The sequence below is a fragment of the Symphalangus syndactylus genome, chromosome 1, assembly GCF_028878055.3.
Source record: "Symphalangus syndactylus isolate Jambi chromosome 1, NHGRI_mSymSyn1-v2.1_pri, whole genome shotgun sequence".
Classification (NCBI taxonomy): domain Eukaryota; kingdom Metazoa; phylum Chordata; class Mammalia; order Primates; family Hylobatidae; genus Symphalangus; species Symphalangus syndactylus.
Genome location: NC_072423.2, coordinates 50990608 through 51261449, shown reverse-complemented (window position 1 = coordinate 51261449; position 270842 = coordinate 50990608). Strand labels below are relative to the sequence as shown.

Below are 270842 nucleotides of genomic sequence, written 5' to 3'. Positions count from 1 at the left end.
AGAAGCATCAGCCTCCTTTACAGTGGAGACAGAGGTACAGACTCAGTTCAATATACCGCCACGCTCTGCAAAGAGCCGCAACTCATTCCTGGGCAACTGGAGGAAGGGGAGGGTGTCTGGGCCCAGGGTGTGGTCTATACCAGGGTGCACACCTCAGTGTTACTCTCCAACCCGAGCCCAAGCCTGCCCCTGCCCCGACCCACACCATACCAAGTGCCACCCGGACCTGTCCTGGCAGCTCTGGGCTTCCTTCCAGAGCATCATGGGAACTACAGGGAGCAATCACTGTGGTCTCTTTACAGTGTCTTAGGGCAGAAGGTGAGGGTCTGAGGAAGTTTCATTGCAGGCTTCAGTACAATCTCTGGGGAAGATTATCAATTTGTGGAAGAAAAGCAGAAGTCATTTCCAGGAAGTCTTCAAAGACTAAACTATAAATGCTTAGTGAGCAGTGCAGGACATGGATGGGAGGAAACGCAGGCCTGCAGCCCTGGGTCAAGAACCACAGGGAAGACCATTGTCTTCAGAGTCCATCAGAGGCCCCAGAGCCTGGATTTATGGGCCAGGCCATACTGGGCCAGGGTCATGGTGGCGCCTATGTTAGTCTACTTGGGCTGCCTTACCAAAATACCATAGACTGGGTAGCTTAATCAACAGAAATTTATTTTTTCACATCTCTGAAGGCTGGAAAGTCCAAGATGAAGGTTCTGGCTGATTTGGTTTCTAGTGAAGGCTCTTTCTGGCTTACAGACAGCTGCCCTTCTCCCTATGCCCTTGCGTGGCCTTTCCTCGGTGCCTGCACACATAGCAAAGAGACAGAGTGACAGAGAGAGGGAGAGAGAGGGGAGAGAGAGAGAGAGAACAAGCTCTCTTATAATGACGCAAATCCTATCAGCACCCCGACTCCACTTAACCTTAATCACCTCCTTATAGGCCCTATCTCCAAATACAGTCACATTTGGGGTTAGGGCTTCAACATATGAATTTTGGGGTAACACAAGTCAGTCCACAGCAGCTCCCCAGGAAACGGTGTTTGACTTTCCTAAGTAAAGGCCAAGGATTCCTTGGGCATCAATTTGGTTAAGGTCTGCTCATGCACCACGTCAGTCACTGCTCTGGGTGGGGACTAGGCCATAAAGAAGTCAGGGCACCTTGAGTACCCCTGCCCTGGCAAAGACTCAGCTAAGAATGTGGGATGTTATGCTATGCAGTTTCCTTCCAAATAAAGCTACAACTCCCAGCAAGGTTGATGTGCAGACACAGGAGCTGTGTGCTGGCCCTTAGGTTTGAGACCTGGACAGAAGGAGAGGTGGGCCATCGGTGTATCATGGATGGCATATGAAAAGACTGGGCATCATCTGTTTCCTTCCCTCCCTGGTGCAATGGGGATGATACAGCAAATGCTATGCGGGGCTGCTGTGGCACTTGCATGAGATGCCATACGTGGAGTCTGAGAAGAAGTGGAGGGAGAAGGGAAGGGAGGCAGAGGCATAAGGAGATTTGTCTCCTCGCTTTTTCATGGCACCATGGGAAGCCCGCCCCTGGGTTGGCAATCCCAGCTGCCATCTCTGTCTCTGGCACTATGCCTCCCTGGTGTCTGTCTCTAAACCCAGACTCTGAAAGATCCACAACGTGTCTAGCAACCAAAATTAGAGGCCTGCTGCTCTTGCTGCTGCTGAATGGAGAGCAAGCCAGCATGTGGGTTGGAAGTGCAGGGCAGCTCGGCAAACTTAGAAGCTGTTGCAGACCAGAGGGAGAGCCACCTGCTTCAGGAAAGAGGCCATGGGGGCATGTGTGTGTGTGTGTGTGTGTGTGTGTGTGTGTGTGTGTGTGGTGTGTGTGTGTGTGTGTGAGAGAGAGAGACAGAGTTGTAGCCATGAGTTCTTCCAGCAATTGGGCATGACCTTGGGAGGCTGCAAACAGATCCTAAATTGACATCAAGATTCAGCATCTTGGGTCTCACTGTGTCCAGAGTCCTCTGGTCCTGGCCTAGGGCAATGCCCCTAAGCGTGGATGGGACAGGAGTTGCAGTGCCTGTCCTTTTACACTGGGGGAGCCCAGTGAGGGGGTGACACATATTGTGGCAGATGTCTGAGCAGTATGTCCCCGGAGGATCTCTGTAGGGGTGTGTGTGTGGCGGGGATGGGAGGGAGGTGGGGGGCGGTTGGGGGAATGGATGCTGTAACGCTGAGCTCCTTGCTCTCCTGTCTCTCTGGGAGGGATAACCCAAGAAGAAGCTTAAACAGAAATGTGTGACCCCTGCCCTGACTCCTGTGGGGTAGGGATGACAACCTAGATCCTCTGCAGCCCACTCTCCCAGCCATGGAGGGGATGTCTGCTTCCACACCTAGTGGGAGGGAGCAAAGAAGACTCAAGCCTTTGGTCAAGTCACGATATTCTTAAAAAAATAAAAAATGATTTAGGCCAGGTGCGGTGGCTCACGCCTGTAATCCCAGCACTCTGGGAGGACGAGGCAGGTGGATCACTTGAGGTCGGGAGTTTGAAACCATCCTGGTCAACATGGCGAAATTCTGTTAGACACAAAAATTAGCTGGGTGTGGTGGTGCTTGCCTGTAATCCCAGCTACTGGGTCGGCTGAGGCAAGAGAATCACTTGAACCTGGGAGGCAGAGGTTTCAGTGAGCCAAGATTACACCACTGCACTCCAGCATGGATGAAAGAGTGAAACTGTGTCCCCCAGTCCCCTCCTCAAAAAAAAAGAATGGGCAGTGGCAAGATAGATGGGTCATGTACAACTGTGGTCAGGGAATCCTTGTGTGGGAGGTGACAGTCGAGAAAAGAAGGATGAGCTATTGTGAGCCAAGGGCATGTGGGGTAAGAAGTTTACAACCAGAAAGAAGAGCTAGTGCAAAGGCCCCCAAGGCTCGTAAATGGGGGTCCATGGGTAGTCTTCACTGGGCCAAGAAGGAAAAGGATGGATGCCCACCTGGGCCTGGATCAGACTCCTCCTCCACGTGATCTTCAAGCAGTCAGTCCCCTCACCTCCTGGTTCTCCAAGTCCAGGCACCTGGAGACAGAACAGGCTTTGTGACAATGGACCCAACCCACAGTCATGCTAAGGACCCCTCTTCTTCTCCCTAGGGCATTCCTCCCTTGTCTCTGCTTAATCTATCTCTTCCTGGTTCACACTCTTTCTCACTCGGCTGGCTGTCTTCATCCCCAACCCAGTGCCATGCAGCCCCTGGAATTATTCATCTCAGAACCTAGAAGACAACTCTCACCCCCAGGGTTTTTCTGGACCCTCTGGTCCTCATAGGGCATTAGATTCGATGATTCATTAGATCTTTTTTGAGGATTTGTATCCTATGATTATGAGAGAAAGCTCTAAAAAATGTAATGCATTCCTTGCTACCTTAGGATCCAGTGCAATGAATGTTTTATCCTTCTGCAAACTGCCAAGTCCTTATTACAATACTTTAGAATCATAAGGTGGTCTTTGAGAACATTTACCGCTCTGTTCTACAGATAAGCAAAGGAAATACAGGGTTATATGTACACCGGCCCCAGGACAAACCCTGAAGCATACCTGCTTGTAGAAGCCTATGATTTCAGCCTGGAGTTTTGTTTTTGTCATTTGACTTGTTCTGAAATAAAGTAAAATGAAGACTGTAGCTCTCTGACCCATTGAACAGCAACATTTGATAAAACTTATTACTGATTAAGAGAGGCTATCTTCTCTCAACGAGTTTTTTTTTCCCATAGTAACTCTTCTTCACTGTTATCAGGGCCCTCGGAAGTGACTTCAATCCATACCACCTATTGCTCCCTGGGCTTCATGCATCCATAGATTCTCCCTCCAGTTAAACTGCCCACTCCCTGAGATAAGAAGCAGAACATCATAAATCTCTGTATTTATCCCCTATGGAACTGAGGAGCCACAACACACAAAGTCCCCAACCAACTTGCTGAGTTAATTTATGAAAAGAAAATAAACTTCAGGATCCCAAACTCACTAAGCCAAAGGGAAAAGTCAAGCTGGAAACTGTGTCATGCAAACCTATCTCCCTCATAATTTGCCCACTAGGAAATTTCTCGTGGGCCCCGAGATCTTTACCCTGGAACAGTTCTGTTGAATTTCACCCTGACAATGTGAATTGATAGCTTATCTTCATGGGTATGGGATGAAGGACAGAACTCAAAGTCATCTCTCTGCTCACCTGAGACAAATGCATATCTGATTGCTTCCTCTGCCCTATGCTTATTTCATCTTATGTAAAAATGCAGATTCACTGAGCTAGATGAATGCATAAGTGACTATTTCTCTACCCTTCTCACATGTGAACAGCTGATCAAAGACTCAAAAGAACAGTCATTTGACTCTTATCTACCTACAGCTTTTTAAAATTTCTTCCTCTTTCCTCAATATCTGCCCTTTCTCCTTTAAATATTGAAACTCTCAAAATCATCTTTGAAGAAAGGCACAGACCTGTCTCCCAGGCGTGCATCCTCAATCTTGCAAAATAAACTTCTAAACTGATTGAGACTTGTCTCGAGTACTTTTTGGTTTATAAATTCTCAACCATTTGTAAGATTCCTGCCAGAATAATCCAATACTTCATCACTTCTAGGGCCTGAAAAAGGGTTCACAGCCCATTGAAAAAAAATTTTCAAGTCCCACAGCAAAGTTAGATAGATTTAAATCCTTTACATGGCATTTGATGGTGTTTGTATTGACATGTAGCTATGCTATAAAAGCAAATATCTGCAAAATCTCGGTTGCTTAAAAAAAACAAAGCCTTATTTCTTTTTTTCTTTTCTTTCTTTTTTTTTTTTTTTTTTTGAGATAGAGTCTCACATTGTTGCCTAGGCTGGCGTGCGGTGGTGCGATCTCGGCTCATTGCAACCTCCCCCTCCCAGGTTCAAGAGATTCTCCTGCTTCAGCCTCCTGAGTAGCTGGGATCACAAGCAAGCACAACCTCGCCCAGCTAATTTTTGTATTTTTAGTAGAGACGGTGTTTCACTATGTTGGCCAGGCTAGTCTTGAACTTCTGGCCTCAAGTGATCTGCCCTCCTTAGCCTTCCAAAGTGCTGGGATTACAGGCTTGAGTCACTGCGCCCAGACCTCCAAAGTCTCATTTTTTGCTCATACTCCATCCACCATGGTCAGGTGGGGGCTCTGCTTTGCTGAGTGTCACCTGCCTTCAGGAGTGCAGGTGACAGAGCCTTTCCCACCAGGAGCATTGCTGTTCTCATGACAGCATGTATTTATTTCCTATTGCTGCTATAACAAATTAATATCAAATTTAAGTGGCTTAAAACAACACAAATGTATTATATATAGTTGTAGAGGTCAAAGTCTGAATTGGGCCTCACTGAGCTAAAATCGAGGTGGTGGGGCTGTGCATGGTGGCTCATGTGTGTAATACCAGCACTCTGGGAAGCGGAGGCAGGTGGATCACTTGTGGTCAGGAGTTTGAGACCAGCCTAGCCAACATGGCAAAACCCCATCTCTACAAAAAATACCAAAATTAGCCAGGCATGGTGGCACATGCCTGTAATCCAGCTACTAGGGAGGCTGAGGCAGGAGAATTGCTTAAACCTGGGAGGCAGAGGTTGCAGTGAACAGAGATCACGCCACTGCACTCCAGCCTGGGAGACAGAGCAAGACTCCGTCTAAAAAAAAATAATAATAATGATAAAATAAAATAAAGAGATGTTGGCAGGGCTGTCTTCCTTCTGGAGGCCCTAGGAGAGAATCCTTTTTATTGTCTTTTCTATCTTCTAGAGACCACCTGCATTCCTTGTTTCAGTACTCCTCCCTCCATATTCAGAACTAGCAATGTAGCATCTTCCCTTTCTCCAACTTCTCCTTCTCCAACTTCTGCTTCCAAGGTCATATCTTCTCTTATTCTGTTACTCTTATTCTCTTACTCTTCTACTTTCTCTTATAAGGACTCTTGTAATGATGTTGAACCCACTTGGATAATCAAGGATAATCTGCCTATCTCAAGATTCTTAATCACATCTGCAGCATACTTATTGCCATGTGAAGTAACATATTCACAGGTTCTAGGGACTAACATGTGGATTTCTCTGGGGGGCTGTTATCAGCTGATCACACAGAGAGAAGTGATGGTGCCCAATCACACACAAGGCTTAAATATTCTGCCCAGAAGGAGGATATTTCATGCCCTTCACATTTCGTTGGTTAATCAAGTCACATGGCCACACCTCACTTTTATAAGGTAGAAAGTACAATCCCTCCATGTATGCAGAATGAGGAGGATAAGAAAATGCCAGGAATTCTGCTTCAGAGTTAGGAGGAAGAATGCAAAAGGTTTTCGCCATCATGGTCACAAGATGAAACTAGAGGAAACAAAAATCCTACTTTTCCATTTGGTGATAAGTGGCAGATACAAAGAAGCCCTGATTAACTGAATTTCAGGTGGTGATGAGCCCGTCATGGTTGAGTCAAAAGGCCCAGTGGAGGCCAGCACCTAGTCTGCTGAAGAGCAGACTGGCCACAGAGGAAGACTATGTGAATGAGAGGCAGCCAAGCTTTTCGTCATAGTTCACAAAGACTAACATAAGCCCACAGACCCAAGAAGCTGAGCAAGTCACGGCAGAATAAATACAAGGAAAATCACATCCAGGCACTTCATAATCAAAATGCTGAAAAGCATAAGTTAAATACAAAAATCTTTCAAGTAGCCAAAGAAAAAAAAAGACACTTTATATACATAAAAAAAATTAGGGCTGACATCTCGTCAGAAACAACAAATGCCAGAGGACAATGGAACAAAATATTTAAAGTGCTGAAAGAAAAACACTTGCAACCCAGAATCTATAAACTACCAAAATATCTTTTAAAGATCAAGGCAAAAGTAAAAGCATTTTGGTTAAACAAAAGGAGTCATCCACAGCAGATTTGCACTCCAAGAAATGGTAAAGAAAATCCTTAATTAAGGCTGATAGAAAATGACATCAGACTGAGCAAGTTAACAAGATAGAAAATAAATTCCAAACATCAGGAACAAAAGGAGGTTATTACTGGCAACGCTGCAGACATGGAAACATTAAATAAAGGATTTTGAACAACTTTATCCTCAAGAATACTGACGACTTAGACAAGATAGGCAAATTCCTTGTGCTGTATTTTTTTTTCTTTTTTTTTTTTTGGTAGAGACAGGGTCTTGCTCTGTTGCCCAGAATGGTCTTGAACTTCTGACCACAAATGGTCTGCCTGCCTTGGCCTCTCAAAGTGCTGGGATTACAGGTGTAAGCCACTACACCTGATCTAATTTCGTTTTGAGGGCTCGCTCTGGAAAGTTGGCTGTAAGCCAAGATATCCACTCTCTAGGAGAGCCTTGACTAGGGTAAAGTTAGGTTCAAGTGTGTGGGTCAGGTGAGGCACGACGAAGAAGTGTAACCAAAAATGCATGGGATAGAAGGAATTTATTACTTATAGTTCCCAGGGAGGTTAGGGGTGCTGATGGGAGGCTGATGGGAAGTGTAGAGGTAGTAGGGAGTTCAACCAGCAAGTGATGGGGAAGAGGGAGAGGGAAATGGGGAAGGAGAAGGAGAGGGAAAAGGGTAGGAGGGAGGACCTATGAGGCTATGCCTATATTAATGTCCATAGGTGTTACCCTTTAGGCTTTCTCACAGGGATTGTGGATTACCTAATTTAAAGAAAATATGTGCAAAGAGGGGAACTTATTTTCATGATTCTGGTGTTGATCATTAGGTTTTATCATGGTTAGCAGCTATGAGGTGTGTTGGATTTGGGGTCAGTGGGATGAAGAACAAGTGGGCTATATCAGAAATAACCATCACAGGAAGGGGAAGTTTTAACTATGCTAAAGGGGGTGGGGTATGGCTGGGTTTCAAACAACTTATGTAAGGTCTGTAGATGGATGCCAAGCAAGTATATTAAATATATTTATAATACCTTAAAAAAACGACATACCAAAACTGACACAGGAAGAAATAGAAAATCTGAAAATCTCCAAGTTGATTTTAAAAATTGAATGTGCAATTACTTGCAAGGAAACTTCAGTCACCGATGGCTCCACTAAATTCTATCAAACTTGCAATGCAGAAATTATACCAATTGCACATAAACTGTTTCAGAAAATAGGGGAGGAGGAAATCATTTCCCAATTTTTAAATGTTTTGGCCAGCACAATCCTAATACCATAACCAGACAAAAAAACATTACAAGAAAAGAAAACCACAGACCAATATTCCTCATGAATATAGACACAAAAATCCTTTAACAAAATATTAGCAAATTGAACCCAGCATTTTTTAAAAAGAATAATACAACATGACCAAGCGAAGTTTTTCCAAAGAATGCAGTGTCATTTTATTATTTCAATATTAATAAATCCATATAATTCATCACATTATCAGAAAAAAGAGAAAACCCATACAGCCATCTCAATAGATACAGGAACAGCATTTGACAAAATTCAATACCTCTTCATGATACAAACTCTCAGTACACTAGGAACAGAAGGGACCTTCCTCAACCTGATAAAAGACATTTCAAAAAAAAGCCTACAGTTAGGCCAGGTGCAGTGGCTCATGCCTGTAATCACAGCACTTTGGGAGGCTGAGGCAGGAGGATGACTTGAGCCCAGGAGTTTGAGACCAGCCTGGTCAAGATAGTAAGACCCCATGTCTACAAAAAATAAAAAATTAGCAGTGTATAGTGGCATGTGCATGTGGTCTCAGCTATCTGGGAGGCTGAGGTGGGAGGACTTCTTGAGACTGGGAGGTCAGGCTACAGTGGATCATGCCACTGTACTCCAGCCTGGGTGACAGAGCAAGACCCTGTCTCTAAATAAATAAATAAAAACCTACAGCTTACATCATACGTAATAGTGAAATCTTCAAAATTTCACCTTAACGTGGAGAACAAGGCAAGGATGTACAATTTTACCACTTTGATTCAACGCTGTACTGGACATCACTATCCACTGGGACAAAAGGGCAAAAAAAAAGGAATAATAGGCCGGGCACAGTGGCTCACACCTGTAATCCCAGCACGTTGGGAGGCTGAGGCAGGTGGATCATGATGTGGAGAGATCAAGACCATCCTGGCCAACATGGTCAAACCCCGTCTCTACTAAAAATATAAAAATTAGCTTGGCGTGGTGGCATGCATCTGTAGTCCCAGCTACTTGGGAGGCTGAGGCAGGAGAATCGCTTGAACACATGTGGCGGAGGTTGCAGTGAGCCGAGATCATGCCACTGCACTCCAGCCTGGCAACAGAGCAAGACTGTCTCAAAAAAAAGAAGTAATAGGCATGGTGACTCATGCCTGTAATCCTAGCACTTTGGGAGGCCAAGGTGTATGAAGTACTTGAGCTCAGGAGTTTGAGACCAGCCTGGGCAACAGAGCAAGACTCTGCTCCCTGCACCCTCCAAAAAAAAAAGAAAAGAAAAGAAAATTAGCGGGCTGTGGTGGCTCATACCTGTAGTCCCAGCTACTTGGGAGGCTGAGGTGGGAGGATGACTTGAGCCCAGGAGGTGGAGGGTGCAGTGAGTTGGGATCAAGACACTGTACTCCAGCTTGGGTGACAGAGCCAAACCCTGTTTAAAAAACAAAACAAAACAGAAATAATAGGCATAAAGATTGGAAAGAAAGAATTAAAACTGTCTAGAACTAATAAGTGAATTTACAGGGTCTCAGGATACAAGGCCAATATAAAAGTATCAGTTGTATTTCTATACACTAGCAACAAGCAATTGGAAAGTTAAATTTTAAAAAACACCGCTTTACAAAAGGTCAGATTGAGGGAATACTCTGGGGTGTTGGAATCATGTTTATGGTGGTGGTTATGCATGATCTGAAAATGAAATTAGGAAAACAATTCTATTATACTAGCATCAGAAAGAATAGCATCCTTAGGAATAAATTTAACCATGGAGGCAAAAGACTTGTACACTGAATACTGCAAAACATTGCTGAAAGAAATTAAAGAAAATCTAAATAAATGGAAAGACAGTCCATGTTTATGGATTGGAAGACTTAATATTGTTAATATGATAGTACTACCCAAAGCGATCTACATATTCAATGCAATTCCTATCAAAATCCCAAAGATATTTTTTACAAAAATAGAAAAACCCATCCGAAAATTCAAATGGAATCTTAAGGTAACGCATATAACCAAAATGATCTTGAAAAGAACACAGTTGGAGGAGTCACACTTCCTGATTTCAAAACTTACTAAAAATCGACATTAATCAAACAGTGTGGTACTGGCATGGGAACAGACGTATAGACCAATGGAATAGAATTGGGAGCCCAGAAATAAACCCTCACATATATGGACAATTGATTTCTGACAAGGATGCCGAATCATTTAATGGGGAAATGACAGTTCTTACAACAAATGGTGCCAGAAAAATGGAATATTTACATGCAAAGGAATGAAGTTAGACCCTTATCTTACACTATATACAAAAATTAACTCAAAATGGATCAAAGACCTAAACATATGAGCTAAAACTGTATAACTCTTACAAGAAAGCAGCAAAAATATATTTGTGACATTGGATTTGGCAATGACTTATTGGATATGACACCAAAAGCACAGGCAACAAAATAAAAAATTGATAAACTGGACTTCAAAAAAATTTTTGAAGTTTGGTGCACCAAAAGATACTATCCAAAAAATGAAAAGACAACATTCAAAATGGGAAAAATATTTTCAAATCATATATTTAGTAAGGATCTAGTATTCAGAATATCTAAAGAACTTTACATTTCAACAACAAAAAGACAACCCAATTTTAAAATGGCCAAAGAACTTGAACAGATATTTCTCCAACAAAGATATACAAATAGCCAATAAGCACATGAAAAATGCTCAACATCATTACTCATTAGAGAAATGCAGTCAAGCCACATTGAGATGCTACTTCGCACCCACTAGGATGGCTATAACGAAAACAAAACCAAAATAAACAAGTGTTGGTGAGCGTCTGGAAAAATTGGAACTCTCATCCATTGCTAGTGGGAATGTCAATTGATGCAGCCTCTGTGGAAAACAGTTTGGTGGTTCCCGTAAAAGTTAAACACAGAATTATAATATGACTCAGCAATTTCACTCCTAGATATATACTCAAAAGAACTGAAAACAAGTATTCAAACAAAAACTTGTACATGAGTGTCTATAGCAGCAGTATTTATAATAGCCAAAAGGAGGGAGAAACTCAAGTGTCATTGATGGACAATGGATGAACAAAATATGGTTTACCCACACAATGGAATATTATTCAACCATAAAAAGGAATGAAATTCTGATATATGCCATAATGAAGATAAACTTTGAAAACATTATCCCTTCTAAGTGAAAGAAGCTAGACACAAAAGGTGACATATTATATCATTCTATTTATATGATTCTCCTTATATAAAATAAACAGAATAGTTAAGTCCATAGAGACAGAAAACAGATTAGTGGTTGGCAGGGGCTAGAGGGAGGGGGAAATGACTACTAATGGATTGGGGGCTGCTTTGAGGGGATTATAGAAATGTTCTAAAAATCAGATAGTCATGACAGTTGCACAACCTTGTGAATATATTAAAAACCACTGGGTTGGACACTTTAAAAGGCTTTTTAATATATGTAATTTATACCCCAATTTTTCAAAAAAAAAGAATCTAACATAGAAATACATATCACAAAAGTGAATACTACTGCTTGTAAATAAATCTTTTAAAGACCATTTATAATAGCAACCAAAAACCACAAAATATTTAGAAATAAATTTAATAAAATATGCACAAGCCCTCTATACTGGAAACTATAAAACATTACTGAGAGAAATTAAAGAAGATCTAAATAAATGGAAGGATGAGTCAAGTTTATGTTTCAGAAAACTCAATATTAAGATATTCATTCTTTTCCAATTGATCTATAGACTCAATGCAATTCCAATCAAAATTCTAGTAAGCCTTTTTAATATATATATATAAACTTTTTTTGTAGAAACTAATAGTCTGATTTTACCATATGTTGTGCTGTTTAAGTAGCCAACAGGAAGCCACTGTAGGCTCTGGGAAATCTTTGTTTTATGGAAATGAACAGCATTAGAACCTTCAACTAGGAGTAGATGAGTTGGATTTTGCTTAACTTGGGGATCCTTTGATTCACTAGTTACTACTCAAGGGAAAATGAGGAAACAGCCCAGAGAGATGAATCCTATCAGATCATTCTCTAAGTGTGGGCCATACTCAGAAATGAGTTTGGAGATGTTGAAGTCACTCAGTAGCTCTATGGCTTCTTTGATTGGCTGATTGTTCTGTGAGCCTTCTAATCCTTGTTTCCTCTTGAAATGCCAAATCCATTGCTAACTAAATGAGACAACCCGTAAGGAGGACTTGACAAAGTACTGGGCATACAGGACACTCAGTAAAAGCTGAGCTGCACCCTTCCTGGACCTGGCCTTTTTGGGTCAGGTTTTCTGTGTTGACGCATACACAGATGAAGGTCGTGCTCTGGACAAGGAAGAACATAAAACCAGACAAAAAGCTGGCAAAGAGTAGAACACAGGTGATAGGGACCAGGACCGAGATAGGAAGAAGCCCAAGAGACAGATGAGCTGCAGACATGACAGGGAAAACAAAACGATGAGACGCTAAGATTGCAGAGTTGGGCAGGTCTGCATGGCAGGGTTCATGGAGTATATTTCAGTTTTTCAAAGACCGTTGCCAGGACTTTTTTTCCGTTTATTTCTTTATGGCTGGGTGCAGTGGTGGCTCATGCCTGTAGTCCCAGCACTTTGGGAGGCTGAGGCAGGCCGATCACTTGAGCCCAGAAGTTCGAGGCATGCCTGGGCAACATGGCGAAACCCTGTCTCTACGAAAAAATACAAACATTATCCAGGTGTGGTGGTGCGTGCCTGTAGTCCAGCTACAGGGAGGCTGAGGTGAGAGGATGCTTGAGCCTGGAAGAGGGAGGTTGCAGTGAGCCAAGATGGCACCACTGCACTCCAGCCTGGGTGATAGAGTGAGACCCTGTCTCAAAAAAAAAAAAAAAAAAAAGAAAGTATTTTATAACTTGAATGGTATTATAATGTGTTATGTACCACAAATATGCAAATCAAGACACTAATGTTATATTTTGAGATATTTGTACTGAGAACAAGAGAAGCTTCTTCCCAAATTTCCCTTTGAGAGCATCTCTCCCCTTCTCAAATCGTCCCTCTCCCCATAAAACAATGGCAGCCCAAGAAACATTTGATGGATGAAAATCAGACACATATTGATAACCTCACCAACTACTGCAGGAAAGAATGGGCTAGACTTTGCATATGCACGATGAGGTATGGAATCTCCTTGTTTGGGTTTATTGCACCTGGCTATCACTGGAAAGTACTGCTTCCTTATCACAATTCCTACAGGGTAGAATGTGGTGGAGTAAGTGGGCATTCTGAGTCATTTCCAAAAACTCTTTTAAGGAGTGTTCTGCAAATAATACTATTTCTTAAGGTAGGAGCAACTTTCACAATCTGTTCAAGTCCTAACAAGTAATACATTACATTTTGAATCAGAATAAGTCAAACCAGAATTTTTAAAGTACATATTAATAATAGTTCTTGTGGACTGTGTAATAGTTAAAATAGCAGTTAAAAAAAAAAGAAAGAAAGAAAGTGGATTTCTCACTTAGTAACTAGTTGATACTTTATCGAAACTAAAGTTTGAAAGGCAGCATTTGGGATTCATGAATAAGATTTTCTTCCATGACATCTGACCAAGCAATTGCTGCTCCATTCTTTCCTGCAGTAACCTTTATTATTATTTTAAAATAAACTTTCAAATTTAAAACAGTTTCAGATTTATAGAAAAGTTACAAAGATACTACACAGAGTTCTACAGCCCCAACACCAAGTTTCCCCTATTATTCACATCATAACACTAGTGTGACACATTTGTTAGAATTAACGAACCAATAGTGATATGTTGTTATTAACTGAAGTCTGTAGTTTATTCAGATTTCCTTATGTTTTGCTTCGTGTCCTTTTTCGGTTCCGTGGTCCCTTCTAGGATACCAGGTTTCACTTAGTTGTCATGTCTGCTTAAGCTTCTCTTGGTCGTGATGGCTTTTCAGACTTCTTTATTTTTGATGACCTTGTCAGTTTCGAAGACTACTGGTCAGGTATTTTTTAGAATGTCCTTTCAGTTGGGATTTGTCTGATGTTTTTCTCATAATTAGGCTATTGGGTGTTGGGAAGAAGATCACAGAGGTGAAATACCATTCTCATCACATCCTATCAAGGGTACGGTGTCAACATGACATCACTGTGGGCATTAATAGGATGATTTTTTTTTACCTCACCAGGGAAGCATGGAGCTCCCTGAAGGATGAGCCAGACCTCAGTTTCCAGGCACATGTGGGAGAGGCTGTGGGGAAAGGGGCTTGAGCTTCAGATTCAGTCATGGAAAAGGGAGAGAAACCCAACCAGGCAGAGATCATATGCCTGCTGGGAAGCCACAGTGATTTACCCTGCTGAGTGAAGGATTGCTGAGTAAATATTGCTTCCAAGAAGGGAGGATGTGCCCTGCTGCCTGCTCCCACCCAATGCCTGGTAAGTGGATGCCCAAAAAGGCTTTTATCTATGCTGCAAGGAAGCCCAGGAATCCTGTGGGTGGTGGCAGTGGTGGTGGTTCAGGTGGGAGTGATTTATGAATATAAGTATTTGCTTAGGAGGCAGAGGTTATGTTTAAAATGTGAGCATGTTTAAGGGAGCAACCTAAGTAAATGAAGGCAAAAGCATTACACAGATATGGCCCAAACCAGGCTGGTAGGAGAAATGTGCCTGAGGCTTGACTCCATGGGTTAGGAGCCAAAGGGGATGGATGTATCCCAGGCTAGCCTGGAAAGGGATTAATTCATGGGCTGCAGGGCCCCAGAAGGCAGGAGCCAGGTAGGGTGGTAATAAAACTGTCTGTGCAGCCCAGGATGTTGGCCATGCCTCCTCCCCAAACGCACTGTGGATTGGTGACAGAGGGATGGCATTTCCAGTCTTCTTCTTGCTTACCCTCAAGGACTCTGTGCAGTATGCAGGCCAGGATTCTCTCAGGCTGTGGGTTTCCACATGTGCTCCTGCATGGAAAGTCCCCTGGCTGCTGCAGGATGTCCTCTGCAGAGCCCCATCCTGTCCTCCTTATCGCAGCTGCAGGCAGCTGGAGCCACATTCCTCCTGCCTGAGTCACTGTTCCAGGCCACAGGCTGCCTTGCCTCCAGTTTGGCCTATGGACCAGGCCACTGTCCATTCCATCATTTGCCAGACACTGTGGAGTGTCCCTGCCCTTGAGGTCTTACCCTGGTGACCATGCAAGGCAACAACTGTGGAGCTGGGGGACTGCCAGGGTTCCATGGAGGAAGGCAGAGGGCAGAGGAGGGGACGGGGGAGCCTCCTGGAGGAAGCGACTGCTGAGCTAAGTGCTGGGGAAAAGGGAGTGTTCTAGGTAAAAGGGGATAGGGGATGAGATTGCCACATTGTGGGAAATGAAATGTGTTGAATGAAACTCATTTAAGGAGACACTAAGCCAGAAATATTAATGGGAATTAAAAAGGACTCTTCTATACCTAGGATGGAGTTCTGAGGATGGTGAAGCTAGGTTGCAAAGTCTTGATCCCTTCGTTAGGCTCTTCTCTTCAAAAAGTGGTGGCGGACCGGATGTAGTGGCTCACACCTGTAATCCCAACACTTTGGGAGGCCAAGGCGGGAGGATCACCTGAGGTCCGGAGTTTGAGACTAGCCTGGCCAACATGGCGAAAACTTGTCTCTAATAAAAAATACAAAAATTAGCCAGACATGGTGGCACACACCTGTAATCTCAGCTACTTGGGAGGCTGAAACAGGAGAATCACTTGAACCAAGGAGGCGGAGGTTGTAGTGAGCTGAGGTCGCACCACTGTACTCCAGCCTAGGCAACAGAATGAGACTTGATCTCAAAAAAAGAAAAAGAAAAAAGAAAAAAAGAAAAGGCAGTGGGGTTAGGTGGATGGGGATCCCAGGGAAGGAAATCCAGGGCACATCCTCCTAGACACCTCTCCTCTTCCCAGCAGCTTCAAGACAAACTTGGACTATGATCCTGTGCTGCTTGGGCTGATGGCCCAAAATTGCTGAGCCTCAGTTTCCCCCAGGGTTAAATTGGAAGCAATAGTGCCTGCCACAGAGGATACTGAGGAAGTCCTGAGGGAACAGTGCAGGGCCCAGCTTATGCAAATGGCCAGTAAGTGGTGTTTGTGACTAACGACAAAATGGGATCAGGCCTCTCCCTAAGGAGGGACCTGCACAGCAAGAGGCTCAGGGCAGCTAGGGTGGGGGAAGAGGCCAACATTGCTTGTCCTAGAGCTCTCCCTCTGGTCTTCCCTGTCCCTGCTTACTCTGAGTAAAAAGACAGTCCAGGCATGGTGGCTCATGCCTGTAAGCCCAGCATTTCGAGAGGTCAAGGCAGGAAGATTGCTTGAGGCCAGGGTTCCAGGTTGCAGTGAGCTATGTTTGTGTCACTGCATTCCAGCCTGGACAACAAAGCAAGACCCTGTCCCTACCAAACAATAATAATAACTTCAAAATTAGCCAAGTGTGTCTATAGTCCCAGCTACTCGGGAGGCTGAGGCAGGAGGATCCCTTGAGTCTAGGAGTTCCAGGTTGCAGTGAGTTATGATCGCACCACTGCACTCCAGCCTGGGTGAGAGAGGAAGACCCTGTCTACAAAAAGAAAAAAGAAAGAAAGAAAACAAAGAAAAAGACAAAACACAAACTAGAATTTCTGGAATAATGTGGGTCACAGAATCTTTAGAAATGGGGGACTCCTCACCACCCATTGCTCCCAGCCCTCTCTACCCCCTCACAATTTCATCAAGATAATTTCAGTTCCTTCCCATTCAATGAGAGAACAAAACAATAGTTTAAATAAATACTACATCTGGCAAAGCCATTCAGCATTTTAGTCTTATTGTTGGTTTCCACTCAAATATTTATGAAGCATATAAGATGTGCAATGCTCACTGCTAGGTGTGGTAATGCCAGTGAAAGGTAGTTTAAATTAAATGTGTCCACCCACCCTTCTGCTTTAAACAAAGTGTCTTGGCCAGGCTTCTTCAGGAAAACAGAGCCAATAGGCTGTGTGTGTATATATATAGAGAGAGGTTTACTTTAAAGAATTGGCTCATAAGATTGTCGGGGCTGGCAAGTCTCAAAACTGCAGGGCAGATGGGCAGGCTGGAGATCCAGGGAAGATGTGAATCTGAAGAGGGCCTAGAGGCTTCTTTCCTCTCTTTGGGGACCTCAGTTTTTTTTTCCTGGAAGGCCTTCAGGTAGCTGGATAAAGCTCATGCATATTACGAAGGGTAATCTGCTTTACTCCAAGTCTATTGGCTTAAATGTTAATCTTATCTAAAAAATACCCTCACGGAAAAATCCAGACAACACATGACCAAGTATCTGAGTACTGTGGCCTAGCCTAGTTCACACATGAAATTAACCATCATAGAACGTGACACGGGGTGATGCGCTTCTCATGCGTGTCCAGGCAGTGTTTCTCTGCTTCTCCTTGCCCTCGGCAGGCAGCTCCAAGCCAACCTTCTCTTGCCAGAGGACACAGGGGCTGAGAAGGAGTCCTGGGTGTGGATGCAGGGGCCTGGCTCACAGCCTTCCCTGCTTCTAGCTTCTCTCTTGAATCTCAGGTTCCTTAGGTGTCGAGCAAGGTCGCCGCTACACTTGCCTCAATATTGTTGTGGGCATTAGATGGAAACAACGTGCGTGGGGTGCATGGTGTGCCATCAGGTGCAGTGGCTGTGCTATCAGGAGGGCTAGAGGCTCTGACACAGAGCAGGGCAGAGCGACCCTGGATCCTGATGGGTGGCGATGGGCTTGCCTTATGGACAGAGGCAGCAGAGGACGGATGGTCCAACCTCAAGGAGTTTTCCCGAGTTCACAGGAAAGTGTTAGCAATCCTCCCAGCCCAGAGCTCCTAAATTGAGTCTCTCTCACTCTTTGTAAATTAGATTGTACTCTTTCCAAAAATTCTAAGACATTCAAGTTCTCCTTCTTCATCCTCCCACCCCAAATCTACTCCTTTTTCCAAAGGAGACAATCATTAACTCCTTAGCATAAATCATTTCACATCCTCTCTTACTGATTTTTTTAAACTACAAAAAGGTGGTTGTCTATATTTGTGATTTTATTGTTGTTCACTTACCAACGTATTGTATGTATTTTTCAATGTCTAAATCTGACTTCTTATATAGTAGTAGGCTTTTTTAACTTTCTACTCACTTAAAATAGAGAAGAAAGATAAAGAAGAAAAATAAACAAAAGACTTCTACAAATAAAATATAAACCTCATTGTAGGCCAATGAAATCAGTTTTCTGGGAAAGCATCCACATGGCTCAGTCCCCTTTTCTTTGAGAAGGGCCCTGGCCCAGGTGATGCTACCGGGAGGCCTTGCCTGTGCTCTCCAAGACCTCATGTGCACCCAGAAGTCCCCACTTATAGGTTCCATTCCTAGAGTGTCCTCCTTTGTGTTTCTCTTTGGCTCCTGTAGCCATGTTTGCCTCTGAGGCAGAGCCAAATGCTGTGGGCTCTGTGCCACTCCATAAGCAAACAAATGGCAGCATTGAATTTCAAAGAAAATTCCTTAGGTTCCTTCCTTCCTTCCTTCCTTCCTTCCTTCCTTCCTTCCTTCCTTCCTTCCTTCCTTCCTTCCTTCCTACCTTCCTTCCTTCCTTCCTCCTTTCCCTCTCTTTCCTTTCTCTTTTTTCTTTTTTCTTTTTCTTTCTTTCCTTTCTTTCTCTCTCTTTCTCTCTCTCTCTCTCACTCTTTCTCTCTCCTCTTTCTTTCTTTTGCTCTTGTTGCCCAGGCCATAGTGCAATGGTGCAGTCTCAGCTCACTGCAACCTCCACCTCCCAGGTTCAAGTGATTCTTCTGCCTCAGCCTCCCGAGTAGCTGGGATTACAGGCATGCACCACCATGTCCAGCTGACTTTTTGTATTTTTAGCAGAGATGGGGTTTCTCCATATTGGCCAGGCTGGTCTTGAGCTCCTGACCTCAGGTGATCTATCCGCCTCGGCTTCCCAAAGTGCTGGGATTACAGGCATGAGCCACTGCACCTGGCCAGGTTACTGTTTTTCTATAAAACCTTCCAAACAGCCAAGCAAGGAGTTCGGGGGGAATTGTACAGATGCGTACTTTGAGGAAGCTCATTTTTGAGGTCTGATGTTGTCTGTAATAATTTTCCATTGCAAAGAGCAGAAATTCTCTTTTTTATCTCTAGTGAGCAATTTCCTTTCCAGATGTTATTAGGGGAGATATCAGTCACCAAGGCGTTGGCTGGCTCCCTGATAAAAGCCCTTGCAGTATTCCACACTGCAGAACCCCAGGCTATGCCCTCCTAGATTCATACTGGAAAGATCCAAGGCTCCAAGCCACCAGGGCTGGTGGATGTGACTCATCTTCCTGACCCCAGGGGAGGTGAGTGGTATGTTTGGTGCACACTGTGCACCTGTCAGTAGTCAGCATCCTGTAGGCCAGGAAAACACTGACTCTTCTCAGGAAATGCTTTGACGGCAGTTGGAACAGAAGTACGAGTAGACAGAGGCCACTGAGTTATGGAAGAAAACCAGGCTGGATCCAGTTCTGTGTTTACAACAGGAAGAAGGATCCCTCATTTTCCTGCTCAAGCTGGTCATCAAAACAAGTAAACAACTAGCCCCTCTTTTTTGTTTTTAGGGTTTTAAGGTTTGCTATTACATAGGAAACATGGTAGTATACATGGTGAATACCAAAGAAGGCGTAAAACATTAGTGATTTTTAAGAGGTCCAGTGGGTGGTTTCCATTGGCTCTTTCTCTCCCTCATTATTCTAGAGGAGTTCCTCCATTAAAGTCCTCTGCTATTCACCCCACAAATCCCTCAACCCCTCTCTCTCCCCTGGCCTCAATCACAGATCGTTGCTTCTTTAGCTAGTTATTTACTCCTTCCCTTGTCTCATAAAAAAGTTGAGCAAGCTTATTAGAGTAACAGCATAAAGGACGAAAAGAAATGGTCAAAATAAGCAATGAAGAAGGCAAGGAAAATAGTTGATAGAGCCAGCAATAAGATGAGCACATGGAAACATCTATCATATGATGTTATTCAGTTACTACAAGCGGGCATGAGCCAAGAGTCCTAGGAGCCAAGGAAATGAGAAATATAACCAAGCAGAACGTACAAGTCAGGAAAACTCTGCCTTTCTAATGCACACCAGAGGGGAGGTGGGTGATCCCAGTCCTGAGTTAAGTGCTTCTGTGACATTTTCTTATTTGATCCTGACAATCTCGTGGGGTGGACATTATTATAACACTCATTTTACAGATAAGGAAACTAACAATTCAAGAGTAAATTAGTAATGTGCCCAAGACTACAGTTAGTGAGATGTAGAAATGAGATTCAAACCCAGGCTATCAGGCTCCATGTCTGGGTCCTGAACGAAAAAGCTTACCCTGCAGGACCAGGGTGGGGGAGTGGGGTTCTGTGGGACATTTCTGAAACAAATGTAATAGGCATTTTTGTAGGACCATATTTCCTGACCTCTTTCAATGCAATTCCTTAATATGGGCACAACAGCATAAACCCTGTTGAAATTCAGCAAAAGCAATTCCTTGAAGCCAAACAATTTGTGCAGGTGCATAGTTCTTTGATAACCTAATTTCCTTCTGTACGTACATAAATGAATACTGCATATTCTATCAGGAATTAGAACAGGTATTTATTCAAGCCATAGTCAGTCATTCTATGCATCCGCAGCCTTCTCTATTAAGATTTATACCCCACTAGAACCTTGAAGCTGAAATCTTTGGTCTCCTCACTCTCAGGCTTCCTAACCTCTACAGAGAAGATACTCTTAAATACACAGCCCTCTGGGACAACCGAACACACAATGAAGTGAATGCTCTATTAAGAACATTTACAGGACAACTTTACCTGTCCATGGTTCTTCTCTTCTTTATTCTTTGTTAGATGTTTTAGGAATTGGGTACTTCCTCTATTCAAGACCTCATACCATTTAGGCAGCATTTCTCAAACTTTCAGCATCTGTAAGCCAGTGCAAGCTAATGCAAAGCACTAACTTTGGATAAGATTTCATCGCAATTTTTAGTAATAAAAATATCACATTCTTTTTGAAAACTTTTTTATTATGAAGAAATGCAAACATATACCAAAGGCAGAATAGTATAAAGAACCCCCATGGACTTATCACTCAGCTTCAACTATAATTGACTCATGGCCAATCTTATTTCAACATGATTCTCATCCACTTCCTCTCTCTCATATCATCCTGAAGCAAATCCCAGATATCATATGATCCCATCCATAAATATTTCAGTAGGTGTCTCTAAAAATATGAATTATTTTAACATTACAGTAGCATAATCACAACTATTTGTGAGAATTCCAAAATATTATCAAATATTAAAATATATCAGATTCCCAATTGTCTCAAAATTTTAAAGTTTTTTTTTTGTTGTTTGAATGAGGATCCAAATAAGGCCCACACATTCCCATCAGATAGAACATTATTTTAAATGACACTATTGTTTCATGCATTTGTAAGAGGGCATAATTTGTAATCTCTCCCCAGGATATCTGTCCTATTTGATAATGGGGTCACATTCCATAGTCCATTGATTTCTTTTGTTACCCTTTATTTTTACTAAGTTAAACACTCCCAATTTACAGTCACTGGAAAGGGTGACAAATGTCTGATACCTTTTTCCAATGACTATGGATTCAGAAATTAGAGATTTCTTACTGCAAACATGTTTAGCCCTCTACCAGGTGCCAAATCAATTATGAAGCACATTTAAAATCTGGATAGATCCATGCTTTAACTTGGGAGATGGGGGAAAATGGGTCCCCCTCACTTACAGGGACTTCCTTCTGGCTCTGAAGAGCATACCTGCAACATTACAGGTCATTTTAAACCATGCCCAATACCAGATTAAGAGTCAAACTCCAGTCAGAGCAGACGGGACCTGAGTTTGGTCTTAAGAGGATTTCTCAAGTCCAGCTAATTGTTTTTCTCTTAAAGGGTCCGAGTTTTTCTTTTGGATCCTGCAGACCAATACCAGAATTGACCCTTATTAGAGGCAAATGATCAGTAGATATGCCATGATGGGCAAAGTCATTTAAAGTTGTTAGGAGGACACTGAAAGTGTCAGGCAGGGTATGAGGTGATACTGAAGCAGGATTGGAGCCAAGTAGAAGAGGAAGAGGGTGATGTAGGAATGAAGAGGGAGGAATCTGCAATGGCAGTCGTATTTCTGACTCCAGTGTGGGATGCCACGTAAAAAAGAACCCTAAATTCACACATACATGCACACATCCCCCAAAGAAACCCCCTGCAAGTTGCTCATGGCCCTAGGATGGAAAGAGCCAGCTGATCTGAGAATAAGAAAATGTACCTTGAGTGAAATATTCTCTTCATAGTTACAGCAAATGTTCTCAACACTGGCTGCACGAGAAGCATCTTGGGAGTTCAAAATACTATGTCCGGGCCCCTGCACAGGCCAGTGGAATCAGAATCTCTGGGTATTTTTAAACCTCCCTCACCATCCCTCCTGGACACCCCCCACCCACACAGGTGATTCTACTGTGCAGCCCGGCCTGAGAACCACCAGGCTACAGCATGGACAGCAAGGGCTATTTCAGTACAGGATCGATTAATGAGCAAGGGCTCATTATTCAAAATACTCACAACTTGAAGCATGGTTTGGCTCAGCCTGGACTTTTGGAGCTTGGGGTGAGAAGCAATCTAATATTCAGAATTCACAGCTCTCCCGTGAAACAATGTCAGCAGGGAGAGCCTGGCAGGGGAATGGGAAAGGAGGCGTGAGGTGTCCTGCACACGAGCTTCCCTTCTGCCCGGGGAGAACACTGGTTCTCTCACTCCTGTGTGCATGATGATCACACTGGGTTATCTGTCAAATGCAGCTTCCTGGGCCCCACTCCCTGGGTCGGTCAGAAGGTCTAGGATGTGGCCCAAGAACCTGCATTTTAGCAGGTCTCCAGGTGACTCTCTTGAGGGTTTATGGAACAAACACACATCCAGAAACCCTGAGGGGCCTCCAGGAGCAGCAGTCTGTGGGTCCTTCCTGGTGAACACGTGCGGGGCAGGGCTTCCCTCTTCAATCCTGGGCCCTGCCCCTGGAGGGTCTGAGCAGTAGGTCTGAGGTGGTGCCTAGCATCAGCGTTAGAAGTGATTTCAGGGCACTGCCCAACTGGGGACCTTCATGGAAAAGAAGTGGACCTGCCCCAAGTTTTCTCTGTACAATAGAAGGTGGAAGCGAAGCAGGAAGGACCCTTGGCTCATTCACTCCTTGCTTCTACCAAAACGGAAGCTGGCGTTTTCCTAGGCTGACAGCTGGCAGGAAGTGCAGGCGGAAACCAAGCAGCAGCCTCTGGTCTTTCAGAGACCATTGATTTCATCAGAAAAGTGGGCCTCAAAGCATCATCAAAGCAAACATGCAAATTCTTGGGCCCCACCCCAGACCACCTACTGATCAGGTACTTGAGGGAGACAGGCTCCCTAATCTGTGTCACAGGAGGCTCCCCGGTGATTCTGATGGTTGCTCGGTGATTATGTGCTTAGGAAAGGCCCCCCCACTTCTTCCGGCCGTCCTCTCAGGTCCCTTGTCATGGAGACGGGGCAGGCCCCACAGCACCTCTCCAGCTCTCGGTTTGTTATTGGGAAGGTGCTGAAGGATGCTGGGGCTGCCAACCTGGAGGAAAAGGAGCCTGGTTCCAGGCAGCTGCCACCTGCACAGGCTGCTCTCCCAGCTGACTTGCTTTGTTTTATTTTCTCTAAGCCTGAAGAAGGGCTTTCCCCAGAGAGAAAGGACACCTGGCGCCTAATTCCCCAGAGGCAGCTGTGGTCCAGAAGCCCCAGGGCCTGTTTCCACTGTCTGCCCTGGGGAAATGCGGGCATAGGGCCCAGAGAGGCCCAGGACTTTTCTCGACACTCTCCTTTCCCTGGCCAAGAAAATGCTTCCTCTTCTTGGAAATGGAGATGCAAACACTCCTTTTCTGGAGCAGGCTGCAGCCAGAGGGGTAGCATCCTGTACCAAGACAAAAGCCCTTTTGGGACAGTGTCAGCGCTGGTACCCCACACCCCCAAAGATGAGGGGAGGCTGATCTGAGGCAGAGGCACAGGTGAGAACCAGCCCAGTGGGACAGAACAAGTTACTTGCCTCTTTCTTCTCTGGACCCAATTTTGGAATTCTTCTAAGCATTCTGATCAGAGACAAAGACTAACATGCTCTCAAAGAGGGGGTCACCAGGATTAGAAGTAATCCAGACCTGTCGTGGATTCACTGCAGAGTCTTTAAATGTGTTATATGGGGTTCACTTTAAAACAAAAATTCAGGGACTTGGGATAAATGAAAAGTATGGTTTTACTGTATTTTCTTGTCAAACACCTTTACTTGAGGCAACAACTGAAGTATAATTTAATTCAGCAGGAAATATCACACTTGAAGGGAAAACACACACTCAAAAAAACCCTTAAATTAAAGCCAAACATTTTTTCCAAGGCACAGCACTGGCATTTTCAGATTGACAGCAGAACGAGTTTGTTTCCGTGAAACAAAATCACGAGTCCAGAGTCTGTTTTTGAAACAGCTTTCCACTTCATCTCCCTTTCTGGGGCTCAGGGAACGATGCTCGTGGCCTTCCTCAGGGCCAGGTAGCCGGTGACAACGTCAGAGGGCAGCCTCCGAATGTAGGAAAACTCTTCAATGGTGCTGAACCGCAGTTTGCTCTGGGGGTCTGTGTAGTTGGCCTGGGTGGAAAGAGGCACAGGGAAGGGCAGAAAGTTTTTGCTGGTAGGGATATTTTAAGTTCAAGTATGAGTTTAAAAAATTTTTCTATTTCACTGAAAATGATATATATTTTCATTACGTCTTACTCCGCCACCAAGAACACTAAATCCCTCACTGTGGCACAGGCTCATTGACCTTCCCAGACTCCAGAAACACTTCAGGGTATGAACGAGAGGAAGGGGAATAACCACATCAGACTCTGGGACCCTTCTTGTTGGTGCCTCAAGGGCTGCAACAGGTCCAAGATTGAATTCATGATGGTCATCCCTCCCTGCCTTCAGACTCCTGCCTCTTTCCAACAAATGTCCCAGGTCTGTGCTCCTCAAGGCAGGAGCCGACGCCCTGCATGCTGGGCATGTGCCCCTCCCTGCTGCACTCCACTTACCTCCAGCATGCTCCTTTCCAGCTCTTCCAACACCCCCTGCGCCACTTCCATGCCTCCCTGAGCAACTCTGTAGTGCATCACTGGCCATTCACACCCACCCTTCCCCTAGAACTGCAGCCAGGATCTTCTTTGCAACGTGCAATTCTGATCATGTCATTCCTCGGCATAAAATCTCTCAAAATGGCTCCTCTGCTCTTGGGACAAAGGCCCAAGTCCTCAGTGCAGCTCCTCGGCTCTGGGCCTTCCTTTGTCCTCAGCCTCCTCCTTAGCCACACATCCCCACTCTCTGATTCCAACTGTCCCTGGCCTCTAAGTTCCTCCCTCTTACCATGCCCCATCTGTCCTTTCCTTGGTAGGGGACCCCAACTGCGGCCCACTTTGCTCAGTAATCACCAGTTCATTCTTCAGGACTCGGCCCCAAAGCTACACCTCTGGGGAAGCCTATTTGTACCCCCACAGGAGGTCAGAACCTCACCCTCCACTTTCACAGCAGCAAAAATATTCCAGTAGAATGCATATCTCTGTTGCTTTAAAGTTTATTATCTACATGACTCTTTGATGATGGTCTAGGCTATGAGGGTCCATGAGACAGGAACCCTGTGGTTTGCTTATCATTGTAGACTGGCTCCTAGTGCAACGCAGAGTACACAGAGGGCCTCCAGTCAGGGTTTGTAATAACAAAATGAATGATTAATGAATGAATAAACAAACAGACAACTGGGACCATCACAGAAAAGAGAACTTGTTTCCCAGACATATCAAAATTCTCTCTTGGTCTCTGTTCCCCATGTGCCAAGTGGAGAAAATAATTCACTAACTATATACCTCCAAGCACATGGGCTTCTACGGATTTTGAAACAAAAGACATGAGGGTGAGTCATTTTGAGCTCCTTTAAAAAAATTATAAAAGATGCTATTAAAGTCTAGACAGATAACATCCAATTATTCAAGTGTAGATGTCTACTTTAATGTGGATCACCTTTGTGTGGACCTAGACTCACAGTAATCCTGTGATTTAGGAAGGGAGGGAACACTCAATAAAAAAGCAACAAGCTGTCGGGAACTTATTTATAGGCTTCTTGTGCCCTAAAAAGTCTTCCATTTTGCCACTGGGGACCCCTCTAAGTATTTAACTGCTGTGTGTTAGGAAATGGGATTTATTCCTAAAAGGCTAAGATTAACTAATAGCTCTATATAAAATAAAACTTTGATCCCTTGGCTTGATCTAGATGTTACCTTTCTGTACCACATTTCCTTTAATGACAGTAATATAAGGAAAGGCTTCATTAGAAAAACAGTGACAAGTCTCTTCTGAGGGATCCTGGCTGTGAGGGAAGTTAGGTTAACTAGCAGGAGAGGCTGCCCTGCAGTTCCGAGCAGAGTGCAGGCATGTGTGTCTGGCATGGACCATCTGGCCTCCATAGACGAACCAGCCTCGGCCGAGCTCCATGTCTGTGGCTGCCTCACTCCTACCAGCAAACTGTGCTGAGCCGGCCCGCCCAAGTTCAGACCTCACTGCCAAGAGGGCTGCTGAATAAACAGTGTAGAACACAGAGATCCTGTGGCACCAACAAAAACCTGAACAGACTGAACTGGACCCAGGGGCCAGCATCTAGGATTCTGAATAGAAGGAAGGATGCCAAGTGACACCCCGGAGTTGAACAAGTAAAGAGCTTCACACCTACAGTCCACCCTCCTCTGGATGCCATCCTTTGAGCCTGAGTGAAATAAGCAAAGGCCAACTTCCCACAGGGAAGCCAGCAAACAGCTTCAGGCCCCCCTTGCTGCAGGGTGACAGGCAGTATTCACGGCTTGCCCGTCTCACCCAGAATACACTTTTCACAGCTCTGTAACGAGTGCTGAACACAGGTGTGACCCTGCAAGTCTTGCTGCCATGCCTAGGCACAGGGGAAATAGTCACATGGCTGGCTAGGAACAGGTGTGTGTCAATGTAAATGTGAACTAGGCTTTACTTTTTAATTATGTAACTTTAAATTATATAAGCAACAGATGAACATGTTCTCCTCTAAAAAAATTAAAAGAAAACATTACAGATAAGACTAACGTCCTCATTTATTACCATCTACCATCCAAAAGTCCTCTGTCTTCCCCAGGAGAAACCACTGCTAAGTGGGCACCTTTCCAGACTTTTTACGTCTACCCCTATACACATATGTAAACATACAAGAGAAATAACCCAATTTGTGTGTGTGCGTGTGTTGATTTTTATATATGTGGCACCATGCAGTCTATATTGCTTTGCATCTGTCAATCAACATTACATCCTGGAAATTTAGCCATGTTGTTACTGTGCATTGAGCTCAAGAACAGTATGAAAATATCCGCTGTGATAGACCTTGATGTTGCTTCCAGCATTTTGCAAATGCGGTCTCTCATAAGCATTTCTGCATGAAGTTCTTTGTGCACACTATTTCTCTAGGGAGCTGCCTATAAGGCATATTGCAAGGTCAGAGGCTTTTTTTTTTTTTTTTTTTTATTCTCAACAGACTGCTCCAATTGTCCTCCAAAGAAGCAGTACCAGTGTATGTTCCCACCTCAAAACAGCAATGCATGAAGATACCCATTTCTGTTTCTTGGTGCCAAAATGTATAATCAAATGTCTTAATTTCTTCCCTGTTTGATGAGTCTTTCTCCTAATTACCAGTGAAGCTGAATATCTACTTATTGGTTATCTATATTTCTTCTCTGGCAATTGCCTATTTATATCCTTTTTGCTGATTCTTCTGTGGGATTGTCCTTTAATGAACTGGAAGAGTTATTTGTCTATTCAGAATTTCTTATTTCCTACATACAGTGGGGCAAGAGGTTTTAGGTAATGTGTAATGTGACAAGTCCATTGCCAATGTCATAAAGGGGCCTGGAATAATGATTCTCCTTACTCCTAATGTGTGAAAACCATTGTACTAGCAGATGAGCTGCCTGAAACAATAAGGATAAAGCCGACATTCTGAGGAACCACCCTCCAAGTCTGGCCATAAACTGTGGCCTCCAGAAACTCAAAATGACACAGGGAGAGATTTCCATTTTGGGTCATAACAGAATAACTGGTGCCAGATGAGCTCTCTTGCCATAAACGACTATTACACAGGCCAAATACATGAAGTAGCCATTTTCAGGCAACAGACAAGAGGTAGCACAAGAGTGCAATGCCTGAGAAAAGAGAAGCTCACAAGGTAAGTTCCAGGATCATCCAAACTCCCTCTGCCTGTGACAATTTCCTGACCGTAGGGCAGAGGTGGAGCTCACGCAAAGCTCAGATTCAGGGGCTACGGAAACACCTGTTATTGGCAAAGCTGAGTAACAGAAGAGGGAGCTGCCCTGGAAGGGAGGCAAAAGTCAGTCTGGGATTCCACATGAGTCCATAACCATGGGCTGGGCTATGCATGTTCAAGGCAAGACTATATACGTCTTACTGGAGAGTGGTTAAGAGGGAAACAGAAAATCCAGAGGTTGAGCAGTGCTAGGAGTTGCTGAAGTGCCAGCCCAGCCAGAATAGAGAGATCTCTATAACACTCCTGGCACCTAGCTAAGGCAACAGAAAGGCCACGGCTTAGGAAAAAAAATCATACCCTTGAGTACCGTCTATTCTAGTCTCACCACAACAAAGCCTAACACCAAACTTCAATAAGACTGGAAGAGGATAAAGAACTTAGAAGTTAAGTGCAACTAAGTTAAAGGAGCTTGGGAAACATCACGGGCTTTCTGGAGACCTGTCCTAACAAAGGTGATCAGTCAGTAACTGAGCTACCACAGGAAAAAAATACTCTTCAGGGAAAGATAACAGAATCTAGAGTTTTACAATATATCATCCACAATGTCCAGTACACAATCAAAAACTTGCAGATGCAAAGAAACGAAAATGTGACGCACAGTTAAGAAAAAAAGCAGTCAATAGAAACTGGCCAAGATGAACCAAATGTTGGAAATAGCAGATAAATACTTCTTTAAAGCAGCTATTATGTGTTCAAGGACTTAAAATATAATATATATATATATACTTAATGACTAAGTAGTCTTAAAAGACAAGGAAATCACCAGAACCAGACCCGAATATGATGTAGGTTTTGAAACTATCAGACAGGAAATTCAAAATAACTGTAATTAATATGTTGATGGAGTTAAAGGAGAGACAACATGCAAGATAGAAAGTTATTTCAGGTCAGGCATGGTGGCTCACATTGGTAATCCCAACACTTTGGGAGGCCAAGGCAGGAGGATGGCTTGAGGCCGGGAGTTCAGGACCAGCCTGGGCAACACAGTAAGACCCCTTCTCTATAAAAAAAAATTTAAAAGTTAGCCAGGTGTGGTGGCGCACACCTGTAGTCCTAGCTTCCGGGGAGGCTGAAGCAGGTGGATCGCTTGAGCCCAGGAGTTTGAGGCTGTAGTGAGCTGTGATCACATCACTGCACTCTAGCGTAGATTAGAGAGCAAGACTCTATCTCTAAATAAATAAATAATTTAAAAGAAAGTTATTTCATCAGAGACATGAAAATTATAATAATCAAATAGAAAAGCCAGAAATTAAAAACACAATTAGAGAGATAAACAATGCTTCCAATAGACTCATTGGTATACTCTATACAGTGAGTAAAGAACTTGAAGACACATCAGTAGATACCATCCAAACTGAACCGCAACGAAATAAGAGTTTTAAAAAGCAAACAAACCAGAACAGAGCATCCAAGAGTTTTGGGACACTATCAAATAGTTTAACATGTGTGTAACTGGAATCCTAGAAGAAGGGAAAAAGACAAGGCAAAAGAAATATTTGAAGAAATAATGGCCAAGAATTTTCCAAAATTCTCGACAGATACCAAACCACAAATCCAAAACCTCAGAGCACATCAAGAATACATACCAGAAAAATAATACCCTGAGTCATACTCGATAATACCCAGTCATATTCAAACTGCTGAAAACAAGACGAAGAGAAGATCTTGAAGGCAGTCAAACAAGAAACATTACATAGAGATGAACAAAGGTAAGAATTACATCAAACTTCTCATCAGAAACCATGGAAGCAAAAAGACAACATTTAACCACTGACATCCTAAAAGTGATGAAAGAAAAAACTGTCAGCCCAGACTTGAAAATGTCATTCAAAAATACTCTTTGAAAATATCATTCAAAAAGGAAGAACAAGGCTGGGTGCAGTGGCTCACAACTGTAATCCCAGCACTTTGGCAGACCAAGACAGGAGGATCACTTGAGCCCAGGAATTTGAGACCAGGCCCGGGCAACAGGGTGAAATCCCATCTCTACAAAAAATACAAAAAATTAGCCAGGCATGGTGGCACACACCTGTAGCCCCAGTTACTTGGGAGGCTGAGGTAGATGCATCACCTGAGCCTGGGAGGTCGAGACGGCTGCAGTGAGCCAAGATGGCATCACTGCACTCCAGCCTGGGCAACAGAGTAAGACCCTGTCTTAAAAAAAAAAAAAAATGAAGAAGATATAAAGGCTCTTTGACAAAACAAAAAAAGAAAGAACTTCATTAGCAGCAAATCTACTTTATAAGAAAGCACAGTAAATTGTTCCAGTAGAAAGAATATGACATCAGATTGCAACTTGGAAATAGACAACAAAATGAAAAAGGGGTGGAAACAGAATGAAATGAAGATAAAAGAAAGTTCTTTTTTCTCTTATTTCTATTTCTCTAAAAGGTAACTGTCTAAAGCACAAATTAACAGCCATACATTTTGTTTGTAGCATATGTAAAAGAAAACTATATGACAACAAAGAATGAGAGACTGGAATTCGAAATTCACTACTAGAAGACCCTCACATTACGCACAAAGTGGTAAAATATTTGAAAATAGACTCAGGTTATTTAAAATGTATATTGTAAACATGAAAGTAACCATTCATAATTTTTAAAAGAGGTGTAAATAATAAGAAAACAAACAGAATTTTAAAATGTTCAATTAACCCCAGTTTTATCATGAGAAAACATCAGAGGAATTCCAGTAGTGGAGGATTCTACTAAATACCTGACTAGTGCTCCTTAAAACTGTTAAGGTCATTAAAAACAAGGACAATCTGAGAAACTGGCATAGCCAAGAGGAGTCTAAAGAGACAGGATGACTAAATTTGATATAGTTTTAGGTAAAAACTAAGGAAATGTGAATTATAGACTTTAGTTAATAATAATATATCACTATTGGGTTCATTAATTGTAAAAAATATACCATAGATGTTAATAACAGCAGAAACTGAGTTTGGGTTATATGGGCACTTTCTATACTATTGTCTCCATTTTTCATAAATCTAGAACAGTTCTGAAAAATATAGTCTATTAAAAAATGCTCAATAAATCCAGAGAAGGCAGAAAAAGGGGAATAAGCAAACACAAATGGAACAAATAACAACTAGTGAGATGGTAGATTTAAATACAACCATATCAACATCACTTTAAATATGAATAGCCTAAGGACAACAGTTCTTAGATTGATAGACTGGATAAAAAGCAAGATCCATTGGGTGCAGAGGCTCACGTCTTTAATCCCAGCACTTTGAGAGGCTGCTGTTGGGAGATCACTTGAGCCCAGGAGTTCAAGGCTTCAGTGAGTTATGATCACACCACTCCATTCTAGCCTGGGCAAAAGAGCAAGACTCTACCTCCAAAAGAAAAACAAAAAGAAAGACCCAACAACTCAACAATATGCTTTCAACAAGAATCCACTTTAAATACAAAGATAGTTTAAAAGTGAAAAGATAGGCCAGGTGTGGTGGCTCATACCTGTAATCCCAGCACTTTGGGAGGTCAAGGCAGGAGGATCACTTGAGGTCAGGAGTTCGAGACCAGCCTGGCCAACATGGCAAAACCTCATCTCTACTAAAAATACAAAAATTAGCCAGGCGTGGTGGCGTGTGCCTGTAGTCCCAGCTACTCGGGAGGCTGAGGCAGGATAATCGCTTGAACCCAGGAGGTAGAGGCTGGAGTGAGCCAAGAGCATACCACTGCACTCTAGCCTGGGCAACACAGAGAGACTCTGTCTCAAAAAAATAGTGAAAAGATCAAGAAAGATATACCATCCACACATGAACGAAAGAAAGCTGGGGTAACTATATTAATTTCAGACAAAGTAGACTTCAGAACAACGAATATTATCAGGGACAAACAGGGATATTACATAATAATAACAAAGAAGGCAATTCTCCTCTGTACGTAATTAATTTGGTCAATTTGTTAGATAAGTTGGAGTCATATTTTCATTAAAATGTAAAGTATTTAAATTATTTTTCCAAATTTATGAGATGAAAAAGGATTAAGACCCTGACATGCAAGAGCTAATTAAAAGAATCTCTAAGTTCATCCATTTGTTTAATAAAACAAAGCAAAACAAAAAAAGATGAATCTTAGGTTCTACCTTCTGCAAATAAGGAAATGGCGGTGTTCTGAGGTTCCTGAGCTTTAGCAACTTGCCCACTTCCCACTATTTCAGCTCTGCTGGCAGTTTCTGAATTGTGTTCCCCAGAAGCACTTGAGCAGTCACTGTGGTGGGGAGTGGGGAGGAAGACAGGCGGCCAGATCCACACGAGACCACAGCGGAAAGGTGGGCTCCAGGCTGTTATATATTGTTATATATTGGATTCTGTAAAAGATTTCATTTTGAAAAGGGGTTCTGATGCTTAAAAATAAGTTTGAATGTCACAACCTTTGCCAAAGCACCTGTTTAGGGAAGTTTAAACATGGTTTTGTAAACACAATCATCATCTAAAATGCAGGTTTTTAAAACTTCAGCAGTAAAAAAAGAAATACATAGTAGTTTCTTTCATGTTATCTCATATAGTTAACTAGCAGAGGTAAAGAAGAGAAGCTGGAGTCTCCTGCTTTCTGGTTCAATCCTCCCCGCAGGCTGCCCCCACAGATGCCTGTTTGCAGCAATGAATACACTGCACGAACCTATCACCTATCACTGTAGACAGGCTCCAGGCAGGACCAGCTGTGGTCAATATTCAACACTTGTCTAATTAGACATTACTGTGAAATCTTTTCCATTTAATGTTATAAGAGATATAATCATACTCACAAGCAGACCTGAAACATCAGAATACTTCTTAGCTGGCTTAAAGGATGGAGGAGCATCAATACTGAAGTCTGGGGAAAAAAAAAAAAAAGATAACTAAACTGAACTGAAAACATTCAAATCCCTTCTCTTTTTTTTTCTAAAATAGTATTTGATAATATTCCTGAAAATTTCCTTTGTGATTAAGTAGTCACAGAAGTCTCTGGAGATTAACTAGAGAAGTAGGGGAGGATTCTCAGAAACAATACAGTATGTCACAGGCCAAGTGCAGGCTCCAGATCTAGCCCCGCCCTGTCACCAGAGACCCTCTATTCCAGCAGAACCACCGGAAAGCTCATCTGCCCACCAGGTATTTTCACGATCTCACACTACATGGGCTGATGGTGATGAAATGCCAAACAAGCCAATAACTGGATCTGAGCATCCTGACACCCTCATGTCCACACCCAGACAAATGAATGACTAGTTCACTTGTCACCCATGTGAGTCACCCCCATGAAAGAAGTACAGTGGAGTAGGAGATGGTGAGAACTTTGAACTTGTACTTTCCAGTGAAGCTGAACAGAACATATAACAGTGTTTTACATAAATCTGGACACACTGCAGCATGAAGTATTTACTAAACACTGGCTCACAAAGTAAAAGAGCTGGTCTTTAAGCTGGTTGTCAGGAACCCTCCTAAATCTGTTATTATACTTGGGTTACCTTGTTTTTGGAAACACATTTTAAGAATAGACTTTTGAATAAGAAGTTTGTCTAGTAGAAACACCAATATTATCATATCGGGACCTATGACCCTAAAAACCACACATCCATGACAACGCAAACAAATAGGCTCAACACAGATACAGTTATGAGAAAATACACACATAATCTGCCCAGACTGATGGCACTATAAAATTCTCAAGCTAAAAATTATTTCCTACAATGATGAAAACACAATAAAATAATGTAGGTTGTTATAAGACAGTTCCTACTCTGAACATTACAAACACATGGAAGGCTCTAGACAGCTCACAGTTAGGATCGTTCAGTTGCCACGGCAATGCCCTTTCAGAAGCGAGGATTTGTTTCAGGTTCTTCCAGGTTCTGTTCTTCTTGCCAGCTACTGCGCCACCGTGGCCAGAGTGCTTGAATTGAAGGCATGGATTAGAAGAAACAAAAACCAATGGAGACTACCATTTCGACATCTGACATTTATGCTTAACCATAACTGTAATATACCTCTCATCTGTCAACAATCATTTAGACCCGAGACTTTTTTTAAAAGGTATTTCACTGTATACATTAACATGTTAATCTTAGTTTTAAAAAGAAATTTTCAGATTGTCAAAACACTTGAGTTAGTTTGTGTTGGAGTAGAAATAAAAGGCTACTTCTTTATATGCACGTAAAAAAAAAAAAGCCTTTATTGGGTCTAACTTTGTAGAATTCATTCATGAATTTCTTCATACTTTAAGATAAATTTACTACGAAGTCAGATTTAAATCCATGACTGCATCTCTAAACTCCCTTCTCGGGGCAAGTCTCTGCCATGCAACCTGGGGATCCTGGAAAAGTTGAGAAAGCCCCAGTTGCAGTATGGCAAGCCTTCTGGGTACCTCTTTTTTTTTTTTTTAATCCTATAAAGATGACAAAATAAAATGGAAAAGAATACCAAAATCTGTTGCAAACACTGGTAATATTGTATTTCCAAAACTAATCCATTAAAAAAAAAATTTAACAGTATAATCTGAACTGCTGCAGTTTATTACCAGTCTCAAGAATGAAAGGAAGAGTACCCTGTGTTCTACTCAACAGCACAACAGCTTGGATTTACCTTATGAAACTAATGAGGAAGTACTTCTCATTTAGCTAAATATTTCAAGCTTTGTCTAAGATTGTAAGACCAATGAAAAGGTTAGGGGAACAATCATCATGGAAATGTCCCACCCTCCAAACAGTATCCTTTAATGAATCCACAAAGGACACCCAAATCCTTGGGATATGGCACATTGAGAGATCAACAGAAAGAACCCTTCTCTTGTCCCCATCTTGCCCATGGGGGAGAAGGAGGTGACTGAGACAGAGGGAGGAGAGAATGCCAGTGCCACCTTGGCTGCAGGCCCAGCAAGATCAGAGGCTGAGGTGTGGCATTTGGCTGTTTATTCAGCTAATACCTTCGATGCTTACCACAAAGTTGGGATCCTTAAATGGCAAAGGTTTGGCAGCTTTTTCCACAGGTCCTGTGCTAAACTCAGAGGGCACCATTTTATTCTCACTCATGGCTTCCATGCTGATACCCTTAAAACATAATAAAAATAGTTTGAAGAAGTCAGTTTCTTTCAGCTGAGTTCCCCACCTCTGCTCTCAACAGGGCATATGATGATGCCACAGGGCATGCAAGGGAAGACAGTGTGCCCAGAGCTCTAGCAGGTAGCCTGCCCCAGGGGAGGGCACACCACATGGGGAGTAGCACTTGCTGTGCAGAAGCCACAGGAGAAACAGGCCAGGACCCCCAGCTGCTATGTTCCCCGGGTACCCTAAGTGCCAAGCACAGGGAGGGCTGTCCTACCCATGTTAGCTCATTTAATTCTGACAACCACTCCACAGTAGGTGCCATTATCCCCAGCATACAGAAAAGAAAACTGAGGCCCAGGGGAACAGGTTCAAGGTCACATAGTGATTGACTTTTGGACTCAAACCTAGGTTAGGCCAGTTCTAAAGCCCTCATAATCTCCAGGACACCACACAGTTCTGACTTCCACTGATCTTATGAATTCTGTCTTAATATTTTAAGACAACAAAGGTCCAGCCCCTTTAAGGGTCTAGTTGGGCAGAGAACCCAGACTGGAGCTGGTGTGCTTAAGGGGCACAACAGGACATGGGCATTCCAAGGGAGGAAAACGGAAAAAAAGCTGGAGGGCCACAGGTCAGCTGGCAGCAGCCAGAGAGTGCCCTGACAAGGAGGCTAATATGGTTTAAAGCAAAAAACCTTTAAGCTAACAATCACAAAGAAAAAACAAACCAAAGTAAGAAACCACTTCTGATCTGTAACACAACTTCCCATCTTGCCAGACTTCAATTAACTTTTAAAAAATTGAGATGTGATTTACATATAGTGAAATACACAGATCTTAAATGTAGTTGTCATGAGTTTTGCCAAAAGTTTACACTAGTACAATTTCTGTCCTCGTGAATACCTTCCAGTCCCAACGGCAACCGCTGTTGTAATTTCTACCACATTACTTTTGCCTGTTTGAGAACTTCATATAAACAGCATTTAACAGCATGTACTCTAGTGTCTGGATTCTTTTGCTCAGCATAAAGTTTCTGAGATGTGGCCAGGCATGGTGGCTCACACCTATAATCCTAGCACTTTGGGAGGCCGAGGTGTTTGGATCACTTGAGGTCAGGAGTTCGAGACCAGCTTAGCCAACACAGTGAAACTCCACCTCTACTAAAAATACAAAAATTAGCCAAGCATGGTGGCATGTGCCTGTAGACCCAGCTACTTGGGAGGCTGAGGCAGGAGAATCACTTGAACCTGGGAGGCGGCGGTTGCAGTGAGCCGAGATCATGCCACTGCACTCCAGCCTGGGCAACAGCGAGACTCCACTCCGTCTCAAAAACAAAGAAAAGTTTCTGAGATGTATCCATGTTGTTGCGTGGATCAGTTTGTTTCATTGTATTTGCACACTATTCAACATAATAGTATTCCATTGTAAGTATGCACCCCAATTTGTTTATTCATTTTCCTCTTGGTGGACATTTGGTTCATTATCAGTTTTCAGCTATTACAAATAAAGCCTCTGTGATGTTTTCATTTCTCTTAGGCAAATACCTAGGAGTGGAATGGTTGGGTTATAGGGTAAGTGTATGTTTAACTTTACAAGTCACTGCCAAATCATGTTCCAAAGTGGTTGCATGCACCCTTCAAAAAAAGAGTTAAGGCTAAAAGTCATCATGTTGTCATGTGGAACATGGAAGACACTACATGATTAACTAAAACACAGCTTATCTACTCTCAGCTGGAATTTTAGCAACTTATTCTGGTTCCCTCATATTGATAAGGAGCTCAACTTACTTAGTAAGTGAAAATCTTACTTATCTTAGTAAGAGAGTATGGTGGTGGTGGAATATGAATATATACGTTCATTCATGTTGGGGGAAGAGGAGTGGAGAAGAACCACTCATATTGCTGCAATAGTTCTTTGGGTGCTCTCTCCTCAAACACCTTCCCTGACCCCTCTCCAGGTCTCTCCACCTGAGCCGGGGCTCCAGCCAAGGCCCTGTGCTCCCTCTCTTCTGTGGCCGCCACCTTCTGTCTGGATTCGCCTTCACCTCATCCTCTCCACTTCCAAGGTCTTTCTTAGCTTTTCTTCCCTCCAAGCTCAGTGCAAATGTCAACTGTAAGAACTGAGAGGCTGCCCATTCCTCATCCTTTTCCTACCATCTGTACCCACAGTGATCTATCTCTTCCTTCCTCCCACCCTCCCTCCGCACCCCCCTCTCCCTTCCTCCCACAGTCCTTTGCGTTTATCTGGTAACTTCCTGAGTGATACAATTCAGAGGTGGGACTGTGCAGTACACATCTTGCCTACTCCAGCAGATTCTCTACAGCTCAGCCGGTGACACACTTTTCAATGCAAGCATGATGATGCTCCACTACTTAAAACTGGCCAGTGGTTTCTACTTCCCTTGGGATTAGGAACAAATTCAGGCCTCCTCTCCAGCCTCGCCTCTTGCTCCCCATCCTTCCTACATTTTGTCTTTTCTGGTGCGATATCCATTTAGCCATTTTCTATATAGCAAAAATAGTCTCCAATTTTTCCATTTTCATTTATGCTGTACTATTTTCACTGGGATTCGTCCATGTCAGTTTTAATTTTACAACAAAGGTTAGATTTAGTATTTTTTTACATAACTAACTTCTATTGCTTGTATGATTTTTTTTTCCTTTATGATAATCATATTTCTACCAGGTACCTGTACTCTGGGAGACCCAGTCTGATAAGGAAGATTTGATTCTCCCATCACATTTAATCAGTAACAAACATTACCTCGTGCAGTTTTATCCAGCTGTCAATGTTATTTTGCATTGACTATTTGTAAGAGTAACATCTAGTATATATTATATATATGATTGATAGTTTAGACAAAACAACAGCAGCTTTATGATACAGGCAGGGAACAACAGATCAGAAGAAAGGGGGACAAGGAGAGAGGGGTAGATTCAGAGCGTGAGGATACACAGAGGGCTCAAAACATGCTGCTTTACTTCATAGTTCAGCCTCTGTCCCTGCTTCTAACCCAGTGCCTAGCACAGAGTAGGTACCAAATAATGAGTGATTCATTGATTAACTGGTCAATGTTAAGGAACAAGACAGGGTGGCATGACTGAATGCCAGCATCAGCACTGGAGATGTATATGCTCAGAAGCTCCTTACAAGAAAGCATCTCTGGCTGGGATGCAGTGGCCAAACACACAGGAAGGATAGCTTGGAAAGAAACAACTGAGTGTGGTTACCTGCAGGGGCAGAGGGGAACACAGTGGAATGGAGAGGGAGATTGGAAGGAAATAGAAGAGAGTAAATCTTCTCTGAGTATAGCTTTTTGTAGAGTTTTGACTTTTTGAACCATGTTAAGGTTTCATATACTTGAAAAAATAAATAATAAAATCAACAAGGATGGGGCAGGGGATAAAAAATAGAATTTTAAAAACCCTATAAACACAAATTCACTTGTCTTTCAAATAACATAACCACACTGAAGGGGAGGCAAGGGAGAAATAACCTGAGTAACTATGAATATGGTATTTTCACTATGTAATCCAAGGTTAAAGGCCAAAAAGAACCATACATAGTTGGTAAGTTTGTTTCTCACAGGGGCACATGTTAATAATTCTGAAACTACTTTATACGTATTCTAAGATACATAGCAAATGTAGAAAAGCAAATAAGAAAAGGGGGAAGGCCAGGATGAGCGCTGTGGAATTGGATTGAAACTAGAGGTTATCAATATGAGCTCACAGTTTTCAATATACAGGCAGATAGTTACAGAAATACATATAGAGGTGTGGGTAGTGCAGGTATACACACACACATATATTTCCTAGCTCTGTCCACTGAGAAGACTGGAAACAATGAACAATAGGCAAAGCAACATTCAGATCGTCCTTTCTAAATACAATCAGCCTCCGTATAGCGGGGTTCTGCATCCATGGATTCAACCAACCACAGACAGAAGACATTTGGTGGGGGAAAAATGCATCTTGACTAAACACGTACAAACTTTTTTCCTTGTCATTATTCCCTAAACTGTACAATATAACAACTATTTACATGGCATTTACGTTGCATTAGCTATTATAAGTAATCTAGACATGGTTGAAGTATACAGGAGGATATGCACAAATTATACGCAAACACTATGCTACTTTATATCAGGAACTTGAGGTTCCATGGATTTTGGTATCCATAGGAGGTCCTGGAACCAATTCACCACATATACTGAGAGACAAGTGTATTATTCTCTAAGAACCAGTGATCCATGAAGAAATGGCTGACTCTAGGGCTGGAGCAGGAAAGTATAAGACTAGAACATCTTGTGGTGTCAGAAAGAAAGCACTTGTGTCAGTTTATTCAGGGTGCCATAACAGAATACCATAGATGGGGTGGCTTATACGATAGAAATTTATTTTCTCCAGTTCTGGAGGCTAGAAGTCCAAGAACAAGGTGTTTACAAGTTTTGTTTCTCCTGAGGCTGTGTGCACCCCTGGAGTCTCTCCCTCTTCATATAAGGGCACTAGTCATCCGGGATTAGGGCCCACCCAGACGACCTCATTTAATCTTAATTACCTCCCTGAAGTCCCTATCTCCAGAATGTAACTGAGGTATACTAGGGGTCAGGACAAAATATATGGGGGTACCAAAACTCAGTCCATAACAGCACCCAAAAAATGATAGGGGCATATTAAAGGACATGGGAGCCAGTTTGAAGAGGCTCCTACTGGACCAATCTCAAAAACTTAAGCAATAAACCAGTATATATATAAATCCAGAATATATGAAGAACTCTACAACTCAAAAACAAAAAGACAATTCAATTTTTAAAAGGGCAAAGAATTTCTTCAAAGTCGATCTACAAACAGCCAGTAAGCACGTGAAAAGATGCTCAACATCACTAGTCATTAGGGAAATGCAAATCAAAATCACAATGAAATTCCAATGCACACTCACTAGGATGGTTACAATCGAAGACAATAACACATATTGGCAAAGATGTGAAGAAACTGGAACCCTCATACATTGCTGGTAAGAACGTAAAATGGTGCAAAAACACCATTTAAAAAAAAACAATTGGGTAGTTCCTCAAAATGTTAACCATAGAATTATCATATGACCCAATAATTTAACTTCTAGGTATACACTCAAAGAGAATGAAAAACATATGTCCATGCAAAAACTTGTACACAAATATTCATAGCAGCATTATTCATAATTGCCAAAAGGCATAAACAACCTAAATGTCCATCAGCTGATGAAGAGATAAAATATGGCACGGCCAAGCACAGGAACTCACGCCTGTAATCCCAACATTTTGGGAGGCTGAGGCGGGAGGACTGCTTGAGGCCAAGAGTTCAAAAGTGGCCTAGGCAACAGGGCAAGACCCTGTCTCTACAAAAAATAAAATAAAAAATTAACCAGTTGTGGTGGCACGTGCCTGTAGTCCCAGCTACTCCAGAGGCTGAGGCAAGTTCAGGAGTTCAAGGTTACAGTATGCTATGATTGTGCCACTGCCTTCCAGCATGGGCAGCAGAGTGAGCCCCTGTCTCTAAAAGAAATAAAAAATAAAACACAAAATGTAGTATGTCCATAAAATGTAATATTATTCAATCACAAAAAGAAATGGCATTCTGATTCATGCTCTGTCACGGATAAATCTTGAAAAAAATTACACTAACAAAAAGAAGCCAGACACAAAAGGCCACATATTATATAATTCCATTTATATGAGATACGCAGTCACATTCAGAGACAGAAAGTAGATCAGTGGTTGCCAGGGGCTGGCAGAACGGGGGAATGGGAAGTGACTGTTTATGGGTAATGAATTTCTCTTTGAGGTAATAGGAATATCCTAAAATTAGATAGGATATTGTGAGGGTTGCACAACTCAGTGAATATACTATAAACCACTAAATTATACACTTTAAAAGGGTGAATTTTATAGTATGTGAATCATATCTCAGTAAAGCTACTACAGATAAACTTATAAAAGAAGGAATGAATAAAGCTAGTAGTGGATTATAACCCATATAATAAAATAAAAATCCATGACATAAATACTGATTTTAAAAAACGAATAAATGGCCTGTTGTAGTTCTGGTTACTTGGGAGGCTGAGAACGGAGGATCACTTGAACCCAGGAGGCTGCACTGCGCTATGATTGCGTCTGGCAATAGCCACTGCACTCCAGCCCAGGCAACATAGCAATACCCCATTTCTAAAAAAAAAAAAAAAATTTTAAATAGAAAAAAAAAAATGAATGGAAGAGAAGAGAAAGCTGTTGCTCACAACAGGATTCTAATTAATAAATCTAAAAGTAATGAAGATTCAAATTAGGAAATCACTACTTGTCAACCACCACAATAATAACTATTTCGAGCAAAAGCTATCAATGGATATTAAAAGTCACTGGCAAAGTATGAAATAAAATAGGCTATTTATAGTCTCAAAGTATCTTCCCACAAGATACTTCAATACAACATGAAAAGAGTAACTTTACATTGGAGAAACCTGGCAGATACCACCTTACTAAGTGCTCTAATCTAACATCATTAGTAATTTGACATCAAGTGCCACAACAGGATGCACTGAGAAGATAGCATTACTTCTCTATTTTTGCCAAAAATATATAACTCAAATCTAACCATGAAGAAATATCAGACACGCCCAAATTGAGGAATATTCTAGAAAATAAGTGGCCAGTGCTCTTCAAGTGTCAAGGTCATTGTGTTAGGCTATTTTCATGCTGCTGATACACACATACCTAAGACTGGGTAAATTATAAAGAAAAAGAGGTTTAATGGACTCACATTTCCACGCGGCTGGGGAGGCCTCACAATCATGGCGGAAGGCAAAAGGCACGTCTTACGTGGCAGCAGGCAAGAGAGAGAATGAAAGCCAAGTGAAAGGGGTTTCCCCTTACAAAACCATCAGATTTCCTGAGAGTTATTCACTACCATGAGAACAGCATGGGGAAAATGCCCCCATGATTCAATTGTATCCCACCAGGTTCCTCCCACAACATGTGGGAATTTGGGGAGCTACAATTCAAGATGAGATTTGGATGGGGGCACAGCCAAACCATATCATTCCGCCCCCGGCCCCTCCCAAATCTCATGTCCTCACATGTCAAAACCAATCATGCCTTCCCAGCAGTCCCTCAAAATCTTAACTCATTTCAGCATTAACCCAAAAGTCCACAGTCCAAAGTCTCATCCGAGACAAGGCAAGTCCCTTCCACCAATGAGCCTGTAAAATCAAAAGCAAGTTAGTTACTTCCTAGATATAATGAGGGTACAGGCATTGGATAAATACACCCATTCCAAATAGGAGAAATAGGCCAAAACAAAGGGGCTACAGGACCCATGCAAGTCTGAAATCCAGCAGGGCAGTCAAATCTTAAAGCTCCAAAACGATCTCCTTTGACTCCATGTCTCACATCCAAGTCACATTGATGCAAGAAATGGGTTTCCATGGTCTTGGGCAGCTCTGCCCCTGTGGCTTTGCAGGGTATAGCCTCCCTCCTGGCTACTTTCACAGGCTGGCATTGAGTGTCTGTGTCTTTTCCATGCACATAGTGCAAGCTGTTGGTGGATCTACCATTCTGGGCTCTGAAGGATGGTGGCTCTCTTCTCACAGCTCCACTAGGCAGTGCCCCAGTGGGGACTCTGGTTGGGGGATTCAACTCCACATTTCCCTTCCTCAATGTCCTAGCAGAGGTTCTCTGTAAGGGCCCTGCCCCTGCAGCAAACTTTGGCCTGGACATCCAGGCATTTCCATACATCCTCTGAAATGTAGGTGGAGGTTCCCAAACCTCAATTCTTGACTTCTGTACACCCAAAGGCTCAACACTATGTGGAAACTGGCCAGGCTTGGAGCTTGCACTCTCTGCAGCTGCGGCCCAAGCTCTACCTTGGCCCCTTTTAGCCATGGCTGGAGTGGCTGGAACACAGGGCACCAAGTCCCTAGGCTGCACACAGCAGAGGGGTCCCTGGGTCAGGCACCTGAAACTGTTTTTTCCTACTAGGCGCCGGGCCTGTGATGGGAGGGGCTGCCACAAAGGTCTCTGACATGCCCTAGAGACCTTTTCCCCATTGTCTTGGTGATTAACATTTGGGTCCTCATTGCTTATGCAAATTTCTGCAGCCAGCTTGAATTTCTCCTCAGAAAATGGATTTTTATTCTCTATCACGTTGTCAGGCTGCAAATTTTCTGAACTTTTATGCTCTGTTTCCCTTTTAAAACGGAATGCTTTTAACAGTACCCAAGTCACCCCTTGAATGCTTTGCTGCTTAGAAATTTCTTCCGCCAGATACCCTAAATCATCTCCCTCAAGTTCAAGGTTCCACAAACCTGTAGGGCAGGGGCAAAATGCTGTCAGTCTCTTTGCTAAAACATAGCAACAGCCACCTTTACTCTAGTTCCCAACAATTCCTCATTTCTATCTGAGACCACCCCAACCTGGATTTCATTGTCCATATCATTATCAGCATTTTGGTCAAAGCCATTCAACAAGTCTCTAGGAGGTTCCAAACTTTCTCACGTTTTCCTGTCTTCTCCTGAGCCCTCCAAACTGTTCCAACCTCTGCCTGTTACCCAGTTCCAAAGTGGCTTCCACATTTTCAGGTATCTTTACATACAGCAGCAACCCACTCTACCGGTACCAATTTATTGTATTAGTCCATTTTCATGCTGCTGATAAAGACATACCCAAGACTGGGTAAATTATAAAGAAAAAGAGATTTAATGGACTCACAGTTCCACGTGGCTGGGGAGGCCTCACAATCATGGTGGAAGGCGAAAGGCAGGTCTTACATGGCAGCAGGCAAGAGAGAGAATGAGAACCAAGTGAAAGGGGTTTCCCATTACAAAACCATCAGATGTTGTGAGGATTATTCACTACCATGAGAATAGTATGGGAGAAACTGCCCCCACGATTCAGTTATATCACACTGAGTTCCTCCCACAACACATGGGAATTAAGGGAGCTACAATTCAAGATGAGATTTGGGCAGGGGCACAGCCAAACCATATCAGTCATAACAGATAAAAAGGCTAAGGATGTGTTCCAATTAAAGGAGACTAAAAAGATATGACAGTTAAATACAACGTGTGATCCTGGATTGGATTCTGAACCAGAAAAGGGACAAGAATAAAGTCTGTGTATTAAATATCAGTGTTGCATCAGCGTTAACTCCCTGAATTTGATAAAATTCGGAATGATCTCTCCTCACTACCTTCCCACACTCCTCTCCAGGGCCTCTGTATGTGGGCATCTGGGCCCTCCTCTGTTAACACCCCTCTTCTGTCTGGACTGCCCCTCAATTCATCTTTCCCCTATGCATGGTCTTTCCTAACTGTCCTTATGTAAGAGAATGACTTTGGTTTTAAGAAATTCACACTGAAATATTTAGATGATTAAAAAAAAAAATACAGTGACCAAGTGAAGCCTCCCCAAGAGGCACACCCAGCTGCGAATGAGCCAGAGGTCATGACTCCTGGTTCCTGAGAAGGAAGGTGGAGCTGGCATGCAGGGCAGGAAGGGTGACAAGTGATCTGCTCTTTCAGGAGGTGGTGGTACAAAGGCAAAGGAGAAAGCCCAGGCCCACTGGAAGGAACATGGGGTGAGCCGGTCCAAGGAGACCCGCCAGCATTAGCAGAAGGAAAGCAACCATTCTCCCAATCATCTAACCATTCATAGAGTGTGCCACAGGACTACTCAATGCCCTGGACTGTCAGGAGACTGGGCCTACGAGTGGCCTAAATTAAATGAGCAAGAGAGATAACCCTGAGAGCTACCCAGTAAACACCACGTCAAAAGAAAAAAAAACCACCCCCACTAGGGAGAACTTCAGGTCTAGTTCAGGGTAAAAAGGCTATGAAAGAGATTTCCTGGGGTCAGATATGCTTTAAGTTTCAACTTTATTGTTTGAGTTTCTCATAAAGAATATAACTACTGATATAATACTGTTGCCATCAGGGAGGAAAAAACCAATCTGAACTGTTAAAGAGCAAAAAGGACACACTAAAGGGAAGGGGAAAATGCAGTCCCCAAAGCTTCCAACAGCGATTACAGAACCATCCACATACCTGCCAGCTCCTAGGGTCCTGTCCTCAGGCAGTGGAATTAGCTTTTTCTTCCACTCCAGAGATGTTCAAAAACTGCATTTCTTTTTTTATTATTTTGTTGTTGTTGTTGAGATAGGGTCTCACTCTGTCACCCAGGCTGCAGTGCAGTGGCACAATCACAGATCACTGCAGCCTCAACCTCCTGGGCTCAAGCCATCTTCTCATCTCAGCCCCCACTCATGAGTAGCTAGGACTACAGGTGCACACTACTATGCCCGGCTAACTTTTGTATTTTTGTAGAGACAGGGTTTCACCATGTTGCTCACACTGGTCTCGAACTCCTGGACTCAAGTGGTCTGCCCACCCGGGCCTCCCAAGGTGCTGGGATTCCAGGTGTGAGCCACTACGCGTGGCCAAATACTGCATTTCTCCTTTTCAGTTTATTCTACTTCCCCAATCCCAGTGAGGAAGCTCAAAGTTGCTGTGTGCCCAATGAAAGGAAAGCAATACAGGGGATTCTTCTGACATAGGTGTTTAGTTCCAAGGCCCCAGGGAGACAGGGGAGAAAAATGCCAGACAGGGGCCCTCGTTAGATTCAGGCAGACAAGCACATCTGCTGAGAGTGAGGAGAGGGTGGTATGAAGAGAGGACCAGAGGTTTAAGTCAGCCATTCCAGGCAGCAAGCTAGAGAATAGTCAAGAAGAGGATGAAAATGACACACGGAAGCACTGGTTTTTGAAAGGGACCCCTCCTGCCGGCTTGCTCACTCCATCCTCTGCCAGACCCCCACTGGGAAGTCAGGCTGAAGAGAGGGCAGAGAAAGGAAGCCACCCTGGAGTGAACTGAGCCACATCATACCAGTGCTGCCTCCTGCTTCTGAGATTGTGGCAGGCTCTCTTCCTTCTCTAACCAGAGACACCCTGGCCCAGGCCAGAGCTGGTTTTATGCTTCACTTTCCTCTCCCCCGACCCCCACATTACTATACCCTTACCCTTCACTTCTGCTCAGCTTAGCCAAGCTGAGACTCCTGTGTCTACTAACAACAGGATGAGAGGGAGACAGACCTTTAGTCAAAGGGAAGATCAAGTGTGTGAGGCTTGGATGCAATAAGATAAAATTAAAATGATGCATCATTTCCATATTACTAAAGCACTATTATCACTAAGGACTTTACAAGATGAACTGTCCCACCCCAAGATATGAACACCCTAAGAGGAGAGGAAGGAATGCCTAGCACTAAGGGGCGCCCCCTCTTTGCAGCACTAACAGAGCTGATATAAGTCTCAGGGAAGAGAAACCCAGCCTGCTACTCAGGAAACACACGCCTATGGCTAACAGACTGGAGTTCACAAAGCCTGGGTCTCGCCCTGCTCTGTTCTGCCCAATTGAAGAACCCAAATCAATGGCTTCATCCCTCCAGACAGTAGTGTGCTTGACTCTGAATCAGACTAAAGGATAATTTGGACATTCTGTCTGTGGTTATAAAGAAAGGAGAAAAATATCCTGTCTTATTACTGAAAAGTCAAATGTCAAGTTATATCTATGTCATAGAATTATAGATGCAAATAGCTGACCCTGGTCTAAAACTGCAAGGTTACTATAGGGTTACTTAAAACAGCAAAAATTCAAAATGCAACCTAAATATCCAATAATAAAGTCAATTAAACATGAGTAGTTAATTCCTTGGAATATAATGCAGTCAATAGTCATAAAAGACTATTTGACTTTTAAAAGTCTAATTGAGAAGACTATCAACATACAGAAATGTTCACAAAATAATGCTAAGTGAAAAATGGGGCACGTAATGCTACATACCAAATATAATGATGAAAAACTATATCTACATGTAGAAAACACAAATTATAATAGTTGTTGGGGAAGGAGATTGGGTGACTTTTTATGTCAATTTTAAAAATGAAAAAAAGGTAATTTTAAAAATAGAAAAGAATAACTTTTAAGACTTAAAATTATCAGGATTTGTTGCTTTTGTGTTTTACAAAAGTTGAATAGTAGGATGATTATTTTTTCAATGAATAAACCAAATCAGTCCAGCATTCTCTGGCTGCCCCTCCAATTACAGAAGATTCTCTCATCATCTGCACTATCCTTCTAAAGATGCAACTACTGCCTCTCCACTTTAGATGTTTTATTAGCTGCTTCACAAATGAAAAGCCTATTAAGTAACTCTCAGTCTATAGGTTAATTAGATTTCTCAGTATATTTTATCAACTTTAATACACATTTGAAAAGCCTAAATTGCCCTATATTGATCCAGTAAAACTGTTCCCAAAAGCATTTCTCTGTACCATGAATTTGGTTATACCAGAGATCTAATTAATAATCTTCTAATATACAAAGTAACAGAGTGTTATCAAGAGAGGCAGTTAAGAAAAAAGAATGTAGACTCTGGACGGCATGCCTGGGTTCAAATCCCGACACTAACACTGTGTGACCTTGGGCAAGTTACACAGCCTCTCTATGCCCTTGGCGTTTTTATCTGTAAAATGAAGTGATCAATTCACAGAGGGTCGTTTGGAGGATTAAATGACATAGTACTTAGAAAGTACTTAGAACAGTGCCTGGCACATAGTAAATGCTTGATAAATATTAATTACTATTATTTATCCTTATTCCTTTCACTTTAACAGTTATCTGTTCCCAAACCCACCAAAATTAATCCCTTCAAAGTAACAACCAGAGTGAATGGAAGACTGCACTTTCATAACATTATTAATCAACAACTGTTATACTGAAAATATAAATCCACAGAATTGTGATTCTAAGATGATTTGTACCACCCCTTAGCAAGCATGAACATTAGTAGTAATTTCTGCTGAACTAGAGAGAGCCATCTTAATGAAATGATAAAACAAAGTTGTTTTTGTACCACTAAATTATTTAACAGTATTTCCTAACACTGATGGAAAGAAGGCTTCTATAAATGCTTTCCTCAGAATACTTTTCGATGAAAAATATTCTCTTCAACTCCTCAGGACTTCTAAGCATCTAAATTTCTAAACTTCTTTAAATTTCAACTAAGCACTCAATTTTACTTTAGAAACAGCAAGCATATTTCAGGAAAGTTAAACCCACCTTAAGAATCCATGATAATTCAAGTTATCTTTAACAATCTCAAAAAGCACTCTAATGTCCTACATGTAAATGTGCTTTGTACATTTTAAAATTCCATCAAAGTTTTACACACTTTGCCTTTATTTAAGAATCAAAATAGCTAAAATTACTGACGTAGGGAAATTTAGGTGATGAAAGACCTATAAAGTCTCTTCTAACTCAAGACATACAATCATTTATAGAAAAACACTCACTTCCCCACTAAGGAAACCTTGGGCAACCTGGGTTAATCTCACAATAAGCACAGCTCTGAGCCTGGAATGCCTTCTCCAGCAAACCTCGCCAAGCCAACTTCAAGTCCCTCTGCTTCCCTACCTCTCCTTTGAGTACCATCACCAGCACTGAGGAATCATCCTCCTGTGTCTCACCACAATAGGGCACCAACACTTATAATTACATACAAGTAGCTTTGGCTCAAGGTTAGACATTACTGTATCTTCCTAATGGTTTCATTTGTGTGATAGGTAGAATTCCAGTACACCCCTGCCACCTTGCAAGTACTCTGCCCCTGGTGTGCACACAACTCCGAGTTATTCAAGCAAACACTAATCTAGGTGCAGCTACAAAGGGGTTTTGCAGATGCAATTAAGGTCTCAAATCAGCTGACTTTTAAAAGGGCGATTATCCAAGTAGGCCTGCCTAATCACATAAATCTTTTAAATCGGAGTCCAGGGATCAACAATAAAAGAAGTCTGAAATATCTGAAGCATGACAAGAATTGGACACAAGGGAGATTCTCCATAGCTGGCTCTGAAAATGGAAAAGGCCATGTGGCAAGGAACACAGGCAGCAGCTGACGGCCGGCAAGAAGACAGGGGCCCCGCAGTCCTGCCGCCCCAAAAGAACAGAATTCTGCCAACAACCTGAATTCACCTGCATGCAAATTTCTCCCCAGAGCCTTCAGACAAGAACTCGGCCAACACTTTGATTTCAGCTTTGCGATACCCGGAGCAAAGAGTCAACCCAGTCGCATTGTGTCAGCACTTCTGATCTACGGAACCATGAGCTACTAAATGAGTGTTATTTAAGCCACTAAATTTGTGATAATTTGTAATGGCAGCAGTAGAAAACTAAATACAATGTATGTACGTCATTCTCTCCTGGGATGTTTTTGGTAGTGTGGGGACAAGCTATAATCCTTTGAAATGTCTTAAGCATACTGCTGGGGATAGAACAGAAACAGTACAATAAATTACTGCTACTTGAACTGAACTGAAACAGAACAGAAAGGTTGAGCAAGTGACACAGATGAGGGTGACCTCAAGAAGATTCCCGGCAGCCCTCGGGGGTACTGTGCTTATGCCTGCTTATTTCCTATACGCTGTGAAAAGGGAACTAGAATGAAAGGATGACAGCAAGGCAAAAATCTAAGACAACCGGGCATGGTGGCTCACGCCTGTAATCCCTAAACTTTGGGAGGCCAATGTGGGCAGATTGCTTGACCCCAGCAGTTTGAGACCAGCTTGGGTTATGTGGTGAAATTCCACCTCTACCAAAAATACAATGTCGTCCCAGCTACTTGGGAGGCTGAGGTGGGAGGATCCACTGAGCCAGGAGGTTGAGGCTGCAGTGAGCCATGATTGTGCCACTGTCCTCCAGCCTGGGTGACAGAAGAAGACCCTGTCTTCTTTAGTTAAATATCAGTTGGGAAAAGGAGAGTCAGGACAAAAGAAGGAACTATTTCAGGAAATGCTCTGCCCTTTCCAGCTTCTCCTGAGGCTGCTGCTTGGATACAAAAAAGGGCCACAGGGAATACAGAGTTAAGATTTCCACCATATTGGATTACCGGGAATTTCCAGTCTCCTGAAGGCATTTGACCACTTTCAGAAGCTTGTGGTAGTGGAAGTTGATCAATACTCCCTTTGGGGTCAAAACAATTATTCCTCTCCATATGTCCTAGTGACACTCCTTGGTCCTGGCACAACTGGTTATCAAAATGCACCAGTCGCAGACTGGGAGCAATTACTCACAATGCATACAACTGGCAAAGGAGTCTAGTCAAGAAAGATAATGTAATGAACTTCTACACATCAATATAATTTTTTTTTTAAAAAGCCAATTAGAAAAAATAATTAGGCACTCCACAAAAGATCTGGAATGTCCAAAAAGCTCATGAAAAGTGATTGATATCATTAGTCATCAGAGAAACAAATTAAAACAAGGAGATACTACTACACAACAAAACGGCTAAAGGGTAAAGTCTGACAATGAAAGACTGACAATACTCTGTATTGTTGAGGATTTCGAGCAACTGGCACTCTCATACTTTGCTGGTAAGAATGCAAAAACAGTCCAACTACTTTGAGAAATACTGTTTAACAGTTTCTGAGTTAAATGTATGCCTACCTTCTGACTCAGCAATTCCACTACTTCTCAAGAGAAATGAAAGCATCTACACAAAGACTTGTACAAGAATGTTCAGAGCAGCTTTTGCACAAAGCCAAAAACTGTAAACATTCAAATATTCATCAGATGTATGTTTATACAATGCAACAGACGTACTAAATGACTCTCAAAAACATTGTCTCAAAAAGGAACCTAGACAGATGCAAAAGAATATGTTCCCTATTGTCCTGTATTATTCCATTTATATTATGCTCCAACCCAAAGTGAGTCTATTGTGAAGGGTGGCCGAATAGTGGGTAACTGTTAGGAAGGAAAGACAGTACTGACAGGAAAAGGTCACCTGCTCTTAGAAATGCTATCTTGATCCAGGCAGTGGCCATAGGTGTATACAAATATAAAAGGGCACTGGATCTGTAGTTTTGTTTTGTTTTGCTTTTTTTGCGATAGGGTCTCACTCTGTTGCCCAGGCTGGACTGCAATGGCACGATCATAGCTCGCTGTAACCTTGAAATCTTGGGCTTAAGTGATGCTCTTGTAGTTGGGACTAAAGGCGTGCACCATCACGCCCAGCTATTTGTAAATTTGGATGGGGGTTGGGGAGCAGGTCTCGAACTCCTGTCTCAAGCACTCCTCTCACCTTGGCCTCTCAAAGTGCTGGGATACAGGCATGAGCCAGGATTCTTGAAGATCTGTGGTTGAGCCAGTATTCTTGAAAATTTGTGCATTGTACCGTGTGTAAATCTTGCTATAGCAAAGTATTTAATATTAAAAGGTTAAAAAAAAAGCACTACCAATCACCTACAGAAGAAGGAACAAGAAGATTTCTAGAACAGCCACTGACTGGCTGGGTGAACGGTGTCACACCATATGCTGAGGAGCACAAAGTAACACACTCTATCTCTGCTTTTTTGCTTTGAAAAAAATGCAGGAGCCAGAGGAAACACTAATCAAGCCACTCCCTGCTGAAAATTCATTGCTGGAATTACGGAGCCTAGACTGTTCAGAGGCCCTGACGTCTGAGCCAGGCACTGAGCTCAGTGCTTTACACTCATTACTTCATAACCTTAACAAGCCCATGAGTTAAGACCAAACCCGCCTTAGGATTGGGAAACCCAGGGTCAAAAAAGCACTTTTCTCAGGATGAGAGAAAGCATACTTATCAATACATCTTGTATTCATCCATGCAGGACATTAGAGAGCTATGCGCCTCAAAGACACTGGGTAGATGTCTGCAAAATGGACGAGGGGAAGACATGCAAATTTCTGAATGACTGACACTCATTAGTCCTGAACCTCATGCTAAAGGCGACCTCGAGGGGAAGAGGCAGTCCTTCTATTAATACTAAGTCAGTAATAACCTCCCTACTTCTTCTTCTCTCCTTACAACACAAGGCGTTGTAAGCCCGTGTGTCCAAACGAAGGGAAAGAGTAGTCATTCACTCCACGGGACAGCGTCTTTCAACCCCACCGGAGACCGCACGCGCAGCGCCCCACATTGCGCACGCGCCCCGGCTCGGCTCCGCCCCACCAAGTCCCGTTCCGCGACGCGCACGCGCAGGCTGGGAGCACGACTGCGTACCTGCGCAAAGCTGGAAGCGGACGCTTTTTTCTTCTTACTGGCGCCATAGCCCCCGCCGCTGCTGCCATTGTGGGAAGGGCTGGCCGGCCTCTTCTTGCTGTTCCGGACTATTCCGGGAGTGGAAGTGGTGGCCACAATTGGAATTTGCGCCGCCATCGCACTGAGTCTTCCCCTGGTCCCCCCACCTCTTTCCCAGAGCGGGCCCTGAAACTTCCTTTCCGCTGTTACTTCCGTCTTGATGCTTGAAAACCCGGCCTGGACTCCAAGCTGTAGCTGGCTTCTCTCGGTGCAATCTAAAAGGCGGAGCTCGGAGCAGCCTGTGCCGTCGGGACGGGAAGATGTCAGCGGGCGTTGTCCTGCCACTGGGGCGCTCTGGGCGTGGGCCTTGGGTGGGGCACGTGCCTGGAAATCCCCATTGATAGAGGAATAGAAAATCTCCCAATTTTTTTAAGTAACTACGTTTTAAAAAATTAATGAGCGTGTTGTCTTTTCTCACATAGAAGAGTGATTACTTTTGATGTTTGTAAGCGTAAAGCTGGGGTCGTTCTCAGTAGACCGCCAAGCTACTGGCTTCCTCCTCTGTCCCTCCCTGCCTTCCCCCGCGGAAAAGGTTTGTATATAAATAGTGCCCAAATGGACATGAAGGGTAGAGTGGTTCTTAATCTCTCTCTCTTTTTTTTTCTTTTATTTGAGACGGAATTTCGCTCTTGTTGCCCAGGCTGGAGTGCAATGGCGCGATCTTGGCTCACTGCAACCTCCGCCTCCCGGGTTCAAGCGATTCTCCTGCCTCAGCCTCCCGAGTAGCTGGGATCACAGGCGTGTGCCACCATGTCCGGCTAATTTTGTATTTTTAGTAGAGACGGGGTTTCTCCATGTTGGTCAGGCTGATCTCGAGCTCCCGACTTAAGGTGATCTGCCCGCCTCGACCTCCCTAAGTGCTGGGATTACAGGCGTAAGCCACCACGCCCGGCCGGTTCGTAATCTCTTAGGATTCACAGACTCTTGAGCATGGAATCTGTGCTTCCTCCCCCCGCCCCACACCCCCACCTCCCCACCGCCCCACACCCCCACCTCCCCACCACCCCACACCCCCACCTCCCCACCACCCCATTAAATGTATACAGACACAGACAAAATTTTACAGATTTCAGGGAGGTCACAGATCTACTAAAACCTATTTAGGAACCTCAGTCCCCCTACCCGCCTTGTTCTTTGCCTCATTCTACCCTATATTTTTACAGAACCTTTGTGACATCATATAACTAAACGATTTATAATCGGATGATTAATGTCTTTTTTGGCTCCTGCTAGAATGTAATCTCTATGAGGGAAGGGTCAGTTATGTCTTGTTCACTTATCAGTCCCCCCAATCACAGTACCTTGCAAGTCATTGGTGCATTGTAAGTATTTTTAATGATGTAATTAACGAATGAACTACCTGCAGTGATTGGTGGAAGCTACTATGTTTGAATATAGGAAGCTGATGTATATTAGTCTTGATATTTGAAATAAACAGGCTGCACAGTGACTTAGAGGTGAGAGAGAAGGAGCAGTTAGGGAAACTAGCACTGACATATTTTCTCCTTTGGAGAAAGGAATAAGCCTACCAGTGTTGAAATGTTCTTTCTCACACCCCATCTCCATCCCTATCCTCATCTAAAGCTAGTCTTTTCCTCATTCCTTAACTCAAGGACTCACCTCCAACAAGCCAGTCACCTAAGCAAACTCTGCTGTCCCCACCTCCTCCCATTCCTCACCTCCTCAGCTCGCTTCTCTCCTTCACGGCTCCTGCCCTGGTGAATCTGTATACCATGTCTACATCTCAGCAACAGCCTCCAGATGGAAGTTTCGGCCGCCATCTTTCCCTAATCCTTTCCTGACCACAGACCGTCCTTCACACTGGCTGCCAGAATGGGCTTTGTAAATTACAAATATAATCATACACTTACTTTCTTACATTCTTCAGGGCCCTTTTACCTTCAGGGTAAAATTTTTTTTTTACCTTTAGGGTAAGAACGTTTTAGCTTGTCATACAAGGTCCTTAATAACTGGGCTCTGGCTCGGGCACGGTGGCTCACGCCTGTAATCCCAACACTTTGAGAGGCCGAGGCGGGCAGATCACAAGGTCGGGAGATCAAGGCCATCCTGTCCAACATGGTGAAACCTCGTCTCTACTAAAAATACAAAAATTAGCTGGGTATGGTGGCATGTGCCTGTAATCCCAGCTACTCAGGAGGCTGAGGCAGGAGAATCGCTTGAACCCGGGAGATTGCAGTGAGCAGAGATCGTGCCACTGCACTCCAGCCTGGCGACAGAGCAAGACTCCGCCTCAAAACGACAACGACGACAACAACAAAAACTGGGCTGTGCCCCATTCTGTTGCTTGGTTCCCAACACTTAATTCCTTGTGTTCCAGCCAAGGACTAACTCTATTTCCTGGAGTGTACATGTTTTCTTAGCTTGTCATATTTTTGTTTCTATTATTTCCTTTCCTAGGAATGCTTAGCTCCTTGCTTGATTACCATCCATTTTGCCTCAGTTCGGATGCTACTTCCAATGAAAATCTTTATGCCATCTGACACACCTTCCTTCCCCTTCCCTTTCCCTGTCCTCACGCTGTGCGCGTGAGCACAGGGGGACCTGCTGGGCTGCTTCCTGTCATCCCTTATTGAGTTCAAACACCAACTCGCTACTTTTAAGAAGTCAGACAAGTGGATGCACCGCCATCTGGTTTCCTGTTACTAAATTCAGGCCTGATCTTGTCTGATTCCTTTCTTTCTGAAATTCTTCCCTTGGTATCTGAAACATCGCCATCTTTTTGTTTTCCTCTTTCCTGGCCAGTCTTCTGTTACCAAATGGTCTCTAATGCGTCACCTGCAGCATGTGCTCAGAGTGTTAAGTAGGAAGACACCAGATGAGGAGCAGAAGCCAGCTGCATGGAGCTCCAGCCTCCTTTACAACTGGAGTGGGAGAGGGGAAGCAGGTCCAGGAGGAGATCCAGTTGAGATGGCAGAAAGTTGATGTGATTTCCATCTCTAAGCCTGGGTTTTCTCAGTAACAGGAGAGGTAACAGGTAGCAACCTCTGCAAGGTGGAGGGAGAGTGGAAGAGGCTTAGGAAGGGTCGTAGGAAGATTTGGAAAAGCCACACTTTAAAGGTACCATTAGAGAGAGAGCTGAGAAGGGACCTGTGAGAAATCTCCTGGCAGTGCCGAGTGGCACATCTGCTTGGGCAGGTTGGGCACAGCTGAAGTCCAGAAGCACCCTTTATTGTGGTTACTGTGTGTATGTATGGCAACCCTCAAGTTGGGCACTGCATGTCTTACACAGTAGGAAGACATACTTGGTGCATCCAAACTCATGCAATCTACTCTCTGAATTTTGACCTCAACAGATAATACTGCTTTCCAAAGTCTGAAGGAGAGAAAATAGTTTTAAGGGCCATTTTGCTTACTGGAATTACCTCTTAAATCCATGCCTGTTAAGTAAACACCAATTTAACATTACAAATATGGCCCAGAAAGGCTGACACAGGACTTTCCAAATAGTGGGGTGCTTGCCTTCCATTGTGAAAGGCAGGATTCTGCTCCCAGGATGGTATTTTTCTCTCTTTTGTTGCCCACCTCTGTGAATCCCCTTCTGGGCACTGGTCATCCCCTCCTCTCTTACCAGAGGTCCCACCCATTATTTAAAATGAATTATTGTTTTAACACTTACTGTTTGTGCATGCCATAGAGAAAGAAAACAATTATAATTACTATAATTCTCCCATCTCTGATATTTTTTTCCCTGTTTTCTCTCTCAAAACCTCAAATTTGCTAATCCCCAGGCTGTGACAACACCTGCCTTCTTAAATTGTCAGCCTGCTTTGATTCTTTTCCCCAGCATCATGGTTCCTAACCCCGCTGCTGTGTTGCTTGTTTTGGTTGTTTTTATTCACATGTGACAGCTTGTTTCTGTCAGCTGTACATTAAGATAGTATCAGAGAAGATCAAGCCACAGGCTTTGGGCACATTCACTAATGGAATGAAACAGAGACAATATGGAAGCTTAGAGATGTTCGTTGTCTAAGTTCACCAAGAAATCCCCAAAGACTGAGAAATTGAGGCCGCCTCCAGGTATCCCATATGCACCACTCTCTAGACATTGCTGCTGCTGCTGCCCCAAAGTAGGTGAGCTAACCAGTCCAGCTCCCAGGTGTGACCCAGCCCTGGGAACAGGGGCAGGGCGAGAAGAGGGTGTGGCCATGGGAGGGAGACCCATTCTGGTCAAAGGACCCGTGACAGGCAGGGCTGTCAGTGGTCTTCTTCCTTGACATGGCACTGGACAGAACCCAAAGGATAGTGGGACAGTCCCCATCCCTCACTTTGTCGAAAGATGATGGCCATTGTTTGGAAGAACAAGAGATGAAATGTGTTCACAGTTTTTTAGAAAATCTTTCATTCTATAGAGAAAGACTCAAACTACTTAGGATGCCCTATGACCTATCTGTTTATCTCTCCTTTCATCTCTCACATTTGGGCTCCCGAATGTTGACTGGGTTCTGACCCAGTCCAGCCACCCTGCCCTCCATCCCAGTTCTCTCAGGGATCTTGGGGTCCCAGCCTGGCTCAGCACCTGCCCTGGCTCTTTCGATCTCAATTCCTGGACTTGTGTGTAAAGTGGCTTCTGGCCCCTTGCCTCATCCTATGTTCACTTTTGCAATTCCCTGACGCTGTTGTGAAGCACTTTCTGAAAAGTTCTAGTTCATCCTCCATCTACTTGCACTGAGGATCTGAACTTTTTGTAAGGGTTGGGGGTCATCAGTGTGAACTGAACATCAGTTTTTGTGCTCTGCTGTAATGCAAGGAACCTCTCATGAACAGGTCGATAAGGCATTTCTCCCTATGCTAAATGGCCCTGCACTAGTATGCAGTTTGAGTTTTTGCCTTCTGATTTCATTTCTGCCATTAAAGGGCTGGCTTCAGACATCTCCCATAGCACACCCATACACGTAACAGATTTTCTGTTTTTAATATGTTGTGGACTGAAGTGATCAACCACCACAGGTGTTAGAAATATGTCAATATGTCTAAACTAATCACAGAAACCCACGAGTGAGGCCTTGTTGGGGACAGGTTGGGTGTCCCAAGACCAGAGGCATGTGCTTCAGTGTGTGGACTTTTGAGAATTTAGTTTAGCTGATCTGATTAATGGCCTTTTTGGGTAATTTTTTAAACCTCTTTTTGGCTTCAGTTTCCTTATCTCTAAAATGAGCTAAACAATTTTATCTGAGTTGTCAGACATTTTTAAGTAAACTTCTTTTTAAGGCATAACACATAAAAAATGTGCACAAATCATATGTGGAGAGCCACGTGAATTTTTACAAAGTAAACACACTTGGTAATCCAGCTTACGAAACAGAACATTATCGGCACCTAAAAGCCCCTGCTTCATGCCCATTGCCAATCCCAAAAGACTACCATTCCCCGAAGTTGCCACTTTCCTGGCTTCTACCACCAGAGATTAGTTCTGAGATTTACAGAAATGTAATCAGTCGTGTACTGTATGTATTCTTGTGTGTCTGTCTTGGATGAGATTCCTTTTGCAGCATGTAGCAGTACTTCATTGTCATGGCTGTATGGTTTTCCATTGTGAGAACAAGCCACAGTGTAACCATTCATCTGCTGGACATTTAGGTTGTTTCCAGGGTCTTCTGGCTCTTTTGAATGAAGCTGCTTTGAACATTGTGCATACATATCTTTTAGCGTACATAGGTAAACTTCTGTTGGGTTATATCAAGGATGAAATTGTTGGGTCACAGAGTATACTTTAATAGATACTTCCATTTGACAAGTGGTTGTACCAATTTACCTTCCCACCAGCAGCAAACAAGAGTTCCACTCATCTGCATCAAGGATTTTTTCATTGCACTTGATACTACATAACTATATTTGCCAAACAAATGCCCCAAGCAAGCGGACAGGCAGTGGGATATAGCAGAAATCACACTCAAGTGAATGATGCAATTGTTCTGGACCAGGAAGTTATTACTTGTAAAGCAGTGATGATCTATAAGACCACTTTCATCTGTGAAAGTCTTGGCTTTTTTTGTGATTTTCAAGAGAAGTGCTTCCTTTGTCACATACTTTCTGGTGTCTCCCTGTGACAGGCCCAGGACAGCTCTGGGTGGACACTAAACAACAGACATATACACATTTGCCAAGATGTCCTGCTTCAAGTGCAGAGATTTAATTGGTGCAGGGACATTGATGAGCTGAAGGGCTTTGGAAACAAGGGTGGGAAAGAACAAGAGAAATTTGCAAGAAGAGTTCTTGGTCCCAGAGTGGAGTCATTTTGTTCTGGAGAGTAAGGCTGAGCTGGCAGGATGGTCAGAGTGTGAAAGAGCTAGTGGCAGAGGCAGTGCTGCAACCACCATGGATGACACGCACCTACTCCATGCCTGGGCAAGGCAGGTGGGATGCTGCTGCCTGTGCCTGCCTCCTCTCACAAAGCTCTCCTGCATGAAATTTGAGGTGGGCCACTGGGTGGGTGGGTGGAGCCTGTACCCTGTGCTCAGGCCCTCACAGCAAGAGAGACTTGGAAAATTTCTATGTTACATTTTTGGCTTTTGAGAACAATGAAGTCTCCAAACCTAAAAATGGGTTCAGATATTGGACCGCTAGGGCTATGGCTACTGATGATACCAAGAGCTAAAGTGATTGCCAGTTGTTTACCCTTCCTAGAGTTTTTAAAAAATCACAACTAAAGAGCATCAGAACACTATTTTGTTCCTTATTGTTTTCTATAGTTAAAGCTCCCAGGATCCACACCTTCAACCCACCCCACCCCCAAAGTACACAATTGTCACATGTCCAGAAGTGGCACAACTTCTCAAAACCATGCAAGATATGCGGGAGGACTTGTCAAACCAAGAGGTGGCCAGAGCAAGCCACTATAGTTTCCCATTATCTGAAGTAGCCATCTGCAAGGCAAGGGCTTATTCCTAGTCCCAGAATGTAATGGTTCATGATTCCTCAATTAAAGATTTGAATGCTTTCACTCCATCCTTCAAGCAAAGATCTCACCAGGTACTTATTCTGAGAGCAAAGGAAATCTGCTTCCTCCCACCTGTCCAGATGCCCAGCCACACACTAACAAATGCACACACATCACAAACACCAGTGTTGTCCTTAGCCCTTGGCCCTCCTGGCCATTCCCTGTGGGGCTGGCCCGATGAGCTGGCTTTTGTATCACTGGGTGCTCTTCCTGAGGCCAGCTATGGGCGGATTATGAAACTGTCGCATCTGCCCTTTCTCTCCCCAGCCTCACCTCATGCCTATATGGTCCTTCCTCCCGTACCTCCTTCTGTCGTGAGGGCTTTTCTTCCACTTCCCCTACCCCCTGCTATAGGGTAAGCAATGAATTAACTCAGTATGGGAGGAGGGACTTCTTACCTTGGTCTTCAAATCCCAAATCCTCAAACCTCCCTGTTACATTCCTAATGGATCCCATTGCTCCCCTGGTTACTCAATACGAATGTAGCAAATCCAAATGCTGGAATAGCTCTTTCCAGTTTGAAAGCACTTTGACACAATCTTACTCCATTGTCACAACAAATCTGCCAGTGGGCTACTATTATGCTCACTCCATCACTTAGGAAACAGATTCCAAGAGATTAAAGGATGTTTTAAGGTCACACAGCTACACAGTGGCCCCGCTGGTTTGCATCAGCAATGTATCTGATGTCCTGTTGTGTGCTGGAGAACATCAGAGGCATTCCTAGTGGACCTCTCCCCTCTTCTCAGTGCCAGGTCTGAGCCAATCAAAGCCCTGCTCCTTCTTTCTTGCTCACTGCACTGGCCAGACTGTTCAGTACAATGCTGAATAGAAGCCATGAGCACAGACATCCCTATCTCCCTCCCAGTCTTAGAGGGAAAGCATTCATCTTTGACCCTTAAGTATGATGTTAGCTGCGGGTGTTCTGTAGATGTTCTTTATCAAGTGAGGAAGTTCCCTTCTATTTCTGAAAGTCTTAAATATGGAATGGAGGTTGTATTTCTTCAAATACTTATTCTGCATCTAGTAAGGATATCATATACTTTTTCCTTTCATTCTGTTAATATGGCAAATTAGATTGGTTTTTGAATGTTAAACCAACCCTGAATTCCTGGGTCAAATCTCACTTTATTATAATGTATTACCCTTGTAGTAACATTGGATTTAATTTGCTACAATTTTGTCATGAGTTTTTGCTTTTGGTATTAGGGTAATGCTGTCCTCATAGACTGAGTTGAAAAGTATTCCCTCCTCTTTGATTTTCTGGAAGACTTATAATATTATGTATTATTTCTTCCATAAGTGTTTGGTTGAATTTTCCAGTGCAGATATCTATGGCTGTTTTGAGGCTCTCTGGCTGTTATTTAAAAATAACCATAATAATCCAGGAAATGTCAACAACTGACAATTCCAACTGCTGTTGTCAGCATCAACATCCTTACCAACAGTATTTAGTGTCATTATTTTTAATCATCCCTGCTAGCTCACAAGAAGAATGAAGCTGGCATCTGAATAATGTTCTAGTGGTGGGCTGAGTTCATAAAGAGCCTCTGTCACATTTAACCTGAATCTTTCAGAAACCAGCAGATTCTGAGAATGAGTACTACTCCAGATGCCTTAGTGATGTTTTCAGCTCCCTCACTCAGGATGCTTGGCCAGGCAGGAGCCCTCAGCACAGCTGGTTCTCACCCCTTCCTCTGCCACTCATGGTGTCCATCCCTCAAACAACATATTCTCTCTTTTGCACTCTTCAGTTTTGCTCCATCCTTCCAGGCCCAGCTGGCATCCATCTAACTTCCCTGAGACTCTGTCAACACCTCACAGACCTTTCTCCAAATTCCTGTCACCCTGACAGCCAGAACTACGCCACTGAGCCTCTTGTTAAGCACTACCTTATGCTATTTTCTCATTGGTTCTTGAATGTTTTACTAATTAGATTATAAACTGCTTTTCTCATATTGCCTCAGAGCACCTGATATGTGGTTGACTGCTTTAAGAGCAGCCTTATAGCACATTGCATAGGAATTCCCGATGCAATTTCCTGATGCCTGCTTATTCTGCAGCAGCTCCACTGGAAAGCAAATACCAGGGAAAATGTCTTTTCATATACGACTTTCTCTCCTAAGTGATTGCCCATGTTATATGTCAAGTCTGCGTATCTCTTAAACATTACTTGGCTTTCTTAATGGCAAAATTACTGACCTGATTTTTCAATGAAAAATCTAAAAGCATATATGACAAAAGTCAGTGTCTCCTAATATCCAAAGCATTTTTACTTACATTTCATTATACTCTGCCATGAGGCAGAGAAAGCAAATATCATGTTCACATTTTATGAGGCTCATCTTTCCAGCCTTGGCACTGCCCATGCTTCCTCTGGGCCCAGGTTTGGACTCACTGCTGTCTTGACTGAGCCCTGACTACCTTCCATGCTCCAGGCCTCATGCTGTTCCCTTGGCCTGGAAATTCCCCAGGGTCCAATTCAGATATATCTCCAAGTGAATGTTATCTGCCCCCAGGCAGAATTACTCCTACTTGAATATAAATTTCAAAAAAAAAAAAAAAAAAACACCCCACACTTTGATTTGCTTTATCACATACTATTAAAAACATCTTTAGGACTCATTAACAAAATATGCCTTGATTTCAAGAATAAATATAGAGGTTGAAAGTTTTTTGTTTTTTCTTTCTAAAATTTTACCGTAGACATGGGGTGTTGCTATGTTGCCCAGACTAGTCTCAAACTCCTGGCCTCAAGCAATCCTCCCACCTCAACCTCCCTAAGAAAAGTTATTTTTATTGTTGGTGAGTTGGTCAGTATTGCAAAAGGCAGTGAGCATTTATTCTGATGGCCTAAACCCAAGCTATCAGCAGTTATTAAAATATACATTTATCATCAAAATCCGTGAAGTCTCTTCATCTCATCTCTCTGTTTTCCTGTTCCTTATGTTTTTGATTCTTGTTCAATGTACATATCCTTGAATGTCTATTTGTGTGTGCTTGTGGGCCTGCCTTGGCTGAGGTCTATGAGGTATTTGGTTTCTCTTCTCTTTCTCTCCTTTTCCTATTGCTTTCTTAATCTTTTTTTAGTGTTGTTGTGACCTGGGCTGGCTCAGCATTGGGTCACACCAGGTCTTGGCAATCAGGAGTCAAAAAGGACGATGAGTATTTTGGGCACAGAGAATGGGCAAGATGGAAACTCTCTCAGCCAGAGCCCAGCCCTAATGAGGGTGTTGGGGAAGACATCACAGTTTCACTTCTTGCCCCAGAGAAAGCCAGCTCAACCATGTGCCTACATGGTTATCCCCTTCTTACTGAGTCCCTGGAGGCCAACTGTTAGCCTAAGTCTGATTAGGCTAGGTGTGCATAGATCTGCCTAGCATGAAACACAGGCTATTTTTTTGGTTTTTCTTTAGGAGTTATCCCTTATATTTTTCATACTCCGGAGAGCTCATTCAATTCTCTATCCCAGATGTGCATATCTGAAATTGGTAAACACTCCTTCCCCTATCAAATGATGTTCTCCCCTGTTTTCTACCCAAGAACTGTCTAGATGAACAGACCAAGGGCTCTGTTGCCCTCTGGTGCCCAGGTGGGTTCAGCCAATGGGGAAACAGCAGGAAATAGGTGAGGGAGAGTGGGTTTGAGATATTTAGTCCCGTAGCTCCCTTGTGATCTCCTGACACCCAGCCCAAACCTTGCTAAACTGTTACTTCATTGAACTCTCCACAGATTTTCATAATTTGAGTGTGCCATTGGTTTCCTGCTGATGGACTTTGAGGTGTTTAAATCATCCAGAAGCAATGCAGGTTGAAATTTTATACCACCTTAGGGTATAGACACTTGAAGTAATCTCACAACAAAGGACAACAACCAACTCAAATGGGAGCCTTAGGGAGAAATCCTGTGATTTCACTCAAGGGAGCTGTATCTTATTAATAAATGTATCACTTATTTAATGTAAAACTCCCATAATGACCAAGCTCAAAGTCCTATAACTACAACTCCCATATTGGAATTGCTTAAAGTCTTAAGATTGTAAGATTATTAGGAAAGGAGTAAATAATGTCAAAATTATTCTAAAACACACTTGAAATTTAGGATCATTTCCTCCTCCTTCACAAAGGGTAGCGGGAAGTCATGTTTTTGTGCCACTGGTATAAGCAACTCTACTACTATGATGGCTCAGCAGGCTGATTAAGTTTAGGTGAGGCCCAGGTTCAGCTTGAGAAACAAGTCTGCAAAATTGCCCAGGCATTCTATGTCCTGAGCATGTCCTATGTGCCAAGCCGTTTGCCCAAGATGTCACATGCACTGCCACATTCATCCTCAGGTCAGTTTTGTAGAGGAGCCCATAGTCCCCATGTTATGGAGGGGTCTTTTCCTTTCACTAGCTCCCACACCCCAGCTGTGCTATGGGCTCCCCGGTTCCATAACAGGCTACGAAGGCAAATAGGCCTTTACTTTGAAGAAGATGCACAGGGGACACCACAAATAACTCACATAGGCCTTCCCACTGTCACCTTGCCTGACTAGGGTCACCAAGGATGAACCCAGGACTGCTCCATGACACTGGGGTGCTCGTATCATGAGGTACCCCCAGAGACCAGAATGTCCCATCTGGACAGTCTCACAGAGGGAAACTTGTCTCTGTCAAAATATGTATTCCTTTTTCTCACCTCTCACAGGGTGACATCTGAGCAAATAGGAAGTTGGATGTTAGTGTCTGTCATACACAAAGGCTTTGGGGTGGCTCTGGGACTCCTATGTCATAGATAATCATGGTAGTCTCATGGCAGCCTCTTGAAAAGCCAAGCTTCCTGCCCCTCCCAGACCAGGCATCCCATGCACCTTCCAGGATGTGGAAATGTTAACCTCTCCCCACAGCAGGAATGCACCCTGCATAAACTTGAGCCAAGTTCAACCTGTCCGTTGGCTGCACAAGCCACCCCGACTACTCAGTTATTTCCTCATAGTTTGACCGTATATTTTATGGCCCTGAATTTTAGGTGCTCCCCCTCACTCTACCCAGCGTTATGGCAGTTGTTCTTGTGTTCGCTTTATTGACTAGGAGCCAGGCAGTTTCAAACAGTATCCCAAGGAAGCAGGAGCTAAGTTTGAGGTCCCAGCAGCCCCAGGGTTCCTTTGCCCCACTGGGTGAAAGCCTTTTGAGGCCTGCGATGCTTTCGGAACCCTCCCTTCTTGCCCTAGGTTCATGGCCCCACGCATGGGAGTGACTTTGTCATGCTTCTGGAATGGGCAGCCTGTCTCAGCCAGGGTTTCCAGCCCAGGTTCCCTGCTGTGCTCTAGAGAATGCAGACATCTCAGGCTCAGCCAGGCCCAGGCCCTCCAGGAGAGCCAAGGGCTGATCTCAGCTATCAGGGACACTTACTGCACAGTGAGAAGGAATCCCATTTTCACAGCCCCCGTGGGAAATGTTGCTCCTGTCAGTGTGGCTCCAGTCTTGACCACTGGCCACAACGCCCACAGCCCCACCTCTGCCTGCAATTTTGTGCTGTGGGACTAAGAAGCATTTAGCTCTCGGCTCCCCCTGCTTGTCCCAAGACTTGGCATCACATCTTACACAGGTGTACACACACACACAATACACATACACACATATACACACATGCACAAAATACAGGCACACCTCTATATACATAGCACACATACATGTATACACATGTACACAGTCACACATAAAAAAATCACACTCGGGCCGGGCGCGGTGACTCATGCTTGTAATCCCAGCACTTTGGGAGGCCGAGGTGGGCGGATCACGAGGTCAGGAGATCGAGACCACGGTGAAACCCCGTCTCTACTAAAAATACAAAAAATTAGCCGGGCATGGTGGCGGGGGCCTGTAGTCCCAGCTACTTGGGAGGCTGAGGCAGGAGAATGGCGTGAACCCGGGAGGCGGAGCTTGCAGTGAGCCGAGATTGCACCACTGCACTCCAGCCTGGGCGACAGAGCGAGACTCTGTCTCAAAAAAAAAAAAAAAAAAATCACACTCAGTCTCCTACATCTACACGTACATAACACAAATGTATACATATATGTTTCCATACACGTACATATTCATATACACGCACAGCCACCTTTTCAAGTGGCTCTCTCTGTTGCCCAGGCAGAGATGCACCAGTTCTGATTCAAACCTCCCCATCCTCCATCTCCCTTTGATGGGGAGTTGGGGGTGCAGAGGACAGTGGCCACTGGACCAGTGCATCCACACCACATTGAGGTGCTATTAAATAAATAAGCTCCAGTTTAAGACGCAGAAGGCCATGATTTAGGGTGTGTCTGCTTGTGGTCGCAGCAAGTGTGTTTCTGAAGATCATACCTTCTCTTTCCTCCAGCTATAGACTTGTCCAGGGCAGAGACACTGTCTGACTTTCTCTTTTTGTATTTTGTTGGTTTGTCTGTTTTTGTCCTAAGTTCCCATCACACACAGGCAGTGGCCACCTGGTTTTAGTGAATGGCTGAAAGAATGAATGGACAAACACATCCAGTTATTTAAGGGCAGTGACTGTGCATAATGATGAAGATGACAGCAAAAATAGATGTTTGAAAGGACAGTTGAGAGATAATGTGAGAAATAAGACAACTTGACAAATTGTTAATTTTACCTTCTAAATTTTTTTGTCTCACTAACTGAAGAAAAGTTTACTGCAAAGAAAAGTTGCTTGATTTTTTCAAGTGATAAATGAATAGCTAGCTCCTAGCCCCAGATCTTCTGAGCTGCTGAATAACATGAGCTGTCCTTGCTGGAATGTTCTTCCCCTCCCCAGGTTACATAGTGCCAGGGTATGTGTATGTACTGAGGGAGAACCAGCGCTTGTCCTTGCTCTCAAATGGCCTCTTCAGGTCCCAGGTTCCTTGGCAGCCTCTGTGCCCCAGGTACCCCTAGGAGTGGGAATCTGGGCCAAGGCAGCCTGTGGTCTAAGTTCCCAAGCAGGGTCACAGGATCCAGGCTGTGAATGGACATCAGTGGAGCCTGCAGAGGCCCAGGATCTAAGACAAACTGGGGTGACATTCGAATTGTTTATAACAACGTGCTAAACAAGACATTGGTCTCGACAACCGAATTTGGCTTATGGTCTCTGGTTGGCAGCCTCTCCTCTCTGGGATCCATCCATCTCCCTGGAGGCTGCCAAGCAGCTCAGCACAGATCTCGCAGGTGTCAGGTCTCCACAAAGCACTGTGGGGTGTGTGTGTTTGTGCGTGTGTGTGTGTGTGTGTGTGTGTATCTCTATTCCTTCTTCCCTTCCACACCCTGACATCCTAAAAAGCATCCCCACATAACTGAGGAGACTAAACTGGTCCACTACCTTCAGCTCTATGCTCAGGTTAAAGAGAAGGAAAGAAATTCAAATGGGAGAGCCCTTTGAAGAGTTGTCAGTGAATGGAGAGGGATGTGGCCTGTCGCTGCTGGGGCACACTGAGAGGTGGAGGAGGGAAAGCAAAGAGGACTGCCCACACCCCTGCCTCCACGCTGTGATGAGTGCCCTGTGCAGGGAAGATGGAAAGAGTTAGGATTAAATTGGGGGTGACATTTTAAGTTAAATGCCACTGGAAGTTTATAAACTAAAAGTAAAAGTTAGCCTGACATGTTAAGGAGTCAGGAATGGAAATTCAACTAAAAATGTTTCAAGACAGACAAAGAAAGTAAAATGAAGCCATTTCCTGTTCGCACCCCCGCTGGTTCAGCCTACTCAACAGACCATCTTTCTCCAGCCCCGGGAGATTCTGTCTAGCCTGGGGAAAATTCTTCTCCCTTCGTGCTTCTTCCAGACCTACCTGGGACTGACCTAAGAGCATAGATTTTGGAAAGATAAAAGTCAGTCAGATTTAGAAATTACTCCACTCACCTGCCTGCCACATCCCTGCTGAGGGAAAATGAAGACAGGGTGAACTCTAGCTCAGATGAAAAGGCAGGAAAAAATATTTGGAGAGTCTTCTCATAAAACATGAGCCCGGACACACCAGTCAAAAACAAAACATCAGAGACCAGAGCGGTAAAGAGGAGGGCAGCTCAAAGCAGGAGGCTCCCTGGCCTTGCTTCCTAAAATCCTCCCATGCAATGGCTCCTTCAGCTCACACGCACCCTCTACCTTTAGATCAGCCAGGCAGTCTCTATCTGAGGCCTCGGGTTTCCTGGCTGTCAAAATAGATACCAAGAGCTGGTTCCAGACACCTCACAGAGTGGCATTGAGTCAAATACAGTTTCATGGACTTAAACAAAAAAAAAACGCTGCAAACTCTGCAAATGTCCCCAGACGTCATCACTGCATATGACTGAAGCCCTTATGGAGACCAGTTCCCTCTGTAATTCTCCTAAGGATATATATAGTGCATTCATGCTGTGTCACTCTCTTTGGGACTTTGCAATCCAGTATTCTACTAATTTTAAACGTGCACGGCCCCAGCTTACAAACAAGTTGTGTTCCAAAAGTGCATTTGCAGTTTGGTTAGTTGGCACCTAAAATTCGGTTTCACATGAAAACCTTGCTAAAACTAATCCATAATGCATGTGCAGTCACACTGGTAGAAAACAATGCTGTTATACTGTGGTAACGAAGTCAAACGGAAAAATACGTGTACCATATATTTAAACTAACCAAGTAATAGTACACTCACTAGCTTAAATCCAGGTACTTGACATTCTCTCCTAATGCTTGAATGTTGCTGTTTCCTGCATCTTGAGGCCTAATGTGGGGCACGAAGCCAGTCTATTATAATATGAAGGGATATGGAAAATTGTGATGGAATTCCTGGCAAGTCAGAACCACCCACACATTTCTCCTCTAGGACTTCCCTGAGCCACCTCTGGCCTCCTGCACCGTCACTGTCTGCCCACTGACCACTTCCTGGCTCCACCCCACTCTTAACACATTTCCCATCTTCCTCCTGCAACTCCAGCATGGACGAGAGCCACACACAAGGTGCTAAGGTTTAGAGGAAGAAAGAGTTGACATTTCTACTTTTAAATTTACTAAAAACAATTCAATTGCAAAGAAAAACAATTTCAGGGGCTCAATTGCCGTGGTCTAACCCAGCCTGACCTGAGGTAGCCAGGGGTGCCCTGGTGGCACCACACCTGGACTCGGGGGACTCATGGGTCCACTCTAGAATCAGTCTCTTTCTCTACATCTAGAATGGGTGCCGCCGTTTAGGGCTGCAGACCACATGTCCAGGACTGGCTACACAATTTGTGGGTTCCAGTACAAGATACAAATGCAAAGTCCCTTGTTCAAAGATACTAAAAATTTCAAGACAGTGACAACAAAGCCTGGGCCCCTGTACATAGACTCTGTGTGACTAGCCAGGTGGCACAACCCTGAAACTGGCCCTGAAAATGACACCAACTTGATGGACAACCTCGACCCATCTGGGTCATGTCCAAATTCTTGGAAAAGAATGGTCATTTCCTGTTCAGATTTCCCAAATGACTCTCCCTTTAGCCTCCTTTCATTCTGTGGACTGTGCCCAGGGCCCTCAAGAAATTAGACTCTGATTCCTGGCCACAGAGACTCCCTTTGCCTCCAAGGCCCCAAGTCTATGTGGTAGAGCAGATAACGCTCCAAACCAGCACGTACATGCCACCTCTTGCTGTGGTCCTGTACAAAATTCCTTCTATTTACAAACTTTCAAAAATAAGAACACAGTGTTCCAGGGCCAAGGCAACAGACATAGGCTGAAGAAGTCACCTGGGTCCTTTTCATCTCAGCATCTGTTTGTTCACTGTCCATACCTTCAGCATGCTGGCTGCATCCAGGTCTTTCTTTAAAAGGGTCTTTGGCCAACATCAAACCACAGTGTGATGGCTAATTTTATGTGTCAATTTGATTGGGCCCCAGGGTGCCCAGACATTTGGTCCAACATTATTCCGGATGTGTCCGTGAGGGTGTTTTTGGATCAGATTAACATCCACATTGGTAGACTGAGTAAAGCAGATTGTCCTTCCTAATGTGAGCCTTATCCAATCAGCTGAAGCCTGAATAGAACAAAAGATTGACCCTCCTATGAGTAAGGGGGTAAAAACTCCTCCTGCTGCCTGCCTTGAGCTGGGATATGAATCTTCTCCTACCTTTGGACTCATTGGGAAACACTGGCTCTTCATGGGTCTCAAGTCTGCCGGCTTTTGGACGAGAACTTACATCATTAGCTCTCCTGGTTCTCTGGCCTTTGAACCCAGACTGAAACCACACCATCAGCTCTCCTGGGTCTCCAGCTTGCTAACTACAGATCTTGGGACTTCTCTGCTTCAACAATGGTTTGAGCTGATTCCTTATGTTATTTACATCATGTACATAAACATTACAATATATTAGTTCATATAATAAACATGAATTTCATATATATATATATATATATATATATATATATATATATATATATTCTATTGGTTCTGTTTCTCTGGAGAATCCCAACGAATACACTCAGTCTCAGGATTCAGAGTGCTCATAGCCAGGCGTGGTTGGTGACTTATGCCTATAATCTCAGCACTTTGGCAGGCCAAGGCAGGAGGATTGCTTAAAGCCAAGAGTTCAAGACTAGCCTGGGCAACAAATCAAGACCCAGTCTTTATAAAAATTAGCCTGGTGCAGTGGTGCATATCTGTAGTCCCAGCTACTCAGGAGGCTTAGGCAGGAGGATCCCTTGAGCCCAGGAGTTCAAGGCTGCAGCAAGCTATGAGGGTGCCACTGTACACTAGCCTGGGTGACAGAGTGAGACCCTATCTCCAAAATAAATTCAAAAAGAAAAAGGAAAAGAAAGTGCCCATGGTCAAAGGGTATAAATGCCCTCCAACCAAACTCCACTGAGAACACACCTGTAGTTGACGAGGTGTTGGGTGTACTACTCATAGTGAGATAGAAATACACCAGGGGAACCATGGGGCATCTCAATAACAGTGTGTTAGAAAAATTCTATTGTGGGATTTGGGCTTTGGGGGTTATTAAAGAGGAACCAAGAAGGCAGAGGCTTTCCCTGGGTTGCACAATATCAGAAAGTGAGGACAATTCTGTGATTGGTTATGTCAACAAAACTTATCTATGAGAGGGCTCACTAGAGCAGGAATAAAGCTATAATTGGTAAAGAAGCAGCAGTCACTCATATTAGCCAAGGGAGGAATGCTTATAATTTTGTGGGTGACACAATAACTATTTTTGTCTGTGCCTAAGCAAAATTATGAAGTGGCCTTGTTTTGTCTAAGTGACCTTGTCTGATGTTGGTGTTCTGAAAGATTGTTTGTCTCTCTGCTTCATGTTCTCAGTCGTTTCTACTCCCCTGGTTCCCTTTGTTCTACCCCCACACCCTGGTCAGCCCCGGTATCCTGGAAGAGAGCTAAAAGCTCAACTTGTGAGGTCAGATGGGCTGGGTCTCCCTTGTGCTAGCTGGAAGGGCTCTGGGGCCTTCTGAGGGGAGATGCTGCGGTACACATGGCTTTTCTCTTGCTTACCGTGACTCCCTTTCTTTTTTTTTCTTTTTCTTGGTTTTTTTTTTTTTTTTTTGGAGACATAGTCTTTCCCTGTCACCCAGGCTGGAGTGCAATGGCGTGATCTCAGCTCACTGCAACCTCAGCCTGCTGGGTTCAAGCGATTGTCCTGCCTCAGCCTCCCGAGTAGCTGGCATTACAGGCGCACAACACCATACCCAGCTAATTTTTGTATTTTTAGTAGAGACAGGGTTTCACCATGTTGGCCAGGCTGGTCTCAAACTCCTGACCTTGTAGTCCACCTGCCTTGGCCTCCCAAAGTGCTGGGATTACAGGTGTGAGCCACCACGCCCAGCCCAACTGTGACTCCCTTTCTAAAATCCCTCTACTCTGAATTATCAAAAACCAAGTGCTGTGCTGAGGCCTTTAATATATATTCACCAATTCAATCCTTACAACAACCCTAGAAGGTAAGTACTAGTATTTTTGTAACGAAGGTACACATAGACTTAGAAAAAAACAAAACATAGCAACAATAACAAAGACCCACCCTCCACCCATCACTGAAAGGCCCTTCTTGTGCTTGATCTTGTATACTTTAGGCAAGTGTGATGTTGTGTCTGTATACTGTGGCAAAATCAGAACTTCCCTTTCTAGTCTGCACACTATTTGCAGAGTAATCTTCTTATTGCTTGACCCTGGATCAAAAACCCGCACTGTAGCCAGGCACAGTGGCTCACACCTGTAATCCTAGCACTTTGGGAGGCCGAGGTAGCATTTCTTTTGAGCCCAGGCATTTGAGACCAGCCTGGGCAACGTGGCAAAATCCTGTCTGTATTAAAAATACAAATATTAGCCGGGCATGGTGGCGCATGACTGTAGTCCCAGCTACTCAGGAGGCTGAGGTAGGAGGATCACCTGAGCCCAGGAAGTCAAGGCTGCAGTGAGCTGACATCCCCGCACTGTGCTCCAGCCTGGGCAACAGGAGTGAGACCCTGTTCTCCAAAAAGAAACAAAAACAAAAAACAAATGAAAAAAACCCTACACTGCTCCCTACTGCCTAGAGAATTAAGCTCAAATTCCTTCCATCAAGACTCCGCCTAATTTGGCTTTCAACTACTTTATTGTCCTCAGTTCCCCTTTTCCCCCTAAGTGAGCTCTCTACCATGGTCAAAGCCATACATTCGTAGGCCCCTTGAACACATCAAATGCATTTCCACATCTGCAGTATTCTTTCAAATTGAAACATTCCCCTGCCTCCATCCAATCTCAAGCTATCTCTCCTGTTCAACTCAAGTCTGTCTTCAGCTGTGAAGCTTTTCTGGCATGTATCTTGTGCTATTTCATACAGTTATTTATGTTTTTACGCATTACCCATGTTGTCCCAAAGAGACCTAGGGTAGATAGTTTGCAAAACGGCCACAGTAATTTCTCCCATGCCTGTATGTATGCCCCTTTGCCATTTCTATCCTCAAGAGGTCTTCACTCTTTGAATCCGAGCTTGAATCTGAATATGACCTGTTCTGACCATTGGTATGTTAGAAACCCCTGAGACCACCAAACAGCTGGCCAACTACCAAATGTGCAAGCAAAGCCAACCTAAATCATCCAGCCCCTGCTAACCTGGCCTGGATCAGAAAAGCCATTCCAACCAATCCATGGAATTGTAAACAAAATAAGAAATGTTTGTTTTTATATGTCAGTACTTTAGGGTATGGCTTGTTACGCAGCCAAAGCTAACAGATAGAAGATTCTAAGCCCCTTCGGGAGCTGAGTTACTTTATCTGAATCCTCAGAATCCAGCCTTGCACATGGGATCAAGTTCTCAATAAATGTTTGCTTTTGATGATAACAACTGAAATACAGAAAGCTGGAAACTGAGGTTTGAAGGATGAGAGGCCTAGCCTTCCCATGCTTAAAGCCTAGAGGTCAGGAGTTCAAGACTAGCCTGACCAACATGGTGAAACCCCGTCTCTACTAAAAATGCAAAAAAAAAAAAAAAAAAAAAATTAGCCAGTTGTGGTGGCACGTGCCTGTAATGCCAGCTACTCAGGAGGCTGAGGCAGGAGAATCACTTGAACCTGGGAGGCAGAGGTTGCAGTGAGCTGAGATCGCACCACTGCACTCCAGACTAGGTGACAGAGCAAGACTCCATCTCAAAAAAAAAAAAAAAAAAATCCCTTATCTTACACAACAACTTACCTGTGCACTAACAGGTAAGTTGTGGATTCAGCTGCTGGAGTGGCAGGAAGGGGTTGACTTTGGGAAGAGATAGGCAGCCTATGGCAGTGAGCTCTTACTCGTTTTATCATTCTTTCATCCATTGATCAAATGTTTATTGAACACCTACCATGTGCCTGGTGTTGTGTTGGGGTCTAAGAACAAGGAAATGAACAAGCCATGACCCTGGTTCTCAGGGGCTCTAGGTCTAGAGGGAGACAAGCATCAGAACACATCTGACCATCCCTGGATTAAGTTCAACAAGAAAAGAGGTTAGCCGGAGGACTCCTTTGTGCCAAGTCCCATGTTCCAGGGTTCATTTCCTGAACAAATTGATCATGTTGTTCTTTGATCTCTTCCACTGGTGAAAATTCATACATATTATCCCAAAGCTATATGTTCCTATTTTCTTAACCAGATTACACTGCTCATGAGGAAAACAAGTGAAAAAATCAGTCCTTAATGATATAATCATCTAATTCCTTCAGAGGTAACAACACTGTCTGTGCAGCTGGGTCCTGAGAACCACATGCTCTGACAATGTCAATACTTCAAACCTTGAGGCTGAAGAACAAAAGACAGTGATACCTGTTGCCCTCCACAGCTATGGTGATAATCTGCCTGATGGCCTAGGGCCTGAGTGTGGCTCTCCAGATGGATTAGAGTAATAACATTTATTGGCTATTGAGTGCTTGCTGTGTGCTAATCATTGTAAACACTATCTTTTTTAATCCTCCCAGCAACCTCATGGGACAGGAACAATTATTATTTCTTCTTTACAGTTGAGGAAACTGGAGCACCAAGAAGTTAAGTAACTTTCCCAGGGTCACATAGCTAGTAATAGCAGACATGAGGCTTGAAGCCAAGTGTTTGGTTTTTGTTTTTCCTGAAGCTTGCACAGCTTTAGACCTCGTCTGCTAACAACACTTGTCTGTGAGAAGACGATTCTGCCTCCTTTCTTTTCCTCCTACTCAGTTCAGAGCTTCAGGGTCCCCGCAGCCAGGCAGCTATTTGGGTGTTAAGTAGCCTTATGCTATTTTTAGCTCTTAGAGGATTGGAAGTGCTTTATACACATCTCTTTACTTCTTGTTTACTTTATCTTTTCTTTTTTTGTTGTTTTTGTTTTTTGTTGTTGTTGTTGGTTTTTTTTTTTTTTTTTGAGACAGAGTCTTGCTCTGTTGCCCAGGCTGAAGTGCAGTGGCACAATCTTGGCTCACTGAAACCTCCACCTCCCAGGTTCAAGCAATTCCTGTGCCTCAGCCTCCCAGGGAGCTCGGATTACAGGTGCACACCACCATGCCTGGCTAATTTTTTTTTTTATTTTTGTATTTTTAGTAGAGACAAGGTTTCACCATTCACCATGTTAGCCAAACTGGTCTTAAACTCTTGGCCTCAAGTGATTGCCACCCCCCCGACTCCTGCCCCTTGGCCTCCCAAAGTGCTGGGATTACAGGTGTGAGCCACTGCACCTGGCCTGTTTGTTTTATCTTTTCTAAAGCTCAAAACAAACAGGAAAGAGCTTCACCTGCTCCCCCCAGGCAGCTACTGAATGGGAGTCTCTGCAGAGCTGTCAGCCAGCACTTAGTTGACCCCAGCTCAGCTCCAGGCTGCAAGTGACTTGGAGGAGGATCAGAGACATGCCTGGCACACTACATGCTTGGCACACTAAAGCAGTCCTCATTTATGAGATGGGGAACAACCTCACCTGCCAGTCCTCTTCCTGCCTTTTCTACTTTTAGTTATAGAAATTTCTAAAAAAGAAGAGAAAACCCTAGAGAGATCACTCCTTGCCTCAATATGGTCCCCGTCCTTGCTCTTCCTGTTCTGGAAACAACTTCCTCTTTCTCCTCTCCTTCCCAGCCCAATACTTCCCTCCCTTCTCCTCCCTGGCATCCCCTTCACACACAAGCTCTTTTTTCCCTCTGGTGTAGTTCGACCCTATAGTAATTTCCTTCTAATTCAGATCAGTGTGCATGTGTTACCATAGCAACCTGCTGCTACCAAGGCTTCAACAAAGTCACTTCTCCCCTATATTTTTAATAGAAAATCTGCCCCCTACATCTTGTCCTATCCCACCTGCTACTGCCAGTTTGAACAAAACTCCAGCCCCAGATTCCCAAATGTCTTTAAGTATTTTTATACATCATCAGTTGAATTAATTCCAAATACATCCGTGCAATTTTCTCCATGGGGGTGTACCTGGCTTGCTCAGTGAGTGGTGGACAAGTTGAATTTGTACTTATGCAGTGGGATTGACAGGAGCTGAACAGTGAATACTGAAGAGGGAAGCGGCTCGGGCGGAACTGCTGCTGCCTCACAGGGAAGGCAGGAGCAAACCAGAAACCCAACCCAAGGAAATTCTCCAGGCCACATGAGTCAGGCATGAGCTTGTGAAACCTCCAGCCATGGAAATACCCAGAACTCAGCATACTCTCCAGACCCTTCTGAGCAGAAGGTCGCAAGTCTGGTGCACAGGAAATGAAACAGCACACACTTTTTAGTCAAGCAGAATTGAGTATTATTTTCAAGTCTGTCATTCAACTAGCTGTGCTGTGTGAGCTTGGGCTAGTTCCTTAACCTCTCTGATCCTCGGCAGTTTATCTTTCAGAGTTACTGGGAGAAACACATAGGCTAATGCATGTAAAATGGTCTAAAATAGTTCTCAGTCAGTACATACTTGGTAAAGAGTAACTGCCATTATTATAGTTATTATGAGGAAAACCCTCTGAGGAAGCATCGAGATACAAAGCCAGAGCTTGGGCTCAAGAGGCATATAACCAAAATTACCAAATAATCAGGCTAACTGCAGAGCTGATAACCCAACCAGAAAACACGGTCCGGACATACCAAGATTCAGGATGTAAGCAGTAATTGGGAGCAACAGTACCAGGTCTCATTACAATTACATGCCATCACAAGAGCAATAAGCTAGAGTTGACCCACAAATAAACCACGTGTTAACTGTTTCCAGGTCATCTCCTCCTTGGCCTTTTTGCAGCTGATAAATGAGTTAGGCAGGCCAAGAACTGGAATGGAGCAGTGTAAGGGAGAGAACTTGCATTTATTCCATATGGGAGAGCCAAGTGTGACCCAAAGCCAGGTCCCTGCTTGGGCCCAGAAAGTAAGGCTGGGTACACACAGAAGGAGCCATTTGACCTGAGCTGGTTCCAAAGGACTCATGAATGTGGGACTGGTTCCAAGGCTTTGAAACTCCACCTCAAAAAATATGGCATGCAGATGACTATTAAATATGCTTACACCTGTAATCCCAGTGCTTTGGGGAGCCAAGACAGGAGGATCACTTTAGACCAGGAGTTCGAGACCAGTGTGGGCAACATAGCAAGACCCCATCTCTATAGAAAGTAATAATAAAATAAAAAATTAGCTGAGCATGGTGGTGCACACCTGTAGTACCAGCTACTTGGGAGGCTGAGGTGGCAGGACCTATTGAGCCCAGGAGTTGGAGGCTGCAGTGAGCAATGAGCATGTCCCTGCACTCCAGGCTGGGTGACAGAGCAAAACTCTGTCTCAAAAAAAAAAAAGTCTTAACCGAGTGCATAATAGAATGTTAAGACATTTTCAAATGTAAAGAGTAACAGAGACCAGATCGGCAGTGCTGTACATATGAAGGGTGTAAGAAAACAGCCACTAGCTCAGGAACCCCTTCTGAGATGTGTAAGAGGAGCTTGGAGAAGAGCAAGTCAAACTAGTGGTGGTTCCTTCTTTGGAGAGTTGTTTCCTAGGCAGCAATGGCAGGAAGCAGGACAGAAAACTTGGCATGTATCTGTTGGAAGGTCGTGGGCTGAAGGTGAGACATTGTGGCTAACGCTGCCTCCCATGATGGAGGAAGAAGAGGCATGTCTCGGATCCTCCTCCAAGTCACTTGCAGCCTGGAGCTGGGCTGGTGTCAACTAAGTGCTGGCTCTGCAGAGACTCTCATTCAGTAGCTGCCTGGGGGGAGCAAGTGAAGCTCCTTCCTATTTGTTTTGAGCTTTAGAAAAGATAAAGCAAACAGGCTGGGTGCAGTGGCTCATGCCAGTAATCCTAGCACTTTGGGAGGCTGAGGCGGGCATATCACTTGAGGCCAGGAGTTCAGGACCAGCCTGGCTAGCATGGCGAAACCCCGTCTCTACTAAAAATACAAAAAATAAAAAAATAAAAAATTAGCCAGGCATGGTGGTATGTGCCTGTAATCACAGCTACCTGGGAGCACAAGAATTGCTTGAACCTGGGAGGAGGAGCTTGCAGTGAGTTGAGATAACGCCACTGCACTCCAGCCTGGGCAACAGAACGAGACTCTGTCTCAGAACAAAAAACAGCAACAACAAAAATGAAAAGATAAAGCAAACAAGAAGTAAAGAGATGTGTGTAAAGCACTTCCAATCCTCTAAGAGCTAAAAATAGCATAAGGCTACTTAACACCCAAATAACTGCCTGGCTGCGGGGACCCTGAAGCTCTGGACTGAGTAGGAGGAAAAGAAAGGAGGCAGAATCGTCTCCTAACAGACAAGTGCTGTTAGCAGATGAGGTCTAAAGCTGTGCAAGCTTCAGGAAAAACAAAAACCAAACACTTGGCTTCAAGCCCCACGAACCTGGGAGGCGGAGGTTGCAGTGAGCAGAGATTGCGCCACAGCACTCCAGCCTGGGAGACAGAGACTCTGCCTCAAAAAAAAAAAAAAAAAAAGAAGAAGAAGGTGAAGGGGAGCTAGCATGTGCAGAGAGTGCATGGTAAGAGATCAGGGAAGGGGGTGGGGAGATGCCACGTTCTTTTTAACAACCAGCTCATGCAGGAACTAATAAATGCCCAAGGGAAGGCATTAATGTATTCATGAGGGAACCACTCCCTTGACTCAAACACCTCCCATTAGGCCCACCTCCAGCACTGGGGATCAGATTTCAACATGAGATTTGGAGGGGACAAACAGCCAAACCGAAGCAAGTTCCAAGAGAAGCTGTCTCCTTCTCCTGAGGATGAGAAAGGGAGCCCATAAGACTCAGAGAGAGTGGGAGAAATTCCCCTTTATTTTTAGTCATTTATTTTATCTCCCAACCCAACCCTCCAGGAAACCCCATGGTGGTGATAGTGATAGTAACAGCAGCAGCAACTGAATAGGCACCTAAAACTCTGAGGGAGTAGAACCCTTCATTCTGACCAGAGGGACTATAGTCCGAAGAGCATAGAGAAAATTTGAATTGTTTTTATCTGTGTCTATTCTCCCACTGCTTGGCTTTGGAGGAAAGATGCAGTCAGAAATATGCTACAGAGTTGGGAAACTAAATTTTCAGTTTCTAGACAGAATACCAGGAGAAGCAATCCCTGGAGGCCAGAACATGTCACAGAGATGATGGTAAAGAGAAAATTCAAGAAAGCAATCCCTTAAAGTTATGTATGAGCATGTTGGCTTATTCCAGGAATATAAATGCATTGATCTGACCCTAGACAGCATACCAAAAGTTTCAAGAACTGAACTATGAACTAGGCAACGACCTGGTTCTTCTCAGATTGGTCACTGGGAGGTAGACAGATGGGACATGTCTGAATATCACTGTAAAACCTTGGAAAACTGAACTGATATTAAAACCACAGCCCACTAAAGGCCGGTCAGACATGGGTCCTAACCAAGTTCATTGCCTGCTGAAACAAACAAACAAATCAACTTTCTCCATAAGAATCAATTAGGACCAGAGTCTCAATACAATATTCAAAATGTCCCAAATGAAGAACGAGAAGAATCTCAACAATTCATAAGGATAAACATAACCAAAATACATCAATCACAAGATGACACATATATTAAAATTACCAAAGATTGTAAAGCAGTTATTACAACAATGCACCAATAAATAAGAAAGAACAGTCTTGAAATGATTGGAAAGATACAAAGTCTAAGCAGAGAGAGCCATGATATAAAAGAAGAACCAAATGCAAACTTTAGAACTGAAATATACGACAACCAAAACAAAAAACATATGGGTAGTCCTCAATAGTAGAACAAAAATGGGAGGAAAGAGTCAGTCAACTTGAAGGTAGATCAATAGAAATTATTCAGTCTGAACAACAAAGAAAAAAATTATTTTAAAAAATGGCTGGGCGCAGTGGCTCACACCTGTAATCCCAGCACTCTGGGAGGCCAAGGCGGGTGGATCACTTGAGGTCAGGAGTTTGAGACCAGCCTGGCCAACATGGGGGAACCCCATCTCTACAAAAAATATAAAAATTAGCCAGGCGTGTTGGCACACACCTGTAGTCCCAGCTACTCAGTAGGCTGAGGCAGGAGAATAGCTTGAACCTGGGAGGCAGAGGTTGCAGTGAGCTGAGATCCAACCACTGCACTCCAGCCTGGGTGACAGAGTGAGACTCAGACTCAAAAAAAAAAAAAAAAAATGAACAGTGTCATAGGGATCTGAAGGACAACAACAAGAACAACAAACTCTAAATTTGAGTCATCAGAGTCCTAAAAGGAAAGGAAAAATAGTGTGGTTTATAAAAGTATTGAAAGACATAATGGCTGAAAGCTTTCAAAACTCAGTGAAATACTTAAACTTACAGATTCAAGAAACTCAGTTGTATTAGTTCATTCTCACATTGCTATAAAGACATACTTGAGACTGGGTAATTTATAAAGAAAAAAAGGTTTAATCTGCTCATGGTTCTGCAGGCTATATTGGCTTCTGCTTCTGAGGAGGCCTCTGGAAACTTACAATTATGGTGGAAGGCAAAGGGGAAGTGGGCACATGGTCACATGGCTGGCAGGAGAGAGCGAGAACAAAGTGGGAGGTGCTACACACCTTAAATCAACCAGATTTTGTGAGAACTCTATCATGAGACAGCACTAAGCGGATGGTGCTAAGACATTAGAAACCACCCTCATGATCCAATCACCTCCCACCAAGCTCCTCCTCCAACACTGGGAATTACAATTTGACATGAGATTGGGGTGGGGACACAGAGCCAAACCATAGCACTGAGCATACCATAAGGAAGATGAACCCAAAGCAATTCATACCCAGACACAAACAGATGAAAACTAAGAACAAAGGGGAAAAAACAGCCAGAGGAAAATAACACATTACATGTAGGAAAAAAATGGTTACAATGACTGGATTTCTCCTCAGAAATCCAGGTCAGAAGGCAGTGGAACATTTTAAACTACTGAAAGAAAAGCACTGTCAGTTCAGAATTCTGTAACCAGCAAAAATATATTTCAGTAATACAGGTGAAATAAAGACATTCTCAGATGAAGAAAAATAAAGAAAATTCATTGTCATTAGACCTGCCATAAAAGGAATTCTTCAAACAGAAGGCAAATGACACCAGAGGAAAACTTGGAATTTCAAGAATGAAGGAAGAGTAGCAGATGTGGTAAATACCTAATTCAGTATAATAAATTAGGTTTTTCCCTTGTGAATTCTTTAAAATATGTGTGAAATTAAAAACAAAAATTAAAACATTGTTTAAAGGGGTTTTCTATAGCAATTGGTGTAAAACATGGAGAAAATACAATATAAGGGGCAGGTAAAGGAAACCATACAAGCTTTCTATAATCCACTTCAAGTGATTGGACAGTAATTCAAAACCGACTGTAAAAAGTTAAGTATGTATATTATAATCTGTAAAGAAACCACTGAAAAGAAAATATATACAAAGAGATAAGTAAAAAACTCAAAAAATTAAAATATGAAAAAATGTTCAAAGAAATCAAAATAAGGCAAGAAAGGGGAATAGATGAAGAAATATGGAGGGAAAAAAGAGAAAACAAGTAATAATATGGTAGATCTAAATCAAAACATACCAATAATTACTTAACTATAAGTTATCTCAGCACATCAATTAAAAGACTGTGATTCTGAAAATGGATAAAAAATGAAAGAACAACACACAGTTATGTGCTGTCAACATAATTCTCAAATGTCAGTGAAAATATAATGATACAAGTAGATCAAGAGTAAAAGAATAAAAGAAATATGCCATGTAATCAAAACAAAGCTGGAATTACTATACTAATTAATCCAGACAAAGTAGACTTAAGAGCAAGGAAAAGAGATAAAAAGGGACATTATAATAATAAAATGATTAATTATTTGAAAACAAATATTAATCCTAAATGTGTATGCACCAAGCAACAGAGCTTCAAAATATATGAAACAACTTACAGATTCAAGAAACTCAGTTGTATTAACTGACAGAACTGAAAGAATAGCGAAATATAGAAATAAACTTGGAGACTTTAACACTCCTTTCTCAGTTATTGATAATGCAAAAAGACAGAAAATCAGCAAAAATATAGAATAGCATCATGAAACTACTAGATCTAATTAACACTGTAACATCATTCCAACCAACAGATTATGCAGTTTTTCCAGGTGTGCATTAAAGGTTCATAAAGATATACCATATCCAGAGTCATAAAACAAACATTAACAAATATAAAAATTAAAATCATGCAACAATTTGTCCCTATTCATAATCGAATTAAACTGGAAGTAAACAACAGGGATATATTAACAAGTGGGAAATTTCCAAATACTAAGAAGTTAAAACACTTCTAAATTATCCACACATCAAATAGGAAGTCTCAGGGGAAACTGGAAAATATTTTGAAATGGAGGAAAATGAAAATATTATATATTAAAAATGTGTGAGATGAAGTTACAGCAGTGCTTAGAGGGAAAATTATAGCATAAAATGCTATAGATGCTTTTCTATTAGAAAAGAAGAAATTTTTGAATCAACAATCTAGGGTTTCACCTTAACAAACTAAAACAAACAAGGTAATCATAAACCCAAAGCCAGGAGAAGTAAGGAAATACTAAGGATGAGAAGAAATTGATTAAATTAAGAACTGAAAGACAATAGAGAAAATCAATGAAAACAAAAGCAGTCCTTTGAAAACATAACTAAAATTGATTAGTCTTTAGCCAGACTGACCAGGTAAAACAGAGAGAAAATATAATGTACCAATATCAGGAATGAGAAAGGAGACATTAATACAGACCTCATGGACATGAAGAGGAAAATAAAGGAATACGCCCAACAACTCTATACATATAAATCCAATAACTTAGAGGAAATGAACAAATTACTTGAAAGCTACAATCTACAAAACTTACCCAAGGAAAAAAATACATAACAGGCATAGTTCTTTATTAACAAAATTGAATTATAGTTTTTTTAAGAACATTTGAAAAAAAAATTCCAGGATTAAATGGCTTCACTGGTGAATTCTACCAAGTATTTAAAGAAAAATAGCATAGATTTTATACAATCACTTCCAGAAAATAGAAAATAGGAAATGTTTTATGGGGTCAGTCTTATTCTGATACCAAAAGCATAGGTATTACAAGAGAAGAAAATTAGAGACCAAATCCATCATTAACATAGATGTAGGAAATCTCAGCAAAATATTAGCAAATTGATTCCAGCAGTACATAAAAACAATAATACTCCACGATCGAGACCATCCTGGCTAACACGTTGAAACCCTGTCTCTACTAAAAATACAAAAAAATTAGCTGGGTGTGGCAGCCTGCGCCTGTAGTCCCAGCTACTTTGGAGGCTGAGGCAGACGAATGGCATGAACCCGGGAGGTGGAGCTTGCAGTGAGCTGGGCTTGCTCAATCAATCACGACCCTCTCACACGCACCCCCTTAGAGTTGTGAGCCCTTAAAAGGGACAGGAATTGCTCACTTGGGGAGCTCGGCTCTTGAGACAGGAGTCTTGCAATGCCCCCGGCCAAATAAACCCCTTCCTTCTTTAACTCAGTGTCTGAGGAGTTTTGTCTGCGGCTCATCCTGCTGCAAGCCGAGATCATGCCAAAAGCCAATATCACACTTAATGACAAAAGACTGATTGCTTTCCTGCTAAGATCTAGAACAAAGCAAAAAGACACTCTCACAGCTCCTACTCAACAATAAAAGGTATTTGGATTGGAAAGGAAGAAATAATACTAACCCTATCACACACAAAATGATTATCTGTCTATGTAGAAAATTCCAAAGAATCTACCCAAAGAACCTAGAGCTAATGAGTTTAGCAAGGTTGCGATTATAATTCAACATTTTAAAAATCAGTGATATTTTTAGATACTCATAATGAATAATTGGAAACTGAAATTTAATAAAGCAATACCATTAACAAGAACTCAGAAATGAAATACTTACATATAAATCTAACAAAACATATGCAGGATCTATATGCTGAGGACCACAAACTACTGATGAAAAAACAAAGAAAACTTAAAGAAACAGAAAGGCATACTTTGCAGTTTGAAAGATTCAAGAGTTAAGATGTCAACAAGATTTTCAAATTGGTCTATAGATTTAATGCAAATTCAATCAAAAGCTCAGAAATCCTTTTTCAGTATTAACAAACAAGTTTTAAAAATTTTATGGAAATACCAAAGAACTGGAATGGCCAAAGCAATATTGAAAAAGAACAAAGTTGAAAGACTCACAGTACCCAGTTTTAACACATATTATAAAGCTACAGTAATCAAGACAGTGTAGTACTGGCAAATGAGAAAAACACATAAACTAATGGAATGGGATAGAGAGGACAAGAATAGTCCCACACAAATAGGGCCAGTTGACTTTTACAAAACTGCAAAAGTAATTCAATTAAGAGAGGGAGAGTCTATTGAACAAATTAGTCTTAATTGGATTAAGTTGTTTAATTTGTCAATCATTGGATTGAATTAATTTTGTCAACCATATGAAAAAAGGGAAGCTTCACCTAAACTCTGTATCTTATACTAGGACTAACTCAAAATGTATCATAAATCTAAAAGTAAAGTGTACAACTGTAAAACATTTAGAAAAGAGAAAATTTTTATCTTGTGTCAGGCAAATAAGTTTTAGATACAACACTAGAAACATGATACATAAAAGAAAAAATTAATATATTATACTTCATCAAGATTAAAACACTTTAGGATTGGGGAGTTTCTTTTCAGGGTGCTGAAAATGTCCTGAAATTGATTATGTGATGATTGCACAACTCTGTGAATACGGTAAAATACATTAAGTTGTACACTTTAAGTGGGTGAACTGTATGGTATGTGAATTATGTCACAATAATCCTCTCTTAAGAGTATAAAAAGGCAAGTTAGAGGCTTGAAGAAAATATTTTCAAATCATGCACCTGACAAAAGAATTATTTTCAGAATGTTTTTTTAAACTCTCAAAACTCAACAATAAGAAGAAACTACCCAAATAAAAAATAGACAAAAAGACTTGAACAGACACTTTACTGAAGAGGATGTAAGGATGGCAAATAAGCACAGGAAAAGATGTTCAACATCATTGGCCATTAAAGAAATGGGAATTAAAACCACAAGATATCACTACACACCTATTGAATGGCTAAGCAACAACAACAAAAAGATAATGCCAAGTGCTGGTAATAAAAAGGATTAGCTGCTAATAATAAGGATTAGCAAAAAACTTTTATTCTTTGCTGGTAGGAATGCAAAATGGTACAGCTACTTTGGAAAACAGTGTGACAGTTTCTTGTAAAGTTAAACTTACACTTATTTTATGGGCCAGCAATCGTATTCCTAGGTATTTGTTCCAAAGAAATAAAAATCTACATTTATACAAACATCTATATACAAATGTATATAGTAGTTCTAGACATAACTGCTGAAAACTAGAAATAACTCAAATGTCCTTTAACAAGTGAATGGATAAACAAACTGTGGTGCCTGTATATAATAAAATTCCACATAACAACAAAAAGATGTACTATTGATACACGAAACACTATGGGCAAATCACAAAAGTATCATGAGGAGTGAAAAAAGCTAGCCTGGCAGGATGTGGTGGCTCATGTCTGTAATCCCAGCCCTTTGGGAGGCCAAGCTGGGAGGATCACTTGAGCCCAGGAGTTCAAGACCAACCTGGGAAACAGTGAAACCCCATCTCTAAAAAAAAAGAAAAAGAAAAGAAAAGAAGACAAAAGAAAAGGAGAGAAAAGAAAATAAAAGAGAGAAAAAAGAAAAAAACTAGTCTTGAATGTTTATGTGCATATGATTCCATTTATATGACATCTGGAAAAGGTGGAGCTCTAGGGAGGTATATTCATTTTCTCTTGATGCACAGCAAATTTCCACAAACTTAGTGAGCTAAAATAATACACATTTGTTATCTCACAGTTTCTGTGGGTTAGGAGTCAGGATTTGGCTTAACTGGGTCTTGCTCAGGGTCTCACAAGGCTGCAATCAACATGTCAACCAGGCTGCATTCTCATCTGAAGGCTCAACCGGGAAGAATTGACTTCTGAGCTAAGTCAGGCTATTGGCAGAATTTATTTGCTTGCAGCTATGTGACTGAGGGAACCAGCTTCTCATGGGCTGTTGGCTGGAGAGTGCTTTTAGGTGCTAGAAGCTGCCCACAGTTTCCTGCCACATAGCCCTCCTCACTGGTAACCACACATGGCAGTTTGCTTCTTCACAGCAAACAGGGGAGAGTCTCTTGCTCCAGTCTTCTAAGAGAGAGTCTTATCTAAGACAGTGTAATTATGAGGGTAGCAACTCATAAACTTTACCATATAACAACCTAATCAGGGAAGTGACATCCCATAATCTTTGCCATATTCTATTGGCTAGAATTAAGTCATAGGTTGTGCCCACACTCAAGATGTGAGGGATTAAATAGGGGATAACAGAACAGGACAAAGGTCATGGGGTCCATTTTATAATTATGCTTACCTCAGTAGCAGAAGAGATGTTGCAAGAAGTTAGGGGCAGGGGAAGGGTTTCACTACAAACGAGCAGCAGAGCAAGTCTTCAGAGGTCATGGAGCTGTTTGCATCCTGATTGTTTTTGTGGTTATGTGTGTCTATACATGTGTTAAAACTCATAGAACTGTACACACGCACACATGTGTACATACGCACACACACATCAATTTGACTGAATAAAAATGTTAAAAAAGGAGAATACATTTTTAAAAGACATTTTCCCATTGATTCCCATTTTAACATGCTATTGGTATTAATTTCACTCTTTTCTCATCATCAGTGTTCAATTTGAATACATTTCTCCTCTCCTTGCCTATGGAGGATTCCCAAACAAGTGTCTCACAACAAGGGTTTAATGGCATTCATCTACAGTCAGGGGATTTCGCAGCACAGGGGAGTCTGCAGATACTGATAGTGGAGAAATCCATTTTCATAAAACATTTAAGAATCCCTTCTTATTATTTCACTCAGGTGTCCATGGTGAGTAGGATGGGGGGCCAGGCACCAAAAACCTTTTCCAAACTGCAGGTTTAAGTAAAATTGATGTCGTGCTTTTTCGGTGCTATATTCTTAACAACATGCCATTCTGTTGTTTAAAATCTGGCAATAATCTTTCACCTTATTGCAATAAAATCCAAACTCATCCTGACTTCTAAAGCCCTGCATCTCCTGCTTCCTTCCCAGTTCTCCCATCATCTCTGCATTCAGTAGGCTTCAGTAACACTGGCTCCCCTCCTCTGTCTCCTTTGGCAAATTTTTTACTGAATTACAGCACATGTATAGAACAAGGATAGATCATATGTGCATATGTTGATGAATTTTCACAAAGTGAACACAGACATAATCAGCACCCAAATAAAAAGACAAAAATCAGAACATGATTAAACCTTCATAATTCTCCTTCTTCCACTTACTGTCCCCAAAAGTGACCCTGGCCTGAAGCTAGCCAATTTTTTTAAATTTATTCCTTGAACATCTCAAACTATTTAATTCAGGACTTTTGCATATGAGGTTTTCCCTGCCTGGATTATTAAGTCTACCTCCAGACACATTCATTCTTTCACGCCTGCTTCTCTTAATATCTCATCTTAAAAAGTCACTTCCTCCAATAGACTTCCCTTGTTCCTCTCCAGCTAAAGAAGCTCTCCCCACACCCTCACTCTGTCACCTATTCATTCTCATTCCCCTCTTGGAAATTATGAGCTGAATTCATTCATTTATCTATTATGTTTACTTGTTTATTTCCTCTCTCAAAAGTTAGCTTACTGTACTCTGAACATTAAGAGAAAAAAGACCAATAACGTCATAGAAAAAAATGCTCTGGAAGATATGAAGGCAGTTAACAAAAAGAAAAATGCAAATGGTTCTTAAACATTTGAAAAACTATTTGAATTTACAATAGGAGAATCACCAATTAAAACCATGATAACTTTTCTCCCTGTCAGAATGACAAAAAAAAATCCAAAAGTTGGACAAAATTTTCTGTTGCTAAGGCTGTGGAAGAATTGACACATTCATACATTGCTAGTGGGAATGCAAAATAAAGGCATAACCTCCATAGAAGGGATTGGGAATTTGAAATATACAGCAAAACTACATATACATTTACCCCATGACATAGCAATTCCTCTTATAAGAATTTATTATACAGATATGCTAACAAAGATATCAAATATATGCATACATTTATTAATTATAGCACTGTTTATAATAAATAGCAAGAGCCTGGAAACAGCCCAATTTTCTACCGAGAGAAGATTGGAATGAACTCAATATTGTACATTCATGCAATGGAGTATTATGCAGCTATAAAAAGGAATGGAGAAGATCTTTTAAACTGCTCATAATCACCAGGGTATATTGTTAGGTAAATCAAGGTGCAGAACAATGTGCGTTTATACGTATGTTTACATGGTTCCAAAGTTAAAATCATAAGACACATTCAGTCAAGTCTGTTTTCATCCCCATATTTCTTCACCTTGCTTCCTCCCTCTCCCATGAGGAATCAATTTCTATAGATTTTAATTAATTCTTTATTTTGGAAATTATGAGCATGTATATTTTTGCTATGCACACACACACACACACACATATTTAGTTTCCTAATGCTGCTGTAAAAATTTGCCACAAACTTAGTGGCTTAAAACAACAAATTTATTTCCTTTCAATTCTAGTGTCTAGAAGGCTGAAATGAGTTTTATGAGACTAAAATTAAGGATTGGCAAGGCCGGTTCCTTCTAGAGGCTTTGAGGAGAACATCTATTGCTTTGCCTTTTTGAACTTCTTGGTGGCCACCTGTATTCCTTGGCTTGTAACCTTTTTCTTCATCTTCAAAGTGCATCACACCAATCTCTGCTTCCATCACCATATCACCTCTTCTTTGATAGTCAAATCTCCCACTGCCTCCCTCTCATAAAGATACTTATGATTACATTTAGGGCTCACCTGGATGATCATCCAGGATAATCTCCCCATCTCAAAATCCTTGACTTAATCACACCTGCAAAATTACTTTTGCCATAAAGGTAACTTCTACGGTTTCCAGCAATTAGGACCTGGATATCTTTGGGGTCATCATTCAGCCTACCAATATACATATTCTTTTTTGCTTATAATGTTTAAATAAAAGATAAATTAAAATCTATTGGAAAATGTTTACTTATAGAAGAGAAAGAAAACAGGATGAAGAGAGACAGGGATAGAAACTAGATTTGACTGAATGTATCTTGTTTTATGGCTTTGGCATCGGATCCGTGTAAATGTTCTGTACAAGTATAAAACAAAATGCAAAAAAAAAAATGGAAATTAAAAATAAAATTTAGAAAATAAATCTAACCACACATCCTATTGGTAGTTTAACCACATACCTCTCTCAGGTAATAATGTGACTTTAAAACATAGTAGTTTGACTGTATATATCCCTGGTGAAGTAGATCCTAATGTCAAAGAACTGCAAAAACAAAACAAAACCCATAGTATTCAATAAGCATACTTTTAATAAAAATATTGTGTTATTTGTAAACTATTATGTACATATATAGTAAAATAATCAAATAATTGGATATGTTAATATTGTTAAAAATTGAGATTTTTAGCATACAAAAGAGACAAATATAAAATTAAAGAAGTTGAGTAAAAGTTATACATCTTAGATTTGGATATACCAATATGAAATCTTAATGTATTTTACTCTTAAAAAAATAGTTCCCAGTTCTGTCCACCAAAAGGTATAGAAGAAATGAGCAACCTCATCTCAGTGAGCACTTCTAACACCCAGACTGGAGTCTCTAAAGACCGTTTCTCACTACAGGGAATGAGGTCTCCATGGAGAAATGTTTGATTTCAGGTCTGAGACATGAAATGTACAAGATGAACCTGAAACCTCTTTCATAACAGAAAGCAAGGCTATTAGGGTCATATCAGAGGATTCAAGAGATAACTTAGTTTCGTTGGTCAAAGATTGGGTAATAATGCCTATAGTACATTGAAATATATAAAAACATTAAAATCCATGTGCTTATACCAATACTTTTAAAAAATCTCATTGATTGCCTTTGAAGGATGCTAGGACACTAACACGTTCTAAAATTGGTAAATGAATTAAATGAATAATTCCTGCATTTCCTGTATGAAATATATTTCAGAGCAGCCACATAGTAAATGAGATAAATTTCTTTTTTATAAGAAATTCAAGCTATTAAATGCAAAATAACAGATACAATTAGAATATTACTATTTTGCAGCTCCTAATGAAATAATGATTGTAGGCAATGATCACAAATAGCTGTTAGAAATCACAGGGTACAAGGCCAATAGAGGATTGTTAGGCTCTTTGTTTTCAGCTTTATTGGGGTATAATTGACAAAAATTGTGTATAATTAAAATGTACTACTTATTGTTTTGATATATGTACACATTGTGAAATGGTTACCACAGTCAAACTAGTTCACATATCCATCAGATCACATAGTTGTGTGTGTGTGTGTATGTTGAGAACACTTAAGGTCTATCCTCTTAGCAAATTTCAAGTATACAATACAGTATTATTAACTAAGTCACTGTGCTGTACATTACATCCCAGAATTTATTCATCTTCCATAACTGAAACTTTATATCCTCCGACCAACATCTCCCAAATTCCCCCAACCATCAGGCCCTGGCAACCGCCATTCTACTATGCACTTCTATGAATTTGACGATTTTAGATTCCAAAAATAAATGAGATCATGCGGTATTTGTCTTTATTTGTTTGGCTTACTTAGCATAATGTCCTCTGGGTTCTTCGGTGTCACAAATGGCAGGATTTCCTTCTTTTTTTAAAGCTAAATAATATTCTATTGTGTGTGTTTGTGTGCTTGTGTCATACACACAAGTATGTACACCACATTTTCTTTATTCATTCACCTGTCGACAGACATTTAGGTTGAAACAACATTTAAGTTGTTTCCATATCTTCGCTATTGTGAATAATGCTGCAATAAACATGTGAGGGCAGACATCTCTTCAACACACTGATTTTATTTCCTTTGGATATATACCCAGCAGTGGGATTGCTGGATCCATATGGTAGTTCTATTTTTAATTTTCTGAGGAACCTCCATATTGTTTTCCACAATGACTGTGCCAGTTTATGGTTTATAACAGCTTACAGGGTTCTCTTTCCTCTACAACTTTACCAACATTTTATCTTTTATCTTTTTGATAATAGCCATTCTAACAGGTATGAGATAATATCTCTATGATTTTGATTTGTATTTCCCTGATGATTAGTGATGTTGAACACCTTTTCTATATACATGTTGACCATTTGTATGACTTCTTATAAGAAATTTCTGTTCAGGTCTTTAGCCCGTTTTTAAATAGGGTTATTTGCTTTTCTTTTGCTGTTGAGTTATTCGCAGTTTCATATATATTTTGGATATTAATGTCTTATCAGATATATCATTTGCAAATATCTTCTCCAATTCCATATGTTGCTTTTTCAATCTGTTGATTATTTCCTTTGCAATTGTTAGACTTTTAATATTCATTTTTATTAATGTTTTCTGATTATACACATCAGGTTTTTGGACCAGAGACAGATTTCTTTTTACACTCACAGAAAGATCAACAGCCAAAGTAACATTGCAGCATTGGTCCCCCTCACCCAGCATGCCTGCAGAGTACCATGTGAGTGCCAGATGGAGTAAATGCCCTGTACAAGTGGTAGGTTGACTCTATAAGTGAGATATAGAGAAATATGGATTTTGTTTTGTTTATAAAAAGCAAAGACATCACTCTCCCCCTCACCTTCTGAGAGTCCTTAGAGATCAGATGGAAGGATCCTTACCCTAACTCTTTGGTATGAAAGTAAACCTCTGAGGGAAAAGAAGAGCGCAGTGTCTTCAGTTTGACAACTCAGAGATGGCCCCAAGGCCCTGAGCCTCTTACTGCCAGAGTTAGGTCAATCTTTTTGGAATGTGTTCACTATCTGATCAGTCATAAATTGCCTTCTAAGCTCGCTCTCAGGCCAGGAAACACACTTTAGTAAAATCTATTCAGAAAGCCCTAACTGTGCAGAAACATTTTCTCTACAATCTTATAATTTTATAATAAATGGGTGAAGATAATATCACTTGAACTCATGGATTAATCGTACATCATCAAAAAACAGATAATCAGATAGTATATGCATCATGATATAATATAATAGGAAGCTCACAGTGCTGCCTTTGAAGTAGTCTTGTCAAATAATTAACCTGAATCTAATCAAACCTCTAGACCCAGCTATTAGTTTAAAAGAAGTACAGAAAAGAAGAACATATTAAATGATGCCACAGGAATGGAATCAGCCAAAGCAGAATCTAGGAAATTCTACAAAATAAATGGCTTGATTTTTTACAACAAATAAGTTGCAAGAAGAAAGGAGGGAGGAGAAATTTAGAAATTAAAAGAGACTTAAAAGACTTACCAACAAATTAAGGTACAAAGACTTGGTTTGGATCTTGATTCAAATGTATCAGCTGGGGGGGAAAAGGGCTATTTATAGACAATAGGGAAATTTGAATATTGGCTGGATATTAGAGGACAGCCAATGAATTAATATTAATGAATTACTATTAATTTTTAAAGATATGATAATGTTATTATTGTTCTGTTTTAAAAATAGATTTCTTATCTCTATTTGGAAATATTTACAGATGGAAGTTATATGATAATTGGGATTTACTTTAAAATAATAGGTAGCGATCCAGACGGAATGAGGGAGAATAGAAGGAACAAGATTGGCCATATTTTGATAATTGTTGAAGCTGGGTCATGTGTAACTTAGGGTTCATTATTCTATTATTTCTACTTTGATATATATATTTGAAAATGTCCATAATAAAACGTTTTGTTCTTAAAAAGTAAGGTCCTGAACCCTCCCCTCTCCTTAATGTCTTCTCCCTGCTGTAGTTTTAAGTTGGGGGAGAAGGGTCCTTCCCCTCTAGCCTGTGAGCCTGAGTCTGTGGCAGTGGGGTGGGGATGGGGGCGGTTAGCAGGAAAGCAATGGAGAACCAACCATCAGAGGGTTGGGTATGGCTAACACAGGTCTGACTGGCTCTTTTATATGTGCTAATTACCTGGGAATGTAGTTTTAATAAGAAGCAAGATAATCAGACAAGACTGAATACATTGCCTCAGGTAGGGTCCAACAGGGCCTGACAGGCTTCTGCTTTCCCCCAACCACAATGACCATTTAACCTCAAACTAATGAGTACTCAGAACCCATCCCCTGCAAGGTGAAGGGAGACAGGAGCGGTCATGCATAGGCAGAGCTCTGCTGAAATATCTGAAAGTCAATAAAGAATGCTATTTTGTCAGGCTATTTCTTTTCTTTCCATTTCATTTCTGGCCTGCAAATCTTAGAAAAGCACTTTAATTTTAAAAATATTTGTTCTTAATTATGAAGGTAGTGCATATTCATTGAAGAAAATTTTAAAGAAACAAAAAAGCATAAAGAAAACATTTAATCCCACTCTCAAAGAGATCAACTGTTAAACCTTAGATTATTTTCTTCCTGTTATTCATCTGAATATTTATGGTAATGCTGTGCTCATTCTCTATACAGTATTTTGATTGTTTCCCATTTAGCATTATATAAAAATTTTCCACGTGCCATCACGGCTCACTGCAGCCTCAACCTCCCAGCTCATGTAACCCTCTGGCCTTAGCCTCCTGATAGCTGGGACTACAGGCACACACCACCACGCCCAGCTAATTTTTTGTATTTTTTGTAGAGACAGGGTTTCACCATGTTGCCCAGGTTGGTTTCAAACTTCTGGGCTCAAGTGATCCACCCACCTCAGCATCCCAAAGTGCTGGGATTAGAGGTGTGAGCAATCGCACCCTGCCCAATTTTGCCTATTCTTGAGCTAGATTTAAATGGAGCCATATCACAAATACTGTTTTATAGCTGATTCTTTCATTAAATATCAGCTCTGTGATATCTGTCTGTTCTTTAGTGTCCTAGTACTTCATTCTTTTTTACTGCTGTGCAGTATCCCATGGTATAAAGATATCAACATTTATTTATTCTACTATGATGGACATCTGGGCTGTTTCCAATTTGGAGCTATTATGAGTAAAACTGTTATGAACATTCTTGCATCTGCCTCTTTTTAGACGTAAGCATATGTATCTCTTGGATATGTATCCAGGAGTAGAATTGCTACAGCTTATGATAAATGTATGTTTAGCTTTGGTAGATATTGCCAAACCATTTTGCAAAGTAGTGCACCAATTTACCCCCCTACCAGCATCATATGAGAGTTCTAGATATTCCCATTCTCACCAACACTTGGTATTGCCAGTCTTTTTATTTTAGTTATTCTTCTGAGTATAATGGTTTCTCCTTGTGGTTTTAATTTGCATTTACCTGCTGACAAATGATGTTGAGCACCTTTTTACTTGGACATTCTTTTTGTAGAGTACCTGTTTTGACTATTTTTTCATTAGGTTGTCTACCTTTCTAAGTTGATTTGCAGGAGTTCTTTATATATTATATCCTGGATATGGGTGTCCCACTCTGTGGTTTGCCTTTTCATTCTCTTAATGGTGTCTATTGATGAATAGGAGTTTTTAATTTTAATGAAGTTTTTATATCCAACTCTTCTGGTTTAAGTTTTTTGTGTCATAAAAAATAATATCTTAATTACCTTTGTCTACAAGGTAATGAAGATGTTATCCTAAAGCATCCTAAAGCATCATTTTAATGGCTGCATAATATTTTATTTCATAAATTCACCATTTTCCTATTTTTTAGATACTTAAGTTGTACCTTATTTTCCACTACTATAAACAAAAGTGCTAATATTATTGAGTGTCTTATATGACTCAGGTTCTGTGCTACATTTTTACATTCCTAGAAGAACTATCTATCAGTACTATTTTCATCTCCGCTTTATAGAAAGATAGAGGAGCGCTGAGAGAAGTTGAGGAATTTGCTCAAAGCCATATCACTATTTAGTGACAAAGCTGGAATTTCTGTCTAGATTTCTCTGCCTGCAGAACCAAGGGTATAGGCCACCTTGTTATCTGCTTTTCAAATGATTATTTTCTCAGCATAAATTCCTAGATGTAGAGCTTACTGGACTGAAAGCATAAAAGAATAATACCCTTGGTAAATGCTCGGAGTGTTTCTCCTGTTTTAACCTCACTATTCATTCATATTTGAGGATGCCATTCTCTCTGGCATTGTCACACTGTGAGAGGTTGATATTTTCATAAACACATGGTTATTCTTATATATATATGTGTGTGTGTGTATATATACACATATATGTATACGTATACATATATATATACACACATATATATATATATACACATATATATATATATATATATTTTAAAAGATCCCAGTTATTGAGAGCTAATTATGGGCCAGGCACTTTACACACATAGTTTATCTCATTTAAAACCCACATCCTACAAGTGATGCTATGCTCTCAACATTTATAAACCCAACAACAGGACCAGAGAGAGGAGTCAACCTGAAGGCATATGGTTAGTAAGAAGCAGGTTCCAAACTCAAAATCTGATCTAATTCCTATGCTTTTCAGCTGTCCCTTACCCGCCAGCATGGCAGGTGTTATGGATAACTTCTGCTGGCTCCTCTCCTCAGTCAGCCCCACCCTGTCCTCCATGCTGTGTGCCTCAGGAGGCAGCCTAGTTAGACCACACCACACAGCTCCCTGGCTGTCTGGGTTCAGCCAAAGGGAGGGGGCTGCAGTGTAACCACAGGACCAGCCCAAACTAGGCCTACTCTTTTGATAACAGAACATCAAGTTACCTTGTAGGTATAACAGAGCCAAAATTGCAAGTCACGTAGCCTGGACATTTGTAATAGAAAAACTTTGACCTCTAACAACAATAAGCCAATGAATCCTCCCTGTGGAACGAAAAAGAGTGGGACATGAGCAGAATCTGAATGCCAGGACTCTTTCAAAAGCGAGAAGTCCACTGGCCTAGAAAATCTGGGATTAAAATCCACCTCAACATACCTTACCTTAAATGCTCAAATGTGAAGCCCTCCAATCAGACCCTGCCAAAACAACATTCCTAAATTCCTTAACCTGCGACTCTTTAAAACCCGCCTCAGACCCCAAATCCAGGAAATGGATTTGAGCTGAGTCTCCTCTTTCCTTGCCAACTGGCCTCGCAATACACCTTTCTTTTGTCAAAAGCTGGTGCTATAGTATTGGCTTCTGTGTGTTTCGGGCAGCGAGCCCATTTGCTCAATAACAGCAGAAGATTCTCAAAAGGAATGAAGAGGGTGAATTCCAGGTATTTTTTTTCCAGGCTTCCTTCTTGTGGGTGGTCTCAGCTGGCCATGTTTCCAGAGAAGTCTCCATTCCTGTCAGAGGCTGTCTCCTCCACCAGCCACACTGCTGTCCCATGTCCCATGTCCCATGTCCAAGTTCTGATGACAGTGCCCTCCTCTTGTCCCTTCAATGGGATAACTGCACTGGTTGTTCTTAACCCCAGAGTTCTAGATGATTCTTTGTGGTTTAACTTTTTTTTTTTATGGGACTGGGACTGAAAGAATCACCTGAATGACAGCAAGTCTCAACACTATTCCACCAACTCACACTTGTCCCTTCACCAATTCAACGATTCTGGCGGAACTCTTCTTACAGGTGTCTACTGGTTACATCCAACCCAGGGAAGGCAGTGGTGAGTCCCCTTCTATCCCTGCAAGTACTTGTCTCTCCTCAGTTATTGGGTCATTTAGTTATTGTGCAACCTCGGCTCTTCAAAAGATTTCCAAAAAATTATAAATTTGAAGTTAGTTTGCCTCCTTTTTGATGTTGTTTTAAGGATAGGAGTAATGCTTCTTCCAGCTCTCTAAATCCTGGGTGGAACAACTTGATTCTTCTAACACACTTTTTAGTTTGAAATAATTTCAAATTTTCAGAAAAGTTGCAATTTTATGATACAGGAAACTCTTCTGGACTCTTTAAGTCAACCAGTTTTTAACGCTTTGCCATATTTGTTTTGTTATTCTCTATCTCTTTATCTGTCTATCTGTATCTGGCTTATCTATCCCAAATCATTTGAGAAGAGGTTGCATGCATCATGCCATTAATACCTGTTAATACTTTATGTCCATTTCATAAGAATAGTGATATTTCTTCCATAACTCCACTATAGCTATCAACTTCAAGATACTTAATATTGACACAATACTTTTATCATCTATAGTGCGTGTCACAATTCTGTCAATCAACCCAATAATGTTCTTCATAGAAGTACTTGTGGGAGAGGCAAGAATTGGCTTAGAATCAAGCTTGTCCTACCTGCCTTATTTTGTTGTTGTTTTGTTTTGTTTTGTTTTAGGCTTTTAGCAGCCTGAAGCCATGGTTTTTAGTTTCTGTTTCTAGTGATAAGCAGAAAAAAGGAATGAGGAAAGGGCTTTACCGGCCCAACCAGAAACAGAAACTAAGGACCCATGACATATTCTCTCCCTGAATACCCCTGGTTAGATCCTTTGCCCCTAGTCTTGCAAATAGACTAAAAGCCTTAATCTGTAGGGTTAATCAGATAGATAGAGAGAAACAAAACATGTGGCAGAGTGTTAAAAACTGGTTGACTTAAAGAGTCTAGGAGAGGAGGTTGGGAGGACAAGCACTGCTTCCTTTAGGGTGATGGTGAAAATTCACTGTAGCCAGGAACAGGAAAAAAAGTGACGCCATTCCCCCAGTACTAGGGACTTGCCTAAATCCAAGCTTTCATCAAAACAACATAGAGTGCATTTCCTTTATGTTCCCCCATGCTAAGCTAATAAGTTTTAGTTAACAAGTAACAGCAGAATACAGGGCTGAGACAGGCAAGGAACAACAGTATTCAACAGACCATCTTAAAGGCATAAAACAAGGGAAGACCTAAAGCTCAGAACTGAGCAGACATTGCTCTGATGAACCAACATTCATCCTAAGCAAAAAGTAACCCTACTGGAATTTGAAACTTGCAGTGCACAGAAAGTGATCATAGTCACAGTTAACCTCAGACCCCGTCCAATGTCTATCTAGATTAATTCAACCCTGGCACAAAAGACCTAACAGGAAAGACATGTCAATTGCCAGGCATAAAAACAATTCCCTCAGGACTTTATAAGATGTCCAACTTCTAACAAAAAAGTATAAGGCTTACAAAAAGGTGTGAAAAAACATACTCCTAAGAGGGCAATTATCAGAACCAGACTTAGATATGACACAGAAGTTGTATAAGTGACAGGAAATTTAAAATAACTTTGATTAATATTTGACTAATGGAAAATGTTGACAACATGCAAGATTGGATGAGTAATTTCAGCAAAGAGATGGAAACTATAAGAAAGTATAATGCCAGGCGTGTGGCTTATGCCTATAATCCCAGCACTTTGGGAGGCCAAGGCAGGAGGATTGCTTGAGCCCAGGAGTTCAAGACCAGCTTGGGAAATGTGGTGAAACCCTGTCTCTACCAAAAAATACAAAATTGAGCTGGGTGTGGTGGCACACACCCATGGTCCCAGCTACTCAGGAGGCTGAGGTGGGGGAAGCAAAATTTGCAATGAGCTGAGATGGCCCCATTGCACTCCAGCCTGGGTAACAGATCCAGGCCCTGTCTTAAAAAACAAAACAAAAAAAAAAAAACAAATGTGAGAAAGAAAAAGCACAGTAACAACTGGCTTAATGGTAGACTCAACATTGCTGTGGAAATAAATAACCGGTAAACTTGAAGATAAGAAACTACCCAAACTAAAAGACAAAGAGAAAAAAAGAGTGGGGAAAAAAACAACCAGAACATTCAAAACCTGGACAACGTCAGACTAACATGCATAATTGGAATTCCAGAATGAAAGGAGAGAAAGAATGAGGCAGAAGAAATATACGAAAAGATAATGGCTGAGAATTTTTCACAATTAATGACTAACACCAAACCATAGATCCAAGAAGCTCAGAGAAAACCAAACAGGATGAATAAAAAACAAGCAAGACATACACTTGGACAGATCATATTCAAGTTACTGAAAAGAAAAACAAAGAGAAAATCTGGAAGGTGGACAGAGAGAAAAGAAACATTACATGCAGAGGAACAAAAATAAGAATTACAGCAGACTTCTCATCAGAAAATGAGAAGATATTTCAGGAGAATCTTTAAAGCACTAAAAAAAAAAAGCTTTCAATCCATAATTTAATACCTAGCAAAAAAAATCTTTCCAAAAAAAGAGAGGGGGTATTAAATGCTTTCTCACACAAACACTAAGGAACTTCATAGCCAGCAGACCTACCCTAGGAAATAGTAAAGACGGTTGTTCAGGAAAAAGAAAGTATCAGACTGAAACTGGGATTTACACAAACAAATGAGAAGAAGAAAAAAGGAATAATGTAAAATAGAATTATTTTTAAAATTTTTACTTGCTCTAAGAAATAACTGACTGCCTAAAGCAATATATTAGCAATGTATTACATGTTTAAAGCATATGTTAGACCAGCCTGGTCAACATGGCAAAACCCCGTCTCTACTAAAAAATACAAAAATTAGACAGACGTGGTGGCACGTGCCTGTAATCCCAGCTACTCGGGAGGCTGAGGCAGGAAAATCATTTGAACCAGGGAGGTGGAGGTTTCAGTGAGCCAAGATCGCACCATTGCACTCCAGCCTGGGCGACAAGAGTGAAACTTCATCTCAAAAAAAAAAAAAAAAAGAAAAAGAAAAAGCATATGTTAAAGTAAAAATTATGATGACAATAACACAAAGACAATGGGAGAAAGAAATTGAGAATATACTGTTATAAAGCCATTATACTACATGCAAACTGCTGTATTATCATTTCAAAGTAGTCTTTGATTAATTAAAAATGTATATTGTTGTGAAGTTCACAGATATCAGGATGAAATCACTTCAAATATTTTTTAAAGGTGGGGTCTTGCTCTGTTGCCCCAGCTGGAGTGCAGTGGTGTGACCATAGCTCACTGCAGCCATGAACTCCTGGGCTTGAGCAATCCTCCTGCTTCAGCCTCCCAAGTGGTTGGGACTATAGGCACATGCTACCACGCAAGGCTAATTTTTTTAAAATGTGTTTTAGAGACAGAGACTCACTGTATCGCCCAGACTGGTCTCAAACTCCTAAGCTCAAGCCATTTTTCTGCCTTAGCCTCCTGAGTAGCTGGGACTACAGGCACACACTACCACAGCAGACAAAATTACTTTTGTCAGACCCAAGCAAATTAGAGATGAGAAAGCACAAAGCAGGAAGGCTAATGCTTGCTGTTTGAGATTAAGGCTGTCTTAAGCACTTTCTAAAATAAACCCACAAGAAATGTCTTCTTTAGGACTTTCGCAATTCAGATAAGATGTTCTCCAAAGACCACTTTCCCAGTAATGATATCTCCCACAAATGAACTGAGAGCTCTGGCTTTGAGCCTCTAGAATCAATAAACTCTATTTCCAAGCAGCTTATGCAAACTTCTCCTTTTTGCCAATAAAGGCTTTTCTTTACCCTCCCCTATTCTGATGCACTGTGGCTTGCCATAGCTGTGCATCCTGGATTATAGTTCTTTTTGCTTACTCCCAAATAAATTCAACATTTTAGGCGATATTTTTTAGATTTTTAGGAGATCTTATTTTAGGACGAGATTATAAATCCTAGGGTAATCACTAAAAAGTATTTAAGGAAGTATACATAATAATTCTAGAGAAGATACAAAAAAACCATAAAAATGTTCAAATAACCCAAAAAGAAGACAGAAAAAGAGGAAAAAGGAAACAAAAACACAGGTGGAAAAGAGAAAAATTAGCAAGATGGTTTATTTTAATTCAATCTTATCATTAATCACATTAAATACGCTTAAATGGAGAAAGACTGAACACGTAAACACTAAACAAATAAGCTAGAGTAGCTATATTAATCTTAGACAAAACAGACTTCAAAACAATGAATATTATCAGGGATAAAGAGAGAGATTGCATAATGATGAAGAAGTAAGTTTTCCAAGAAGACAATCTTGAATGGATATGCACCTAACAGTAGAAGCCCAAACTACATGAGCCAAAAACTGTTTGAACTGAAAAAAAAATTGACTATTTCTTATTATAGTAGCGACTTTAACACTCCTTTCTCAACTGATAGAACAAGTAGACAGAAAATTAGTAAAGATAAAAAAGACCTGAACAACATAAGCAAATCATTGCTCATGTTCTGAAATGTCATGGTAAGGTCCTTCAGTGTGGGTTTTGTTTGACTGGGCCCATAGAATCTGGAGATTCTATGTTATTTCTTTGGTAATTCTTTACCTTCTGATTCTTCATTCTACTTTTCTGGAATTCCTGTTAGATGTTGGATTCTTACATTAAGCCTCCAATTTTCCTATATTATCCCTCTTACCTCCATTATTTCCAATATTTGTCTTTTTACTCTACCTTCTTGGGGATGTTTTTCAACTTCACTTTCTAGGCGTTCTACTGTATTTTCATATTACAGCTATATCATATTTTTAATTTCCGAATGCTCTTTCTTGTTATCCAATTATTCCTTTTTTTCAAGAACTCCAGGTTTTAAAAAAACTTTTTGAATATGTTATTTACAGATTTTACTTAAATTGCCTACTGCTTCCTTCATTGTTTCTGTTTTCTCTGGGTCCCCTTTGAGACTTTTCTTAAATGACTGGTCATCTTGCCAAGAAGGGACTGCTTATATATAGGAGCTAACTAAAACTTCAGAGTGCGTGGAAGGATGAATTTTACTATGAAGTGATGGGGACCTTTCTGTAGGTTACTCTCTAAGTCAGCTTCTAGAAGCATTTTGCCTGGGCCCTTCAGACCCTCCAGAAGAGATTCTATCAATAAACATGAGAGAAGTGTTGTGATCCTGAGCCCAACCAAAAAAATGTATGAAAGGAATGTGGGGTAAATAGGCAGTAAAGAAATTATTGGAATCAAAGAAAATGGTAAAGACTATAGCATGAATGGAGGTTGGGAATTCCTTCAACCCAAATAAGAAATCCAAATTGGAAAAAGTTATGATAAAAATTGAGGTGCGGGGCATATTAAATATATGGATATTTGTATTCTGGACACAGGGGAGGGGAACAGAGTGAGGTATCACGATTCAGTGTTTGATGTTCACTTAGTTTTCCCTGTTGCCAAGGCCTACATGTCACCTCCAGCCACCACTGCACCCGTATCCCTACATCTGAGCCTCAGCAGTCCACAAGACCATTAAATAATTTGAAGAGCCCAGTGCAAACTGAGCTCCTCACTCAGACAAGTGGGACACTGTTCAAAAATTACTAAGAATTCAACATGGCTCTAACAGAGAATTAACCCGTATGCCACATACACATAAAGCAGGCCCTTCTAGTACAATTTTGCAAAGGAATAATCTCCCTGAGTCCCATTTGAGGGGGATGGTGGCATGGTGGAGGATGGAGATATTTAAGAGAAGAACTGACCCGGTAGTCCCTCTGCCCTGGAGACAGCCTCACAATTCCCTTGCCTGTAGTAATTTTTGTTTTTGTTTTGAGAGATGGGGTCTCACTATGTTATCCAGGCTGGCCTCCCACTCTTGGGCTCAAGGGGACCCTGGTGAGGTTCTAGGGAAACTGTCTTCCTTCTCATTAGAAAGCTACTATGTAGTCTCTGACCTTTTGTAAGTCAGTTCTCTTTTCCTCATCTTTCTGTTTAACTTTTAAACAAATGTGTTCAAATTCCTCATTTATTGTTGCTTTTAATGTTCTTTGCCCTTGTGGGTGAATAAAGTCCTTGTTTCATTATTATAATTTAGTGGGGTTTTAGGGAGAGAGGCTATAAGTGCATAGGCCTGATCTGCCAATTATGACCTTGAAGAGGCATCAGTGAAGGGGTGACAACTTCATGAGAGACCCGTGACAACATTGAGCCCACGGTGGACCTTAAGTGAGGTTGTTAGATTTAAATCTGCTGCTCTCCCAGCTCTGCCACTTAGCAGTTTCATGACCTGAACATGCCTAAGTTTTCTTACCTATAGCAACAGGGGCCTACTTATACTGTACTACTTGCCTTGTAGCTTGTTATGTGATAAAGGGAATCAGTACTTGCAGGTCCTGAAAAGGTTTATTATTGAAATAGAAAGGAGAAAGTGAGTCTCTGATGGCTGGAACAAATGGCACCTCTGTGGAGAGCTTCCCCTTGAAATGGAGCCAATGAACTTTGAAAACAAGGAAGGGGGTCTGTATGAAGCTTGGGAACTGTTCTTATATTGCATTCTATAGATGCTGATGAACTGGTTTGCCAAGGTGACTGTGGCACAGAGTCTGAAGGCACCAGCCACTACTTTTACCTCTGAACTGTTTGTTGAGCCCTCTCTCTCTTTTCCCTTACATTTGGGTATACAAGTCCAGGACTGCAGGTCTAAAGAGTCCAAATCTCACCCTCCCTTCCCAAAGGTCCAGTTACTGATGAGTGCTGTCAGCAACTGGAATCTCACTGGTAAGTGAGGCACGTGGGCTGTTCAGGGTTTCTTTGGTTACTAGTGACAGAAACCCAGTGGCTCATGCCTGTAGTCCCAGTCGCTCCAGAGGCTGAGGAGGAAGATTACTTGAGCCCAGGAGTTCAAGACTGCAGCGAGCTATGATTGTGCTTGGGAATAGCCACTACAATTCAGCCTGGGCAACACAGCAAGACCCTATCTTGCTAAAAAAAAAAACTTTAAGAAAAAAGAAATATAAAATAAGAATGTTTAGGCTAAAGTAAATAATTTATGACGAGACAGAGCTGGCCTCGAAGATGACAGCAACGGGTTCTCTCTCCACTCTCATCTTGGCACATGCCTGTAGATGGCTCTTATTCACTCATAGGCCGTGGCCACTAGAAATTCAAAGCCAGGTTCAAGCTAGCAGCCACTCCACTGCCTTCTACTCTAGTATGTTTAGGGCTTTGTGAGGTTACCTAAGATATTGTTCACAAACCTAGAGGTATATGCATGGAGGTTAGGGTTTCATTTTGAAAGATAAAGGCAGACTCTGTAACACATCAGAATGTTCTTATTTCCTTGGACTTTGAGTGACTATAAGCAAAAAGTGAATGGAATCCAAGAGGGTAAATCAGAACATAGCAAAATACTGTCTGCCTAGACCTTTGATCCTAGTCCACCCAAGCTAACTTTGAAATGAGCTGTGTAACTCACCAGCATTGGAAATATTCTGGAGCAGAGGCAATTTACTGTACTGCACCTGAATAAACAAAGAGCCATGAGATTGCTTCCTCGTTGCCCCTTAATCAAAAGCCTATTCCCTACTTAAAGGGGATACTCATGTTTCTGAATTCATGTTTTTCCTGTCAAAATATTGATTTTATATTATTTTGATGTCACTTGAGAGAAGAGGTAAAATTCCTAGACATATTGGAAGAAATAATATATTCCCCAGAAAGAAAAGAAACTGGGAATGTAAAATTCTGAGAAAGTGAATAGAAATAAAACCCGAATCAAATGTTGTTGACTAGAACCAAAAGATGTCAGAGAAAAAAGAGAAAAAGCCAGCGAGTACTGGAGAAATATAACTGAATGAGCATCTACAAAATCTTCTGGAAAAAAACACAGGATGGATGGATAGATAGACAGAAATAGATAGATAGATGATAGATGATAGATAGATAGATAGATAGATAGATAGATAGATAGATAGATAGAAAGAAAGAAAAATAAATATACACATGCATTGATAGATACAGGCATGACCAAGGGCCTGTGCCACCTTCTTAGTGGGACAGAATTGAATAAGCTTTATCTCAGAACCACTTATGGATCTTCACATATGCTGATTTATAGAAAGACAAGTGGCACTGCTTAAAAGGAGCCACAGAGAATTTTTAATACTTGTAAATTATTAGGCAGAAAATTGAAGGCGTGAGGAATATAAACCATACTTTTGCTCTTTATTGCAAGCTGTCTATAGGAACTGTGTGTTTTTTTTTGTTTTTGTTTTTTTTTGCACAGCAACAATTACTTCTTCAGACATCAACTTGGTGTCCTACAATTCAATTCAATTTAATTCTGACACTACCTACCTGGAGGTAGCATCTGATAAAACAGCTTAAGGGCTCAGTTCCACAAGACTTACCCCACTTTAGGTGCCAATCACAAGTCCCAAGTTGTCACCTGTACTTCTGACCAACCAACTATAAATAAATTCCACATCCCTTTTTCAGGTTCAATCATTTGCTAAGGAAATATTTGTATTTGTATAAAATTTTGTAAGAAAAATAATTACTTGGGTTTATGGGCTTAGTATAAAGGATATTACAAAGGACACATGAACAGCCAGATGAAGATGTACATATGGCAAGGTCGCAAGATTCCCAAGCACAGGAGATTCTGTCCCCATGGAGTTGGGGGTTCAGTCACCCTCCCTGCATGTGGATGTATTCAACTGGGAAGCTCTTCAAATCCTATTGTTTAGGGTTTTTATGGAGGTTGCATCACGTAGGCATGATTGGTTAAGTAATTGGCCATTGGTAATTAACCTCAATCTCCAGCCCCTCTCCCTTCCTTGGAGGTAAGGGGGTGGGGCTGAAAGTTCCAACCTTCTAATCACATGATTGGTTCCTCTGGCAATTAGCCCCACCATGAAGGCATCTAAAAGCTTTCTGCCACCAGCCATCTCATTAACATTCAAAGTGACACTCATCATTCAGAGATTTCAAGTGTCCTAGAAACTCTTGTGCCAAGAACTGGAGACTAAGATCAAATTTGATACCAAAGACGCTCCCATCACTTGGGAAGTTACAAGAGTTTTAGAAGCTCTGTCCCAGAAACTGGGGGATAGAGACCCATACACATTTCTCATTATGCCACAGGGATTTTGAGAGAGAAATATAGGAGGGAAATAGTTTTTTACTAGCAAGTATGAGGCCATTTGGCATTTTGGACCTTAGCATAAAGGGCTGGAATGAGAAGTTCCTAATGAGAGATAAAGTGGATCCCACAAAGATAGGGAAGAAGACTCTTGGTCAGAGACTGGCTAAGCTGCTCAGGAGGATTTTTAAAATATATATTAGTTTGGGGGGTTGTTTTTCACAAGAAATGTAAGAAGATGAAAATAAAATGATTCAGAAGTCCACCGTGCAGAATAAATATTAATGTTAAGCAATAAATAAAGTAACCTACACACACTTGAAAAAAGTTGAAACAGTACACAAGAATTTTTGACACAAAATGTGGAGAAGGATGGAGGGAAAAAAATAAGTATGGCATGGAGAGAGGAATAAGAGGGTAGGAGATTCCCATGACTCTCATGAGGAAAGTGGTTGAGAACATGCTTATGGCCTCAGTTTCTCCAATGTGCAGGGACTGGCCACTCAGGTAAATTCAGTTATTTATTTATTTATTTATTTTGAGATGGAGTTCCACTCTTGTCATCCTGGCTGGAGTGCAATGGTGCGATCTTGGCTTGCTGCAACTTCCACCTTCCAGGTTCAAGTGATTCTCCTGCCTCAGCCTCCCAAATGGCTGGGACTACAGGTGTGCACCACCATGTCTGGCTAATTTTTGTATTTTTAATAGAAATGGGGTTTTGCCATGTTGACCAGGCTGGTCAACTCCTGACCTCAGGTGATCCACCCACCTTGGCCTCCCAAAGTGCTGGGATTATAGGCATGAGCCACTGCACCCGGCCAAATTCACAGTTTTAATTAACTAAGACTATATGATGAGATTGAAAAGTCGAATATGATGGGAGGGTGTATTTTATTCAAAAGAAACACATATTAGGTAGCTTATTAAGAAGATATGCAGCAACCTTGATGAAGTAAACAGCTATTTATCAAGCACATAAGATGTGCCAGGAACTGTTATAGGTGTTGGGTTCCAACAATCTCTCAAGGAGCTTATAGTCTACAATCTCAAACTGCTTTTCCAACCCAGTATAATGGATATGTATAATTAAATAGAATAAGTTGTTCTACTGAGAAAATAAGGACATAACTGCAAGAAAATTGTATTGTTCCTTGAAAGCTCTGATATGGAGTCTTTTAAAAAAAATGCATAGAAGATGAAAAAAAGGGATTAAACCAAGGAAGACTTTACAGGCTTAGACAGATGTGTAAGAATGATACCAGGAAAAATAATACATAAAAGGAGATGGAGCTTGATTTTTTTTAAAGTAAATATTTTTATTGAACCATAGCATTCATTCCTGAAGTCACAGCAAGCACAATTGTACCACTCAATTTATTTTCACAAACTCAACACATCTATGTAACTAGCACCCAGATAAAAAATCAAAACATTGTCAGCATTCCCAGAAACATCTTCCCGGCTCCTCAGGCACTCCAGTCACCCCCAACTCCTCCAGAGCTAACCACTATAGCTTAGTTTTGCCAAAACCAGTTCACTTTCTTAAAATTACTTTGTTAAGGTATAAACTACACAAATTTAAAATGTAAAATTAAGCATCACAAAATAAAGATACTGAACATTTTCTTCGCCCCTGAAAGTTGCCTTGTAACTGGACAGCAGGTTAGTTGCTTGCTGCATGCAGAGTCCAGTTAACAACAACAAGGTTTAGTACAGAGTGGTTTATTCCCAACCTAGCTTGGGGAGGTAGCACAAATGTCCATTCAACCTACAAATGTGCTGCTTCAGTTCTAGAGCATGAAGTGGACACTTTTATAAGGCAGGTGAGGGAGGGAGCAAGAGCAAAGGGTTCTCCTGCTAGCTTGGTGCCTTATCTACTGGGCAGTTGAGTTGGTGCCTTCCAGGACAGGGGTAAGTGGTAAAAGTGGCCAAGTGGGCATGCTTTAGAGAAGCCCTCTTGGTGGGTGTGAGTTCTGAGGTGACCCCCACCGCCTGGAGGGTGAAAGTTCTTAGGTAAGTACGCTTTGGTCTGCAAATTGATGCCAGCTTTCAAGGAGATCTGTCTTGGAGCAGATAGTTAGATGAACTTGCCCCGTAAGGACTGTCTGTTGAGGGGGAGGTGAAAGGTTATATTTGCATTTCTAAAGGGCTAAGTAGGAATCTGGGAATGGGGGAGGGAGAGGAAATAAGAACAGAAGAAAAAATAATTTAAAATAATTAAACTATCTCTTAGATAAATGGAGATACTTGGTTACAGCCCTACGTCCCTCTGTAATACATCCCTCCCCAAAAGAACGTTTTGGTTTGTTTTCTTTTCTCTTCTGTCTTTCTTTTTAGAGACAAGCTCTTTCTCTGTTGCCCAGGTTGGAGTACAATGGTGCAATTATAGATCACTGCAGCCTTGAACTCCTGGGCTCCAGTGATGTCCCACCTCAGCCTCCCGAGTAGCCTGGACTACAGGCATGTGCCACCACACCCGGCCAATATATACATGTGTGTGTATATATATATATATAAATCTTTTTTTCTTTTTGTAGAGATGAGGTCTCACTAGGTTGCCTAGGCTGATCTCAAACTTCTGACCTCAAGCGATCTTCCTGCCTTGGCCTCCCAAAGCACCGGGAGCATAGGCATGAGCCACCTCATCTGGCTTCTGATCTATTTTCTGTCATAATACATTAATTTGTGTTTTCTAGAATTTTATGCACATGGTATTATATGATAAGTGCTCTTTATTTTGTGGTTTGGCTTCTTTCATTCAGCATAATGATTCTGAGATTTATCCATGTTTTTGATTGCATCAGAGGTTGTTCCTTGGTATTGCTGAGTAGCATCCTATTGTATTGGATATACCACAATTTATCCATTCATCTGTTGAAGAACATTTGGGTTGCTTACAGGTTTATGACTGTTATAAATAAAGTTGGTATCAACATTTGTGACCAAGTCTTTGTATGAACATAAGCTTTTATTTTTCTTTGACAAATAACCTAAGAGTGGAATGGCTGAGTATATGATAGGTGTATGTTTAACTTTTTAGGATACTGCCAACCTGTCTTCAAAGGTGGTGTAGCATTTTATAAACTCAACAGCAGTTTATGAAAATGCCAGTTGCACCACATCTTCACCAATATTTGCTATCATTAGTCTTTATAAATTGTAGTCATTCTAATCAATGTGTAGCGGGATCTCATTGTGGGTTTTTTCTTTTCTTTTTTATTTTTTTAAGACAAAGTCTTACTCTGTCACCCAAGCTGGAATGCAGTGGCAAGATCTCGGCCCACTGAAACCTCCACCTCCTGAGCTCAAGCGATTCTTGTACCTCAGCCTCCTGATAAGCTGGGACTACAGGCGCTCGCCACCATGCCCAGCTAAATTTTGTATTTTTAGTAAAGAAGGGATTTCACCATGTTGGCCAGGCTGGTCTTGAACTCTTCAAGTGATCTGCCCACCTTGGCCTCCCAAATTGCTGGGATTACAGGCATGAGCCACCATGCCCAGCCTCATTGTGGGTTTTTAAATATGCATTTTCCTCATTTCTAGTCAGGTTAAGCATCTAATTATGTTCTTATTAGCCATTTTTATGTATTATTTTGTGAATTGTCTGACTGTCTTTTTTTTTTTAGTTCCAAGATCATCAAAAGGGCCTTAAGTAAATGTTCACAGCCAAAAGAAGCACGGATAATAGATGGGATGTTGGCAGATTATAAGTACAAGGAAGATTCTTTATCATCTTTTTTTTTTTTTTTTTTTTGAGACACAGTCTAGCTCTGTCACCCAGGCTGGAGTGCAGTGGCACAATCTTGGCTCAATGTCACCTCCGCCTCCTGGGTTCAAGTGATTCTCTTGCCTCAGCCTCCCGAGTAGCTGGGATTACAGGTGCCCACCACCATGCCCAGCTGATTTTTATATTTTTAGTACAGATGAGGTTTCACTGTGTTGGCCAGGCTGATCTCAAACTCCTGACCTCAGGTGATCCACCCGCCTCGGCCTCCCAAAGTGCTGGGATTACAAGCATAAGCCACCGCGCCCAGACTCTTCACCATCTTTTTTGCTTTAGTCCTCTGTTTTAAGGAGAAGTACCTTCAGGGTGAGATGAAGAAAAGCAGTCCCTCAAGCAGAAAACAATAGCAGCCTCACAAGACAAACTGGATGGAGACTGAGGAAGGGATCTAGTGGTCCATCAATATCCATTTCTCCTTTCTCTCCTTAAAATCTACTAATTTTAGCTAGACGTAGGGTGACCAACCATCCCTCTATTTACCCAGGACTAAAGGGGTTCCCAGGATGCAGAACTCTGGTGCTAAAACCTGAAAAGAACTGGGCAAACTAAGATAAGTTAAATGGAGATGATCATTTCCCTGCCTCACTTTCAGTTATATGTTCTGGCCAATGAAATAAGGTCAAAAAATGATGTGTGAAATTCCTGGGTTATTCACATTGGAGGAAAGAGCATGCCCTTCCCTTCCTTCCTTTCTGTCTTGGTTGTGTGCTAATATACTATATTAGCTAGGCAGCTGTAAAAAGGACACCTAAATACAGGCGCTTAAGCAAAATAGAAGTTTATTTCTCTAACACATAAACAATGGGTAGGCACCGCTGGTTGTTATGGCAGCTCTGTAATAATCAAGGATCCAGGGAATCGCTAGGTTCTAAAATGGATGCACCAAGAACAAGTTTTGCTAAACTTGTCTTGGTTTCACTCTTTTGAGGTGGTTGCTATGCTGGTAGGTCAGTAAAATGTATACTTACCACAAAGCTATTGAGAAAAAGATACATGACAACTATGCAGATTTGTCCTGGGTACAAGTACAAGTAGGTGGAATAATAACTGGTTGAGCAATCATACCCAAAGGGTATTGAGTAATGCATCAATATCAGCTTCAAAGGAAATTTCAAGAGGTGTGCCTTGATCTGGCGCAATATTTTTATCAGTGATTTAGATGTATACACAGTGAAGTACTCATAAAATTGACAGATGACATGAAACCAAGAAAGATAGTAAAAGCTAATGAAGACAGAATTGGGCCAAAACCTCTTGCTGCCTAGAATGGCAGGCTGCATCTAACAAGGTGAAGTGATAAATGTGTGTTCATGAACTCAAATTAAAAAAAAAAAAAAACAGACAAAACAAAAACAAAACCCCATGCAATTAGGTAAAAAATGGGAGAGAAATGAATTTGTTTTAGGTATGGAAAAGAATTGCGGTGTTTTAGGTGGCAGCTCAAAATGAATCAACAGGGCAAAGCTAGAGCAGCTCCAGCTGACTGAATTAATGGAGTGACTGTCTGTTGCAAGGAGGGTATGGCCTTGCTAGCAACATCTGAAGTGGCAGTTTCATGCCACAATGTGAAAGATAGAGAGGCATGTCCTGGAGAAGGACTAGAGGTGACTTGAAACTGACCTCAAATATTGGAGGTCTGTTCTGTGGCACTCTACCCTACATGGCTATGGCCATGACCCTTCCATCTGGCTCTCACACTCCACTCCACTCTTTTATCTGACTATCCACCTGCTCCTAAGCTTCAGCTTGGCACTCTGCTCCTGTTGTTTGTCCTCACACATTGGTTCCTCCTGCTGCTGTCTGCTTTGAGAACACTCTCTTCTTAGTGTCAAGGAGACTGGATGATCTCAAGAGTAGAGGAGCTAAGTGTAAACAGTGAGAATGGTTAGGCCCCAAGCATCTCCTCTTAAAGGGGGACCTTTTCTGACTATCAATGCATAAACTATCAATGCATAAAAGAAGGTAGTTAAAAGTGGCAACTTTTTAATGTGCAAGTTTCTCCAAACTATAGAACTTGCTGTGCTTTTGAGGACTAGTTTATAGTATAGGGCAGTGTAGAGCAGTTATTTTAGATACATTCTGTACTTGTATGTTCGATACATGTACAGAACATACTGCGCCACATTATCATACTACTGGCCATCATACTATCTAGTCATATATATAAATATGACTAGAGACAGAGAGCTAAATAAAAATAACCAGGCCAAGCCGGGCACAGTGGCTCATGCTTGTAATCCCAGCACTTTGGGAGGCTAAGGCGGGCAGATCACCTGAGATCAGGAGTTTGAGATCAGCCTGGCCAACATGATGAAACCCCATCTCTACTAAAAATACAAAAATTAGCTGGGTATGGTGACGCACACCTGTAATACCCGCTACTCAGGAGTCTGAGGCAGGAGAATCACTTGAACCTGGGAGACAGAGATTGCAGGGAGCCAAGATCATGCCATTGCACTCCAGCCTGGGCGACAAGAGCAAAACTCCTTCTGAAAAAAAAAGAAAACAAAACAAAACAAAACAAAACAAAACAAAACAAAACAAAACAAAACAGACCAGCAATCAATGGGCATAAAGTTTGGGTTATGCAAGATCAGTGAGTTCTAGAGATTTGTGGAACATCGTGCTTATAGTTACCAATACCACAACACCATGTTGTATGCTCTAAATATTATTGAGAGTGAATTTAATGTCTTTACCACAATAAAATAAAATTAATTGGGGAAAAAAATGCAGGTCTTTCTTTCCTCCAAGGCAGGCATTCCTCCCACAGCACCAAAACAAAAAACAACCAGGCTAGGCATGGTGGCTCACACCTGTAATTCCAGCACTTGAGGAAGCCAAGGTGGAAGGATCAGTTCAGTCCAGGACTTTATGGTCAGCATAGGTAACATAGAGAGATCCCATCTCTACACAAAAATCAAAAAATTAGCTGGGCATGGTGGCATGTGCATGTCTGTAGTCCCAACTACTTGGGAGGCTGAGGCAAGAGAATCACTTAAGCCCAGGAGGTCAAGGCTGCAGTGACCCGTGATTACACCACTGCACTCCAGCCTGCACATAGAGCAAAGCTCCATCCCCCAACACAAAAACGCCAAGAATAATTTTAAAGGACAAAAAGAAGTCCTAGAAATGGAAAATATAATAGTTCAAGAATTAGGCAGAAGATCTATTTAAAAAGATGACTTCAACAACATTATAAACCAACTAGACTTAACAGGCATGTATAAAACATAAATAACTCTCCCCCAGAAAACAACTAAAACTGCTGAATAAAAATTTAAAATATATGCACTTGGCTGGGCACAGTGGCTCATGCCTATAATCCCAGCACTTTAGGAGCTGAGGCAGGAGGATAGCTTGAGGCCCAGAGGTCAAGATCACCAACCTGGGCAACATAGCAAGACCCCCATCTTTAAAAAAAAAATTTTAAATAAAATACATGCACTTATAAATGTAGCACTGAGCTTGCAAGGCAGTAAGGAAGCCTCACAGGCCAAAATGAAATAAATGTTGAAATCCAGATATGAAAGATAGCACTGAGATTGGCTTTCATCTTGAGGTCATTTGCACAGCAATGGTGACCTTGAGTTTTCATTAGATGGTCCTTCACGGTATGACAAACAGGAGCTAAAATCCAAGACCTGCCCAAAGTGCAGAATCTAAAAGGAGATCCCTGCATAAAGTTAGAAACGCGAGGGGTACAGTGGCAGCATAATGATGGATTGCAAATAAACTCACCCTAAAGAAAAAAATAGTAAGGAAACTTGCCTGTCTTAACTTTGACATTGAGTGAAGGAGGAAAAATGCAGCCCTGATAATGTGTAATCCTAAGCAGGCCTCATATGGGCTTTGGCCTGAATTCAAACTACCCATGAGGTTTTAAAAATCTCAGTTTGAAAATTTAAAGTAATCTCAAGCATCAGCAGAAGCAAACCAAATCTTTCATGAAAGAAAATACCTTAAATTGAAGCCTCAGAGTTCCAAAGAATAGAAGTTCTCTGTCAAATACTATAGAGTGTATGCAAAACAAGGTAATGAGGCTGGGAGCGGTGGCTCATGCCTGTAATCCCAGCACTTTGGGAGGCCGAGGCAGGTGGATCACGAGGTCAGGAGATCAAGACCATCCTAGCCAACATGGTGAAACCCCGTCTCTACTAAAAAATACAAAAATTAGCTGGGCATGGTGGCATGCACCTGTAGTCCCAGCTACTCAGGAGGCTGAGGCAAAGAATCACTTGAACATGGGTGGTGGAGGTTGCAGTGAGCTGAGATCACGCCACTGCACTGCACTCCAGCCTGAGCAACAGAGCGAGACTCCGTCTCAAAACAAACAAACAAACAAACAAGCAACAACAACAACAAACAAGGTAACAAGTGATAGCAGATAGCATACTCAATCTACAACGATGCCAACTACTAGAATTAAATAGATACTAATTATAAAATAAACCTGTTTAGTGGGTATATAGAAATTTAAAAAGGGGGAGTCAAAATTAAACTAGAGAGAAAGAGCTAACTAAAAGTAAACAAGCATAATTTTAAAGGACCAAAAGATTTTCTAGAAATAAAAAATAATACTTCAAGAATGAGGAAGATCAATAAAATAAAGATGATGTATAATATAAACCAACAAGACCTAATAGACACAAATAGAACATTCCATTCAATAACAGCAGAGTATTCATTTTTCTTAAGTGCACATGGAACATTCTCCAGAACAGTCCATATGCTATGGTATATAACAAGCCCCAGTAATTTTTTTTTTCTTTGAGATGAAGTCTCGCTCTGTCGCTCAGGCTGGAGTGCAGTGGCGCGACCTTGGCTCGCTGCAACCTCTGCCTCCCAGGTTCAAGTGATTCTCTTACCTCAGCCTCCTGGGTAGCTGGGACTACAGGTGCAAGCCACCACACCCAGCTAATTTTCGTATTTTTAGTAGAGATGGGGTTTCGCCATGTTGGCCAGGCTGCTCTCAAACTCCTGGCCTCAGGTGATGCACCCACGTTGGCCTCCCAAAGTGTTGGGATTACAGGCGTGAGGCACCGCGCCCAGCCAAGCCCCAATAAATTTAAAAATCAATTTTGAAATTATACGAAATAGATTCTCTGACCACAATGGAATGAAATTAAAAACTGATAACAGAAAAAAATTGGAGATGTCCACAAATATGTAGAAATAAAACAATATTCTTCTAAGTAAAGAATCAAAGAAGAAATCACAAGGGAAATTAGAAAATGAATGAAAATAAAAATGCAATATGCCAAAGTTTCTGGGATGCAGTGAAAGTAATGCTTAGAGGGAAATGTATACTGATAAATGTCTATATTTTAAAAAAAAAGAAAAAATCCACATTAAGAACCTGATATTCTACCTCAAGATATTAGAAAAAGAAGAGCAAACTAAACCCAAACCCAAAGAAGCAGAAGGAAAAAAAATCATAAAGAGTAGAGAGAGAAATAAATAAAGAATAGAAAGACAATGGAGATAATCACCAAAAGTTTCTTTTTTTAAAATAAGTTAACTGGTATCTCTTTCCTATTTATAGCCAAAGTAGACTTCTCTGTACCCAGAATCCCAGTAAATGACAGTAAAAGACGATTTCCTTTCACCGATGCTCTCAGGTAAATGTTAGAAATTTCCCCCAAATAATGTTATTGTTTTATATTTAATGTAAATGCTCTTCTAACTAAGCTCTAAAATTGTCACCTGAAGTTACATCATTATCCATTCATCTTTTGGATTAAGTATTGCCCCCAAAAGATTATTGATTTGAAAAGATTTTTAAAAATTGACAAAACTTTAGCTAGACTGACCAAGAGAAAAAGATAGAAGGCTCAAATTGCTAAAATCAGGAATGAAAGAGGAGATATCATTATTGATCTTCAATAAATAAAAAGGAATTTAAGGAAATACTATAAATAATTGCATGCCAAAAAGTTAGGTTACCTAAAAGAACAAATTTCTAGAAACATACTAACTATCAAAACTGTCTCAAAATGAAAGAGGAAGTCTGAACAGAGAGATAAGAAGTAAAGCGATTGAATTATCTATTAACAACAACAACAAAACAAACAAACAAACAAACAAACAAACCAAAAACTAACCGCACAGAAAAGCCCAACCCACATGGCTAAACTACTGGACTCTACTAAGCTTTTAAGAAAGAATTAACATGAGTTTTTCACAAACTCTTGTAAAAACTAGAATTCCTATATACTTCCCAACTTGCTCTCTGAGACCAGAATTTCTCTGATACCAAAACTAGACAAAAACATCACAAGAAAGCTACAGACCAATTTTGAATACAGACTGAAATATTCCCATCAAAATACCAGCAAACTGATTTCAGCAGCACATAGAAAGGATTATACATCATGACCACGTGGGATTTATCACAGGTATGTGAGCTTGGCTTACCATATGGAAATCAATCAATGTAACATATCATATTAATAGAGTATGGGGGCAAAAACTACATGATCATCTCAATAGATGTAGAAAAGCATTCCACAAAACCCATCCTTTCATGAAAAAAAAAAAAACTCCAGGGATAAAGGAGAAATTCCTCAATCTGATAAAGGCCATCCATGGACAACACACAGCTAACAATGTATTTAAAGGTGAAAAACTGAGTATTTTCCCCCTGGGATCAGGAACAAGACAAGGATATCTGCTCTCACTGCTTCTATTCAACATTATATATTGGAAGTTCCAGCCACAGCAATTAAGCAAGAAAGAAATATAAAATATTCAGACTGGAAGGGAATAAGTAAAATTATATAAAATCAACAAGATTGCAGGATACAGTACCAATATACAAAAAGCAATTATATTTCTATACGTAAGCAATGGGCAATCTGAACATAAAATTCGGAAATGTTATGTTTATAATAGCATCAAAAAGAATAAAATACTTAGAAATAAACTTAAGAGGAGTAAAACTTGTACACTGAAAATTACAAAACATAATTGAAAGAAATTAAATTAGGGCCGAGTGTGGTGGCTCATGCCTGTAATCCCACCACTTTAGGAGGCTGAGGCGGGTGGGTCACATGAGGCCAGGAGTTCAAGACCAGCCTGGCCAACAAAACGAAACCCCGTCTCTATTAAAAATACAAAAAAATTAGCCGGTCCTGGTGGCATGCACCTGTAACCCCAGCTACAACCTGGGAGGTTGAACTTGGGAGGCGGCGGTTGCCGTGAGCCAAGATCGTGCCACTGCACTCCAGACTAGGTGATAGAGCGAGACTCTGTCTAAAAAAAAAAAAGACGTCACATGCTCATGGATTGGAAGACTCAATACTGGTAAAATGGTAATAATCTTCAAACTGATGTTCAAACTAAATACATCCCCTATCAAAATCTTAGGAATGTCGAAAGATTAATCCAAAAACTCGTATAGAAATGGAAGGGATCCAGAATAGCCAAGTTATCTTGAAAAATAAGGATAAAATTGGAGCACTCACACTTCCTGGTTTCAAAGCTTACTATACAGCTATAGTAATCAATGCAGTGTGGTATAAGAATAGACATACAAATCAATGGAATAGAACTGAGACTCCAGAAATTACCCCTTACATTTACTGATTTTTTAAAAAGATGCCAAGACAATTCAAAAGGAATTTGTGTGTATCTGCACACAAAAAAATTCGTTAGCAAATTATTGATCAGAGACACAATGAGATACTACCACCTCACACCAACTATGGTGGCTGTAATATAAAAAATGGAAGTAATATGTGTTGGCAAGTATGTAGGAAAACTGAAATTCTCGCACATTGCTGGTGGAAATGTTGAATCCTGCAGCCACTTTAGAAAACAGTTTGGCAGTTCCTCAACTGATTAAACATAGAGTTACCTACCACATGACCCAGCAATTCTACTCTCAGGTACACAAACAAGATAATTCAAAACTACACACAAACTTGTACATATAATGTTCATAGCAGTGCCAAAGTAGAAACAACCCAAATGTCCATCAACTGAAGCATGGTTAACAAACAGGTGTGGAATGTGGTATGTACAATAGAATATTACCTTGCAATAAAATGAAATAAAGTACTCATGCAAAACGGACCTTGAAAACCTCACGCTGAATGAAAAAAAGCCAGACACAAAAGGCTACATATATTATAGTACTCCTTTTATATGAAATTTCCAGTATAGGCAAAGCTATAAAAATAGACAGTAGATTAGTAATTTCTAGGGTTTGGGAGAGGAGGAGAATGGGGAATGACTGCCAATAAATATAGAGTTTCTTTTGAGGTTGATGATAATGTTCTCCATCTCAATGGTGGTGGTAGATTCAACTCTGTGAATAAACTGAAAAACACTAAAATTCTATACTTTAAAAATTCTTTTTGGTATGAGAATTATATCATCATAAAGTTGTTATAAAATAATAATTGATATTAAAAACTCAAAGGATGAATCAGACTACAGGAAAGAATAAGTGAACTGGGATATAAATCTGAAGATATGACCCAGAATACAACAAAAAGATGCGGAGATGGAAAATAAACAAGAAAAGTTAAGAGATATCAAGGATAGAGTGAGAACATTTAATAAGTCTAATCAGAGTTCCAAAAGAAAAGGAAAGAGAATAGGAGAGAGGCCATATCAGAAGAGATAATGGCTGAGTATTTTTCAGAATTGATTAATGATACCAATTCTCAAATTCAGAAAGCACAACAAATTCCAAGAGCAACTTAAAAAGAAGAAAAGAAAATAAATTAACACCTAGATATATCTGCAGAACACCAAAGACAACTTGAAGCTCTTAAAAACGGTCAGGTGAAATATAAGTCAGCAATAAAAAGGAACAAATTATTGAAACACCCAGAAACTTGATTAGATTTCAAGAATATTAGGCTGAGTGAAAAGCCAAGGTACAAAATGATGCATGAGTCTGCACTAGTTGCCATAACAAAATACCGTAGACTGAGGGGCATAAACAATAGAAATGTATTTTCTTACAGTCTGGAGGCTAAAAATCCCAGATCAAGGCCCAGCAGGGTAGATTTCTGGTGAAAACTCTCTTCCTGGCTTGCAGAAAATCACTGTTTCCCTGCCCTCATATGGCAGAGAGAATGAGAGAGAGAGAGAGAGAGAGAGGAGTTCCCTGATGTCTCTTTGTTTAACCTCATTAAAGGCTATATTTCCAAACACAGTCACATTGAGTGTTAATAATACAGTCACATTGAGGTTAAACATAATTCATAGTATGCAGCATGATTCCAGTTATATAATATTTTCAAAAATATAAAATTATAGAGATGGAGAGCAGATTAATACTTGCCAGGGGTTAGTGATGGTGGGAGGTTTGGGTGTGGCTGTAAGTGGTAGCATAAGGGAGATCTCTGTCATAATAAAATCATTCTGTATCTTGAAACTACTGAGTGATGCTTACAGAAATCTACACATGTGATACAATGAGATAGAACTATATATACACAATGTGCCAATATCAATTTCCTCATTTTGCCATTGTATTATAGCTAAGTAACATGTAACCATGGGGGAAAACTGGGGGGAAGGGTACAAAGGGCCCCTCTGTTCTATTTTTGTAGCTTTCTGTGAATCCGTAATTATTATGAAATAAACAGTTTTTTAAAAAGCAGCCAGGAACAAAAGATAGTTTACTTATTAAAATTTTGGTCTGAGATATACGAAGAAATGGTTAGCAATTAAACCAATAAATTATCAATAAATATACATATTATTAAACTTTCTAGAAGAAATAGAGCATATAATCTCCAAACTACTAAATGCATAAAAATAAAGTGAAAGTAAAAAGGCCGAATGACTCTAATTTTTTTTTTTTTAGAAACAGGATCTCACTCAGTCTTCCAGGATGGGATACAATGGTGTGATAGCTCACTGCAGCCTCAAATTCCTAGGCTCAATCCATCCTCCCATCTCAGCCTCTCAGCTAGCTGGGACTACAGGTGCATGCCACCATACCCAGCTAAGTTTTTAATTTTTTGTAGAGATGGGGGTCTTGCTGTGTTGCCCTGGGCTAAATCATTCTTCCCTCCTCAGCCTCCCAAGGTATTGGGATTACAGGCATGAGCTACCGTGCCTAGACTTGAATGAATTTTTAAATTAGGAAAAGATGGAAGAAATAAAAACTGAAAACATAAGAAAAATAGAAACCATAAAAGTACAAGACATAAATTCAAATGTAATTCAAAATAGAATAAGCTCAGTTTTGAAGACAAAATTTATTGTATAGATTTTTAAAAATCCATTATATGCCATCTTCAAGAGACATACCTAAAACAAGGCATAGAGAGTTGAAAATGAAAGGACAGGGAAAAAATATCAAAATAGAAAACTAGGTGGTATAACTGTATTAAAGTCAGAAAAAATATTAATAGATGTTAAGGTGAAACTAAATGATACAGATTTCCTGTCAATGTAAGGAAGAAATCTCTAAGGGAACTAACAAAAGTAGAATAAGTGACATCCGGAGTCACTGAATTCTCCATCTATTGAGAAGTTCAAATCTGACATTTCCTTGACTTGAAACACCTGACATTTCCTTCTGAATATGAACTCTCATATCTACAATAAAAGTCTGGTGCACATGTGTGTATATGTCTGAGTGTGGTTATGTGTATGCTAGGGTATATGTGTCACAAACACATACAGACACATGCACACACACACACACACACGCACACACAAGTCCATTATTAGGACTTCAACTTCCTCTGCTTTAAGATTTATCTTTCAATCATTTGTCTGAGAAGATACATTAAGAAAACTCCCGAAGGGGCTGGGGTGTGGTGGCTCATACCTGTAATCCCAGTACTTTTGCAGGCTGAGGCAGGTAGATCACCTGAGGCCAGGAGTTCAAGACCTGCCTGGCCAACATGGTGAAACTCCGTCTCTACTAAAAATACAAAAATTAGCCAGGCGTGGTGGCGCATGCCTGTAATCCCAGCTACTTGGGAGGCTGAAGCAGGAAAATCACTTGAACCTGGGAGGCGGAGGTTGCAGTGAGCCGAGATTGTGCCATTGCACTCCAGCCTGGGCAACGAGTGAAACGCTGTCTCAAAAAGAAAAGAAAAGAAAGAAAAGAAAAGAAAGAAAAGAAAAGAAAAGAAAAGAAAAGAAAAGAAAAAAAAAGAAAAGAAAAGAAAAGAAAAGAAAAGAAAGGAAAAGAAAAGAAAAAACTCTCAAAGGACAATTTTTAATGTCCTATCTCATCTAACTTAGTCAACATCAGTTAGTTATCTAAGTTACTAACAGGTATCCAAAGAAATATAAACATTGTAAGGCCTTCTGAACACGGCAACACCTTTTGAGGGTGGGGTGGGTGGCAACTGTTTGGCAAGTGTATGTAGTTATCCTTTTGCAATACAGATCTTTAGGTTTTTAATTTCTGGAATGAGATCTATCAAAAAACTGAGACTTTCTTGGAACGTCTCCAGGAATGGGAGTGGATAGAGCCAGCTCTACCTGCCCCAAGATACTCCTAAGGGTGGAGCTCAGAGAACTATATTTTTAACAAGCATCTCTGCAGAATTCTGAATCACACTAAGGACTGGGAAATATGATTTTAAGGGATCTCAAGGCTTTAGCATAAAAGAAGTAAGCTCTTTTTCTATGCTTTAAAATATCAATTTCTCTAGAATATTCCTTGTTTTCTTTTATTGGAGACACAGAAATTATAAAGACATTTGAAGATGGTATGCTCACTTTATTCATTTTTTGGGAAACTGTCCGGGGTCTATATTTCCAATCACATCTCATTCATTCTCTGCTACTTTGAAAGGAGCTCATGTCATTATTCACCGTGATGACAGGAATCTGGCCTTAGACCACATCTAGGAGTACAGCCTCAAGAAACAGACAAAAATGGTCATGGTTACGGGATATAATTTCTATAATCCTAAAAAGAGTATAGCAACAGTCTCAAGGAGACAAAACCTAGCCAGCAAGAAGCTTATTATAAATGTGATCTAGTTACAAGTCAAAAAGAGGAAATAAAAATAATTATTTTTAACTTCTGTAGTCATTAATTAAATGAGTGACCTATTGTAATATAATTTGAAATATTTATTTGGAGAATAATTACTAGAAAAACTAACTTTAGGTTTTAGCAAAAAGAGAAAATAAACAAAGAAGTGGCTGACTTTGTTCCCTCTTCATAAAGTTCCAGAATTTAACATTTTCGTCAGAAGGTGAAAAAATATATCTATTTTTTGCCTCTACACAATCTTATGAGACACAAAGTGAATAACTGAACTCAATTTGCCTTATTAAAATTTATTATATAACAGCCATTTAATCATTTTTTAGCTGGACTGTAAATGTCCTCCTATAGACTGAAATGCTCTGAGAAACAATTGTGCTCTTCTTATATGTCACCCATGTCTTCAACATTGCTGACTATGTAATGAGACATTAAAAATGCCTGTGGGTTAAGTAACTGCTTTTTTAAAAGGACTTATTGTGAACTCACATATCCTTATGAAATTTTAGTATACCAAGTTAAAGAGAAAACTTTTAAAAGCTTTCTGAGAGCAAAAACAACTAATTTGCAGTGAGATGAGAATCATATCAACTTTCAGATTTTCCAGCTTTAGATGGACTACAATGAAACAACGTCTTCAAATTGCTAACAGAAAGTGGCATAAGCCATAGAATTCTATGCCCAATCAGTTTACCAGTCTGCAAGTCAGACTGAAAGGAGTCAACATTTAATTCTTTTTCTAGAAGAAAAAAGTCACTTGAGCATATGCTCTAGGAAAATGAAAATGGAAATCAAAAAAGATGAATACATGGAATCCAAGAAATAACGGCCACAAATCAGAATAGTGATAAAAAGAATTCCTAGTAAAGGCAATTGTTTCGAATTAAGCACATAGTCAGACTTGGAGATGAATGTGTTTAATAAGAAAATAAATTCACTTCAGCAATTAAATATGATTTAAGAAGGCATATGAATTTACTAATAGAATGAAGGTAATTGTTTTTCTGTTAACAAGATAATAAAATAAGACAAACAGAAATTCCTTGAAAACTAAAAAGCTCTACAGCAAAATCAGTCTATATAAAACAAATTAAATGTAGCACAATTCTGAATAGAGGTGTAATGAATGATAAACCATTTGATCTTGGTTTCTGAAGTATTCATCTTGTAGCTACACATATTTAGGAGAAGCGTTCCATTTCCTTTTCTACAAGTCGTACTAAAGCTTTTGGTTCTATGGAAAATAATATGTATGCAGTTACAGTATTGTAAGTGCCCTTTATTGGATTCTAGTTTTTTAAATCAACTTATATACAGGGCATAGAAGATAATAATAGTTCTAAAACACAATGGAAATGTCGTAAACCATGGTGTAAGAGTTGTGAGATAGAAAGGGAAAAGGAGGTATGAAAATGTAAATGTGTATGTAGCCTCATTTTTTTTTATAATGAAGACTTGAGAGACGCTATCAAAAGTTGAATGATCAAGGAAACACTTTACCTATCAATTTAAAGTTACAAAGTAAGCCAGTAGAAGAACTACGTATAATACTACTAAGACACTCTGAGAAGAGGAGGGAGACAGGAATGGTAACGAGCTCTATTCCTTGTCTTTGATACGTGGGACTCAATAGATATTTGTGTATGATAGCTTGGCTCACTGATCCCAATTCTGCTCCCTGCTGTGAAGAATTACACATCCACACTCTTCGTTGTGTGATTTTTCGCATGCTTCCTGGTAGAGCATATATAGTGCCATCCCTATTCCATTGACTCTCGCTTTGGCCATGTGAATTATTTTCAACAATGGAATGTGGGTGGAGGTGACAGTGGCCAGTTGTAAACAGAGGCTTCCAAAAATATCATGTGTTTGTGTTGCTCCTCTTGAGCTGTGGCTGTGTGCCATGGGAAGAACATGCCCTAAATAATGGTCACTTCTTTAGCCTAAGTCCCAAAATGAGAAGATGCATAGAGCCAAGCCTGACTAAGTCCAGCATAGCTGCAGACAGTGACTCATGAGCTTGAAATAAGTGTTTGTTGTTGTAAGCCACAATTTGGGGATTGTTTGTGTGGCAGCAAAAATTGACAAACATACTATCTGAAGTTGATAAACCAAGAATGGGGACTATATTATTTAGAGTTAGAGGAGGAATCTACCAGGAGAGGGAGGAGTGGCAACCACCTAACAGAAATGGTTAGTTACTTCTAAAGATTATGTTGGGGAAGAGAGTTTAAGTTTTTTATTTCATAGAAACCTGTCCTATGTGAATGTTTGTCATATGCACATTTCCCTTTAAAATATAAAAAGTAAAGTGCATACATCCAGGAGGTGATATAAGCCTTTAAAATACAAAACATTATAGCAACAATGTGATGAGACATCTAGTTTGTGTCAGAAAAAAGGTGCTGCAGATGATTAAATTGTAGGAATTCGGATAAAAGAAAAGATCAACCTGACAAGAGGTTGTAGACAGTAGAGAAAACTGCACTGGGATGGAAACCTTAGAGTAGAGAAAAGGTGGATGAAAGTAGGCAAGGAAGAAACAGTGTAACACATAACATGTAGAGCATGGGGAAGGACTTGGTGAGTGGTAGGGCTAGACAGAGAATTCTTATGGGTGAGCTGTGGCAAGAGGCCTCAGGTAGTTGGGAGGGGGACCACTTGTGAAGGGCCTGGAATGCTTGACTGATGTGTGTGGACATGAACTAGATGTTTTGGGAAGGTCAATATAGCAGGGCTGTGTGGGGTGGGGATATTGTACAGTGAAAACACCATCCTCAGAGCTGGTGGAAACTAACTTATGGGCCATTTAGGCAAGTGGTGTGGCAGATGTCAAGGTATTGCTGTTAACTCATGTGGCTTTTGTTACCACATCCTCTAGGCCCAAATTGACAAAAAGCAGTGCCTCATTTTTTTTTTTTTTTTTTTTTTGCTAGAAATATATAGGCTGTTATTCAGATAGACTGTTTGGTTGCCCTGCAGGACTGCAAAGATATAACTTGAAGAAAGAAGAGACCAGGAAAATGTATTTTATAAACCTTTGAAAGCCATTCCTAACTAAAAAAGACCTGCAGTTATCTTGCGTACCCTGTGCTACTGGACATGGGAATTTTATTGAGGCTTTCTAAATGCTATCTAACAATATCATGAATTCATATGCATTCATAGTTAAAATTTTGGCATTCTTACTCTGTAGTACCTCTTTTGAACCGATTACCCATTGCCTCTTCCATTTCACTTTATTTGAAGTTTATGTCATTTGATTTTCTTTTTAAATGACGCCTACTCTACTTTCCTTAAATTTTATATTAATGACTTTGTGACTTTTTAAATTTTCAGTTTTTTATATATTTTTATTTTTTTGGGACTGAGTCTTGCTCTGTCGCCCAGGCTGGAGTGCAGTGGTACAATCTCGGCTCACTGCAACCTCTGCCTCCCGGGTTCAAGCAATTCTCCTGCCTCAGCCACCCAAATAGCTGGGACTACAGACATGTGCCACCATGCCCAGCTAATTTTTGTATTTTTAGTAGAGATGTGGTTTCACCATGTTGGCCAGGCTGACCTCGAACTCCTGACCTCAAGTGATCTGCCTGCCTCGACCTCCCAAAGTGCTAGGATTACAGGCGTGAGCCACTGCACCCAGCCAAGTTCCCCGTTTCCTTCTTGCCTTATAGATCCTGGACCAAGTGCTGGAGAGTGGGCATCTGGGAACATCACAGGAGCATTTTTTTTTAAACTCATAAATGCCTATTCTCTCTAGCCAAAGGATCAGGAAAGGGGCAACCTGGCAAGAGAGAAAACTTTCAGAAAATAATTGCCTTATTCCAACCAAACATTGAAGAAAAAATATTTGACCTCACCCCATCCCTGTCCATAAAGGCTGAATAGAGAGCCTAGACTGCCACCTTCACTCTGTTGTAACAAGGCATCCCTCATGACCTCACTCCCTGCTGAGAAGGAGTCAGAGAAGACCAAGTGGCCAAGTGGAGACCCAGGGCTTTCATCCCTGCCCAGTCAACAGAATGGACAGCACGAAAATAAACAAAAAACCATGACCCAACAATAGGCAAGGGCATTAAGTTGAGTAAAAAAGCCAATCTCAAAAGGGCACTGTATTAGTCCATTTTCATGCTGCTGATAAAGACATACCTGAGACTGGGAGGAAAAAGAGGTTTAATTGGGCTTACAGTTTCACATGGCTGGGGAGGCCTCAGAATCATGGCAGGAGGTGAAAGGCACTTTTTACATGGCGGCGGCAAGAGAAAAAAAATTAGGAAGATGCAAAAGCGGAAATCCCTGATAAAACCATCAAATCTCATGAGACTTATTCACTACCACAAGAACAGTACGGGGGAACTGCCCCCAAGATTCAAATTATCTCCCACCGGGTCCCTCCTGCAACACATGGGAATTATGGGAGTACAATTCAAGATGAGATTTGGGTGGGGACACAGAGCCAAACCATATCAGCCACATACTGTGTGATTCCATTTATACGACATCCATAGCCACATACTGTATGATTCCATTTACACAACTATAGAGACCGGGAACAGATAAGTGGTTGCCAGGGGTTAGAGATAGTGAGGGTGGGGAAGAGGGTGTGGCTATAAATGAGATCTTTGTGGTGATGAAATACTTCTTGATATGTTAGAATGATTTGGGATCCTAATGTCTCAAAATGGAGTCACTCCTGTCAAGTAGTATTGAGTCCACAGTGTAGTTGTTTACTCCTCAAAGTGCTAAACGTGTGTGTGTAATGGCTTGAGGTGATAACACCTGCTCTTGCCTGGTACCACCTGAGACCTGAAATGAACTGACAGAAACTGAAAAGTGGCTGAGTTAATGACAGTGGACATATCTGAGAGGATCCTGAAAGCAGGGAGCACCGGTCTTAGCCTAGATGCCTTCAGAGGCTCTGCCCATGAGAACTGTGAGGTCATCTCCCAACTTGGCAATGGTCACTGTGGGCTTTGCCTGAGAGAAGCAGAAGTGGTGACCCCCCACCCCCACACCTGACCAACATCTGAAGGACTTCTGTACCCACTGGACATGTCTGTCAGTGTGTTGGTCTTCCAAGCCCATCACTGTGGTTCATTACCCACCTTTGATGACTGCCTATGTGTTAAATATTAATTACATAATTGATGGTGTGTGAAGACTTCACAATAAACCATGAATTCGAACATACATAATTGGCTACTGAGTCATTGTGAAACCTCTCAGCTTTGGTCAGAGTTAGCAAACCTAGGCCATAGGAAATTAACATAACAGTTCTGTATCTTGATTTGGGTGGTAGCTACAGGAATCAACTCGTGGTAAAATGGCATAGAGCTATACACACACATTGCACCAATGTCAATTTCCTGGTTTTGATATTATACTACAGTTATATAAGGTGTAATCATTGGGGGAAACTCCAACTATTAGTCACTGTTACATGCCCCACCTCCCACAAATGCCTAAAATGTACTGCTCTGATCACCACAAGGCTTTGATGGCATCCTGACTAGGATGCTACCTCCATCTCCCCAGGGCTGCCTTCACCTCACTGACATGACATGATCACCACCAAATGGATGAATGCACCAAGGTTCCTGCCTGAATCCAATTTGCCTTCTCTTATTCCCGGGCCTCACAACAGTGAGTGGTCATGACAGTGATGATGTCTGTGGGCAGGGGAGCTATGAGACGAAGAAGCGCATGCATGTTCCTGAGGCTGCAGCCACAAGACAGAGCTGCCAGGCCTCTGTTTGGCAAAGAAAAAACAAGGAGTAAAAAATCATAAAATAATGGTGCTTTGCATTCTGCATGATTCCACATACTTCATATCACTGGACATCTGTGTGGGCTAGTTTATGTCTGTCCCTCTCTCATCCATTACCCTTTTCTCTTCCTTCCCACAAGTGGGTGCTTGACACACAATTCTGTATAACCAACCTCTACTCTTCTCCCTTCTCTGCCTACCATGTGGGTCAGTTGTTCCTGGGCAGTTTACCCTGCTTCAGGCAACCCCTCCCCCCTCCACATCTCTCCATTAAACCAAATCCACCCTAGGTGCCATTCATTTGGTTTCTAGGTAGTCAGGAACAAACAACTTGGCCTTATTCATAAACTGAAAGAATATTAGCATCATTTAGATAACAACCATTTTAAAGGGGGCCTGATAGAAATAATGCCCTGAATTAATAAGTCTACTCCAAGGAGCAGCTCCCCTGGTGTGCTTCCGGGAATCAGGGGCTGTGGTGAGGGGATGTCAGGGCAGATAGGCTACTTCAGGTAGGATTGTTCAATTTCAATGTGTCTCCACTACTTACTCTTCTAGGGGTTAATTTCTTTTATGGTAAGATCATAGAAATCATGAAAAATCCTTACAAACCCATAAAATCATGGAACAAATCTTGAATCCTACCATTATCCAGCCCAAAGGCAATGTCCCTTACCCCACAGGCATACCACGTGCATTACTGGAGGCAACCAATGAGTCCTGGGGCAGAGCCAAAGAAAAACAAGATTAACACTGGGAAAGAAAGCATTCTTACTCTGGATTCCTTGGTCTATGCCCTTTCAAGGATTCCTTCTTGGCAATCTTGACTTTGTTGTAAAGCATCTAGTTTTTTCCTGCTCTCAAATATGCTTACCCTTTTCTACACCATTTTCTGTTCTGTTAGCAGATACAGTGAAGACACATTTTGGAATGAATAGGAGTAGACTTGGATTGTTGAAGGGTAAATGTGCTTGGTTATAAAAACAGTTGTGAAAAGTGCATTTGATTACACGGTAGAATTATGTGCAAACAGCACACAATTTTTCATGTCTTACAGGTAGTTTTCATTGCAAAGAACTTGTTGCAAGCAGATTAAAAAGGTACTATTTTCCTGGGCTATTTAATGGTACACAGTTATCTTTTTTAAATTGCTTTATTGAGGTAATTGCACATACCATAAAATCCACCATTTCAAGTGCACAGTTCAGGTAGTTTTTGTAAATCTACAGTTGTACAACCATTACCACAACCCAATTTTAGAACATTTATATCACTGCAAAGAGATCTCTTGTGCCCTTTTGCAGTCATTCCCCATACCTACCCCCAGCTCTAGACCACTGATTATCTGTATCGATTTGCCTTTTCTAGATATTTTACATAGTCAATGTGTCACTTAATGACAGGGGTATGTTTTGGGAAATGCATTGTTAGGCAATTCTGTCATTGTGGGAATATCATAGAGTATACTCACAAACCTAGATGGTATAGCCTACTACACACCTAGGCTACATGGTATAGCCTATTGCTCCTAGGCTACAGACCTGTACAGCATGGGACTGTACTGAATACCGCAAGCAATTGTTAACACAATGGTATTTGTGTATTTAAACACAGAAAAGGTAATGCATTGCCCAACGACATTATGAAGGCTACGTCACTTGGTGATAGTAACTTTTCAGCTGCATATAATCTTATGGGACCACCATCGTACAGGTGACCCATCACTGACCGGGGCATGGCTGTAAATAGATCCTACAATACAGGCTCTTTTGTATCTGGCTTCTTCCACTTAGCTTATTGTTTTTGAGGTTCCTCTATGTTGTATCTTCTATGAGTACTTCATTCCTTTTATTGAATAGTAGTCCACTGTATGGCATATACTGCATTTTATCCACACAGCAGTTGTTTCTGGACATTTGGACTGTTTCTACTTCTTGGTTATCATGAATAACACTTATTAATATTCATGTACAAGTTGCTATATGAATTTATCTTCAGTTCTCTCAGGCATACACCTAGGAGTGGAATTGTTGGGTGATAGAATACTTCATGTGTAACTTTTTTGAAAACCTGGAAAACTGTTTTCCAAAGTGGCTGCACCATTTTACATTTCCATAGGCAACGTATGAGGGTTCTAATATCTCCATCTCTTCACCAACACCGCCATTGTCTGTCTTTTGTACTACAGCCAGTGTAGTGGGTGTCAAGAACTTTCTTGTTGTGCTTCTAATTTGCATTTCCCTATTAACTAATGATGTTGAACATCTTTTTATGTAATTGTTGATCATTTAAATATCTTTGGTAAAATGTCTATTCAATTGTTTTGCCCATTTAAAATTGGATTAGTCTTATTACTGAGTTGTAAGAGTTCTTCATACATTCTGGCTACAAGTCCTTTATCAGATATATGATTTGCAAATCTTTTCTCCCAAGATACAGTATTTTTTAACGATGATAACTTTATTCCAAAGTGAAGTTTCCTTGTGGAACAGTTAACAGGCTAGTCATGATTGACTTTGTTTCAAAATATTATATAAGTACTTTTAAAATAGTAACTTTTAACTTTTATTTTAGAATACTTGGAAGATGTAGATAAGCAAAAACAGGATAGTAAAATTCCAGAGATAATCTTCAGGTTCTTTTTTTTTTTTTTTCGGACAGCCTTTTGGTTATGTGAGAGGTAATATAAATTTAAAAGTGGGACCACTTAAATATTATATTAAGTAATCTCTTATTGCAGCTCTTGGTTGGCAAGCAATAAGACACAAACCTCTGAATTATTTAAGTACAAAATTCATTTATTAAAAGAATGGTTGGTTATGCCTCACGTGAGTGACAAAGCCAGGGTTTTGTCTTCTATCTTCAGGGCAGGGTACAGCTGGGTATTGGAATTGTACCAAGCAGTGTTTCCCAAAGGGGCACAGGGGGAGGGCCCCTCTCCGGGCACTGTGCGGGAGCCACTTCCCCAAACAGTCCCCGTTCTGCAAGGGCCCCGGCGTTGTTGCCCCCGAGACCCGGGTGCCTGCCCCGGCGGTGCAGGTCGCGGGCCTCCGCTCTCGCCGTCCTCCCTCCGTCCCGGGCCTCCTGCATCGCGGTCGCCAGGCGCAGGCTCAGCGCGGCTGACAGCGCTCCAGCTCCCGCGCTCGTGGCCGCCTCGGGCAGCCCACCGGGTTGGGGCGGCCGCGCGCTCGGCCCGGGGGCCGATCCGCTGTGAGGGCTCCTCCATCTCCTCCCACCCCGTGACCTGCTCGACGCGCAACGGCCCGAGTTGTCTTCAACTTGCTGCGGCAGCCTCTTTGTCCCGACCCAGGGTCGGGGGCACCTCTCGGCCTGGCCCGGCCCTGCCCGTAGCCGTGTGAGCGGGGGCCGGGACTGGGCGGTCGGTCGGTGAGAGGCGCCGCGCCCGACCCCGGAGTCCCGAGCCCGACGGGAGCGTCGCGGCCCCGCGGTGGGCTCGCCGCAGCGGAGGGGGCGCGCATCCGGGTGAGCGCCGGCGCCCCCGCCTCCCCCGCGCAGCCGCACGGGCCGCCGCCGCCGCCGCCGCCGAGCACGCAGCGCAGGGAGGACCGCGCCCGAGCGGCCTGCGGGGCGCCCCTGCGGCCCGGGCCCGCCGCGCGGAGCAGCCCCAAGTGAGCGGCAGCGGCGGCGGCGGCGGCATGCGGGGCGGCCCGGAGTAGCGCGCCGAGCCCGCGAGGCCGGGCGCGGAGGCGGGGGCGGGCGCGGCGGAGGCGGGGCCCGGGCCGGACCCGCCCGCCCGCCGGGGGAGCCGCCGGCAGTGGCCGAGGAGGCGGCGCGGCGGACGGCGGCCCGAGAGTAGCGCCCGCGCTGCGGCCCGCGGGACCGCGCCGCGACCGCCCGGGCCGGCCCGGAGGAGCGCCTGCCGCCGCCGCCGCCGCCGCGTGCCGAGCGAGGTGAGTGTTCGTCCGCGGCCGGGCAGTCCCGGAGCCGCAGCGGCTCGCGCGGGTCGGAGGTGGAGAAGGAGGCCCCGCCACGGCCGCGTCCCCGGTCCCTTTGTGGCCGGCGCTGCCTGGGGCCAGGGCGCGGGCACGCTCGGCGCGGGTTCGGGTCTGGGATCCCGGGGCCGTTGGACACGCGGCGTCTTTGGTTGGCAGCTTTGGCGAGCAGCGAGTTTCCGTCCTAGTTTGACATTGAGTTAGAACCGTTTTTCTTTAGAAGACGGAAGTTTGTTTTATTGACAAAAATAAAGCTAAATATGGCTTCTGGGTTCGGCCGTGTGGTACTTGGAACCGCGGTGCCAGCATGACCCTCGCGGCGCCACGGGGGAGGGGAGGACACGCCGGCAGCGGGGGAGGGGGCTTCCCGGCCCGCTGCCCCCGAGGAGGACCCGGCCCTGAATTAGCAAATGTTTGTGGTTGGGAAGTAGCGGGCTTTAGGTAATGTGGCAGCTTTTCCTGGAAGAATGAATGAATGAGATGTCATTTACTCATCCCTAATCAATACAATGCCCATTTAAACATTTACCAGGAATTGAGATGATTTGCATTGTCATTGCTTCTCTTATCTGGTCAGCCTTGCTAGATGAGGTTCCCTTACCCCCCAGATTTGTGACCTTGTCCTCATTCTCAAAGCCACTGAGCTAACCAACCCGTCTACCAAACTCACTTGGCATTTTTTTGGTCAACTGGGCAATAGGCAAAGTAGCCTTTGTGAACTGTTTCTGGAGGGCAGAGAATGTCACTTGATCATATCTTATGTTTAACACATGGCTTTATAATAATTCGTGTCAAGAACGCTGAGAGTTAGGAGGTCTTGTCGTTTCACAGATGAAGTAGTGAAGGCCCTAAGAAGTTGCAACTTTTCAGGTCACAAGCTGAGCAGCAGAGTTGGGATTCAAACCCAGACCTTGTTAGTCCAGTCCTCTTTACATCACATCTGTGTCCAGACCTGGACTGTCCAGCGTGGGAGCTACTAACCACATGTGACTATTAAAATTAAATTTTAAAAATTCAGCTCATCAGTCACACTAGCCACATTTCAAGTGTTCCATAGCTAAATGTGGTTCTCTGCTACAATTGAACAGCCCTGGTCTAAATTATACGTACATTTATTGTGTCAGTAAATATTTACTGAATGCAATCTGTCTATGAGGCACAGTTTTAAATTCTGGGTACATGGTGAATAAGGGAGACACAATGTCCTTGCCCTACTGGAATTTACATTTTACATGATCCTTCGAGGATGTTTCCATGGTACTCCGAGTCCTGCTATTCCAAGTGTGGATGGTGTACCAGCAGCATCCTTGTCACCTCAGACTCAAGTAATGCGGAATGTGAAGCCCCGCTCCACATCAACTGAATCAGTCTCTGCTTTACCAGGATTTCAGGTTATTTGTGTGCACTTTGAAACCTGAGAAGCCTTTATTCAGCGTGCTGGTGATAACTGGGTTTAATGACTGCTCTGCTGGTTTGTTTGGTGCCTCTTAAACAGCAGACTGCAAAACTCTTGGGAGCACTCACCATTTATGCAAATACTTGTTAAATGCCTGGCTTTCTCAATAGAGTTTAAGCTTTATGAGAGCAGAGATTGTGGCTTCCTTTTCCAGCCATGTATCCCTGAAGACTTTACAGTGCCTGGTAAGCAATAAGCACTTGGTATAAATGCTTGTTGGATAAACGAATGAGTGTGCTAGGATACTTATGCATGGTTGTTAGCTGGTGTGGTGGCATGCGTCTGTAGTCCTAGCTATTCCAGAGTGACAGAGCGAGACCCTGTCTCAAAAAAACTGAAAATCCAACAACAGCAAAACTGATTGTTAATCCCAAGCAGTTACAGGCAAGGTAATTCTCATGGCATCAGGTGAGAGAGCATGGGACCAGAGTCAAAATGAAGATAGATCTGTTTGTAACTTTTAGTGGGATGCTCCAGCTACTCTGACTGGAGTTTTGCTCCTGGCTCAGTTGCGTGCCCTATCCTTCTTTTAAATAATATAATAATAATTTTGAATCTGAATCACACATTAGTGCTTCATATAGTTTTTAAAAAATTTTGTATTTTTTTAGGTAGCTAAATTCCAGACATTATTTGTATTTCACCAGTTTTTCCGTTAATATCTTCTTTCTGTTCCAGAATCCAGTCCAGTGTACTACATTGTATTTAGACAATCATGTTTCTTTAATATTTGGTTTGTGATAGTTTCTGTCTTGTCTGGTTTTCCATAACTTTGGTAGTTTTGAGGAATACTGTCCTGGCTTGCTTTGATGGACAGTTTTCCATACTTATTCTCATGAAGGGTCACAATCAGGTTGACCCTGTTTCTGCTTTTACTTATTTATTTATGTAATACATACATCTGTCATGCTTATGTAACATACAACTTTGGTACTTTGTTTTCAGTAACAGATTTCTTGGATACAGTTCGTAATTGGTTGAGATGCAGAAGAGTGTTATACCATTGCAATTATATACCAAGTTTTATTTTTTGATGGGTTAAGAGCTGGGCTGGGGTAGAGGAGGAAGGAAAGAGGAAAGATCAGTTAAAAGAGGCAGTTAGGCAAAGAGGGACCAAGGCAAAGGGAGTGACAGGTAATGGAGGAAGAGGAGTGCGGCAACTTTGTAGAAGAGAGGAGTGAATACTTACTGTTTGTTCATTTATTCAATCAATATTTATTGACTCAGCGGTCCCCAATCTCTCTGGCACCAGGGACCAGTTTCGTGGAAGACAGTCTTTCTGTGGACCAGGTTGGGGGCCAGGGGAATGGTTTCGGGATGAAACTGTTACACCTCAGATCATCAGGCATTAGATTCTCATAAGGCTTGTGCAACCTAGATCCCTCATATGTACAATTCACAGTAGTGTTTGCCCTATGAGAATTTAATGCCGCTGGTGATCTGACAGGAAGGAGGTGGTGCTCAGGCAGTAATGCTCGCTTGCCCACTGCTTACCTCCTGCTGTGTGGCCAGGTTTCTAACAGGCCACAGACTGGTACTGGTTCATGGCCTGGGGGTTGGGGACCCCTGTATGGAGCGATTAATGTGTGCCACACCTAGTGCTGTAGTGTCAAGATAACTGGGGGATGGACAGCATTAAATAAACATGCAAATAAGTACAATTTGTGATTATTGCTACACAGAAGCAGTAAAGGATGCTGGAGAGATTGTAGGTGGGGGAACTTCAGGTTGGCTGGCTTGGGGAGGAGGGCTTCTCTGGATATGTAACATTTAAACTCCTGCACCTGGCTTTTGGGGACCCTTCAGAATTACCCTCCACATTTCTTATCCCATTTTTATGTTATTTCACAACCCCTGACAAATGCCTCTTTCTTCATAGGCACTTTGCTTATTTCTGGCTCTGTACCTTTTTATGTGATTTCTTCTCCTTCCCAAGATGTCCCCTTCTCCACCTCCACTTGTGGAAGTGCTACCTGTTTTTCATAGATTTGCTCAAGGTCTTTCTCCTTGATGAAGTTATTCACTGTTGATTTATGCCTCTTGAGTGTGTGGTGTTTAAGGGTAGGGATAACAGTGGCTATTGTGAATAAAGCTGCTGTAAGCTTTTGTGTATAGGTTTTTTGTGTGAACAGAGTCCTTATTTCTCTGGGATATATGCCCAGGAGTACAGTTACTGGGTTATGTGGTAGTTGCACGTTTAGTTTTCTAAAACACTGGTGAGCTGTTTTGTAAAATGTTGTAGCATGGCTGGAACATCCCAAAGTGCCGGGATTACAGGCATGAGGCACCACGCCTGGCCTGTCACCATTTAGCCATTCTGATAGGTGTGTAGGGATGTCTCATTGTGGTTTTAACGTGCATTTCCTTAAAGGCTAATGATGTTGAACACTTTTCATGTGCTTATTTGTCATCTGTATATTTTCTTTAGGGAACTATCTTTTGTTCATTTTCTAATGGGATTGTTTGTCCTTTTTACTATTAACTTTTGAGACTTGTTTATTCTTTATATGTTCCAAATACTGGTCCTTTGTTGGGTATGTTGTTTGTCTGTAGCTTGTCTTTTCATCCCCTTGATAAGGTCTTTTGCAGAGCAAAAGTTTTAAATTTGTTAAAGTCCAGTTTCTCAGTTTATTTTTTTATGGATCATTCTTTTTTGGTGTCAAGTCTAGGAACTCTTTGCCTAGCCCTAGATCCTGAAGATTTTTCCCTTGTGCTTTTTTTCCCTAATAGTTTTGTGGTTTTACCTGATCCAGTTTATGAAGCTAAGATTTAGGTCAAAATTGTGTGTGTGTTTATGTGTGTGTCTATGGATATCCAGTTACTTCAGCACCATTCCTTGAAAAGGCTGTCATTCCTCCGTTGAATTGTCTTTGTATCTTTGTGAAAAAGCATTTGGAGCTGGGAGTGGTGGGCATGGGCCTGTAGTCTCAGCTACTGGGAGGCTGAGGTGGGAGGATCACTTGAGCCCAGGGATTTGAGGTTGTAGTGAGCTGTGGTGGTGCCACTGCATGCCATCCTGGGTGAAGGAGTGAGACCCTGTCTCTAAAAAAAAGAAAAAAAAATCAGTTGGGCATATTGATATGAGTCTATTTCTGGGTTCTCTAATCCTGTTCCATTGATCTATGTCTCTGTCCCTCTGCCAACGTCACACAGTTTTGGTTACTGTAGCTCTATGATAAATCTTTAAATGGGGTAGACTGATTCCTCCTACTCTTTTTTCCCCAGTTATTTTAGCTGTTCTAGTTCCTTTGCTTTTCCATATAAATTGTAGAATAATCTTGTTTATATCTACAAAAAAAGTCTTTCTGGGCTTTTGATAGAAATTGCAGTAGACCTGTATCAGTATGGAGAAGATGGACGTCTTTACTATGTATGTTGCATTTTTCAATCTGTGAACACAGGTTGTCTCTCCATTTATTTAGATCCTTGATTTCTTTCATCAGCATTGTGTAGTTTTATCATGCAAGTCCTGTACATATGCTTTGTTAGTTTTTATTGGATTTGTTTTGTTACATTTGTATGTAAATATTTCTTTTTATATTTTAGTAATTGTAACAGTATTTTTAATTTTGGTGTCCATGTACTCATTGCCAGCATGTAGAAATATAATTAACTTTCATATGTTGATTTTGTATTCCACAATCTTGCTGAACCTACTTATTAGTTCTAGTTCTTCTGGAGATTCCTTGGGATTTTCTATGCAGACTACCATGTTACCTGCAAAGAAGGACAATTTTATTCTTTTCGTTTTTAATCTGCATACTTTTTCTTGCCTTTTCTTGCCATATTGCACTGGCTGAAATATCAGCACTATGATGAATAAGAAGGGTGAGAAAGGACAGTCTTTCTGATCTTGGGGGAAAGCATTCCTTCAGTCCTTAACTATGAGGTATAATGTTAACTGTAGGATTTTCATGGATGCTGTTTATCAAGTTAGGGAAGTTCCTCTCTGTTCCTATCTTCCTGAGAGTTTTTATCATGAGTGAGCATTGAATTTTGTCATGTTTTTTGTTCATCAGTTGATCTGATCATGTGATTTTTCTTCTTTAGCCTGTCAATATGGTGCATTGTATTGATTTATTTTTTAAATATTGAGCCAGCCTTACATCCATGGCATGAAACTTGGTCACAGTATAACACTTTTTGTACATATGTTGCTGAATTCCATTTACTAATATTTTGTTAAGTAATTTTGCACTTAGATTCCTGGGGGCATTTAGCAGTGTTTCCCTGTCAGCACTGTTTTCTCTGTGTTCCACAACCTTTGTTTTATTTTTATTTTCATTCAATTCAATGTCTTTTTTTATCTTGGGACTTCCACTTTGAGCCATGGTATTTTGAAGAGGGCTGTTTAGATTCCAAGTATTAGGAAATTTTCCTTTCATCTTCTGTTTGCGGTTTCTAGTTTGATTCCATTTTGGTTGGAGAGCACACTCTGTGATTTCAGTTCTTTTAAATTTATTGAGGTTTGTTTTACGGCCCAGAATATGGTCTGTCTGTGGGCCCCTGAATGAAATGTGTTTTCTACTCTTACATCCTGTTGGTTGATGATGCTGTTGAATTCTGTGTCTTTGCTTGTTTTTGTCAAGGCATTCTATCAACTGTGGAGAGAGAAGGCCAGTTATTTTCTCTGAGTATGGGATTCTGTGTTGATAGTTCTTTCAGCCCTTGAAAAAATTATACCACTTTCTTCTGGCTTCCATGGTTTCTGAGGAGAAATCCACTGTCATTCTAATAATTTTTCCTCTGTAGAAAGGAATTGTTTTTCTCTCACTGTTCTCAGGATTTTTTCTTTGTCTTTAGTTTTCGAAAGTTTCGTTATGATACATTTCGGTGTGGATTCCTTTGGGTTTATACTGCTTGGGGTTCACTCAGATTCCTGAATCTGTAAGTTTATGTCACTTGCCAAATTTAGGAAGTTTTCACCATTATTTTTTTGAGTACTTTTTCAACCTGCCCTCTTTCTCCTCTTCTTTCAAGACTCTGATGACTGGAATGTTCAGTCTTTTGTTATGATTCCACATGTTTTTGAGGCTTTGTCAATTTTTCTTTAGTCCATTTCTCTCTTATTCATATTGGGCTCTTGTCTTCCAGTTCCTTTCCTGTGTCCTTCCCTCCCTTTCTGCTGCTGAGTCTTTTATTTTGGTATTTTTCAGCTCTAAAATTTGCTTTAGGTTTTTCTTTATATCTTGTATTTCTTTGTTGAGGCTTTTTGTTTATTTATTCTTAATTTATTTCAAGCATGCTTGTAATTATTGAAGCATGTCTATCACAGCTGCTTTAAAATTGTTGTCAGATAATTCTAACATCTCTCATCTTGGTATTGCTGCCTCCTGATGTCTTTTTCGGCTTGAGTTCATCCTGGCTCTTGGTATGATGAGTGATTTTTAAATGAAAACCTGGGTGTTTTTATATTATACTATGAGATTCTGGATCTTACTTAAGTCTTCTGTTTTAGCTCGCTTTGTTTTGATACCACCCTGGCAGGGGAAGGTTGGTGGGGACGGCATGTAGCACTGTCTAGTGATCACTAGGAGAAAGTAGAAGTACAGGCTCCCCACTTGGCCTTTCTTGACCCAAGAGGTACAGTATCTTGTTTCCACCAGGTGGGAGTAGAGGTCCAGGATGTCAGGGGGAGAGGGTGTATGTGGAAGGGTGCCTTGTTACCAGCTGATGTAAATGAAAGCTTGGGCCGCCTACTTGGCCTTCTCAACACCACCCTGGTGTGTGGGAAGTGGGTGCCTTATTATAACCCGGTGAGTATGTGAAGTCTAGGCTGCCCACCTGACCTTTGTTGGCATGGGTCGGGGTAAGGCTACAGTTTTTTTCTGTGATGTTTGTCTGGAGTAGAGTGGTTTTTTTCCTATCAATTTTCTGTCTCAGTAGGATGTCCCTTTCTTGGTCTTTTGACTTTTTTTCCCTTCTGCTTCTGTTAATGATTCCAGGTTTCAGGTTGCTGCCATTTTCAACTCCAGAAAGCTGGGATATATGAGGCAAAAATAAGTCTCAGGGAACTCACCATTTTATTGTTCCTTGCAGCCTGAGGTCCCTAGCCAGTCTGCCTTCTTCTCTCCACAGTTAAGAATCTTCTCATGTTTGTTTTATATGTAATGTTCAGAGTTTTCAGTTGTACTTAGTGGGAGGAATAGGGAAAATACATCTGCTTCATCTTCCTGGAATTGAATATCCCCGAAGGATCAGTTTGTAACATTTCTTCTTTTCATGGGCCGATGTTTTCCTAATATGTGTAAAATATGAATTGCAAGAAAAATGAAATTAAAAACCACAATATATAATTTCCATTTCAAAAATTATTGGATTCAGTAGATGTAACATTTGTCTGTCAAATTGCTATCAAAGTTTCTAAATGCTTACTCTAATCCTCTCTCCTTACTCCTCATGGACTAGGTGAGTGCCAGTTTGCCATCTAGGAACTAGACTTTGACTAGCACTGCCTGGAGTGTTACTGCTTGATTCTTTTTAAAATGATAAACTAGTGATTAGACATTCAGTTGAACTTCTCTGCTGTTTTCCGTGGATTTTTGTAGGGACACCTTCAGTGTGAAGCCCATTTTAGTCCTTAATGGGGAGGGATGTTTGGGATTGTTTTGAGGGCAGATGTAGCAGCGGTGATGAGAGTTGAGAGTGCATCTCTGATTTCAGGTGATCCATTTGTTCTTCAGTGTTTAGAATTCTTACAAATTTTTACAAATTATAAATTCTTCTAAATTGTTATGAGAATCCTTTAAATCCTTCGTTGTAATTTATGACTTCTAATGTTAGAGAACATATGGTTGGTTTTGAGTCTGTAAAGATGTCTAAGTATTGGCTTCCAGTATGTTTATCTTTTGATTGACAGCCTTGAGTATAGGACAAACTTCTATGGGAACCAGGAGGTGATTTGAAGACAGTTCTTTAGGTTTAAGCATCATGGAAGTTATGACTTCTCATTGAAAAAAGAATATTTTTAAAGTATCAGTTCATTTGTAGAAAGGAGTAGAATTTGCATTGCATTGGTAGAGACACATACTAAGTTATTGGATTGTCCTTTGGAATCTACACATTATGTTTTATAATTTATTATTTTCTTTCAGGAGGAAATTTTTGGGAATATTGAAACTCTCATTTGTCCATTCCTAAGAATTAGTGAGTTATCAGTAAACACTTTACTAACATTTACAAGTCCCCATGCATGGCAGACACTGTAAAAGTAGGAAGGCAGCACTGTCATAGTGGAGAGGCCTGATGCTTTGGAGATTGAAGTCCATATTCTGTTCATATTAGGACTGCAGAATTAATTGTAATTATTTTAAGTGTTTCCATGCACAGGGAACACTATCTCAAGTAATAGAACTGATATAGGGAGAGTAGCCATGAGAGTTTCAACTTTTACTTAGACTGGGGGCAAAAGATGACTAAAACAGCTCTGCCACTGGGGATAGGAAATAAGGGTAACATGGTCTCTGATCTGAAACCTGTGAGGGGATTGAGAAAGTAGAGGGAAGAAAAGGGTGGTTAATTTAGACTGAGAGTCTTTGAACAGGGCTGGAAATCCTTTGATGAGTAACCTCTAGGGCATTTCATTGCATGAGATGTATACATACTCCTGGAGAGAAAGGACCTTTGTGGCAGGAGCTTTTCACTGGAAATGCTTTGAGGAGGGGATGCGTCACTGGCAGCTTATCAGCTGGTCCTTGTGCTGTGGTCCTGCCCTATGCTGTGGTAATAGTAAGTTGGTTCAGACAGATGTGAATGTAGGCTATTGATAATTGGAGATGGGGAAGCAAAACAAAATAAATCACAACTTAGAATAGCTCTGGCCATATACCAAGCACAATTCTAACTGCTGTACTTATATTAATTCATTTGCTCTTTATAACAAAATTAAATGGCACTGAGAAGATAAGTGATAAAGCTGGACAGGTAAACCTGTCCCCATGTCTGTACATTTAATGTGGCAGTCTGGCTCCAGAGATTATGGTCTTAACTGTCTAACTAGACTACCTTGCTCGGATAGTTTGGGAAAGATTGAGAGGGGCTTTGAATACCAACAAAAACAGTATGGATGTTCTTTGGAATGCAGGAGGGAGCTGTTGAAGGATTTTGACGAGGGCATTGATTGACATAATCAGAATTAAGCTTTAACATACATGTAGGTGAGTGATTGCTATTTCAAAAGACTAGAGGTAGGAAATGAGGCTAATGCACTACTTCACATGACTTTGTATGCAGGAGCATACAGGTGCATTTTTAGAAATGGAATCAGATGGTCTCTCAATGAGTGAAGGAAAAATAAGTAAATCACTTGATTTGTAAGGGGTGTCACCATTAACAGCAATGGAAAAAAACAAAGTTTGAGAATAGTTAATGAATGTGTCTTGGTACATGTCCAGTTGCAGGTGTCAGAGAAGGATTCCAGGTGGAACTGTCCTGTAGGCTTCATAGTTGGAGCACTGCATCTTGTTGGGAGAGGTCAGGTCTGGAGGTACAGATGAGCATCATCAGCATTGAAATGATGAAAACAGGGAGTGGTAGAAAGGGCTGAGGAATAAACCTGAGGGGATACTTACAATTACGGGCCGCGATGAGGAAAGTGACTTTTACATCCTCGCTGGGCAAATATTTATTGAGTATCTGTTTGTGCCAGGCACCGTGACTACAATGGGAACTAAACAGACATAGATCCTGTCTTTGTTGGTCATACAATTTAATGAGGAAGATAAAAATAGAGACAATTAAGTAAACAATGGGAGAAATGACATTTCAGCTGAGACCCAGAGGTCAAAAAGATTTTAATAATACAAAGAGTATGGGCAAGAGGATTCTGGTAAAAAAGAACGCCGTACACAGAGACTGTGTAGCAAAGAGGACTCATTCTGTTTAAGGAACTGAAATACCAGTGTGGCTGAAGGGCCATTGGTGCAAGGGATGTGGGGGGTGAGATGAAGGTAGGAAAATTGGCATGGTATAGCTGATGCAAGACCTCATTCTTAGTGCTGTTGAAAGGTTTTGAGTAGGAGAAAGCTCTGCTTCTGATTTTAAGCAGATCACCTCTGCTGCAGTGTGGAGAATGGATTTGGGTGAGAGGGTGGGATGGGTAAAGGGGAGGCATGGAGATCAGTTGGGAAGCTCTTGCAGGCGGCCTGGACTAAATGGTGGTAGTGGATATGTCAGAGGCTGGGGATCAGGCTCTGGTGTTTCTCTCAGCAAGCTCTTCTGGCCTTCACCTTAGTACCTTTGTTTTTCTTTATCATCATATGTATCATGTTACCCCTCTCTGTTTATCCTTGTCCCTTTTAGACTGTGAATCCCTTAGGTAGGGGTAAGGACTTTCTCTTACTGGTCTGCCTACCACCTGAGAAGTGATCAGTAAATGTGGAATAAATCAATGTACTTGTCTTCATACTGAGGTTGTTTTCCTGTTGTTGTTGTTGTTGTTTTTCCTTGAGAGGAGTTGCAAGACGTGGGAGGCTGTGGGCAGGGTTCCATGGGAGAAGGAGTATGCTGCATGTCTGGGACCTGTGAGGAGGAAGCACCAAAGAAATCTATGTGGCACGCAGAGGTGTTTTCAGGTGTTGAACCATAGGGAGGTCTACCTGATTTCCTCATTAGGAGGATTAGAGAGGGCAGAGTCAGGAAAGCCAATAGAGGAGGCCTTACAAAGAAGACAGTTACTGATGTCCAGTGCTGCTGAACAGGCAGGAGGGTGAAAAGATTCTTTCTCTGCTCTCTGTAGTTTTAGCAGAGGCGGAAGAGCAGAAATCTATTACCAGGGGATAGGAGTGACAGCAAATGTAGACCATTCCTTGAGGAAGTATTTGGGAGAGGAGAAAGGAGGAGATTGTAGCTTGCATTCGGGGTAGTTGAGGCAAATGGTTTTTAGGATAGGAAGGAGCAGAACCTATTATTTGTAGGTAGTAGGTTATGTTGAGTCAGGGTAGTAAGGTGTATGAGAGTCACTGAGGAGTGACGGGGGACATGGAAAGTCAACTGTGGTGACTGGAGATGGCATGCACCCCATTGCAAGAGGGCACCTGATCACCTACTAGGATTTTGCTCTTTGGGTATGCTCACTCAGTGGTGGCAGATAATTTTTTTTGTTTTTTTTTTAAAACCAGAGAAGCTAGAATACAGTTTGTTTGTTTTTTTTTTTTTTTTTTTTTTGAGATGGAATCTTGCTCTGTCAGCCAGGCTGGGGTGCAGTGACGCGATCTCGGCTCACCGCAACCTCCGCCTCTCGGGTTTCAAGCTATTCTCCTGTCTCTGCCTCCTGAGTAGCTGGGACTACAGGCACGTGCCATCACACCCAGCTAATTTTTATATTTTTAGTAGAGATGGGGGTTTCATCATGTTGATCAGGCTGGTCTCGAACTCCTGACCTCAGGTGATCTACCCGCCTCGGCCTCCCAAAGTGTTGGGATCACAGGAGTGAGTCATTGCGCCCAGCCTATAATACAAATCTTGATTTTTCAAGTGCAATGTCCTGATTTTGGCAATTAAATCAGTTTTTACATCTTTTCTTTGGGTGGGGGGCGGGCACAGGAATAGGGGACAAAGCCCTCATCTCTGGCATAACTTCGCCTGAAAGTTACCTTGGGAGAAAGGGCTGATGGCATTGGTTGGTGAATGTGAAAGAGAAGAGAAGTTATTTGTGGAGCAAGGCTTCCAAGGCTTTGAAAAAGAATGTAATTAAGTGTACAAGTAAAGAGTATTATCCTTAAAAAGGAGAAAAAACTCAGAGGAACAAGGGAATGTGAGGTAAAAGTGAGGTGGAAGGAACTCCCGTCTGATGAGGTGGGATTTCTCTGTAGAGAGGCAAGGATTATGTTGGCTGGTCTGTGAGGGTGTGCACAAGGGAAGGTAGAGGGTGAGAGAGGGGGTCCAGGAGAGGAGCTGTAAAGAATAGTAAGGCTTGGTCTGGCTAGTTAGTGTAGGTTTACAGGGGACCCTGCCAGTGTTTCAGAACTTTCTAATGCCACTATCCTAGAAGTTGAAGCAGAAAAAGTGAAGAGTAGAACTTATCGAGGGTTAGAGATTGTATATAAGGCTGAAAGGTCCAATGAAGTGAGGGATTTTTTTGTGTGTCAAAAAGTACCTTATTACAAAGGTAATATGACTTCTGTGTTGGAAGCTGAGCACATGAAACTAGAAGGCTGGTTAAGTGTACTAGGAGGCAACTTCCTGCAGACAGAGAAGAACAAGTTTGGCAGGGGTGAGGGAATCTAAGCCCCAGTGGTCAAGAGATCGTGATGGCGGTGTATTTTATGTCTGGGTTTGGTTTTGGCTGAGAAGTAGTTTAAGGTATAGACAGGCGGGTTGGTGTTGAGACTCGAGACAGAGGACAAATCAGGATTGAGGCCAATGGGGACTATAAGCTTGGGTGTTGCTGCTAACAGAGGTTTGAAGTGAGCTTTGGAAATGGGGAGGAAGATGGTAAATCTGGTGTTGAAATCAACTCATTAGGGGAGGCTAGATGGTGCCTTAAAGATCAGTGTCAGTGTGAGGATGTTTTTTGGGATGGGGCCTAAATGAAGATTCTGACAAATACACAATTCAAATTCTCCTGTTACAATATGATATTTCAACAGCATGGAAAATATCCCATGTAAAATACTCTTAATATATAACAAAAAAGTAATGTAATATTTAATAATAAGATAATTTACATAATGAAATAATATATGAAAAGATTTTGCTTAGAGGAAAGAGAGGTGGAGTCTGCCTGGGACACACACAGAGAGAGGCTGGCCCTGTCCTGATTTGTTCTGATTTACTAGCAACTCCCAGACTTGTGGGAGGTAACAGTGGCTGATCCAATCATACCATCACTTGGGAGCCTAAAAGTACTTGCAGTACCAACTTTTTGAGGGATGACTGACTTGAAAAAAGTCTTCAGATTTCCCTTAAACTTTTAACAGTGGAAGAGCATTGATTTGTTTAGTAACCAGAGCATAAACCTGTGGCAACAAGCTGCTGCGTGTCCATTCTCCACCCTCCAAACAAAACTAAACAGAAACATTGTGACTTTAGGGATGCTCTTTTCTCTCACCTAATGTTAACATGTTTTTGCATAAAAATACTCTTGGCAGAGTGGGACAATAAGATAATTTTTTTTGCATTATTAAATAGTGGCAGTTTTTTTTTAAGAGAAAAAATAACATGTTTACATAGTAAAATACCCTGACAGTATCAAAAAGTATACAGTGAAAACTAACTGTTCTATTCTAGTAATATTTTCTTAACATTGTAAATGGAAGTCATAAGTATTTCTGGGCCAGATGAGAGTTGCCTCAAAATTATTTTCTGAATTAGAATATTATGAAGAGATATGGTAACTAAGCTAGATGGGAAAGAAATTACCAGTTGGGTGTGACATGATGGTAGGCATTTTTAAAAAGTTAAATTTGGGGTGCATTTTGAGAAATGGAAGGAGGTAGGGAATGTGTATTTGGGAGAGAGAGGGTGCTGTGAAACTAAGGAAAACAGCAGAGAGTTTGGAGAGAATTTAGGATACTGATTTTAAATATAGAGATTAGGGTAGATTATGTTGGAGAAGAAAAAAGCACAAAGAGGTTTTCACAGTCAGTGGGGGTTTATCTGAGCCCTGAACTAAAAAAACTCTTTTCCCCAGAGACCTCAAATGGGAGCTCTAACTGTAGCTTGATTCAGATTGGGTCAGAAAGGTGGAAATAGGTAGACAAGTCAAAGTAGACAGGGACCTAGGAGGCTATGGTAGTAATAATACTATTCCTGGAAAAAATTGTTGAAGGCTTTAAACCTGAAGCAAGCCAGCTGGGTAACTTTTATATTCTTCTCTCACTTCTGAATGTTCTTTGCCTTTAAATGCTATTGAACTGTAATAGAGTTTCATTATGAACTTGAACCTTATGTATTCTAAAAAAGTGTGTTGAGCTAGAGAGGTGGGAGTTAGGGGGAAGGGCATAGAAACTTGGTTCTTTGTGAAAGGTCTCCACCCTTGTGTACTTGTAGATACCTGAGAGTGAGTGTTGTTGTTGTTTTTTTTTTTTTTTTTTTTTTTACAGAACTCTTTGAAAGGGACTTTATAAAAATACACCCTAGAATTTCACCGGGCAGAAATTTCAGGTCAGATGTAGTTGGGCCCACTTCCTCCCATGCAACTCAACTCCACACCATAGTTCCTCACATCTCTAGGGGAAGTCTCCATACCTTACTCCATTGCTCATCATATCTTAGCCTCTGGCTTTCTCACTGTACTTACTAGAACATCTTTCCAAGACTTGCTGTTCTTATCCTCAGCAGAGCCTCCAGTTCCAACATGAGCACCAGCACAGTATGTTCATGCTGTACTCCATTGACTGTTCTTCATTCACTACTCAATTGGATTCTTCGGTTGTGGGCAGTAGAATCCACCACTGCCTAACTTAGCAGGAGGTAATTTATTGGAAAGGAATTAGAAGCTCACAGAACTGATGGAATTCTAGAGAACCAGCCTTGGGAACAGGTTAGTGGAAACTAAGGCAACTCTTGGGGGCTAGGAAGCAGAATTGGAGGAGTGACCTGATCAACAGATTACCACTGGGATGATTGAACCCAGTCTGTTCTTTCATCCTTGAATGTTACTTGCCCAAGATTTAAGAGTCTTGGAGAAAGCATCTAGTTGGTGAAACCTAGGGTCATGCTGGGTGTACCAGTGGTGAGAGTAGGGATTTATAGTATTTACAAGAACCTCCAGGAATCCCTTTGGCATCCATTAGTGGGTGGGTAGTCATATGGAGTTACATTCTCACTGGGGTTATACAAGGACAGGTAATTCTCCAACAGGAAATTAGGACGTGGGGAGAGATGGACGCTGAGCAGCCAAAATGAAATACTTCCTCCAGACCCCTTGTCAACATTAAATAACTTGATGACTCTTTACATTCTAGTAGTTTACTTATATGAGACAAATAATGGCAGTTTATTTAGTGCTTTTCTCAGTAGAATTTATATTGTGTCTGATATTGGCCCTTTACATGCCACTCCTTTAATTATCTCAACAGTCTTGTGATACAGGCAACTTGTGTGAACTGACCTGGTAGTAGGTGTCAGGAGTCAGGGTGCAAACTCAAGCAATCTGGGCTACCTTGCCTATATGTGGTTTAAAACTTTATCATAAATTAGTTAATACTTTTAAATGAATTTGGATTCATCGGTCATTAGCATATCTGTACTTTTAAAATAATAGTACTTTAAAAATTCAAATTCATGTAATAAAACAGTTTACATCTTTTAAGTCACAACTTAAGTTCATCTTTTCAACATATATATGTAAACGCCTTGAAATTCGGCATTAAATGCAGTGATTCTTTATGCTGGGGACATTCTAAGACTTCACTTCTAGCTTTTTTGAATTATACAATACATCATTGTTAACTATAGTCACCTGACTGTACTGTTGAACAATAGCTTTTCATCTAACTCTCATCCCCTCCCCTCCCGTCCCCTCTCCTCCCTTCTCTTCTCTTTCAACAGAGTCTTGCTCTGCTGCCCAGGCTGGAGTGCAGTGGCGTGACCTCGATTCACTGCAGCCTCTGGATTCAAGAGATTATCCTGCCTCAGCCTCCCAAGTAGCTGGGATTACAGTGCCCACCACCACCCCTGGCTAATTTTTGTATTTTTAGTAGAGATGAAGTTTCACCATGTTGGCCAGGCTGGTCTCGAACTCCTGACCTCAGGTGATCTTCCTGCCTTGGCCTTCCAAAGTACTGGGATTACAGGTGTGAGCCACTGTGCCTAGACAATCTAACTGTATTTTTGTACCCGGTAGCCAGTCTCTCATCCCCTTCTCCTCCCTACCCTTCCCAGCCTCTGGTAACCATCATTTCACTGTCTACCTCTGTGAGGTCCACTTTCTTAGTTCTCACATACGAGTGAGAACATGAGGTATTTGTCTTTCTGTGCCTGGCTTATTTCACTTAACATAATGACCTCCAGTTCCATCCATGTTGTTGAAAATGATAGGATTTCATTTTTTATGGCTGAATAATATTCCATTGTATCTATGTACCACATTTTCTTTATCCATTCATCTGTTGACGGATGCTTAGGTTGATTCCATTATTTTGGCTATTTTGGCTATTGTAAATAGTACTGCAATAAACATGGGAGTGTGGATATCTCTTCAATATACTAATTTCCTTTCTTTTGGATATATACCCAGCACTGGGGTTGCTGGATCATGTGGTACTTCTGTTTTTAGTTTTTTAGGAACCTCCATGCTGTTTTCCATAATGGCTGTACTAATTTACATTCCCACTAACAGCATATAAGAGCTCCCCTGTCTCTGCATCCTTGCCAGCATCTGTTATTTTCTTGTCCTTGTAGTAAAAAGCTATTTTAACTAGAGTGAGATGATATCTCATTGTGATTTTCATTTGCATTTCCAGGTGATGTATCCAGGCGTTTTTTGTTTTTTTTTTCATGTACGTGTTGGCTATTTGTATGTCTTCTTTTAAGAAATATCTATTGAGATCTTTAGCCCATTTTACAATTGGATTATTTGTTGTGTTGCTTTTGAGTTCCTTGTAATTCTGGTTATTAATCCTTCATTGGATGGATAGTTTACAGATGTTTTCTCCTATTATACAGGTTATCTCTTCACTTTGTTGTTTCCTTTGCTCTGCAGAAGCTTTTTAGCTTGATGTGCTCCCATTTGCCTACATTTACCTCTGTTGCCTGTGTTTTTGAGGTCCTACCCAAAAAGTTTTTGCCCAGACCAACGTCCTGAGGCATTTTCCCAGTGTTTTCTTCTAGTAGTTTCATAGTTTCAGGTATGAGATTTACATCTTTTTTTTTTTTTTTTTTAAGACAAGGTCTCACTCTGTCATTCAAGCTGGAGTGCATTATAGCACAATCACGGCTCACTGCAGCCTTGAACTCCTGGGCTCAAGTGATCCTCCCACCTCAGCCTCCTAAGTAGCTGGGACCACAAACATGCACTGCCACATCCGGCAAATTTTCTGTAGTTTGGATAAAGACCTGGTTTCACCAGGCTGGTCCCAAACTCCTGAGCTCAAGCAGTCTGCCCGCCTTGGTCTCCCAAAGTGCTGGGATTACAGGTGTGAGCCATTACGCCTAGCCAGATTTAAGTTTTTAAATCCATTTTGAGTTGATTTCTGTATATGATGAGAAATAGGGATCTAGCTTTATTCTTCTGTGTATGGTCATCTAGTTTTCCCAGCTGGATTTATTGAAGAGACTGTCCTTTCCTCAGTGATTATTCTTTGTGCCTTTGTAAAAAATGAGTTGGCTGTAAATGCGTGGATTTCTATCTGGGTTCTGTATTCTGTTCCATTGATCTTTGTGTCTGTTTTTATGTTAGTATCATGCTGTTTTGGTTACTATGGCTTTCTAATACATTTTGAAGTCAGGTAGTGTGATGCCTACAGCTTTATACTTTTTGCCTGGGATTGCTATGGCTATTTGGGGTCTTTTGTGGTTCCAATTTAGGATTGTCTTTTCTATTTCTGTGAAGAATGTCCTTGGTATTTTGATAGGGACGCCCTGAATTTATAGATCACGTTAGGTAGGATGGACATTTTCACAATATTAGTTATTCCAATTCATGAGCATGGAATATTTTCCCATTTTTACAATGTCCTCTTTAATTTCTTTCATTAGTGTTTTACAGTTTTCCTTGTAGAGATCATTCCTTTCTTTGTTTAACTTTATTCCTAGGTATTTTTTTTTTTGTATTTAATAGCTATTGTAAATGGGATTGCTTTCTTGATTTCTTTTTCGTTTTGTTTGATGTTGGTGTGTATTAATGTTAGTGATTTTTGTTGTTGATTGTGTATTCTGCAATTTCACTGGATTTGATTATTGGTTCTAGTAGTTTGCTGATGGAGTCTTAGGGTTTTCTAAATATAATACCATGTTGTTGCAAACAAGGATAATTTGACTACTTTCTTTCCAATTTGGAGGCCCTTTATGTCTTTTTTTTTTTTCGAATTGCTCTGGCTAGGACTTCCAGTACTGTTTTGAAGAGAAATGGTGAATATGAGCATCCTTGTCTTGTTCCAGATCTTAGAGGAAAGGCTTCAATTTTTTCCCATTCAGTACAATGTTAGCTGTGGGTTTGTCACATATGGCCTTTATTTTGCGGAGTGGGGGGTTATGATCCTTCTATACCATTAACATTCTATTAATGTGATGTATCAAGTTTATTGACTTGCATATTTTGAGCTATTCTTGCATCAGTGAGAAGAATCTCACTTGATCATGGTGAATGATTTTTTAAATATGTTGTTCAAGTTGGTTTGCTAGCATTTTCTTGAGGATTTTTGCATATTATGCTCATCAGGGATATTGGTCTGTAGTTTTCTTTTTTTGTTGTGTCCTTGTCTGTTTTTGGTATATGAGTAATGGTGGCCTAACAGAATGAGTTTGGAAGTGTTTCCTTCCTTCTCTTTACTTTTTTGGAATAGTTTGAGTAGAATTGGTATTAGTTCATCTTTTAAGTGTTTGGTAGAATTCAGCAGTGAAGCCATCAGGTCCTGGGCTTTTCTTTGATGGGAGACTTTTTATTTACAGATTTAATCTTGTTACTTTTGATTGGTCTGTTCAGGTTTTCTATTTCTTTATGTTTTAATTTTGATAGGTCTTATATGTTCAGGAATTTATCCCTTCTAGGTTTTCCAATTTTTTGGTGTATAGTTCTTAATAGTCTCTAATGATCCTCTGTATTTCTATGGTATCATTTGTTAATGTCTCCTTTTTCAGTTTTGATTTTATTTATGTAGGTCCTCTCCCTTTTTTGCTTATTTTCTTAGTCTACCTAAGGGTTTGTTGATTTTATTAATCTTTTCAAAAAACAACTTTTTTGTTGTATAGATCTTTTATATTTTTTGGTCTCAATTTACTTTTTTCCTGTTCTTTATTATCTTTTCCTTCTATTAATTTGGAATTTTTGTTCTTGTTTCTCTAGTTACTTGAGGAGTATTGTTAGGTTGTTTATTTGAAATCTTTCTACTGTTTTGATGTAGATGTTTATTACTATAAATATCCCATAGATTTTGATATGTTGTGTATCCTCATTATTGATTTCTGGTTTTACTTCATCATGGTCAGGAAAGATACTTGATATAATTTTGACAGATTTTAATTTGTTGAGACTTGTTTTGTGGCCTGCCAGATGGTCTATCCTGGAGAATGTTCCATGTGCTGATGAAAAGAATATGTATTCTGCAGCAGTTACATGTTCTGTAAATGTGAGTTAGGTCCCTTTGGTCTAGTGTAATTTATATTGTCTTATGACTTAACAGGTTGCCGTAGTTTCTGTTTTTGATAGATTTGTCTTTTAGTCGTCATTCTGGTGATGTGAATGGATTACACATTGCAATTACAGTATCGAGTATTCTGAATTTGTCTGTTTACTTTTACCAGCGAGCTTTATACCTTCAAATGTTTTGTTTTTGCACATCAGCATCCTTTTCTTTCAGATTGAAGAACTTCCTTTAGCATTTATTATGAGTCAGTTCTAGCAGTGGTAAGTACCTTTAGTTTTGTTTGTCTGGGAAATACTTGATCTCTCTTTGTTTGTCTGGAGGAAAGCTTTGCTGGGTCGTCTGGGTTGGTAATTTTTTTTCTTTAGCACTTGAAATATGTTGTCACACTCCCTTTTGGCTTGCATAGTTTGCAGTGAAGTCTCTTGCCAGATGAATTAGAGCTCCTTTGCCTGTCATTTGCTTCTTTTTTCTTGCTGCTTTTAGGATCCTCTTTTGTCCTTGACCTTTGAGAGTTTGATCATTATATCTTGGGGTAGTGTTATTTGGGTTGAATTGTTTGGTGATCTCTGACCTTCCTGTATCTGTGTATTTATATCTTTCTCTAGGTTTGGAAAGTTTTCTGTTATTTATTTGAATAAGCTTTCTATCCCCCTCTTTCTCAACTCCTAGTTGAACACCAGTGATTCTTAGATCTTCTGTTTGAGGTTATTCTGTATATCTTGTAGGTGTTCTTTGTTCCTTTTTATTCTTTTTTTCGTCCTCTGACTGTATTTTCCAATATCCTGTCTTCGAGCTCGTATTGTTCTGCTTGATCCATTCTCCTGTTGAGACCTTCTAATACATTTTTCAGTTTAGTAAATGTATTTCTCAGTTCCAGGATTTATATTTGATGTTTTAAAAAACATTTCAATCTTTGGTAAATTTCTCTGATAAATTTCTGAATTGTTTTTCTGTGTTATGTTGGAGCTTGCTGATTTTCCATAGAATTGTTATTTTGAATTCCTGATCTGAGAGCTCACACATTGCTGTCTACTTAGGGTTGGTCTCTGGCTTCTCACTTTGTCCTTCTGGGGAAGCTGTAATTCCCTGTTTGCTGTTTCTTGTGGATGTATGTCTGTGACTTCACATTTGAAGGGTTAGTTTTTTATTCCAGTCTTCTCTATATGTCTTGTCTTTCTAGAGTATGTTTGCTTAGAAGTTCTTTGCAGTTGACTATAATTTTCATTTATCCTAGATCACTGCCTCCTTTTTGGCATTGCATGGTGCCTTAAGTCTAGGTTTTCCTTGGCTCTTGCAAATACTCAGAGCACTGCCTGTCCCAGATGGAGGTGGGAGGGTTGGAGGGTTTTTCTCCTTACAAGCTTTCTGTGGGTTGAGGCAAGAACAGGGAACCCAAGCTGGTGGGGAAGCTGGCCTTTCACCTTGATCTCACTTTTTCCAGTGTAGACATTGTGAGACAGGGAGGAATTTTCCATGTGCAGTGCCTAGCAGTTTGGGGGAGGGGTATCATGGAGAGAGAAGTCTGTTTCTCTTACTGTCTGCTTGGAGTTTTTCCACTTCTCAGTGGCCCTGGAGATCTTACTAGCCTCAGATTCAAGTTCTGGGATATTGCTGGTGATATTCTTGGGACTGAATATTTGTTTTTGGTTTTCTGCAGAGGAGGGTAAAGCCAGATTGCTGCAATTTTGGTAACATCACTTCCTCTGTACATATTTTAAATGGTAGCATCATGTGTCTGTGACACACACGTTAATTTATTAATTTGTTTTAAAGTGTTAATGAGGCAATTCCTTACCTTCCCAAGACTTGTGGACTATATACAGATTAGGAAACCCTGGCTGTCCTCGTAGTGGCATGTGATTATCTCCCAATCATGAGTTCTCTTCTTCCCCACTGTGTGGCAATCATTGGTGGACCCTGGAGCGCCATCCCTCTACAATTAAGCCAGCTCTAAACTTCACCCTCCCCTGGAATTAACAGTTATGTGAGCCAGTAAATTTCCTCATGTTTAGGCAGTTTGAGGTGGAATTTCTGATCTCTTAAAGCGAAAGGGATCCCAACTGATGTAGTAATACAGAATTAGAATGTAAGGAAATAAGAGAGTTTTTCTTTATTTTTTTCTTTCCAACTTTTAGGTTCAGGGGGTACATGTGCAGGTTTGTTACATGGGTATATTGCATGCTGTTGGGGTTTGGTGTGCAAATTCTTTCATCACCCATGTAGCGAGCATAATACTTGATAGATAGTTTTTCGATCCTCACCCTCCTCCCACCCTTCACCCTCAAGTAGGCCCCAGTGTCTATTTTTACCCTTCTTTGTGTCCATGTGTACTCAATGTTTCGCTCCCACTTATGAGAGCGTGTGGTATTTTGATTCCTATTTTAATTCACTTAGGATAATGGCCTCTATTTGCATTCATGTTGTTGCAAAGGACATGATTGTGTTCTTTTAAATGGCTGCATGGTATTCCATGGTGTGTGTGTACCACATTTTCTTTATCCAGTCTACTGCTGATGATGGGCATCTAGACTGATTTCATGTCTTTGCTATTGTGACTAGTGCTGTGATAAACATTAGATTGATTTCATGTCTTTGCTATTGTGAGTAGTGCTGTGATAAACATACACGTGCATGTGTCTTTATGGTAGAATGATTTATATTCCTCTGAATACATACCCAGTAATGGGATTGCTGGGTCAAGTAAGTAGTTCTAAGTTTTTTGAGAAATCTCCAAACTGCTTTCCACAGTGACTGACCACATTTACATTTCAACCACCAGCGTATAAGCATTTCCTTTTCCCTGCAGCTGCACCAGTGTCTGTTATTTTTTGACTTTTTAATAATAGTCATTCTGACTGGTGTGAGGTGGTATCTCACTGTGATTTTGATTTGCATTTCTCAATGATTAGAGATGTTGAACATTTTTTCATATGCTTATTGGCCGTGTGTATGTCTTCGTTTGAGAAGTGTCTGTTCACGTTCCTTTGTCCATCTTTTAATAGGGTTGTTTGTTTTTTGCTTGCTGATTTGATAACAAGATTTTTATGTTGGTATTTATAAGTTGAACACCAAGATATTGCTAAATAGGCTAGTCCCTCAACCTGGCATGTCAGAAACTGCGTAAATTAGGACTCAGAGGACCACCTGGGTTTTAGTTTCTACTTAGCCTTTCCCTACCTGTATCAGTAGACCTAAATTTCCTGAACAGTAAAAACAAGGAGGTTGCCCTGAATAAGCTATAATTTACTTTTCATCTCAGATATTCTTTAATTTTGGAACCCATACAAAATATCTGGTTAAATATAATTAGGAGTTAAGAAGGTGAGGATTTTGCGGAACAGGCATCTCAGATCTTTACTGTATTTATTATGGTTTCATAGTCTAGTATGATGTTCTGTTTCTACAACTTCTCTGTAAATGGCACCGGCAAAGTCTTTTAACAGTGTTTTAGAAACTTTTTTTCTGACCTGGCACGGTGGCTCATGCCTGTAATCCCAGCACCTTGAGAGGCCAAGATAGGTGGATTGGAATTCAAGACCAGCCTGGCCAACATGGTGAAACCCTGTCTCTACTAAAAATACAAAAATTAGCCGGGTGTGATGGCGGGCATCTGAAATCTCAGCTATTCGGGAGGCTGAGGCAGGAAAATCACTTGAACTGAGGAGGCGGAGGTTGCAGTGAGCCAAGATTGCGCCACTGTACTCCAGCCTGGGCCCAGACTCTGTCTCACAAAAAAAAAAAAAAAAAGAAAAAGAAAAAACTATTTTTCTCTCAGGTGCTTAAAGTGAGCAGTATTTTTATTTTTTAAAACTCTCAGATCTCCCTCCCTTTTTCCTCCTTTTTTAAAACTCTCAGATCTCCCTCCCTTTTTCCTCCTTTTTTAAAACTCTCAGATCTTCCTCCCTCCCTTTTTCTTCCTTTTTTTTATTGCGGAAAATTTCTAATATATATAGAAGTATAAAGAATAGTCTAATGAACCCTTATATACTCATCATGTAACCTCAGTAATTATCAACATTTTGACAGCCTTAAAATCAGTAGCTTTAAAGTGCTTGCGTTTGACTCTTCTAAATAGAGACTTTTTTCCAGCTGAACTCTAGACCTAAGCTAGGCGTCTCTTGCTTCAGTGTTTCAGTTACCTGCATGTTTGTTTAAGGTACTGTTCTTTTTAGCATCATAAGAAGGTATAGCACTGTGAAAACTAGTCTTTATATTAGCAGTTCTGGCCAAACAATTATGAATATTTAGGCATTCATATTTGTACATATCAAGGTACGATAAGTTATACTATGCTAGCAATGTATCCCAAAACTTCAGTGGCTTAAAATAACAAAACTTGTTGGTCTTGTGACTGATTGACTGGGGCCTCAGTTCTGCCTCACCCTCCCTCTGGAACCAAGCTGAAAGAGCAGTTACTGTCTTGATTGTTGCCGGCACCATTGTAGAAGGAAAGAGAGCAGGGCAAATTGTGTGCAGTCTCATAAAGCTTCCGCCTGGAAGTGAGTCATGGCATTTCTGCTCACACTTGGCCAAAACAAGTCACGTGACTAACCTATATTTCTAGGGGATGGAAAAGTGCAAACTCATCATGTATTGGTGAAAAGAACCAGAAATGTTTGGTAGGCAACACTAATGACTATCACAGTATTGTGAGAAATAGAAAATTTCACCTTTCAGCTTGATGTATGACAGCTAAGGCTTCAAGAATTGTTTACCCTCATGCGACAAGTGTAGGTAATAGTATTAAAGTTACCCTCATTATTTTCTTAGCTGTTATTTTAAAGCCACTTTTAGACTAGTTAATTAGAAGTCCTCAGAGAAGGAATACCAATCTCTAGATTGGATCTCAAATTCTTTCTGGGAGGTACAGACTTTTCCCTTCTCTAAGGTGATACAGTCAGTATACCAGAGAAGGGGCAGAATAGGTGTAGCTTCTTTACTTCTCATTATAGGAAGACCTTGCCCATCACTGTCCCTCTTCCTTTTTAAAGTAGGATTTTGATTTCAGTTGTGACATGGATAAAATGCCAGGTCAGACTCTTGGATGTTTCAAGTGGGGTTTGGGATTCCAGATCAGATCTCTTTGTTGATGTCTTGTGTGTGTGTGTGTGTGTGTGTGTGTGTGTGTGTGTTTGGAGGCTGGGATTTATAGATTGTGACCATCCACTGTGAGAGACATAGTCATAGCACTGGCCATATTTATATCACATTCCAGAGGAAACTGCCTGACCCCCACAGTTCCTGCTCAGAGGTGCTCTTAGTTGGTCATATTTTGTACCCCTCAGAAGTGAGCACCAGACTCAAGGCAGCCAGGTCAGTAGCACCTGCTGTGATATGACCTGGCTTGAAAAGATAAGTAGGCTGGCCACTCTGCCCTCTTTCTGAGAATTTAACTTCCCAGTCTAAGACAGAGGCTCTGAGTCTAACACAGTGCCATGGGAGAGTAAAAAAGCCATTATCACTCGTAGGCAGTTTGAGGAAATCAGAGAAAGTGAGGGTGGAGAAAAAAGAGAGAGCAGGATTGGGGATGAAAAGAGAAGGAAGAGGCTCTTGGTGTGTTGTCCTCATGGAGTCCTTGAGAGACACTAATCCTTCTGCTGGGGTCCTTGGTGGGGCCTTGTGTTCTGCCAGAGCCATCGCATTTTTGCTTCCTTCTGTGATGCCTTACTCTAGTTGTTTCTGCCCTGTTTGGCTTGGGATTCCTGGGTTCCTTGCATGCGTGCTGTAGGATAGGATTGGGTGTTGGTACTAGTTACATACAGAGGTTTAGTGTAAGAGTAGCTGAAGCAAGGAAGAGGTACTTCTCTCTCATGTCTAAATCTGGACTTATACAGCCCATGTATGAGGCTGGGGACTGGTATGGTGGCTCCATGGTTTTCTGGGATCTTAGTTGTTCTAACTTTCTTATTTGCTGACTCGGGCTGATCTTCATCCTCATGGTCTCAAATGAAACTTCAGCTATCATATTCACATTCCACACAGTAGGATGGAGGAAGGGTCAAAGAAGGGTCATGCTACAGTCCTTTTTAGACACTTGTGTGAAGTTAGACTCAAGGCTTCCTCTCATATATCAACTAGAACCTCCAACTAGTCACTCCAAGGGTAACTTGGAAATATATCTTTATTCTGGTGATCCATGTACCTAGCAAAAATTGGGGGTTCTGTAACTGCTGAAAGGGACATGAATATTGGGGGATGTCTTACAGTGTGCTTCATGTATGTTTTAAAATTTTTTTGATATAAATTTAGGGTAACTGCCAATTTTTATTTTAAAAATAGGGATTTGGGGGGAATTACCTTGAATCTATACAGCAGTTTTTATATTTTAACAGTATCAAATCATCTAATAGCTATTTCTTAGATCCCTCTCTATTTAGTTAGATATTTTAAAATTTTTCTCAGTAATATTTTTTATTTTTCAATGAAGTTGTCTTACTGCTAAGTTTATTCCTAAAATTTTGTGGGTTTTGTGCTATTATAAAAGGATGTTTTAAGTTGCATTTCTAATTGTTTGCTGCTAATCTGTAGAAATGCAATTGATTAGATTATGTTGATCTTTTACTTTGCATGCTTATTAAATTTAATGTTTTTTTAGATTTCTAAGAATTTTGCCAATAAATAACCATGTAATTTATAAATAGAGGTAGTTTTATTTCTCCCATGCTTCCTGTATCTTAAAAGTAAACTCCCTGTTGCTTGAGGCCACCTCGGTGCCTTGGTGTGAAAAGAGTGTAAAACACCACTCAGAATCTTCTTGTTTGATTTAATGCCTATTTGTACCTGGGTTTCTGCTGTACTGATTGTTTCAGCCAAACTAAACAAAGATTCACTTTGTTTCTAATAAACGTTAGTGTCTATTATGCACTCTAGGTGTGGTACTAGGTATTGTAGACAAAGGAAAGACACGAAAATGAAATATGTGATATTTTCCCTCAAGGAGCTCACAGTTTGGCAGAGACAAATGAATAAGTAAAAATAATACAGTATGATAAATACAGTAATAAAGATCAACATTCAAGGTATAAAGTATACATATACGACTAAAATGACAGAAAAGAAGGACTAGTTTTCTGCATCTTCCAGCTCTCTTATTTCTTCAAGACACAGGACATAACTAAGCACTAGCCATCACAGGGGCACTGTAAGGCCAAATGCAGGTGTTCTTTCTTACAGGAGCTTTCCAGTTCTTCCTTATTAGTGAACAGAGTAAACGCTTTCTCTAAACAAATCCCTAAACCTACCACAGTAAAGAGCAATCACATATGTATAATGCTTTATGTTATAGAAAACTCTTCTCATTACAAACCCAGTTTTCCAGAAATCCGGTTACCCAGTTTTGTCAGACTTAGATTTCTTTTGGCATTTTTAAAATAGTCTGTGTTTATTGACCCAGCTTGCCACTGGTGGTGTGTTTTACTTTAAATCTTATCCCTCTTAACCTTTTTTCTGCCTTTGTCTTTAGAAAGTTGGTCTTTGATTGATATTAGTGGTACTTTAGAGGATAACTATGCTAAGCTTTGATTGAAATGGAATTTTAATACAAAAAAAATTCAGGTCAATTAAATCTCTGTCATTTTATGCAGAATATATGGGATAACATGAGATTAACAGAGCATTGTTCCTGCAGCCCATCTCTTGGGATGTGGAAATAGCTTTGCTTTTCAGACCTCTTGTTTGAAATGGTGTTTGCTCTTGGATAATTTTGCCTGGAGCGCCTTGCTGCCCTTGAGCCTCTTCTGTGTATGCTGTCATAGTATGTGTTAAATGTAGGAATTGAAAGCACTGCTATGCATGATAGTTTACTTAGATTAATTGTAGCTCTAAATTTTGTGTTTTAATTCTTCAGTCTTGGCATCATAGATGTTGTTGGGCGGTCCAAAAAAAAGGAAGTTTTCCTATAAGATAATTATTTTTTAATGGAAGATGGGCACAACATTTCATCAGAAGCATTTGGGAGAAAACAGTGACCAGGAGACAGAGTGAATTTAAAAAAAAATTGATTGTAATCAACTGCCCACTCTTTGCTTAGTATCTTCTTTACATTGAAGACATAGGTTTTAACACTGACATCCCAAATAATAATTAATGTTTTTATTATTTAAAAATGAAGTTAGTCCCTAGGATTTGGTTATTCTTCAGTATACATTTGATTCTTTCAGATCGAGGTGGAAAATAGTTCTGAAAGTCATTTTTCTGAAATGAATGGAACACAGATCATTTCAATTTTTTTGTTTTTATTATGCCTGGAACCATGAAGATACACTTTTATGGATCACAGAGTGTTCAAATTTCAAGGAATAGAACAGCTATATAATTTGTGAGGCCATTTTAGACAGAGAAAGCAACACCTGTGCAGACATGGAAGCCAGAGAAAGCATGACATAATTGGGCAGCTGGGAGTGGTTGGATGTGAATGAAGAGCAGGGCATGGGAAAGAGGTGCAGAGTGGAACCAGGGTGTGGTCGCAGCTGTGATGGGCAGAGTTCCGAGGCCTCTGCCTAGAAGGCCCTTCTGCAGGATTTTCCTGTGTCTGGCTCCCTACTCTTCCAGCCTCCTTCTCATTGCCCTGCCTCAGAGAAGCCTTTCCTGATCACCTAGGATAAAGTAGCCATCCAGTCACTTGCTAACAAGCCAGCTCCTCTTTTTGTTTGTTTATGGAGCGTTCCTTACTGGCTGTCACTTTCTGTTTATTGTCTGTGTCCTAGTGCTTTACCGCAGTTCCATGAGACCAGGATCTTGTCTGTCCTGTTTATTGCCGTAGGTCTAGAGCCCAGCATAAAACTGGCATTTAATAAATGTTTGTGATGTGAATATAAGTGGATTTTTTTATTATGGATTTTGAATTTTCTTCTGTGGGTTAATTGTTCTCAATCCAGTACTTCTCTAAACCCTTTTACACTTTTAGAAATTACTGAAGACCCCAAAGAGTTTGTTTTGTGGGTTTATATGTATTGATATTTACCAAATTAAAGATAACCTAGATATTTAAAAATAATTTATTTAAAATAATAGACTTGTGGTATGTTAATATAAACATTTTTATGAAAAATAACTTTTCCAAAACAAAAAAGTGAGAAGTGTGGCATTATCTGACATTTGTGCAAATCCCATTAATGTCTGGCTTCTCATAGCTGGATTCTCATACCCTCTTTTTTCCATTCAGTCTATTGATACTGCATATCATGTAGCCTCTGGACCTCAGCCACATACTTATGAGGGAATGACAGTAAACAGGCAAATGGTGACTTGGCATAGTATAAAAATAGTCTTGACCTTGCAGACCCCTCGAAAGGGTCTTGATGACCCCTTGAGTTGGATAGGGTGGGGGTCTTTGTACTGCATTTTCAGAACCGCTGCTGTAGGTGGTTGATTATCAAACTTTTTAGTAGCAGGAGTATATTTTCAAATATCTCCTAACAAGTTCCAATGCATAGAACAGATATAGGTGGAGCTGTTTTGGTTAAAGTGCATGTGTGGTGGGAGTACAGATTCGGGAGCACGGGAAGGTCCCTGGAGCCATGCTTTCCCTTTCTTTCTCATTTTTTGGCTGAGCTACTAAGTTGGCCAAGAGATTGATACCTTTATGGCAGGAATACTGTGTGAGAGAAAGTGAGGCAGTTGAACATACTGCAGAGACTTTCCACCCTGTGCCATAGTTTAATTTTCAGGTATTTTATTTAATAGCTTTTTAATATTTTATACAAGTCAGTAAGAAAATTTGCTGTAATTTGCAGCAACCTTAGAGAAATATTTATATAATCGAATATTATCTAACTCAGGTTTTTAGCAATTTGCTTTCTTTATACATCTGAGAGTATGTAAAATAAAATTCAATCAAGGTCCAATACGTAATCAGACAAAAGTAAGGATGTGGAGGAAGTTTAATATTGGGAATTGGTAATCTAATTGTATGTGCCAAATGCAGGAGGAATTCTCATGGTCTTGAGAGTGGAGGGAATGGCAGTTGGCCAGAGGCTGCCTAGAGCTTGGACCGTGTGTTAGGCAGCACCACCATCAGCTAATGGTAATACGTTGTTGTGATAAATGCAGTGTATGACTGCCTTGGGAAACATTCTCAACTCAGTCTATTGTTTCTGTGTGAAACTGTTTCTAATCTTTTTTGTCTTGAAAAAAGGATCCTGACAAAAGTTTCCCACAAAGCTTCTGTTTTTACACAAAAATCCTGTCTCTGGATTTGTAGGCCTTGCCCTTTGGGAGTTTTATCTGACGGGCAATATAAAGTATCCTCATTACCATCATTATTTATTACCTGTATCATTAAAAAAGACATCATTTATTGTATGTAATTATATCACAGTGTTTATATAAAACACGAGCTCTAGCTTTGTTGTCTACATTTTAAGAGAAGGAAAAATTGAGAGATAAAGAGAAAAGTAATGAAAATAATTACAAGGCTGCAAAATACTGTCTTAGGTTTGGATTTAAATATTTTTAAGATGTGATTTAATAACTTCACACATGATTCTTATGAAAAGAGAACAAACCTGTTTAATGAGTTAAAAATAGGGTACATCTCCATAAAAGATAGAAGGAGATATAATTGGACAATTTGCCTTCTGGATTAGGTTTAAAATTCAAAAGAACTCTAGTTCTAGATCCCTGAGGAATCGCCACACTGACTTCCACAATGGTTGAACTAGTTTACAGTCCCACCAACAGTGTAAAAGTGTTCCTATTTCTCCACATCAGCCATCCCATTACTGGGTATATACCCAAAGGACTATAAATCATGCTGCTATAAAGACACATGCACACGTATGTTTATTGCGGCACTATTCACAATAGCAAAGAGTTGGAACCAACCCAAATGTCCAACAACGATAGACTGGATTAAGAAAATGTGGCACATATACACCATGGAATACTATGCAGCCATAAAAAATGATGAGTTCGTGTCCTTTGTAGGGACATGGATGAAACTGGAAAACATCATTCTCAGTAAACTATCGCAAGGACAAAAAACCAAACACCGCATGTTCTCACTCATAGGTGGGAATTGAACAATGAGAACTCATGGACACAGGAAGGGGACCATCACACTCCGGGGACTGTTGTGGGGTGGGGGGAGGGGGGAGGGACAGCATTAGGAGATACACCTAATGCTAAATGACGAGTTAATGGGTGCAGGAAATCAACATGGCACATGGATACATATGTAACAAAACTGCACATTGTGCACATGTACCCTAAAACCCTAAAGTATAATAAAAAAAAGAAAAAAAAAAAAAAAAAAAGAAACAAGGAAGAAGAAAGGAATAAGAGAAGGAAAGAAAAAAAAAAAAAAAAAAAAAAAAAAATTCAAAAGAACTGCCTAATAGTGATACTAATTAAATTCTAATTATCTTTAGAAATGTGAAAGATAATTCTGCTAATTTAACCATTTTTTCAGTAAAGGCTTCACTCTAAGCCTATCGTGTTTATTTTTATATTTCTTTAATTTTTTGAATAAATAGCATCATAAATCTTATAGCATTTCCCATTAATATTAAAGTGTGCCCCAATTTCTTTGAAGTAGATGGAGTCATGTAGTATTAACCTGTCTAGGCCAGGCACGGCGGCTCACGCCTGTAATCCCAGCACTTTGGGAGGCCAAGGCATGGATCACCAGATGTCAGGCATTCAAGACCAGCCTGGCCAACGTGATGAAACTCCGTCTCTACTAAAAATACAAAAAATTAGCTGGGCGTGGTGGCAAGTGCCTGTAATCCCAGCTCCTCAAGAGGCTGAGGCAGGAGAATTGCTTGAACCCAGGAGGTGGAGGTTGCAGGGAGCTGATATCGCACCATTGCACTCCAGCCTGGGCAACAAGAGTGAAACTCTGTCTCAAAAAAAAAAAATCTGTAGGCAGCTCTCCATCATACCTCACACCAGGAGAGGAGGAAAGTACCCATAGTTTCTTAAAATTTTATGTTTAATAAAAATTAATCAGTGGTATGTTATAGGGAAGTAAGAAATGTTTTAGTAATAGCTACCTTGTTTAATATCACAGTTCCTCTCCACCAGGCACTCATGGTCCTCCCTACCTGACTACTCAATTTTTCTTTCTTTCCATTGCAATATCTTCTGTGCTATAATCTAGTTTACTTATGTTTATTATTTCCTGTCTCCTACTCTCCTCCTACAGAAGTGCTTTGAATGCATTTATCTTTGTTTAGTTTACTGATACGTACTGAGTGCCTAGAATATATTTGTTAATTCAATGAATTGTTTTTCCTTTGGCTTCTAGAAGTGGACGTACATTTCTTTTGGGGAAAAATACTCAGCAGCCTATTCAAAACTTTAAGAGGCTTCTGTTTCTGGCAGCATGGCAGAGTAGAGGTTAAAAAAAAGGTCCCACATTATGAAATGTTAAAAATACTGGACTTAATATTCAAAATATCTTTTAAATGCATTGTTCAGCTGACAAGAAGTAAGGAAACTTTCCAGAGGCCCAGAACAAGAAATCTTGAATCCAGGGAGGTAAGATAGTAGTGATACTGGCTCCCGTGCTGAGGGTTCTGGTATTTGTAAGTCCTTCGAAACCCAGAACTTTGGCTTTTGCAGAGTGGCCATAGGGTACCAGTCGGTGTCTAGGGATCAAGCATTTGCTAAGTAAGATCCAGAGACCTTTGTGTAAAGCTGAAGCTCCCTGAAAGGTGTCAGTGGGTAAACTAGGAAAAAGCAAAAAACCTATCCCTCAAGGGTTGGAAAAGTATAGGGTAGGGAGAATAGGAACAAGGTTGCCTGTTTCAGCTTTTCACTGGAAGGGTAAAATAACCTTCCCCGAAAAATTATAACTGCAGTTCCACTCTAACTGGATTTGGGGTTGAAGTTCATACTATCTTAATGGTGGGGAAAAAAAAAAAAAAACCACCAAGCCAAGAATTTAGTGAAAAGTAGTCTCAGGTCTCAGGACTGAGAATCAAATGAAATCCTCACTGGAGATATACAGGAACACAGGCCTCAGAGAATTGACACAGGTAAAGTTTCTTCCTAGAAATGCATTCACAATTTAAAAAGCCAAAAATACTTTATATAAACCATGAGTTAATCAGCAGAGCAAGGAGACCATGTAATCAGGCATTCAAACATTGCAGATATTGTAGTTGTCAGATATGGAATATAAGATAAATGCTTAGTATGTTTAGAGAGTATAAAAATATGGCTAAAGAGCAAAAGACTATCAAAAATAATTAGGCAAGTTGAATTCAGCAATGTGTAAAGGAAATACTGGATATTGAACAAAGGGTTTATTCCAGGAAGGGGAGCTTGGTTCTGCATTAGAAGGACTATTAATGTGATTATCGACACAAGCAGTTTAAAGTTAAAAAAACCATATCATCCTAAAATATACAGAAAAAGAATTTATTAAAATTCATCTCTCTTTTATGGTAAAAACTCATAACAAACTAAGAACAGAAGGGAAATTCTGTAACCTGACAAAGGGCATCTGTGAAAAACCTACAGCAAACATAGTATTTGATAGAGAAACATTAATGGTATTCCTCTCAAAAACAGCAGCGATATAAAGATGCCCACTGTTACCCTGCCTCTTCATGATTGCACTGGAGATATGAGTTAGTGCAGTAAAGCAACAAAGAGCTACAAGGCTATGAGGAATGAACAGAATGGTCATTCCTTAGAGTGAATGTAAGTACCTTCAAAGAAAATTCAGGAGTTTATTAAGTTGCTGAATATATGATTGATATAGTAAAATTTAAGGACAAACATCCAGAATCTGCAAGGAATGCCAATTAATCAACAAGAAGATCAATATGGTAAAGTCAGTTCTATTACTCCAAACTAGCAGCATACAATAATAAATGTAATAAAAATATTTCTCAATAGTGAAAAAAAAAGCCACCTATATTAAGTTTTACACTGTCTTAAAGTCTTGTAAGACAAGTACTTGCTTCAGGAATGTCTTAGCCATTCTTGACCCTTTGTATTTCCAAATAAATTTTAGAATTAACTGGTCAAATTCCACAAAAACAAAACCATACCCTGCTGGGTGTTTTTTTAAAAATAGCAATAAATTCATATATTAAAGACAGATTAATTGATACGTTTATAGGAAGCCATCTTTCTCTCTATGAACATTCCACTCTAAGGAATGACCATTCCTCATATTATAATGTATTCTTCTGCTACCTTTTAAATCCAACATTATGTTTTTAAGACTCATCCATATTGTCGTAGTTCACTAACTGGTGTCACAGAGCAAGGGTTGGCAAACTAGTATTTTTGTAAATAAAATTTTATGGGAATGCAGCCACTCTCATTCATTTATGTATGGTTTACAGCTGCTTTTGCACTACAACATCAAAGTTGTTGGCCTTTACAGAGACTGTATGGCCCGCAAAGGCTAAAGATCAAACCCACTTGAAAGGGTTGTTATTAGGATAAAATTCTCTCTCTAATGCCTAAGCCACTGAGGAATCCTGTAGCCATAGACCCTGACTCATTTATGCCGGTGTGAGGTGTGGTATGAAACAAACAAAACTTTATGAGTAGTTCCTTCCCCATTTGAGCAGCAGTGATGGGTGAATGTAAGGCAAGCGGCACACTGCAGGCATTCAGACAGCTCCCCCCTCCATTTCCTGTCTGTGGCTACTGTTCTCTAGGCTCTTCTCTCACACCACCAAGAATCATTTATTACAGGTGTTTATATTGACCATTTCCTCCCTAAGGACAGTGATGTTGTCTAACTCATCTTTGTTCTCATATGGTCTGGTAAAATGCTTGGCATGTAGTAGGGCAGTTAACAAATTTGTTAAGTGAACAAATGTCTACTATATGCCTTGCTTTTGTTCACAGAACAGCAGTGTATGCAGTATTTGGCCTGCCAAAGTAAGATGTTAAATCCAAAGTAAGATGTTAAATCCTAATTTAGCGTTTAGCTATCTGAAACACGTTTAAAAGTTACTTGTTTTAACATCATATTTCGAGAAATTCTAACATATGTAAAAGTAGACAGAACAGTGAAACGAGTCCCCTTAAACCTGTATCCATCCTCCAGATTCAGCAAACGCATTTTCCCACTTGTGTTCCACCTCTCAATCTAACCTCACTCCCCTGCTCTTAAGCCCAAGTATTTTAAAGCAATAGAAGACATCATGTCATTTTACCTCTAACATTCTTCAGTATAGATCCTTTAAAATGAGAACATTTTGAATATGACCACAATGCTGTTATCATTCCTAATTAACAGTGATTTCTTAGTAGCGTCTGTAACCCAGTTCATAATCATATTTCCTCAGTGGTCCCTAAAGTGTCTTTTTAAGTTGATTTTTATATTCAAAACTCAAAACAAGACCAACATAGTACATTTAGTTTTTTTTAAAAGCTTTCCTTAAAAAGAAATAAAACAATACCTATTTTACACTTGATCTTAGCCAAAAGGCCGAGAAGCGATAACAATACCTATTTTAAAAATTATTTCTCTCCCTTTCTCTTCTTTTCTTTTTGATAACTCTTTAGATTAGGGTTCTTCATAATGAAACCATAAACTGCTCTAGCAGATAAAGGTTTCATCTTTTAAGACTGCTTTGCCGTTCTTTTTTTTTTTTTTTGATAGCCAAGCACTTAACATGTATAGAGAGCGCTACTGCAGTTAACAGCACAGCAAAATGCAAAACTGTTAACTGTTCTCTAATTTTTCTTGTGCAATGAGATAGCATTATGTGCAGTACCATTAGGAAAATAATTTTACATCATTTTCATTCATAATAATTTTACATTATTTACATTAAATGTAGTCTAAACCTGTAAAATAATCTTGTATTCATTAAAAAGTATATGTTATTTGGTATGTTTAAATAGTTTAAATATATCTTTAAAAAATTTTAGTTATTCCTCTTGAATTTATGGTTAGGGTCTCAAGAAGGACGCTTGAGACTAGACTGTAATGTGTGTTTGAAAAAGACTACTCATGGATGAACTTAACTCTTAAATTCTCTAAAGCTCAAGTGGAGAAATGACATCTGCAAAGAATTTATCTTTTAGTTACATTATGGGTAATAAAGACAAACGTGTAACTGTTTAGTGTATTTAAAAGGAAAGGAGCGATAACCCAAGTGATTAGAGGGTTTAGTAGAATACAGTTTTGAGAATTAGAATTTAAAAAAATAATACAGAAGAAATGTTTGAGTTATTGATGTGAATTAAATAGCAGGTTTATTTCAGAGTTTTTTTTTTTCCAACAATTTACTTAACTTTCCTATTACATTGTTAAGTAAAATGTCAACTTAATTGTACTGCACTGTTTTTGTTTGTTTGTTTGTTCTGAGAGCAGGAAGCAAATCCTATAATCAGCCCTCCAAAGAGCTGAAACAAATATTAAGAAAAGGCACTTGAGGTCATCCCCTAGAATGGATCTTAACTGATAACAATGCAGAAGCAGTCTGAGACTACAAGGCAGACCGAATTGAGGGAGGGAGGCAGAGAATAGCTTTTCACAGGAAAATCAGCAGGCAAGAATGCAGAACAATCACTAATGCTATAAACTAAGAGAAGTTAAATGACATTAGGGAGAGACTAGTAAGAGAGAAACCAAGTTAGAAAAAACAGTAACTTAAAAACTAATATACCAAATTACTGATTAGTTAAGGAAAAAAGGAAGGGTATGGTTGTTTTGCAGTGTGTGGTACCTGCGATAAATCTGTAAGGTAGAATTTGTGACTAACCAGAACACTGTTTTTCTGTAACATGCTAATAAATGAAAAGGTTTTTTGTTTTGTTTTGTTTTTTCAATGGTAACTAAATATTTCAGGCTATTATTAGGGCCAAAAATCTAAAATCTACCCCTAACTCAAGTTTTGGTTTTTATTTGGTCTGTTGAGCAAATCCAAAAACTTTTTAGATCTCAAAAGGTCACTTAAGTTAGTAACCAAGTAACATCAGACAGTGTATTAAGGAAAGCAGTTCTCAAAAGAACCTTCATGCTTACAAATGTAAAAAAAAAAATTTTCATCTAAGGGTACTACTGTCCTTTGAGATTTTTTGTCTTCTTTTTCTCCTCACAGATGATCCAGTTATGGAGGTGGAAAAGTATGGCACTGAGCTCTGGGGAATGCATGGAAAAAAAAAACTGGGAAAAGGGAGTGACAACAGAGATTTCCATTTAGTCTGCAAATTGTTTTTGGTCTTTCTCATCCGTAGTCCAGCGCCAAGAGACTGTGGGATCATACAGTCTTGTTTGTTATCCAAACTGGCAGTGGCAGTACTGATCACAACAGTGTAGTAACTGTCTGCGCTCAGTAGTGTCATTGGCAAGCTTCTAGTGAATTCTTTATCCACTCTGGGGGCCACCTCATAGAGTATACATGTTGTCTTTGCGTTTTAACTTGATCTATGGACCAACAGTTGTTTGTGGGTAACATTTGAGAATCTCTGTTTAAAGTCTAGGAAGTAAAAGGTTTTTTTAAATAAAAAATGTAAAGCCTATACAAAAGTACATTTAGCAGAAGATAGAACAAGCCATGAAGCCACCTCTCCCCTATGTCTTGTCTTATTTTTCTATTTTGACTGATTTCCTTCTGTGTTTGTTAGCATTAGGTTTGGCAGCATCGAAAAGGTCCCTGTATTCCCTCTTCCCCCACAAAAAGGTGCTTTCAAGAAGATAGAGGTTTTTTCCTCTCAGGATATGGCAGCTATGTGGTCAGCAAAGACCCAGCTCCTCTTAACTTTCTGTGTTGCAGTCTTTAGCTTATGACTTTCCTTCTCAAGGTTATCTCCTGGTTGCAGAGAAGGTCCTTGCAGCTCCATCCGTTGTGTTTGTTTTTCAGGCAGCGGAATCGAGGAGGGGTGAGGGCAAAATGGCCTTTCTCTCCGTGAAGTTGGTCCCTTTAAAAATCTTTCCCATATTCCCACCCACTGATTTCTGATATTGGCCACCCTAATCTTCAAGGCAGGCCAGAAGATGTAAATTGCCACTTTTAGTAATACAGCAGTTTGATTTGTAAAAAAAGAAGAGGAAACTATTGAATGAACAACTAGCAGTCTGCCATAATTTAGATATTTTATATAAAATAATTTCTGATATAGTTGAAGCGCTTCCCTCCCTCCCTCAGAAACAACCACTAGTAAGAATTTGGTGTATTATCCTCATGCATATTATTCTTTACAGTGTTTGTGTCCATAAGCAGTCTGTTTTATTTTAATGTTTTAAAGCTGTATATTAATGGAACATATTGTACATATTCTGCAAATTGCTTTTGTCTTATTCACCGTTGTATACTGATAGTGATGCACATAATTCTAGTTTATTCGTTTTTCCTGCTATATAGTAGTCTATTATATAGTTCCTGTGTATATTTAGGTTGTTACTTTTTTTTTTTTTGCCATTATAAACAGTCTTGCAATCATGTCTCTTTATACTCATGTGTAAGAGTTTCTCCAGGGACTGTACCTAGAAGTGAAATTAGTGAGTGATAGGGTAGTGCTTTCTTCGGCTCTATGAGATACTTATTGCCAGATTGCTCTCCAAAGTGGCTGTGCCAAATTACACTTGGAACAACAGTGTGTGAGTGTCCCATTTCCTTATTTCTTACTAGTTGTGTTTTTGCCAGTTTGATGAGGTCAGATTCATTTTCCTGAGTACTACGGAGATTGAGCGTATTTTTATGTTGTCTTATATGTTCCATGTTTATGATTCTTTGTGATTTGCCCATTCATATCTTTTGGCCATTTTTCAATTGTGTGTGTTTTTGTTGTTTGTTTGTTTTATGTATTTTGTTTTTAGAGACAAGGTCTCGCTCTGTTGCCTAGGCTGGAGTGCAGTAGTGGGATCACAGCTCACTGCAGCCTCAGCCTTCTAGGCCCAAGTGATCCCCCCAGCTCAGCCTCCCAAGTAGCTGGGACTGCAGGTGTGTGTGAACACACCTGGCTAATTTTTTTTTTTTTTTTTTTACTTTTTGCTTTTCGTAGAGATGGGGTCTTCCTGTGTTGCCCAGGCTGGTCTTGAACTTCTGGGTTCAAGTGATCCTCCTGCCTTGGCCTCCTACAATGCTGGGATTATAGGCGTGAATCACCGCAATTGGCCTGTTGTTTGTTTTGGTTTGTAGAAGTTTTTAATACATTCTGATACCAATCTTTTGTTCATTATCTGTATTGAGAATATTTCTTCCCAGGCTTTCGTATATCTTATGATGTCTTTGGTTATATCAAAAATTTTAATTTTTATGTAGTAGAAAATTATTCATTCTTTTGTGGTTTGTGCTTTTTGAATATTGCTTAAGAAATTCTTCCTGATCTAATGACATGACAGTAGTTGCCTATAGTTTAGAGTGTTAGATATTTATGCCTTTAAGCCTTTAATGTTTTTTTGTATGATATGAGGTAGGAATTTTATTTTCACTTATTAATGAACATTTATTGAATAGCCCATCCCTTTCACACAGATTTGTAGTGCCATCTCTGTCATATATGAAGTTTGCATATTCATGTGGGTCTGATTCTGGGCCGTCTTCTGTTTCATTGGTCTTTTCATCTGTGTCTGCCTGTGTATCACACCGAATTAGTTACCATATTTTGATATATGGTAGACAGAGTTCGCTCACCTTGTTGTTCAAAATTGTAATGGCTTTCTTGGCTTTGCTCTTCCATGTAACTTTAGGATCCACTTTTAAAGTTCTATTTAAAAAACGATATTGAGATTTTGATTGGAACTATAGTAAGTACACAGATTAATATAAAGATAATTTTTTTCTTTATTATAGAAAACCTTCCACACATAAGGATAGTATTCCTTAATTTTTTTGTAGATCTTTCTAAGCAATTTTTTCTTTTTCTTTTATTATTATTATTTTTCATTAAGAGACAGGGTCTCACTCTGTCCCAGAGGCTGGAGTGCAGTGGCATAGTCACAGCTCACTGCAGCTTCAACTTCCCAGGCTCAAGCAATTTTCCCACCTCAACTTCCCAAGTAGCTGGGACTACAAGCACGTGCCACCGTGCCTGGCTAACTTTCGTATTTTTTTGTAGAGACAGGGTCTCCCTATGTTGACCAGGCTGGTCTCGAACTCCAGGACCAAACAATACTCCTGACTCAGCCTCCGAAGTGTTAGGATTACAAGCATGAGCCAAAGCACCTGGCTTAGTAATTTTCTAGTTATTAGTACAGAAGACTTCAACTGAATTTTGTATGTTCATCTTGTATCCAGCAACCTTGCTGAAAGTTCTTTTTCTAATTGTCTTTATTTCCTTGGATTTTCTATTATTTTTTGTTCGTTTTCTTCTTTCTGATTCTAAATCTTTTTTTTTTCCTTTTTGTTGTACTGTGCTAGATAGGATCTCTAGTACATTGTTGACAGGAAGAAGTAATAGAAGACATTTATCTTTGTCTTTTTCCCAACTTTAACAGTAAGTGAGTTGTTTTTTTAACTGTAGATTTAGGGCAGATATCTTTTGTCAGGTTAACCAAATTCTTATTTCTAGTTTTCCATGAGTTCTTTGTTTTAAGTGTCATAAAGGAGTGCTGAGTTTTACTATTTTAAATAATATATAAGTTGTTTCCTCTTACCCACACCTCCATTCTTTGTTCTAATCTTGTCATCTATCACATCTTCATATTAATAAGTTGTACAACACAGAGTTATAACTTTTGTTTTAATTGGTTATACATCTTTTAAGAAATTAAGAGGGAAGAAATCAGGCTTTTATATTTATTCATATATTTACCTTTTCTGGTGTTCTTCATTCCTTCTGACAGATCTGAGTTTCCATCTGGTGTCATTTCCCTTTTACCTGAAGAACTTCCTTTAGCATTTCTTAATTTGTTTTGACCTTTCTTTACTTGAAAATGTCTTTGTTACATGTAATGAGAAGTCATCCTTTTTTTTTCCTGTACATATATTTTTTTCCTTGTGGATGCTTTCAATATTTTCTCTTTATCTTTTGTTTTCAGCAGTTTAAACAAGATGTGCTGTGGTTGTGGTTTTCTTTGTATTTATCTGCTTAGGTTTCACTGGACTTAAATTTGCAATTTTGTTCTTCCCCAAATGTGGCCATTTTCAGGGGTTTTTTTGTTCATGTATTTTTTTTATCCTGTTTCCTCTGTTCTCCCCTTTTGCAGCTCTGATTTCACATATGTTAAATTTTATGCTATACCACAGCTCACTGAGGCTGTTCATTAAAGATTTTTCTTTCCTCTTCAGATGGGATAATTTCTTTTGATCTGCCTTTAAATTGACTAACCCTGTATTCTGTTGTCTATAATCTGCTGTAATCCCATCAAGTGAATTTCCCATTTCAGACTTCATGTTTTTGTGTTTTACATGATTCCGTGTGGTTCTTTTTTATAGTTTTAATTTGTTTGATAAGAGTATCCTCTGTTCAGTTATTATTAATTTCTTGAACATATTTATAGTAGGTACGTTATAGTCCTTGCCAACTGATTTCCATGTCTGCGTCATCTTCTGTTCAATATCCATTGACTGCTTATTTTCTTGACTCAACTTTTCTGTTTATTTTCATGTCTCGTAATTTTTTATTGTATACTGGATATTGTGGATAATATGTTTTTTTGACCCTCAGTTCTCTCTTTTCTTAACAAATACTGATCCCTTGCTGGCTAGATTTAAACTCCAAACTCTGCCTCCCTGGCATTGGGCAACATCGTTGATATCTCTGTTCAGTTCTTTCAGCCATCTAAATGTTGCTTTTCTTTGGAGCCTCTGGAGTCTGCCCTGTGTTATATGATTCAAGGTTCAACTAAAGATGGTAATTAAGTTTACATACCTATTTTAGGGTTCTCACTTTTCTAGTATTTCCTGCCTCACTTTCCAGTTGCCTGCTAGTTCCAAACCTCATCCTTTGATGCTTCAAGCCAATATGATTGTGACTTCCTTCTTGAGTTTCAGTAACTCTGCACAGTGTAGGCTGGTAACTGCCGTTATTTGTGAGTAGATTAGTCTAGAATAAGCTCCTCTACTTTTCTGTGTGTGAGTCTCTCATGCTTTCACTTTCAGCTTTTCTGAATCCTTATGTTTTGGTGTATGTCTCGTAAATAGCATTTAGCTTTTACTTTTTAAAAAAAATCCAATTTGACAATTTAGATATATTTAGTCATTTTGTCTTAATTTTAATAACTGATGTAATGGGATTTATTTCTACCATTTTGTGCTGTCTATAGGTGTGGTTTCTCTATTATTTTAAATTCCTTTCTCATTTTATTTTAAAGTGATTGATTTTCTATTTCCTCCTTTTTCAACTTTGATTTTTAACTTACACATTCTGTTTTTATTTAATTAGTTGTTACCTTTTAATTCTCAACATATTTTCTCTTAAAAAAGCTAAAATTAATTTTTCTACCCTATCCCTAAACACAACGACCTTAAAATGCTTTAATTTCAATTGTCTTTCTTCCTTCTCACATGATACCGTTTTCTGGCATTTTTATTTATTTACTAAATAATTATTGAACTCTTCTACCTTGTGCCAAGTACTGTTCCAGATGATGTAGTAATAACATTAAACCACATAAAGTTTCTGTCGTTTTGGAGCTTACAAGATAATTAATAAATTAATTAAGATAGATTATGATGTATTATGATGTAAATTAGTATGTGGTGCTACAGTGGAAAGTAATGCATTAGGAAAAGATAAAGAATAACATTGGGGGTGGAGATGCTGTCTTGTAGATTAGTTTCTGCTCTCTTCAGACATTTCATAACATCTTTAGGGCTCAAGTATGAAAAACATAATTCCCATGCTGCGGATGTTCACAGTCTAACCAAAGAGTCCCGGGGAAAAGATACATATATGGAAGCCACTGGCACATGGTGGGTGAATCTGTGCCACTGATTAACTTCCCAGGGAGGATGTGTATAGTGTCAGGGAGCTTGAGAACAGATACGAAGAAGAGTGGGGAGCCAATAAAGAAGACTTCAAAGCATTGTCAGAAAAGTAGGAGAATAAGAAATGACCCTGAAAGCCAAGAGAAGAGGCTTTATTTCTAGCCTGCCTATTCTAAAAATAATTTAAGATGGCTAAGATATCAAGTAGAATGAAGCTGAGAAAGAGACTTGTGTTGCTAGGTAGGACATTACAGTTACTTGATTAACAGATGGTTTCACTGAAGTGAAGACTTGCCTTAGGGATAGAGAATAAAGATTTCTTGTGCAGAAGATGGTAAAGGAAGGAAGAACAAATAGAATGATAATTGGAGAGGTTGGTGTTGTAGCAAAAACATGTAGAAAATCTTAGAGATTTGGGGGATTCCATGACCAGAAAATAACATGGGCCCCTGGCCTGGAGGAAGTTCCTACTGGATCCTTTACTTCGCAGAAACTGCTCCCCTGGTAGGCGATGTATTTTCCTGTGTCTGAGTTCATAGTGGGGAGAAAGATGCATATTTTTCTGAAACTCCAACACAGGGTTCTGTTGTAATGATCTGGCATTCATCTTCGTGTGATTAAAAATTAAAGTATGGGAAGAAATTAGTGACTTACCTGGCCTTGCTCTTCAGACTCCTTAGCATGATAGTTAAAGCTTCTGAACACATCCCTTTACTCCTATCTCCCAATTAATTCTTCTGTTTCCTGTTCCCAGACATTCCCTGCAATTTCTTGCCTCCCTATTTTAACTCACACTGTTTTGTCCACTTGAGATATTATTTTGCCTTTTCCTAACTCATACCAATTCTCTAGTCATTCTCCCCACCAGTTTCTCTTTTTTGTGCACTATAGCCCGTCACAACTCTTGGCATCTTTTGCAAAGACTTAAATTGTGAAATGACATGCAAACTCACTTTGTTGTCTCTCCTTCTATATTGCAAGCTTGTTGAGGATAGGGACTGAAGATTTTTCATGTTTGTGTGCGTCAGACTGCTTAGTGTAGTGTTTTGCACATACTTGAGAAAGTTTGAGTGAATTAGGGATATGTGATTCTGTGATAGACTAAGTAACGCCATGTCTAAGATGAGCAGGTCATATACCAGGTTCTAGTTTGTAGCTCTTAAAGTTTATATTGAAGTTCTGCTTCTTTACAGTCTCCTGTAAAAGTAGAGTCCTTAATTTAGATCCTCCACTGATTTGTGTCTTCATTTTTTTCTTGACAGGATATATACCTATATAAATCAATAATTATAGGTTGCAGATTGGTGTATCAGGATGCTTTTCACTGTAGTAGCAGAATACCCAGTTAAATCAGTGAGGGGTTTATCATCTTGCGTAACAAGAAGTTCAGACATCGGGAGGTCTGGTCTTAGGGTTGTTCTGGCTCCATGAAATCACGAGGGTCCTGCCTGCTCTCCATGTTTCCAATTTGTCATCCTCAGCATGTCATTGATGGCATGTTGATGATGGCTTCCCTCATGGCCTCAAGATGGTTACATTACTTCTAAGCATACACTACTTTTATACTCTCCAACAATATCCAAAGGTTGAAAAGTATAGTTTCTCCTTCAACATCTGTATGAGGGATTTAACTGTTTCTGAATGCTTCCCAGCAGACCTCCCTTTTGGTCCCATTAGTCAGGATTTGGTCACTTATATTAGCTAGAGGAATAGAATGACCATGGTTGGCTTGGACCAATCAGGAATAGGTGGCCTAGCAGAGAATGGTCACTTGAATTCAGTTGGAGGTCCAATGCAATGAAAAATGTCAAGGTGGGATAAGGAACAAACAGTGTCTTCCACAGTACTGTGTAGGTGTCTTTGGCCTTCCCACCTGGAAAGTTAAGATCCTCACAGTTTTCTAAGAGGGAGAGAGATAATTTTGTGTTTCCACTGAGCTTCGTGTTGGATCTGTTTATTAACTCACTAATTCATGTAATAGACATTAACTGAACACATTTTGTGCCACGTACTATGCTCAGTATTGAGGAAGTAGCTGAATAAGGCATGATCCTGGCACTCAGGTGGTAGCTGCCTACAGTTAAGTGGAACACGGTGGCTAAGGGGAGAGAATAGAGTTATTCTGAAATAAACTGATTTTAGAACATTTATTTTTCAACAGGAGATGTGGGACATGTGGATTTGGGATATGAATTCATTTGAAAAACCACTTTGGGGTAAGTTGATAGTTGGGAGTGAATGACTTTAGGGCTCTACTTCTCTTACATTGGGGTTTGATCTTACAGCTAGCTTCTTAGGTTTTAAAAATTATGTTGATTTGGGGGGGTTGTTCCAAGATGGCCAAATAGGAACAGCTCCAGTCTACAGCTCCCAGCGTGAGCGACGCAGAAGACGGGTGATTTCTGCATTTCCAACTGAGGTACCGGGTTCATCTCACTGGGGATTGTCAGACAGTGGGTGCAGTACAGTGGGTGCAGCACACCAAGCGTGAGCCAAAGCAGGGCGAGGCATCATCTCACCTGGGAAGCGCAAGGGGTCAGGGAATTCCCTTTCCTAGCCAAGGGAAGGGCAGACAAATGGCACCTGGAACATCAGGTCACTCCCACCCTAATACTGCGTTTTTCTGACGGTCCTAGCAAACTGCACACCAGGAGATTATATCCCGCGCCTGGCTTGGAGCGTCCTGTGCCCACGGAGCCTCGCTCATTGCTAGCGCAGCAGTCTGAGATTGAACTACAATGCGGCAGTGAGGCTGGGGGAGGGGCACCCGCCATTGCTGAGGCTTGAGTAGGTAAACAGAGCGGCCAGGAAGCTTGAACTGGGTGGAACCCACCGCAGCTCAAGGAGGCCTGCCTGCCTCTGTAGACTCCACCTCTGGGGGCAGGGCATAGTCGAACAAAAGGCAGCAGAAACGTCTGCAGACTTAAATGTCCCTGTCTGACAGCTTGGAAGAGAGTAGTGGTTCTCCCAGCACAGAGCTTGAGATTTGAGAACGGACAGACTGCCTCCTCAAGTGGGTCGCTGACCCCCTAGTAGGCTAACTGGGAGGCACCCCCCAGTAGGGGCAGACTGACACCTCACATGGCTGGGTACCCCTCTGAGCTGAAACTTCCAGAGGAACAATCAGGCAGCAACATTTGCTGTTGACCAACTTTCACTGTTCTGCCGCCTCTGCTGCTGATACCCAGGCAGACAGGGTCTGGAGTGGGCCTCCAGCAAACTCCAACAGACCTGCAGCTGAGGGTCCTGACTGTTAGAAGGAAAACTAACAAACAGAAAGGACATCCACACCAAAACCCCATCTGTACATCACTATCATCAAAGACCAAAGATGGGGGAAAAACAGAGCAGAAAAACTGAAAATTCTAAAAATCAGAGTGCCTCTCCTCCTCCAAAGGAATGTAGCTCCTCACCAGCAACAGAACAAAGCTGGATGGAGAATGACTTTGACGAGTTGAGAGAAGAAGGCTACAGACGATCAGACTTCTCTGAGCTAAAGGAGGAAGTTCGAACCCATGGCAAAGAAGTTAAAAACCTTGAAAAAAGATTAGACGAATGGCTAACTAGAATAACCAATGCAGAGAAGTCCTTAAAGGACCTGATGGAGCTGAAAACCATGGCACGAGAACTACGTGACGAATGCACAAGCTTCAGTAGCCTATTCGATCAACTGGAAGAAAGGGTATTGGTGATGGAAGATCCAATGAATGAAATGAAGCGAGAAGAGAAGTTTAGAGAAAAAACAATTAAAAGAAACGAACAAAGCCTCCAAGAAATATGGGACTATGTGAAAAGACCAAATCTACGTCTGATTGGTGTACCAGAAAGTGAGGGGGAGAATGGAACCAAGTTGGAAAACACTCTGCAGGATATTATCCAGGAGAACTTCCCCAACCTAGCAAGGCAGGCCAACATTCAGATTCAGGAAATACAGAGAATGCCACAAAGATACTCCTCGAAAAGAGCAACTCTAAGACACATAATTGTCAGATTCATCAAAGTTGAAATGAAGGAAAAAATGTTAAGGGCAGCCAGAGAGAAAGGTCAGGTTACCCACAAAGGGAAGCCCATCAGACTAACAGCTGATCTCTCGGCAGAAACTCTACAAGCCAGAAGAGAGTGGGGGCCCATATTCAGCATTCTTAAAGAAAAGAATTTTCAACCCAGAATTTCATATCCGGCCAAACTGAGCTTCATAAGTGAAGGAGAAATAAAATACTTTACAGACAAGCAAATGCTGAGAGATTTTGTCACCACCAGGCCTGCCCTAAAAGAGTTCCTAAAGGAAGCACTAAACATGGAAAGAAACAACCGGTACCATCCACTGCAAAAACGTGTCAAATTGTAAAGACCATCAAGGCTAGGAAGAAACTGCATCAACTAACGAGCAAAATAACCAGCTAACATCATAATGACAGGATCAAATTCACACATAACAGTATTAACCTTAAATGTACATGGGCTAAATTAAAAGACACAGACTGGCAAATTGGATAAAGAATCAAGACCCATCAGTGTGCTGTATTCAGGAAACCCATCTCATGTGCAGAGACACACATAGGCTCAAAATAAAGGGATGGAGGAAGATCCACCAAGCAAATGGAAAACAAAAAAAGGCAGGGGTTGCAATCCTAGTCTCTGATAAATCAGACTTTAAACCAACAAAGATCAAAAGAGACAAAGAAGGCCATTACATAATGGTAAAGGGATCAATTCAACAAGAAGAGCTAACTATCCTAAATATATATGCACCCAATACAGGAGCACCCAGATTCATAAAGCAAGTCCTCAGTGACCTACAAAGAGACTTAGATTCCCACACAATAATAATGGGACACTTTAACACCCCACTGTCAATATTAGACAGATCAACGAGACAGAAAGTTAAAAAGGATATCCAGGAATTGAACTCAGCTCTGTGCCAAGCAGACCTAATAGACATCTACAGAACCCTCCACCCCAAATCAACAGAATATACATTCTTCTCAGCACCACACCACAGTTACTCCAAAATTGACCACTTAGTTGGAAGTAAAGCACTCCTCAGCAAATGTAAAAGAACAGAAATTATAACAAACTGTCTCTCAGACCACAGTGCAATCAAAATAGAACTCAGGATTAAGAAACTCACTCAGAACCGCCCAACTACATGGAAACTGAACAACTTGCTCCTGAATGACTACTGGGCACATAACGAAATGAAGACAGAAATAAAGATGTTCTTTGAAACCAACGAGAACAAAGACCCAACATACCAGAATCTCTGGGACACATTCAAAGCAGTGTGTAGAGGGAAATTTATAGCACTAAATGCTATAAAAAGAGAAAGCAGGAAAGATCTAAAATTGACACCCTAACATCACAATTAAAAGAACTAGAGAAGCAAGAGCAAACACATTCAAAAGCCACCAGAAAGCAAGAAATAGATCAGAGCAGAACTGAAGGAAATAGAGACACAGAAAACCCTTCAAAAAATCAATAAATCCAGGAGCTGGTTTTTTGAAAAGATCAACAAAATTGATAGATCGCTAGCAAGACTAATAAAGAAAAAAAGAGAGAAGAGTCCAATAGATGCAATAAAAAATGATAAAGGGGATATCACCACCAATCCCACAGAAATACAAACTACCATCAGAGAATACTATAAACACCTCTACGCAAGTAAACTAAAAAATCTAGAAGAAATAGATAAATTCCTCAACACATACACTGTCCCGAGACTAAACCAGGAAGAAATTGAATCTCTGAATAGACCAATAACAGGCTCTGAAATTGAGGCAATAATTAATAGTTTACCACCCAAAAAAAGTCCAGGACCAGACGGATTCACAGCCGAATTCTACCCAGCAGTATAAGGAGGAGCTGGTACCATTCCTTCTGAAACTATTCCAATCAATAGAAAAAGAGGGAATTCTCCCTAACTCATTTTATGAGGCCAGCATCATCCTGATACCAAAGCCTGGCAGAGACACAACAAAAAAAGAGAATTTTAGACCAATATCCCTCATGAACATCGATGCAAAAATCCTCAATAAAATACTGGCAAACCAAATCCAGCAACACATCAAAAAGCTTATCCACCATGATCAACTGGGCCTCATCCCTGGGATGCAAGGCTGGTTCAACATATGCAAATCAGTAAATGTAATCCAGCATATAAACAGAACCAATGACAAAAACCACATGATTATCTCAATAGATGCAGAAAAGGCCTTTGACAAAATTCAACAGCCTTTCATGTGAAAAACTCTCAATAAATTAGGTATTGATGGGACATATCTCAAAATAATAAGAGCTATCTATGACAAACCCCCAGCCAATATCATAGTGAATGGGAAAAAACTGGAAGCATTCCTTTTGAAAACTGGCACAAGACAGGGATGCCCTCTCTCACCACTCCTGTTCAACATTTTGTTGGAAGTTCTGGCCAGGGCAATCAGGCAGGAGAAAGAAATAAAGGGTATTCAATTAGGAAAAGAGGAAGTCAAATTGTCCCTGTTTGCAGATGACATGATTGTATATCTAGAAAACCCCATTGTCTCAGCCCAAAATCTCCTTAAACTGATAAGCAACTTCAGCAAAGTCTCAGGATACAAAATCAATGTGCAAAAATCACAAGCATTCCTATACACCAATAACAGACAAACAGAGAGCCAAATCATGAGTGAACCCCCATTCACAATTGCTTCAAAGAGAATAATATACCTAGGAATCCAACTTACAAGGGATGTGAAGGACCTCTTCAAGGAGAACTACAAACCACTGCTCAACGAAATAAGAGGATACAAACAAATGGAAGAACATTCCATGCTCATTGATAGGAAGAATCAATATTGTGAAAATGGCCATACTGCCCAAGGTAATTTATAGATTCAATGCCATCCCCATCAAGCTACCAATGACTTTCTTCACAGAATTGGAAAAGACTACTCTGAAGTTCATATGGAACCAAAAAGAGCCCGCATTGCCAAGTCAATCCTAAGCAAAAAGAACAAAGCTGGAGGCATCATGCTACCTGACTTCAAACTATACTACAAGGCTACAGTAACCAAAACAGCATGGTACTGGTACCAAGACTGAGATATAGACCAATAGAACAGAACAGAGCCCTCAGAAATAATACCACACATCTACAACTATCTGATCTTTGACAAACCTGACAAAAACAAGAAATGGGAAAAGGATTCCCTGTTTAACCAATGGTGCTGGGAAAACTGGCTAGCCATATGTAGAAAGCTGAAACTGGATCCCTTCCTTACACCTTATACAAAAATTAATTCAAGATGGATTAAAGACTTACATGTTAGACCTAAAACCATAAAAACCCTAGAAGAAAACCTATGCAATACCATTCAGGACATAGGCATGGGCAAGGACTTCATATCTAAAACACCAAAAGCAATGGCAACAAAAGCCAAAATTGACAAATGGAATCTAATTAAACTAAAGAGCTTCTGCACAGCAAAAGAAACTACCATCAGAGTGAACAGGCAGCCTACAGAATGGGAGAAAATTTTTGCAGTCTACTCATCTGACAAAGGGGTAATACCCAGGATCTACAATGAACTCAAGCAGATTTACAAGAAAAAAACAACCCCATCAACAAGTGGGCGAAGGATATGAACAGACACTTCTCAGAAGAAGACATTTATGCAGCCAAAAGACACATGAAAAAATGCTCATCATCACTGGCCATCAGAGAAATGCAAATCAAAACCACAATGAGATACCATCTCACACCAGTTAGAATGGTGATCATTAAAAAGTTAGGAAACAACAGGTGCTGGAGAGGATGTGGAGAAATCGGAAGACTTTTACACTGTTGGTGGGACTCTAAAGTAGTTCAACCATTGTGGAAGACAGTGTGGCGATTCCTCAGGAATCTAGAACTAGAAATAGCATTTGAGCCAGCCATCCCATTACTGGTTATATACCCAAAGGAACATAAATCATGCTGCTATAAAGACACATGCACACATATGTTTATTGTGGCACAATTCACAATAGCAAAGACCTGGAACCAACCCAGATGTCCAACAGTGATATACTGGATTAAGAAAATGTGACACATATACACTGTGGAATACTATGCAACCGTAAAAAATGATGAGTTCATGTCCTTTGTAGGGACATGGATGAAGGTGGAAACCATCATTCTCAGCAAACTATCGCAAGGACAAAAAACCAAACATCGCATGTTCTCACTCATAGGTGGGAATTGAACAATGAGAACACTTAGACACAGGAACGGGGACATCACACACCAGGGCCTGTTGTGGGGTGGGGGATGGGGGAGGGATAGCATTAGGAGATATACCTAATGTAAATGACGAGTTAATAGGTGCAGCACACCAACATGGCACATGTATACATATGTAACAAACCTGCACGTTGTGCACATGTACCCTAGAACTTACAGTATAATAATAATAAAAAAATTATGTTGATTGGACTTTATGCTTCATATACAAACAAGAGAATGGTTTGTACTAAAACCCCAGTTTGAGAAATGTAACAATAAAGCATAGTCCCAACACTAATTAATTAGTATACTCACTTCTGATTAGGGAGGTCAATCTGAAGGCTAAATAAGGACCAGGTTCAGAAACTGAAAGATACTTGTTATATAGGATTTAACCTGCTTGAACTTAACCCAGCAATCCTGTCATGTGATCTGGAAATCATTCCCAGAGCCAGTGTTGAAGATACAGGATGAAAGTTTGTCTGTGAGCTTTGCTTTGCAGTATTCCAAATGACCATTTGAGTTCTTGTTGTGTAAGTGTACATGAGAAAGGCTCTCCATTGTTTGTTTAATCTGAGAAGGTGCCTCTAGAAATAATACCATTTAAAATTTACCAAGTGTGTACTGTCATGTATGAGTGTCTTGTTCATTTTCTTATATAGTTTAGTGCAATGGGACTATAAGGAAGATATGTTTTTCTCATTTAAAGGAACAAAGAGGCTCAGGTTTTTGCAAATACTGTAACATTGCTAGGGGTCACATAACTAATAAGTGTTGGAACTGAAATTTAAACTCATTTGAATTTCAGCATTTGGTTTAATAGACACTTATTTCTGTCTTAATGTGCTGATTGTGTGGGGGTTCCCAAGACCCACCGGCAGGTTCAGCGATTGGCAAGAAGGACCCACACGATCCAGCATACAGTTGTACTAACAGCTAAGATTTATTACAGTACAGGAAAAAGGTGCATGGGGTGAAGTTCAGAGGCAAACAGGCACAAGCTTCCAAGAGTCTCTCCCTGTGGAGTCACACAGGATGTACATAATTCCTCCAGCAATGAATTGTGACAACATGTGTGAAATGTTGTCTACTAGGGAACCTCATTAGAGAGTCAGTGCCCAAGATTTTTATTGAGTCTGGTCATGTAGGCATCTCCTGCCTAGCACATACCAAAATTCCAGATTCCCAGAAGGAAAGCAGGTGTTTATACAAACAATGTTATTTGTAAAGTTTAGGCACAGTGAATGAATCACGCTTATCATTTAGGGAAAGTTTTATGTCACTGTAGGGAACTATTCACCATTTAAGTTTCCACGTGCCAGCCAAGGGCCAGTCTCTACAACCAAGTCCTTCTAAGGATAGCAACCTTAGGCCTGTTAACTTTTTTCCTGTACACTGATTTATTCATTTGAAGAAGTTGTGATTATTATCATTCAGCTTTCGACAAGTAATAAGAAAAGTAGACATTATGGCAAACTAAATTATCTAATGGAATCTGTTTTGTGGAGGGTGGAGAGGTCCCAGTTGTTGCTGATTTTCTGGAAGGATGCACACAACATAAAGCTGTACTTATGGCTCAGGTTTATTACAGCAAAGGATACAATGCAGGAAGAAGGTAAATGGTAGAGTGGGTAGGCATAGGCTTCCAGGTCCCCTCTCAGTGAGAATCACAGGGACATGCTTTTCTCTCCAGCAGTGAGTGATAGAGACACATGCACGATGTCTCTAGTCAGAGAAGCACACAAGTGGTACAGTCCAGAGTTCTTACAGGGAGCTAGTCACATAAGCACATTCCTACCGTATGACCAGCTCTGGTAACTGAAACTTGGGACCCCACACCAGATACCAGGTACACATAATAAATCTTAATGATTACTTTAAAACAATGCTGACAGCCTGGTACATCCTGTCTCACTGCCTGGAGCATACACAAAAAGATCATTAACAAGTGACTGTGAACAATCCAGGAACATAGTTCTCAGAATTTGGCTAGGGTCATTGCCTTGACTCCAGGAATCCATCCCCTAGAGATTAGCACGACCTAAGTAAAACGGACCTGCTGTGTTAACTCGATTCACACAGTTGAAATACTGTTGGAAATGTTGAATGCAATATTTAATGCTAGATACAGTCTTTAGAGTATGATATTCTAAACATATAAACAATAATTGATGGTAAAATAGCTGACCAATTTTGTTTCTCTGAGAAGTTTGTAGATTTTTTTTTTAAATTAGGGTTTCATAGATTGTTTTCTTTTAGGGTGACTTTAGATTTCCTGTTTTTGTCCACAGCTATTTGTATTATATAATGATATGTGTTATGTTAAAGAGTAATACAAAAATATTAAGTTAAAGACAGTTATTTTAAAATTAACCTTCACTTTGTGAAGGTCTTCCTTGTGATTGGCTTTATAACACAATGGGATCCTTTTTTTTTTTTTTTACAGAATTTGCAGAATTGCGGAAATAATCAGTTTTGCAGAAAGCACATCAGCCATAGTTTTTTTAAAAAAGAATGTCTGATTCCAGGATATGGAATCAATCTTTGCTGCTTTATTTATTGCTAGTTGAAACCTGCTTTATGTTATACAGAAACAACAAAATGGATGGTGACAGTCCCATGCTTAAAAATGGGACATTCTGAGTTAACATAGTTAAATAGATTCCCATATTTTTCCTTATTGCAGAACTTTACAGACCCTTTAGTAGGATAATATGCAATGTGAATCTACCAGGACAAATAGAGTATAAACTGTTTCCTCGAATTACTTGACTCTGGAATCTCTTTAGTGAGGACTGTCTCAGTTACTGGTGCTGCAATAACAGCGTTCTTTAGAACAAAATGGACCAGAGGGAAAGACTGTCTTAAGGACAGGGAAAGGCCATTAGAGGGTTTTAGGTCAAAGAGAGACAGAAACAAAACAATTGTAGAAAAAACTTAAACAAAACCTTGTATCATATGCTGCTTTCTCATAAAACCTGTTCAGAAACTTCCCTATCTTGATGTTTCTTTGCCTGTCAGGTTTCCTTAATTGATATTTCTCTTTTGTAATGTGAATGGCATGTCTCTTAGATTGGTGTTCAACAATGTGATTAGATGTGGGTCATTACCTTCATGCTTGTACCACCTATAGTACCTGACACAGTATCAAGAACATCATTGGCCAAGACTTAATAAATATCCAGAGAGCATGAAATGAGTTGTGACTCAAAAATACAGGCATGTCCCTGTTACTGTACTTTGTTTCATTGTACTTCATGGATACTACTTTGTTTTTTTTTTTTCAACAGATGGAAAGTTTGTGGCAATCCTACACTGAAAAAGTCTATAGGTACCATTTTTCCAACAGCATCTGCTCACTTTGTGTCCTTATGTCACATTTTGGTAATTCTTAGAGTATTTCAGAGGTTTTCATGATTATATCTGTTGTGGTGATTTTTGATTAGTGATCTTTGTTGTTATTATTGTAATCGTTTTGAGGTGCCACAAACTTGTGCCCATACAAGATGGCAAGTTTAATCAATAAATGTGTCTTTTCTGACTGCTCCACGGAACAGCCGTTTCCCTGTCTCTCTCCCTCTCCTCGGGTCTCCCTGTTCCCTAAGATACAACGCATATACCACCACACTCTGCTGAGCAACAGTATTGGAAGCATGCAAATTAATAACCCTACAGTGTCCTCTAAGCATTCAAGTGAAAGGAAGAGTCATGTGTCTCTCACTTAAATCAAAAGCTAGAAAAGATTACACTTAGTGAGGAAGGCATGTCTAAAGCAGAGATGGGCCAAAAGCTGGGCTTCTTGTGCCATATAATTTGAAAAGTTCTGAATGGCAAGGAAGAGTTCTTGAAGGAAGCTACTCCACTGAACACACAAATGATAAGAAAGCAGAACAGCTTTATTGCTGGTAAGACAGTTTTAGTAGTCTCCATAGATCAAACCAACCTCAACGTTCCCTTAAGCCAAGCCTAATCAAGAGCAAGGCCCTAACTCGTCAATGCTGTGAAGGCTGAGAGAGGTGAGGAAGCTGCAGAAGAAAAGTTTGAAGCTAGCGGAGATTGGTTCAGGAGGTTTAAGGAGAGAAGCCATCTCCACAATGTAAAAATGAGTGTTGTTGTAGAAGCTGCAGCAAGTTATCCAGATCTAGCTAAGACCGTTGGTGAAGGTGGCTACACTAACAAACAGATTTTCAATGCAGACAGAACAGCCTTTTATTGGAAGAAGATGCCATCTAAGACTTTCATAGGTAGAGAGGAGAAGTCAGTGCCTGACTTTAAAGTGTCAAAGAACAGACTGACTTTCTTAGTAGGTGATAGTGCAGCTGGTAACTTTAAGTTGAAGCCAATATTCAGTTACCATTCTGAAAATTCTAGGGCCCTTAAGAATTACACTAAATCTATTCTGCCTCTGCTCTATACATGGAACAACAAAGGCTGGATGACAGCACATCTGTTTACAACATGGTTTATTGAATAATTCCACTGTTCAGACTTGCTGCTTAATAAAAAAGATTCCTTTCAAAATATTACTTTTCATTGAGAATGCACCTAGTTACTCAAGAGCTGTGATGGAGATGTGTGATGAGATTAATGTTTTCATGCCTGCAAATACAACATTTATTCTGCAGCCCATGAATCAGAGAGTAATTCCGACTGTCAAGTCTTACTTAAGAAAGACATTTCATAAAGCCATAGTTGCCGGGTCTGACCCGCAGACCCTGACCAAGCGATGGATGAACAAATGCACTCAGACAGGTATCCAGTGAAAGAGTGGGCTAGGGGAACGGGCTGCTCATGGACCCCAGGGATGGTGTTGTAAAGAGTTGTGGCAGCTGTGGCCCTGACAAGCTGGTGCTGCAGGCATTTATTTATACAGATTTAATGACAAAGGCCTTAAGTCAACACACTTGTGGGTAATTAACATGATGCTCCCCCCCCCCCCACCCCACTCCCCAGCAGTCCTGCACTCAGATGATTAAAGGCCAGGTTCCAAGGCCTAAGTAAACTAAGTTATCTAGATCAGTTTCTTTACATCTCCTTGTTATCTAACCTAAGCTTTCAGGCACAGGATAAGAGAATCTGGCTGCCTTCAGCCAAATCCTTTTCCGAAGCTTTTGTAAAATCTCCCGGCCTTCCAAGAAGGTTTGCATCTTTCTACAATTTTTCCCACCACATTGACCAGTCTCCTACACATAGCTGCTGTAGACAGTGATTCCTCTGGTGGATCTGAGCAAAGTAACAGAAAAGAGTTTCACCATTCTAGATGCCATTAAGAACATTCATGGGAGGAGGTCAAAACATTGACAGGAGTTTGGAAGAAGTTGAGTTCAACTGCAGATGTGGTGGCAATAGCAAGAGAACTAGAATTAGAAGTGGAGCCTGAAGATATGGCTGAATTGCTGCAATCTTAAGATAAAACTTGAATGGATGAGTAGTTACTTCTTATGGATGGGGAAAGAAAGTATTTTCTTGAGACAGACTCTACTTCTTGTGAGGATGCTATGAACACAGTTGAAATGACAACAAAAGATTTAGAATAATCCATAAACCTAGTTGATAAGGCAGTGGCAAGGGGTTTGAGAGGATTGACTTCAATTTCGAAAAAAGTTCTACTCTGGGTAAGATGCCATCAAACAGCATTGCATGCTATCGAGAAATCTTTCATGAAAGGAAGAGTTGATGTGGCAAACTTCATTTTTATCTTATTTTAAGAAATTGTGACAGCCACTCCAGCAGCCACCACCCTGAACAGTCAGCAGCCATCAACACTGAGGCAAGACCCTCCACCAGCAAAAACAATACGATTCACTGAAGGCAGAGATGATTGGTAGTATTTTTTTTTTTTTTTTTTTTTTTTTTTTTTTTTGAGACGGAGTCTCGCTCTGTCGCCCAGGCTGGAGTGCAGTGGCGCAATCTCGGCTCACTGCAAGCTCCGCCTCCCGGGTTCACGCCATTCTCCTGCCTCAGCCTCCCAAGTAGCTGGGACTACAGGCGCCTGCCACCACGCCCGGCTAATTTTTTGTCTTTTTTAGTAGAGACGGGGTTTCACCGTGGTCTCGATCTCCTGACCTCGTGATCCGCCCGCCTCGGCCTCCCAAAGTGCTGGGATTACAAGCGTGAGCCACCACGCCCGGCCAATTGGTAGTATTTTTTAGCAGTAAAATTTTTAAATTAAGGTGTACACGTTACTTTTAAAGACAATGCTGTTGCGTACACACTATAGTATCAACATAACTTTTATTTGTACTGGGAATCCAAAATATTTATGACTCATTTTACTGGATATTTGCTTTATTTTGGTAGTCAGGAACCAAACCTGCAGTATCTCTGAGGTATAACTGTAGTGAAACTTCATTTTTTAAAGGAACAACAATATAGTAGACATAAAAGTAGGTGCTATGCATTTATTTTAGTAATGATATCATTTTGAGAAACATTTTTGGAATTTTATTTTAGACTTCTCTTAGACGTCTCTTGAGTTTGGCTCCTTTTCCCATCAACATTAACTTATTTTTTGTGATCTTTATGCTTGTTTGATTTGTAGAATTGTTCCACCATAAACATTTAAATACTTTTAACTACTAGATTTCTTTTTTTTTTTTTTTTTTTTGTCAGACAAAGTCTTGCTTTTGTCCCCCAGGGTGGAGTGCAATGGTGCGATCTCGGCTCACTGCAACCTCCACCTCCCGGGTTCAAGCAATTCTCCTGCCTCAGCCTCCTGAGTAGCTGGGATTACAGGCACCTGCCACCACACCCGGCTACTTTTTGTATTTTAAGTAGAGACAGGGTTTCACCATGTTGGCCAGGCTGGTCTCAAACTCCTGACCTCAAGTGATCCACCCACCTCGGCCTCCCAAAGTGCTAGGATTACAGGCGTGAGCCACCGTGTCCGGCCTTAACTACTAGATTTCTTTTGCAGTATTTGGAATATTATTTTAAGTAATTAAATGATCAATCATAGCTACTACATTCTTTTTTTGCCTTATTAAAACCTACCCTTTAAGATCAGGAATAACACAAGGATGCCTGTTGTTATCTTCCTTTTTCAATATGTTATTAATACTAGAAATCTTCACAAGGTAGCCGAATTTAAAATCAATAAAAATACAGGTGCATTTCTGTAAATCAGCAGTAAGCAAAATGATACCATTTCAGGTAGAAAAAAATATAAAGTATCTAACAAGTATTTTCTAACAAAATTTGTGTTAAACTTTTAAAAGAAAACTATAAAATTTTATTGGAAGATGTTAAGGAAGGTCTAAATGAATGGAGAGAGAGAATATTTTTATAGATTTAAAGATGCTTTTGGAAAGGTAGCAGATCTCTCCAGTTATTTATAGATTTATTTATAGAGAAGATTTTCTTAAAACATAGAAAATATGATTCTAGTCAGAATCATGTCAACTTTTCTTTTTGGGTTAAAAGTTGATTCTAAAATTTTTGAGGAAGACTTAACAGGTCAAGAGTAACCAAGACACTCCTAAAGAAGTTGTGATAGTTGAGAAGACTTGTTTTACTATATATGAAGAATTAGTATAAAGCTATAAAAGTTAAGACAACAGTACGGTATAGGGAGAGATAGATCAATAGAAGAGAATGTGGAAACCCAGAAACTTGGCTTGTGAGAAAGTTGATATTGCACTCCTTTAGAGACAGCTTTCCATAAATAGTTCTTGGACAACTGGTTATCCACATAGGAGGGAATGACATTGAATCCCTGCTTAAATGGGAAAAGCAAACCTTTAACATTTTTAGATATTAAAACATTGTAATGATTTCTAGATAGAGAAGATTTTCTTAAAACATAGAAAATATGAGCCATAAAAGATGCTACTTTTTTTGTTTTAGAGATGGGGGTCTTGCTATGTTGCCTAAGTTGGTCTTGAACTTCTGGCCTCAAGCAATCCTCCCACCTTGGCTTCCCAAAATGTTGGGACTATAGGCATTAGCCACCATACCTAGACAAAAATGCTTTTTAGTAAGAACACTGGGAAAAGAGCTGGGGACGGTGGCTCATACCTATAATTCCAGCACTTTGGGAGGCTTAGGCGGGAGGATTGCCTGAGCCCAGGAGTATGAGAGCAGCCTGGCCAATATGGTGAAACCCTCTCTCTACAAAAAAAAGTACAAAAATTAGGTGGGCATAATGGCGTGTGCCTGTAGTCCTAGCTCGGGAGGCTGAAGTGGGAAGGATTCACTGAGCCCAGGAGGTTGAGGCTTCAGTGAGCCATGATTGTGCCACTGCATTCAAACCTGGGCAACAGAGGGAGACCCTGTCTCCAAAACCCTGGGAAAAGATATTGCAGTACATTTAACTCACACAAGGCTACATTAGGATCTTCACAAACTAACAAGAAAAACACAAAACAACACATCTAGTAGAGCAGTGGACCAAACTTCAGTAGGCACATTAGAGAAGAGGAAATGGAATGATCAGTAATGTCAGAGATGGTGGGGAAATGCAAATTGAAACTATATTAAGATACCAATTACATCAGATTGTCAAAAATAAAAATGTCTGACAATAATAAGTGTTGTCAACGATGTAACACATCCACCACATCCAGTGATATAACAGTTCACATTTGGTGGGTGGTTTCAGCCACCTGGGAAAACAAATTGGTGATATCTGATCATATTGAAAATATGCATACTGTGCGACCTAACAACCATATGTATATACTTTAGATCAGTGGTCGGTGTGATGACTCATGAGTTAAGAATGGTTTTTAACATTTTTAAGTGGTTGAAAAAAAAAATTTTGTAATTTATAATGTGAAAATTATGTGAAATTCAAATTTAGGTGTCCAAAAATAAGCTTGGAATATTGTCACACTTGTTTACATACCTCTTACAGATGCTTTCATGGTACAACACTAGAGTTAAGTTGTTGCAACAGACACTGCATGGCTCAAAAAGCCTAAAATCTTTATCATCTGGCCCTTTGCAGAAAATATTTACTGACCTCTTCTCCAAATAAATTCTCTTGCACATGCGTACTAGTAAACATGTTCAGGAATGGTCTTAGCAGTATTGCTTGTAATAACGGAAACCTAGAAAGAACCCAAATGTCCATTAAGAGTAGAGTGGAGAAATAGGTTTGCTAATCCAGTGGAATACTATTTAGTAGTGAAATGGAATTGGATGCATGGATGGATCCAAGCATATGGATGAATCTCTTAGCATATGGATGAATCTCAGAAACAGTGTTAGAAAAAAGCAAGTCAGGTTTTTCCACTTATAAGCAGTTCAGAAACAGTCACGTATAAACAAGGCATTGTTAAAGATACTCGTGAGGTTAAATTATCAAGACAAGGAAGGACCATAAGTTAAGAATAGGGATTGCCTTTGAAGAGTTGGGGAAGAGATGGGATTTGAGAGAGAACTTTAAAAGTCATGTTCTTATTGTTAAACCAGGTGGTGGAGATGTGTGTTGTGTTGTGATCATTTATTTCTGTGACACGTTTTATACGTACTCTTGATATTTTATGTTTTTGTGATCTGGGGCATTAAAAAGTATCTTTTCAAATAGTCAAGTCTGTCTCATAATATATAATTATGACCCACAGAGGGGAAGCTCATCAGCAGACTAGAAGCTGCTTTTTACCTATAGTCCCCTCTCCCCTGGTTCCCCAAGCATTCTGGTTGTGTCAGGAACCCAATTCAGATTTTCTTAAGCAGAAAAGGGGACTAATAGGAGGATTCCTCGGTGGGTCACTGAAGCCAAGGAAGAGTCAGGGACTTGGTCACTGTCAGGGCGCTCTGCCTCTCATCTGTATGTCTCTGCTTGGCCACATTCTCTTTAGCTGCAAGTGGCCTTCTCCATGTCGGGGGCAGTGTGACTGAGTGCAGTCCTAGTGCACAGCCTTCCAGATCTGTGACTCAAGAGGCCAAGGAGTCAGGTCCTGTGGTTAGCCTGGCTAGGTCATACTGTGGCCAGGCAACTGGATCTGTTACCAGAAGAAACCCTTCGAGGAGGGGAGGAGAGGTTAAGGGTCAGAATCATGAGCCAGGCAGGCACTTTTGTTTGTAACGGTTACATATGTATTAATTGTAAAGCAATATGTGTGGTATTTTGTCACACCTTTGTGTGGATATCAGGGCTGTTTTGACGTTAACACTAAGATGTTGCCTAAGACATGGCACTGAGACATGGCTGAGGTGGGAAGAGGGGTTAGAAATGTCTGTTGAGCATATTACCTGTTAAAAATCAAAATACAGCATGATCAGCTCTCCTGCCACTTTATAGTCACACCCGTCTCCTTCCCTTCTTCCCATAAGGACATTTAAGGCATTGAGTACTTGAGTCTAAATGGATGTTACAAACTTGGTTTAAAACATAACACATATCTGGCTGGGCGCAGTGGCTCACGCCTGTAATCCCAGCACTTTGGGAGGCCGAGGCAGGCAGATCACGAGGTCAGGAGATCGAGACCATCCTGGCTACCATGGTGAAACCCCGTCTCTACAAATACAAAAAATTAGCCGGGTGTGGTGGCGGGTGCCTGTAGTCCCAGCTACTCAGGAGGCTGAGGCAGGAGAATGGCGTGAACCCAGGAGGTGGAGCTTGCAGTGAGCCGAGATCGCGCCACTACACTCCAGCCTGGGCAACAGAGCAAGACTCCGTCTCAAAAAAATAAATAAATAAATAACACATATCTACTATTCTGAATGACTGGAAGGGCATTTAACCTATTGGTGTTTAATTGGGATGCAAATTTGTAGGTAGTTTGTCTCTTTTGCTTTTCTGTTTGCCAGATTCTTTGCTTTGAACATACATTACTTTACAAACAGGAAAAATATAAACTTTTAAAGGTAATCCTGTAAGTCAGTTTATAATTCCACTCAAGACACTAAACACTGTATTCTCTAATTTGAAACATTTGAGCCAATAAATTTTATAGGAGTTTATTTACATCATGACTACCCCAAATGATAAGCTTGTTCTTCTGACCTCTAAACTTGAGGTAACACCTGGGAAATAACTACAGAAAGAGAATATCCAGGTTTTAATGGAATGTGGACGTCAATCTGGGCAGGAATTTTGGATTGATTATTTGCTAATTTTTGTTAAACACTTACGTTGAATAAGAAGACTCTAAGACCTGAAAATTGGTTCTCCTTTTTCTTTGGCCAGTGAATAAGGCTTCTCAGTGCTAAATTTTGATCAGTAATCACTTGACAGCTCAAAAACTGTGGCAGAAGTATTGGCCTGAACACTTTATAGGAAGCTGGGAATACAAATTGAAGCCTGCGAGACTGGAGCCGTACTGTGGCTACTAGGGGTAGGCCAGAATAGCTGCTATTTGGTTTTGACAATTTTGGCCTCAGTTAGCTTTCCACATATTCACTTTTATATTGCTATAAGGTAGGATCCAAGTTTATTTTTTAATTATATGGAAAGCCACTTGTCCCTGCACCAATTTTCTTTGTAGTAGCATCTTTTTAGTTTTTCACACTTGTATGGATTTGTTTTAGGATACCACATGGTTTTAAATACGTCTGCTTTATAATTAAATCCAGTCCAGGCCAGGCATGGTGACTCACATCAGTAATCCCAGCACTTTGGGAGGCTGAGGCAGGCGTATCACTTCAGGTGAGGCATTCAAGACCAGCCTGGTCAACATGGTGAAACCTCATCTCCTAAAAATACAAAAATTAGCTGGGCATGGTGGCATGCGCCTGTAGACCCAGCTGCTTGGGAGGCTAAGGCAGGATAATTGCTTGAACCCAAGAGGCAAAGGTTGCAGTGACCCAGGATCACACCACAGCACTCCAGCCTGGGTGACAGAGCAAGACTCTGTCTCAAAATAAATAAGTAAATGAATAAATAAATCCATTCCCCAAAGCCTCATTTGGGTTTTGATAAGAATTATATTGAATTTGTAGATTAGTTTTGGGAATAACCTGGTATTCGTTTTCTCATCTATTCATTAGTTAGTTGTTCTTTTGTATTCTTCAATAAAGCTCCACAGTTTTCTTCACCTCTTGCACCTATTGGGTTTTTATAGCTATTTTGAATGTGTTTTTGTTTGTTTGTTTGTTTGTTTGAGATGGAGTCTTGCTCTGTCGCCCAGGCTGGAGTGCAGTGGCGCAATCTCAGCTCAGTGCAAGCTCCACCTCCCGGGTCACATCATTCTTCTGCCTCAGCCTCCCTCCCAAGTAGCTGGGACTACAGGCACCCGCCACCACGCCCGGCTAATTTTTTGTATTTTTAGCAGAGACGGGGTTTCACCGTGTTAGCCAGGATGGTCCCGATCTCTTGACCTCGTGATCCACCCGCAGTCCCCCAAAGTGCTGGGATTACAGGCGTGAGCCACCGTGCCTGGCCAGTTTATTTTATATATTCTAATTAGTTATTACTACCATATAGGAGCACGACTGATGTTATATGTTCATCTGTAATCATCCACCTTATGAAATCAATAATTAGCTCTAATGGTTTATCTGTTGATTCTTAAATAACTTTTATGTGGAATTCATACCATTTGCAGATGATAATTTTGTTTTTTTTCCCCCAATCCTTAATTCATTTTCTTGTCTGTTGCTTGGACCTTCAGTACAGTGTCAGACTGAAGTGAGGATACATAACTTGCCTTGTTTTAACTGAAGCTCCATCATTAAATATGTTTACTGTAGATTAAAGAATTCCCTTTCTAGTTCTAGTTTGCTGTTGAAGTTTTCTGTTGCTGAGTAATGAATTACCTAAAAGTTTAATGGCTTTAAGCAATGAAGTTATTATCTCATATTTTCTTTGGGTCAGGAATGGAAGACCAGTATATTCATTTTTACACTGCTGTGAAGAAATACCTGAGACTGGATAATTTATGAAGAAAAGAGGTTTAATTGACTCACAGTTCCACAGGCTTACCAGGAAGCATGACTAGAAGGCCTCAGGAAACTTAAAATCATGGCAGAAGGTGAAGGGGAAGCAAGCATGTCTTACCATGGAGAAGCAGGAGAGAGAAAGAGGTGGGGGAAGTCCCACACATTTGTAAACCATCAGATCTCCTAAGAACTCACTCATCCCCAGAACAGCAAGGGGGAAATCTGCCCCCATGATCCAGTTACCTCCCACCAGGTCCCTCCCCCAATACTGGGGATTACAATTCAACATGAGATTTGGGTAGGGACACAGAGCCAAACTATATCAAGCAGCTTGGCAGGATAATTGGCTCAAGATCTTTCATGAGGTTGTACTCAAGATGTCAGCTGGAGCTGCCGTCATCTGAAGGCTTGCCTGGGGCTGCTTTCAAGGGTGTCTCACTTTCATGCCTGGCAGCATAATGTTGGTTGTAAGCAGGAGGCTTCAGTTTCTTACTATGTGGACCTCTGCATAGGAATGCTTAAGCATCCTTCTGACATGGCACTGACTTTCCCCAGAGTGTGATCAGAGAGAGAGCTGGGGGAGGCCATAGAGTATTTAATGACTCAGTCTTCACTTCCATCATATTCTGTTGCTTAGAAGCAAGTCACTAAGTCCAGCCCACACTCTAGGAGGAAGTTAAATGACACAAAAACTATTTTGTGTGTTTCTTTTAGTCTGTCTGCCCTACAGAGTAGCATAAGTCAAGGGCTTCTGTCTGGATATCCTTACCTCAGGCCTCTCTTTTGAGCCCTGTGTATATCCAAACAGCCATGGTAGCATCTCTCATTGAAGGTTCAAAGGTACCTCATACTCAACATGTCCAAAATCACACTTAATGTTTCTTCCCATCTTCTCCTCCCCTCCAAAAATTGGTCCATTTTCACTGGTCCCTGTTTCCATGATTGACACCTTTCTCTATCCAGTTGTACAAGCTAGGATTGAGTTTGTCCCGTCGTATCTCTTGAATCTTCCTACTTTTATCATCTCCAGCTTCATCTCACATCACAGTTTCCTTTTCTTTTTCTTCAGTTCACTAGCTTTTCAGTGTTGGGCTCCTTTCTGCTATGGAGGCTTTACTATTCACTGCCTGTAATGCTTATTTTCCCTCAAACCATGTCTTTCTTAGGGAAGCCTTTTTGACAAAGTCAAATCTATTATAGATGTGTGTAGAGCTGTGTACCTTCTTTCAAAGCAATTATCACAATTGGAATTTCACATTTATATGATTATTAATGTCGGCTTCCCTGGAGCCAACTCTGAACTTCATAAAGTCAGGGAGTGTGTGAATTTTGTTCACTCTTGTATTCCCTGCATTTGACACATTCCCTACATTTACTGTTTGGGTGATTGAATGAGTTAATAAGTGAATTAATACATTGTTTGGTTATAGTTCTGTTTGAGAAATAGAGCAAATAGAATATAAAATTAATAAAATAGGCTCTATTGTATTAGAGGATAACACTTGTCTTTTTAAGTCTTTTAGTTTTCTTGGCAGAAACTCTAGCTGTTAATTAAATAAATAGATTTGTTGAAGGGTCTCATATGTAATACCTGTGTCTGGTTAGTATGATGTAAAACTAGTGATCCTGGCTCTGGGTGGCTGGGAGAGTGCTGTGTTCTCAGGAGAGAGGAGTAAAGCTTGGATCCAAGGGAATGAAGCTTTGTTTTCTCGGAAAGTTACTATCGAGCTGAGATTCTCTGAAACTTTCTGGAGAGCTTTGGTTAGAAATATGAGGGGTAGGAGAAAATCATTCGGCCCTAGAAAATACTGATTAATCTTTGGGAAAATTTGGCATATGATATTAAGAATAGGATCAGGGTTAGGCGTGGTGGTGCATGCCTATAATCCCAGCATTTTGGAAGGCTGAGGTGGGTGGATCACTTGAGACCAGGAATTCAAGACCAAGCTGGGTATAAAGTGAGAACATGTCAAAAAAAAAAAAAAAAAGAGAAGAAAAAGGAAGGGAGGAAGGGTGGGAGGGAAGGAGGGAAGGAGAGAAGGAGAGAAGGGGGGAAGGAAGGGAGGAAGGGAGGGAGGGAAGGAGGGAAGGGAGGAAGGAAGAATGGAAGGGAGGGAGGGAGGGAGGGAGGGAGGATTGGATCAGAAGTTTACTGATATGCAAATGTGCCCTGACTTAAGATTTTTTGACTTTATGAGAGTGTAAAACCATCACAATTTATATGTAATGTATGGTATTCAGTAAATTGCTTAAGATATTCAACACTTTATTGTAAAATAAGCTTTGTGTTAGATGATTTTGCACAACTATAGGCTAATGCAAGTGTTCTGAGCACATTTAAGGTAGGCTAGGCTAAGCTATAATGTTCTGTTGGTTAGTTGTATTAAAGGCATTTTCGACTTTCGACTTAAGATGTTTTCAACTTATGATGGGTTTATTGGTACATTACCCCATCATAAGTTGAGAAGCATCTGTAATTAATCACTATACTTTGATATTAACTCTAATTTTATATAACTTTAAAAATAAGTAGTTAAATGCATTTCAAATGGAAGGTTTTAACTGACTGTGATTGGGACAAAAAAGCAACTTTTAGTTACTTCCAAAATGAATTCTGGTATGTGTCTTTTGAGAAAACATAAAACAATTTCTCTCTTTGTAAAACTGGCATTGTTTCTTTGAGATATCTTCTCCCCCATGTTTATCTATTTTTAAGTCGATTGAGATTGAATTTATGTACAGTAAAATTCATCATTTTAGGTTCAGTTTTATAAGTTTGTACAATGGACACAGTTGTATGACCACCACCCCAAGAAAGTTATGGAATGTTTTCATTGCCGCAGATTCATTTATGGGCAATCCCGTATTCCTTTTTCAGCCCTTGGCAGCCATTGATCTGATTTATTGCTGGTTGCTGGGTGGTGTTTCATTGTATAAATATAGTGCAATTTGTTTATCCGTTTATCAGATGATTGACATTTGGATTGTTTCCAGATATTGATGATTATAAGTAAGCTGCTATAAAGATTTGCATACAGGGCTTTGTGTGGATATGTTTTCCTTTCTCCTGAATAAATAGGAATGGGATTACAGATTCTTATGGGGAGAAACTCAGCTGTTTTCCAGAGAGGCTGTATCATTTTGCATTCCCACTGGCACTGTATTAGAGTTCCAGTTACTCCAATTCCTTTCCAGCACTTATTTTTCTTTTTTGTTTTAGCTGTTTTCATCAATTCATAGTGATGTTTCATTGTGGTTATAATTTAATGTTGAACTTCTTTTCATGTACTCATTTGCCATCTGAAAAAAGTGTTTGGCTTTTTTGGTAAAGTGACAGTTCAGACCTTTTGCCCATTTTATTGGATTGTTTATTTTCTTATTGTGTTTTGAAAGTTTTTTATATATTCTGGATACAAGTCATCTATCAGATATGTAATTTATAAATATTTTCTCCTAAATTTGTGACTTGCTTTTTATTTTCTTTCAAAGAAAAATTGGAAGTTTTAACTTAATCAATAAAGGTGTATCACCTGCATATAAACAGGTATTTTCTGAATGGTGTCTTTTGAAGATTAATTAGGAAGTCCATTTTATTTTTTTTAATGGTTTGTGCGTTTTTGTTCTATCTAGGGAATCTTTGCCTAAGATCTCAAGGTCTCAAAAGATTTTATTCTATGTTTTATTCCAGATCTAGTTCAAAAATTTGAGTTAATATTTGTATGTGGTATAGGATATGGGCCAGTATTTGTGTTTTTATTGTATATGGATATCTAATTGTTCTGGGACCGTTGAAAAAACTATTCTTTCTCCGTAACAATGGACTGTGTATGTGTGGGTCTTTTGTAGAGAGCAGGGCTTGGCTTAGTGCTAAGGTTAGCACTCACTGGTGCACTCTTGTCACCAATAATGTTGTCTGTTGTGACAGACAGTGCTTTTGCTGTGCCGAAGATTCCCAGATGATGTCAGTCTTATCCTCTTGGAAGAGTGGGAAATTGCTCAGGTGAAGGCAACACCAGCAGTCTCTGGAAAATGTGGAATGTTCTTTCTTACTTTATTGGGGGAACACAGCCCATTCACGTGGGCCCTTTTCTATTTTCCCTAAGTGTCCTCCGGTCTGAGAAATAAACGGAAAGAGTACAAAAGAGAAATTTTAAAGCTGGGAGTCTGGGGAAGACATCACGTGTCAGCAGGTTCCGTGATGCCCCCAAGCCGTAAAACCAGCAAGTTTTTATTAGTGATTTTCAAAAGGGGAGGGAGTGTACGAATAGGGTGTAGGTCACAGAGATCACATGCTTCACAAGGTAATAAAATATCATAAGGCAAATGGAGGCAGGGCGAGATCACAGGACCGGGGTGAAATTAAAATTGCTAATAAAGTTTTGGGCACACATTGTCACTGATAACATCTTATCAGGAGATAGGGTTTGAGAGCAGACAACCAGTCTGATCAAAATTTATTAGGCGGGAATTTCCTCGTCCTAATAAGCCTGGGAGCCCTACGGGAGACCGGGGCTTATTTCATCCCTTATCTACAACTGTAAAAGACAGACGTTCTCAAAGCGGCCATTTCAGAGACCCCTTGGGAAAGCATTCTCTTTCTCAGGGATGTTCCTTGCTGAGAAAAAGAATTCAGCGATATTTCTCCTATTTGCTTTTGAAAGAAGAGAAATACGGCTCTGTTCCGCCTGGCCCACAGGCAGCCAGACTTTAAGATTATCTCCCTTGTTCCCTGAACATCACTGTTCTCCTGTTCTTTTTTCAAGGTGCCCAGATTTCATATTGTTTAAACAATTTGTGCAGTTAACGCAATCACCACAGGGTCCTGAGGCGACATTCATTCTCAGCTTACAAAGATGATGGGATTAAGATATTAAAGCAAAGACAGGCATAGGAAATCACAAGAGTATTGATTGGAGAATTGATAAGTGTCCATGAAATCTTCACAGTTTATGTTCAGAGATTGCAGTAAAGACAGGCGTAAGAAATCATAAAAGTATTAATTTGGGGAACTAATAAATGTCCATGAAATCTTCACAATTTATATTCTTCTGCCATGGCTTCTGCCGGTCCCTCCGTTCGGGGTCCCTGACTTCCTGCAACAAAACTTCTTTTGTTTCCTGAACCTTATTAAAGGTCTCTGGGCCAAATGTGAAATTCCTTTTCAAGGCTTCCTAGATTATAGCTAATCTTTCTGAATGAGGAGATCATGTTAATATTAATTATTAATGGCTATCATGAACCTAAAAATATGATTTCTGACTTAATGCATTCATAATTTTGCACCATAACTATTTTTATAAAGAAACTGCCCCCACCCCTTTACCTTGAGGAAAAAAACTTCAAAATGTAATTTTAAAAGTCTGATTTTGTAATATGTTAATTTTTTCTAATAATGAAAAATGCTATATCAAAAATATAAAATTGGCCTTGAATTTCTTGGATCAAATAATGAAGTCTGAAGACATTTTTACTATATTACTTTGGGGTTTGATGTCCTGTAGTCTCTTAAAGGACTGAAATTTGTTGTTGGACAGTTCTCTTCAGCTCTGACTCTTCCCCACCTGCTGATTTGTTCTTCGACTGAACTTTGTGTGCCTTTTGGAAAGAGGACTTGGTTTTCTTTGTATCCTTCATTTCAAGGACGGTGAAGGACACACAAAAGTTACTTAGTAAGTGGAGAATAAGGAATAACTTTACAATAATGGTGGCAATAAAGGTAGCAACTCTTTCATTAAATACATTGTACTAGCTTTCATTAAACAAATTGAAATAATAATTATTTAATTATATATGAAAACTAGAATCTTACCTGCAGTGCATCGTGCGAATTAACAGTCTTTTAAACAACTCTTTAGAAAGAAAAATTATCTGCCATATTTAAATAAATGTTTTTTCATTCTTTTACATCTTATATATTTGATGACAATAGGAAACATTGGTGGCAACATACTTGGAACTTTATCTTCAATTTTCTAAAGACATAAGTAGCCTTATTTTTTTTCTTGAACATAAACAACAGAGTAAAAAAATCAAGTTCCTTACATGTTATTTGCTCTTCACCAGATTTCTTCCTGGTACAGTTATGATCTCAAAGAAACATCTCTTGTGCCATTTTGTCTTTTTCTTTCCTTCTTCATTTAGAAGACATTTTCTAAGAGTTTTCTCTGAAGCTTATAGAGATGAGCAAGCCTTCTGTGACCTCATTCCCTTGCGGGGAACAGTAATAGAAACGCCAAATCACCAGTGGCCTCATCCTAAGAGCCAAACCCTGTGGACATTCTTTCTTTGTTATCTCAGCCTCATAGAGGGTCTAACATTGTTTATCCATGCTCCTTCCTTCCTCTGACTTCTCATGCCTCTCTCAAAGGGGCCTATTTTCTGCAGTATGTGGGAGGTGATGGGTATCCTGGAGTTTCAGCCCCCTTTTTTCTCTCTGCCTTCTTCATCGGCCTCCTCGTCCCCTCTGCCGACTTCAGTTGCTGCTTGTGTATGTATGCCTAACAAACCTGCCTTTTCCCATCAGAGCCAGTTACTCCCCTAACTGCCTATTGACACCTCGACATGAGGCCCCTCACATTCAGTGTGAACTAACTCAACTTATGATTTAGTCCATATTTCCTTTCATTATTGCATTACCATCATCCATCTAGCTAGTTACCTTGGCCTTAAATCTGGGAATCATTTTTTGCCTCTCCTTTATCTTCCTTTCTCCCCATACCCCATGTAGGGTGTGCCACACACCCCTCTTCTCCCAAACACTCCCCCTTCACTGCACTTCACCTTCAATCTTAAAAGCTAATTGTGCACCCTTGCAAAACTTAAGTAGAAGGAGATGAAAAGTTATATTTACATTTAACTATTCTGCAGGCATTTTTTAAAATAGGATTTTAGAGACCGTAAAACCACATTTGAAATTCAGATGTTGCACCAGCAATCAGACTGCTTTGCCAGTGATCAAAAGAGGCAGCTTTTCATATGAAATAACACAAAATATAAATATATGTGTATAGTTTATCTGGTGAGAACTTTTGTTCCATGACATTGTGCACTCTAATGCTTTAGGTTCTCCCCTCACCTCAGTTACCATAGTTATCAGTAGTTGCTCACTACAGGTGACCCAGTATCAGGTATTCAGTAAGCATGATTTTGAGATACAAACATGACAGTAGCATCCTTGTTTTCATCTTGCAGTCAGGGAGTATTGGTTTGGTGAAAGGAGAAATATAGGCAAGAGATCAAAGCCCCTAGAGAGATGAGCATAAATAATAACTTTACATTTATAAGTATCACTTAGTGTTTTCTCAAGTTGCTCTCTAGCAACCTTGTGAAGTAGGCAAGAACTGCTGTATATATTTCATGGATAAACTACAGGCCTGCCCTGAATTGTTCAGGTAAGTGCATCTCTGTTGGCCACCATGGAACTTGTTGCATAAAATTGCCCTTGTAAGAAGCTGTTACCTTGCCCACATTCTGGTCCTTCCAGGGCGTCTGCATTTGTAGCTTTCAGCGTGGACACAGTGCAGACTCTGTTTCCTCACTCCACTGCATAGGAACGCACTTGGTTTATATTTCTCCTGGTCTTCAGTGACACAGGCTTTGAGCCTCAGAATCGGCTGCTAAGCGGGAAATTCTCTATCTCTCTGAGGTCTCTCAGGCTGCTTCAGCATGCTCCAAGATGAATTCCTTATGCTTAAGACACCTATGCTCAAACTATCCCAAGTGACTTTTCAAAATTGGTAACCATTCCTCTAGTCATTTTCTCATCATGGTATAACATAATAAAGAGAAGTAACAGGGTGGGAAATGGGAAGTGTATAAAATTATTGTCAGAGCCAAGACTAAATGTCAGATCTTATGACATACACTTTTCCATTATACTTTCCACGAATCTGTTTCCTGAATAATTGGTGACTGTTGCAGTTTTAGAATGGGATTCAGTGTGAAAGAGGAATGAGAGTTAGCTCAGGAAGCTGCTGTAGTGCAGGCTACAAGGAGAACTCTATTAATTCTTGAGCCTGGGTACTGAATGTGGACAGTTGAAATGCACTGGGAATCACTAGTTGCCTAACCCCCTATGGTAATTAATAGCTTAGCTTTTACCTTAACACATAATACAGCAGTTGAGTAGAAATGTAGTTAAGACCCAGGTGTTTGATGAGTGTGCGGGTGGATCATGAGGTCAGGAGATTGAGACCATCCTGGCTAACACAGTGAAACCCCGTCTCTACTAAAAATACAAAAAAAATTCACCGGGCGTGGTGGCAGGCACCTGTAGCCCCAGCTACTCGGGAGGCTGAGGCAGGAGAATGGCATGAACCCAGGAGGCAGAGCTTACAGTGAGCCGAGTTTGTGCCACTGCACTCCAGAGCCTGGGTGACAGAGTGAAGCTCCGTCTCAAAAAAAAAAAAAAAAAAAAAAAAAAAAAAAAAAAAAAAGAAATAGTAGCTCACTGTTGTTTTAATTTGCATTTCCTAATTGTAGGGAATTGAGCACTTTTCTACATGTTTATTGGCTATTTGGGTTTCCATTCTACAAAGTACCTGTTTATGTCCTTTACCTATTTTCCTGTTGGATTGTTGTATATTGATTTGTAGGAATTATTTATATAGTCCTGATACTCTTTATATATTTTATAAGCATTTTTCCAAGTCTGATTTTCAAACATAGTCTTCATGGTGAAATTTTTTATTCTTAATGAAATTAATAACTTATTTAATGTTTATAATATTAAATTAATTTTATAATTCACTTTTGACATTCTGAATTTTTAAGTTAATCTTTTTTTCCTTTCTTTCTCTATAGGGTATGAACGTGATTTCTGATGAAACCGGATTGGAATAATTTTCATCTTTGTATATTTATATATATATATTTTTAAATTTTGCATTTGACTGAAAGTGCCATGAGAAAATTTGCATACTGCAAGGTGGTCCTAGCCACCTCCTTGATTTGGGTACTCTTGGATATGTTCCTGCTGCTTTACTTCAGTGAATGCAACAAATGTGATGAAAAAAAGGAGAGAGGACTTCCTGCTGGGGATGGTGAGTGACATTTTATAATACAGCTGTTTTAATTAATATATCACTGGTTTTTACTAACTAATTTGGATAATATAAAATTTTGACTTTTTTAGATTAACAGTAGTCCCTGACTTCTTGTAGGAGATTAGATGGTCATATTGATAGTTCTCCAATGGGTTCATCCAACAGTTAAAAGCATTAAAGTATCATGTATAGAATTGCTAAATTCGACTTTTGTGTTCAATATTCAGTGTAGTTAATTTCCTATAAGTTACTTTATGTTACTAAATAATGTGGGTATCTCATAGTTGGGGAATATCAAAATTGTACAGAAGATTAGTCTAATGCCAAAATGCTGAGTGGAGCATTAAAATTGCATTATAAGGTATCAAAAGAGATTACTCCTCCTCTCCCATATCAGTCCTAAGGGGAAGAAATTTTTATAGACAGATGTGATCTGTAGAAGTTTTTGTTGTTGTTGTTAATGTTGTAGATAGCTCCAGTTAGCACTTTTAGGGAGAACTTTTGAAAAGACTGGGTGATAGAATAGAGGCTGCAGTGAGATCATTGCAATATCTAGTATGGAAAGGAAAGAAATATACAAATATAAAGGAGGGAGGTAATAGGTAGTACTGATATTTTTGGCAGAGGACATTGGAAAATTCAGTTTTAAACTCCTTTTTATTCAACAAACAAATATTGCCCTTTTTTAAAAAATTCTTTTTTTTTTTTTTTTTTTTTTAACCATAATGAAAATGACTGCATTGCAAGAGTCAGTAATCCCAGTTGTTCTGGGCTCTGAACTCTGTGATTAGTTATAGAATACATGGCTATACAGCATTCTACTATTTTTAGAAATTATATACAAATAATTACTCTTTAAACATGTTTTCTTTAAGCATATAGCCACATTAAAATTTTTTGCACTTTTATGATGAGAAGGGCCTTTGGTCCCCCAAAATTTACAATAGAAAAAAAATATTGATTTGTATTGTTAACTGTACCAACTTAACTGTAATTGTTATATGTGGGCTTACATAACTGGTTCTATTTATATCTTCTTGGGAAATCTGCCTAAAATTAGGCTTAGTTGCTAGCACTGAATTCCAGTAATGCCTAGGCTAATTCCTTACTTAAATTTTCACTTTTTCCAAATGTTTTAATACGTTTTTCATCCAAAGTCAGCCTATTAGTTTGCATAATATTTACTTTATAGCTCTGCTGTTTAATATCTTTGTTGGGTGACAAAATGTTGCCTCCTTAATTGTTTCTAGAGCTGTATTCATACTGTCTTTGTTTAAATCAAAGAACAGGTATTACCATTCATCAGTCAGAAACTTGAGTATTCTTTTCCCAGATAGAATGGAATAAACTTCCCCTTACCCTACCTTAATTCATTGCCATTTGTAATAAGCTCATGATGTTCTATCTTAAATGTAGAGGCTTGACAGTGAGAAAGAATAGGCTCTATAGCATGTGAAGATTCACTTGAATGTTTTTTTGACTTTTATATGTGCTGGGCAAGGTACTAGGTGCTGTTGATACACAGCTGAACAAAAAAAAAAACAAAATTCCTCCCTTCAGGGAACTCACAGTCTAATGGAAGAGAAATAACAATAGTAAATATCAGTATAATAAATATCACTTTAGGAATGTGCACAGGAGTAGAAAGGAAGGAACGCCTTGGGGTGTCTGAGAAGCTGCACTAAGGAAGTGTGTTCCAGCTGAGTATGAGCTTGAGCAGCTGTTTGTTAGGAGAGGGGAAGACCTTCCAAGCAAAGGAAAGAAGTATGTGCAAGATTAGAAAGTGAGAACAGAGTTGATAGGAGAACAAGAGCACAGGAGGTGGCAGAGGCCATGTCACACAAGGCCTTTTATGGCATGCTGGGGATTTTGGACTTCATCTGTAGACAGCGGCATGGCGCTGAAGCACTTTAAACAAGGGAGTAAGGCCTGATTGGACCTGGACTTCTGGAAGAATGCTTTGGTGGTCATGTAACTGGTGGACTGGAAGAGAACGAGGCAGGTAGCAGATACCAGTCTGAGACTGTTGTGAGACTTTGGAAAAGAGCTTGGAACAGACACTAAAATGACACTGGAGATGGAGAGGAAATGAATATATATGAAAAATATTTAAGTAGTGGAACTTACATAACCTGGGGAGCCATCGATTGTAGGGAATAAGAGAAAGAGAAAAGTCTAAGGTGGCTTTCATGTCTCCATGGTTGGATGAATTGATGCTCCTCAGAAGAGGAGCAGCTTTGATGAAAAGGTGGATGCATGAAGTTGAGTTTGGAATATTTTTTTCATTTTTCTTATTTATTTATTTATGAATGAGATGGAGTGTCACTCTGTCACCAATGCTGGAGTGCAGTGGCACGATCTCAGCTCACTGCAACCTCTGCCTCCTGGATTCAAGCAATTCTCCTGCCTCAGCCTCTTGAGTACCTGGGGTTACAGGCACACGCCACCACACCCAGTTAATTTTTGTATTTTTAGCAGAGATGGGGTTTCACCATGTTGCCAGGCTATTCTCGAACTCCTGCCGTCAGGTGATCCACCTGCCTCGGACTCCCAATGGGCTGGGATTACAGGTGTGAACAATTACACCCAACCTGAGTTTGGAATATTTAACTTTGAGGAACTGGTAGAGATGTTCTGCAGTAGAGAATGGTCAAGATGGAGAAAATAGATGGTAATTTAAGCCTTTTCTATACCTGAGGGTGTGCACGGTATGTGTAGAGTTGGAAGACACAGACTCCCTGTTGGAGAGCCCCTTCTGGAGGGTCACTGAAGGAAGAGAAGGCTTCCCAGGAAGTCAGAGTAGAATGAAAAGCCCCAAAGAGTAGGTCATAGAAGCCCAGCCAAGGGTGGTGTTTGCTCAGAGGTTTTACCTAAGATAAAGTGTTTCTGATATGTTTGGTATGGGGCTTCTTGTGACCCTGACAAGTGGCATTTCAGGGAATGGTAACTGTGGAAGTCAGTGGATTCTGGATTCAATATACTGGAGAAACAGTAGGGATGTGGCTGTTCTTTAGGAAGCTTCAGCATGAAGGGAAGCATGTAGTATACGGTAGTTACAAGAGATAGATGGAGCCGAAGTTGGTTTTCTATGTATTTATTATTATTTATATATGTTCAGGAAGAGGTTTAAACTATAGGGGAAAGGAGGAATATTTGAAAGAACAAATTCTCAGCAGATGGGGTATTAGAACCGTGAAAAGGATTCTCCTCAAAGAACATCCACAGGTTATTATAGTTTTGACACTAGTGGCATAAGTTTCAAAGAAAAAGACTGGGTTTTGTACAAAACTACAAGCTAAAGGAGCAAAAGTCTGAAAGTAACGGAGATATGAGATGGCCTCCTTGCCTCTGGAGGAAAGGAGAATGAATCATTCTCCCAGAAACAGTTGTGAGGTTAATGGACTCTGGAGGAGAGCTAGACTTCAGTTAAGTCTGTGGATGGAGCCTGTGTATTGTGGAGACCAGACAGTGGAGAGGCTTTACAACAGCCTGGGGGTGTCAGGGTGTTCAGGGGACAGACTGAGAAGGACCTCTGAGCGTGAGGGAAGGGCTGAGCAGTAGGCCGGAGGGGAAGTACATAGCTAAGGGGAGATAATCTTTGAGGTCCCTGGTAGTCTTAAGGGGAAAAATGATTAGGGGAAGAGCACAGTTGATGCTAATAAGCAACAGTTTGAAAAATCTGCTTTGATACGAAGTTTCAGTGCAGTAGGTGCTGAGAGGTCTTAAGTCTTTTCAGAGCCCAGAAGTTATTAAGGTTCTGCTAGTGACAAATTGCTGTGGTGCATTTGAAGAGATGTTTACTAAAGAGGATCAGGGAGAGGGGATGGGTGATGGCACCAAGGATGCCAACTTTCTAGTGGAATTAGCATGTACATTACATGACCTCAAAGTTTCTCTTTTTTTTTTTTTTTTTTTAAAAGACGAAGTCTTACTCCGTCACCCAGGCTGTAGTGCAATGGTGTGATCTCAGCTCACTGCAACCTCCGTCTCCTGGGTTCACGCGATTCTTCTGTCCCAGCCTCCCAAGTTGCTGGGATTACAGGCACCCGCCACCATGCCCAGCTAATTTTTGTATTTTTAGTAGAGACAGGGTTTCACCGTGTTGGCCAGGCTGGTTTGAACTCCTGAACTCAGGTGATCTGCCTGTTTCAGTCTCCCAAAGTGCTGGGATTACAGGTGTGAGCCATGGTGCCTGGGATTGAAGTCTCTCTTGATAGAACACATAGGGCCTCCTGGATTTTTGTTTTAAAATGAACAACTAAAACAAAACAACAAAAAACATTGAGCAGTATGACACTCCAGAGTGACTGTTTCAATACTGGAAGCACCTAATTTCTGAACGTTCTACTTTACAGCTCTGATTTCGGTGAAATTTAGCAAATTCTACTGTCTCTGCTGTGAAAAAAGGTTTCCTAGGTTTGAATAGAATGGATTGATGTCATTGTGATAATGCTGAAGACTTCCTGTAACATTGTTGTTGATATGCTGTACTTAAGAGTTTTCTAAGATTCTTCTATTTACTTGTTACTTGCCTGCTTCAAGAAATAGTGGGCCAGTCTTTGGTGATTCCAGAGGGGTTTGTTTTTTCTGAGTAGTTCTCTTAAGTCTATACTTGTATTTTATACCTGAGGCTATCTGAAAATAGCAGAGTTCTGCTGCTGCTAGAGTTAGATTGGGCTCCCTTGGAAGAATATGGGTAGTGGGGGTTATGGCTTAGGAATATTTTTACACTCTTCTGCTTTCCAGAATTAGCTCATTTATCATTTATCCACTTTATGGATTTGGGTGTTATATAGAGTGTTCAGTATTTTTAAAGATGCAGTTTCAAGTAGTAATTGATTCTTTATGTCAGTACTGCATTTTCAGATCATTAAAATATTAATGATTTAACTTTTCATGTACTTATGCTGGAATTATTTCAACTGTTGAATGTTAGGAAGCCGTGGAGAACATGGTTTATAGAAACAACTTCAAATGATTAAAAACTTTAAAATATTACTAGTAAAGGCTATAATAACTTTATAACAAATTTTTAAGTGTTGATTTTTATATATGCAGCACAGGTAAATTGGACATGAAATTGGAAATTGACAAGGATGTTGAAGTAGCAGAAAGTTACCAGTGAGTTAAGTTATAGATGATATTTTGATGTTTAAAAAATCAGATAGTGTGCTGCATTTTATTGCATCTTACATACCTTTGTTTATAGAATATTCTGTATACCACTGTAAAAGTGATCACATTCCAGCTACCATTCTGAGCCACATTCCAATTTCAGAAATGTTAAAATGTAGGAGGAAACATTTTGAAATAGTGAAATATAGTGCATAAGGACAGTAAAAATGTTAATTGTGTAGTAAGATCAGAAAATAGTTTGGGAGAAATGATTTTAGCCTTTTATTAGTATATTTACCCCAAAAGAAGTCATATAACTTTATACCTCTTTATTCTACTTTCATGAGAGAAACACATATAAGAAATTTGAAAAATACCTTAAAGTGTATTCAAAGGCGTGCCAGTGGTTTGTGTATGTTAATCTTATTTGGGGGCTTTCAGAGTGAACCTGTAGTTTTCTTGGTAAATACCTTTTCTAAAACATGATACTTATCTACAGTGTCATGTAAATGAAACTTAACTGAAGTATATAATAAAATATATTTGTTCTCACATAATACTTTGGAATAACACCTTTGTCCCTCCCTTGTTAAAGTGATTTGATTCTTAGAAATGAGCTGCATGTAGAATTTTATGCAAAAATATTTTCTTTAGTTCATGAAATGACATCCAAACTCATTTCAGTTTCTTTCTAATAAAATTTTCACAGAACCAACTTTTAATACACATAGAAGACTGGCAGTAGAGAACATGGAAAGTTTATACTTACCATCTTTTTAGTTGCTTTCTAATACTGTAAATGCATTAATAGTAACATATATTCACTAACCACATGCATTTCATCCAAACTCGTTTGCCAAGAAAATTAGTTTAATAGTCCATTTAATTCTGTAGGATATTGTAATTTCTTATTAATAATTAGAGTATTGTGGTGCATCCTCTGAATCATTCAGTAGACATATAACTTTTGATTAATGGTAATTTTAAATGTGGCTCTGAAATTTCATATGTAACAGTAGGTTAGAGTACATAATGCAGGCACTATGTAGATTTTCAGATTAATAAATATCAGGTGATGAAATGTGCAAAATATTGCATCAGCAGGATTGTATATGCTGTACGTTTTTGCCTGATTCTTTAAGATATCAAGACCAACTTTAAGTTTCTGGTTATATAATTTCATATGTAATAAGCAATTAGGTTTATATTTTGTAGTACTTCTAGTAATAATTTCTCCAGTCCTCCTTAATGCCCCCCTCCACCATGGAAATTCTCAAACAGAAACAAAAGTAGAGAGAATATAAAATTATGGCTGGGCACAGTGGCTCACACCTGTAATCCCAGCACTTTGGGAGGCCGAGGTGGGCAGATCACCTGAGGTCAGAAGTTCAAGACCAGCCTGGCCAACATGGTGAAACCCCGTTTCTACTGAAAATACAAAAATTAGCCAGATATGGTGGCGCGCGTCTGTAATCCCAGCTACTGCAGAGGCTGAGACAGGAGAATCACTTGAATCTGGGAGACAAAGGTTGCAGTGAGCCAAGATTGCACCACTGCACTCTACTCTGGGTGACAGAGCGAGACTGTCTCAAAAAAAAAAAAACTTAAAAAAATTAAACTCTCATGTATCCATCATCTGGCTTCAAGAGTTGTCAACTCATGGCTAGTTTAGTGGCATGGATACCTCTTTCTCTTTGTCTCCCTCTGACCTGTTTTGTTTGTTGTTGAAGAAGAAATTGAGGTATTTCTCTTTTCCAGTTTCCTGCAGTCTGGATTTACATCCCTTTAATGGTGCATGCCATGTCCCTTTGGCCCGTATATTTCCTGTGAATTAGGTCTAGAGGCTTGATCAGGTTGAGGATCTTTCTCCCCCTAGTAAAAACACAGATGGTATATGTATACATTAATACTTTTCATTTAAAAACTGAGCAGCATGAAAACGTTTCTATTTTGATTTTTCTATAAAGCATTTTATACTAAAATAGAGCACGGGTAACAGAAGGATATTTATAATCAGGGCCACTAGATGTCTCCCACCTACTCTTTATGTTATCTGTGCCATCCACAAAAGATCTTTGTCACCTTCAGAACTGCTGGTTCCTTTTGACCACTGATGTACCAGTCCCAAAATCTTTTGGTTGTTCTTTACTTTCAGAGGCTGGCAAGTAGAAATGACTATACGAGTTTTACAATTTTTGATTTTTAAAGCTTTAAAGGCTTATTTTATATGGAGTATTACACTTCTGTACTTCTAGTTTTTACTATACTTGTTGATGATTTTTGTCATTGAGAATTTTTAAAAATTCTACCAACTCTTATATTTAAGGAGCTTACTTACTGGGCAAACATTAGGCAGGACTTGTTTTTAAAAACTATGTTACTTGAGTTTCCTATAATTTTTGAAGTAATTTTCTACTATTTTAATGTTCCACATAAAATCACAGTTTATCCTGAGAACAGGGGAAAACTAATGCACACTTTTTTCATCATCATTCTCTGAAATCTGTTTTTAAATTCTGGACGTGGTTGAGGACACAATGAATAGTTTCATATCCTGCAGCTCTGGTATTGGTAGGTGGCTTTGTACCACTGGCTGAAACAATCACCCTAAAGTCAGCTTTACCAGCTCGTCCTGTTCTTGTACAGATGAAGCCTGACTGAAGAGAGATGGCTTTTCTGCTGCCTTGATGCCACTATTTTTGTTTAGAAATGTTTTGAGGATGCCTAAAAACAATCTACAAGAGAATAAAACTTTAGATTTTAAAATAAGTAATGCATAAAATATATTTTCATCCCATTTTTGACCTCACCTCATCCTTTAGCCATCTCTTACAGATGAGAAGTTTAACATAGCACCTTCCAAATTTAATATATCCCAGAACCTGTTTTTCTTGGACATTTATTAACATCTCAAAAACATAAGGAAGAAAGTTTGGGAAGTGCTGATCAGGCACATTGCTCTTTTTATGTCTATATCAAGCGATAACATTACTTTTGATGAGAATTCTTGTTCTAATGGGAGGGGTACATAAGACAGGTTTGACAATCATTATAATGAGAGATAGCAGTTGGTTAGAGACATAAGAACCCTGGATGAAGTAATGTGATAGTCAAGAGTAGTAAATAACCACTATAGAGAGATTCAGAAAAGCTACAAGCAAGAGAAGCCATTTTAGTTGAGCATGGGAAGGCAAATAGGGATTTGGTGTTGCAGCGATGGAAGCCGTGAGGGGATGTGAGCAAAGGCATGGAAGCAGGAGAATGTGAGGCATGTTGGAAGGAAGGCAGTGGGTGGCTGTTTGACTGGAAGATGAAGTACTGTGGGGTGGGAGGAGAAGGTGTAGCAGGTGATAGTTTTGGAAAATTAGGCTCAATTCCACATTACAGAAGCTGGACTCTAGGAGGCCGTAGGAATAACAATGAAGGCTGCACTTTAGGGAGGTCAGTGTGGCAGTAGTTTTTGAGTTGGGAGCCAACACCATGCAGTCACTCAGGTGAGTGGGGCAAGGTGAGGAATTCTTGAGTCAGGACACTGGTGTGGAGGTGGAGGACAAGACAGCCCCTTGGAAGGGTTAACAGCCTAGGAGAGGGTAGGCTCAGAAAGGGGTCTGGTTGTTGAGGGCACAGTTCAAACACAAATGTTATTAAATAGAATCACGAATCAATCAATTGCTATAAAATTAATGTTAGTTAAGTTTCCTCCTATTCTTAGTTCTAGAGCCAGTACAAAAGCCTCATGAAGGTCCTGGAGAAATGGGGAAACCAGTCGTCATTCCTAAAGAGGATCAAGAAAAGATGAAAGAGATGTTTAAAATCAATCAGTTCAATTTAATGGCAAGTGAGATGATTGCACTCAACAGATCTTTACCAGATGTTAGGTTAGAAGGGTAAGTACCTATTGTGGTCCTGATAGTATGTGAATGAAAAGTATATTCTGAATTTTCAGTAAATTGCACTTGAGTGCTGATTGTTCTTAAGGCAAATGTTATATCACTATGTTACTACTTACCCCACTTAGAAAATAATTAAATGCTGATAGAAATAATATCTCAAGCTTCTACTCATTATTAGCACTATGTATTTCAGGCATTGGAAGATAATTATTTATCTTAATGGATTAGAAGGGGATTTTAAACTTTATTATTACCAAAATACTCACATACTCAACTTTTTACAAAAATATTTTAAGTTTTATGTAACTTGAAACAGTGAAATACACAGTCGTAAGTATACAGCTCACTGAATTTTTTGCTATGTATACACCTGTGTAACCATCAGCCAAATCAAGACATAGAATGATCCCATCACCCCTGAAAGTCTCCTTATGTTTTTTGTAGTCAGTGCTTACATCCCCAGAGGCAGCCATTATATTGACCTCTCTAAACATAGATTAGTTTTGTCTCTTTTTGAACTTTTTATGGTGGATCCACACCATTTTTTGTGCCTTTAAGATTCATATTGTTGCATGTATCAGAATTTTATTCTTTTCTACAGCAAATAGTGATTTGTAATATGAATATGCCATCATTTATTTATACATTGATAGATCTTTGGATTATTTCTACTTTTTGACCACTATAAATAAAGCTATTGTGCCATTCTTGTTCATGTCTTTTGGAGGACTTAAGTGCGCATTACTCTATGCTATGTACTAGAGAAAGGAATAGGTTATGCATTTATATAGCATTAGCATGTGCTACGAAACATTTTCCCAGAATGTTTATACCAATTTACACTCCTATCAGCAACATATTAATTAGATGTCTAGTTGCTCCATAATAAGAAGGTAAATACAAGGGTACTAGAGTACAATAGACCCAGTTAAAAGCAAGCAAACTGTACAGATAATAGGTAGAGGAAGTGAACATGTACATTCTGTGCTGAGGCCTCCTAAACTCCTTGCTCCCATTGATGCTGGCAGCCAAGCTTGCCTCCTCCAGAGAAGAGACTGGAAGGTCTTTCTCATCAGAATTGGATAGCCCTAGAGAGAAGGGTAAGTACCTAGTGTGGTCCTGATAGTATGTGAATGAAAAGTATGTTCTGAATTTCCAACAAATTGCACTTTAGTGCTGATTGACTTGGGAAAGTTTCCAACTTAATGGCACAGCCTGATCATCCTTATGGAAACTCATAGTCAGTGAGTCCTACTCATGTGTTTAGGCCTCATATTCAGCCTCTTGGTCTTCCATTCTCAATAACAAATAGGTAAGCAAGGAATACTAGACATCTCAGGAAACCCTCAACAAACAGAGGAAAGCAACTTTGAGGAAACAAAAACTATTAAGGTAGAACACATAAAGAGAAATAACTAATAACCTCAACAAAATAGAGAATATATTACAACCATAAAATGGGAATAGGATACTATTCAAAAGATACACTGAGAGAAACAGAAAGAGCTTTTGAAAATAAAAAAATAAAAATAAAAATGCACCAAAGAGATGGACAACAGTAAAATTATATGAACATTGAAATGACAATCAAGAAATCCAATATTTTAATAATAGGAGTCTCAAAAAGAATTTTAAAAATAGGGAAGAGAAAATTTATTCACAAAATTTTCCATAACTGAACTGCACAAATTTTCAAATTGAAAGAGCCCACCAACTTTTTGGGACAATAGGTGAAAATAGATTGCACTCCAAGACATTGTGACTTTCAGAACACTGAGGATTTCAACCCCCAAAGGGGAAAAAAAGACCTTTTACAGGTTTCTTAAGAGGCGAAAGCAGGTCACAGTCAAAGGGTTATTAATCAGAATGCCTTCAGACTTCTCAGAAACTCTAGAAACAAAGGAACAAAACTCTAAAAGAAAATAATTTCCAATCTAAATGTTATATTCAGCCAAACTTGCAATAAAGTACACAGGTTAAATAAGGATATGTCTGGACATGCAAGATCTCAGAACATTGAACTGCCAAGCATCCATTATCAGGAAGTTACTAGAGATAGGACACTACCATTTAAAACCTTGGTTTTCTTCTTTCTTTTCTTTCTTTTCTTTCCTTTCTTTCCTTTCTTTCCTTTCTTTCCTTTTTCTTTCTTCCTTCCTTCCTTCCTTTCTTTCTTTCCTTTCTTTCTTTCCTTTCTTTCCTTTCTTTCCTTTCTTTCCTTTCTTTCCTTTCTTTCCTTTCTTTCCTTTCTTTCCTTTCTTTCCTTTCTTTCCTTTCTTTTTTCTTTCTTTCTTTCTTTCTTTCTTTCTTTCTTTCTTTCTTTCTTTCTTTCTTTCTTTCTTTCTTTCTTTCTTTCTTTCTCTCTTTCCTTCTTTTCTTTTCTTTCTTTCTTTCTTTCTTTTTCTTCTTTTCCCTCTCTGGCCCAGGCTACAATCTACTCGGCTTGCTGCTGCCCGCGCCGCGGACTGCCTGGGACTGCCGGCGCGCGCCACCGCTGCCTGCCTTTTCTCCTTTCGCTGCAGGCACGCGTTCGCCATCTTGGCCACGCTGGTCGCCAGCTCCTCACGCCAAGTGCTCTGCCCGCCTCAGCCTCCCGACGTACTGGGACTACAGACGGAGTCTCGCTCACCCAGTGCTCGGTGTTTCCCAGGCTGGAGTGCGGTGGCGTGGTCTGGCCTCGCGGCAGCCTCCGCCCCCCAGCCGCCTGCCTTGGCCTACCAGGGTGCTGGGATTGCAGCCCCTGCCCGGCCGCCGCCCCATCTGGGAGGTGGGGAGCGCCTCTGCCCGGCCGCCCCGTCCGGGAAGAAGCGAGGAGCGCCTCTGCCCGGCCGCCCCGTCCGGGAAGAAGCGAGGAGCGCCTCTGCCCGGCCGCCCCGTCCGGGAAGAAGCGAGGAGCGCCTCTGCCCGGCCGCCCCGTCCGGGAAGAAGTGAGGAGCGCCTCTGCCCGGCTGCCCCGTCTGGGAAGTGAGGAGCGCCTCTGCCCGGCCGCCCCGTCCGGGAAGAAATGAGGAGCGCCTCTGCCCGGGCGCCCCGTCCAGGAAGAAGTGAGGAGCGCCTCTGCCCGGCCACCCCGTCTGGGAAGTGAGGAGCACCTCTGCCCGGCCACCCACCGTCTGGGAAGTGAGGAGCGCCTCTGCCCGGCCACCCACCGTCTGGGAAGTGAGGAGCGCCTCTGCCCGGCCACCCACCGTCTGGGAAGTGAGGAGCGCCTCTGCCCGGCCACCCACCGTCTGGGAAGTGAGGAGCGTCTCTGCCCGGCCGCCCCGTCTGGGAAGTGAGGAGCGCCTCTGCCCGGCCACCCATCGTCTGGGAAGTGAGGAGCGCCTCTGCCCGGCCACCCCGTCTGGGAAGTGAGGAGCGCCTCTGCCCGGCCGCCCCGTCTGGGAGGTGAGGAGCGCCTCTGCCCGGCCGCCCCGTCCGGGAGGAAATGAGGAGCGCCTCTGCCCGACCGCCCCGTCCGGGAAGAGAGGAGCGCCTCTGCCCGGCCACCCACCGTCTGGGAAGTGAGGAGCGCCTCTGCCCGGCTGCCCCGTCTGGGAAGTGAGGAGCGCCTCTGCCCGGCCGCCCCGTCCGGGAGGAAATGAGGAGCGCCTCTGCCCGACCGCCCCGTCCGGGAAGAGAGGAGCGCCTCTGCCCGGCCACCCACCGTCTGGGAAGTGAGGAGCGCCTCTGCCCGGCTGCCCCGTCTGGGAAGTGAGGAGCGCCTCTGCCCGGCCGCCCCGTCCGGGAAGAAATGAGGAGCGCCTCTGCCCGGGCGCCCCGTCCGGGAAGAAGTGAGGAGCGCCTCTGCCCGGCCGCCCCATCCGGGAAGAAGTGAGGAGCGCCTCTGCCCGGCCGCCCCATCTGGGAGGTGGGGAGCGCCTCTGCCCGGCCACCCACCGTCTGGGAAGCGAGGAGCGCCTCTGCCCGGCCGCCCCGTCTGGGAAGTGAGGAGTGCCTCTGCCCGGCCACCCATCGTCTGGGAGGTGAGCAGCGCCTCTGCCCGGCCACCCATCGTCTGGGAGGTGAGGAGCGCCTCTGCCCGGCCGCCCCGTCCGGGAAGAAGTGAGGAGCGCCTCTGCCCAGCCGCCCCGTCCGAGAGGAAGTGAGGAGCGCCTCTGCCCGGGCGCCCCGTCCGGGAGGAAGTGAGGAGCGCCTCTGCCCGGGCGCCCCGTCCGGGAGGAAGTGAGGAGCGCCTCTGCCCGGCCGCCCCGTCCGGGAGGAAGTGAGGAGCGCCTCTGCCCGGCCGCCCCGTCCGGGAGGAAGTGAGGAGCGCCTCTGCCCGGCCGCCCCGTCCGGGAGGAAGTGAGGAGCGCCTCTGCCCGGCCGCCCCGTCCGGGAGGAAGTGAGGAGCGCCTCTGCCCGGCCGCCCCGTCCGGGAGGAAGTGAGGAGCGCCTCTGCCCGGCCGCCCCGTCCGGGAGGAAGTGAGGAGCGCCTCTGCCCGGCCGCCCCGTCCGGGAGGAAGTGAGGAGCGCCTCTGCCCGGCCGCCCCGTCCGGGAGGAAGTGAGGAGCGCCTCTGCCCGGCTGCCCCGTCCGGGAGGAAGTGAGGAGCGCCTCTGCCCGGCCGCCCCGTCCGGGAGGAAGTGAGGAGCGCCTCTGCCCGGCCGCCCCGTCCGGGAGGAAGTGAGGAGCGCCTCTGCCCGGCCGCCCCGTCCGGGAGGAAGTGAGGAGCGCCTCTGCCCGGCCGCCCCGTCCGGGAGGAAGTGAGGAGCGCCTCTGCCCGGCTGCCCCGTCCGGGAGGAAGTGAGGAGGGCCTCTGCCCGGCCGCCCCGTCCGGGAGGAAGTGAGGAGCGCCTCTGCCCGGCCGCCCATCGTCTGGGAGGTGAGGAGCGCCTCTGCCCGGCCGCCCATCGTCTGGGAGGTGAGGAGCGCCTCTGCCCGGCCACCCATCGTCTGGGAGGTGAGGAGCGCCTCTGCCCGGCCGGCCCATCTGGGAAGTGAGGAGCGCCTCTGCCCGGCCACCCATCGTCTGGGAAGTGAGGAGCGCCTCTGCCCGGCCACCCATCGTCTGGGAAGTGAGGAGCACCTCTGCCCGGCCACCTATCGTCTGGGAAGAAGTGAGGAGCGTCTCTGCCTGGCCGCCCCGTCTGGGAAGTGAGGAGCTCCTCTGCCCGGCCGCCCCATGTCTGGGTAGAAGTGAGGAGCTCCTCTGCCTGGCCGCTCCGTCTGGGAGGTCTACCACGGAGGCCAGAAGCAATGTGGGGGCTGGACGTGGTGGCTCACGCCTGTGGTCCCGGCACTCTGGGGGGCGAGGCGGGTTGATCACTTCGGGCTAGGAGTTCGAGACCAGTCTGGCCAACTTGGCGAAACATGAAGAATACAACAGACAAACCAACCAACCAACTCAGTGACAACAAAACAGGTCTACCCTGAAGTCATACTCTAATTTTTTCTATTTTCTTCCCTTTCTGATCCTTTATCCCACTTTCTTTTTCTTCCTCTTCCTTCTCCCTCTTCTTTGTCAAATAGAGGATTGAGTTATTATCACTGATCCATATAAAGTCCCTCTCTCATTTATTTTAACTCCCACCCCCCATTTCTATTCCCCGACTTCCCATGTGCAACCTTCCTAATATGTTTGATATGCATCTTTTTGTTTGTATGTATTTTTAGAAAATGTTGTTTTTGTATGCAAAAATTAATAAAAAACAAACAAACAAACAAAAAAATAAAATAAAACCTTGGTTTTAAATAAAACAAGGACAAGAAAAACATAGAATGTAAAAAACAGAAGATTCAGCTTGTGTGAGAAATGGTAGGAATGACCAGAAGATGATGAAGGGAGAGCCTGAGTGAGAGTTGCACAGGCAGAGGCGACCAGCCCAGATGGAGCCAGTGAGAAAATTCCAGAGAGACTTCAAGAAGATGCCATTGAAGTTACACCTGATATGGCTGAGTGTCTAGAGTAGATTTAGACAATTGATAGGAAGTTTGGGATTGAAATACATAGAAAACCATAGTAAGAAAAAAATTAAATGAGCATTACCTTCAGGGAAAACTTTAAAAAAATTGTTCAGAGAAAACAAAAGTAATCATAGTTTACTACTATATGGCTTAGCCATGAATAAGTCATAATAAGATAACTGTTGAATATTGTGCATGTAAAAATTAAACCAAGGAGATGAAGAGTATCTCTTTATCCAGCAAGTTGATTAAGTGGAGATCAGTCAAGAGAAGCTTAATTTGTAAAGATTTTTCACAAACCGTTTGCTTTCCTGAAAACTTAAACATCGTTGAAGAAAACTATAGACTCACCACAGTCTACAGTTAAAACGATGCCTGTATTGTAAACAACCTTACACTTACTTCGAGCCTCAATCAAATATTATTGTTTCTGGTAGAATTGTTTTTGTCATTTTAATAACCCCCCTAAGTATATCATCACTCTCAACACATTTTATTAAACATTTATGTCTTTTTGTCTTTATGTGGCTTTTGAAGATACTTTTATTAATGAGTACCTTTTAAGTGCATTGTAAGTCACCAGTTTTTGGACATTGAACAGCTTTGTGGTATTAGGAGCAGTGTTGAAATGGTGTGATACAAATGCTTGTGCACCAAGTTTCATACTTGATGAAGACTCTTCAGACTTGACGAAGTCCACTTTTGTGAAAGCTGCCAGTACACACTCCTTCTGGCCAACCGCTGGGTCTCTGTGGGACTGGGCTGCCTAGGAGGTAGTGCAGAGTCACTACCACCACTGAGTAGCCTTTTTATATCTTCACTGCATCTCTGGACTGATACCCTTTTTTAAAAAAAAGTTTTAGAAGACTTTTTATTATGGAAAATTTCAAATGTATACAAAAATAGAGATAATAATGTAATGAACCCTCATGTATTTACCACCCAGCTTCAACAATTCCTAATGGTTTTGTCTTATGAATTCTTATACCCTCTGAGATGTCCCCCAACAATCTTTGCCTCTTGGTATTCACACCTCTTTGTAGTCTCCATGTTGCACTAAGATTGGTCTGTGTGAGCAATAGAACATGGTGCAAGTAAAATGGAGTATCTCCTTCATATTATGTTATCAGATATGCTGTGGCTTCCATGTTGGTCTTTTACTCTTGCTGTGATCATTTGCTGTGGAATAAGCCCCTGACACAATAGGAGCAGCCCTATGTCAACACCTGTGTGGTTTATGGCTTTTTGTGAACAACCAGGTAAGTAAGGTTAGAAGCATATTCTCCAGCCCCAAGCAAAGACAAAACATTTCTAAATATTTCAGTATGTATCTCTGAAAGATAAGGACTCATAGAAAAGAAAAATAAAAATCATTATACCATTTTCACCCCGAAAAATAACATAAACAATGATCCCTTCATATCACAAAATACCCAGTTAATATTCAAACTTCCCTAGTTATGACATATATATTTCTTTTTTTATAGTGTAGCTGTCAGGATCAAAATTACAGCTGGTGGATATTCTCAAGTCTCTTTTAGTCTGTAGGTTCCTTCTCTATCTTTTTTCCTTGCAGTTTATTATTTGAAGAATCCAGGTAGAATGCCTTACATCTTTTCTCAGCCTACATTTTGCTGACTGCATCACTGTGGTGTCATTTGAACATGTTCTTCAGTTCCCTGTCCTGTGAATTGGTAGTTAGACCTAAAGGCATATTGTACCAATATCCTTAAAGTCTAGTAAAATTGTGTGCTTGTGGTATTAAAGGTGTGAGATCTGGCCCATAATATGCATTGTTATTGGACAGGTTCATTACATGTTTCATTTGTCTATTTTCTCTTTTTGTAGTTCCTGTTAGTTAGGCATTAAGTGCATTGAGGAAGAAAATATGTTATCAAAGTTGATAATGTGAATGCTGCATATCAAAACTTATGAAATGTAGCTAATTCCATGCTTAGGTGATAATATATACCTTTAAGTGCATATGACTTTTTAAAAAAGAAGATGGAAAATTACTCAACTAACCATCTTAAGAAATTAGAAAAGAAACACATTAAAGAGAATAAGTAGAAGGAAGAGTGGAAACTTAAAGCTTGGAAACTTAGGAAATAATGTACAGTAGAGGAACAGCAAAGTCAAAAGTTCATGGGAAAAAAATGATAAAATTGACTAATCAAGAAAATGAGAGTCACAAATCCATAAAAGAAGTGAAAGGTGGTGTCATTACAGATCCAGACCTTAAAAGATAATATATCACAAAGATGAGAAATTATAAAGTAGAATACAAACATCGAGTATAGAGGCTCAACAAAGCCGAAAGTTCTTTGGAAAAAAATCAACAAAATCAAAAAACACTCTCTTAAATAGCAAATAATGGTATGAAAATGACAGCATCCCTTCACGTCTTGCAGACATTTGAAAGATTATACGTAGATTATATGAGGTTTTTTAAAATAGTCAAACTCATAGAGGCAGGGTGTAGAATAGTTGCCAGGGTCTGGTGGCAGGGGAGAAATGAGGAGATGCTGATTAGTGGGCATAAAGTTTCAGTTATGAAAGATGAATAAGGACTAGATATCTGCTATACAGTATTGTGCCTGTAGATAACAATACTGCATTGTACCCTTAAAAATCTATTAAAAGGGTAGATCTCATGGTAAGTGTTACCACAATGACATAAAGATAAGATTATAAGTGAATATTATAAATAACATCCCAATTTTTTAAAATTTAGATGAAATTAGTAGTTCCTAGAAAAATATAACTTAGTAAAATTGACATCAGAGAAAAGAAAATACAAGTTCTATAGCTATTAAGTAGAATTAATTATTTAAAATCATTACACACAGCCGGGCATGGTGGCTCACGCCTGTAATCCCAGCACTTTGGGAGGCCGAGGCAGGCAGATCATGAGGTCAGGAGATCAAGACCATCCTGGCTAACATGGTGAAACTCCGTCTCTACTAAAACTACAAAAAATTAGCCAGGTGTGGTGGCATGCACCTGTAGTCTCAGCTACTCAGAAGGCTGAGGCAGAAGAATGGCGTGAGCTGGGGAGGCAGAGCTTGTAGTGAGCCCAGATCACGCCACTGCATTCCAGCCTGGGCTACAGAGACTCTATCTCGAAGAAAAAAAAAAAATCTTTACACACAGACACTCACACAGTCAGACGTAAACACAGACTTCCAGGCATAGATGGCTTTGCCAATGAAAAGGAAGCAACATATCCATCTTATTTCATGAAATCAGCATGATCTTGATATGAAAATCCGACAAGGTTATTACAACAAAGAAATATTACAGACCAGTAATCTCGACATAGATGCAGATTTATAAGTGAAATCCAACACTATATAGAATAAATAATACATTAAAAATAAACTGGTTTATTCCAGGCGTGTGAAGTTGGTTTAAGATTTGAAGATCATTTAGATTCACCACATTTATAGGAAAACAGGTGATAAGTTATGTGATCATTTCATTAGATACAGGAAAAACATTTGATAAAATTTGTCACTGTCATGATAAAACCCCTTAGCAAACTAGGAATAGAAGGGAACTTCTTTAATCTGACAAAAGATTTCTAGAAAAATAAAACCCTCCCAGCAAATATCTATATTTAATAGTAATGTTGAAAGCTTTCCCTTTGAGATCTGGAACATGACACAGATGCATGTTAACACCACTTCTGTTCAGCATCATACTGGAGGTCTTAGCCAGTGTAAGGAGGCAAGCAAAAGAAGTAACTGTTATAAGGATTGGAAGAGAGGAATTAAAATTTATTAAGAAGTTCATTAAAATTTTATTATTTGCGGTTAACATGATTGTGTATAACAAAAATCCAAAAGAATTAGAGGATTAGAATAAAAAGTGTTTAGAGACCAGGCACAGTGACTCACACCTGTAACCCTAGCATTTTGGGCACCTGAAGCAGGAAGATTGCTTGAGTCCAGGAATTCAAGACCAGCCTGAGCAACATGATGAGACCCCATCTCTACAAAAAAATAATTAGCTGGACACAGTGGTGCATGTCTGTAGTCCCAGCTACTCAGGAGGCTGAGGCAGAAGGATATCTTGAGCTCAGGAGTTCGAGATTGCAGTGAGCCATGATTACGCCACACTGCACTCCAGCTTCGGCAACAGTGTGAGACTCTGTCTCAAAAAAAAAAAAAAAAAAAAAGCATATTCAGCAAGGTTGAAGGTTTTAAGGTCAATATTAAAAAGAAAAATACATTGCATTTCTATATGTTGTTTTCTTACAAAAGCTAGAAAATAAAACAATTTTAAATATTACTTATAATGCAATCTGAAAATATCAAATATCCAAGAAAGGCTCTTCAGAGTAAATTCTAAAGCAAAGAAAAATTAAATACCTAAATAAATGGAGAACTATCCCACATTCATGGGGTCAGACTCCTTAATATTATAAAGATGTTGGTTCTTTCTACATTCATTAGTAGATTTGATGGAGTCCCAATCATAACCACATATGCATGTGTAATTTGACAAGTTGATTCTCAAATGTGACAGGAAATGCAAAGACCTGGAAGAGCTAGACATTCTTATAGAATTATTAAGATTTCTTAGAAAGCTGTAATAATTAAGATAATGTGGTATTGTTGCAAGGATAGACAAGCAGATCAGTGGAACACAAATCAAGTTCATGACCAGTCCCGTACATACTTGAACACTTGGTTTAGGACAAAGGTGGCACTATGTGGCAGTAGAAGGATGATCTAAAAAATGAACAAATGAATGATGCTGGGTCAACTTGATATAATTCAAGACAAAAAAACTGCATCTTTACCGCACATCATACAGAAAAATCAATTTTATATGTATTACCTGAAATAAATGTGAAGGCAAACCAGCAAAGCCCTAAAAGATCACATAGGAGAAAATATCTTTATGATCTTGGGGTAGGAAAGGACTTTGTTTTAGGTGTATTTCTACTAGATGGTTGGACTTTTTTTTCTTTTAAATGACAGCCTACCATTTATGTATTTAATTTTTTGCTTCTCTCGTGCTCATGTTCATAGGCAGCCTACAATTGAATGGACTCTCACTCTGTATATACACACATACATATTTTTGAGAGACAGGGTCTTCCTCTGTTGCCCAGGCTGGAGTGCAGTGGCGCAGTCACAGCTGACTGCAGCCTCAACCTCCTGGGCTCAAACAGTCATCCCACCTCAGCCTCCTGAGTAACAAGGGCTACAGGTACATACCACTACACTTGGCTAATTTTTTAAATGTTTTGTAGAAATGAGGGTCTCACGACACGTTTCCCGGGCTGGGACTCTGTATTTTAGATTTAATCTTTGGTTTTTAATAGGTGACTTTTGTGTATATTATTACTTGATCTACGTGTATTATGACTTGATATATTTGAACTTCTTTTAGGTTGAATCATGAAATTGATATTCAACCACTTTTGACCTATGAAAATGACAATTTCATGAAGTTTGACTTAATAAATCTTGCTTTCTGTTTAGTATCTTTTTCATTTTCTTCCTTTCCTGCTTTTCTAAGTGATACAGTTTCAACTGGTAAAGTTTTAGTATTCATGTTTTTCTGTCTCTTGGTTTGGAAGCCGTATACTTTTCCTTTATTAGTAAGACCGAGGTATATTGTAATTATCAAGGTGTAGATTTATCTTTATGTACCTACATGTTCAGTGCACATAGTGTACTTTTGATGTGAGCACTGATATTATTCTTCAATTGTGGGACATTCCTAGCTGTAATCTCAAATACTGCTGCTTCACTATTTCCTCCAATCTGTTCTTTTGGAGCTACTTATATGCATATACTAGAGCTTCTCAATCTATACTCTTATTTTTTCTCTGTTTGTTCCTTTTCAAATTGTCTCTAGGTAAATTTCTCATTAGTATCTTGATAGTGGCAAAGTCCAAGTCTGGCTCTGCCATTTACTGGCTATGTGCTTTAGGACAAGTTGCCTGACTTTTCTATACCTCAGGTCCTTATCTCTAAGATAAGGAGAATTACAGGGGTGGTTGTGAGGATTTGTAAAGTGCTTTGCACACTTCCTGGAATCTAGGATACAGAGAAGGCCTCTGTTCAAGGAGTAGGCTCCAGGTCCCTGTTTGATTCTCAGGAGAAGCTGACTCCAAAGGGACTTTTCCATCTCCACTTTTTTTTTCTTTATTTTTCTACTCATTTCCTGACTTCCAAAGCAGATTCACAATGAAATACCAAATGGTAAATATTAGATAGTATTTTCTTAAGCCTCAGCTGTGCTGGACAGAGGTAGTCAGCTACTTTCCATTCCTGCTCCCCGAGGTGGAAGGAAGAATGGTGTGGGATGGCCCCTGGAGTGCAGCTTTTTCACCACCTTTTGGAACCCAGGAAACCTTGCTTATGTTCTAAGACATGGGCTTAACTGGTGTGTAGCTGGCTGTGTCCAGATCATCCTGTCTGCCAATAACTTCTACTGCCTTGTACAGTCTCTAAGTGCACGTTTCCTGAAGGAAACTGGAAGGAAGAATGACATTATTACACTGTTCAGAAGAGTTAAATAGAAGTAACAGTCCCTGAATAACTTTTCTAATGTGTGATCTTAGGGAAGCAAGTGTAAGACAGATTCCAAATCATTTAGTAAGCCAAATGCATCCTATATAGTTAGTCTTAGATATTTAAAAAGTAATTTTAATAGCATTTATTGAATGCTTTATTATATACCAGTATTATACACATCGTCATATTCAAACAGTTGGGCAAAGTAGTAGTAATGTGCTCAGTTTACAAATGGGGAAACTTGGACTTAGGGAAATTAAATGATTTGTCCAAAGTATAGTTAGTAAGTGAGGCAAGTGAAATTTGAACCTAGGTCTCAGGGACAAAATATGTGCTCTGAATCACTGTGCTTTGCCCTTACTTTTATGGTTAGATTTTAGTTGATCTTCTCTGAATGAGAGTATACAGAGGAGAAATTTTGTAACATTGCCAAATACTGCCTGGCAGGTAGCCAGACGTCTTATGAAATATTGAGTTGTCATTGATAAATGCTAGTGACAGATGAAATTTAATGGGAGAAAAAGAGTTCATTGAAAATCACAGCTTGAAAGGACATGGAGGAGAGCATTGGATTATACATGCATAGTCACCTTGATGTGGAAATTTCTTGAAAATTCTTCTTTTCTTGGCTCTTTCATACTGTAGTTCTTGACATATACATGGATGATTGATAAGCAGTGTAAGTTGTAGATTCAACTTGTAGTTCTGTTACTTACTAGCTGCTATCATGAGCAATCTACTTTATTACTTTAAGCCTCAGTTTCCTCATCTGTAAAATTTGGAGAGTAATTCCTCTGTCTTAGGGTTGTTATAAGCATACATGAGATAATATATTTAAACCTCTTAATGCAGTTTCAGGAACTTAATAAAAAGTCAGCAGGACCTTTTCAGGCCAGTGCCCTGAGATAGGATAAATAGAATAGGACTTTTTTAGAGATGGGGTCTCACTTTGTTGCCCAGGCTGGTCTCAAACTCCTGGGCTCAAGTGATCCTCCTACCACAGCCTTGCAAAGTGCTGGATTGCAGACGTGAGCCACTGTATCCAGCCAGAGTAGGACTATAACAATTGAAAAATATTAGTAATAGTAAATACCAAGCGACTTCTGTAGTTCTATATTTCTGAATTGTTAGGTACAGTCATGTGTTATTTAATGACTGGGGTATGTTCTGAGAAATAGGTCATTAGACAATTTTGTCATTGTGTAAACTATAGAGTGTACTTACACGAACCTAGATGGTACAGCCTACTACACACCTAGGCTGTATGGTATAGCCTATTACTCCCAGTCTGTTAACCTGCATAGTATATTTCTATACTGAATACTGTAGGCAACTGTAGTACAATAGTGTTTGTGTATCTAAACATAGAAAAGATACAGTATAAATATGGTATAAAAGATGAAAAGTGGTACACCTGTATAGGGCACTTACCATGAATGGAGCTTGCAGAAGTGGAACTTGCTCTGGGTGAGTGAGTGAGTACTGAGTGAATGTGAAGGCCTAAGACATTACTGTATACACTACTGTAGACTTTATCAACACTGCACACTTAGGCTCTTCTAAATGTATTTTGCAGATTAAGTAATTATGCTAGTATGTTGATGGTGGCTACAGTGACGCTAGGCCATAGGTATTTTTCAGCTCCATTATAATAATATGGGACTACCATAATATATGTGGTCTGTTGTTGTGGGGGTGCTACTGAAGCTCAGCGGGGTGAATGCCCTGGGTATCCACCACCTTCCACTGGCAACCGCACAGTATGAGGGAGAGGAAAACAAATGGAAGCACACTGGAACCGGGGAGGGAAGTTTCTTCCTCCTGCATTGTCCCTGCAGTACCTTCTACCTACAGAGCTTATGCATGCATCATGCGTACTGCAAAGGAGAAATGCTTATAGGGGCCAGTTTCATTATCACAGTGCAGGTAATAAAAGGTATATTTGGAACTAAGAGGCAATAAATTGATAATGGGTACACTACATGGCAATGATGAGTCATCTCCAAGAGCTAATGTATTATGTGTTTGTGGATACTTGCGTTTTAAAAATTGTTTTAATTTATGATGGTAAACGTTAATAGCCATAATCCACATAAAGAAAAGCCCTTTGGGGTCCTCAGTTTCTAAGTGTGTAAAGGGATTATAAGTCAAAAAGTTTGAGAACTGTTGCTTTATATTGTTCCCTTTAAGTAATGTTCAAAAAATCAGGCAAAACTCAGCAGTAGTACTGCAAGTCCTGTAAAGTGGTTACCTTGGACAGCGACACAAAGGAAGCCTCTGGGGTATTGGTAATGGTCTATTTCTTCATCTGGGTGCTGACTACTTGATGCTTTCACTGTGGAAATTCATTCAGCTCTACACTTATGATTTGTGAACTTTTTGTATGTATATATTTCAATAGAAAGTTAAGACTCTTCCCTTTCTTCCTAACCTATACTTTGCTGTTAAACCTATATGTAACTTTTAGAAATTAGCATAAACTGGCAGGGCCCGGTTGCTCATGCCTATAATCCCAGCACTTTGGGAGGCCGAGGCAGGCAGATCACGAGGTCAGGAGATTGAGACCATCCTGGCTAACACGGTGAAACCCCGTCTCTACTAAAAATACAAAAAATTAGCCGGGCATGGTGGCGGGCACCTGTAGGACCAGCTACTGGGGAGGCTGAGGCAGGAGAATGGCATGAACCTGGGAGGCGAAGCTTACAGTGAGCCGAGATCGCAAAAAAAAAAAAAAAGAAATTAGCATAAACTTACACTGGCTAGTTTTCATAACGGAGGATAAAAGTCTCACTTGGGCAAGTGTGGAAGAAAGCTGCTTCCTGAACATGGCCTGTGGCCTTTCTGCTCTTTCTCAGCTCTGTGTTGTATGAACCCATCCCCCTACCCACTTCAAACGCCAAAACACGAAAGGACAGGTGGTTTCGTGATTGGAAAAGCTTAGCTAGAATGCTAACGGGCTGTTTGGTTCTTCTCAAGTGCCTTGTGGCTCTTCCAGGTTAGGGGTGTGTGTTTATGTGTGTTTGTACCTGTTCTGAGGTTAATTATGGTTGTTTAATATTTTCTCTATATTTCCTCATTTGCTTTGAGAGAACATTAACTTATGAATTTGGTCTCTGATTAACTATTTGATTTAAAAGGTTATTTCCTTTTTATCATCTGTTCTTCTGGATCCTAATGTTGCTTCTCTCTCTGATTCTTCCATCCAGTTTCTTTCTGTTGTTCTTATAATCTTACTTCCTTTCCATACAGTTTTAGAATTTTATTCTTTAACACATTATACAAGTAGTAAATTTGGGTTATCACTTCTCTTCTGCAGAATCTGCTGTCTCCATATTCTTCTGTCTTCCTTTCTGTTTCCTAGCCATAGACATGGCTAACAGTACCATTTGTACACTGTACATCTTTCATGCATCACTTGATTTTATTATTTTATTTTATTTTGGTAAGGTAGCAGCTATATAGCCACCTTGGCTGTTTCCTGCTTCCCAATTCTACAATAATAAAAAGTAGGATTCACTTGGGAAAAGAGATTATATGTGTGGCATAATAAGATTCAGCTAAATAATATAAGAAACACTTTTTCTGAACCCCTTTTACCCATACATAGGCCATTCCTGACTTCAGAGTCTTATTCCAGGAGTCTGTGCATCAGGCATTCACGATACAGCTTGCTCAGCTATGATGTACCTGAAACTAGTACTAATTATATACATAAATATTCTAGCCACCATTTATAACAGAGTTTTGATGGGAAACTATTTTCAGAAGTATTATTAGGACTGCTGAGGACACATCTTTTCCCCCTCTAATCTAGTCTTTTGGGCCCCACCTCTTTAGCCTAGACTTAGAAGGAGGGAGCTGCAGACAGGGTGGCAGGCTGTGTGGGCCTTCTTGTGGTTGTTAGAGTGAACATAGGGAGCAGGCAGTGAAGTGGAAATGAGGCTGTGGGTTTTGTGGATCAGTGGATAGAGGGGAGGTTACTGGTAGTGGGAGATGGAGACCATCCTGTGAAAGGGGTCTTGGGAATGGTGAAGAGGGAGAGAGGGGCTGCAGTGGAATATATCAAAGGACAGGGACAGCTACTTGTTGCTCCTTGTCTCCTGGCAGAAAGAAAGGACAAGGGCTGATGGGGCCCCTACGGTAACTTCTTCTTTCAACCCTTTTACCTTGTCATCTTTTTACCCTTCCCTTTTCCTTTTCTTCCAACTGCCAACTGGCAGCCCTAGGGTAGAGTGTTCGATAAGAAGAGTTCTTTCAGCAGCTTCAGAAGAGGAGTCTTGTTTGTGTTTTCTTCATTTCTTCCCCATCCTTCCCTTTTTCCACTCCCACTGACAGGCGATTACAGTTGAGACTGGGGAGTGGAAAGTTTGAAGAGCTTGAGAGGGAGCAGGGAATAAAGGAAGAAAGAGGAGGGTGGAGCAACTGTTAGAACTGGGGATACCTGGGAGAGAATTATATATGCACTGTTTGGTGGGGGGGGGGGGTTATGTTCTAAAGCACATCCCTTGATCTCAGGTTACCTATTGCTGTTACTGTTCTCTGATAGGCTGTTATCTAGTAATTTCATCTAGCTAACAAGGTTGAAAGAAGAGACCCTGTTGCCTAACAAAGTGCTAGAAACATACAATTGTCATGTGGATTTTGTGTGCATATCTTTTGAGTGTGTTTGGTATTTCTGATTATTGCATGCTTAGGCATAGTATTTAGTGAACGAGATACATGTTGATATTTAATTATGGAGGTGGCAGCATCAAGAGTTGGAGCAGTAGGGCATGGGCTGTGGAGTCTTCAGTCAGGTTCTGCTGCCTCCTCGCTATCCCTGCCCTGTTTCTCATCTGCAAAATGTGGCTCCAAGCATCCATCTTACAGAATGACTAGGAAGATTAAGAGCCTGGTACATGATAGGTACTCACTAAATATTTCTCTTCTTTTGTGAAAGGTGTATTTTTGTTTAGATTATTAAACTACGTAAACTCCAGTGGTTCTGATTTTTTGTCTAATAGGGTGTTTGAAATACATTCAGTTTTGGGTAGATAATATAGCTTTATTTCATTCTCCATTAAAATGAATCACCTGAAAACATTCATCAGGAGGAAGTACCTAATTTTAAGAATATAAATGACATCTTTCAAATAATTTTAATCTAAATATATCACTTTAAATAGGTGCTATTTATTAAACACGTAACATTAACCAAAACTTAAATGAAAAGGTACCAAGGATCCCACCACTAGAGCAAACTGCTTTTATTGTTCTATCACCCTTCTAGTCCAGATTCCTTTATTATGCAATCTTAACAGTCACTTTTTATAAAGGCATTTGCTTTGTCTCTAGGTGTAAAACAAAGGTGTATCCAGATAATCTTCCTACAACAAGTGTGGTGATTGTTTTCCACAATGAGGCTTGGAGCACACTTCTGCGAACTGTCCATAGTGTCATTAATCGCTCACCAAGACACATGATAGAAGAAATTGTTCTAGTAGATGATGCCAGTGAAAGAGGTAAATTTTAAATTTTAATGCCAATAATTTGCTACACCTTTTGTCACTAATGGTTAAAACTAGTTGCTATAATTTTTAACCTAATAATTTTATACAAAATCTAATTTATCCCCAAAATATGGCATTTGGATTCATTCACATATGTAAAAAAGTACACCCTTGTGAGACTTAAAATATTACTTTAATTAGCATTTAATGTGTGTTGCATCTTAACCTTGTTTCAAAAAGAAATAATGCTCTATAACATAAACTATTATGCAGGACAGTGAAAAAACTCTCATCATTTTGTTAGGATTTTCTCTGTGAGAAGCTGCAGGATTGAGTCAGTAGAGAGCGAATGGATTCTGCTTACATCCATGAATGGAGAAATGTAGTCCCATGTTTAGTAGGAAATATCTCTGACAGTAGAATGGAGCTTTAGCTGGGTGAACCTTTGTTCTCCAGATTTTTCTTAGGTTTCCCTATTTTCTCCATTTCTAAGTTTCAGAAATGATCTATAGCTAGGTGCATAAAAGGATTAGGAGGGATGAAAAGGTAGGATGTAATATGACTGTCATAATAAATCTGTACAGACTCTTGCCCACATGTCCTTCTAGGAGTCTCAGAATTTTTCACAAGCTTAAAATCTCCCAAACAGTTTCATGAAATACTCTTTGGGAAAGGACATATTAATTAAAGGTGGCTTGGTCAATATTATTTATTCTGAATCCTTACTAGAGATTTCACATTACAGAGTACCATATAGAAAAGGCTCCGCTTAGTCCATCAGTAAAGAAACTTGCTTAACTTAGATACCCAGTATTTCCTAATTTTCTTATTCATCTCATCTGTTTAGGAATCATTGATGTCTTGTGTTCCACCAATGTTCCTGTGTTCGTATGAGAAAAATTTAGAGCTACAGAAAATAATTTCCTACTTCTTTTCTTCCTTCATCAGCCTTAAATGATCTACCATTTTAACCTCTTTTGCTAGTATCTTCAACTTTCTTGCCTATTCTTCCATTGCATCTGCTATGATCCAGTTAAGTATCATACTTTCTCCTTCCTGTGCCCACACTGAATACATGCATTTAACCGAAATTAAGTTTATTCACATCAAATATCAATTATTTGGAGTAATTAATGCAATAAAACCAATTTAAATCTTATTACTTTGCCAGATTGTACAGGTGCAAATGAAGAATAAGATAAATCCTACCTTTTAAAGTAACTTATATCTTACCTTTTTAATCAAAGAGCTAGTTTATAATCACACAAGACATTTAAATAGTATAATACATTATATAATTACATGTCAAAAGAAATGAGAGCTGTTAAGAATACCACACGTAAAGAAATAATTGTTGACAACAGAAGTATAAACCTCATGTGGATAATCTATTTGCTAGGAGTTAATCCCTCTGTAAGAAAATTAACCTAAGTTAATATAAGGAGGAATATATACAAACATTTATCTTGCAAATGACTTGTGCTTGGTTTACTTATATGTTAATATTTGCCAGATTAAATATATTCTTCCAGAAGAGATACTTAACCTGAGATAAAATGAATTATTTTTTCATTTCCTCCTTTGTTTTTCTCTCTTGTTCAGTGAATGCCCAAGAAGGCTGTGTAGAATAATAAGTTTTTGTAGGATATGGCCTAATTTAAAAGGTGCAGGGTCCCACAACAAGTGACAGAGAAACTCACCTATACCAGTTCTCTCTTTCCTTTCCCTCATGCAGACCTCACCTAACACCCCAATCTGTGTACATCTGTGAGAGGAAACTTGTGTGAGCAGGTGTCTACCTCACTGCTCCACCTGAGGCTTAGTCTCTAGGCAGGGTCCTGGAGTGCCGCTCCAGAGTCTCTGCTCAGGGGTCTGATTCTCCTTTATCTTCCTGCCTTGGAAGCCTCAAATATCCGGGTTACCATTTCTGATATCTGGGAGACACGAGATCTTTGTTTTTGTGGTTATAATTTGCAGTCTTGCTTTCCAGGTTGAGAATCATCTAATGTATTTTTCTTTGGCTCCATTGTTTAAGTCATAGTTGTTAGACCCAGAAACCAGAGCAAGCTCTTTGTTTTTATGTAACTCTTTACATCTGCTTTTTTTCCTATTCATGAGACACATCCAAGGCACCATCATTTCTCACCTGGATATGGAAATAGACTAACTAATGTCCCCACATACTCTTACCCCCTCCCATCTGTTCACCATGGTGCCTCCAGAGTGAGCTTTTTTAAAGCATGCAAATCTGATCATTTTGCTTCTATGATTAAAACCCCTCCACTAAGGCCTGTATGACCTGGCCCCACCTGGCATCTCCAGTCACATCTCAAACCATTCCCATACTCCTTCACTCTGTCCAATTTTCTTCTTTCAGTTTGTTAAAGAGTATCATCCTTCTTCCTATCTCAGGGCCTTCATTTGCACTGATTCTGTTCCCTCTCCCTGGAACATTGTTCTCTAGGGAACATTTGTCTCCACCATCCCCCCAGCATTGTTAACATTGAATCATCCATCAGAGTTCAGCTCAGATGTGATGTATTTAGAGAGGCCTTTCTTGACCTCTCCAGACCTGTCACATCCCTCTGAAAACATCTCATAACACTCTACTCCTCTGCAGCTCTAACCAGGGTTTGAATTATTTATTTGTCTGTTTAATAGGTACCTTCCCCCAGTAGACAGTATACTTTGTCAGGTCTGTTTGCTCACCATTATCTCCTCAGTTCCCACAGTGCCTGTTGTATAACAACAGTCTAGAATTATATAATGAATGGGTGAAAGAATAATATACACTGGTACATTTAATCTTCACATTTACTTCTCTGTGCAAACTTCCTAATTGGGTTGTGTAGCATAGATAGTGTGCCCATGGCCTCTGAATACTTGATTTCAAGTTAACCTGCTGAGTAACTCTATTTATTAAAGAAGTATGAAGTAGGTGCTATAATTATTCCTGTTTTATTGATGAGGAAAATGAGGCTTAGCATGGTAGAGGAGTATCCAAACCCTGTATAAATCCAGAGCCTCACGTCTTAACTGCCGTGTACCTCACTTCTGATTGCTTCTGGTGCAACTTTACTGTTACAGGATCTGTAATAAAGTCAGAATTTGGACGAATCCCTAGTTTATGTCAGAAGTTATGTAATTTTCATCTCAGAAAGTTATCTTAAGACTTAGAATTTATGTAATGTTTCTAATCTGAGAAGACTATTATTTTTTCATTTTATACAAAAAGCAGAGGTTTATATTTAGTAGAGATTAGGAGTTAGATTTATTAGATTCTGAATTCCTTATTCTTCCCTACTACTCTTTAGAGTTTTGGCTAATATTTCTGAGACATTGCTGTGAATAGTGAAATTTTTCCCTGATGTTCACACTCTCTGACAACCTCACACTCTGAGAAATGCATAGGGATCCATTTATAGGCCAATAGTTATAAAGATGTCCTTATAAGATTCTCTCTTGTTTTTAGATGTAATAGTAGCTTCTAACTATAATCTCTTAACTCATGGCTTCATTTTTGTAAAATGAGACTTGGATAGTTCCTAATCCCCCACCCAGCCCTGAGTCCGTAATTCTGTATCGACTGAAGACACCTATATCCTAATGTTATTGTGTGAAAGCAACAAAGATGTCAAACAAAGATGCCAAGAAAATTTGTGGAAGAGCAGATTTTGTGAGTTACCAGACCACAGAATCATGCATTTTTTTAAAAAATTTGGTTCATAAACAAGACACTATAGCTTTCAAAGACACACGGGACTTGGGGATTAGATTGCTTTAGTTCTGAAGAAACATTTTAAACTAATATTTTTGGAAAAACTTGTTGGGAGACACATTGTTTATGACACATCCAGTCTTGATTGATCTAAGGTACTAGAATGTATCTTATACCCTACTGCATGAAATTCTGTCAAATTCTGGATACAAAGTATTTTAAATTTGTGCTTGATCAGGTGTTTCCACAGACCTGAATTGTTCTGTCTATAGAGTTCCCTTCTAGGATTCTCCTGTTGTAGATAAAAAGATGGGCTTTAAAGTCAGGCAGACCTGGGTTTGAATCTTGGATCCATCCCTTAAGCTGTATCACCTTAATCAAATTCATGTAATATGCTGAGCCTTAGATTTTCATTTCTAAAGTATGCATAATAACACTTCATAGGGTCGTTGTGAGCATTAAATGAGATAAAATATATAATGAGACTAGCATTACATATGTTAGCATTGTGCTAAACAGACACAAAATGTTAACAGTTACTACAAAATGTTGCTCTTCTCTGGGATTGGCACTACCCTTACCTTTTTACTCAGAATCAAGTTAGATTCTTCTGACCCTAAGACTTGGTTCATAAAATCACAGTGATATCTTTCAGATAACTTTCTAGCTCAAATATTAGAAAATATATTAGCAGAAATGGGAAAGATCAGTGTTTTGGTGTAGTGGGACACATAGGCCTTTCTCTTTTACAGCTTTTATATCCCTAATTATTTCATTATTGAGTCATTTTGTCTTGTTGAGTCAAATAGGCAAGAATCGTTTTACTCCCATTTGTCTTTTCCACCTCACTATATAGGAAGCCTTTTGGATCTCTACTTTTAGTATTTAATTAATAGATATGAGGATAATCTCTCTAGGGGTCCCAGTAGTTCCATCTCAAATATTTTCTTCCCTAGAGAGATTATCCTCATACTTATTGTATGGTGACTAGTTGGAAAGGCATTTGGCCATATTACCACCAATAGCTTCTCTAGCATAAATTCTGTAAACCAACCTGATCTGAAAAATATTTTCTCTTTGCTTTGAGGAAGTTGCACCTTTTCTGCTTTTTAAAGTCAGTTGTGAACTTTAGAGGTAAGGTTTGTCTTATCCTATATGCTTGCCTGTGACCTGAGGAGCATAACCTCTTATCTGAACTCTCCAGGATAGCTATTGATTTCATACACCCACATACTCTCCCTTTCCCCTTTTGCCCGCTTTTTCTCTTTTCTTCTTCAATTGCCCTTTCCTTTTTAAACTTTTTTTCTTACACCTGATTGTCAGTTTAAGGATCTCTATTTGGCCTTGCAGTTAACAGTCCAGCATTTCTTTTCCAAGTGTGACCTCACTTTCTGCCTCCTGATCAAAAAAAAAAAAAAGTATAGTCAAAGACCGTGGTAATCAGCAAGACAATTTGTTTCTGCTTTTCAGGAAATTTCACAGTTTTCTGAACTCTACAGCTGTTACATATTCTGTGTCTTCTCTCTGTTGAGGTCTGGGTTTAATGCTTTCTTTGTATTGCTGATCCTTAAGCATGATTAGAAAAAGAATTGAGTCTGACCGAGTTACTTAGCGAAACATAGGAGTATTCCTATCCTTGGTTAAGTCTAAGCCCAAAGGCACTCTCCTAATTCTGCATGTAATAAAATAGAGGCAGCTCTAGTCCATTCTCTTGGGGAGTATAAAGGCTTCCTTTAGCAAAATGGGTTTGTGAGTCAGGGAGCCTCGCTGAGAGTGTTCAGTGAGGGTATGTTGAATAAATTTTCCAAATCAAAATTACTTTAATCTGAATAGTGCCAGGCCACACTGGTTTTCATGTTTTGTTTTGTTCATTTTCCAGACTTTTTGAAAAGGCCTTTAGAGAGTTATGTGAAAAAACTGAAAGTACCAGTTCATGTAATTCGAATGGAACAACGTTCTGGATTGATCAGAGCTAGATTAAAAGGAGCTGCTGTGTCTAAAGGCCAAGTGATCACTTTCCTGGATGCCCATTGTGAGTGTACAGTGGGATGGCTGGAGCCTCTCTTGGCCAGGATCAAACATGACAGGTAATTTTCTGGTGTCTTACGTTTGTTTTTAGTACATTTGTCCTAAACTATATGGTGAGTTGCCACATTCTATATTTTTTAAATAAATATAAAAGTAATTTCCTCCCAAGTTTGCTTTAAAATATCCGTGAAGAGGACTCTAAAGAAAATATCCAGAAGACCACATTCTGAAGCATGGCAGGAATGTTTGCAAACTGTTGTGCTAATGAGGAGTGATTAGGAAGCATGTCGTTGGAATGTATACTATATGCTGTGTTCACCAAGCTGGAGCAGAACAGATAGTTGGTCAACTCAGGGAAGACAGCATAAAATCCTTCACTTGTCCTTGCTCTCTAAAGCTAATACTGGAACAGACAGATCCTCTCAGCTTATAGTGCAGCCAGAAGTAGAAGAGAATGGAGAGAAGCACATTGTGTCCTGAAATGCTTAATTTTATATGGAAAGCACCATAATCTTAGATAATACAGGAAGAACAATGGTGTAATGAACACCTATGGTTATAGTTTTTCATGTTACACATTTTTCAAAGAATTCCCTATTTCAGGCTTAGTTCTTGTGCATCAGGAGAGAACCTGACTTCAGTCTGCTAGACCTATGTTGGTTGAATTTCTGCTTGTCATTGTAATTTGAGGTAGAGACTGTCCATGTTAACATTTAAGTTTAGATTTTAGTGGAGTGAACTTTTACTAATCAAGTGGAACATGGTGGGAGCTAAAGCCACAGCATCTATTCTGTTTGATAGCAAATGCTGGATCTACGTTTTTTCCCTTTCAAAGATGAATAAATAGGAAAACAGCATTGGGCCAATCAATGGGAAAGTAGAGCAGCTTTAGAAAAAAGAACATTGCCCTGAAGAATCAAAAGAATAGGATATCTTTGTAAATTCTTTTCTTTAAATAATAGATTACTGTTTTAGGGAATATTTGCTTGCTTGAAGATAACACGTAACCTATAGAGAGAAAGCAAGGTGAGGTGATGACAGAAGTATGGAAGGGAGTCAGCTGAAATAGCAACCACAGTGACTTCCAGTTTGGGCTGTATGGTGGATTCGATATTCTGAATAACTTTTCCAACTGAAAAAGCTGGATAAAAGGCAAAACAAATTTTAAATTTTATCATTGAGTTGGCACAAAAGTAAGAAATTTGCAAATCTTGAAAAGAAGTGAGAGCAAATGTGCAGTCCAAACACTAAAGCCAGGTTTCGCTGGTAGGGCTTCTGCTGAACCTTGGGGTCACTAAGCTTCTGCCTTGAGAGATAAATAAGATGGAAGGATAGGAGACAAAACTTAGGTCCTGCCTCAGGTGAGAAGGTTAATAGCAAACACCTGTATAAAGCTGGGATCTTGAAATCTGTATCTTAGTATAAAGCAAGAATGAAAAATAAATCCCACATCAGAGAAAACTTGCCGTCTCAACCTTGGTATGTGGTGGCAGAGGGGAAACAAATCTCCCCTAAGAATTTGTAAACAATATAGAAAAAGAGGGAACAAACCAAACTCTTTTTATGAGGCTGGTATAACTGTGATATGAAAACCAGAAAAGTACTACAGGGAAAATTACAGTGCAAACCTGTTCATGAATGCTAGTACAAAAATCTCACAATACCAGCAAACTGAACCAGCAGTATACACACACACACGCGCGCGTGCGCATAAAAAACATCATGATATCGTGACTGCTTGGTTTAGCGTAATATTACAAAAGTAATTCATTTAATACATCCCATTAATGTATTTTTAAAACTGTGATTACAAACTTACTAAACACCTCTGATCACTCCCATAGATACTGAAAAAGGGTTCACTGAAATTTAACATGAATTTATTATTAGAAAATACTTAGCAAACTATTATACTGTGGAAGTTTACTAATCTAAGAAAGGACAGCTTAAAAAAAAAAAAAAAAGCCTTTGCAAGCAGAAATCATGTTAATGGAGAAATGTTGAAAGCAGTTTTTTAAAAGATGTGGAACAAGATGTTAATGTCCTCAATCACCAGTTAGTATTATTAGAAGTCTTTCTTAGATTTTGCAGTACTACAATAAATAAAGAACATTTATTTATTGGAAAAAGGAAAAGCATTGTTGTCAATTGTGTATGTGTTTGTGAAGAAAACGAATCTATACATAAAATAATAGAAACAATAAGAATTTAGCAGTGTTGCCAAACACGAGATTACTATAGAAAAGTTCAGGCTAGAGCAATGGCTCACGCCTGTAATCCCAGCTCTTAGGGAGACCGAGGCAGGCAGATCACCTGAACCCAGGAGTTTGAGACCAGCCTGGCCAACATGGCAAAACCCCATCTCTGCTAAAAATACAAAAAATTTGCCAGTCATGGTGGTGCATGCCTGTAGTCCCAACTACTTGGGAGGCTGAGGCGGGAGGATCACTTGAACTCAGGAAGTCAAGGCTGCAGTGAGCCAAGAGTGCACCACTGCCCTCTAGCCTGGGCAACAGGAGTGAGACTCCAACTCCAAAAAAAGAAAAGTTTATTTCACACCAACAAGGAATACTTAGAAAATATAATGTAAAAAGAAAAGATACCATTTGTAATAGCAATGGAAGTCATAGACTACATATAGGAATATGTTTATCAAAATATTTACTGAAATTCACAAAAAAATCTTGAGAGAGAGATGGATAGGAAAGTCAATATCATAAGAGTATCAATTCTACCCAAATTCATATATAAATTCAGTGCATTTCCAATTGAAATCTCCACAGAATTTTCTTTGAGAGACTGTACAGGCCAATTCTAGCATTGATATGGAACTGTAAAAAGAAAAAAAATTAGTTGGGATGCTTCTGAAGAAGAATCAGATCTAAGGGGGTTGCCCTACTAGGCATCAAGACTTATTTTAAAGCTGTGTTAATTACGGCAGTGGTATATTGGTGCAGGAATTCACAAATAGACTAGTGAAACAGGGTAGGATCTAGAAACCAGCTCATTTTTGTATGTAATCTTGATTTATGACAGAGTAGGCACAATTAGTTACAGCAGAAGAAAAAGGGACCATTACATAAGAGGTGGTGGAACAATTGGTTATCCACAGAAGAAATAAATGAAGTTGGATACTTACTGTATGTCATAGTTAAAATCAGTCCCTTGAGGATTAAAGCCTTAAATATAAAAAAATTTTTTTAATTAATTGAGTGTGGTGTTATGTGATCCCAGCTGTGGTCCCAGCTACTCAGGAAGCTGAGGCGGGAAGATCACTTGAGGAGGTCGAGGCTGCAGTGGCCCCTGATTGCACTACTGCATTCCGGCCTGGGTGACAGAGTGATACCCTGTCGCAAGGGAAAAAAAAAAGTAAAAACACTTACAATTGTTCTATAGTTGGCATTAAACAGGAATGTTTTGAAAGATTTCTTAACTTGCTTTTATGACATCAGGAGAACAGTGGTGTGTCCTATCATCGATGTGATCAGCGATGATACTTTTGAGTACATGGCAGGCTCTGATATGACCTATGGTGGGTTCAACTGGAAGCTCAATTTTCGCTGGTATCCTGTTCCCCAAAGAGAAATGGACAGAAGGAAAGGTGATCGGACTCTTCCTGTCAGGTAATTAATTTGTCAAACATTTTCCCTAAAGTGTTACTGGCAGAAGGTTGTGGAGCTTTGGGAATCATATCAAATGGATAAGTATATTTTGAGAAACATGAAGCATTCGTATGCCTTATGGTAGTTAAGAGCCGTCTTTCACATATTTGAGTATTTTAAAGAAGGATTTCTCCTCTAATAAAATTAGAAATTTTTGCTTATTCTATAAATCTAGTGCACATGAGAAATGATGACATGCATGTTTTTTCATTCCTTTATGAACATTTTGCAAATGTGTAAGTCAGATCTGTACTTTAATTCAGTTATTAAGGATAATAATACTTAATTGATTGTGTCAGTATGTGAAAATATTACCTAAAACTGGGTACTTGCATTAAAATGTACGATTTTAAATTCAGACTTGTACCATCTGGATGATAGTTATTGACTGGTAAAGTTAGAAAAGCTTGTATCAAACATAAAAATAGCTAGAATTGACACAAAGTATAAAAAAAAATTCATTAATCCATTTATTTTCTGATTTTTTTTCTCTACTTGGTCATATATAGATTTTTTTTTTCAGGATGGAATAAAAATCTTCATGCTCTTTTTAGAACATGAAATTGAGACCTTTGAGCTCTTCTGAGCCATCCTAGAATTTATCCCAATTGTATCGACCTGCTACTTCTGTATTAAGAGTTCCTTCAGAACCAGGCTTCAGCTTTTCTGTTTTTGGGCCTCTTGCACCTGCCTTCCCTTGAATTCAAGTCCAGTTCTGGCAACACTGAAGAGATTTTCCACTGACTGTGTGCTATTTTCCTTAGCCTGAGTTCTTAGTAGTGCAAGGGACTTTTCTTCTCTTTAGCTGTTAGTGCAATTCACTATCTAAATCAGGGGTTCCTAAACATTTCAAAAATGACAAACTTTTTTGGAAATCTGGTGAAAACTATGGGTCTTCTCTAATGGAGAAAAATGCACATGTACCTACAGAAGATTTAGCGCACAAAAAACTCAGGTCAAGAAAACCCTGTATTAAATGATAATTTTGAATTTGGGACTGTTTCTTTTAAATCCTTTTCTCATTCTTTTTTTCTTCTAAAATCAAAATAAGTCCAAACCTTTTTTGGAAACAACTATTTCCTCTGGAAAGGCAATGAGTACATTTTAGGGTTCATCTTAAAATATAAACTTCATGGTATCTTTGGTCCATGTAACTTAATTTTTTTTTTCTCCTGGTTGGAGTTTACTTTTTCTCCATACTTGTTCTTTATAAAAATCAAATGGGCTGATATTCATTTATTTAAATCTTCCTTCATTTCTTAATCATTTCTCTGCTTACTTTCACATGTTCCCATTCCCTTTGCATACCTGAGCCCTATTTTGATGAATTAGACTCCTCTTTTGCAGAAAATATGCCATACAGTCAGGAAGGAACATACTGATTTTATTCTATATTTTGTCTCCTCTCCTTAAAGATCTCTAGTGGGTATTGGGAAAAGGCCTCATTGTTTCCATCCAGTTTATCTTATGTGTTTATACTATTTGCCACTCTTTAGAACTTGGCATGGTAACTCTAACCTCAATCTACTTGGTTAATATAGTCAACTGCCTTGAAGTTGCTAGGATCCATGGAGTGGGTGCACAATCAGATGGAGAGGATTGTGAGGAATAGCCTTAATTTAAGGAGTTTGAGATCTAAACTCAGTTAGGACCTGAGGACCAAGTAAGATAGAAAGTACTATCTTTCTAAAGATAGAAAATACTCTTAGGACTGTGAGAGAGGGATGTCTGGGCAGAAGCATGACAAAGTCTAGCAGTCAGCATGACCATGGTCTGAAGATCATGTCTGAAGACCAAATAACACAGCATATAACACAGAAAGCCCCTGGGGCCTATGAAAGTTTATGAAGAGTGTGAGAAGAAGTACTTACTCAGTAGTTATAAATAGTTATGAAACAGCTTTTAAAAACAAAAACTGATAGTAAATTTTAAATTGCTAATGGTGTAGCGTTATTGAATTTCAGGACACCTACCATGGCAGGAGGCCTTTTTTCAATAGACAGAGATTACTTTCAGGAAATTGGAACATATGATGCTGGAATGGATATTTGGGGAGGAGAAAACCTAGAAATTTCCTTTAGGGTAAGTTCCCTTCAAAAAAATTAATCTTTTATTTAACCTCAAGTATAGATGTGCTTTGATTATTCATGTATCTCTACATAAAAAATAAAAATTGAATTTAATACAAGTTTATGTAACTTCAGAGCCTTCGGTCCATAAAAAGGACTCATATTAAGGGTTCATTATAAACTATTGAAGCAAATAATTTAGTTACCTTTGAAGTCCAGCTATAAAAGTTACACAAGATTCCCTAGTTGTTTTTAATTTTTATTATTTCCAAGGAAGTAATTTAAGCTCTAAAAACTAATATATAGTTTGAATATGCTACTTTGGTACTTTACTCTCAAAAACATAAATTTCACATTTTGTAATATGCTTTTTATTTTAGTGTGAAAATTTTTTTTATATAAAACCTAGTCACTGTACCAGCTTTATATTTTTCAATAAAAACACAAAAGAATTCTAAAATGACTCTAAATTAATTTAACCCAGTCTACATATAAAGTCTTTGCATTTCATGTTCACTAGAATCAACATATCATTTAAATGCATTGCATATTTTTGAAAATAACCAACTTTAGACACATAGCTTATTATAGTGGAAATCACACTGACGTGTACTGTATTCTGAACCAGCGAGCTCACTTTCTTCCCAGTGAATCACTTTGCCTTCTTATCAAAGAGAGGGTTGGACTCTAGATCATTTTGGAGATCCTATCCAGCTTTAACACTTAAAATCCTGGGAAAACTTGAAGGTAGGAACACTGAATATTTAACAAAATCAGAACTTTCCAAAATGTTATTTTAATTATAAAGAGTTAACGAGATTTTTAACTTGGTGGGGGGAATGTATTTTGAAAGAAACAGAAGGATTTCATTAAATTAAGGATGTAAGCCCATACTTATCTTTCTTTTGCCACTTTTTTTGTTTTTATTGTTCTAACAAAGACAACAAAACATGCTTTTACTGTCTCACTGAAGAACTTACAATGGATCTAGTTTAGATTCCTAGGTTCTGTTTCATGTACAAGCCGTGACACAGCTGGCTGGCTACTCCATGGTCAGGTTTTGTTTGGTTGTTGTTTTTAACCATGAACCACATTAGTAAATACATTATATGCTCTGCACACACAAAACATAAAATTTAAACATTTTATGAAACAGTATGTCCTTGTTAACAAGTACAGCTTGCAATTCATCAATTTGAATTTATGATTCTTTTAGCAATAATGGCCTGCAGTTAGAAAAATACTGCTCTAGATCTCATATCTTTTCTGTATTTAGCCTTTAACCTATGTTTTCTTTATTTTAATCTTCAACTTTTGGTTTGATCAGAACCCAAATTAGAGAAACGTTTCTCTTGAGGAAGCACTGACTTTGTAACCTAACCGTACAGCTGGAGCCCACCATGTGCCGCTGATTTTGCGAAATTCCAACTGTGGAACCCAATAGATGTCAATACTTTTTTAAAAACTATCAATGTCCTATATGGTCTTTGCTGTTATTTTCAGATTTGGTAGTATGGAGGTACTTTGGAAGCTTTTTACCAGTAACTACAGTATGTTCCATTTAAGTTTAAACAAAAGCCAAACCCCTATTTAATTGAAAAGAAAAATACTATGGGAAAACTAAGGTGAACATTTCCTTATTACTCAGCTACATGTTACATGGTCATCTCTGCTGTTTTCAGATTTGGCAGTGTGGAGGAACTTTGGAAATTGTTACATGCTCACATGTTGGACATGTGTTTCGGAAAGCTACACCTTACACGTTTCCAGGAGGCACAGGGCAGATTATCAATAAAAATAACAGACGACTTGCAGAAGTGTGGATGGATGAATTCAAGAATTTCTTCTATATAATTTCTCCAGGTTAGCATTGTTTTACATTAGAAATACAAGACTATACCTTTCTTGACCCTGATCCTGGAGGAGAAGTAAGAAGGGTAGAAGTGAAGCTTTGAGCAGAGGTGAACACCTACCTCATAAGGTCATTGTAAGGAATGAATGAAATCACACACAGTATAGAAAGTGCTTGGCAGAATGCCTAGAATAATATATAATTAACAGTAATAAATTATCCAGGTCAGTGTTGCTAGTCCAGGTGTTACAGATGTTCTATTTTTCTAAAAACCTAACTGCAACATTTAGTATTTATTCCTGTGAAGTTTCATCTTGTTGAATTTTCAGCCATTTTTCTAGCTTATATGAGTTTTTCTTGATTCTTGGAGGTTTCATTCAGCATAACAAAACCACTGTTTTTGCAGTGGGTCATGAACATTCTCTATAAGCAGGCCCTCGATGCTGTTGTAGGAGGCTTTCGTCAAGTATCACAAGGCCGTTGAGAGCCCAAAACATGCCACAGGGCCTTCTTTCCGGGAACTTTGCTATTCAGAGTTTTGTAGGAACAGTTGTTCCATCAGCTATAAGTCAGCCTGACATTGTTACTAGTCCATCCTTATTTTTTAGTTACTGCAAGACTGTCAAGTGGCAGGGTGCACAATTCAGTGAGTTGCATGAGAGAAGCTTGACTGCAAACAATTGCTCTGTTTAATATTTGAGCAAAATAGACCTTGATTTTTTTGTTTGTGCCTTAACGTATATTGAAGTTTAATGATCCCATAACACTTATATTTCATTCTCACATAAATGTAATTTTTCTCTGAAAAATTAAAACACATTTTAATGTCTTTTCCTTGCTTTATACTTTTGGTAGATTCATGGTGTCTCGCTTGTATAGTCACATATCACCCAGCTGATACCACTGTTCTCATTCATCTGGTTTATTAGATTCAATATATAAACATGTGTTACCTAAAACAACACTAATAATTGAGTCAATTATTTCTTTCAACAGGTGTTACAAAGGTAGATTATGGAGATATATCATCAAGAGTTGGTCTAAGACACAAACTACAATGCAAACCTTTTTCTTGGTACCTAGAGAATATATATCCTGATTCTCAAATTCCACGTCACTATTTTTCATTGGGAGAGGTAAGAAATATGTATATATTCTGTGTGGTTATTATGTTCTTACTTTTTTATAAAACAAAAATAGAAGTTAAACTTCCAATAAGGAAAGTACCTTCATATTAACGTTTAACGTCTCTTGCTTTCTTCCTCCTTCTTACCCTGTAAGTCTAAACAATATTCTTTTTTTCCCATTCCTCCTCCCTAAAAGTTGATTTCCACTGAGTTGATGCACCTGGAGATAAGCTGTGTACTGTGGAGTCTGTTTTTCCCTATTCTGTCTATAGTGATGTGTTTCCTAAACAGACTGCACCATCTGCAATTGTGGATCTGTAAAATCTGTATATATATTTTTTAAAAAAAGACTTATTTGCAGGTCTTTGTGAACTTGTAATTACAAGATGGCTTTTATAAAAAAATATGAAACCAAGTAGGGAAAGAAATCCAACCTTTTTGTGATAGAAATCAATAGAAGAACAAGATTTCCTTTTATAAGTCACAGCAGCAAATGATGATATGTGTAGACAGGCCACAACCAGGCCTATCCCAGGATTAAATCTCAGGAAAAGTGGCCTCCCACACTGAAGAAGGTTGTCACTTCTTCAGTCCTTCCATTCATTCAACAAATATTTGAGTAGCTAGTATATGACAAGAACTATTTTAAGTACTAGGAATACAGCAATAAGTAAAGCAGAGATCCTGCTCTTGTTGATCTTACAGTCCATGAGTAAGACAGATTATGAAAGGCACACAGTATGTCACATGGTGATAAAGGCAGAAGGGATAGAGAATGACTGACGACTGAGCGTGGGTAGTAGTACTGTTTTATGTAAGGAAGTTGAAAGAGTCCTGTGAAGGTGATTTTGAGCAGAGATCTGAAGAAAGTGAATGGGCAGGTCATATGAATTTTTAGGGAAAGAGTATTCTGGGCACAGGGAAGAACAAGTATAAAGGTTTCTAAGATGACAGTGTACTTAGTGCATTCCAGAAAAAGCAGGGAGACCAGTTGTCTGGAATAGAGTGAACAAGGTGGAGAGTAGTAGAAGATAAGGTCAAAGACATAGTGAGGGTCAAATCATATAAAGCTTTTAGGTTATAGTGAGAACTTTGCATTTTGCATTTTATTCTGAATCAAATGGAAGCTATTGAGAAATACCAGCAAACTTCCACTAGAAAAGGATCACATTGTATGCTATGTGGAGAAAAACTATATGGAAACAGGAGTAGAGCTGGTGTATTGTTGAAAGGAAGAGAGTAAAGGATTATGTCAGGTTTCTATCAAGCTTGAGAAACTGACTGTAGAGTTGCCATTACTGAGATGGGAAAACCTACAGGAAGAGCAGATGCTCAAGGGAATCAACAGTGTAGTTTGGGACACACTAAATTTGAGATCCAAGTGAAGATATGAATAGGTCTTTACATTTAAGAATATCTGGAGGAGAGGTTGTGATACAGATGTAAACTTAGGTTGTCAGCATATAGGATGGTTTTTAAAGCCACAAAACTGTATGAGGTCACCTGAGGAGGAGAAAATGTTAAGTATGAGAGAGAAGACCGAGGACAATGCCAGAGGGAACGCCACAGTTTAGAAATCATGGAGATGAGAAGGAATCAGCAAAAAAGATTGAGAAGGAGTAGGCAGTGAAATAGGAGAACCTAGAGAGTGGTGTCTCCAAGACTAAGGGAAAGACGTGTTTCAGGAAAGAGGAAGTGATCAGTTGTATCGAATACTGCAGAGAAGTTGAGGAAGATGAGTACTTAGAATTGGTTATTGCATTTGGCGAGGGACATGTTATCAGTAGCCTGTCTCAGTGTTGAGAGAGTTTCCCATGGAAGTTGTTAAAAACCCTGTTTTGAAGAGAGAAGGGAAGAAGCAACATAGATGAATGTGTACAAGTCTTGCAAGGAATTTTCTTGTGAAAGAAGATAAATGGGTGGTAGCTGGAGGAAAATATGGGCTTAAAGGGGATTTTATTTCTTTATTAAGATAAAACTGTGCTGATATGAGCAACCCAAAAGAGAAAATTTAAAGATGCAAAAGAAAGAGCCAATGTAACACCCATTAGAATGGCCACTATCAAAAAAACAGAGAATGACACATGTTGGCAAGAATACTGAAAAATTGGAACCCTTGTGCATTGTTGGTGTGAATGTAAAATGGTACAACTGCTATTTAAAAACAGTATGGAGGTTTCTCAAAAAAATGCTGAAAAAAGAGAACTACGATATTATCCAGCAATTCCACCTCAGGGTGTGTATCCAAAGGAAATGAACGCAGGGTCTGAAGAGTTATTTTTACTTATATGTTTATAACAGCACTATTCACAATAGCCAAGAAGTGGAAGCACCCCACATGTCCGTTCACTCTGGTCCAGCTAGCAATGCCTAGGCATTGTCCAAAATTGGGTCAGTTCAAAGGAAAAAACCCATCCTTCTTGGTTCTAAAGACAAGCTACAGAGTGACTGCTATAAATCTTGAGACAACATATAATGGAATATTATTCAGTCTTAAACAGGAAGGAAATTCTGATACATGCTACAACATGGATGAACCTTGAGGACATTATGTTAAGCATAATAAGACAGTCACCAAAAGAGAAATACTGTATGATTCCCCTTATATATAAGGCAGCTAGAATAGTCAAACTCATAGAAACAGAAAGTAGAATGGTGGTTACCAGGGCTGAAGGAAGGGCGTAAAAAAGAGTTACTTCATGGGTATAGAGTTGCACATTTGCAAGATGAAAAAGTTCTGGAGATTTGTTTCACAACAGCATGAATATACTTAACGCTACCAAACTGTACACTTGAAAACAATTTAGATGGTAAATTTTATGTTATGTGTTTCTATACCAGAATAAAAAGAAAGAAGGGGTCTGTTGTTATAGGAGTCATGTATTTGGGTGGATAGGAGGTGAAATATGTACACAAGTAGAGGGTGTTGGTTGGGGGTGGGAAGAAGAGAGGTCATCTCTTGTCATAGGAAGGAAGGTAGGGGAATGGGAACAAGTGCAGGGCAGCTGTAGGTTTGGAGGTGGAAACTGGCAGTTTGTGGTGGAAGTGTGAAGACCTTCTCTTCTGGTGGCTTGTTTCCTCGGTTGAACACAAGATTATGGGCTGAGAGTGAAGAAGGTGTTGGTGAGGGGGAATTGGGGAAAGAGAAAAGGATGTAAAATAGAAATGTAAGATAAGGGAAAGCAAGTAGATCACCGAAGGAAGCTAGATGGTGGAGAGCTGGTGAAGCCATCTGGCCTGGTGTTTTCTCCAGTGCCAGGGCAGGCACAGACTTCCACATTTATCCTAACAATTACTAAGGCTACTTCAGGGTTGACTTGAGCTCCCTGCCTCTGAACTTTGTTGTGATTTAAGGAATTTGTTTTCAAACAAGTGAGGGCTACTTTGAGTTTCTTGAGCCTTTCGTTCTCACTAATGCCTCATTAATGGGAATGTGTTTTCCTTTGCTGTGACCTCGTACTGGTCAAAGAAGGCCCAGGGTGAGTGGTGCGCTAGGGAAAGATTTCTAGCAGTCACTCTGCAGCTTGTCTTTAGAACCAAAAATGAGGATTTTTTTGTTTTTTGTTTTTTTGAGCTGACCCAATTTTGGACAACGCCTAGGCATTGTTAGCTGGGCCGGAGTTTGGGCGTGTGACAAAGAAACACTTGTCTGCTCCATGGTAGATGACTGCCAAGGCAAGCTTGTGTCTTACCTGCCTCTTGCCAGCTGGCTTCTGGGCAAGTCATAGCATTTACCCTCTGTGGCCTGCTTGTTATCACCTTATTAACTTAGCAGCTGGTCTTAAGCCTTGTACGCCCTTAATACCAGGCCACATCCTACAGGTTAAAGGTGTCATTTCTAGATTGGAGGTCATTCTTAAGAGTACCCACCATAGTTCAGCCAGGGATCTTATGCTTCTGATCACAGCTTCACCCATGTGAGCCTTCCTTTGCTAGCAACAGTAATTTAGCCTTTCATAGATCTCTTGTCATGCTTCAAGGGTCCAGGGAAACCTGAAATCATAGGATTTTTGAGCAGAAAGGGAAATCAGAAAATGTAAATATGACTATGGTAATAGATATAATTTAGAGCATCTGGCTTCAGCTAACGCCGACTTTCATAGTTCCTGTAGGACCTGAATAAATGTGTTTCATTGTGGTATCTGACAGTTGTTAACCCAGGAGCTGAGTATTCTAAACAACAAAAAGTAAACAATCTAGACCTTTACTGGTTTAGTCAGTTTTAGGGGCTGACCAATTGCTTTTCCAGGTAGATCTAATAATCCTAACATTTACTGAGCATGTACCTTATGTCAAGCACAAATCTGAATGCTTTATGAATATTAAAGCACAACACTATAGGATTGTGCTATTATTCCCACTTCACAGATAAGTAAATTGAGAAACAAATAAATGGTTTAAAAAACACGGCTAAACTCATAACCATCTGGTTTGAGAGCCTGTGCTGTTGACCCCTAATGTCCGTATTCTTTCTCAAATCTAACCAATATTTCCCTTGCGGCAGAGAGTAGAAAAGTGAATCCAGATTCACTAATACTAGATTATAAAAATGCTTTAACAAAGCTCTTACATCGTCCACCCTAATGGAGATAATGATTCTGGAGGAGACTAATAGTAGAAACAAAGAAACTTAAGCTCTAACCTCTTGCGTGGTTTCCTAAGAATGGGTGCATTCACAATTATTTTCAATTCCTAATGTCAAAAATAGTATTTTTAAAGTGGCAGTCAGGTACAGCTAAATTGCTGCTTCCAAAGGGGGGTTGAAGAGTCGCTGGGTCTGTGGATAAAGGAAAGAAAACCAAGTTACTGTGTGCCTACTATGTGTCTGTCCCTGCTAGAGCCTCTGTATGTATTATCTCATTTAGAGCACTTAACAAACCTGAGAGAGAGATTTATCCCTGCTTTACCAATGAGAAAGGGTTCTTATAGCAGTGTTTTTAATTCTGTGTTGTAAATAATATTGATGTCTGATGTCCCCAAGGTGCTCAATTAGAAAGGCGAGGTACTGGGGAGAAGAAGGTAGATTTTCAGGTCAAATATGTTTGGGCAATACTATTTTACATCTTACATCCATCTGTACCACCATTTCCCGGTCCTACCAACAGTCATGGTATATTAAAAGGCTTTGAGAAGTCCTTCAACAAAGAAACCTATTTAAATTTATTTAACTAGTATTTCCCAAACATATCTGATCGTAAAACACCTTTTTTAGTGGGGCACCTTGCAAGATTCAGATTGTGGTTTTTGGAATCAGTCTTAGAGTAAATAACCTGCCCAAAGTCTCATGGCTAGTCAGGAATGAAGCCCCATCTGCATGTCCCCAAAACCTAAACTCTCACCCCTACAGACACTTTGAAAGTGTGGATATTCACACACTGTAAGTCAGACACTGCTATGATTCAAGTAGAAAAGTTTGTTTCTAACAGCTCCTCACCCTTTATGATACTCTCAGTTTGTACATCGTTTCTAGATTGTTTTGGCTTGACTCAGTGGCGTGCCTGGCCACGTAAGGAAAGATGTGTTAATCAGCCATAAACAATTCCTATGAAGAGGACCATTAACCCACTGATCTTTCCCCTTGAAATAACTTAGATCTCCTAGGATTTACACTGTTTCAGAAAGTACAAACCAAACTTGGGCACTTTCCACATGACTTTCATAGGGTGGCCAAGGGTGTGAGAACTTGTGTTTATTAGCATGTTGTACAACTTTTTCCATCATTGACAAGTAGCTCCTCACAAATGGTGAGATTTTCTCCAAAGTGTCAGCATCTAGATCTGCACATCCGACGTGTTGGCTACACTGAATTTAATTAAAATTAGGCCACGCCTGGTGGCTCACGCCTGTAATGCCAGCACTTTGGGAAGCTGAGGTGGGTGGATCACTTGAGATCAGGAGTTCGAGACCAGCCTGGCCAACATGCTGAAACCCCGTCTCTACTAAAAATACGAAAAATTAGCTGGGCATGGTGGCCCGCATCTGTCATCCCAGCTACTCGGGAGGCTGAGGCACGAGAATTGCTTGAACCTTGGGGGTAGAGGTTGCAGTGAGCCAAGATCGTGCCACTGCATTCCAGCCTGGGTGACAGGGCAAGAGAGTCTCAAAAAATAAAATAAATGAAAATAAATTTAATTAAAAGTAAATAGAATTTAAAGCCTGGTTTTTCAGTCACAATAGCCACATTTGAAGTGCTCAATAGCCACACATGACTAGTGGCTGCTACCATATTAGCACAAATATAGACATTTCCATCATCTCAGAAAGTTCTACTGGATGGTGCTGGAGAGATTAACAACTGCTGTTTTAAAATAGCCAACATGGCCAGGCACCGGTGGCTCATGCCTATAATCCCAGCACTTTGGGAGGCCGAGGTGGGTGGATCATGATGTCAGAATTTCAAGACCAGCCTGGCCAAGATGGTGAAATCCCGTCTCTACTTAAAAAAAAAAAAAAAAAAAAAAAAAACAAAAAATTAGCCGGGCATGGTGGCAGGCGCCTGTAATCCCAGCTACTCGGGAGGCTGAGGCAGAGAATTGCTTGAACCCGGGAGGCAGAGGTTGCAGTGAGCCGATGTCACACCATTGCACTGCAGCCTGAGCAACAGAGTGAGACTCTGTCTCAAAAATAAAATAAAATAAGCCAAACACAGGAGGTTACCCATCTGTCTTTATCATGTACTGCTACCCTGTCATTTCACTCATTTCTCCTTCCCAGGTCCTAAGTTGAAGTGGCTGTATTTGTCATGTCAAATCTATTGTTTTCAAATCTTATAACTAATGTATGCCCCCTCTAATTCTCTCTACTCTGAAATAATTTGGAATTATCATAATTCATAGGGATGTACCATATCAAATTCCCAAGCCACCCTGTCAGTAGATACCTTCCTACTTGGTTAAGGAGAATATCAGGACCATATTGATATTCAGGAGTATCTACTTCAACCAAGAAAAGCTCCTTTTTTTTTTTTTTTTTTTTTTTTGAGACGGAGTCTCGCTGTTGCCCAGGCTGGAGTGCAGTGGCGCGATTTCGGCTCACTGCAGGCTCCGCCCCCCAGGGTTCACGCCATTCTCCTGCCTCAGCCTCCCGAGTAGCTGGGACTACAGGCGCCCGCCACCTCGCCCGGCTAATTTTTTGTATTTTTAGTAGAGACGGGGTTTCACCATGTTAGCCAGGATGGTCTCGATCTCCTGACCTCGTGATCCGCCTGCCTCAGCCTCCCAAAGTGCTGGGATTACAGGCGTGAGCCACCGCGCCTGGCCAAAAAGCTCCCTTCTTTTCCCATATCAAATCTGCCTTTTATTTAAGGGTTCCTGATAATTTAGAATCTCAGTTGCTGTTAGATGTCCTAATGACTACTGAATATGTTACCAAACAAGGCTCACCTCTTGCTTTTCTCTTTCCAAGATAGTCAAGAGGTGACTTGAAAAGAGTGAACTAAAAGGAATTGGTAGTGTAATGAGACCACTGAGCAGTTAGCTGTAGACTGTGTGTACACCAAGAAATGAGATAAAATCCTCTGAAGAGTGGGAGACTCCAGAAAGAATCTAGCCCATTCGTTCCTTAGATTGAACTTCAAAATACCACTTATCAGAAGGTTCTCACTATTTTTAGAAGTCCAACAAATAAGACATTTGCGTAGAACATCCTTAAAAGCTAGTCCTCAATTCTTGAATGTATTTTCTCTTCCTTCTGTATTTTCCAAATTCTGCTGTTTTAAAATTCTTTTTTCAAATGTCAGATTTTGAATAACCAACCCAAATACCTGTTTTCTTCCCAGTATAAACTTGAAACAAGTATGTGTTGTCACCCTTTCTGCCCTCCACATCTCATTAGAAAGCTGGTAATTGGTTATATAGTCCTAAAACTATATGGAATTACAATTTTGAACATTTGATTCAGCATCCCTAGAAAATGTTTGTTCCTCACTTTCTCCTTCTCCAAAGGCTCTTCAAACTTAACTCCCAGCAAACAAACCTATTAGGTGGTCCTCTCCCTCCTAGAATCCTAGTGGACAAAACTTAACCCATAGTCGTCCTAATTTTCCATGTCCTTGAGAAAAGCATCTTACACACCCCATAGATGAGGTAGTCCACATGTATCACTACACAGAAAAGAAGAATATTCTCTGAAAACTCTATATTCTCTAGCCAGGTGATATATAGAGGGTCCCACCTGGAGAGCAGATGTCCCTTCCCTTCAGCTACAAAGAAGCCACATATTTGTTGAGCCAATCCTCTGTCCTCTAATATGAAATTCACTTAGGAACTCAAAACATCATAGCTGTGCTCTTTCAGAAGTGTAATCTCCAGTTTCTCCCCTTTACATTGGAGGAGTGCCTCCAGGCCCCACCAGGAGCCTGAATCTGGGTCTCTGACCACGCCACCCACCTCACCTGGGCCTCACTGACCACATGTTGTTGATGCAGTTTAGTTGCTCCTCACTCTAACAGCTAATGGGAAGCAGTGGTTTCCAGTCCTTGGAGAAACTCCACTTTCAACATCTAATGGTTAATAGTAACCCCAAGGGATAGAGGCCCAGATCTTGCATGTCAGGAATTAGTTGTAAGGATGGTATAAGCTGTTATGTACAAATCTCTTAAAAAATAGAGGCAGGGTCTCATCATGTTGGCCAGGCAGGTCCCAAACTCTGGAGCTCAAGGGATCCTCCTGCCTTGGCCTCCCAAAATGCTAGGATTCGACATGCATGAGCCACCACGCCCTGCCAAGAATTGCATTTTTTAATTTGTTTTGAGTTTTGGTAAAAGATAGGCAATTATTTAAGCAAATGGCCATTCCATATGAGAGCGAGAGAAGCTGAAGGTAACATTGGTGTTAATTGAATAATTCCTGTGGCATTTATCATCTTTCTTTAGCAACCTTTACATCTGCATTTGGGGGAAGAAATAGAGGAAAACAGGATTGGAGAGTTTATAATTTTTATCAAAAGTATAAGGAAATATTTTATGTGAATATATGAGATAAAGACTCATCTTTATCACAATATGAACTATTTTTTTTTTAAGAGACAGGGCCTTGCCCTGTCACTGAAGTTGAAGTGCAGTGGCACAATTATAGCTCACTGCAGCCTTGAACTCTTGGGCTCAAGTGATCCTCCCACCTCAGCCTCCCGAATAACTGGGACTACAGGCGTGAGCCACCATGCCTAAGATTTTTATTTTTATTTTTTGTAGGGACAGGGTCTTGCTATGTTGCCCAGGCTGGTCTCGAACTCCTAGGCTCAGGCGATCCTACTGTCTTGGCCTCTTAAAGTGCTCGGGTTATAGATGTGGGTCACTGTGATTGGCCCAATCTGAACTAAATTCTTTTTCAAGGGAGATAGCCATCATCATCTGGTATTAACTGATCACCTACCAGGATGAAGGAAGATGTGCCTTATGCAAATCGATATTTAACCATAAAATCTTTTGTACAACCTATTTATGAGGTAATAGGTTTCACAATTAAAATAATGGATAAAAAATGATGATGTAAATTATGTGGTAAAAGAACTCTTGGAAACTGATATGATGTATTGGACCCTGAGAAAAAAACATTTTGAAGTTTCTAGCTTGAATAATTGGACAAGTTGTGGGAATATTAATAAAAATAGGGATATCAGGAAAACGGGAAATTTTTGGAGGAATGGTAATGAGGTTTGTTTCAGGTAGCAATTCTCAAGAGGGGATGGGGTGGGGACATATTAAAATGTGAAGATGATTAAGTGTTCATATTAGAAAATTGAAAAATTCTGTTTTGAATGAACCGAGTTTGAGATTTTGGTGAAATAGCAAGATGGATGTGACTAGTGGTAAAGTGACAGTGCAGATTATTACTGTCTCTGAGCCTGCTCGTGCTGGACTCTGAATTAGGTGCCTGGATACGTTGTCTTACATAGCATCAGCATAGAACTGACATTAGCATAGAACTGACATTACCCCCCAGTTCCTGATCTCAAAAGGTTTAGGTAACTTGTATTTAAACCTGAGTCTGTTACGTCAGAACCCTAGTTTTTATTCCTGGCTGCTTGGGAATATTGGAATAATATGTCACCCTTTATGCAGACTGTGTATTTGTTTATAGAAGTAACTGGCTTTTTTGTGGTTTTAAGTTTACCCCCACTTTATCACACAAAATTAGTTACCTTTTTAAAAAAGTCTACATGACATGACAGATGTAGTTTCTCTTCTGGCTTAACCTGCTGACAGTACCATACATGGGAATAGATTTAAGACTTTCAAATGTCTGTTAATTTACCATATGCTTTTAAAACTGCAACAGTTTAGAGGAAACAGAATATCAAGGGGCATTACCTAAAATATTCCTCCTAATTCTGATGACTGACTTAAATTCCTTTTATGTAATCCACAAATGTCTAGTGAAAGAGTAGAGTTTGTACCACACTGTGCTTAAGCTTCCAGGTAAGACAAGTTCCAAGCTCTTTGACTAGAGTCATCTTAGTCTCTCCTAAGTCATCAGAGTAGTTACCAGAATTAATGTTCTTGTCTTGATTGATAATAGTGTCCTCAGGGAGTTAATTTTTTAAATCATTAACCAAAGTAGAGTTTGTTGAACTCAATACAAATTTGAAAGGAATAACTTGAAAAAAATGAAAAAAGAAATTGTAAGGATCTTCCTCCATAAACACAGAAATTACATAAACAGTTTGTAAGACCTTTCTAGACCAATGAATTTTAGTTACCTAGACAGTGATAGGCCAATAGGCCATTTCAGAGTAGTGCCAGGGAAAGTTTAGGTTGGTTTTTAGTGTATCTGTGTGTGTGTTTGTCTGTCTAATTAACTTCTCCAACTCCTGATATTTTCATTATTTATTGTCCCATAGATACGAAATGTGGAAACAAATCAGTGTCTAGATAACATGGCTAGAAAAGAGAATGAAAAAGTTGGAATTTTTAATTGCCATGGTATGGGGGGTAATCAGGTGAGTATCTTAGAAAACTCTTAAAAGGGATAATTTTCAGATTTGTTTTTACTTTGCCTTTTTTATACCATGACATCATTCAGGAAATGTTTTCCTTCCTTTAAAGAGAAAATAATAAAGACTTTTAGGTGAAGGAAGCTTTCAATCCAGTGATTTTTTTTTTTTTAATGAAACGTTTGTGAAAGGCCCATTGTGAGAACTGTATTTACATTGCTGAGCACAAAATTTATTTTGCCATTTTTATTCAAACAGATGACAACCCTTGACAATACATTCAGTGTATACAGAGAGCTCAAGGTCATTTTTGCTTTACCTTGTAAGCAAGAAAATGAGTAACATAACATCAGTGTAAATTAGTGGTAGCTTTTCTGAGTCACTTTATTCTTCATTACTTTAATAAAGTACATAAATCATGTACCTTGAAATACTTGTATTTTCCCTGACAGCTAATTGGGCATTTAAAATGCTGGCTGATTTATTTTTTCTGTTTATGTGTGTGCATTTTTTTATTTCCAGGTTTTCTCTTATACTGCCAACAAAGAAATTAGAACAGATGACCTTTGCTTGGATGTTTCCAAACTTAATGGCCCAGTTACAATGCTCAAATGCCACCACCTAAAAGGCAACCAACTCTGGGAGTATGACCCAGTGGTAAGTTATGCAGTTGCCTATAGTAATAGAATGATGTGTGTCACTGGGTATATTTATATACTTTATATCTAAAGGAATGAATTCTCGTGGACCTTGAATATGGATCAAACTTGTCTTATACACTAAATATTGACAGGTGGGAAAAATAAGTAAAATAAACGTGTTTTAATCTCCCTAATAATTAAATTTTAGTCTTATAAAATCACAGTTGCCTCCAATCCCTGGGTCCTTGTTTACTGAGCAGCCACCGTTCCTTCTGTATGTCTTCAAGTTCTATAGTGTAGTTTGGGAGAAATGAGGCAGAAAGTAGGCTTTTAAAATTACTTAATTAAACACTTAAGTGAAATATAAGTTTTAATAAAGTTTTCTGGCTTGTGATGATTTCTCAGTGACATATATAACAGAACCTTTCATATTTATCTTTCCTTTTGTCTGGAACCTTTCTCTCCACCACCATCAAATGGGCCCACATGAAGTACTTAAAAGGTATTAGTTAAATTAAAGCATCTGTGGTAAACCTCTTTCCACCTATTTGCCTAATTTTTCAACTTGTGCTTTTGCCAGGTTCTGGGACCAGCACCAACATCTTCAATATCTCCTTCTCTGGTTCTTTTTAATTTGGCTTAACTTCTCGAAGGCATTTAGTGCCACTAAAGAGATTTTTTTTTTTTTTTTTTTTTGAGGCAGTGTCTTGCTCTGTCACCCAGGCTAGAGTGCAGTGGTACAGTCACAGCTCACACAAACTCCACCTCCCAGGCTCAAGCTATCCTCCCACCCCAGCCTCTAGAGGAGCTGGGACCACAGGCACATGCCATCATGCCCGGCTAATTTTTGTAATTTTGTGGAGACGGAGTTTCACCATGTTGTCCAGGCTGTCTTGAGCTCTTAGACTCAAGCGATCCACCTGCCTCAGCTTCTGAAAGTGCTGGGATTACAGGCATGAGCCATCATGCCTGGCCTGATATTTTCTATTTTTATTTATTATTTATTTATTTTTTTGAGGTGGAGTCTCGCTCTTATCGCCCAGGCTGGAGTGCAGTGGTGCGATCTCGGCTCATGCAACCTCCGCCTCCCTGGTTCAAGCTATTCTCCTGCCTCAGCCTCCTGAGTAGCTGGGATTACAGGCGCCCGCCACCATGCCTGGCTAATTTTTGTACTTTTAGTAGAGACAGTTTCGCCATGTTGGCCAGGCTGGTCTTGAACTCCTGATCTCAGGTGATCTGCCCGCCTCAGCCTCCCAAAGTGCTGGGATTACAGGCATGAGCCACTGCACCCAGCCTGGCCTGGTATTTTCATATCCTCTTATGCCTTGACCATAAGATGCACTACTGTTTAGGTTATTCTCTTAGTTTTTTCTCTGTTCCTTTTGTTGGCCTGGCTGTCTCTCCTTCTTCATCCTACTCCTTAAATGGAAATGTTGTCCAAAGTTACTGACTTTGGCCATCTTTCCTCCCTATACTGTGTCATACACCAACCATGGTCTACTTTAATCATCAATATGCTGTTCTCTGAACATACCTTGTACTTTCCTAGTTCACATCTAAGATAATATGTTTCCCTCTGCCTGACACACCTTACCCATTCTTTTTTTTTTTTTTTTTTTATACTTTAGGGTTTTAGGGTACATGTGCACAATGTGCAGGTTTGTTACATATGTATCCATGTGCCATGTTGATTTCCTGCACCCATTAACTCGTCATTTAGCATTAGGTGTATCTCCTAATGCTGTCCCTCCCCCCTCCCCCCACCCCACAACAGTCCCCGGAGTGTGATGGTCCCCTTCCTGTGTCCATGAGTTCTCATTGTTCAATTCCCACCTATGAGTGAGAACATGCGGTGTTTGGTTTTTTGTCCTTGCGATAGTTTACTGAGAATGATGTTTTCCAGTTTCATCCATGTCCCTACAAAGGACATGAACTCATCATTTTTTATGGCTGCCTAGTATTCCATGGTGTATATGTGCCACATTTTCTTAATCCAGTCTATCGTTGTTGGACATTTGGGTTGGTTCCAACTCTTTGCTATTGTGAATAGTGCCGCAATAAACATACGTGTGCATGTGTCTTTATAGCAGCATGATTTATAGTCCTTTGGGTATATACCCAGTAATGGGATGGCTGGGTCAAATGGTATTTCTAGTTCGAGATCCCTGAGGAATTGCCACACTGACTTCCACAATGGTTGAACTAGTTTACAGTCCCACCAACAGTGTAAAAGTGTTCCTATTTCTGCACATCCTCTCCAGCACCTGTTGTTTCCTGATTTTTTAATGATGGCCATTCTAACTGGTGTGAGATGGTATCTCACTGTGGTTTTGATTTGCATTTCTCTGATGGCCAGTGATGATGAGCATTTTTTCATGTGTTTTTTGGCTGCATAAATGTCTTCTTTTGAGAAGTGTCTGTTCATGTCCTCTGCCCACTTTTTGATGGGGTTGTTTGTTTTTTTCTTGTAAATTTCTTTGAGTTCATTGTAGATTCTGGATATTAGCCCTTTGTCAGATGAGTAGGTTGCAAAAATTTTCTCCCATTCTGTAGGTTGCCTGTTCACTCTGATGATAGTTTCTTTTGCTGTGCAGAAGCTCTTTAGTTTAATGAGATCCCATTTGTCGATTTTGGCTTTTGTTGCCATTGCTTTTGGTGTTTTAGACATGAAGTCCTTGCCCACGCCTATGTCCTGAATGGTATTGCCTAGGTTTTCTTGTAGGATTTTAATGGTTTTAGGTCTAACATATAAGTCTTTAATCCATCTTGAATTAATTTTTGTATAAGGTGTAAGGAAGGGATCCAGTTTCAGCTTTCTACATATGGCTAGCCAGTTTTCCCAGCACCATTTATTAAATAGGGAATCCTTTCCCCATTTCTTGTTTTTGTCAGGTTTGTCAAAGATCAGATAGTTGTAGCTATGCGGCATCATTTCTGAGGGCTCTGTTCTGTTCCATTGATCTATGTCTCTGTTGTGGTACCAGTACCATGCTGTTTTGGTTACTGTAGCCTTGTAGTATAGTTTAAAGTCAGGTAGCGTGATGCCTCCAGCTTTGTTCTTTTGGCTTAGGATTGACTTGGCGATGCGGGCTCTTTTTTGGTTCCATATGAACTTTAAAGTAGTTTTTTCCAATTCTGTGAAGAAAGTCATTGGTAGCTTGATGGGGATGGCATTGAATCTATAAATTACCTTGGGCAGTATGGCCATTTTCACGATATTGATTCTTCCAACCCATGAGCATGGAATGTTCTTCCATTTGTTTGTATCCTCTTTTATTTCATTGAGCAGTGGTTTGTAGTTCTCCTTGAAGAGGTCCTTCACATCCCTTGTAAGTTGGATTCCTAGGTATTTTATTCTCTTTGAAGCAATTGTGAATGGGAGTTCACTCATGATTTGGCTCTCTGTTTGTCTGTGATTGGTGTACAAGAATGCTTGTGATTTTTGTACATTAATTTTGTATCCTGAGACTTTGCTGAAGTTGCTAATCAGCTTAAGGAGATTTTGGGCTGAGACAGTGGGGTTTTCTAGATATACAATCATGTCATCTGCAAACAGGGACAATTTGACTTCCTCTTTTCCTAATTGAATACCCTTTATTTCCTTCTCCTGCCTGATTGCTCTGGCCAGAACTTCCAGCACTATGTTGAATAGGAGTGGTGAGAGAGGGCATCCCTGTCTTGTGCCAGTTTTCAGAGGGAATGCTTCCAGTTTTTGCCCATTCAGTATGATATTGGCTGTGGGTTTGTCATAGATAGCTGTTATTATTTTGAGATATGTCCCATCAATACCTAATTTATTGAGAGTTTTTAGCATGAAGGTTGTTGAATTTTGTCAAAGGCCTTTTCTGCATCTATTGAGATAATCATGTGGTTTTTGTCTTTGGTTCTGTTTATATGCTGGATTACATTTATTGATTTGCGTATGTTGAACCAGCCTTGCATCCCAGGGATGAAGCCCACTTGATCATGGTGGATAAGCTTTTTGATGTGCTGCTGGATTCGGTTTGCCAGTATTTTATTGAGGATTTTTGCATCAATGTTCATCAAGGATATTGGTCTGAAATTCTCTTTTTTGGTTAAGTCTCTGCCAGGTTTTGGTATCAGGACGATGCTGGCTTCGTAAAATGTGTTAGGGAGGATTCCCTCTTTTTCTATCGATTGGAATAGTTTCAGAAGGAATGGTACCAATTCCTCCTTGTACCTCTGGTAGAATTCAGCTGTGAATCCATCAGGTCCTGGACTCTTTTTGGTTGGTAAGCTATTGATTATTGCCACAATTTCAGAACCTGTTATTGGTCTATTCAGAGATTCAACTCTTCCTGGTTTAGTCTTGGGAGGGTGTCTTTGTCGAGGAATTTATCCATTTCTTCTAGATTTTCTAGTTTATTTGCATAGAGGTGTTTGTAGTATTCTCTGATGGTAGATTGTATTTCTGTGGGATCGGTGGTGATATCCCCTTTTTCGTTTTTTATTGCATCTATTTGATTCTTCTCTCTTTTCTTCTTTATTAGTCTTGCTAGCGGTCCATCAATTTTGTTGATCTTTTCAAAAAACCAGCTCCTGGATTCATTAATTTTTTGAAGGGTTTTTTTGTGTCTCTATTTCCTTCAGTTCTGCTCTGATTTTAGTTATTTCTAGCCTTCTGCTAGCTTTTGAATGTGTTTGCTCTTGCTTTTCTAGTTCTTTTAATTGTGATGTTAGGGTGTCAATTTTGGATCTTTCCTGCTTTCTCTTGTGGGCATTTAGTGCTATAAATTTCCCTCTACACACTGCTTTGAACGTGTCCCAGAGATTCTGGTATGTTGTGTCTTTGTTCTCGTTGGTTTCAAAGAACATCTTTATTTCTGCCTTCATTTCATTATGTACCCAATAGTCATTCAGGAGCAGGTTGTTCAGTTTCCATGTAGTTAAGCGGTTTTGAGTGAGTTTCTTAATCCTGAGTTCTAGTTTGATTGCACTGTGGTCTGAGAGACAGTTTGTTATAATTTCTGTTCTTTTACATTTGCTGAGGAGAGCTTTACTTCCAACTATGTGGTCAATTTTGGAATAGGTGTGGTGTGGTGCTGAAAAAAATGTATATTCTTTTGACTTGGGGTGGAGAGTTCTGTAGATGTCTATTAGGTCCACTTTATGTAGAGCTGAGTTCAATTCCTGAATATCCTTGTTAACTTTCTGTCTCATTGATCTGTCTAATGCTGACAGTGGGGTGTTAAAATCTCCCATTATTATTGTGTGGGAGTTTAAGTCCCTTTGTAGGTCACTGAGGACTTGCTTTATGAATCTGGGTGCTCCTGTGTTGGGTGCATATATATTTAGGATAGTTAGCTCTTCTTGTTGAATTGATCCCTTTACCATTATGTAATGGCCTTCTTTGTCTCTTTTGATCTTTGTTGGTTTAAAGTCTATTTTATCAGAGACTAGGATTGCAACCCCTGCCTTTTTTTGATTTCCAGTTGCTTGATAGATCTTCCTCCATCCCTTTATTTTGAGTCTGTGTGTGTCTCTGCACGTGAGATGGGTTTCCTGAATACAGCACACTGATGGGTCCTGACTCCTTATCCAGTTTGCCAGTCTGTGTCTTTTGATTGGAGCATTTAGCCCATTTACATTTAACGTTAATATTGTTATGTATGAATCTGATCCTGTCATTATGATGTTAGTTGGTTATTTTGCTCGTTAGTTGCTATAGTTTCTTCCTAGCCTCGATGGTCTTTACCGTTTGGCATGTTTTTGCAGTGGCTGGTGCCGGTTGTTCCTTTCCATGTTTAGTGCTTCCTTCAGGAGCTCTTTTAGGGCAGGCCTGGTGGTGACAAAATCACTCAGCGTTTGCTTATCTGTAAAGTATTTTATTTCTCCTTCACTTATGAAGCTTAGTTTGGCGGGATAGGAAATTCTGGGTTGAAAGTTCTTTTCTTTAAGAATGGTGAATATCGGCCCCCACTCTCTTCTGGCTTGTAGAGTTTCTGCTGAGAGATCAGCTGTTAGTCTGATGGGCTTCCCTTTGTGGGTAACCCGACCTTTCTCTCTGGCTGCCCTTAACATTTTTTCCTTCATTTCAACTTTGGTGAATCTGACAATTATGTGTCTTGGAGTTGCCCTTCTCGAGGAGTATCTTTGTGGTGTTCTCTGTATTTCCTGAATCTGAATGCTGGCCTGCCTTGCTAGATTGGGGAAGTTCTCCTGGATAATATCTTGCAGAGTGTTTTCCAACTTGGTTCCATTCTCCCCATCATTTTCAGGTACACCAATCAGACGTAGGTTTGGTCTTTTCACATAGTCCCAAATTTCTTGGAGGCTTTGTTCATTTCTTTTTATTCTTTTTTCTCTAAACTTCCCTTCTCTCTTCATTTCATTCATTTCATCTTCCATCAGCGATACCCTTTCTTCCACTTGATCGCATCTGCTACTGAGGCTTCTGCAATCTTCGCGTAGTTCTCGAAACTTGGCTTTCAGCTCCATCATCTCCTTTAAGCCCTTCTCTCCATTGGTTATTCTAGTTATCCATTCTTCTAATTTTTTTTCAAAGTTTTTAACTTCTTTGCTATTGTTTTGAATTTCCTCTCGTAGCTCAGAGTAGTTTGATCGTCTGAAGCCTTCTTCTCTCAACTCATCAAAGTCATCCTCCATCCAGCTTTGTTCCGTTGCTGGTGAGGAACTGCGTTCCTTTGGAGGAGGAGAGGTGCTCTGTTTTTTAGAGTTTCCAGTTTTTGTGCTCTGTTTTTTCCCCATCTTTGTGGTTTTATCTACTTTTTGTCTTTGATGATGGTGATGTACAGATGGGTTTTTGGTGTGGATGTCCTTTCTGTTTGTTAGTTTTCCTTCTACCAGACAGGCCCCTCATCTGCAGGTCTGTTGGAGTTTACTAGAGGTCCACTCCAGACCCTGTTTGGCTGGGTGTCAGCAGCGGTGGCTGCAGAGCAGCGGATTTTCGTGAGACCACAAATTCAGCTGTCTGATAGTTCCTCTGAAAGTTTTGTCTCAGAGGGGTACCCGGTTGAATGAGGTGTCAGTCTGTCCCTACTGGGGGGGTGCCTCCCAGTTAGGCTGCTCGGGGGTGAGGGACCCACTTTAGGAGGCAGTCTGTCCGTTCTCAGATCTCCAGCTGCGTGCTGGGAGAACCACTACTCTCTTCAAAGCTGTCAGTCAGACAGGGACATTTAAGTCTGTGGAGGTTCTTGCTGAGTTTTTGTTTGTCTGTGCCCTGCCCCCAGAGGTGGAGCCTACAGAGGCAGGCAGGCCTCCTTGAGCTGTGGTGGGCTCCACCCAGTTCGAGCTTCCTGGCTGCTTTGTTTACCTAAGCAAGCCTGGGCAATGGCGGGCGCCCCTCCCCCAGCCTCGCTGCTGCCTTGCAGCTTGATCTCAGACTGCTGTGCTAGCAATCAGCGAGACTCCGTGGGCATAGGACCCTCTGAGCCAGGTGCGGGACACAATCTCCTAGTGTGCCGTTTTCCAGGCCCGTTGGAAAAGCGCAGTATTAGGGTGGGACTGACCCGATATTCCAGGTGCCGTCTGTTTCCCCTTTCTTTGACTAGGAAAGGGAACTCCCTGACCCCTTGCGCTTCCCGAGTGAGGCAATGCCTCGCCCTGCTTCGGCTCGCGCACAGTGCGCTTCACCGACTGTCCTGCACCCACTGTTAGGCACTCCCTAGTGAGATGAAACCGGTACCTCAAGCAGAAATGCAGAAATCACCCGTCTTCTGTGTTGCTGGGGCTGGGAGCTGGAGACCGGAGCTATTCCTATTCGGCCATCTTGGCTCCACCCTCTAAATCCACCTTACCCGTTCTTAAGAACCCAGCTTTGACATCACTTCCATGAATCCTAACCTGAAATTAACTGTGTCAATCTTAGTCATCTCTGACTTCTGTAAAAGCTGTACTTGTTTGTAGTTATTTATCTAGCAATCTTTTCTCCACTATTAGATTGTTAGATCCTAGAGGACAGAGATCATCTTTTATAAATCCTGGGTCTCCTTTCACAATGTCAGGCTATAGAAAAAATGATATTACCTATAATAATAGCTCAGTTAATATGGCCATTGGAAATGGCCTGAATGTTGTGTTCCAGGATTTCCCATGGTATGTGCCACTGCCATTTTGGGTGTGACTGCCCCATGCATTGCAGGGTGTGTAGCATCTCTGGCTCCAGATATTAAGTGCTAGTGGCACCCCATAGCCATTGTGACAACCACAAAATTTTAAAAATGAAAAACCTCTTAAGTAAGTTTATTGGAAAATGACAGTATATTAATTAGGCAGTATTTTTAGAAACCTATTTATTATAGCTAAAACAAGTAAATTCAGTGGCATAGTGATGTCAGGGATAACGTTGTTGTAATATTCTTAGCTTTTCCTTGTGGCCACAAGGTGGTTGCTGCAGCTCTATCACATCCCAACTCCAGGCAGAAAGAAAAGGGAAAGGGGAATGGTACACTGCCACATGTGTTGCTCTTTATTAGCAAAGCAAAAGGTTTTTCTGGAACCCCCTTAGCAGACTCTGCTTATGTCTTATGGACCAGAACATCCCATGGTGACCCCCAGCTGCAAAGGAAGCTGGGAAAGCAAGTCTTTGGTTTTCTAGTCGTTAAGAGTGTGAGATGGCCAAGAGATACAGGGATTGGGAAGGACTGTTGGCTAGCCAACCTACACAGTCTACCACAACAGTATTCCAAAAGTAAATGTTTGATGAAACAGGTAAGAAGCTGGAGATAGAGTATTTAGAAAGAGCTGGCCGGGTGCGGTGGCTCAAGCCTGTAATCCCAGCACTTTGGGAGGCCGAGGCGGGCGGATCACGGGGTCAGGAGATTGAGACCACAGTGAAACCTCGTCTCTACTAAAAATACAAAAAATTAGCCGGGCGTGGTGGCGGGCATCTGTAGTCCCAGCTACTCAGGAGGCTGAGGCAAGAGAATGGCATGAACCCAGGAGGCGGAGTTTGCAGTAAGCCAATATTGCGCCACTGCACTCCAGCCTGGGCGACAGAGTGAGACTCCGTCTCAAAAAATTAAAGTAAAAAAAAAGAGCCAGTTATGAGTGTGAAGTTTTAAAAGTTCTAGATCACTTTGCAAGGTTTTTTCCCGCTGAGATAAAACATTAATGCTGGGGATTGATTTCTCCCAGAAGTAGACTCCAAGATAAAGTTGAGCATTCAGGATGTTTATTAGGGAGCACTTTTGGGGTCAATACCTGTAAAACGAATACCTCCCTCTCTCTGGGCAGAGGGAGAAGTTGAGTTGCATTGCAGGTCCAACAGCCTGAGCAGACTACAGGGAAAGCACTGGAGGGGAACAGCCCATCAGAATCATCCTGCCTCCATCCATTGAAAACATAGCAGTCTAGAAAAATAACAGAATACTTATGTCAATTATCTGTAATCTAAAATCATGAATTCGTAGATTTCAGAGGAACTCTAGAAATTAAACCCAGGGTACTTTTTATACAAGTAGAAATTGAAACTCAGAATTAATTTCCCAAGGTCCCCGAGCAGCCAGATAGTATGACTAGATCTCAAATCTGGAATTCTTGATTCTCAATCCAGGTTTCTTTGCACAGTACCACGCTATTTTTGATTAATAGTTTTGAGTCTTGCTTATATTACATATTACATAAAATTTATAATAAGGCACTGGGCTCTTTTGCTTTGACTACTTGTATCTGTCCTTTCTGGAATAAAATGCAGATTTTAGACCTAGTTACATCTAGAGATTAGGAGAAGGAGGTTGGCAAATTATTTTTTCTAGGATGCAGGTAGACTTTACTCAATGATTAATTATAGCTTTTATCCTCTCCTTCAAAGGTTAGTTAGATGCTTGTCACCTGCTTGTCCTGATGCCTTAGTCCAGCTCTCTATGAATGGAGACGAGTTGGTGTTGCCTGAGTCCTCTGAGGAGTGCTGTGATGACAGCATCCTACCTACAAGGTTCCAAGCCACAAGGCTCTGTGCCTGCTGTCAGCAGCCAGAGTTGTATCTGGAACAGGGTTCTCTACCACAGTCTAGGCTCCCTGGGGGTGCTGCTCACCTTCCAAGTTATGGGGATTCTGTCCTGATGTGGAACAGTTAAATACTCAGCACAGAGCAATAACCTGTGTCTTTGTGCTGGGTTTATTTTAATGAATCTAGATGAGTGAAATGCACATTTTTAGAAACTGGGTTGAGAGAGACCAACTCTCCCAACTAAATTTTTTGTTGTGCTGGTTGGGGGTTTTTTGTTTTTAGTAATAGTGACCATGGGCCTGATGAGGGAGGCCACTGGGATAAGCTTTGCGGGAACTCCAGGAATGTTTGAGAGGTTCTCTTGTTTTGGTCTTTCCCGAGACTGAAGCCATTGGCAGCAATGTGCACGCTGAGCCGCAGCGCTCTGGCTGCTGGATTGTGTCCATGACTGCTCAGGATGTTGTGTTTTCCAATAATAAGCATTACTGTATAAATGCAAATTACCATTGTATGTAAATGTCATTGTACCATTTATCAAGCATTTACTCTGGGATAGACAGCACTTTATGTACATTACCTCAGTGTTTCCTCATAAAAACCCGGTGAGGTATTTTTGTCCCCATTTTATAGATGAGGAAACTGGATCTCAAAGAGTTTAGGTTTTTGCTCAGAAGCATATAGTTGGTGTGTGACAAATCTGGAAATCACCCCAGGAATATCTGACTGCAAACCCCCTCCTCTCAATAAACTACACAAAGTCTGCATTAAAAAAAAGAAAAAAGAAAAAAAATTCCCACAGCCATGCTGACTCTCTTCTAGGTTCTAGTCTTACATTTGGAAGCATTAAAGATAGAATCCTGAACCTAAAGACGGTATCAATAGTGACATCTGCAAAGGTAGACTGTCATCTGCAAGGTCCTACTTTGACCACAACACGGAAGAATAATAAATGACTGGAAGCCTAAGTAGTTGTATACAATTATTAGATTTTGTTTTAAGTTCTAATAGGTGCAAAAAAGGCCTCATGAAAATGAAATGTTTCAGATAAAAGAACTACATTAAAATAGAGCCATGAGTAAAAGAATCAGATAACTATGTGTTAAACATTTTACATTTCCTTCGAGTTAATTTACATTTGTAGAGTAATGCTTAATGCACATTCCTGTATACAACTAACTACTTTGAAGTCCTTAACATGACCAGAGCTGTATTATCACAATCATTGGTGTGGATCATTGTTAACTATCTATCTATCTGTTAATTCTTACCTGCCCTGCCCTTTCAGAATTATCCTAATAACATGTTGCCGCATCAAATCTAGAACTTAAATAAGTAGATAAAATATATAGCTATGTCTGTTAACCATTTATTAAGAATCTCTTTTGTAGGTGAGGCACTATGTACTTTATCTTCATTATCTATGTAGTTTCCCAAAATCTGCTCAAAATATGTAATGTGATCGATCCTAATTTTTAAAATGAGAAACCTCAAGCTACCCAGGCTGTGAACTCAACTCCACATTCCTGTGCTTTTCTTTCTGTACCACACCATCTCCTTTAACCATCAGGATAGCCTCTGGGTTTGCTGTGGACATAGGCATAAGATTGATTTTACTAAATATCAGCTGTCCCAACATTCTTATGATTTTGAGTTATCAGAGAGACCTGAGTTTCTAAAAACTTGAGCTTTGGAATCACAGAATTAACTTGAACAGCCTTATCATAGAGAAATGAAACAATTTTGAAATAGCTGTTTGAAAATAGGTTGAGGATCCTAAATTAGGAACCACTAATCTGGTCTTTTTTTGTTGTTTAGGAAACTGAAGCACAAAAAAGAGAAGCTTCTCATAGTGTTACAGAGCTTATGCCAGAATTAGGACTTAGAATTTAGGTCATCTTGCAGCAAGTCAAGTGTACCCTACTGGACCCCAGTGCCTTTCTCCCTCCCTCATACCTCTTTATCGACCTACCTATCTACCTACTTATCTCTATCTCTGTTTCTCTATCGATCCATCCATCCATCCACCTACCTACCTTTTCTCCATCATCTTTTAAATAATGTGTATTACAAAAAAAACACCTTTTCTACAGAGGAACTTAATAATCACCAAAACTGATGCTTGAGGTGTTTTGTTTTCTTCCACTCTCATGTTAAGATTTTTTCTATTTCAGAAATTAACCCTTCAGCATGTGAACAGTAATCAGTGCCTGGATAAAGCCACAGAAGAGGATAGCCAGGTGCCCAGCATTAGAGACTGCAGTGGAAGTCGGTCCCAGCAGTGGCTTCTTCGAAACGTCACCCTGCCAGAAATATTCTGAGACCAAATTTACAAGAAAACGAAAAAAATAAGGATTGACTGGGCTACCTCAGCATACATTTCTGCCACATTCTTAAGTAGCAAAAAAGGAAAAGTGCTTTCCTCCTCTGCAGGATGTAAGGTTTATCAGCCATTAAAACTTAGACTTCTCTAGCTTTTCACTAGCTGTGAACCAGCCTTCCTGTCCATGGACGTGAAACTGCATAGTAATGAGACTGTGCACACTGATGTTTACAAGATTGAAAGAGTCTTTCTCCGAAAATCATGGTAAAGAATACTGAGACAATGAAAAAAATCAACAAAATATGCTTTCTGGAGAACTGTACCTTTTATGGTTTGCTTGCACATCAGTAATTTCTGCTGAACGTGCCGTCATAATGAAGAGATTTCCAAGATTTTTTTTCCTGATTAGAACTGGTAGCCAGTATATTAAATATTGATATAAAAATGAACTGGAACCAGATTCAGAATCATGAAAACAACATTTTTACAACAACAAAAAAACTATATTAAACAGGGTTTAAAGGAAATTAAAACAGAACTATGAGAAGTACAATTTGTTATAGTATAGTATCAAATTTCTATATAGATTTTATACCTCAGTGGGGAAAAATAACTGATTCCAATGACATTCATTTTGTTTCCATCTGTGATAGTCATGGATGCTTTTATTTTCCTTGGGGTGCTGAAATTGAGCTGAAAAAACAAGGCTCTTTGAATATAGTTTTAATTTCTCTCTACAGTTTTTTTTGTTTGGTTTGTGGGCTGTTGGAATTGTAATTTTTAATTGCCTTCTAAAAAATGGAAATTTAACAATGTCCGATCTCAACTGAACAAATTAGATGTTTCAGTTGCTCTTGGGTCAACTGGCTTATAGATTTACACGTGCACACACACACACATTTCTTATCACATTTTCAACTTCTTCACTTGACCTAACTGATTATGCGAAATACCCAAGATTCATGCTACTGTACCACAGATTTGTTTTCACAGCAATAAATCTTCAGTTCTTTGTTTATGATTCCACTTAACAAAAGGCCTGCAGAAGTGATTTATTATTTGGGTATTTGGAGATAATATATTTGATGGTTTTTTGGAAAACCGTTTTCACTCCATACTCAGATATGCTTCATTGTCAAGTGCATATTTAGATTAGATTATTGAATTGTAATGTTTATCTGCTGCTTTTTTTAAATAAAATTTGACTGAAAATGTTTTATTGGCATTTTTTAATGACTTAGCCAAAGAAGTGCAGCTATTATTCCATATTAATAGGCTTGCATTTCTTTTCCTAACTCTTATTTAGGCTAAATCAGTTTTATTTTTCTGATTTTTTTTTAATACCACAATCACCTGAGTGTCAATTGAAAGTTGTCAATTAAAAGGTAACCTTTTAATCTCATAGGAGGAATCTCATTAAGACATTTTTCCTGATATGTAGAGCAGTCTGTTGGCAAAAATGCATATATTTTCTTTCATATTTGTAAAATTATATTTAATGGAATTCTTTTCTTTGATTGATTATCAAGGACTTTCACTGCAGGCAGTGCTATTTCTTGTACCTAAGAATGTTTCCAAAAGTCGCATCGCTAATGATACTTGCCAAGTTGAGTGTACACAAAGTTTCTCATATCCTGTTCAAGTTAATCAACATCAAGCACATGGGGATGCTTTAGGGTGAGCCTATAGTACAAATTGCATAAACCATATCCCCAGGAAATTTGAAAGGAAGCAGGTGCTGAATGGAATTTTTTTCCTTTTCCATGAGCTGTGTTATTCTATCTCCAGTAGGCCTAATGCTTGAATAAGCAAGATGTCTAATCAATAAATTATTTTCATGCTCAGAATTTTAGGTTTTTGTACTCCAGCATAGCTTGGTCTTATTTCTTACTGTATGAAAGCTTAACAGCAATGTGATTTAAGGTTTTGTTTTGTTTTTTAAGTGGGAGATGTAAGTGATTTAATTCATGGGTACTTTTAGAACCTGAGAGATAATCCCATTGCCTTTATTTTTCTAATTAAAGAATTCCTAAATACTTTGAAAATACAGAATATTCCTGGATAGTTGTGCCTTACATTGGTTTTATTTGAAGTTAGAATGGATTC

The 270842-nt window shown here is 40.4% G+C and overlaps 2 protein-coding genes, 1 long non-coding RNA gene and 1 pseudogene across 16 annotated transcripts; 1 reads left to right on the top strand and 3 right to left on the bottom strand.

Moving 5' to 3' along the window:
* Positions 1–639: 639 nt before the first annotated feature.
* Positions 640–24300, bottom strand: LOC134736819 (uncharacterized). The gene is made up of 4 exons (XR_010121167.1): positions 22430–24300; positions 3544–3601; positions 2944–3024; positions 640–793 (listed from the first exon to the last, which is right to left on the bottom strand). It is a non-coding gene; the product is annotated as an uncharacterized lncRNA (long non-coding RNA).
* Positions 24301–24400: 100 nt separating this feature from the next.
* INO80C (INO80 complex subunit C) lies at positions 24401–53041 on the bottom strand. 9 transcript variants are annotated; one of them, XM_055234399.2, is made up of 7 exons: positions 52673–52958; positions 44303–44356; positions 42357–42410; positions 35453–35563; positions 34299–34410; positions 33284–33351; positions 24401–24804 (listed from the first exon to the last, which is right to left on the bottom strand). In XM_055234399.2, exons 1-7 carry the CDS (start codon positions 52826–52828, stop codon positions 24673–24675), a joined length of 687 nt encoding a protein of 228 aa, XP_055090374.2. In that variant the 5' UTR covers positions 52829–52958; the 3' UTR covers positions 24401–24672. The 9 variants fall into 9 exon arrangements, with proteins under 9 accessions (XP_055090374.2, XP_055090393.1, XP_055090379.2 ...); XM_055234418.2 differs by lacking the exon at positions 52673–52958 and adding an exon at positions 45637–51125; XM_055234404.2 differs by lacking the exon at positions 44303–44356 and having other exon boundaries at positions 52673–52956.
* Positions 53042–130752: 77711 nt separating this feature from the next.
* GALNT1 (polypeptide N-acetylgalactosaminyltransferase 1) lies at positions 130753–270583 on the top strand. Of its 6 annotated transcripts, none has more exons than XM_063640204.1 (13): positions 130754–130885; positions 175589–175643; positions 203297–203535; positions 212366–212540; positions 230302–230468; positions 236054–236261; positions 239655–239825; positions 241829–241946; positions 243616–243796; positions 244782–244921; positions 255752–255850; positions 256367–256501; positions 268588–270583. In XM_063640204.1, exons 3-13 carry the CDS (start codon positions 203397–203399, stop codon positions 268732–268734), a joined length of 1680 nt encoding a protein of 559 aa, XP_063496274.1. In that variant the 5' UTR covers positions 130754–130885; positions 175589–175643; positions 203297–203396; the 3' UTR covers positions 268735–270583. The 6 variants fall into 6 exon arrangements, with proteins under 6 accessions (XP_055090368.1, XP_063496274.1, XP_063496276.1 ...); XM_063640206.1 differs by lacking the exon at positions 130754–130885 and adding an exon at positions 141382–141463; XM_055234393.2 differs by lacking the exon at positions 175589–175643 and having other exon boundaries at positions 130753–130885.
* LOC129461830 (uncharacterized) lies at positions 165973–166046 on the bottom strand (annotated as a pseudogene).
* Positions 270584–270842: the final 259 nt, after the last annotated feature.

Bases quoted from the DNA above. Each gene is read 5' to 3' on its own strand.
- INO80C (XM_055234399.2), bottom strand. From the start codon at position 52,828: ATGGCGGCGCAAATTCCAATTGTGGCCACCACTTCCACTCCCGGAATA. The intron at 42,411-44,302 runs GTGAGTCCATTA...CTGCCACGTAAG, and splicing joins CTCCCCAGCCACGTGGAACT to ACGTGCCTTTTGCCTTCCGC. The intron at 35,564-42,356 runs GTGAGTCCATTA...TTATGTTTTAAG, and splicing joins CTCCCCAGCCGCGTGGAAAT to GGTATCAGCATGGAAGCCAT.
- GALNT1 (XM_055234393.2), top strand. From the start codon at position 203,397: ATGAGAAAATTTGCATACTGCAAGGTGGTCCTAGCCACCTCCTTGATT. The intron at 230,469-236,053 runs GTAAATTTTAAA...TTCATTTTCCAG, and splicing joins AGATGATGCCAGTGAAAGAG to ACTTTTTGAAAAGGCCTTTA. The intron at 256,502-268,587 runs GTAAGTTATGCA...TTTCTATTTCAG, and splicing joins TCTGGGAGTATGACCCAGTG to AAATTAACCCTTCAGCATGT.